This window comes from Cyprinus carpio, chromosome B9 (assembly GCF_018340385.1).
Source record: "Cyprinus carpio isolate SPL01 chromosome B9, ASM1834038v1, whole genome shotgun sequence".
Lineage (NCBI taxonomy): Eukaryota > Metazoa > Chordata > Actinopteri > Cypriniformes > Cyprinidae > Cyprinus > Cyprinus carpio.
This window is the reverse complement of record NC_056605.1, coordinates 25,767,948-26,011,740: the sequence shown is the minus strand read 5'-3', so window position 1 is coordinate 26,011,740 and position 243,793 is coordinate 25,767,948. Positions and strand designations below refer to the sequence as shown.

General features: G+C 37.8%; 4 protein-coding genes across 15 annotated transcripts; 3 read left to right on the top strand and 1 right to left on the bottom strand.

The window, feature by feature from the left end:
* The first annotated feature begins 1,640 nt into the window (after positions 1–1,640).
* On the top strand, positions 1,641–141,085 carry LOC109090096 (titin-like). Its single transcript, XM_042730523.1, has 202 exons — positions 1,641–1,872; positions 3,158–3,261; positions 3,426–3,629; positions 3,717–4,004; positions 4,116–4,204; positions 4,285–4,493; positions 4,764–5,019; positions 6,744–6,809; positions 7,001–7,259; positions 7,348–7,423; positions 7,508–7,726; positions 7,976–8,118; positions 8,200–8,387; positions 8,502–8,732; positions 8,899–9,137; positions 9,258–9,466; positions 10,585–10,749; positions 10,876–11,044; positions 11,175–12,877; positions 12,974–13,255; positions 13,365–13,631; positions 13,743–14,015; positions 14,124–14,387; positions 14,488–14,748; positions 14,859–15,119; positions 15,201–15,464; positions 15,565–15,825; positions 15,919–16,179; positions 16,266–16,526; positions 16,601–16,742; positions 17,343–17,511; positions 17,609–17,837; positions 19,093–19,377; positions 19,481–19,606; positions 19,721–19,909; positions 22,154–22,198; positions 26,540–26,818; positions 34,802–35,092; positions 35,299–35,586; positions 36,449–36,565; positions 36,667–36,940; positions 37,034–37,217; positions 37,338–37,418; positions 37,544–37,811; positions 38,357–38,566; positions 38,663–38,848; positions 39,032–39,088; positions 39,177–39,221; positions 40,026–40,097; positions 40,479–40,541; positions 40,770–40,850; positions 41,202–41,600; positions 41,826–41,927; positions 42,165–42,596; positions 42,748–42,834; positions 43,243–43,908; positions 44,092–44,148; positions 44,289–44,375; positions 44,533–44,616; positions 44,807–44,893; positions 45,036–45,122; positions 45,302–45,385; positions 46,062–46,106; positions 48,699–48,749; positions 48,903–49,301; positions 49,449–49,718; positions 49,837–50,112; positions 50,207–50,346; positions 50,751–50,877; positions 50,983–51,249; positions 51,485–51,751; positions 51,914–52,177; positions 52,280–52,419; positions 52,514–52,640; positions 52,806–53,072; positions 53,168–53,434; positions 53,953–54,219; positions 54,322–54,461; positions 54,698–54,824; positions 55,295–55,437; positions 57,907–58,030; positions 58,436–58,706; positions 58,853–58,946; positions 59,059–59,227; positions 59,307–59,573; positions 59,864–60,130; positions 60,251–60,529; positions 60,621–61,029; positions 61,113–61,237; positions 61,326–61,592; positions 61,682–61,951; positions 62,027–62,326; positions 62,434–62,736; positions 62,822–63,009; positions 63,118–63,232; positions 63,320–63,604; positions 63,695–63,846; positions 63,933–64,080; positions 64,171–64,348; positions 64,448–64,569; positions 64,650–64,937; positions 65,035–65,331; positions 65,422–65,608; positions 65,698–65,813; positions 65,898–66,197; positions 66,508–66,807; positions 66,936–67,041; positions 67,174–67,370; positions 67,480–67,785; positions 67,937–68,215; positions 68,309–68,608; positions 68,702–69,004; positions 69,152–69,532; positions 69,625–69,927; positions 70,034–70,333; positions 70,580–70,876; positions 74,681–74,965; positions 75,059–75,352; positions 75,500–75,799; positions 75,914–76,222; positions 76,439–76,629; positions 76,714–77,143; positions 77,228–77,536; positions 77,647–77,828; positions 77,925–78,054; positions 78,191–78,490; positions 78,576–78,893; positions 78,981–79,277; positions 79,352–79,651; positions 79,762–80,076; positions 80,166–80,314; positions 80,428–80,578; positions 80,704–80,985; positions 81,082–81,384; positions 81,495–81,797; positions 81,909–82,190; positions 82,308–82,607; positions 82,691–82,993; positions 83,085–83,393; positions 83,555–83,836; positions 83,937–84,236; positions 84,322–84,615; positions 84,743–87,712; positions 87,808–88,128; positions 88,226–88,510; positions 89,778–90,077; positions 90,168–90,578; positions 90,665–90,940; positions 91,035–91,334; positions 91,436–91,738; positions 91,846–92,145; positions 92,254–92,541; positions 92,648–92,950; positions 93,106–93,408; positions 93,500–93,805; positions 93,927–94,214; positions 94,298–94,588; positions 94,698–94,985; positions 95,091–95,681; positions 95,784–95,888; positions 96,086–96,283; positions 96,388–96,684; positions 96,791–97,378; positions 97,508–97,810; positions 97,889–115,045; positions 115,152–115,448; positions 115,542–116,129; positions 116,220–116,522; positions 116,622–116,918; positions 117,018–117,305; positions 117,412–117,711; positions 117,834–118,136; positions 118,248–118,553; positions 118,656–120,422; positions 120,533–120,826; positions 120,939–121,223; positions 121,338–121,637; positions 121,746–123,812; positions 123,903–124,205; positions 124,297–124,602; positions 124,697–124,987; positions 125,111–125,407; positions 125,503–125,808; positions 125,902–126,204; positions 126,342–126,623; positions 126,736–127,329; positions 127,417–127,704; positions 127,787–128,086; positions 128,191–128,493; positions 128,606–128,908; positions 129,006–129,590; positions 129,684–129,986; positions 130,098–130,397; positions 130,568–131,137; positions 131,227–131,532; positions 131,617–132,210; positions 132,311–137,490; positions 137,584–137,740; positions 137,849–138,345; positions 138,458–138,611; positions 139,293–139,577; positions 139,693–141,085. Exons 2-202 carry the CDS (start codon positions 3,171–3,173, stop codon positions 139,989–139,991), a joined length of 79,980 nt encoding a protein of 26,659 aa, XP_042586457.1. The 5' UTR covers positions 1,641–1,872; positions 3,158–3,170; the 3' UTR covers positions 139,992–141,085.
* A 10,300-nt stretch (positions 141,086–151,385) lies between these two features.
* On the top strand, positions 151,386–153,592 carry LOC122138369 (peptidyl-prolyl cis-trans isomerase FKBP7-like). Its single transcript, XM_042730521.1, has 4 exons — positions 151,386–151,657; positions 151,852–152,003; positions 152,546–152,673; positions 152,798–153,592. Exons 1-4 carry the CDS (start codon positions 151,431–151,433, stop codon positions 152,957–152,959), a joined length of 669 nt encoding a protein of 222 aa, XP_042586455.1. The 5' UTR covers positions 151,386–151,430; the 3' UTR covers positions 152,960–153,592.
* A 9,991-nt stretch (positions 153,593–163,583) lies between these two features.
* Positions 163,584–191,605, top strand: LOC109090095 (collagen alpha-2(V) chain-like). 2 transcript variants are annotated; one of them, XM_042730465.1, is made up of 54 exons: positions 163,584–163,820; positions 177,554–177,775; positions 177,916–177,929; positions 178,048–178,080; positions 178,183–178,215; positions 178,578–178,631; positions 178,738–178,824; positions 179,050–179,127; positions 179,376–179,420; positions 179,515–179,568; positions 180,446–180,499; positions 180,590–180,643; positions 180,721–180,774; positions 181,520–181,573; positions 181,774–181,818; positions 181,978–182,031; positions 182,133–182,177; positions 182,271–182,324; positions 182,475–182,573; positions 182,679–182,723; positions 182,834–182,932; positions 183,109–183,162; positions 183,344–183,451; positions 183,555–183,608; positions 183,702–183,800; positions 183,909–183,962; positions 184,053–184,151; positions 184,226–184,279; positions 184,517–184,570; positions 184,679–184,732; positions 184,831–184,884; positions 184,987–185,031; positions 185,123–185,221; positions 185,459–185,566; positions 185,653–185,706; positions 186,053–186,106; positions 186,188–186,241; positions 186,335–186,388; positions 186,522–186,629; positions 186,722–186,775; positions 186,852–186,905; positions 186,987–187,148; positions 187,221–187,328; positions 187,436–187,543; positions 187,641–187,694; positions 187,784–187,891; positions 187,988–188,041; positions 188,150–188,257; positions 188,428–188,481; positions 188,564–188,671; positions 188,749–189,055; positions 190,063–190,244; positions 190,389–190,631; positions 190,977–191,605. In XM_042730465.1, exons 1-54 carry the CDS (start codon positions 163,727–163,729, stop codon positions 191,121–191,123), a joined length of 4,482 nt encoding a protein of 1,493 aa, XP_042586399.1. In that variant the 5' UTR covers positions 163,584–163,726; the 3' UTR covers positions 191,124–191,605. The 2 variants fall into 2 exon arrangements, with proteins under 2 accessions (XP_042586399.1, XP_042586398.1); XM_042730464.1 differs by having other exon boundaries at positions 177,913–177,929.
* Positions 191,606–193,411: 1,806 nt separating this feature from the next.
* Positions 193,412–242,623, bottom strand: LOC109090552 (GULP PTB domain containing engulfment adaptor 1a). Of its 11 annotated transcripts, none has more exons than XM_042730501.1 (13): positions 237,204–237,289; positions 205,865–205,944; positions 200,501–200,562; positions 198,612–198,683; positions 198,061–198,159; positions 197,574–197,711; positions 197,226–197,342; positions 197,053–197,139; positions 196,634–196,858; positions 195,803–195,935; positions 195,559–195,653; positions 195,190–195,200; positions 193,412–194,328 (listed from the first exon to the last, which is right to left on the bottom strand). In XM_042730501.1, the coding sequence occupies exons 2-13, from the start codon at positions 205,890–205,892 to the stop codon at positions 194,307–194,309; spliced, it is 1,089 nt and encodes a 362-aa protein (XP_042586435.1). In that variant the 5' UTR covers positions 205,893–205,944; positions 237,204–237,289; the 3' UTR covers positions 193,412–194,306. The 11 variants fall into 11 exon arrangements, with proteins under 11 accessions (XP_042586435.1, XP_042586436.1, XP_042586434.1 ...); XM_042730495.1 differs by lacking the exons at positions 193,412–194,328; positions 195,190–195,200 and adding exons at positions 195,209–195,408; positions 242,610–242,623; XM_042730502.1 differs by lacking the exon at positions 195,190–195,200 and having other exon boundaries at positions 195,493–195,653.
* Positions 242,624–243,793: the final 1,170 nt, after the last annotated feature.

Here is a 243,793-nt window from a genome sequence, read left to right as displayed (position 1 = left end):
TACAGGACTAACAAAAACAACACGACAGATGATTTTCCGAAAGTAAATACACAGGACATTTCTCACTAGCGAGGTAATAACCGCGCTGTTTAGAGATGCTGCTGCAGCCTAATTCACACAATCGCTCTCTCCCTCTCTTTCTTTCATTGTGCGTCTCTCTCGCGCTCTTTCTAATAACTTCATTAATAACTGCATTAGGATGCTATCAACGGCTCAAGCCCCCGTTACCAGCTTTAAAATGATGTTTTGGAACCAGCAAAAGAGGCTGCGGAAGGAATAATCCTACTCACAATAGCGATTTAAGTACAAAAACTGGACGAATCCCTTTAAATATATAATCTGATTGATGTCTAAAGGTGTGGTAACCGTAGTATAAGCAGAATAATTGACTCCGGGTCATTGAATTATTAGAAAAATAATGCACCACCTCAGGTGTGCATTATTTTTCTAATAATTCAATGGCCCGTCGTCAGTTATTCCTTACAAGATGTATATATTGATGCTTGAGACGTGGTCTCTTGGTTTAGCTTGTAATGTGATTAAGTGTAATGTGATGAAATGCCAACTCCTCCTTGGCATCTATTCTCAGTTCTTTCGCTCCTCTAACGGCAAGTTTATGTTAGCCTAAGGCTAATGCTACAGTTTTCATTGTATTCCGTGTCGCATCACCCAGCTTTATAATGTATCCAGGTTTATTCATGTTTAAGGTTTAATAATCAGGCTGGATCATTGTTTTATCAGTATTACACTATCATGGAAAACTGAGGCCAGGTCAGGAGAATGTGAAAGTTACATTGCTTTCTGCAGGCTTATTTACCCTGTTTTAATGACCTAATTTTAGAATGAGAGTCATTCTTATTGTAAAGACATGTATTTTAGAGTCACCTAGGATTCATTTATGTGAAGAAAAAAAAGTTCTTAATATTCTGTTCTAGAATAGCCTTAACGTGCTAAGCTAAAGTTTAAAAGCCACCAACTGTTTTGGACCTGAAGACATAAAATCTTTTAAAGAATAATGAGTAAAAATACTTTTAGGAGCTTTTAGTGGTGTTGAATTTTACACTGCAAACAGTGGCTACAAACTCTTGTTGTTGCAAAGAGCTTAAATGTACTTTATTGTTTTTTTTTTTAAAACGTCAACAGGGCCATTGAAACAAAGTTGTAAAATGTGATGTTTTGTTCATCAAGGCTCTCTCAAATTTGGATGATTATAACAAATTTCAAAAACAGGCAAGTTAGCGTTAGGCATTCTGTAACCAGTATATCCATCTCTTACGGTGGGGGTTGCCTTGCCTTGCCCTTCCTTTGAGTGACAGGGACAGACAGTCTCTCCTTTTGGTCATCAACAGGTAATGCCTGCCATAAGGGTTTTCAGCATTGCATGTCATTGAATGGGGCATGAGCATAATCATTTACTTGCATGAACAATGAATCCACAAACCCAATGTAGTAAAGAAACTCCAGAGTGAGAGGTATATCAAGCTTACATTAACTTCTTGGAGGGGGACTACTGAGTAACAGGTGTGAAGTTGTATAAAATGCATTGCTTTCCCATGATGCTTTGCACAGAGACCAATTGGGAGTGGCTTTTAGTGATGATGCAGACTAGTCTCGAGGTATATAAACTAAAACAACCATGTTAGCAGTTCTGAGCTGTTGGAGCATTCCCAGCCTTGCCTCGGGTGTAGGGATTGCAAGGGAAAAGCAAAACTACACGGTCTACACCCTGTGTAGTTTTGTTTTTTGGGTTGTAACGGGGCCCAACCGTTCTCACCTTGGAATTTCTGGAAACATTTTGGATAAGAGGATTGTTGCTGAGGCACTAGCCACCTGGGCACAGTCCCATCAAGTGTAGGCAACCTTGTGATACAAGTAAGTGGCATTTACTCTGTAGAGCACAGTCATTAAAGCAACTATTTTTATAACCTACAATGATATGTACTTGCACACCTTTTTAAAGGAAAATAAAAGTGCTGTTGCTTACAATGTGCTATTTGATTGAGGTTTTACAAGTATGAGATAGTTAGTCTGTGTTACTTTTATAAACCATAATGATGCTCAAGGTTATTAAATGGTGCAATGATTTCAGAATAGCCAAGAATAGCCTGTGATAGCATTAGAGTGGTGACCCAGCTGGGCCATGATGTCTTTTTAAGGGAATCAGCAGCAGAGATATCAGTTGCACCTCCAGCTATGTGCCACATGGTGACTGTCAATCAAAGAAGGGACAGATTATTTTTGGAGACAGCCATTTCTGTCAGTGAATATCAGCCTTCACACATGATGCCATTTAGTCAGAATTAAATTTGTATTGGCATTTTTTTTTTTAAATCTATTATTAATATTTATTACAGAAAGAGTTTAACTATGTGATTGCAAGATCAAATGCTTGTCGCTCTCACCTGTTGGTTTCTTCTGTATAGCTAATGATGCAGATGGGTTAATTGCAAATAAATTCATTGTCTTTCTTTCTTTGTGTTAAGCAGTTTTAATTATCTTTATTTGTCTGTAATTATTAAATTATCTTGTTGTTTTAGTGTTTATATGAGATGAGAGTCTAAAAACAAATGTATGGGCAAAATCTGTATGATACATATTTGAAGTCTTGTGATTGGTAATCTTAATAAATTACATCATGTGAGAATGTATCAAAATATATTGACTAAATTATTTTATAGTACCAGTAATAATACAAACTATTTTTCTATTATTTAATTTAGTTTAGCTTTTGGGGCTTCATCTGAAGCTCACAATTTGAGCACTATGTCCTCTCCTGCTTTACTGTTGAAATATCTTGTTGATCAGGACTTTTTAGTTAAGTTAGATATGTGTTTAGGTGTTTCATAGCCTTATCTTACAGCTCACAGTTGCTGTTCACACATTTCTAACATTTTCAATTTGGTGCTTGACCTGACACTCAACAGCTTTGCCATTCACAGTTCTCACAAATGACAGGCTGCTGATGGCCAGGTGCGGGTGGGGGCAGGGGGTGTTAGTGATTAGTCAGTTCATTTCTTTTACAGCTAAAAATAGCCCACCTAGTTTGTCAAGTAACATACACTGTAATGCTGGTGTATATATATAATTGATTCAGTTGGCATTAATTAAATTATCTGGCTGTAATGTGGTATTTACTACTTGATTCTTTTTTTCCTAGGGTGCCTTCTACCATGTCAACACAAGCTCCAACATTTACACAGCCGCTTCAGAGCGTTGTGGCACTTGAGGGTAGTGCCGCAACGTTCGAGGCTCAAGTTAGTGGTAAGCACAGAAGAAAAAAGTACATACATACTGCATGTTTTGGCATTAATAAAGGGCTACCCGAGCCTTACTGATTGGGCTGTGGGGGTATATAAGACAAAAAGATTGGAAAACACTAGTCTAAAATGAACTATTTAATAATTTCTTCCACTATTTTTCTGTAGGTAATCCAGTTCCAGAGGTGAGCTGGTTTCGTGATGGCCAGGTTCTTACTGCTGCGGCTCTGCCCGGCGCACAGATCTCGTTCAGCGATGGCCGCGCTGTTCTGATGATCCCCGCTGTGACAGCCGCACACAGTGGAAGATTTTCTGTGAGAGCCACCAATGGTGCTGGACAAGCCACTAGCACTGCTGAACTGTTGGTTACAGGTAAGAAGTCATAAAAACAGCTGTGTACATTTCTGTCATTTACTTTTTGTGCCAAACAAAAGTGTGTGTTTTTTGTTCGTCTCAAAGTGGAAACTGCGCCACCAAACTTCATTCAGAGACTACAGAGTGTGACTGTTAGACAAGGAAGCCAAGTGAGACTGGATGTTCGAGTTGCAGGAATCCCTACACCTGTGGTGAAGTTCTACAGAGAGGGAGCTGAGATTCAGAGCTCTGCTGACTTTCAGATCGTTCAAGATGGAGACCTTTACAGTTTGTTGATTGCTGAGGCCTTCCCAGAAGATTCTGGAACTTATTCTGTCAGTGCTTCTAACAGCAGTGGACGTACTACCTCTACAGCTGAACTTCTGGTTCAAGGTTTGATTTGATTTCCAAATTAAATAAATTAACTTGATATTTTTTTTTATATAGGGTAGGCCTATACTATACTATATATCTTTTTTATACATGCATTTTTTTACATTTCAGGTGAGGAGGTTGCAGTGCCTGCAAAGAAGACCAAGACTTTTGTTTCAACTTCTCAGATTTCACAGACTCACCAGGCTAGAGTTGAAAAGGTAGTTAACATCCTGACAAAATCCCACCTGAAGCTAACTGCCAAAGAACATGTTAACTCAGTGTTACATGTCCTTCACAGAGAATGGAGTCCTCCTTTGAGTCTGCAGCCATGATGGAAATGCAAATAGAGGATGGTGATTTGGCTCACAAGGCACCACCCCGTGTGCCTCCTAAGCCGACCTCCAAGTCCCCAACCCCATTGACAGGAGTGTCAAAGGTTGCAGTTACGCGCCATCAGTCACCTTCCCCTGTGAGGCCTGTTAAAGCCCCCATTCACACACCTCACAGGTGAAGTATATTTTCAACATCATTACTACTTTTTAGTAGATACCTTTACATATACCAATACCTTGTATAAGTGCACATATTCCAAATAAATGAACTGAGATCAATAGTGACATGTAATGTTTCCTAACCCACACTTATGAAAATGTAAGTGCAATGATGATATGATAAATTTGTGTTTTATGTTAGCTTATCTTTACAGTAAATTAAACATCTTTCTTATGTAGCATTTGTCCTATGTTAATCCCCCCCCCACCCCTTGTCTTTTTTTAGGCCTGCTTCCCCTTCAAGACTGTCTGTGTCCCCTATCAGACCAGTCAAGTCCCCAATGACTACACTCAAACAAGTCTCACAGGCTACGGATGTACTGCCTCCATGGAAGCAGGAGGGTTACGTAGGAGAATCCAGTTATACCAGCATGACTACTGGGGCCTCATATGTCCAGTCCGCCTCCACATTTGTCCACAAGGAGCAGCATTGGGAAGGTTCTTTTGCTATGCAACAACAAGCTGGTGGAGTTGCTGTCAAAGTAGGTCTCTCTTTTGCAACTATGACCTCTAGTGGGTAAAAAGTGGCATTTTGTCTTTGTGATAATATGAAAGGAATAATATTAATTACTTGAAGTTTTTAAGTAATGAATAACTACATTTTAATTAAGAAATACAAAAATGCATTGAATAGAAATGTACCAAAAACATGACAATGCTGCACAGTGTGTCGTCCACGACAAGAGGTCATTTGAAGCTATTTCAGATCATTTGTCTTCTACTGCAAACAGATTGAGATTAAAAATAGACCACACACAATTTAACGAGACTACTGTTAACTTGAAGTGTAAATTAAACCACGTTAGAGCCAGTGGGGGTAGGAACGATTGTTTTCACACCTCATTGTCACACCATAAATAGTCACGCTTTATTTTGCATGTTAGCCCAGCAAGTTTCACCAACTTGCCATTTTGTAGTTTTGTAACTGATGTTTACCATCAATTGGCAATACATTTTTATAAAGAGTTTCTTCCATCTGAATAGATTTGTGATTGTTACTTACTATTCAACCACTTTCACCACAAAAGATATCACTTCTTACATAGTAAATCCGCTGTTGACCTATTTTTTGTAGTGTGCATCATCACATATGGTATTTGCTCTATGTGCACCCTTTTAATTACAGCTTCTTACTCTTGAAGTGGGAAAAATGTGTATGCCTACAGTTGTTTCTTTTCTTGGTTGGACAGAAGTCTGTGCCTAGAGTATATGTAGACTGAGGGTGTAAATTAAAGAGGAGTTATTTATTTTTTAGGAGCTTTATTTTTTAGGAAATACAAATAGATTTAGTACTTAAAGAATTTAATCAATCATGGTTGTTTTGAATCTCCTGAATAGTACTTTTTTTTTTTTTTTTTTACCCCCTTTAGAATCCATTTTTGAGAAGTTTTAGCATGGAAAAATGTGCATGAATGTGTAACAGATAACTGAAAATGTCCTGTTTTGTCAATAAAAAAATAGTAGCTAAAAGGGAGACTGATTTAGTTGGTGTATTTAAGCTGACTGTGATGGATGTGGACAGATGCTGAGCTCTAGAGATATCTTGTGTCATGTGACGGTCTTATAATAGAATGATAATATAAGGGTGCCAAGAATCGTTCACTGTTTGCCTGACATGAAACTTTAATCTTAGGATTCAACCTTATATTGATCATTAATGTATGTTTTATGTATTATTATTACTATTATTATTATTATACTAAATATTAATCAATTACAGTTCAGCTACTATATATATATATATATATATATATATATATATATATATATATATATATATAAAATCCATTATGTATAATAGCATAGTTTATGGTAGTTGCAAAAAGATGCTGACACATTTACAGGGGCATCACACAGTCTTATGCAGTTTTTTTTGTTTAGATTCATGTTGTTAATCTGACTGAAATCACTCTGAATGAATGCAACTACAATATCGCCCCCTGCTTTTTGTCCATTGTAAACACAAGCTGTTCTGTACAGGTCTCACCTGCTTCACTGAGAAATCATGCTCTTTCACCATTTTTTTCTCTTTTATCCATCAATCATTGTGTCATATAACTGTTACAAACTAATGAAATTGTATTTGCTCTTCTGTTTCAACCCCACAAGCCTGAAAAGGCGTGAATGAAAAAGCTTCAAGAAAGATTAAAAATAATAATAATACTTTAATAATTTATACATTCGATTGTTTCTTTTTGCATTCCAGATGGTTGAGTCTGCAGCAATCCCATCCCTCACAAAAGAGCAAGTGATGCCTCCAACTATTGTGGCTGTGAGTTAATGATCACTCAGTAATGTTTCCTCATTAAAAACTTATGTACACATGAAAGTAATAGTGTAAGTCCAACATGACTACTATTTTGGCTAGTATAAATTATAGAGTACAACTTTAATTTTAGATATTTTAATGTGTCAGATATCTTGAAAAGTTTTAATATTTCATTCTGTTTTTACTTTGTACAGGGTTTGAAGAACGTGACTGTCACAGAGGGAGAGTCTGTCACTCTGGAGTGTCAGATTTCAGGCTACCCTACCCCAGCCATTATGTGGTTCAGAGAGGATTACAGAATCGAGAACTCAATTGACTTCCAGATCACTTATGAAAACAGCTATGCCTGCTTGGTGATCCGAGAGGCCTTTGCTGAAGATAGTGGCCGCTTCACTTGCACTGCTACCAGTGAGGCTGGAACTATCAGCACCTCATGCTACCTGCTTGTTAAAGGTAACAGATCACGAAATGTGACATTTATTAAAATGATATGACCTGTGTGAATGCAACCTGTTTTTTTCTGTTCAATTTTCCTCTTCAGTGTCAGAAGACATTGAAAGTCGAGAGGATTTTTCTACTGTCTCTGAACACATTGAAATGTCTGCTCAGGAAAGACGGTAAGTTAATTGGAATCTTTGTGGTGTTATACTATATTAAATAGTATAATATTTGCAGCCTGAATCCTTGGTGTTTAAAAACAGGGTTACAGTTGAAGGCAAAGAGGAGGCCATGTCTGAAATAAGTGCTGTCTCCGAGTCTGTGGAGGCTGGAGCAGGTGTTGCCCCATTCTTTGTGAAGAAACCCACAGTACAAAAGCTTGTGGAGGGAGACAGCATAGTCTTTGAGTGCCAAGTCGGAGGAAGCCCCAAGCCTCATATTTACTGGAAGAAGAGTGGAATTCCACTTACTACTGGATACAGGTATGTTTTACACTGTACATATATACGCTTTGTAATGTGAATTGTTTGTAACTCATTTTTACCATACGTTTTTCATTTCTGTGAGTAAAAAGTACTCAGACTTGTTTATAATAAATAAGTGGATAAACAAATGATATTATATGCTAGTTTTATGTCTATTGTGATAAGGTTTTCTTTTCTTTTGCTTTAATTCAGTTTTTATGATGCAAATATGTTAATATGAAAAACAAAACCTCATGCATCTTCTAGGTACAGAGTAGCCTACAATAAGGACACAGGAGCATGCAAGCTTGAGATCTCCATGACATTTGCTGATGATGCAGGAGAATACACCATCTTTGCTAGAAACCCACTTGGGGAGATTTCTGCTGCAGCCGTGCTGCTTGATGAAGGTTAGTTTTCTGGGTGGCTTTATTATAAATGGCAATAGTATGTTAGTTCAAATGTTAATAGTCTTTTTCTGCATTTTACAGAGGCATATGAGCTGTATATGAAGACACAGGAAGAGACATTCAAGACCGAAGTAACTACTATAATAGAAGAGCCAAAAGTGGCTGACATACCTGCTGTTGTTGAGACTGTAACTGAGAAAGAGCAGATGCTCATGCAGAGAAGGATGGCTCAACAAACCCAGATGATGCAGTCCTTCATTTCAGAGCAGGTTTGAAAGATTTTAAGCTGCTAAAGCCTATTTTAAAATCATACATCATACATGAAAACCAACTTCTGAATTCACAAAGTGTGAGAATGAATCTCACAGTTACTTTTTTTACAGGAGTTACAAATATCTAACTTGGAGCAGAGATTCATCCAAGAAATTGAGTTCCGCCTGCTGAAGATTACTTACCAGGAGCTGGTGACTGAGGATGGGGAGCAGTTGGATATGAGTGTTTCTGAGCATGATGCTATTTATCCAGTCTTTAATACTCCAGTTAAAAGCTACAAACTCAGGGAGGGAATGAGTGCAACTTTTCATTGCAGGATGACAGGAACTCCTCTCCCTAAGGTAAGACTGAATTGTTATATTTAAACGTATTCAATATTCATTCAACTAAGTTAGTATAATGTTGAAGCAATATCACAAGCAAAACTGCTATTGTACTGAATATCATGAATACCTGGCCTGTCAAAATAGAGGACTGGAACGAACTGTTGTATTATTTGAACTATAGATCGTCTGGTACAAAGATGGCAAGCGTATCACACATGGAGGCCGTTATCAGATGGAGGTTCTTCACGATGGTAGAGCCAGTCTGCGCATTCCTACAGTGCTGTCAGAAGATGAGGGCATCTATACTGCTTTGGTCAGTAACATAAAGGGTAATGCTGTCAGCTCTGGAAAGCTGTATGTGGAACCAACTGGGATAGCACAAACACAGCTTTCTCAGCCAGGGGGATTTCAAAGAATCAGGTAGGTTTTGACTTCTCAATCTGAGAAAATTTCAGTTTGTAATATCACTACAGCAAATTCCATGATATTACAATAAGAGTACTCATCAGATCAAGATATTAAAAATACTTAATTTTTCAGGTCCACGTCACCACGCTCCACAAGTCGTTCTCCTGGTCGATCACCTGCTCGTAGACTTGATGAGACAGACGAGGCCCAGCTAGAAAGACTCTACAAGCCTGTGTTTGTACAGAAGCCATCATCCTTCAAGTGCTCCGAGGGACAGACTGCAAGATTTGATCTGAAAGTAGTTGGGAGACCCATGCCTGAAACTTACTGGTTCCACAATGGTTAGTGATCTGCATATCCTAGTTGTGTAGGAGGTTTATTCATATTATATTTCACCCCCCTTTTTGAACATAGACGTGAAAGTACACTATTCAAACTTAAATTGTTATAATTCATAAACGCTTTTGAATACAGACCAAAGGTTGGTCTCTTTTTAAAGAAGACAATCTGCAGATTATTGCAGAAGTTTTTTTTTTTAAATAATTTAAAGAATTGAAAAGTTATAGAAGTTTAAATTTACTGTAAAGAAAATGTACTGTACTATTTTTATTATATTTTATATAAAATAAAAATTTTATAAAATATGTTTTAATCCAAAATTGCTATAAATTTAAAGCCATATGTCTAAATAAGTTGTGTTCCAAATTTGAAGTTGATATAATAAAAAAAATAGGTTTCTATGCAATTTTGTTTAGGCGTTATACCACAAACTGCCACCGGGTGCCATTCAAACTCCATTGAATTTTTTTGATGCATTTTTCTGTCACAAATGTATCAATTCTCTCTCAATATTATGTCTATGACAAAATAACTACCAAATATGGAATCTTGAGACTCAGACCTTTCCAACGATATGTATTTTGTCAAGACTATGAAAAGTTTTGATTCTAAAAGACCGTAATATATTTGGAATATAACACCTCCCACAAAGTGGGAGGAGCTCGCTAAAAGATTTTAAAGTACGATTTCCATGGTAACGCAGTGTCCGATTTCAAAATGGTTTTCACAGGATGAATTTGGAGGTTTTAAGCTTTCAAATGATATATAATTTATGATGATTGCTAAAACATGTGATAGGGTAAAAGGAAGCAAAATAGATTTTTTGTGACAAAGGTCAGAACTCCTGTTATGATGTATATGTTTTGAGGTGCACTCTTGTCATAATTTAATCTATTACTGTTCCTACATATTTTTTAACAACAAAGAGTGGTCAAATATCTATTTAGGAGTCTTAGACCTTTCCAACGATATATAGTTTTTCATGATTAGGTTAGGATTTAATTGTAATATATTGAAGTAAACTTAGGCGTCCCGTATACGGGATTGTGATATTTTGGAGTTTAATTAGGTGAACATTCTTTTATTGCCCCGGCATGACAACTGTACTTTTTCATCACAGGACAACAAGTGGTCAATGACTACACCCACAAGATTGTGGTAAAGGAGGATGGAACTCAGTCAATGATTGTGGTTCCTGCCATGCCTCAGGACTCTGGAGAGTGGACAGTTGTTGCTCAGAACAGAGCTGGAAAAACAACCGTATCTGTGACTCTCACTGTTGAAGGTACGATGCTACATACACTACAGTTTAGTTTAAAGAATGATTTTCTGTAAAGGAGTCACTTTAGGCCAACTGCATTCTAAAACATTCTAACGTCAGTTCTTCAATTTTACATTTTTTCATGTTTAGCCAAGGAAAACTTGGTGAGACCACAATTTGTGGAAAAGCTAAGAAACATCAGTGTTAAAGAAGGTACTTTGGTTGAGCTAGCTGTTAAAGCTATTGGCAACCCCCTTCCTGACATTGTTTGGCTGAAGAACAGTGACATAATCTCCCCACATAAACACCCACATATTAGGTAAGTTTTTAATACTGAAAATATACAGGTGTAGGTAAATAATTAAAATGTTACTCCCTGTGATGATGTGCATGCTGTAAAAAATACATTTATGTATTACTGTTTACTGAATCTACATGTTTTTTTTTAGGATTGAGGGTGGTAAAGGCGAAGCTCATTTCAAGATTCCATCATGTGCAGGATCTGATAGCGCATGGTACACTGCTACTGCTATCAACAAAGCTGGCAGAGATACCACACGCTGCAAAGTTAACGTTGAGGTGGATGCAGTAATGCCTCAGCCTGAGAAAAGGCTTGTCATTCCCAAGGGAACTTACAAGGCCAAAGAAATTGCTGCACCAGAGTTAGAGCCACTGCATCTTCGCTATGGTCAGGAACAATGGGAAGATGGTGACCTCTATGATAAGGAGAAGCAACAAAAGCCTCACTTCAAAAAGAAGCTTACCTCAGTCAGGCTGAAGCGATTTGGACCTGCTCACTTTGAGTGTAGACTGACCCCTATTGGTGACCCGACCATGATTGTTGAGTGGCTGCATGATAGCAAGCCATTAGAAGCTGCTAACAGACTACGCATGATCAATGAGTTTGGCTATTGCAGTCTTGACTATGAAGCTGCTTATTCCAGAGATAGCGGTGTCATTACTTGCAGAGCCACCAACAAGTTTGGAGTTGACCAGACCTCTTCTACACTAATTGTTAAAGATGAGAAAAGCCTTGTTGAGGAAACTCAGTTGCCAGAGGGAAGGCGAGGACAAAGAATAGATGAAATAGAGCGTATTGCACATGAGGGTGGCCCTTCTGGAGTTACTGGAGATGATAATCTTGAAAAGACTAAGCCAGAGATTGTGTTACTTCCAGAGCCAGTCAGAGTTACGGAGGGAGAAACAGCTAAATTCCGCTGTAGGGTGACCGGCTACCCTACCCCAAAAGTGAACTGGTACCTCAATGGACTGCTCATCCGCAAGAGTAAAAGATTCAGACTTCACTTTGATGGTATTCACTACTTGGAAATTGTAGATGCCAAGCCCTATGATTCAGGGGATGTCAAAGTTTTGGCTGAAAACCCTGAAGGTGTTACTGAGCATCTTGTAAAATTTGAGATTCAGCAGAAGGAGGACTTCAGGTCGATCTTGCGTCGTGCACCTGAGGTTAAGGCTCCTGCTCCTGTACCATCACAAGAGCATGGTAGAGTCTCGTTTGAGGTTGTCAAAGCTGAGAAACCATCTGAGACCTCTAAAGAACCCAAGGAGGTGGTTAAGCTGAGGAAAACTGAGAGAGTAATCCATGAGAAATTAACAGAAGAAACAGAGGAGCTAAGAAGCAAATTTAAGCGTAGGACCCAGGAGGGCTACTATGAAGCAATAACTGCCGTAGAACTGAAGTCCCGCAAGAAGAATGAGTCCTATGAGGATATGCTGAAGAAGAGGAAAGAAGAACTTCTTCATCACGCAAAAGAACTAGGGCCTGATGCTGAGAAGAAGAAAGAAGAGGAGGGTAAACTCACCATTCACAAAGTCAAACCAGAGAGAATTGTGCTCTCTCCAAGCATGGAGGCTCCTAAGATCATAGAAAGGATTCAGAGCCAGACAGTTTGCCTGGGAGATGAAGTACACTTCCGCTGTAGAGTCACCGGTAAACCAGATCCAGAATGTCAGTGGTTCAAGAATGGTGTCTTATTGGAGAAGTCAGACCGGGTTTACTGGTATTGGCCAGAGGACCAAGTCTGTGAATTAGTGATCATAAATGTCTTAGCTGAGGACTCAGCAAGTATAATGATCAAAGCCATGAACATTGCTGGAGAGACCTCAAGCCATGCTTTCCTACTAGTTCAAGGTAAAACATTTGACCAACCTGTTGCTGTTTGAATGTTATCAATCCCATAAATGGTAAAAGTAATCTGCAGCTGTTGTTTTTTGGCTTTGCTTTTAGGCAAACAAGTTGTTTCATTTACACAACTTCTAGAAGATCAGAATGCCAAAGAAAAGGACACCATGGTGACCTTTGAATGTGAGACGAACGAGCCATTTGTGAAGGTCAAATGGATGAAGAACAATGCAGAAATTTTCTCTGGTGACAAATACAGAATGCACTCTGACAGAAAGGTGCACTTCCTGTCAGTGCTGATGATTTCTATGAATGACGAAGCAGAGTACAGTTGTGTGGTTATTGACGATGACCACATAAGAACCAGTGCCTCACTTTATGTTGAAGGTCAGTACAACATAGTTTGATCTTCTTATACATCAGTGTTTAAACAGAGTTTTGTGCAGTTAATTATTTGGTCAAAAAAATAAATAAAAATAAATTATGTCTTACACAGGTGCACCACTTGAAATTGTAAAGAATCTTGAGAATACAGAAGTACCTGAGACATACTCTGGAGAGTTTGAGTGTGTTTTGTCCCGTGAGGATGCTGAAGGCACCTGGTATTTTGAGAACAAAGAAATCACTCCTAGCCTCAAATATGTTGTGTCTGCACGTCGTGGTCGTCATAGTCTTTCTGTGAAAGATGTTAAGAAGGAGGACCAGGGAAAATACACTTTCAAAGTGGGAGACCTTAAGACAAGTGCCTCCCTTAAGATGAAATGTGAGTATGAGGCAACCAAGATTAAAGCAATTTTAGGCTACCACATTTTCTAGCAAGACTTACATCGGCTGTCATATAAATCTTACTTGAATATTTTTTGGTTCACTTTAGTGCGCCCTGTGACTCTGATGCAAGGTCTTTCTGACCTGACAATCTGTGAGGGTGATATTGCCCAACTTGAGGTGCGATTCTCTCAGGAAAATGTTGAGGGCTCATGGATGAAGAATGGCCAAGCCATTTCTGCTTCTGATAAGATTCACTTGGTCATTGACAAAGTCACCCATAAGCTTCTCATTGAGGACGCCAGTAAGGATGATGCAGGAATGTACTCATTTGTTGTTCCTGCTCAGGACATTTCCACAAATGGAAAGCTAACAGTTCAAAGTAAGCCACCTTTTAACTCTAAATGAATGTTCAATGGGTTATCAAACATTGATTTCCATTTTCCTGGGGATAATGAGTTTTTTATTAATCATTTTGTTTCTTGCACAGCTATTGGCTTCTTGGCGCCACTAAAGGATGTTTCCACAGTGGAAGGCACTAAAGCTGTTCTTGAGGCTAAAATCTCTGCTACTGATATAACTTCAGTGAAGTGGTTTCACAACGACAAGCTGGTGACAGCAAGTGATAGAGTCCAGATGGTTGTCAAAGGATCTAAACAGAGACTGGCTATTAACAGGACCTATGCATCAGATGAAGGACAGTATAAACTGATTGCTGGCAAAGTAGACTCAACCTGTAAACTTTCTGTCCAGCGTGAGTGTCACTCAAAATTTCTTTTATTATATATTCCTTTTCTTGATTTAATTGTTTTAAAATAATTGGTAATTATGTCATTGTTCATTCTGTTTTATAGCTGTATCTATTGTTAAGCACATGGAAGAGCGTGTTTGCACTGAGACTCAGAATGTCACATTTGAAGTGGAGGTATCTCATCCTGGCATTGATGCTCTCTGGACTTTCAAGGGTCAACCTTTAAAGGCAGGTCCAAAGTACAAGATTGAGAGCAAAGGTACACACTATAGCCTCACTGTTTTGAATGCCATGAAGGATGAGGAAGGAGAGTACATGTTTATGGCTGGTGAGAAGGAATCTAGAGCAAGACTTATTGTATCAGGTATGTAGACATTCAAATTGCTTTTTCAAAAGTACATACTTTTTTGCCACCACAATATGGGATTCATGTCACGTCTTGTTGTGATGTTTTATTTTTTATCTCTCCACTAGGTGGTGCTATAAACAGGCCACTCCATGATGTGACTGTAGCAGAATCCCAGACTGCTGAGCTGGAGTGTGAAGTTGCTAATCCTACTACAGAAGGCAAATGGCTTAAAGATGGTCACCCTGTTGACTTCAGTGATAATATCGTGAGTGAAAATAATGGTGCTGTCAGACGGCTTGTCATCATCATCACCAGGCCACAGGATGTTGGAGAGTACACCTACCAGGTGGCAAACTCAAAGACATCTGGCAACTTGAAGGTTGAAGGTAAACCGTCTGTCACAGAATAGTTTATTTCATCTGTTAGAAGTTATTTATATGCAATTTCTTTTTCTTTTTTTAATTCAGCTGTGAAAATCAGGAGGACAATGAAGAACCAAACTGTTACTGAAACCCAGGAGGCAGTGTTCAGTATTGAACTCACCCATTTAGATGTGAAAGGATCCCAGTGGATCAAGAATGGTGTTGAGATTAATCCAAGTGATAAATTTGAGATAACTGTCCAAGGCATGGTTCACACCCTGAAGATCAAGAACTGTAACACCCAAGATGAATCAGTCTATGGCTTCAAACTTGGAAAACTCTCTGCTAATGCCAGACTTAATGTTGAAAGTATGTTTTTCTTTTCTTTTACATCTTTCAAGTACTAATTAATTAAACCTGTCTGCTGTTGTTAGATGTATTTCAATACTCTTTAAAAATTTTTTTTTAGCTATCAAAATTGTGAAAAAACCAAGGGATGTGAAGTCACTGCTGGGTGCCACTGCTTCATTTGAGCTGAGTTTATCCCATGATGACATTCCAGTTCAGTGGATGTTGAATAATCAGGAGCTTGCACCAAGTTCAAATATTAAAATACTGTCTGAGAGGAAAGCCCACAAACTTATCATTCAGAGTGTTGAAGGTCACATGGCAGGTGAATACATTGCTGTGGTCGGGCATCTGCAGTGCAGTGCACATCTTCAAGTTGAATGTAAGTGTTGTGAGTTTTTTTTTTTAATAGTGTTCACCTTAAATGTGAAATTTGGCATTCTAAATATGTTTTGACTTTCTTTTATATATTCAGATTTGAGAGTCACAAAACCTTTGAAGAACATTGAGGTTCCAGAAACCCATGTGGCAACATTTGAATGTGAAGTTTCCCATTTCAATGTTCCGTCGATCTGGTTGAAAAATGGAGTTGAGATTGAGATGAACGAGAAGTTTGGCATTGTGGTGCAAGGAAAACTTCATCAGCTGAAAGTCATGAATGCCAGTCAGGAGGATGCTTCAGAATACACATTTGTGTGTGGAAATGACAAAGTGTCTGGTAACCTGATTGTAAAACGTGAGTAAAACGTTGTCTATAAACTTGAAATAAATAAAAAATTACTATATACAGCATATTCACAAATGCATTTTAAAATCTTTCAGCAATTCTCGTCACATCCATGCTTCAAGACCTCAATGCTAAAGAAAAAGACACTGTTACATTTGAGGTGACTGTCAACTATGAAGGCATCACCTACAAATGGCTGAAGAATGGAGTAGAAATCCGATCCAGTGATAGATGCCAAACTCGTTGCAAACAGTTCACTCACTCCCTCACTATTCGAAATGTTCACTTTGGGGATGGGGGAGACTACACGTTTTTGGCTGGATCTGCTGAAACATCTGCAAAACTCTTTGTTGATGGTTAGTTTTGGTGTTATATTTACAGCTGCTTTTATGTAACTTAACAGATTGGCTAACAAAAATATGTTTTCCAGCTCGCGTGATTGAATTCACCAAGCACGTTAAAGATATCAAGGTAACTGAGAAGAAGAAGGCTATATTTGAATGTGAGCTCTCTGAACCCAACGTCCCTGTGATGTGGATGAAGGATGGACAGGAACTTGAGATGTCTGAGAGGTATATCTTCACTTTTAATGTCATATACACGCCAGATAAAATCTAATAAAAAAACAAAACAAAAAAAAATCTCTTCATATCAGTATTTACATTATATTGGCATAAAATATTAAGACTAAGACTATTAACAATAGTTTTTCCTTGTTTAAAAAATATATCTCACAAAATTTTGATTGATTAATGCTTAAAATAAGAGATGTATAAGTTTTAGGCCAAGATTTACTAACCGCTTGCACCAGGTTACATGCATCAGATTATCATCTGCTCTGCTTTATCCTACACTAATTTGCGCTGCTCTCGGTAGGTTGTGTTGGTCATTCTGAAAATGATCTGTCTGCGTCTGTGTTCTTTAATTTACACATTGTCAGTAGATCAGCTGCAGAACTGTTATGAATTTGCTGTCTTATGTCAATTTGCCCTGTATTGTAAATCTGGCCTTTAGTATATTATGGACTTTTGGTTCTTAACTATAAATCTTGTTTTAAGGAAATATCTATAGTTTTACTTAAAAAAAAAAAAAAAAAGAATTGACCGATTAAGTGATTTTTTTTTTGCAGTCTTAAGAGGTCAACTCTGTCCATAACTTCCCTATTATTATAGGTTCAAAACCACCACTGACAAATTCCTGCAGCGTTTGATGATCCAGACGGTGCGCATGTCTGATGCTGGAGAGTACTCTGTGGTTGCTGGTGCAAGCGTTTCCAAGGCAAACCTCATAGTGGAGGGCAAGGATGTCCACATCTCTGAGCCTGCTGAGAAGGACATCACTGTAACTATCCTTTGTCTTATTACAGTCAGTTGTTAAATAATACCTATGTTCCATGACGAGACTACTTTTTTACTCTTTCTTTTTTCATGCTTTCCAGGTGGTTGAGAAGCAGAGGGCTACAGTTGAATTTGAAGTGAATGAGGATGACATTGAAGGCCGCTGGCTGAAAAATGATGTTGAAATTCCATCTTTTGATGAGCGCTTCAACTATGTGACAGTTAGAAAGACACATCGCTTGACAATCACTGAAACTTACAGAAGTGATGCTGGAGAATACACTTTCATTGCAGGAAAGAACAGGAGCACAGTCAATCTACATGTCCAGAGTGAGTGTATAGTTTGGATATCTATAAATATCTATATATATATATGTGTGTGTATTTATATGTATATATTTAATACACACAGTACACATATATTATGCTATGTATGTATATGTACATATATGTATATATGTATGTATATGTATATATATGTATATATATGTATGTATATGTATATATATATGTATATATGTATATATATATATATATATATATATATATATATATATATATATATATAAATATATATATTAGTGCTGTCAAATAATTAATCGCGATTAATCGCATGAAAAAGAAAAGTTTTTGTTTGCATAATATATGTGTGTGTTCTTTGTATATTTGTTATGTATATATAAATACACACACATACAGTATATATTTTAAAAATATTTACATTTATATACATTTCTATATTTATATTATTATATCTTATATTATATATATATATAATACGCTTATACATTTAAATACTTGTATATAAACAGTATATTTTTCTTAAATATACACATGCATGTGTTTTTATTTATAAATACATAATAAATATACACCGCATTCACTCATATATTATGTAAACGAAAATTTTATTTTGGATGTGATTAATCATTTGACACAACTAAAATAAATGTTCAGTTTATTTATTATATACTCTGCTGTTCAAAAGTTTGAGGTTGGTAACATTCTTCAAATCATTTTTTTTTTTTTGCGTTTATTTAATCAGAAATACAGTGAACATCAATATTATGAAATATTAAACTGTTTTAACATGTTTTAAAATGTATTTTATTCATGTGGATAGCAAATTTATTTTCAGCCATTACTCCAGTCTTCAGTGCCGCATGTTCCTTCAGAAATTATTCTAATATGCTGATTTAGTGCTCAAGTAACATTATCACAGTTGAAAACAGTTGTACTGCATAATACATTTGTGGAAACCATTATACACATTTTCAAGATGCTTTGATAAATAGGAAGTTGTAAAGAACAGCATCTCTCTATAAAAAAAATGTAATGATGGAAAAGGCTTTTCTGTCACTTTTTATCAATTGAATGCACCCTGACCTCAAAACAAATGATTGGTAGTGTGTATTTACAATACTTAATCTGAATATATGTCCTATAATTCCTTCTGTCAATGACAAAGCTGTATATTCCAACTGCATTGTATCACTGTATCAAAGTGGAGTTTTATTTATAGCCCATATAATTTTAGCTGTGAAGTTAATTGACCTGGTCTAATATGTGTCTTAATTTAATTCAGTCCCCGAGCCTCCTCAGATCATCAGGGACATGGAGCCCTTGTCTGTCGAGGCTGGCAAACCTGCACGTTTCTCTGTGGAAGTGACAGGAATTCCTCAGCCTCAGGTATCCTGGTATAAGAACTCTCAGGCCTTGTCTTCTGGGTTCAAGTGTAAGTTCCTGAGGGAGGGAAATGAGCACACATTGTTGCTCATTGAGGTCTTCCCAGAAGATGCAGCTCAGTACAACTGTGAAGCTAAGAATGACTATGGAGTAGCCACAAGCTCTGCTTCACTTAATGTGGAAGGTGAGATCATTATCAAACTGTTGTTTAAAACCAGTATTAGGTACTAGTTTTACAATCTTTCATATTACCAGCAGTTTAACACAAACATGATTTTTGTGAACAGTTTCAGAAGTGGTTTCTCCAGACACGGTGGCTCCAGTTTCTCCACCAGTAATTATTACCTCATTGCAAGATACCTCTGCTGAAGAGGGAGAATCAGCCAGATTCCAGTGCCGTGTCTCTGGAGATGGTAAGACTCAATCCTGTGAATTAAACAATTGTGGAAAATAGAATATATTTTACATTTTAATAAGCATGTACATATTTTTTGTGAAGTTAACAAGCTTTTGTTTGATTTATGCAGATCTGAAGATTACCTGGTACTTCAGAGATAAGGAAATTGTGGAGTCTGACAATTTTCGAATCTCTCAGTTTGATGATAGCTGCCAGCTTGAGATCTCCAGAGCATATGTTGCAGATGCAGGAGAATACACATGTGTTGCACGCAATTCTGGGGGAATAGTCTCTTGCTCTGCTGTTTTGAACATCAATGGTATGTGCAAACTTTTAGGTTCCTTCTCTCCAGACAATTCCATCTTTTTCTTGTTGAACAACCAGATTTCTTTCTTTCTTTCTTTTTTTTTGGCATGTTCCATGGCTTAATGCGGGTTTTAGATGTCATGCATGATCAGGTCATTAACTTGAAATACACTTTGGACAAACTGTTTCTCATAGGGATGTCATTATCGTTATGGATTTCACGAGACAGGTGTTTAGTTCCACTACCATCTATGATCTTACCAAGACCAGGACCCCACGATTCACTGTGCATGTCAAAGGCATTGTTTTTCATCAATATTTATAGATCATTTAAGCACAATGTAGAAGAAGTGTTAAAAGACACGAACTGCCTCACCTCTCTTTCATCATTGAGAGAACTAACCACAGACCATTAATAACCAAGCTATATTTTTCAATGAATGTTTTTTCCTCACGGAACATCCATATAAATAACATTTTGAAAGGAAGGCGCATTTTGCTTTTCATCATCCTAATGAATTGTGAAAACTCATCTATGAAATTCTGCCATCTCTCACAATCTATTATTTTTCAAATGAAATGGCAATTTGACATTTATAAATGTCTAATGTTATTTTTTTTATCGCTCAGATCTCAGTGTGAGAACAGTAGGTAGGCAAAGTGTTTCGAGCACTGGACTGACTCATTCGGAGATGGTCACCTCCCAGACCATGAGTGAGACTTATTCTTCCACTATGCAAACTTTTGAAAGTGTCTCTACGGTGATGATGTCCACAACGTCTGTTAAAAGCATTGAGGTCCAACAAGTTACCTCTGTGGAAGAATATTCTACAAGCCCCACTCTGACCCTGAAAATGAATGATGTCATTGTCAGCCTGGGTGATGTGGCTCAGTTCAACTGTTCCTTCAGTGGACAACCATTTACTGAAATTATATGGGATCATAATGGAAGGACAATAACAAATACAGAAAGGGTGCAGTATGTACATCAAGGCGGGCTCATTTCCCTCCTCATACTCAATGTCCATCTTGGGGACCAGGGAAGTTACTGCTGTACTGTTAAAAATAGAAAAGGGGAAAATCGAACGTCTGCACAGCTCACAGTGGAAGGTGGTTATAGATTTTGTTTTGTCCTTGATGCTCATTTCATCCCTTCATCTGCTTCCTGCTGGTGTTTTGTTATTCTAAAATATGTTTCATGTGATTATAACCAACTTAAATTTTTAATTAAATTTACAATGTAATATCCCATGTAATCAATTTTAATACTTTAAATAGTTTAATCCTTCACGTGCTTGGCCTAACATCATCCTCCATCTTACTAACCTTTTTGTTCTTATCAATGCTAAAATATCTTGCTGAATTACTGAATAATCCCTAATAAATTTCCCTAACTTTATTCTCACTCAGCTAAAGAAGCGAACCCCAAAGAAACCCTCGTACCCTCCGATTCTATCAGTAAATCTTCTAAAACTGAAAATGAGTCAAGTAAAAAGGCCACTGACCAAGAAAAACAGGAGTCCTTACAGAATGTTGGAGCACTGACAACAAAGTGGCAGATAAGCCGACATTACAATCCTGATGTTATCCCTTTGTTGGAGCGTGACATTTATGATGCAATTCAGCCAGAGTTCCTTGTGAAACTGTCCCCAGAACTCCTTGCCAAACAAAGAGAGAGTGTTTCTCTTTATTATGTAATCAAAGGAAGCCCTTCTCCATTCGTTCAATGGCTACACAACCAGTTGAATGTTGAAGAGCCAAGGTCTTACTCCTTGAAACATGATGGGCCATTGTGCTGCTTAAATGTAAAGAATATTGGTTCTGAGCAAGGGGGCACACATTCTTGCAAAGTTATCAATGCTGCAGGAGACAAAACATGCAGCACTCATCTCAGAGTGAAGACAGGTTTGCATTTGCATGCTTTGGTCTTTACCACCTTTTATGTTAGGCCTGGGCGCACATACATTTTTTGTACTCATATATCCACTCTTTTAAGTAGAAAGAGGAAAAAAAAAAAGAATGTGACATCTCTCAAAAAAGGAAAAAAAAAAATCACAACATGCAAATGTTGTCTCTGTAGGAGTCTGACAGTGACTGCATTGGACACCTGTCATGGGTGTTCTACAAGGGAGATGTGGTCCATTTTCATTATGTTTGAAGGAGAAAATGGGTTCATAATAACAGGAATGCACAGATACTAAAATACTGCTCAGAAACCTTGCTGTCACATGTGTAATATTTGTTTTTGTTTTTCCAGTGTCTAAAGTGGCTGAGGAGGCCAGCTATGAAGAGGAAGCCAAAGGTAAATGAATAAATACGAATTATGATGACTTATTTTCTGTTTAGTTATTTTCATTTTATTATGAGGCTTTTTTCTGTATATATTTCTGTAAAAACAACAACAACCCATTATTATGAATCTACATGTTTTTCAGTTACTAACAGAGTATCTTGATGTATAATATTTAGTATATATTATGATATATATTATGCATTATGTATCAATTGTTATTATATTATGTATTAATTGTGTTGAACCATTGCATAATTTTTTTATTTAGTGTTTTCTACCTCGACTATATCAACCGAGGAGGATTCTTGCGCAACAAGTCTTCATCTAAAAGAAAAAAGCAAAACATTTGAACTCCAGCCAGAGTATAAATTATTTTCAGAACCATTAGAGAAAAAGCCAGAAAAGCCAGTTTTTGTAACTAAATTCTCATCAGCAATTGCTGCAGTTGGAAACACAGCTAAGTTTACTGTGATAGTTTCTGGATTTCCTAGGCCAGTTATTCAATGGTATCACAATGGCCAATTGATACAGTCCTCATCTTTTTATACATTTGTCCAAGAGAAGGAAGAACATAGTCTTGTCATTACTAACATTACCAAAGAGTTGGAAGGAGAGTATTCTTGCACTGCGAGCAACCGATTTGGCAAGTCAACATGTACATCGTATCTTCATGTGAAGGTGAAGGACATAAAGGAGCAGGAAAAGACTTTTGGGCAGCCTCCATATTTCATAAAAGAAATTGAGCATGTGAAGTGTGCAGCCGGTAGCCATGCTCTCTTTGAATACACCGTAACAGGAGTTCCACTTCCTGATGTTCAGTGGTACAGGGGCAGCAATCATATGCAGCCTAGTAAGTACTGCATCATCGTGAACAACACAGATGGGTCTGGCTATTTAAAGATATTAGGCATTCAGCAAAGCGACAGTGGTCTTTACTCTTGTAGAGCATCTAATCCTCTTGGAGAAACCTCTTGCAATGCAGAACTCATTGTATTCTTGGAGACATCATCTGAAGCCACTGAATCACGTTTGTATAGTGTCAGTCTTCCAGAACAAGTCAGGACTAGCCTTCAGCAGGGTCAGCAGATGGTTTACACCACTAGTACTGAAGACAGGCAAGCTGTTACAAGTGAGCAGATCGATACCTTGCATGCTTTAGATATATCTGCAGCCACTGTGCACTTGGAGCAGGTAACTCGCCAAGCTACAGTGATTCAATCTCATGATGTACAGGAGAGAGTAAAAATTGCCCCTGCCCAGCCAAAGCCAGAGGTGGCAACTCCTCTGAAACAGCTGCATATGGCTGCAATAACCTCTGCTGTTCAAGAAACACAAAGCTTTACTGATGAGCACTGTGATCAAATTGTTAGTCCAGAAGTACGAGAGCTTGAATTGAGTGTTGAGGAGCCCTCAAACTTTATGTCTGCCATTTCAGAGAATTCTACACCTCTTAGCATAGTGAAAGCTAAGGATTTGATAAAAAGTGAAACAGAAAATATACAAACAACTTCAGAGCCAAAGTTTATTGTTAGTGGTCCTCAAGTTGAAATTAAGTTACCAATTCAGCAAGAAGAATGCACAAAAATTAAAAGTCCTGAAGAGGAGAAAAGCTACAGAGTTGCAGAAGGGGTTAAGTTATTATATACTGCAATATCATCAGAAAATGTAGCACTTACAGAAGGTCATACTTCAGAGCTAGCAACTGTTGAGCCCATTGAATGTTTAGCAGAAAAAGAACAAGCCAAACCAGTGCTTACATCAGTCAGTGAGACTAAGCACACTCTCTTAAAAGAAAACTACTTTGAAATGCATAGACCAGTCGAGGAAACTGCTCAGCTCTCTAAAGAACCGATATTAAAATCAGCCCTGATTACTGAAGAAAAGAACAAGCTTCAAGCTGACAAAACCACTGGAATACCTATCCTGGAGCATCCTTTTTCAGTCCATTCGCAAAAAGAAGAAGATCAGGTGCTTCATTTACAGCTTATCAGTGATCAAGACACTCTTCTGTCTGAGGGCAGATTTACTACTGAGAAGCCAGGTTTTGAGCAGGCGGATGTCAAACAAATGCCAGTTCTTTTGCACACATGTTCTTCTGATGACCAGAAAACAGTTTTTTATGAACAGGCAACACAGTTAGCATCCAAGGATACCACAATTGTTGTAAAGCCTAGAGAAGAGGTTCCTGCCCGAATTCATCTTCACTCGGTGCAGTCGAAAACCACTTTATGTAAAGAAGGGTTACTTTCAGTCGAAAAGCCGGATGAACAGAAAGCCATCCAGAGACAAGAAAAAAAACGTAAATTGGTAGCCACTAAAGAAGAACATGTAGAACTAACTTCGGATTATGCCAAAGGTCTTGATGTGATAGTAGAAGGTCTTAAGATTGAGCACAAAACAGAACCTAGACCCTTGAGTGTTCTTCAGGTAGTCTCACAGACTGTTCCGCTTTCGAAGGAAAGGCCTCTGGTCAGTGAAGTCAAGCCACATAGTGCAATTGTGCAGAAAGAGGATTGGTGTAATAACATGCATGCAGCATCTGTGTCAGAATCTCATTCAATAGAAGAGGGTGTCACAGACAGTTTCAAAGCAGTTGAGAAATTCACTTGCGAGACAGCTGTAGAAACGAAAGTACCGGTTCAGTCTCTTCATGTAGAAGAAAAAGCCGTATCAATAGAAACTTGTGTTTCTCTTGAGGCTGCAGAGCAAGACTTTGCAGTTCAGATTCAAGAAGGTCAATCTCTAAGGCAGTCAGTACTCATGGAGGAAAAAAATACTCTGACAGGTGAAATGTCTCAAGGATTTACTAGATCAGAGGCAACTAAAATAAACATTACAACTCAGCCGCTCGAACCTCTTTTAGTAAGTGAATCGCAGGAAAGCAAAACTCTTCCAAAAGAACTTACCTTCGTAATTCCTGTACCAAAATCACACAGTTTGGACATCAAACAACAGTTGGAAATGACACTTCGATGTGCTGTGGCTTGTGAGCAGTCTTTGCTTTTGGCAGATGTAGTGAAAATGTTGGAAGTCGTAGAAGTAAAGGAGGTCAAGGTGCGTAAGGAACCGAAATACATGATGTTCACCTACCTTATAACAACAGCTGGTCCACCCATAGACATTACAATTGCCTTTGAAGGTGAATATGCCCAGACAGCAACTCTTAAAAATGAGCTTCATGCAGCTTTCTACTCTATGCTTAATCAGGAGAACCCCGTCTTGACCTCTGAACAGTCAAACATCTTAAAACTTGATAGACCTGAGAGATTGCAGGTTAGCAAAGCTTCTCCATATCCATTATCCTCAGCAGGTTTAACAGAAAATGTTGAAGTGTTTGCAGCACCCAAAATGCAGTCTGCTGCTCTGCAAACAGAAGCTGAAGTCTCTTTCCAGTCTGCAATATCTCAAAAGAAAACTGCTATCCAGGAGTCAAGGCACCATGTGACTCAGAAGACTGTTGAATCCAAAATGGACATTTATAGTTTTGCTGAGGCTGAACGCAGGGAAATCAAAACTGTTTCAGCTGAACATTATGAGAGAGTCGTGTGTGTTTCAGATATTACAGTTGATGCCCCTCACAGGCAAGTCACTGTGGAAGAGCCTATGGATGTTCTTATTCAAGAAGACAAACAAGAGGAGGTTTTAATAGAGGACATTTTAACTAAGCATTTGACCGAAAAGCTCTTTTTTGAAATACCATTAAAAGATATTACTGCAGAGGAGAATTCCAAAGTTACATTGTCTGTGACAGTAAAAGGTGTAAAAAGTGTAAACTGGCTTTTCAATGGAGTATTGATCAAATCTGGCAAAGAGTTCAAATGTTTAAGTGATCAAGACTCTTACACACTAGTAATCAACAAAGTTATCAAGATGAAACATGAAGGTGAATACACCTGTGAGGCTGTGAGTGAAGCTGGCAAGATATCATCATCATCAAGGCTCACTGTTGTCTCAAGAGGTTGGACTGTGTGGATTTTGTCATCTTACAAGAAATAGATAATTCTTAACAATTCAACTCAGACCATCACTAATTAACTAGTAGGCAGCTGCTACATCATCTTCCCTTTAGTTCACCATGTCTATAAGAATAATTTTCAAGAATACATTTTGTGTGCTAAACATCTTTCCACCCTCTTTCAAAATAATGGCACATTTTTCATCTTCTTCTGAGTTCTTCAAGCATGACCATGTCATGTGTGACTCTTCATCACCCTTTTGCTAATGTTCACATCACTTTTTTCATGTCCTCCCAGGATTACTGCCATCCCTTCCTTTCCATCTGATATATCACTCAAATCAATTGTTGCCAATGTAATAATTTTTTGTATTTTTTCTCCTTGCATGTTTCAGTGCCTCCAGTTTTCAAGAAGAAGATTTGTGACATGCAGAGCAACATTGGCAGCCCAGCGAAGTTTGAATGTGAAATTGAAGAGACACCCAATGTGACCTTCAAGTGGTTCAAGTCTGGCTCAGAGATTAGACAGAGTGACAAATTCAGGGTCATCAGCAGGCAAAGTACATCATCTCTAGAGCTCCTCAACCCAACAAAGGATGATGCTGGTGAATACAGCTGCCGCGCTTCAAACAAGCACGGTAGTGACACCTGTTCTGCTAAACTGAACTTCACCGGTGAGTAGCTGGTTTTGAATTTATACGCTTTGCTTTAGCTGCTGCCAACTCTTTAACAAAAGTTACTGATTTTCAAGGTTTCAGTGTTTTTTTTTTTCATCCGTTACATCCAATCTGCACTCTTCTGTATGACAGAGTTGTGTACGTTTTGTAATGTTATTTAAATATATGTTGCATCTTATATTGTGTGTAGTGATTATGAAATTGCTGAAGACAGAAATGTCAAATCTTTTAAGCTCTTCCTCTTAAAGTTATTCTTTATATTCGCTCTTTTTTAATTAATACAATTAATCCTCCTGTCTTTGTAACCATGTCTGAACCAGAGACTTGGAAATGTATGTGATAGTTTTATGATCTTTCCCAATTATTCTTTTCCATATTCATTTTACTAAAATGAGTACAAATGCTCATTTTTTGAGTCTCTTCTGATTCAGTTCTGATATATTGTACAGATATTATATACAGGTTACAAAATGTTTTTTTTGTGGTAGAGATATCTGATAAAGACAAACTCACATTGATTTCATTTTAAAAATGGATATTCAGTTTTCTATTAAGTGCATATTGGATTATAATTTTAAGAATTCATCTGTTTCAGTCATGGGACGTTTTCTAGCTCATCCACGTTTATGACCATTGGTGAAAAAATAAAAAATAAAAAAAAACCTTGATCAATGATTTTCAAGAAGGATGAGCAGAACAAGTCACATGTCTGAAACCAACACTATGATTAAGGACGGAAGAAAGATTCATAACATAGTTGGCTTTCAAAAATGGCAAGACTAAACCAGAAGATAGTGAAAGATATTGCTTTGCTTGTAAGGTCAGGACAAAACCACTTTTCTTTGGTGACAGAATATGGTAAGTCCTTTTTAGAAGACATGACCCAAGTGATAAATGTTCTGTGTTAGCTGATTAATGATGTGTTTTAGTGTATGTGTGAGTATGTGTATAGAAAGTTACGGATGATAAAAATGCGGGTTATTCAGCACTTACCACCTACCCACAAAAGTATTTCCACACACCTTGCATTTCTTAGAATTGTGATGGTTTGTTTAGGACTTGTCAAGGTCTTTGGTTAAATGGTTAAAGCAGGCATATCTGTACAGCCACGCTGCAATAATGTGCACTTATCTGTACAACTGCACTATATTAAGGAGGCATAGAGAAGGATGGCCCCCCCAAAAAATAATATATATTTTTCTGTTAGACAGTGGAAATGAAGCTGGTCTAGTGTACCATTACTAGGTCGGCTATGAAAGTTTGTTATAGTTATTGTTACCAAAACGATCAATAATATTGAGTTCATAACTATGGTTATGCTGAAATCCATTTAATTTTTATTCTCAGAATCCCCACCCATCACAAAAGAATTACCAATGCTGGATGTAGTGAAGGTGACCGGTGCTTTATTTGGGAGTGAGCTCATTGGTACTGCCCCGTTTGAAATAAACTTGTTGAAGGATAAGAGACATGCTAATTCTGACACAAACATTTTTGAAGATTTAATTGAATATTTGGATACACATGCATTTGAAAGTTCAGATGTTGGGGAGTACCAATGTTGCCTATCAAACGAAGTTGGAAAAATCACCTCAAAATCAATTGGTATGATAAGAGGTTAGTATGCTTGAGAAAGACAAGAGAAGAATAATACCTGCAGGTTCTCAGCACTAACAGGTGTGTTACTAACAGGCAGCGCGGGCTACAATGGCTAGCTAAAACTGTTAACAATGCTTTCAAAATTAAGCAGTTGCTGTTGCCATGACTTACATGATTCAGTTCTAATCTTCATGGTTGATCTGCAATATCAATATTTTTTAAAAGTCTTTAATCAAAAAGAAAAACACCAGTGCAATACAATTAAAGGTAAAAGTACAGTACAACTTCTCAATTTCTGACTTTTTACATAGCTTTATATCATATCAGGAAATGCTGATCACTCATACAACCTGCAAGTTCATTCTTGAGAACACAAACACACCAAATAATCTAAATAACTCTCACTGGTTTTATTAAAGGGGTCATATGATGCGATTTCAATTTTTCCTTTCTCTTTGGAGTGTTACAAGCTCTTGGTGCATAAAGAAGATCTGTAAAGTTCCAAAGACTTTTATAAAAGTTAAGACTTGTCCACGCCCTCCTGAAATGCCTCTTTTAAACACGCCCCCCCATGTCTTACCTCACTGTGTGGGAAGATTTGCATAACATCGCCCGAATGTTTACGCAAAGAAAGAAGGCATACGTTTTATTCTCACTGTAGTATTGTTGCTGCCGCTGCCACCATGTCGTGTAGACGCTGTGTACTTCACTGTGAAAGTGAAACTACTTTGTTTGGCCTTTCATAATAGGACGATATCCGCTTTGTCATGCCTAGAGCTGATCAGTGCTGGTCGCTGAGGAAATACATCAACTTCGTGCTGTGGATCACCAGATCGGCTTTCACCGTGGACGAAGCGGAGTCTAGTCCGGGGTTGTCACATGTGTCCTTCTTCAAATCCACTGGCCGCGCTGTTTTCTAACCCGCCAACCATTCCTCACTCAAGCCCGCAGTGTGTGTTGCTGTGTGACGCATTTTAATGAGGAGTGTTTCCTGAATCTGCAGACTAGCCTACAATGGGTCTGTGCTCAAAGGCTGTTCTATAAAGTGAGGCAGTTTCAACTTTGCAAGGACATTCTGGCGCTTCTGACTCACAGCCTGTAAGTACATGTTTTATATTTAAAGAATTTGCCACTGATGATTCAAACCCGAGTTTTGAGCAGTGTAGAGTAGCACTTGTTTGTCATTTCTCCGATCACAAATGCAGACATGGTTTTACGCAGCGCGATACGCAACGCAACGTGTAAAAACACAGTATAAGTCATTATAATCATTAATTATGTCCCCACTGGATGCAACAAATGCCTCTTTTGTAATGGGTTTTATTGGTTTTGTCTGGTCGTGCCAGGACAAACCATCACAGTATGGTAAGAGGCATAACATTTCTGTCATATGCTTGAGGTATTCAGCCAATCACAGTGCACTGGATAGCTGGCCAATCAGCATACACCTCACTTTTCAGAACGATGAGCTTCGTTAAAATCGACGCATTTCAGAAAGGCGGGGCATAGAGGAGCAACAATAATGTTCATTATGTGGAAAATTATGTGCATTACGCCAAATACACAACATATTGTTCTTCTTAGCAATGTCATATGACCCCTTTAAATTTTTTTTTCTATGTTCAGAAAATTGATGATCAAAAACTGACTGCATTAAGGTTTTTTTTTTTTTTCACTGGATTGTACGGGATTATTCTCTTAACTTCTTGATTGTTCTTCTGGCTTTGAATTTCCAAAAAGGCAGTTGGGTTTCCATACGCCGATTCTTTGTCATAGAATCCACTCTTTACATACCTTACGATGAGACTGTGCGTTGGTATTGAATTATGCTGGAATAATTGGTTGTTCCACTTCTCTTGTTGTTAAAAGTTGGCAAAAGAATGCAGGATCTTGAGATAGTTGAACATATTTTTCCAGTCTTTTAGATTGGACTGTGATTTTTGTAGATTTCTATATTGGACAAAAATGCATTCTCTGTATATTTTGAAGATTTGCTGTTGTCGAGTGATACAGTGCCTTCACATATCCCGTGTTTATGTAATTGTAACTAAGGTTGTTTGGTTTAAGTTACTTTTCTCTTCATCCGGATGTATTTGCCCTGTTTCGTCTTCTTGTTGTGGATGTCAGAAACAAAGGAATTTTTATTTTTTTACTGTTTAAAGAATAATCAATCTCTTGACAATGGTTGCTGATAAAATTGGATGCAAAAACATCACTCTTGATGGTAAAGAATGGTAAAGAAACAATGAACAAACTCTGCATCTTCTTAAAATGTTCTAAAAAGTGTGATTTAGAACCACATGCCTTTCTGAAGAATATACCCAATTTCTTTGAAAAGTTGTTGAAATGGACGAGGTTCAAGAGAAGTCTTGTGTTTGGAAGAAACTGAAAAGTGAGAGCAACTGCAACATTCTTCAAAAAGGACACATTTCATTCCATATTGAGTCATTATTTAAAGGATGAACGAGTGAAGGATGGCATACAATTTGAGGAATTTTTACTGGAATATTGAAATTTCTTCTATCTTGGATTCTGCAATGAAATAACCAGTCTTTTAACTCTTGTTGGACCTCAGTGTTTTACCTCTTACATGGAATGCAGAATAACCCTACAATGAAATGGCAGAGGAATGGAAAACATTTTTTTCCTTTTTTTTTTTGATGGGGGGAGGGAGGAAAAAACTTCTGCTGTCTTGCAATACCCACAAGAACAACACATATATGGATCTCAGTGTTCTTGCAAAAATGTGTAGTTCTTTAAATCAGATTCTTTTTACTGTGCTCTACATGGATTTCAGTTATTACTGCTATATTTAAATAACTTAGACTCTTAACTTAGACAGACCTGGAAATGACACTTCTCTAATATTTAGGCCTATATATATTTTCCTGGACTAAAGCTTTTCAATCCTCTTCAACTCAGAACCTGCCCGCTTTGTGAAGAAGTTGACGGATCTCTCTATTCCAATGAGCAAAAAACTAAGGCTTGAATGCACATTTACTGGAGCTCCAAAAATGTTTATCACTTGGTACAAGGATGGCAAACAGCTCTATGCTTCATATCGATACAACACCAAAGTTACATCAGATTCCTGTATCCTGGAGTGTCTGCATGAGTCCAACAATGAAACTACCGGAAAATACTCATGTGAAGTTTCAAACGTTTATGGGACGGATATATGTTATGCACAAGTAGTGGCAGTTACAGGTTTGTAATTTTTACTCATGCCCATGGATATAAAAGGAATAGTTTGGTTTTGCATCTTTGGACCGCATGCCACCTGGAATAGTGGTTTTTTTTTATATATACCATTATTGAAATATTCTATTTGGGCTTCTTAGTTGAAGTTTAGTTTAGTGAAAGATTCCAGAAACTATAAACGCAGAACTGGAATAGGCACTTCTCTTATATAAAGGCCTATATATATATTTTCCTGGACTAAAGCTTTTCAGTCCTCTTCACCTTAGAACTTGCCTGCTTTATGAAGAAGTTGACAGATCTCTTTATTCCAATAAACAAAAAACTAATACTTGAATGCACATTTACTGGAACTTCAAAAATGTTTGTCACTTGGTACAAGGATGGCAAACAGCTCTATGTGTTGCATTCATATCGATGCAACACCAAAGTTACATCAAATTTCTGTATTCTGGACTGCCTGCATGAGTGCAACACTGAAACTACAGGAAAATATTCATGAAGTTTCAAACATTTATGGAATGGATACAAGTCATGGTCATGGACTCTTGCCTGCCTGTCTCCCAAAGTTCCATACGTATGGACATAAAGTAAATAGTTTGATATTGCAGCGTTGGACCGCATTTCACCTTTTTTTTGGTTTGCAACAATATGTTGTACTGCTGTGACATTTTGCACATTCATTGTAGTGGCTCAAGCATCTTAAATGAAGTCTATTTTGTTCTATATCAAGGATGTGATGGGAGCTGGCATGTTTTTGAGTGTTTGTTGTTGTGGGATATTGATCAACTTGAGTTTGCATCTGCAAGTTTCCTGAGGCACGCTTGGAAGATACTGCATACTTCAACAGACTCGAAGAGTTGTTTCTAAAGAACAATCCGCATGTTTTAAAGGTTGATATGTTGCTTGTTTGTATAGGTCTTGTCGTTGTTAAGAAAATCATTTAAATGGATCTGATGATGTTGTTCTTAGAGCCTGCCCACTTTGTGAAGAGGTTGACAGACATGGCTATCCCACTCAGTCAGAAACTGAGACTTCAGTGTACATTCACTGGAGCACCGAAGATGTTTGTCACTTGGTACAAAGACGGAAAGCAACTGTACGCCTCATACAGATACAACACAAGGATCATTGACAACACTTGCGTCTTGGAATGCCTCCACGAATCTAACAATGAAACACCCGGAAAATACTCTTGTGAAGTATCAAATTCCTTTGGCACTGATATCTGTCATGCCAATATAACTACAGTTACAGGTTCGTATGCCATCCTAGTTGACTTATTTACAGATATTTTTAATGTTTAGGCAGACATAGCTTAAAAATAATTTAAATAATTTCTTGTTCTCAGAACCTGCCCGTTTTGATCAGAAGCTTAAGGACAAAAAAATTGCCATGAGCAAAAAACTGAAGCTTGAGTGCACATTTACTGGAGCTCCTAAAATCTTTGTCACCTGGTACAAGGACGGCAAACAAATATATGCCTCTTACAGATACAATACTCAAGTTGTTGGAAACACCTGCACTCTAGAATGTCTACATGAATGCACAAAAGACACTCCTGGTAAATACTCCTGTGAGGTGTCCAATTCCTATGGAAGTGATATCTGTCATGCTGAAGTGACCACCGTTTCTGGTTAGTACGCCTTTAAAGGCTCTTTATCCTAAAATTAGTGTTGGATGGAATTCAAGTTGATTATTTAGCTGAAGCCAGTGATTTGCAAGCATATTGATGATGCTCATCCAATATTGTTCCTCTTAGGACCTGCTCATTTTGTGAAGAAGCTCACAAACCAGACTGTTCAGTGGGGACAAAAGTTGAGACTTGAATGTTCCTTCACAGGAATTGAAAAACTGTTTGTCACATGGTACAAGGATGGCAAGCAGGTCTATGCTTCATATAGATGGAACACAAAAGTAATTGGAAACACTTGCATTTTGGAATATCTCCATGAGTGTGATGAGGATACTCCTGGAAAATATTCTTGTGAGGTTACAAATGAAGATGGAACAGATATTTGTCATGCGCTGGTCACCCTTGCGACAGGTTTGTTGACTGTAGTCAGCTAATTTGAGTGAATTTGCAGGTCATCCAAAATCTCCATTCTTTCCATACATGCCAATCTCAAAGAGATCAACTTTCTCTAGATAAACTATATGAATAGAATTCAACATGAAACACTGCCAGCATTTACAAAGGAAATATCATTAAAAAAAAAAAAAAAAAAGTATATATAAAAGAGTATATAAAAAAAAACAGTAAATAAGATCAAACTTAAAATTCAATGTAGAGTACACAGCGACTTTTCAACAATAGCACTGGTGCAAAATTGCCAAATGCAAACTAATGTTATTTTTTTTTATAGTGTTATTATTTATATACGATTATAATGTTTAGCAATGTCCATAATTAGCTTTTTTATACTTAATATTCATTTTAATTTTAATTTTTAATTTTAGTTTTAATAATTGTGTTTTGCGCTTGTCATTTTTTGTGCTTGTTAGTTTTTTGTTTGTTATTTAAAAGTTATTTTAGATTTAGTTTTAGATTTAGTTTACCTTTTATGTTCAAAATTCAAAATTCATGTAATATTTATTTATTATTTGTTTTTATTTTATTTTATTTTAGCTTGATTTCAATTAACAAAATTATTTTAATCATTCTAGTTTTGGTTTATAGTAACAACACTAATGCAAGAAACACTGTAGAAAAAATGCATTAAATTAAGCATTAAATACAGTTGTGGCTGCTTCAAGTAGTACACAGCTTACACTTCAGGCTTAAATTTCATGTTAACTCTAATATCACATTTAACAGACCTTGAGTAGTCTAATAAGACACTTTAGTCTCCTTTTCTACTATATAATTTTTTACTTTTTATTTCTAGAAGTAAGATTGGAAGGTTAGATTGGAAGTGCTATGGCAGGGGCATTGCAGAAATGAATCGTTTGGTCAAAGGATTGAGAAGACTAATACGAGACTGCGAAATTGAAAGTGTGGATAAAACTGCACGCCAAGCTATTCTGAAAGCCAAAAAGACAGATGCTTGTCTTGCCATGCAAGCAAAGAACTTGATTTTTTTTTTAAGAAAACAACAACAACACACCAGTTTCATTAAACCCTTTAAGATATGTATTTTGATTAAATATGTGACCTTGTGCGTGTAATGTATTTTGTTTCAGAGCGCAAAATTCCACCAACTTTCACTAAGAAACCCTCTGAGCACATTGAGGATGCCGAGGGAAAATTGGTGAAGCTTGAGAGTCGAGTATCTGGGTCACAGCCTCTATCTGTAAGCTGGTATAAAGATAACAGAGAAATCGACACTTCTGACATCTATGACATTTCCTTCAAGAGCAACACAGCTGTGATGTGTCTCAAGAAAGCCACAGTCACAGACAGTGGTGTTTATACATGCAGCGCTTCTAATGAAGCTGGCACTGCCTCCTTCCAGGTGGTGGTTAACATCACAGGTAGTCAATATTATCTTACTGCATGATTTCTTATTTCTCACTTGTCAAATTCCCTTTCCTTCTTTGCATGTTAGTTTCTGGTAATTATGTTTCTGTGATGTGTATTACATTCCACTTTCTGTTGTACTGCATAAACATGACTGTCCCTACTTTCACTGAAAAGCACAGGTAAAAATACTATAACTGTCTACTTTTTTAATATCTAGAGCAAAAAAGGCCACCGACTTTTGACATTCCCCTTAAACCAGTGACAGTGAGTGAGGGAGAAAAGCTAAACCTTAGCTGCCATGTCTCTGGGTCTTCACCAATGAAGATTCAATGGATGAAAGACAGAAGGGAGGTCACATCCTCTACTAACACCAAGATGATATTTGTGGATGGCACAGCCACCCTGGAGATAAACCAGACATCCAAAACTGATGCAGGAGATTATCTGTGCAAGGCAACCAACAGTGCTGGTAGTGAATTCTCCAAGACCAAAGTCACAATCAAAGGTAATTAGAAGATTATTGTAAATCTAACTTTTCTGTAATAATCATACTCAGTGCATATTTCAGTGCAGCTAAATTAAAAATATAGCATGTAATAACCAAACTTATTCTTGGTTTGAATTCACATTTAATTAGTTTTGTTGTTTAATGTTCTACTTTTGGGTGTAATATTCTCAACTCTTCTAACAGTACCAAGTAGAGTTTAAGCCAATGTATGATTTTCTTATTTCATTATCATGTGTTTCAGCATCTTTACCATCTTAATGATTTCCACATCTTGTTTTGTTTGCTCCTTAAGTGCTTTGGATCCATCTGATCTTGCTGTTTCTAACAAAGTTTTACTTTTTTTTTTCATAGTGCGCCACTAAGCTGCAATGTTTTGCTGTCATCTTGATAATATTTTAAGAACATTTGTTTTCACATGCATATTTATTCTTGATTCACCAAGGATCTTTTTAGACATGCATTTTATCTGAACAGCAATGCTTAAGGCACCGATGCCTAGGCTTGACCTGTAACTAGACCCGAGTTTGACCTGTGAGCTTTTGACAGTCTAAAGCAGTGGCGCCCAACCCTGTGCCCTGGAGATCTACCTACCTGCAGAGTTCAGTTCCTACCCTGCTTCAGCACTTTTGCCTGTAATTATCAAGTGCTCCTGAAGATCTTAATTAGCTGGTTAAGCCATGTTTGATTAGGGTTTGAGCTGAACTCTTCAGGAAGCCGAAGGTTCCTGCAAAGCTCCTCTAGGAACAGGGTTGGGCACCACTGGTCTCATGCATATGCACTAAACTTAGTATTCTTGTCTAGATTTCAGTCCATTTTTGTAAGTTACTTAATATGTTGTTACTTTGTCGGTATTACTCAGATAAAGCAGGTGCAGCACCTGCAACAGCACCGGCAGCCCCAAAAGCACCTCCAACAGTTAAAAAACTGGATAACTTGTTCTTCATTGAGGAGCCCAAGAGCATTCATATTGTTGAGAGTAAGTTGCTGTGTTCTGCTGAACAGTATAGATATGTCTTTTTATGATTAGTGTTAAATTTTGAATTACACAATGGAATCACATCATATTCTGGATTACAGAGGGTACTGCTACCTTCATTGCTAAAGTTGGTGGTGATCCTATTCCCAATGTGAAATGGATGAAGGGCAAATGGAGACAAATGACTCATGGTGGTCGTGTCAACATTCAACAAAAAGGCCAAGAGGCCAAGTTGGAGATCAAAGAGGTGACCAAATCTGACTCTGGTCAGTACAGATGTGTTGCCTCAAGCAAACATGGAGAAATTGAGTGCAGCACAGACTTGAATGTTGATGAGAAGAAAGAGTCCGGACCAGAGATGGTCAAACTGAAGAAGTGAGTCAGAAATTGGGGTTTTCCTTGGCAGAAAAGCTCAAGATCACAATTCTGAAATGATTATAACCTTGCACTCTTTTTTGTTACGTTCAGGACTCCATCAAAGCAGAAAAGTCCGAAAGAAGACAAAGACATTGACATTGTTGAGTTGCTAAGAAATGTAGATCCAAAAGAGTATGAGAAATATGCTCGCATGTATGGAATCACAGACTTCCGAGGTCTCCTGCAAGCTATTGAGTTTCTGAAGAAAGAAAAGGGTGAAGAAAGTGGAAGACCGGTAGATAAATCTATATTGTTTTGTCTTAATAGCTGATCAAAATCTTAAGTTTCCTACACCTTATTGAGATAGAAATCTACAACAAATAGCCTTAATACGTGCCCTTGTTTTCTGAATCAGGAAAGTGAACATGGAAGAGAATATGATGAGGATTTGGCTAAGCTTGTGTCTGATTTGCAGAGGCGAATGGAACACAGTGAAGTATGTTCCTTCTTTGGGAAGTTGAAGAACCACTTCTTCAGTTTTCAGACATATTTTTATTTTGATGCATATTCTAATCAGATGCATGTTGATGACCTAAATGTATGAATATTTTGTTTTTGCAGCCTGTTACCCTGCTTAAAGACATCACAGATCAGACAACGCAAGTTAACAAAGAGGCAGTGTTTGAGTGTGAGATTAAAATCAACTATCCTGAAATTACACTGTCTTGGTATAAAGATACACAGAAGCTAGAAACTAGTGATAAATATGAGATTAAACTCGTGGGCGACCGTCAGATATTGAAGATCAAGAACTGTCAGACCAGTGACCAGGGAAATTACCGTGTCGTTTGTGGGCCACATATATCCAGTGCCAGACTGACAGTGTTGGGTAAGTCGATTTTAAAGACCTTGTATTCTGCATCCTAATACCATTTTTGTGCCTATAATAAATTGAGGCACATTCCCTCAATATTCTACAGAGAGTCAAGATCATGTCCAGAAACCATCACCTGGTAAGGGGGTAGATCTGCATTGTAGTGGAACGCTTACTGACACATATTATAGATTTATGTCTTATACCATATTCACTTTAATTAAATGATCAGAATGAGAAGGAGGGCCACATACATTGCCCAATCATGTAAGGAAATTACTAACCTCTTCTTGTTTCTTTACCTACTAGCAAATGCTAAGCATCTTTTTATTTTTCCTCTTAGTGCTTTAAAATTGCTTGGCTATAGTGGTGTTGATTGTGTACCAACAAAGTGTTGGATTAAACAAAAAGTGTGTGCATTTGAAAGCACATTTACATTTCTTCTTATTTCTTTCCTCTTTTCCTTTTTTAATTATTATTTTTATTTATTTATTTATTTTATTCGAAAACAGTGACATTTTCAGATAATTAACCATTCCAAAACGTTTGTTTATTTCTAGCTGATCAAATTCAATTCACCAAGCGCATTCAAAATATTGTGGTGAATGAGCATCAGTCTGCCACTTTTGAATGCGAGTTGTCTTTTGACAATGCGGTCGTCACCTGGTATAAAGATGCATGGGAGCTTAAAGAAAGCCTGAAATATACCTTCAGGTGTGAGGGACGAAGGCACTTCATGATCATCCGTAATGTAACATCTGACGATGAAGGTGTGTACATTAGTCCTAATGTACTACTTAGTGGCTCAATATAAATGTAGAATTAAGCAGATTTAAACTAAATTAACTTCACTGTAAATCTTTTAGGCGTGTACTCTGTGATTGCGCGCCTGGGGCCTGTTGGTGAAACTAAAAGTACAGCTGAGCTTTATCTGTCAGGAAAAGGTAAAATCTACAGCAGCGTCACTTTGTGGCTTGTTTACTTGATTTTAGTCAAAAGCAATTATATTTTATCTTCTTTTGCAGAATTTGAAATAAGAACATGTTCTTTTGGTAAGTGGTTTGTTATGCACTAAATAATTTATGAGAATTAACCATATTTAATTTACTCCTCAGTCCCCAACCCCAACTAATTTCTTTACAAATTCTGCAAAATGTAAAAGCAAACTTTATTCAATGTAACCATTAAATAATAATAAATAAATTAATAAATTAAATTCATCTCAACCTGTCCAGATGTTCCAGATACATCAATACATGTGCCAGATGTGTCATCTGTGATTAGTTTTAAAGGTAAGACTAAAACAAATGAAGAAATGTATAAATAGAAGACCATAATGTCCCATAGTTTCATTTTAACTTACCTGTTACCTTTTGATTAAAGAATCTTCAGAATTTCATTATGAAGAGAAGTTTGAAATAACAGGTACTATTTCAAATTAAAATTAATGTGTAATGTTTCTTAACCTTTAATATGTAAACTTGGTGAGTACATTAAATACACTAAAAGACTAAATACTAAATGTTTTCATCATGTCAACCCCTGAATGCATCGGTTAACTAATATTACCATATCATTAGCACATTACCATTTAACCTCACCCCGGTATCATCTAAAGTGGATGTTTAATTAAAATACAACTAATGTAATATGATCATGTTCTAAAGTTGGTATTTCTTTCTTATTTTCTTTTTTGTTATCTCTGCATTTGCACTAACATCTGAGCTGAACGAGATTTTGTCCAACACGGTTGTTACAGAATTGTTTTTTTTTTTTTTTTCTATTAAAACATAAAACAATTTTATTATTGTATGGTAGAGTGTCAGAACTGGACCGTTCAAGAGGAGAGTGTTCCTTATGAATTCTCTTCACTGCAAGGTACACTGTAGTTAACAGGCTTAGAGTCTTTAACTAAGAGCATAACATTTGCTCGTCTTATTTGTACAGTATGTGTGTAGGCTTTCTTCACTTATCTTCATAATAATTTTTTTTTTTTACATATGTTTTGTCAAATGTATTATGTGTATTCCTTGTCTTTTTGATATAACTGGCTATTAAACATCATCACCGCCTATCCCTTTCAATAACCGTCTCCTCCATCATTTTCAATTCAGCATCATTAACATTTTTAATCAACAGGTATTGTGCTGCAAACCTAGTGTGTGTGTGTGTATGTTTGAAATTTGTGTGTCAATGTTCATGCCTAAGAATGTTCTTGTTTTTCATCAGAATTGAAGAAACCCATTGAGGAGACTGTAACAAAACATATAGTGGAAAGGACAGAGGAGGTCCCTATGAAAGGTATTGGATGAAGGAAAAATGCTTTGCTTATGGCTGCCCCTGATGATCTCTTAACATTTATATATGTAAAGCCAACCGTCTTTTTATTGTTTATTTTTACTCCAAAACTTACAACATGTTGTGTGTACTGAATCAAAAACTTAACATTTTTGGTTCTTTCCTTGTCTGGGTGATGTGTTTGTGTATTATTATTATTACTGTCACTGTGCAGTTGTTCACTGTATAATTGCTTTTAATGATTAATCTTGGTTGTATGTCCATGAATGTGTTCTTCTAATGCTTGTGCCATCATGCTAAAAGCATGGACGCTTTGGCTACTTAAACTCTGCTTAAGCTTTGCAGTTGTATTTTAACAAAGCTGATGTCTTTTATGTACCTGAGTTATGAAGCAGCCTGAAGAAAAAACTGAAACATCCTTTGTACAGCCTCCAGTTCCCGAGAAAGGTATTATTATGTCTTTGATTGAGTGTTATATTGTTCCATTGTTTCTTCCCTCTGTGTTAATTTTTTTTTCTGCCAAAATATTTTAACCAAATCTGTTTTCCTATTTGTGAGATGTCTGTTTCTTACCATATGAATTGTGTTTGTGTACTTGCTGCATATGTAGCTCTTTGGTGTAAAGATTCGTAATTTGCAACTTAATTTTATTTCTGTGATGCCATGTTATTTTAGAACCTGAAGTCAAGAAGCCTGTTGAGGAAAAAGTCACATCTGTCAAGGTGACAGAGCAAAAAGAACAACCCACACGCAAAGGTATTACCAGCAGTATGTGTTTTCAGTGTGTATACTATTGTTATATATGTTCTATGTATGTTGATTGTATGTATAAATATGTTTCTTTTTTAGTTCAAATTAATGCATCTTATGTGTGTATGTTGATATGTGTGTAACTGTCATTTGCAGTTTCTTCTTGTCATTTTCTGGTTATTATGTAAAGTATTCTTAATGTCTTGGGATTCAAAATATCTTGCACACAGAAATTAAATATCTAAAGCTGCTGTTATGTATAATTTTGTATAATTTATGTTTGTGTTGTTAGTCTCCTTTGAGAATTTATAGCAATATCAGTGTTACTTAAAGATGTTCTCAAACCTACACCCTCAGAGCCTAAACCTCAGGTGCCAGCAGAACCAAAGGCTACAGTGGCTGAAGCAAAACCTGAACCTAAGTCTGAGCCAAAAGCTCTACCGAAACCTGAGCCCAAGCCTGAGCCCAAGCCTGAGCCAAAAGCTCTACCCAAACCTGAGCCCAAGCCCGAGCCCAAGCCTGAGCCCAAGCCTGAGCCAAAAGCTCTACCAAAACCTGAGCCCAAACCCGAGCCCAAGCCTGAGCCAAAAGCTCTACCAAAACCTGAGCCCAAACCCGAGCCCAAGCCTGAGCCAAAAGTTCTACCGAAACCTGAGCCCAAACCTGAGCCCAAGCCTGAGCCCAAAACTACACCAGAGCCTGAGTCTGAACCTAAGCCTGCAGTTGCAAAGAAAGTTGAGGCACCTTCTGTCAAAGGTATTATATGTAATTAAATCATCTGTGATATTTGTGTGTGTGTGTGTGTGTGTGTGTGTGTGTTTTGTGAGTCAGCACGTCTGTCTGTGTCAAGTACTGTATGTATAAGTGCCTTACTAAATTTGTTGTATGTTCAGTCCTTAGACTCTTAGAATCAGCCTCTTGTTCAGCTTCAGTATATAAAGGTTTATGGTATGATTCTTTGTTTTTGGTGTTCTTTTAAAGCACCTGAAGCTCCAAAAAAGCCAGAAGCTGCACCTCAACCATCCTTAGATATTAAAAAAGATGAGGCTTTAACTCCAAAGCCAGACACTACTCAAATAAAAGGTAACTTTAAATCTCAATAGCTAAGAAAATTACTGAGCATAAGTCTTTCAGGGGATCTTAAAATGATTTCATTTTTGTTTGTTGTCTTTGCCACCAAAAATGGTGCTCTTGGAATGCATGTGAAACTCTTATCTTGATCTTTTAATTGATTCTTTTCATTGTATGGGCTTCTGCATTCTAGTGTGAATGCCTGTCTTTTTGTTTTGTGACACTGTTTAACACGTGTGTTCTTTTGAGCTTTTGTGGAGATCAAGGAAATAGAAGCACCAAAAGTAAAGCTAGATACAAAACCAGAGCCTGCTCATGCTGCCGCTGAGCCACCAAAGAAAGACGTCTCTACACTACTACCATATGAATCTATCAAAGATCATTTGCCTGTCCACTCTGAGCCATCAAGTGTAGAGCCAGCTAGTCAGCTTAAAACTACACAAAGCCAGCCTCCTGAACCAGCTAGAAAACAAGTAGTCAAAGCTTCACCAGAAGTTATAGTTGAACAAACAAGAAAACAACCCCAAGAAGTTTTCAAAGCAGAGCCAGAGTCTTCAGCCAAACCTTCGGAGCCACCTCAAACAGATCAAGCTAAAAAGCAAGTGCCATCAAAGAGTGAGCCAACCCCTAAAATCAGTGAGCCAGCACTTGCTCACAAAAAGGAGAGTCGTCCACAGAAAGGTATTCTTAAGTCTTCATATTAAGCTCCTTATAATGCCTTGCATTAATGGGGTAGCAATCATTACAAACTCTCTTTAAAGGTGTATTGTTATCTTATTTACTCTTCTTAATATGCTGTTCTTTGTCTGGTATTGTTCTTATATTTACAAAGTGGTTGAAGTAAAGGCTGCAGAACTGCCATCTGAGAAAAAGCCTGTAACAAAAGCTAAAATGGAGACTGAGATTCCTTCAGCCAAAGGTATGCTCGGCTGATCATAGGAGATACAAATCAAATTTGTATCTCTGCATTAATAAATCTGTTTGTGATACAAAAACAGATCTCCCACTGTTTATATCATAACCATTATTAACAGTTTAATCATAGATAGCTGAAGAATTATATGTAATATTATTAATATATTAATATACTCTGGGTTAAATAGGTTTTACCCTCAATAACCCAAGCCAGAGAAAATATTGCATTTTGGCAATGCTGGAGAATTAAAGATTTTATTTTCACTTTTATTTTGCATTAACAAATGCTCCTTTCTAGGTTAATGTAGATTTAAGTGTGGAATATACTTTTTGATGTTGGTATGCATGTTTTATTGAAAATTCTTCTGCCACCATTGTATGGTGCAATCTTGAAAATCTTTCATCTTTAAAGTCTTTGCAGCTTCTGAGAAGAAACCCGACCAATTTCCTCATACAGTGGAAGTAACTCAGAAGATTTCCATGGAGGAAATGTTTTTGAAGAATGAAATTGTAGAAGAAAGTGAAAGCGTGCCTCATCAACCTGAGGAAATTTTGTCTTATCAAGAGCATATTGTAAGGATGGATGTAAGTCATCACAGTAGAGAATCAGCTGCTGAAGATGTAAAGATAATTAAAACAGAGGTTTCCCAGGGGCCAGAACCCTCTTTTGAGCTGAAAAAAACAAAGGAGATACCGGAGATGAAATGGTCAAAACAAGAAAGGCACACTGAGAAAAAGGAAAGGAAATTAGAGATTTCCAATGTTGAAACATTTCCAGAAGCTGTGGTGGTACTTGGCATTGAGACACCTCAGGAAAGGCAAGTCATTATGCCAGATAAAAAGAAAACATCTGAAGATATGCCTCTACAAAAGAAAGATGAAACCCCTAGAAAAGAGATGGCCATTCAGAGAGAAATAGATGTTCACAAGAAAGAGTCTATTCACTTACAACAGTCTGTTCGTGAAAACAAGCGATCACATGAGGAAACCCCTCAGAAATTACCAGAGACAACCCCAATAGTAAAACCAGAAGAAAAGGGAACTATGTTAAAGGAAGTGCGTAAAGCACTTGAAAAAGGTAAACCTTTCAGTCTTCAGCAAATGCCTTGATTGGTATATTGCAATCTTTACTTGAATTTTTTGTCTTCAGGTATTTGCCGAAAAGGCAACTGTGATTTGCTTTTCTTTGTCTTATAAATCATGTGCCTGCATGTTCCTCTTTAGTTTCTTGTATCTTGAATATGTTATAATTCTTAATTAGACGAGAAGACCCAGGCTGTTACAACTCTTGTGTCAGAAGTTGTTTCTCCTGCAAAAGGTACTCAAAGGAAGGCTGGGAGATTTGGTGCTATTACTCTTCAGTTCCTAGTTTAGTGTGTGATAATGTGTCCGTGTGCTCATCTGTATATGTTCATGGTCTTTTTCTTCATTGTGATCATGGCTTACCTTTATTTAAAGAACCAGTATTAGTGAAGAAACCTGAACCAGAAGTCCCAAAGCCAACTGTGGCTCCAGCTGAACAGAAAATATCGTCTCCATCAAAAGGTATACAGCAAATCTGGAAGAACCATTTTCTGCTATTAAAGTCAGTCTTTGATATCATGTATGTTTGTTTGTTTTTTTGTTGTTGTTCCAATTACATCTTATTCCACATGTGGCTTTATTATTTTTAAATGTGATTATGGTATTGTCTTAATTAAAGAGCCAACTGTTGAAAGGAAAACACCTGAGGCACCAAAGCCAATTGTGACCCCAGTTGAACAGAAAATATTGCCTCCTTCAAAAGGTATTCAAAGTCACATTGTGGTAGAACTCTTTTCTGGTCTGTTTGTTAGTCTTTAGTATGTATTTGCTTGTTTTGTTAGTCTAATCTTTTTGTGTGCTCATCTTTACATGTTCTTTGTCCAGTCAGATAACATCTTGTCCCATTTTTTATTTATTCTTACTTGTGATTTATGGCATTGTTTTATTTAAAGAGCCAACTGTTGAAAAGAAACCAGTTCCAGAAGTACCAAAGCCAACTGTGGCTCAAGTAGAACAGAAAATAGTATCTCCTCCAAAAGGTATTTAAAGCAAACGTGTTTTGCTGGTCTATAGTCTTTGGAATGAAGTGTGATTGTTTGTTCTTATTTGTGTTCATCTTTAAATGTTCCATATCAAGTCAAATAACATCTTATTCCACATTTGTCTTAATTATTTTTAAAGAGCCAAGTGTTGAAAAGAAACCAGTTCCTGAAGTACCAAAGCCAACTGTGACTCCAGTAGAACAGAAAATAATATCTCCTCCAAAAGGTATATAAAGTAAAAAAAAAAAAAAGAAATTTGCTGGTCTATATTCTTTGTAATGATGTGTGATTGTTTGTTCTTATTTGTGTTCTTCTTTAAATGTTTCTTGTCCAGTCAAATAACATCTTATTCCACATTTGCCTTGACTATTTTTGGTTGTGATTATGGTATTGTTTTATTTAAAGAGCCAACTGTTGAAAAGACACCATCTCCTGTGGCACCAGAGCCAACAGCAACTCCAGTTGAACAGAAAGTCAGTCCTCCCACAGGTAGAGTGTCTGTTTTCATGTCTTCTGTATAAGTTGTTATTGTTGTTGATGTTCCCTTTTGGGTTCTTAATGTGTCTTTAAGGTCTTTTGAATTCTACTTTTTAAAGAATCTTTTGAATCTTGTCATGTAATTACATTTTTGTCTTAAATTACTTACTAACCAGTTTGACATTGTTTTTATGTTTCTTAACCAATATTGTGGATGAGAGGTGTCTACTTTTGTATTATTCACCTTAGGATGTATGCACATTGTATGCACATTCATAATGAGAAAATGATTTAAGCAAACATTCACCTATTTTCTTAGCTTAAAGTCGCTTCTTTCTTCAATGGACCCCAAAGGAAATGTTTCATAGAATGTCTTTTATACAATTAAAGTGGACACAGACCAGGGACTGTCAAGTTCCAAAAAATAAAGGCAAAAATTGCATCATAGAAGTAGTCTATATTTAAGTTAATTACTGTAAATTTAACAGCCATGGTCACCATTCACTTTCATTGAATATTGAATGCTATAAATATTTCCTTTTGTATTCCATAGAAGACATAATGTCATGTAACACATTTTGAAAGATAAAAGGAGAGTAAATGATGACAGAATTCAGTTTTTTAAAGTGAATTCTATCTAACTTATATGTACTGGTACCTGTTTAATCTGAAATGATCTCTGAAACAGATGCAGAAAAGGGCCCCGTTACAGCTCCTGGACCTGCTGGCAAAGGTATGTTGATCTGCGAGTTACATGCCACAAATGAAGCTTTAAATGTTTGATTATTAAAAATATTCAAATCAGTTACTCAGGCAACACATTTCACATGTCTGCTTGTTGTTCTGTTTGTTTTGTCTAATTTTTGTTAGCTTATTGGTTTTGTTTTATTGTTCTTTTTCTTTATTATTATTACAGTTCTGTTCACTACTATCAGGGTTGAGGTTTATTTCATTTTAATTCCAACACAGATGACTTAGCTTCAACCCTGCTGTGTGATATGTGTACAGGTGTCTTATGTCATGCTGATTGTATTGTCCATGTTATGTGATATTGTGAACTTTATCGCCTCAGAACCAACTAGCACCACACAAGCACTTCTTAAACAAAAGAGTAAAATTCACATCAAGGAAGAGGAAAAACTGGACATGCCAACCGTAAAGAAAGTAACCAGAAGATCAAAAGAACATCAGGAAGATCATGAAGTTATATCACTTAAGAAAGTTGGAAAGATTCTGTGTGATGAACCACCAACAGAAGAGGGACCACCTCCCCGGAAAGTTGAGAAAACTGAAATAGGTGGAGAGGAGATGGTGTATTCAAAGGCTGTAACTGAAATCAAACTCACCAGCAGCTATGAAGTCACAGAAGATACTTGGTCATATGAAACTGCTACAAAAACTGAGAAAATATCTGAAGGGGAGGAAAAGAAGACAGAACAATACAAGGATGTGAAGTCTCCCTCACAAGGGAAAGGGATTGTCCCTGAAATTGGTGGAAGAGAAGTAGAAAATAAGGGTAAAGAAGGAAGTAAAATTCCAATGGAAGATGAACCCAAGATACCACTGAAAAAGGCAATATCAACTGAGAAAGAACAGGAAACTGTCCAATTAAAACCTGTCGAGAAATTAGATAAGGTTGTTGTAGGTCCTCAGAAAGATAGCAACATAGACAGGAGCAAAGATAGTATTGGTGTCCAAAAACATGAAAGGCTTATAAAGGATGAGTCTGTTTCAAAGAAGGAAATAGATGCGACACCTACAGATAAAAAAACTACAGAACCCATAATTCCAAAACCTTTTGTGGCTAAAGATGAAATCTCCAAAGAACCTGAGAAATTTCCAAAGAAATCTAAGAGAATTCTACCACATGATGAGAAGCCAGAAACTGTTACTCTGAAACCATTTTCCAAAGAATCTCATGCTGATGTAGCCACTGACATGGTTCCTCAAGAGCAAACTGAGAAAAAGCCTGTAGACATTAAGCATCCAGAGAGACCGGAAACAGCACATATCCTGAAGGACCATCACATCCAGGTAAAAGAACCAGGAAAAAGCGAAAAAACATATGAAGAGGCTGAAAAGATCAAAAAAATAGAGTCACCCCATGAGTATCAGCCCATGAAGAGTACTACTACTCCAGAAAAGACACAGGAAAGTTTCAAAGAAGAGGGGAAGGGAATAACTAAAAAACATATTATTCCAACGGATGAAATGAGAAAAGAAGAGGTATTGTTGAAACCTATAGAAGGAAAAATAATTGCAGAGAAAACTCCTTCACCAAAGGTAGATAAACCTAGTCTTCAAATCACTCCACTGGCTAAAAAGAGTCCAAAAGAGGAAGATAAACCAGCAATGGCAAAAAAAATTGGTCTTTCACCAAAGGAAATGGAGAGAGAAGAGGAAATATCATTGAAGCCTATAGAACCTGCAGAGCTAAAAAAGACTCCTTCACCGAAAGTGGGCATGCAAAAACCTAAACCCACTGAATCCATTCCAATGGAAAGAAAGTCTAGTGCAAAATCACCCAAGAAGATTTCACCAAAAGATTCACTTGAGTCTGTAATTCTGAAGAAGGTCTCAAAGACAGTCTCCCCCAAAGAAGAAAAGACTTCTCAGGAACCTCCCTTAAAAATGACTGAAGACAAACTGCCAATGGTAAAGGAGTTGTCTCCTAGTGTTTTGCATCTACAAAAGATTCCTACACAGCAAGAGGAGGTAGTATATGAGCAAGAGCAGGAGGTGGTGGATGGTGAAGAAGAAGAAACTTGGGGATGGGAACTTGCTCCTAGGGACAGTTATGGATCCGAAACCTTTGATGACACCTTGGAGGATGGAGCTGTTGAAACCCCAGGAATGGGTGACAAGAAAGGTGAGCACCAAAAGCTCACCACTGGTATCTTGTGGCTCCCTACAAACGTTCCAAATAATATCAACTCAACTCATCATCCGTTATTACCCCTTAACAACTGTCTTCATTTTTAAGTGTTTAGCTGTCTTTGATGTTGTGTGTCCTTCCTTTGATTTATTAATTCTTCATTTTTTGGTTCATCCAACCCTCTTCATAAAATGTTGTGTGTCAGTGAAGTCCTGTTCTGTCATGTAACTGTTTGTCAATCTTATTTTCATTCCTTCGTCTTTATTCATCATTTTCGTTGTGGGTGTCACTTGTCGTTGGCTGTTTTTCAAACTTGTTTTATTGTCCTTGTCATTAAAATGCTCACATATATTATATCATTTGTATATAATTTATTAACCAATCATTTCAGATCCTTTGCAGTTTTACCATTTCAAGCCTTTTTTAATAGTATAACAATATTTCAAACAGATGGAAAACCAAAGGAGGAGCCAGCTCCAGGCAGAGGCAGAGGACTAAGACGTACGTTCGTAATATACATTACTGTGTAATGTGTAATTTGCATGTCTAATGTTACTGTGCATATGTTAATTTTAAAGTTACAAAAGAATAATTTAAAATGGTGAAACTTTTGTGTGATCAGAAATTTAAAAATTTTTCTTTTTTTAATTGTAGCAAGACAAACTCCATCTCCTGGCGATGCTGGAAGGGGTAGAGGACTGAAACCTGGTGGTGGAGGTGACAAGCCTCCAGGAGAATCACCATTTGCTTTCCAGCTCAAAGCTGTCCCCTTGAAGTTTGTGAAGGAGCTCCAAGACATTGTGTTACAGGAGGCTGAGTCCATTGGCTCCTCTGCTGTATTTGAGTGCCAGATCTCTCCATCTACTGCTATCACCACCTGGATGAAAGATGGAAGCAATCTAAGGGAGGATCCAAAGCACAAATTCACATCTGATGGCAAAGACCGCAAACTGCAAATCATTGATGTACAGCTTTCCGACACTGGGGAGTACACATGTGTTGCAAAGCTTGGCAACAAGGAGAAGACCTCAACAGCTAAACTTGTTGTGGAAGGTATTCATGACTGCTATTCTCAAAGCATCCTTTCTATTCATATAAAAAATTAATATGGCGTCGCCTCTAAAGGCCATTAATGTTAATATGTTGGTACTAATAATTTATGATTGTTACAAGTGGCATTTCTTCTATCGTTTCATATAGAATTACCTGTGAAATTCACAAAGAATCTGGAAGAAGAGACCTCTGTGTTCAAGGGCCAGCCAATGTATTTGACCTGTGAGTTGAGCAAGGACAGAGATGTGGTCTGGAAGAAGAACGGACAAGAGATAAAGGAAATTCCTGGCAAAATTCAAATCAATGTTATTGGGCTACAGCATGCCATCACAATCCAGGATGCGAATGATGACGATGCTGGTGTTTACACATGCGAGTGTGAAAACATAAAAACTCAAACTAACGTCAAGGTTATTGGTATGTATTTGATCTTTTTATCCTTCACAGCTTCCTAAATAGCTTGATAGATGTTTCTATGTCTTCTTTGGTGAATTTAGAGCCGGTGTGTGAATTTACCTATGTATGCATTCAACAGAAATTGTTAGAGACTGGTTAGTGAAACCTTTGCGAGACCAGCATGTGAAACCTAAGGCCACTGCTACATTCAAAGGGGAGCTCTTCAAGGACACCCCTAACTGGAAGTGGTACAAGGGTAATGATGAAATCCCTAATGAGCCTACAGATAAGACTGAGGTGAAGAAGGAGGGTAAAGATATAACTCTTACCATTAAAAATGCCCAGCCTGATGATGTCGCTGAGTACGCTGTGGAGGTTGAAGGCCGCAGATATGCAGCAAAACTATCACTTGGAGGTAAAACAGCATCGCCACCGTCCTGAGGACTGTTGATTTCTGCTCATATGACCATATGAAAATGTTGTGTATAAACCTTTTAATCTCTATTCAGAGCGTGAAGCTGAGATCTTGAAGCCTCTTGCTAGTGTAGAGGTGGTTGAGAAAACGGAGGCCAACTTTGATACTGAAATTTCAGAGGATGATGTGCCTGGAGAATGGAAACTTAAAGGACAGGTTCTGACAAGATCACCGGTAAGACCCTATTCAAACCCCTTAGGTGTCCTAAAACATTAATCATTCCCAGTGTCAGGGGAAGCTTCTTTGAAACTGAGGCTTCCCAAGCTACAAACTAGTTATAATTCAAGTTGTTAAATAACCACTCTACCCATTTAGAGATGTATATAATTATGTGATATAATTAAAAACATTCTTTATTGCCACACACACACACACACACACACACACACACGCACACACACACACACACACACACACACACACAACACAACACAAAGTGGATTAGAATGACATAAGTATTTACACCAAAAACATTTAGAAGTACAATTTTCTACTGAACAGTATTGATATCAGTCTGAAATTTATTTATAGCACATCGTTCAAAAATTAAGTTGATTCATAATTTTCTTCAATTTTAGACATGTGACATCAGATCTGAGGGAACAAAACGATTCCTTACTATCAAAAATGTTCAGCTTGATCAAGCTGGTGAAGTTACATACCAAGCTCTGAATGCTGTGACAAGTGCTATGCTCCAAGTAAAAGGTAAGAGAAGAATGAATGTCTTTTTAAAAGCATAAGAAAATGTAAATTCAAATCTACAAATGCAGATGAGTGACAATATGGACAATGTTCATTCATGCCTACCAGAGTTGGAAATGGAGTTCACAGTCCCTTTGAAGGACGTTACTGTGCATGAAAAGAAACAGGCAAAGTTTGAGTGCTCCATCAATAAGGATGTGCCTAAAGTGATTTGGTTTAAGGGTTCTGATATTATTACACAAGGAAATAAGTATGAAATCATTGATGACGGAAAGAAACACATACTTATTATAAATAACTGTGGCTTTGAGGATGAGGGGGAATACAGTATTGAGGTCTTGGGCAAATCATCAAAAGCAAAACTGATGGTAGAGGGTAAGTCAGTTATCATCTTGGTTAGTGAAGTGTTGGTCAAAATACTTTCTGACAAAATTTAACAAGGGTGTTTATTAATGAATAATCTAACAAATAGCAAATAGAAAACAACCAAGTTGCTAATAAATTCACATTTTCTAATAAATTTACTAATAAATTCACTGGTTTTTAAGTTTGTAGTATATTCATTTATTGCGCCCATAGTCATTTGTTCTGCACTGAACAAATGTCGTAGGTATGAGGCTGAACTTCACCTCAACATTAAAGGACCTAACTGTGAAGGAAGGTAAAACAGCTTTATTTGAGCTTGAACTCTCTCATGAGAATGTCGCCGTGACATGGTTCAAAAATGAAATAAAAGTGCACCCAAGCAGAACCGTGTTTACCAGCGTTGTGGGAAGGAAACACACACTAGAAATTAAGGAAGTATCACTAGATGATACTTGCCTAATAAAAGCAGAGGCTAAAGGAATATCCACAATGGCTAAACTGCTCGTAATAGGTAATTTTACCTTTATTTCACTGTTACATTTGTTTGATCATCTGTACCTATTCTTGTTTCCCTCCTCATTGTCTCATTTTTGCATTACAACAAAATCTTTTTATGTAGATTACTACTCATATTTTTGTTTCTGAATATTAACACAGCAACCTGTTTTTACAGAGGGCGATGCATATTTCACCACCAAGTTACAAGATTACACTGCAGTTGAAAAAGATGAAGTCACATTTGACTGCGAGCTCAGTAGAGATGTTCCTGTGAAATGGTTCAAGAATGAAATTGAAATTAAAGCCTCCAAGATGGTGACCATAAAAGTTGAAGGCAAACGAAGAATCCTCAATCTTAAAAAAGTTGAGAACAAAGACAAAGGATTATATGTTTGCGACTGTGGAACAGACAAGACTTCAGCCAACTTGAACATTGAAGGTCAGTAATTAAGGTTGTATTCCTAAAATGTAATAATATTGCAATCTTACGTGTGGGTTTTGCTTGTTAATTTTGTTCTTAATAAAATATTTTTAATTCCAGCTCGTGACATCAAAGTGGTGCGACCCTTGTATGGCGTTGAGCTCTTTGATGGTGAGACGGCTCGTTTTGAGGTGGAAATCTCTGAAGATGATGTCCATGGCCAATGGAAACTGAAGGGCGAAGTCTTGTCCTCTTCACCTGTGAGCACAGCTGCATCAATAAATTCAGTGAACATCTTGCATAAACATGTAGCAAGATAATTACTATTTTTTCTTATGTGTTTTTTGCTAACAGGATGTTGAGATTATTGAGGATGGTGCAAAACACACATTAACACTCTACAACTGCAAAGTTTCCCAATCTGGAGAAGTGGTCTTCCAGGGAGCAAATGCTAAGTGTTCTGCAAATCTTAAAGTGAAAGGTAGTCAAAAAAATGTATATATATATACATATATATATATATATATATATATATATATATATATATATATATATATATATATATATATATATAACTATTAATGAAAAGGTACTTCAAGGTAATTCTTCCTGTCTAATCGAATCTTTCTGTTCACCTTTGTCATAGATTTGCCCATTTCTTTTGTCATGCCTTTGAACGATGTACAAGTCTATGAGAAAGATGATGCAAGATTTGAAATTGAACTGTCAAGAGAGGCTAAGGTTGTCCGTTGGCTAAAGGGATCTCAGGAGTTGAAGGCTGACGAAAAGTTCGAAATCGTCGCAGAAAAGAAAAGACACATTTTAGTGGTCAAATCTGCTGCCTATGAGGATGAGGCTAAGTACATCTTTGAGGCTGAGGACAAGAGGACATCAGCCAAACTAGTTATTCAGGGTAATGAAAATTTTTTTGATTGCACAGTAATCACATCTCCTTCAGATGTTTTTCTGATCAATTTTTTTCTGATCTGCATTTATCGTTCTATTCAGGTATCCGTCTTGAGTTTGTCAGACCCATTAAAGATGTCACCGTTAAAGAGCGTGAGACTGCAGAATTCAGGATTGAACTCTCTCATGAGAAGATTCAAGTCACCTGGTACAAGAATGATGTGCGTTTGCATCCAAGCAAAGTGGTGCACATGTCCGAGGATGGCAAGATCCATACTCTGTCTTTCAAAGAGGTGTCTATTGATGACACTTCTCTAATTAAAGTTGAGGCCCTCGGTAAAAGCTCTGAAGCAATGCTCACTGTGCTTGGTAAGTGTTTAAAATGTTTTCTAATACATTTTATAATGACTTTAGTATTATTTACTACTGTTCTTGACAGTACATTGGTGCTGCTTTCATGTCTATTGTATCGCTCTGCAGTCTATCTTTTTTATATCAATACAAGTTACAATAGCTAACTGGCACCATCTAGTAGCTTTATTTGTTCCAAAACTTGTACTTACAAACTTCTATGAAAATTGCAATCTGAGGAGTTTCAGAATTAATTTTATGGTGAGCATAAATAATTTGATAGATGACTAAAATCTCAAGAGTAAGAAAATGATTACCATTCACTCAGAAGAACAAGGAACAAGAAATATGAGGTGGATGACAGAGCTCTTAAAATAGAGGAAGCTAAAAATGTTGGCTAACTAGTCCATAGAGAAAATAACTTTGTGTCAAGGTCTTTGTCACCTTATGTGGGTTCAGTTTTTAGTGCATTACATACAGGGCCTTTTTGTGGTAAATCATGTTAAAAAACTTCATGTTTTCCTATATATCAACAGAGGGAGAAGCTTACTTCACCACCAAGTTACAGGACTACACTGCAGTTGAGAAGGATGAAGTTGTCCTGAAGTGCGAAGTGAGCAAATCATCTGCTCAGGTGAAATGGTTGAAAGATGGCATAGAAATCACTCCCTCTAAGAACGTCCTCATCAAGGCTGATGGAAAGAAACGTATCCTGACAGTGAAGAAGGCAGAGAAGGCCAACATTGGTGAATATGTATGCGACTGTGGCTCTGACAAAACAGCTGCTAAGCTCAACATTGAAGGTATGTATTTTTCATTAATCCATATATAGATTAATAGATTAAAATGTATATAATTTATTATGAACTCCTATAACTTTGCCTCTCCTCTCCTGTTCTTTGCAGAACGTGATATTAAAATGGTCCGTCCATTGTACAGTGTGGAGGTCACAGAGACAGAGACTGCTCGCTTTGAGACAGAAATCTCTGAGGAGGATGTTCATGGTAAATGGAAACTCAAAGGAGATGCCCTGCACCAGTCTGCCGTAAGAGATTCCTGAAATTCATGTTTTTATACACACACATACACACACTCTCTCTCACACACACACACACACACACACACACACACACACACACACACACACACACACTCTCATTATATATATATATATATATATATATATATATATATATATATATATATATATATATATTTTAATATTGTTTTTATATTATGTCAGTATTTTCAGCCCCTAATAAATGTGTTTGTTTCACTCAGGACTGTGAAATTAAGGAGGAAGGCACCAAGCACATGCTTATCCTTTACAATGTTCGCATGGATATGGCTGGTGGTGTGGACTTTAGTGCTGCTAACGCTAAATCAAGTGCTCAGCTCAGAGTTAAAGGTGAGAATCCTCATAAGTGAATAAAAAACAAGCATTAATAGCCATAATTATTTTTCAGAACAAAAATAACCTACTTGTGCAACTTTTTTTTTTTTTTTTTTTTTTTTTACATTGGTTGACAAACTAACCTGCATTCTTGTTTCACTGAAAAAAAGGAAAAAAAAAACCTTGGGTGACTAACAGATAACTTGGGATTAGTCAACAGCCAATCAGGGCTCAAGACTATTTTAGAAGCCCTATACCTTATCAGGAGAGGGTGGGGGTTATTGGCAGAACTGAAATGTGCCTCCTAGTTTATCTGACCACAGGCAGTGCATGGAATCTAAATATGCTAATGATATAGGATCCCGTGTCAATCTGAATAGTCCTTTAGACTGCAAATTGTGACCTAGTGATAGAGAACAATGACAAATTGTAGTAGTAGGATAGTCTCTTGTTATTATTAAGGATGTCCATTTCCTCTTCTAAAGCACGCACAATTGGCCTCCTGCGACCTCTTCGGGATGTCACTGTCACTGCTGGAGAGACTGCTACCTTTGACTGTGAGCTCTCATATGAAGATATTCCAGTTGAATGGTTCGTTGGCCCAACAAAGATGGAGCCAAGTGACAGGGTGAGATTCTTTGCTTTATATTTTGTTAGATTCAGTTGTTCATTTGTGCATCATTATTTAAGTTTTGTTCCTGTCTGGATTTTCATTGATTTCATTGTGATTTGCTATGATGCTATACTTTTCCAACATACTATAGGTTAACTATACAGTACACACACATAGTATGTATATTTTGTTGTCTTAGGGTGACAGTTGCAAGTGAAAAGTCTTAACATAAATATTTTCTGCATATAAGGATTTCCTGCAGTACTTGCTCAAAGTTTCGAGATAACACTGTGGCATTCTGCCCTGCAGGCGCCCTTCTGGTTATTTTTAACTGCTTCAAGAGTGTTGCTGAAGTGGTGGTATAGTGAACTTCAGAATCATTTAGACATTTCATAAAATATATATCTCTTTAATTGTAATGTTTGATTCAAAGAAAATATGCTTCTTATGTAATTATTTATCATAGTATATATATATATATATATATATATATATACACATACTATATATTATATATATATACACACATACTATATATTATATATATATATATATATATATATATATATATATATATATATATATATATATATATATATATATACATATATATATATATAATAACAATGCATATGATGTTTTTACATAGCTTTAATTAAACAGCTATTTTTTTTAATTAAATAACTAAGAAAGGAAATGTCTCTGAGACCATACATGCCACAGTTTTAATTCTGGATGTCCTGTACAGAGCACATTCAGGGCTTTTTAGAGATAATAAATGTTTGGATGTTTCACCATGACCACTCCCTCTCCTTGGTCTTCAAAAATGTCTGATATTAATTTAGTGACACTCTTATGGAAATATGATCATATTTTGTAATTATCATTTAAATGTGACTAATTTTTAAACTGTGTGTCATAAATCAACATCTCAGGAAAAGGTTATGGGGTTTCAAATCAAAATCAGACCTTCTGTTATGAAACAGGACATTGATTTGATACGGGGATGTTGATAAATGTCCTCATATGAGGACTCCAGGACTAAAAGCATGTTTATTGCATGAAGAAAAGGGTATATCAAATAATTCTGTAATAACATAGTTGAGAAATGCATTGGTGATTAAAACAAAGAAAAAAAAATGTTTTTGCCTATGCATGTTCATTCATGTCCTTTTTTTTTTTTTTAATTGAGTCCCGATGTCCTCTACCAAAGATGTAGGATAACTTATGAATGAAATATATATATATATATATATATATATATATATATATATATATATATATATATATATATATATATATATATATATATATATATATAAAATTAAATTTTTTTAATTTTAATTTTAATATATATATACACAGTACAGACCAAAAGTTTGAAAACATTACTATTTTTAATGTTTTTGAAAGAAGTTTCTTCTGCTCATCAAGCCTGCATTTATTTGATCAAAAATACAGAAAAATCAGTAGTATTGTGATATATTATTACAATTTAAAATAATTGTTTTTAAATTTATTATACTTTAAATTATCATTTATTTCTGTGATGCAAAGCTGAATTTTTAGGATCATTATCACATGATCCTTTAGAAATCATTCTAATATGATGATTCATTATCAAAGTTGGAAACAGTTCTGCTGCTTAATATTTTTTCAGAACATGTGATAAATGTGAATAAAAAGTAAAAAAAAAAAAAAAAAAGAAGCTATGTTTTTAAAATATTAATATTTTGTAATAACAATATACACTGCTGGTCAGTATTTTTTTTTTTCTTTCTTTTTTTAAATAAAATCAATACTTTTATTCAGCAAGGATGTGTTAAATTGATAAAAAGTGATAGTAAAGAAAATATATTATTAGAATATATATTATTAGAATTTTTTTTTTTTTTTTGAATAAATGCAGTTCTTTTTAACCTTTTATTCATCAAATATATTAGACAGCAGAACTGTTTCCAACACTCATAAAAAATCAGAATATTAGAATGATTTCTAAATGATCATGTGATAGACTGGATGTTACATGTGACACTGAAGGCTGGAGTAATGATACTGAAAATTCAGCTTTGCATCACAGGAATAAATTAATTTTTTTAAGTATATTCAAATAGAAAACTATTATTTTAAGTTGTAATAATATTTCACAATATTACTGTTTTTTCTGTATTTTTGATCAAATAAATGCAGGCTTGATGAGCAGAAGAAACTTCTTTCAAAAACATTAAAAATAGTAATGTTTCCAAACTTTTGGTCTGTACTGTGTATATATATATATAAAATTTATGCAGGCTTGTTTTGTTTTTGTGTTTTATTTAATGTAATGACATGAAAAATAATTTTTTTTTCCTAAAATGTTTTGCCGGGTCTTAAGAGTTTAAACGGCATTTACTTATTTTTTCCTTTTGCTTTCAGCGTTTATATAGTAAAAAATAAAGCATTTGATGAAACCACTAAAAGACTATCCTACACTGTTTTATGCAGGTGGTCACCAGAGCAGAAGGAAGACTGCATTCTCTGACTGTAAGAGATGTCAAGATGACAGAGGCTGGGGAAGTGAAACTTACTGCAAAGGACTTTGTGACCCAGGCCAAACTTACTGTGAACGGTATGTGTTTTTTGTTGTTGTTGTTTATATATATATATATAAACACCCCATTGTTATTGTAGTATCATTGACATTATATTTTTATTAATATTTTGAATGTTTTTATTTACATTTTTTTCATTTTTAGTTTTAGTAATTTTGTTGTGTATTCCCATAGCTAGTTTTTAATTTGTCTCTAAAGTTTTTATTAATTATTATTGTAGTTTTAAATTTTTGATTATTTTTTTATATTTAATCTTATATTATTTAACATTTATTTTTATTTTAAGTAACAAAATGTGTTTTTATGATTGTAGTTTAAGTGTACTGTAATAACCCTAGAACACCTGTATTCCTATCGTATAGAATATATAGGCATATATAGAGATTGCTTATGGTTTCAAATTACCACATTACATATCACAGAGCCACCAGTTGAGTTCACCAAGCCCTTGGAGGACCAGACTGTTGAGGAGGAAGCCACAGCCATTCTGGAGTGTGAACTGTCCAGGGAGAAGGCTGACGTGAAGTGGTTCAGAGACGGACAGGAAATCCGTAAAACCAAGAAGTATGAGATGGTGGCTGAGGGACGCATAAGGCGACTGATCATCAAGGACTGTAGCCTTGATGATTCCAAGACATATACCTGTGATGCAAAGGAGTTCAAGACATCTGCTTTCTTAAATGTTGAACGTAAGTTAAAAAACTAAATAAGGCCAACTAAAGACATAAAATAACAAAAATCATATGTATAAAGCAAATGTGTGTATATATATATATTATATATATATGGAAAGGGTTTTTTTTTTTTTAAGTTTACTTTTTCATCTTTTTTTTATGTATGTTTGTTGAATTCACAAAGCCTCTTCATGATGTTGAGGTTAAAGAGAAGGAATCTGCTAAGTTTGAATGCGAAGTGTCCCGTGAAAGTGCCAAGGTATTTTTTACAGTATTTTCAGAATTTTCAGTCTTTCTTTTACTTAAAAACAAAATGCACACAAAATCTGAAAAAAAAAGAGCGGATTGTTTCACAACTGTTTATTGCACAGGTTCGCTGGTTCAAAGATGGCGCTGAGATCAGAAAAGGCAAAAAGTATGAGATTATTGCCAAGGGATTACAGCGTATTCTCATCATCAGCAAGGCAGTATTTGATGATGAAGCAGAATATGAATGTGATGCAAGGACATCCAAATCCTCTGGAATGCTGACAGTTGTCGGTAAGTTTTGTTTCAGCCATTGTTCTGAAAATCAAACTACAATATAAAGACATTAATGATAATTCCTTTTGCCTTGCAGAGGAGGAAGCTAGATTCACAAAGAACCTGTCCAATGTTGAGGGCACAGAAACCGACAGCATTAAGATGATTTGTGAGGTCTCCAAACCTAGTGCGGAGGTTACATGGTACAAGGGTGACCAGGAGATCCCCGAGGGTGGTAGATATGAACATGTTGCAGATGGGAGAAAGAGAATTCTCATCATACAGGACCTCCGTATGGATGATGCTGGCGAGTACCAGTGCAAACTGCCTGCTTCGGAAACAAAAGGAACTCTAAAGATCAGTGGTAAGTTTTAAGCTTAGATTCTTTCAAACTCTCTGTTATATTAAAGTCCTACTAGCTCAGGTTCCCATGGTCATGTAAAACCTAGAAAAGCAAGGAATTTATAAAATTGTGATTTTCAGGCCTGGAAAAATATATTTTTCTTTTCTAGCTATTAAATATTTAGTTTGTTTAATTTCTTTCAAATTGTTTTCAAAAGTCCATATCCAGTAATCTCAAATGACTTGAAAAATCAAAGTTTATTGGTCAAAAGACAGTGATGTACTTAAAATTGACTTTCTTTATTGCTTTAGAATTGGCAGCTGAGTTCATTGCCAGGCCCCAAAACCAAGAGGCTGTTGAGGGTGAAAAGGTTGAGTTTGTTTGCTCAGTGTCTAAGGAAAATTATGAAGTCAAATGGTTCAAAGGAGACAAAGAAATTACAACTGATGATAAGTATGAAATTGTTGTTGATGGCAAGAGGAGGGCACTCATTGTCAAAAACTGCGAGCTAAAAGATGAGGGTGCATTCACTGCCCACATTGGCTCTGTAAAGGCTACAGCAGACTTGTTGGTGATTGGTAAGTTTTTCATTTTTAGTACATTTTTCTTGAATATGTTTCTGTAAAGGTCTGCAAATGTTTACTTTGAATTGTCGTATTAAATTGGAGTTAAACGGGTACCGTTATTTGACTCATTAGAAAAACTGAGGATAATCACTCCCATCAAGGATACCCAAGTAAAGGAAGGACAAGAGATTGTTCTTAACTGCGAGGTGAACTCAGAAGGAGCTAAAGCCAAATGGCTGAAGAACACTGAGACAATGTTTGAGAGCAGCAAGTTTGTCATGGTTCAGAGAGACACTGTGTTCTCTCTGAGAATAAAAGCTGCAGAAAAGTCAGATGAAGCCAGCTATACCATTACACTGACTAACCAACGCGGAGAGCAGGCCAAGTGCTCTGCCAACGTCAATGTACTAGGTGCGTTGTTATTATATGTCTGTCTTTTATACCATGTGTATTTTGTTAGCAGTATATGTACAATGCTGATAGAGATTTTTTTGCATCTCAGAGGAAGCCCTCAAGATCATTCAGCCACTAGAAGACTGTGAAATCGAGGAAAAGAAGACCATGACTTTTGCTTGCAAAGTGAACAGACCTAATGTGACAGTCCAGTGGATGAAGGCCGGTCAAGAGATCACTTTCAGCAAACGCATTCTGTATCGTGTGGACAAGGACAAGCACACTCTGACCATTAAGGACTGCAGCCTTGCAGACGAGGGTGAATACAGCGTAGTCGCTGGCACGGATAAGTCCACAGCAGAACTGATCATCAGTGAGGCACCCACTGAATTCACCGCTCAGCTCAGAGACCAAACCATCACTGAATTTGAGGATGCCGAGTTCACTTGCAAATTATCTAAGGAAAAAGCCCACGTTAAATGGTACAGGAACGGACGTGAAATCAGAGAAGGACCAAGGTGAGTTTTGAACCATGAAACAAAGTATTCTGTAATAATGTAAAAAATGTTTGCTAATGATCATGATCTCTCTTTTTTTTCAGATATCATATGGAAAAAGATGGAAAAGAATGCAAGCTTGTAATCAAAGAGTGCAGACCAGATGATGAATGTGAATATGCCTGTGGAGTGGAAGACAAAAGGACAAGGGCACGTCTCTTTGTTGAAGGTATTTTTTTCCCCCAGCCTGTTCCTGTTAATTTTATAGCCTGATAATTTGATTTGCTAATGTCGTCTTTCTCCTCTTCCTTCAACAGAGATTCCAGTGGAAATTGTCAGGCCACCCACAGATGTATTTGAGCCTCCAGGATCAGATATTGTGTTTGAGGCTGAACTAAATAAGGACAGAGTTGAGGTCAAATGGATGAGGAACAACATGATCATTGTCCAGGGTGACAAATACCAGATGATCAGTGAGGGCAAAGTTCATAGATTGCAGGTCTGTGAGATCAGGCCCCGTGATCAGGGAGAATACAGAATTGTTGCCAAGGAGAAGGATGCCAGAGCCAAGCTTGAGCTTGCAGGTATGATACAGTGTTTCCATTCTATTACTGCTGCTTTGGTTTTCATATAAAGTGATACTTTTGTTAATGTCTTATACCTTACTTTACAGCTATTCCAAAGTTCAAAACTACAGATCAGAACCTTGTAACAGATGCTGGAAAGCCTTTTGTCATGACGGTACCCTATGATGCTTATCCTCGTGCTGAGACAGAATGGTTTTACAATGACATCAGCCTACCTGGGCAAAACATTGACACATCCAATGAAAGGACAGAGTACAGGCTGAAGGACCCTAAGAAGTCAGACCAGGGTCGTTACAAGATTGTCATCAAGAACAAACATGGAACAGGAGAGGCTTTCATTAATCTTGATGTCATTGGTATGTAGGAAATCAGACTAGATGATTTACAGACATTTTAACTGTTCAGGATGTCTAATAAAACTGTTGTTGTAGATGTTCCGGGACCTGTGAAGAACCTGCATGTTGTTGACACTGCTGATGGTGAGGTAAGCCTTGCTTGGGAAGAACCTGAAAGTGATGGTGGAAGCAAGATCTTGGCTTATGTGGTTGAGAGACGAGACGTCAAACGCAAGACCTGGACAATGGCCACAGACCGTGCCGACATTCCAGAGTACTGTGTTGGTGGATTACAGAGAGACAACATGTATTTCTTCCGTGTATGTGCTCGCAATAGAGTTGGAAATGGAGAACCCGTTACTACTGATGAGGCTGTTCAAGCCAAAAACAAATTTGGTGAGCTATACTTCAGTTTATTGCTTTGTTTTCTGGTAAGAGTTGAGAATGTAACTAATTTTATATTGTGTTAAAAATATTTTAAATTAATCTTCTGCTTCTAACAGATGTGCCTGATGCACCTCAGAAGGTTATGGTTGGAGTTGTCAATAGGTTTGGTGCCACAGTTTCCTGGGAACCACCACTTTTTGATGGAGGATCTGAGATCACATCTTATATCATTGAACTACGCGACAGAACCTCTGTGAAATGGGAGCCTGCTTTGGTGGTCAAAGCTGAGGATCGTACAGCCACACTCAAAGATGTTGTTGAAAACAAGGAGTACATCTTTAGGGTCAGAGCTGAGAACAAAGCTGGAATTGGCCAGCCAAGCGCTGCCACAGATCCAGTGAAGATCATGGATCCCATTGGTTTGTAGGGTTTATATTTTGCTCGCTATGTCTTGAGTTGTTGCAAAAGTCAGTGTGAAACGTTCAATTTTGTCTCCTATTACAGAAAGGCCAAGTCCACCTCTGAACTTCAACTACACAAATCAGACCAAAGACTCAGTTCAGCTGTCATGGGAAACACCTATCAGCAATGGAGGCAGTATGATTACAGGCTACATTATTGAGAAGTGTGAGGATGGTTCTGACAAGTGGCTGAGATGTAATGCTAGGCTTTGCCCTGACCTTTACTACAGGGTATGTCATGTTGTTTAAGCCTGTGTTTTGGATTAAACTAAATTTATCATCATATGAAAAGATTTTTTTGTGTTATGTGTTTATTTATGTATCCTACATCCTACATTGGTTTCTGGACTTAAGTTTGGTCAGAAGTATCACTACAGAGTATGTGCAGAAAATGCTGCTGGCATTTCTGATCCAGCTGATGCAATTGGGCCACTTTTGGCTGACGATCCTCATGGTAAGCCATTTTAAATTTCCCTTAAAGACAGGTAAAAATATACACGCACATAAGTTTAAATGTGTAACTTTCCTTTTCCACCCTTAGTGGGTCCTGTCATGGACCTCAGTGGGTTCAAGAATGGTCTGGAAGTCATTGTTCCAAATGCTCTTGTCATCCGAGTTCCCATTACGGGATATCCTGTGCCCAAACCCAAGTGGACATTTGGTGACAAAGAGCTCACTGCAGGGGACCGTGTTTCCATGGTTACAAAGCCTACATACACCGAACTGGTTGTTGCTCCAAGTGTGCGTCCAGACAAAGGAACATACACATTACAATTGGAGAATGATGTGACATCTGTCTCTGGAGAGATCGAAGTCAATGTTATTGGTATGAAAATTTTCTTTCTACTATATTCTCCTACTATGTTGTTGTTTTTACACAGTAATTAATGTACAATCCCATTTTTGCATCTTTCAGCATGTCCAAGTGCACCCAAAGACTTCAAAGTTGCAGAGGTGACCAGACAACATGTGCATCTAATGTGGGAAGCACCAGATCATGATGGAGGCAGCCCTGTAAGTGGGTACAATATTGAGAAAAGAGAGGTTTCACGCAAGACCTGGGTTAAGGTAAGCTGTTTATAACAGTTACTTGTTTACAGTATATGTACATTGTACATACTGAAACATTTAGTTTCAAAACATCAACTCTTCAGGTGATGTCAGGCGTACAGGACCTCGAGTACACTGTCACAGATGTCATTGAGGGCAAGGAGTACCTGTTCAGTGTTATTGCTTGCAACAAATGTGGACCAGGAGAGCCAGCATACATTGATGAACCTGTGAATGTGTCCTCCCCAGCCAGTAAGTCTTAAAAAGTGTTAAATTATTTTCGTTTGAGGGGTATGAATTAAAGAACAGTTTGACAGTGAATGAAACTTGTTTGAAATACAGCTGTGCCTGACCCTCCTGAGAACCTGAAATGGAGAGACAAATCAGCAAAGAGCATCTTCCTGCTCTGGGAACCTCCCAGATATGATGGTGGTGCTACTGTCAAGGGCTACATTGTTGATAAATGCCAGCGTGGCACTGACAAATGGGAAGCCTGTGGAGATCCCATACCTGAACTTAAGTGAGTGGTGATTCTTCATGAGCATCCCTGTTATGGAACATAGTGTGTTTAATAATTATTCAGATATATCTTTAATCATTATCATTATACGTATACCAGGTTCCAGGTTACTGGTCTTATTGAAGGTCAGTGGTATGCCTACCGTGTAAGAGCAGTGAACAGACTTGGAGCCAGCCGACCATGCAAGGCTACAGATGAGATACTGGCTATAGATCCTAAAGGTTAGTGATCTAGGTCCACCAGTATAATAGTTAAATAATAGTTAGAATTCACTATATATTAACATTTTATTATATTACAGAGCCACCAGAAATCCAGCTGGATGTAAAACTTCTAGCAGGCTTAACGGCAAGGGCTGGCACTAAGATTGACCTGCCTGCTGATGTGCTTGGCAAGCCGGAGCCAAGAGTAAAATGGACAAAGGCTGACCTTGTCCTGAAACCAGCTGATAGGATTACCATCGACACAAAACCTGGCCATTCCACACTTTCCATTGCAAACACAACCAGATCTGACACAGCCACCTATATCATTGAGGCAGTCAACACTAGTGGCCGTGCCACTGCAACTGTTGATGTCAACATTCTTGGTATGGTGTTTTCTGTCATTTCAGCCTAATCAAATTAAAGAAATCAGTGGTGATTATAAATATAATGTTGATGTTTTGTCATTATGTTGAAAAACAGACAAACCTGGCCCTCCAGCTGCTTTTGATATCTCTGAAATCACCAATGAATCCTGCTGTCTGGCCTGGAATGCCCCCAGAGATGATGGTGGCTCACCAGTAACCAATTATATTGTGGAGATGAGACCCACAGACAAAGAAGAATGGCAGAAACTGTCTGCTACAATCAAACAAACTGTTTTCAAAGCCTCCAAACTCATTCCCATGAAGGAGTATGTCTTTAGAGTATCTGCTGAGAACCAGTATGGCATTGGGACACCTGCAGAGCATGTGCCAATTGTTGCAAAGTATTCATTTGGTAAGCATACAGCTCACTATATAATACATGTATGTATGTATGTATGCATTTATTTATTTACAAAATTAATTATCTTTCTCTGTCACTCAGATACTCCTGGGGCACCAACCAGGATTCAGCCTTCTGATATCACAAGGGATGCTGTAACTCTGACTTGGTATGAGCCTGATGAAGACGGTGGAAGCCCCATCACTGGTTATTGGATTGAGAGGTTTGATCCAGAGACTGACAAATGGATCAGGTGTAACAAGCTGCCAGTTAAGGACGCATCGTACAGGTAGGATAATCCTTTTCATTGTGTCTGAATTTAAATGGTGATGGAAGTGCAACACTCTAGAAAGTCTCAAATTAATGTCACCTTTTCAGGGTGAAAGGTTTGCCAACAAAAAAGAAGGCCAAGTTCCGTGTTTTGGCTGAGAATCTTGCAGGACCAGGAAAGCCAAGTGCAGAGACTGACCCAGTTTTGATTAAAGACCCAATTGGTATGTTATGGTTTTATTTTTCAATGTTAACGTATTTAAATAATAAAAATTTGAAGTCATCAATCTCAATTGTTGTTATTTTAGATCCTCCTTGGGCTCCTGGAAAACCATTCATCAAAGACATTGCCAAGACTTCAGCAGACTTGCAGTGGACTAGACCGGAGCATGATGGCGGGGCTAAGATTGAGTCCTACATAATTGAGCTTCAAAAGAGCGGAACTGAGGAATGGGTTCGTGTAGCCGAGGATGTGCCAATAACAGAGCATTTATTGAAGGGTCTGATGGAGAAGCAGGAGTATTCTTTCAGAGTCAAGGCCGTCAATGTTGCTGGAGAGAGTGAACCCAGTGACCCAAGTGACCCTGTTGTCTGCAAAGAGAGACTCTGTGAGTGTTTACAGAAGACTCAATAAGTGATTTGTTTAATAATTATGGTCATTACATGCAACTATTATATATATCAAGATCATATCATCAAGAATGTATCTAGATATCAGTATCTACTGTAGATGTCAAAAAGCAAGAAATTTAATTGTATGTATAAGAGTTGAAGCGTGTAATTATTTATATATATATAATGGTTTAACCAGAATATTATAATATCAAACCCCAATTTTTAATGCATTCTCTGATTTTTATGTTCAACCTGCAATGATCTGTAAACAATAATATTATTTTGTTATTCTCATTCCAAAAGATCCTCCAAATGCCCCACGCTGGCTTGAGGTGGTTAACATTACTAAAATCAACTGTGACCTGAAATGGACTGAACCAGATAGTGATGGTGGCTCTCCAATTACCAACTACGTTGTTGAGAAGAGAGATGTCAGACGCAGAGCCTGGCAGGCTGTGGATACCACAGTGAAAGATACCAAGTATACTGTCACTCCACTGAATGAAGGCTCTCTTTATGTGTTCCGTGTTGCTGCTGAGAATGCAGTTGGTGTAAGCGAGTTCTGTGAACTAGAGGACTCTGTTTTGGCCAAGGACACTTTCAGTAAGTTAAACAACATCTTTATCTGTAGATATTTTATATATTTGTGTGTATGTGAGAGAGAGAGAGAGAGAGAGAAAGAGAGAGAGAGAGAGAGTTTTCATTAAAATGAGTCATTTTGTCCTTTCTAGCAACCCCTGGACCACCCTACGCTTTGACTGTTGTTGAGGTGTCCAAGAGACATGTTGACCTGAAATGGGAGCCACCCAGCAGTGATGGTGGAAGACCCATAACCAAGTATGAACATTTTTATTTATAAAACACTTGTTGTGTAAACTTCAAATAAAACGATGTGTAGGCCTGTGGTGTTCAAGGCAAAAAAATAATAAAATAATAATAATAAAGTCTTATGAATCATTCTTTTTATAGGTATGTTATTGAGAAGAAAGAGAAAGTAGGTACACGCTGGGTAAAGTCTGGAAAGACATCTGGCCCTGAATGCAAGTACAAGGTGACTGATGTTGATGAAGGCTCTGAGGTACAGTTCCAGGTCTGTGCTGAGAATGAAGCTGGAGTTGGTGACCCAAGTGAACCTACTGTTGTCATGACCATTGAAGATCCCATAAGTATGTTAATTTAATGCATAATTGCATAGCATGCAATTTACAATGATAACACTAGTGATAGAAATTTATGTACACACCATAATCTGGATTGATTCATGTGGATTTTTAGGTCCACCTTCTCCTCCGCTTGAAGTCAAGATTGTTGATGCCAGCAGAGAGCACATCAACATTACATGGAAAGCTCCAGAAAAGAATGGTGGAAGTCCAGTCACAGGCTACCATGTTGAGCTGTCAGAAGCTGGAACTGAGAAGTGGATGAGGGTTAATGCTCGTCCTGTCAAAGAGCTCAGGTTTAAGGCTGAGGAAGGCATCATTCCTGAGAAACAATATGTTCTTAGAGTTCGTGCTATCAATGCGATTGGAGTCAGCGATCCCTCTGAAATTTCAGATGGTGTCTTTGCCAAAGACCCTGACTGTAAGTACTATTCAGTTATTCATTGTGAATGAATGTATATAAGTGTCTGTGCGTGTGTGTGTGTGTGTGTGTGTGTGTATATATATACAATAACAATATTTGTATTGTTTTATTGCTTTAGTACTGATATTGAATACATCTTTATTTAAAGGTGCACCAACCATGACTCTCCAGACCCAAGACATTGTAATCGTTGAGGGTGAGAAGATGGACATAAAAATCCCATACAGAGCAATACCAAAACCATCAATGGTCTGGAAAAAGGGTGACACTGAATTAAAGACTGAAGACAGACTGACATTGACATGTGAACTCAATCGTGTTCACCTGGAACTTCTCAAGTGTAAACACGAAGATGCTGGCGTGTACACTGTTACTCTTGAGAACAGTCTGGGTTCAATAACTGGCACAATCAACGTAAAAGTGATCGGTAAGAAACTATAGTTATACTGATTCCATTTGTCACACTTATAAAGTCTACTGCTCAAAAATACCTCAATGCCTCATATTTTTCATTAAAAAGGCCTGCCTGGACAATGTAAGGACATCTCTTCCAGTGAGGTCACCAAGAACTCTTGCAAGATCTCTTGGGAGCCTCCAGAGAGTGATGGTGGTAGCCCAATCTTGCACTATGTCTTAGAGCGCAGGGAAGCTCAGAAGAAGACATTTTTGCCTGCGATGTCTGGAGACAATGTTTTAAGTTTTGTGGTCAAAGATCTTATGCTCAATGGCGAATATTACTTTAGAGTGAAGGCTGTTAACAAGATTGGTAGTGGCGAGTTTCTTGAACTCCGTAATCCTGTCATAACAGAAGAACAAAAACGTGAGTATAATTCATTTCTTAATTATTATTTTATTTTATATATATTTTTATTTTCTATGATTATTATAATTATTATTAATTCATTAATTACAGAACACCCAGACCCACCAATTGAGGTTGAAGGACACAATCCCACCTCAAATTCGGTCACTGTTACTTGGATGGCACCACCATATGATGGTGGATGTCCAATCACAGGCTACATTCTTGAGAAGATTGAAAAAGATGGGGACAGATTTGAAAGATGCGTTCCAAATCTGGTACCTGGTTTCTCCTACACTGTCACTGGCTTGACGGAAGGAAAGGAATACCAGTTCCGTGTCCGTGCAGAGAACATTGCAGGAGCAAGTGACCCATCTCGCAGTACACCATTTATTAAGGCTGCTGATCCTGTTGGTATGTTACAAAACAAAATCTAATACAGTTTCATTTCAAATATGCAAACTTTCTGAACTCTTCTGTGTCAAGTAAAACATTACATATAACTGTTTTGTGTTTTTGTGGTGTTGTTGGGTTTTAATTCTACTTTTTTTTCAAATTTAGACCCACCAAAGGTATCACTCCATGCCCGTATTGCATCTGGCCTCAGTATCAAAAAGGGCGAAGAGATTAGATTGGATGCTTACATATCTGGATCTCCCTACCCAACTGTTACATGGCTCAGAAATGATGAGAATGTGAGGCAGCCACCAGCTAAGAAGAAACCAGAAATTGTGAAAAAGAAGAAAAAGAAATCTGTTCAGCCTGAACCTGAAGAAGAATTCCATCCACCACTTTTAGATCGCTTGTCATTCGACCAGAGCAAAAGGTGTGAAACTGCTCTGATGGTGCGTGATGCCATCAGAACAGACCATGGAATGTTCACTATTAGAGTTGAGAATCCCCATGGTGTTGCAACAGCATCGTGTGAAGTCAATGTTCTTGGTGAGTTACTTTTGGAACTACAACGAGTATCATACTAAGCATTTATTTAATCAAAAAAATGTATTAACATTACTGCTTGTTGTAACTTACAGATAAGCCTGGCCCCCCTGTTAACTTTGTATTTGATGAGATCAGAAACACCTCTGTTGTTTGCAAGTGGGATGCACCTCTTGATGATGGTGGCAGTGAGATCATCAACTACATACTGGAAAAGAAAGACAACGCTACTGATGAGATTGGTTGGGTAACTGTGACCTCGACCCACAAGGGATACAATTACCCTGTAACCAAGCTTATTGAAGGAAAGGAGTACATCTTCAGAGTCACAGCTGAAAACAAGTTTGGCTGTGGACATCCATGCTACTCTGAACCACTTATTGCGAAGAATCAATTTGGTAAAATTATATTTTAGTCATACTTTGAACGGTAGTTGTCTTATATTATGGTTTATTTGAAATTATTTGAAAATATTCATTTTCATTTGAAAATATTGTTTTTCAGAACCACCTGATGCTCCCAACATGCCAAGAATTGGAGAAGTCACCTCCAGCACAGCTGCTCTCAGCTGGCATGAGCCAAAGGACAATGGTAGCCCTATCTTGGGCTATTGGGTTGAGAGACGTGAAGTTAACAGCAAATACTGGACCAGAGTGAACAACAATCTTCTTAATTCACTGTCGGTTAAGGCCGAGGGTCTTATGGAAGGCCTTGTTTACGTCTTCAGGGTCTGTGCCGAAAATCTTGCTGGCCCGGGAGAATTCAGTCCACCAACTGACCCACAGACTGCAATGGATGCAATCTGTAAGTGTGAAAAATGAAAACTAAACATTAAAAATAGGCCTTTAAACTGGTTTAAATTTTTTTTTTTTTTTTTTTTATCAGTATAAAACTCATGGTAACACTTTAGTTTATTGAAGCAAAGGTTGTAGTTAATAGTTAGTTAATAGTGAGAAATGGTCCCCAAACTAAAGTGTGACCAAACTAAATTTATACTAACTAGATCCAAACAATTTTATAATTTGATTAAATGTAACAATATTTTTGCAGTGCCTCCTGGCCCTCCTGTACCAAAAATTGTTGATGTCACAAATACAACTATCGATATCAGTTGGATACCTCCATTGTACAATGGTGGTGGAGAAATTCTTGGATATCATGTTGAGCGCTGTCTGGTTGGAGAGAAGGACTGGGTCCGCTGTACTGAATTTAGATGCAAAGACCGCAAATACACAGTGACTGGACTGACTGAGGGAGCTGACTATTACCTTCGTGTATACGCTGTAAATGAAGCAGGTCATGGAGCACCAGGCATGACTGAACCTGTTCAGGCCAAAGAGCCAGAAGGTATGTTAAAAAACTTGTGGCACTTTCTCCTTTCTACAAACAGTGAGTGCAACAGAGGACCTAGAACTCTTTAAACAATGAGCCCTGATTTAGATATTTCTCAGCATTGCTTTGCCAAGTCAAGTCAAGTCAAGTCAAGTCTGCTTTATTGTCAATTCTTCCACATGTACAGTACATACATACAGAGAATCGAAATTGCGTTACTCTCAGACCCCCCCCGGTGCATACAGATAACACTAACAGTAGAGCCTAAAAATCTAGGTCAAATATAAAATATAAGATAAAACTATACAATAAGGGAATGTAAAAAAGACATAATAGAAAAAAATAAAATAAAAATAAGGTTAAATAAAAGCAGCGCAAGGCACATGGCAGATAGAGTGCAAACCAGTGAACAAACAGTGCAGATAAAAAGATTTTTAGTGCATAAAAAAAAATAGCTTATTCAGTCTGATTAAAAGTGACAAAGTGACAAAGGGCTCAGAGCAGTTATTTTATTAAACTGACTGATGAGGAGGTAGAATGATGTCAGATCCATGGTGAATGAGGTAGTGAGCAGACCACTGCTGCACAAAGTGACTGGTGCATGACATTCGTATGTTTAGAGGGAGGGGGGGTGGAAGGACCTGGGGATGTGGGACTTGGGGGGGGGGGGGGGGGGGGGGGGGGGTTTTCATAGTTCAGTGGTGCCTGAGGCAGAAGAGGGACGGGGGGGGTAAGTTGGGGGAGCGAGTTCAGCTTCCTGACAGCCTGATGGATGAAGCTGTCCTTCAGTCTGCTGGTCCTGGCCTGGAGACTCCGCAGTCTCCTCCCTGATGGCAGCAGACTGAAGAAGCTGTGTGACGGGTGAGTGGGATCACCTGCAATGCAGAGGGCTTTTTTCGAGTGAGACGGGTTCCATAAATGTCCTGGAGGGAGGGGAGAGAGACACCAATGATCTTCTCAGCTGCTCTCACTATGCGTTGCAGAGTCTTCCGGCAGGACGCGTTGCAGGCGCCATACCACACAGTGATGCAGCTGGTCAGAATGCTCTCGATGGTGCCTCTGTAGAAGGTGTACATGATGGGGGGTGGGGCTCTGGCTCTCCTCAGTTTGCGGAGGAAGTAGAGACGCTGCTGTGATTTCTTGGCCAGTGCTGCGGTGTTGTCGGTCCAGGAGAGGTCCTCTGTGATGTGCACACCCAGGAACTTGGTGCTGCTCACTCTCTCCACAGTCGCACCGTTGATGGTCAGAGGAACATGCTGAGTGTGCGCTCTCCTGAAGTCAACAACAATCTCCTTCGTCTTCTCCACGTTCAGAGAGAGATTGTTGTCACTGCACCACCCAGCCAGGCGGCTCACTTCGCTCCTGTAGTTTGTCTCATCTCTGTTGCTAATGAGACCCACCACAGTTGTGTCATCCGCAAACTTAATGAAGAGGTTGGAGTTGTGTGACGGTGTGCAGTCGTGGGTCAGCAGAGTGAAGAGGAGGGGGCTCAGCACACATCCTTGGGGGGCCCCAGTGTTCAGTGTGATGGTGCTGGATGTGTTGCTGCCGACACGTACTGCCTGAGTTCTTCCAGTCAGAAAGTCCAACAGCCAGTTGCACAGCGAAGTGTTGAGCCCCAGCTCGACCAGTTTGTGAATGAGCTGTTTGAGGGATGATTGTGTTGAATGCTGAACTGAAGTCTATGAACAGCATTCTGACGTATGAGTCTTTTTCCTCTAGATGTGTGAGTGCTGAGTGGAGGGTAGTTGAGATGGCATCATCGGTCGACCGGTTGGACCGATATGCAAACTGGAATGGGTCCAGGGAGGGGGGGAGGGCAGACTTGATGTGGTGCATGACTAGCCGTTCGAAGCACTTCATGAGGATGGGAGTAAGTGCAACAGGACGGTAGTCATTGAAGCATGATGGAGATGGCTTCTTCGGGACTGGAATGATGGTGGTAGCTTTGAAGCATGTGGGAACAACAGCCTGACTAAGTGAGATGTTGAAAATGTCTGTGAAGACATCAGTGAGTTCCTGCTGCACAGTCTCTCAGTACACGCCCAGGAATGTTGTCAGGACCCGGAGCTTTGCGTGCATTGATCCTGCTGAAGGATCTCCTCACGCTGTCTGGGGTCAGCATCATCACCTGGTCACTGGGAGGAGGTGGAGTCTTCTGTGCAGTGGAGCTGTTTTGTGCCTCAAAGCGAGCGAAGAAGGTGTTCAGCTCGTTCAGCAGAGAGATGTTGCTGTCACAGGTCCGCTGTGGGGGCTTGTAGTCCGTAATGGTCTGTATCCCCTGCCACAGGCTCCGAGTGTCTCTGCTGTCGCTGAATTGATGGGCTATCCTCCCTGGAGTACTGTCTCTTAGCCTCTCTGATGCCGCGGGATAGGTTGGCCTGGCTGTTCTCAGGCCCCCCTCGTCTCCAGCTCTGAAGGCAGCGTTCTGCATTTCCAGGAGTCTGTAGACTTCCCCTGTCATCCACGGCTTCTGGTTGGTCCCGGACATTTATGGTTTTTGTGACTGTTACATCCTCAATACACTTGGTGATGTAGGCAGTGACAGTCTCCGAGTACTCCTGGAGGTCAGTGGAGTTATTATAAGTGGCAGCCTGCTTAAAAACATATTCCAGTCAGTTTGTATCAAAGCAGTCCTGAAGAGCCTCAGACGATCCTTCTGGCCACACTTGAATCTGTTTCTGAACTGGTTTGGCGACTTTAACGAGCGGTCTGTATGCAGGCATTAGCATGACAGTGATGTGGTCTGAGGCACCGAGGTGGGGGGGAGGGGGAGGGCTTTGTAAGCTCCTCTCTGTGTGGTGTAAAACAAAGTCTAAAATGTTTTTACCTCTTGTTGGAAAGTTAATGTGTTGGTGTATTTTAGGAAATACACTCTTTAAGTCAGCATGGTTGAAATCCCCAGCTATGATGAGAAAAGCATCGGGGGTGTGCTGTCTGCTGCTCACTGATGTGCTGGTGCAGTTCATTTAGTGCATCGTTCCTGTTGCTGTTGCTGTTGTTCGGGGAATGTAAACCGAAAACGAGCAGTATGGCAGTATATTCCCTCGGCGCAGATAGAACGGCCGGCACTTAATAATCATAAACTCCACCAGGGGTGAGCAGTGTTTGCAGATCACAACAGCATCGCGGCACCACGCGTCATTGATGTAAACACAAAGCCCGCCGCCGCGGGGGCACTTAATAATCGAAGAGAGCTCTGTCTGCTCGATAGCACGTCAGCTGGTCGAGCTGAATGGCGCAGTCCGGAACGCTGTCGCTGAGCCATGTTTCCGTGAACACAAAAACACAACAGTCTCTTACAGTCCTCTGAGTTGAACGTAGTAATCGGATGTAGTCCAGTTTATTGTCCAAAGAGCGTACGTTAGTCAGTACGACGGTGGGGATGGATGGCTTGTGTGGGTTAGCCGTTAGCCTAGCCCGGATACCTCCGCGCTTACCCCTCTTCTGCTTCCTCTCACGCCGCTTGTGGCGCCTCCGCTGTGTGGGCGAGATGCAGTAGAGAGGGGTCGGTGATGATGTAGGCCTCCGGAGCAGTTCGAGATCTCGCAGCAGTTCCGCGTGCGCGGAGTTTAAATCTAAAAAAATGCGGCTCTGTCGACATCCAGCAGAAACTCACGACTGTATGCGTGCTTAAAGACAGATAGACGCGATGACGACGTACAAAAACACTGCGACTCACAAGACAAAAAACACGAAAACACCGTTCTGTCGGGACAGAGAGAAGCCGCTGCGTGTGGACGCGCCGCCATCTTGTTCTGTTAGAGAAACTATTAGAGAAATTATGATCAAATTTTAAATCTGTACTTGAATTTACAGAGGCCCCAGGGGTAGAGTTTGATGTCTCTGTAAGGAATGGAGTCATCATTAGAGCTGGAGAAACATTGCGTCTCCCTGCTGTTGTTATTGGACGCCCTGTACCAGAAGTTAAGTGGACAAAAGATGATGCAGAGCCGGACAAGGAACACACAGTTATTGAGACAGAAGGAAAAAACAGCAGTTTAACCATCAAAAATGCTTTGAGAACTGACCATGGCATATACCAGATCACAGGTACCAACCCCAGTGGAACCAAGTCTGCCTCCGTTAAGGTGGACGTGATGGGTAAGTCAAATTACTTTAAAGATTTTTTTTTACTATTAAAACCTGAAATGTAACCCCTCATTGGGATGTTTTCTTGTTCTTTTTTGTGCAAAGATGTCCCCGGACCAGTTGTTGATCTTAAGACAGTTCATGTGACCAAGAAAATGATTTCACTCACCTGGTCAGATCCTCTGGATAATGGTGGAAGTGACATCATGGGCTATGTTGTTGAAAGAAAAGATGCGAAAATGCACATTTACAGACAACCCTTAGAAGTTGCTGCTTGCAAATGTGACATTGTTGGTCTTCTTGACGGAGAAGAATATATGTTCCGTGTAGTCGCAAGGAACAAGTATGGCCTTGGTGCTCCTGTTGAACTTGGACCTGTTTTAGCAGTGGATCCTAAAGGTAAATAAAACTGAAAAGTACATTCATGAGAACAATTAATTTTATCTCATATATGAAAATACATTTGATTTATGTTCAGTTTATAATCTGCATTACTTGTTTTCATGCAAAGGCAAAAAAACAATGTTGACTTTATTTCAATTTTAGGAGTTCCATCTGCCCCAGAGAAATTGCACTATAAGGAAAGGACCAAGAGCACTATTACTTTGACTTGGGAACCTCCTCGTAGTGATGGTGGTTCTCCAATCATAGGCTACTATGTTGAAAAGAGGAGACAAGACAGCAATGAATATGATGTTGCCAATCGGCAACTCTGCAAAGACCTCACCATCACTCTGGAAAATCTGTCTGAGAATATGATGTATGACTTCAGAGTCAAAGCTGTCAATGATGTTGGGGATGGAGAACCATCCAAACCAATCAGTGTCAATATTCAGGAAGATGAGCGTATGTATCACTTCATTTAACATAAATCACAGACAACTTTTTAAGACATTTAGTTTCAGTTATTTATTAAATTGATGCCTTACAATTTCCGTTTATATTTTTGCTCTATTTTAGTTATACCAACTGTTAAGTGGTTGAAATTCTTTAAGAGTGATGCTATTATTGTCAAGAAGGGAGCAGCTATTGAAATTCCTGCTGAAATTGTTGGCCTACCCTTGCCTACATTTGAGTGGACAAAGAATGGAGTAGTTATCGACCAGCCTACTGAGACAATGACATTGGAATCAGAGGAGATTAACAGACAAACCATCAATACCAAAATTGGTATTCCTGAAACTGTAAGAAAAGACACAGGCATTTACAAGTTAACTGCCACAAATACCCGCGGAGTAGGTCAACGCACAATCCGAGTGGATATCTTGGGTAAGACTTTAAATCGAATTCAGTATTTGATTTTACATAAGCTTTTAGAATTTTCACCAAATGGTAAGTAGCATTGGGTGTTACAAGTTAAACAGTGCCTTTTCTTATAATTAAATTATGTTGGACACAACTCTACATTTTCAGCAATACTGCTACAAGATTACGTTTAAGTTGGATTGAGGAGATGTCCTAACTGTGGCGTTGTTGTTTCCCTAGATCGCCCATTGCCACCAAGAAACATTGTGGTGTCTGACATCAAAGCTGAGTCCTGCTACCTTACCTGGGATGCTCCAGAGGACAATGGTGGAAGCGACCTCACTAACTACATAATTGAGAAGAGAGATGCCAGCAAAAAGAAGTCTGACTGGGAACAGTTGACATGCTGCATCATAGACAGACGTTATGGCGTTAGTATATTACTATGAGACAGTTATTTTTAGAATGAGACTGTGATATGTGCTTTTAAAATGTGTTTTAATCCCCTTCTGCAGGTGTACAAGTTGGAGGCCTATGGTACCTACCAGTTCCAGATCAAAGCTGAGAACAGATACGGGGTCAGTGATGGTTGTGAATCAGAAAAGGTTGTACTCAAAGATCCATTTGGTCTTCCTGGGCCACCCCAGAGGCCAAGGATTATTAGTCACTCTCGCTCATCCATGTTGGTCACTTGGGATCCTCCAAAAGACAATGGTGGCTCAACCATTCAAGGCTACTGGCTTGAAAAGAGAGAGAGAGGAGCTGTATACTGGAGTCGTATTAACAGGGCTCCAGTAACAAAACCAGCAGTCAAGGGCCTGGAATACAATGTGCTCCACCTTATTGAGGGTTCCGAGTACAAGTTCCGTGTGATGGCTCAGAATGCAGCTGGCGTTGGACCTCCAAGTGAAGCAACAGAGTGTGTGTTTGCGCTTGATCCTACAAGTAAGTAATATTTCTTATGATGATAGGTTTATGAATTCCCATTTCTAATGAATAAATCTTTGCATTCTTAAATGTTAATTGTAGAACCACCAAGTCAACCACCAGCACCTGAAGTAACGGACAAAACCACAAGCAGTGTGAGTCTTTCCTGGACCCCACCAGAAAAAGATGGAGGAAGTCCAATAAAGGGTTACATTGTTGAAGTTCAGGATGAAGGTTCACATGAGTGGAGAAGGATCAATACACCGGATAAGCTGATCCTAACCAATTCATACACTGTGTCAGGGCTTAAAGAGAATAAGAAATGCAGGTTCAGGATTGTTGCTGTCAATGCTGCTGGTGAATCTGAGCCAAGTCCCAGAACTGGCGATACCATTGTGCAAGATATTCTGGGTAAGCCTTATTTTGTGTAGATGTGTTGCAATAATATAGAGTAATAGTTAATACCTACATGTAGAAAGGTATCTATGATTAAAGATATTGGTTACTTGACATGTTCACAGAGGAACCTGTCATTACCATGGAGGTCACAGCTCATGAGCTTCTCAATTGTCGCGCTGGAACAACCATCAAGATTCCAGCCACCATTTCTGGCAAACCTATTCCGAATGTTACATGGGACTTTGATGGAACTGCCCCAACAGAGAAAAAGAATGAGCGTCATACTTTGCCAGAGGATTCAGAAGTAGGATTTTTTTTTTCTTCCCCAAAACACTTGGCTTGTTAAGTCCAAACGAACATACATTATTCAGATAATATACTTTACATTTAAACTTTGCAGATATCATCCAGTGATACAACATCAGTAGTGACAATCCCTGAATGTAAATTAAACCACTCTGGGCGATACATCATCACTGCCAGCAACCAGGCTGGCACCAAAATCGTTAAAGTGCACGTGAATGTACTTGGTAAGCAACACTATATTTAAAATACAAAACCTCACAACCTGAAGCAGTATATAAGTCTTCATCAAAATATAAGTTTAGAAGTATGAATTACATCACATAATATCAGATCTCATTATATCACGTCTCTTTTGTCTAGATTTGCCTGGAGCTCCTAAAGATCTCAAAGTCAGTGACATCACACGTGGAACATGTAGACTAACCTGGAAGCCACCAGACTGTGATGGAGGTGACAGAATCAAGAGCTACTTTGTTGAGAAAAAGACTGTTGAAGGAAAGGCTTGGACAAAGGTCAACCCAGCCTGTGCAACACAATCCTTAGTTGTGCCAGACCTCTTTGAAGGACAAGAATACTTTTTCCGTGTAAGAGCTGAGAATCGCTTTGGTTTGGGACCTCATATCACAACCATTCAGCGGACTAAAGCCAGAGATCCTATTCGTAAGTATATTTTGTAAACAAGTCTGACATTGAAAATTTTTAAATACAGTTTATCCTGATTATTCAAAACACTAAATTTTTGCAGATCCTCCTGATCCTCCCACAAGAGTCAGAATCGTTGATGTGTCCAAGGGCATTGTGACTCTGACATGGAAGCCACCAAAGAATGATGGTGGTTCACCTGTAACTCACTACAATGTTGAGCGTCTATGGTGGGATAGCAGTGGAAACCAGCAAGAGTCTTGGAGACAGTGTAACCGCCGTGATATTGATACCACCACCTTCAAAGTGGAGGATCTCCACCAGGGTGCTGAATATGAATTCCGTGTTAAGGCTGTGAATGAGGTTGGTGCCAGTAGACCATCCTCTACGGCAGGACCCATCATTATTAAGGACCAGAACAGTGCGTACAAAGCAACACACAATAAAGGAATTCAATGAATTAGGGTTGTATGGTGTACAAATTCATCTTTATTCCTTTCACTTTTAGGGGCGCCTTCCATTGAGCTTCCAGAATTCATGGAGGTTGAACAGGGTTCAGATATACATATTGTTGCTAAGATTAAGGGCTGTCCATTTCCAACCCTCACATGGCAGAAGGCTCCTCCTCACAAAAGTGAAAACAAGGTTGATATTGAGTATGATGAGCACATCAACAAACTTGTTTCTGATGATAGCTGCACACTGCTGATCCAGCAGGGCAAACGCTCAGATACTGGCCTTTACACTCTTACTGCCAGCAACAGCCTTGGCACCGTTTCCAAGGAAATGAGGCTTAATGTTCTAGGTATATTTCAACAACAATTTTTTTCATATGAAGAGATGTAGATGTAGATGTAACACAATTATTATTTTAAACAGGGCGTCCTGGGGCTCCATCTGCACCCATCAAATTTGAGGAAATTCGTGCTGAACAGATAACGCTGTCATGGCTGCCTCCTAAGGATGATGGTGGCTCCAAAATTACAAACTACACTATTGAGAGACGTGTTGCCAACAGGAAGAGTTGGATACCTGTCACTAGTGAACCCAAAGAGAGAATATTCACAGTCGAAAATCTAATGCCAGGCCATGAGTACATTTTCAGAATTAGGGCTCAAAACAAATATGGTGTTGGTGAGCCTCTTGATAGTGAACCTGAAGTGGCCAGAGATGTGTTCAGTAAGTATTCATTCACCTATTTAAAGTTTATCTTATTAGAGACATGTTGTATGTTTAGATTACATTTATTCCACTTTATAACACTGATGTTATTTTATGTCTATTTTTAGTCCCACCTGGCCAGTGTGACAAGCCAACACTTTCCAGCATCACAATAGACTCTATGACTGTGAATTGGGAAGAGCCAGACTCAGATGGAGGCAGTCCAATTACAGGTTACTGGCTTGAGCGTAAAGAAACCACATCTAAACGTTGGAACAGAGTAACCCGTGATCCAGTCAGGCCCATGCCACTTGGTATATCACACAGAGTCACAGGGCTCATTGAGGGATCTCAGTATTTGTTCCGCGTGACAGCAATAAATGCAGCAGGATGTGGACCTCCAAGTGAGCCATCTGATCCAACATTTGCTAGAGATCCAATAGGTAGGAAAACAATACATTGTGATTGACAACAAACATTTTTTATTAATAGAGACTCAAACTATGATAATTTTCTATCCATTTTCTTGTAGCCCCTCCTTCGCCACCAACCCCGAAAGTCACGGACTGGACTAAGACTACAGCAGACTTGGAATGGATTCCACCGTTGAAGGATGGAGGTTCAAAGATAATGGGCTACCATGTTGAATACAAAGAGGAGGGCACAGAAGCATGGCTCAAGGTTTGTTTAAGATTTATGTATACCCAAATTTATCTATACCCAAATATTTTCATTTCAGCAAAACATGTTCATAAATTCTTTGTACATTACAAAAAATCTTCCTTCTGTTCCAGGCAAAAGACAAGGAAGTTAGAGGAACTAAACTTGTGGTCACTGGACTGAAAGAGAATGCATTTTATAAGTTTAGAGTTTTGGCATTTAATGCTGCAGGTCTGAGTGAACCAGGTGAAGTTGCTGATGCTCTTGAAATGAAGGACCGGATAAGTAAGTCTCAGTGATTTAACATTCTCCAAATGAAGTGTTATTTTATTGCTTGTGGGGAGGAGAGGTGTACAAAAAAGGATATATATGCAATATGAATTTAATGAAAAATTGTTTTGCCATTTCAGTTTTGCCAGTCCTTGAGCTGGACATTTCAGTAAAGGAGAAGATGGTTGTTCATGCAGGAGGTGTTATTCGTATCATCGCGTATGTGTCAGGCCAACCTCCACCTGTGATAACATGGAGCAGAGATGGGTATCCAGTCCCATCAGAAGCTGTTATTGAAACCACATCAATCAGCTGCTCCATGGTAATTAAAGATTGCACTAGGGCACAACGAGGTGTTTATACAATAACAGCCAAGAATGATGGAGGTGAAGTGAAGAAGTCTGTTATTGTTGATGTTCTTGGTAAGTGAGAATTGTCAGGCACAGATAATATACACATAACTGTGAAATAGCTACATTAGGGAAAGTACAGTTTCTCATCTTATTTTGTTACTTCAGATATCCCTGGTCCAGTGGGGGCACCATTTACAGCAGAAAACCTCACAAGTGATTCATGCAAACTGAACTGGTTTTTCCCTGATGATGATGGTGGATCTGCCATCTCCAACTACATAATTCAGAAACGTGAAGCTGATCACAAGGCTTGGACATCTTGCTCCTATACAGCTGGCAGACAAAATGCTATAGTAAATAATCTGGTGCTTAAAAAGGCATATTTTTTCAGAGTTGCAGCTGAAAATGCAATTGGAGTAGGTCCTTTCTGCCAAACAGCATGTGAAATTGTGATTAAAGATCGTATTAGTAAGTATTTTTCTTTGTTTTTCTAAATAGCTTGAAACTATATTAAATGCAACTGTAAAATAAAATTGTATTGATGGTAGCTAATCATCATTTGACCTTCTTTTGACTAGATGTTCCAGAACGTCCAGAAGACCTTGAGGTGACTGCCATCACCAAAGACTATATCAGTGTGACTTGGAAGCCACCTAAGTATGATGGAGGGTCTGAAGTGATATCCTACATTCTTGAGGCTCGCATGATTGGCAAAGACAAGTTTGTCAGACTGACCAAAGAGACACTGATGGACAGGAAATACACTTACGATGGTCTTCGTGAAGGCGACACATATGAATTCCGTGTTAGTGCAGTGAATGAAGTTGGTCCAGGCAAACCATCCTTCTCCACTAAGCCAATTACATGTAAAGATGAACTTGGTGAGTGTTTTTTTTTAGCTCTTCAACTGTTCTTCATTTGGTGCACCACATTACACAAACTATTATCTCAGTGTTAATGATGTGATTTTTTTTTTCTTTTGCCCATTTTAGAGCCCCCTACAATTGAGCTGGACTTCCGTGATAAGGTTGTTGTTCGTGTTGGTGAAAGCTTTGCACTCCAGGGACGGTATACTGGAAAACCAGCACCATCTGTCACCTGGTCAAGAGATGACAAGGAACTAAAAGCAGATGACCACATCAAGTTCAAAAACACTACGACCACAATGTGCCTGGGTATTATTAAAGCTCAGCGTGGACACAGTGGAAAATACTGCGTGACAGTTGAAAACTGTACTGGTGCTCGTAAAGGCCTCTGTAATGTCACAGTTGCAGGTAAGTCTCATGAAACGAGAAAGGTTTGCCAAATATAAACTGATATATGAATATAAATATGCATATAAATACATATTTTGGACCCATCCTATATATGTATATTTTGTGCACTTTTAGATCGACCATTGCCTCCAGAGGGACCAGTTGTATTTGAGGAAGTTCACAGAAATCATATGGTTATTTCCTGGAAGCCCCCTCTTGATGATGGTGGATGTGAAATTTCTAACTACATCATTGAGAAGAGAGATGTAAACAGGGACATGTGGACAACTGTTACATCTGCCACCACAAAAACCCACTGCAAAGTACCTAAACTTGTAGAGGGTCGTGAATACATCATGAGAATTAGTGCTGAGAACATGTACGGCATAAGTGACCCACTGGAATCAGAGGAGATGAAAGCTAAAGATTTATTCAGTATGTAAAAACAGAAAAAAATATTGTCCATTAAAGCTGTAAAATTTTATGTTTTGTTGCTGATATTCTTCACCTTATTACAGGGGTACCTGAGGCACCTGAGCCTCCCACCGTAAAAGACGTCTTCCATGATTCAGCACTGGTAATTTGGAACCGTCCTCGTGATGGTGGGAAGCCCATCACAAACTATATATTGGAGAGAAAGGAACCCTCAGCTAAGAGATGGTCTCGCGCAACCAGAGAGCCAATCTACCCTGCTACACAGTATAGGGTACAAGACCTCGTTGAAGGCTGTGAATATGAATTCCGTGTTATGGCAGAGAATGAAATTGGCACTGGAGATCCTAGCCTTCCCAGTAAACCTATTCTTGCTAAGGATCCCATTGGTAAGCCTTAATAATTTGATGGTTTCTTTTTCTTAATGCATATCAAGAAATAGTACATTTGATAATTCTTTATTCACTTATTCTTTAATAGTTAAGCCAAGCCCACCTGTTTTGCCTGAAGCTGTTGACAAGACTAAAGATTCTGTAAGTCTGTCATGGCGTGTTCCTCGCCATGATGGTAAAGGAAAACTATTTGGTTACTTGATTGAGTATCAGAAGCCCGGTGCAATCGAATGGATCCAGGCAAATGAAACTCCTGAATCATGCCCAGACACCAAGTTTGTTGTAACAAATCTACCAGAAGGTGGAGAGTTTCAATTCAGAATTATGGCTGTGAATGCAGCTGGAAAATCTGAGCCTGCTTATGTCAAGGAACCAGTGAAGGTTCATGACAGACTTGGTAATTTCTTCCTTTTTCTTTACATATTCAGAAAACAGTAGTGTTGAAAGGTAGCTGTTGTTTTATAATTAAACTTATTTAACTGAAAGTATGTTATTTAAATATTGGAAGGTAAAATAATATTAGTAATTCCTATCCTTCTAATCTCAATTCTCATGCAGAGGAGCCAGAGTTGCTGTTAGATGCCAATATGGCACGTGACCACCTTGCCATGGTTGGGACAGACATCACACTTAGTGCCAAATTTAAGGGGATGCCAATTCCCACTGTCTCTTGGAAAAAGAATGATGGTGAAGTTCCTGCTCATTGTCTTATTGAGGTCACAGCAAGTGGAAGCAAACTTCACATTAAGAAGTGTACCCGTGCTGACTGTGGCAATTATACCATCACTGTTCAAAACGCAGCTGGAACAAAATCTGCTACATGCACTGTTCTTGCTCTTGGTATGAATGTTTTAAGAACAACACTTAACAGTAAATACATTGTCTATAATCAACTAGTTATCTAGATAAATAAATATATTTATATTTATTTTTTATTTAGATAAACCTGGACCACCAAGGAATTTAAAAATCTCTGAAGTCACAAGTGAGTCAGCTTACCTGACATGGCAAAAGCCAGAAGATGATGGTGGTGCTGTGATCTCCCACTATGTTGTGCATAAGAAAGATGTAGCAGCTGAAAACTGGGTTCCAGTTTGTGCTGCATCTAAAAAGCTTAGCCTTATGGCTCAATATCTGATGGAGGGAATTCAGTATCTCTTCAGAGTTGCAGCTGAGAATCAGTTTGGGAGGAGTGCATTTGTTGAAACCACCAAGCCCACCAAGGCGGTTGATCCACTTTGTAAGTGTTAAATATAATGTTACTTTTAATAGCTTGACTATTTTATACCAGTTTGTTAAATTAAATTGTATATTTTTACCTAAAGATCCTCCTGGTCCACCCAAGAATCTGCATCATGTGGATGCAGAAAAAACTGAAGTATGGCTTCAATGGGAGTGGCCTGATCGCACAGGTGGAAGTGAGATCACCGGATTCATTGTTGAGCATCAAGAAGAAGGTTCCACTGACTGGGTGACCTTCAAGACTGTCAGCAATCCTCAGTGCCATGTTACCGGACTTGTGGAGGGCAAAACATACAGATTCCGTGTAAAATCACAAAATGCAATTGGCATTAGCCGACCAGACACCAGTGTGCCAATTACTTGCCAGGAAAAAACCTGTAAGACTTACACATATTATATTATATTATATTATATTATATTATATTATATTATATTATATAAAAAATTACTGACAACACATTACATTTTATTATTCTCAATGTTAATTAAAATATTCTTTTTCAGTGGCTCCAACTATTGAAGTTGATGTGAAGCTTATTGAGGGTCTTGTTGTGAAAGCTGGCAGTACAGTCGTCCTCCCAGCAGTCATGCAAGGAATTCCAACTCCAACACCCAAGTGGCAAAGTGAAGGAAATGAGCTTAAAACTGAGGGCAAATTTAAGATTGTTACTGAAGGAAATTCAACTGTCTTGACTATTAGTGAATGTGTCAGAACTGACAGCGGAGAGTATGGTCTTACTGTCGCAAACCCTGCTGGAAGCAAGTCTGTTGCTCTACATGTTACAGTCCTTGATGTTCCATCTGCTCCAGTTGGTCCCATAAATATCCTTGAGGTTACCCCTGATCATATGATAATCCAGTGGCGTGCACCAAAAGATGATGGTGGCACACCTTTGATGAACTATATTGTTGAGAAAAAGGATGTCAAGAAGCCTTGGGAGCCGTGGTCAGTTGTGAGTTCTGGAAGCACAAGCACAAAGGCCAAAGTCCCACGTTTGGAGAAGGGACGTGAATATATTGTACGTGTACGTGCTGAGAATAAAATTGGCATTGGTGCTGGCCTTGAAAGTCCTCCCACTATTGCCAAGCATATGTTTGATCCACCAGGTCCTCCTGGCCAACCAACATGTTCTGACATAACAGAAAATGCTGTAACCGTGTCATGGACTGAACCAGAAACTGATGGTGGAAGCCCTGTGAGTGGCTACATTGTTGAGCGCAGGGAGATGACTGGTAAATGGATTCGTGTCAATAAAACACCAGTCTTGGATGTAAGATACAGGGTCTGTGGTTTGTTTGAGGGCAATACCTATGAATTCAGAATCTTTGCTGAAAATGTTGCTGGTGTAAGTGAGCCTTCATATCCATCAGACCCAATAAAAGCTAAACGTCCAATTACTCCTCCGGGGCCTCCAAGTAACATTAAGCTGAAGGACTGGAGCAAGTCATATGCAGATCTGGTATGGACCAAACCTTCCAGAGACGGTGGCAGCCCCATCCTAGGCTATGTCGTTGAATGCCAGAAATCAGGTTCTGCAAAGTGGGATAGAATAAACAAGGATCTAATCAAGTTTTGTGCATTTAGAGTGCCTGGACTTAGTGAAGGCACAGAGTACAGATTTCGTATTAGAGCCTCAAACAAGGTTGGAGATGGTGAGCCAAGAGAACTCACAGAAACGGTGCTTGCCAAAGACATTCTTGTTCCCCCTGATGTAACTGTTGATGTTGCTTGCCGTGACCTCCTAACAGTTAGAGCAGGGCAAATCATCAACCTTGTAACCCGTGTTAAGGGCAGACCTGACCCTGAAATCACTTGGACTAAAGATGCAAGAGCTTTAGGGAGAGATAAACGCACTGAAATGAACAATAACTTCCCTCTTGTTGAGCTGGTAATTCAGGAAGCTGTTAGAGCTGATTATGGAAAATATGCAATTCTAGCAAAGAATAGCAGTGGTCAAGCACAAGCTACAATTATTGTCAATGTACTTGATATTCCAGGAGCCTGTCAGAATTTGAAGGTTGCTTATGTGACTAAGGACTCGTGTATGGTTTCCTGGGAAAATCCAGAGGATAATGGTGGCACTGAAATTACTAATTATATAATTGAGTGCAGACAACCAAGTCAAAGAGGATGGACAGTTGTTTCTTCTGACTGCACCAAACGTCTTTTAAAAGCTCCACTTGTTGAGAATTGTGAATATTTCTTCCGTGTGAGTGCAGAGAATAAAATTGGAGCTGGTCCACCAACAGAAACAAAAGCACCAGTCCTTGCTGTTGATCCAGTTGAGAAACCTGGTGAGCCAGAGAACTTCCAAATTGCTGAAATCGGCAAGACATTTGTCTTTCTCAAGTGGAAGAAACCCGAATACGATGGTGGTAGTCGTAACCTTGCTTACCATATTGAAAAGAAGCCTAAAGATGCAGATGAATGGGAACGATTACACAAAGGGGCTATAAAGGAAACCTATTTCATGGCTGACCGATGCATTGAGAACCAAATTTATCAATTTAGAGTTCAAACAAAGAATGAGGGAGGAGAGAGTAACTGGGTGACAACAGCTGAAGTTCTTGTAAAGGAGGAACTTGTACAGCCAGAGCTCAAAGTCAAACTGGCGGGTGTTCTTGTTGTTAAAGCTGGAGATGCCGTTCCAATTGAGGCAGAGCTTATAGGTAAACCACAGCCTGACGTAAAATGGTCTAAAGAAGGTGACACTGCAGATATCACCAAAAGCCCAAGGGTACAAGTTGAAACTGGCACTAACTTCACAAAATTCCTGCTCACAAATTCAAGACGTGGGGATACTGGAAAATACATCATTACTGCAACAAATACTGCTGGAACCTGCTCTGCCGAGGCGAAGGTGAATGTTCTTGACAGACCAGGTCCTATTAGAGACCTGAAAGTGTCAGACATTTCTATGGACAGATGTAAGCTTACATGGGAGATACCAGAAGATGATGGTGGTTGTGATATCTATAACTACATCATAGAAAAATGTGAGACAAAGAGAGGGGTATGGTCAATTCATTCAGCAGCTATTATTACCAATTCAGCTAAAGTTACTCGTCTTATCGAAGGAAATGAATACATCTTCCGAGTGAGAGCTGAGAACAAGATGGGTGCTGGCCCTGCTGTTGAAACTGAGTCCATTGTTGCAAGAACCCAATTCAGCAGACCAGGTGCACCTGATGCTCCAGAAGTTACCAAAATTACAAAAGATGAAATGGTTGTCATGTGGTGCTCTCCTGATAATGATGGCGGAAAACCTATAACTGGTTATATTCTTGAGAAAAAAGAAGAGCATGCCATTCGTTGGGCCCCTGTTGTTAAGTCCCCAATTGCAGGGACACAGATGACTGTTACAGGTTTGCTGCCTAATCATGAATACCAGTTCCGTGTCAGGGCTGAAAATGAAATTGGAGTTGGAGATGCAAGCAAGCCATCCAGATCATTCACTGCAAGAGATCCAGTTGGTATGTCCAATTACAGTAAAATAACTGATAAAATGTTTGTTTGTTTTTAGTTGGTTTGTATTTACAGCAAAATTTGTTTGTTTTTCAATTTGCAGAGCCTCCTGGTCCTGTTAGTAACTTAAAGGTGGCTGACAGCTCAAAGACATCAATTACCCTTGCATGGACAAAGCCTACATATGATGGAGGTGCTCCTCTTATTGGATACGTCGTTGAGCTAAGAGTCAAGGGAACAGGCAAGAAGGGAGATGAAGGCTGGAAAAGGTGCAATGTTGCTGCCCAGTTGATCGGAACAGAATTCACAGTCTCAAGTCTGGATGAGAAGCTTGAATATGAATTCCGTGTTTCTGCACAAAATCAGGTTGGCTTGAGTCAGCCAACTAATCTTGGGGAAGCTGTGACACCAAGAGAAGTCTTGGGTGAGTTTCCATAGACTACACTTAAACCTTATCAGCAACATTCCTTCCTAATTCCTTGTGTTTTTCTATTTTTTATTTTTTTTTTTACAATCTTCAGAGGCCCCTGAGATTGATTTGGATGCAGAGCTGAAGAAAGGTCTGACTGTTAGAGCTGGCTGTCCAATTAGATTAGTTGCCACAATCAGAGGCAGACCCGCTCCTAAGGTCTTATGGAGGAGAATGGGAAAAGATAATGTGGTTCAGAAGGGCCATGTTGATCTCATCGACACTATGACATTCCTTGTGATCTCTGAATCTACCCGTGATGATTCAGGCAAATATTCATTGACTGTATCCAGTCCAGCTGGGGAGAAGGCAGTGTTTGTGAATGTCAAAGTACTTGGTAAGTAAAAAAACAAACAAAAAAACAAGCTCCCATTTTTTTATAATTTTTTCATGATTTTTTACTGCTCATCTGCCATATTTTTAAATATGTCAAATGAGTGTAAAAAAAAATCACACGGCTAAAACAAATGTAAATATATTAAAGGTGTCATAGAATGCATTGATACAATATTTTAAATTGTTCTCCGGTGTCCCCAGATTGTGTATGTGAAGTTTTATCTCAAAATACCCCACAGATAATATTTTTATAGCTTGTTGAAATTGCCACTTCTAGGGTATGAGCCAAAACGCGCTGTTTTTTGTCCCCTTTAAATGAAAATGAGCTGGTGCTCCCTCCTCCCTTATTAGACGAGTGCGGAGCTTCAAGAGCTCATGCTCGCGGGGATACCGGTGTTACGGTTTAACTGGTGGTGACCATGTTACTGATGCTTACATTGCTTCCAAATGCCATTTTTAACTACCACATTCCTATTTACGATCATTCTGGTAGCACGTGAAGGCAGCATTAGTGTAAACAGGCAGAGACAATGGTAGCTTTAGCAACAATAGCCTTACAGAGAGCCAAGAAGCTCTTTTGGAAAACAAAATATGAGGTGTGATGCTTACTTTGTTTGGAGTCTGGACGTTTGTGCTTGAAGCGTTGGTATCAATCCCTCTTTCAGAAGCAATCTTAGCACAACTCCAGCACTGAACTGACCCTCGTTTGTGAGAGAGTCCAGCATAAAATGTTAGCACAAACGTATAGGACTGTTTTTTTTTTTAAATTTCCGGGACATTTCCTTCGAAAATTAAATTTATCCACCGTGTCCTCAGCGGTCTATGGAGACTCCTATGTTCGTTGGTGCATCCCAACACACAACACTTTTAATGGCTGTTTGTCGCTGACATTGTACCTTCAGCAGCTACAGCAACAAAACAGTAATAGTGGGCCGCTGTTTCTCACTCAGGGCTGTGTATATGCTAATAGGGCAGAGAGCATCACAAATGGACAGGATTTTCCCAGACTATGATGTCATAGTAATGCGAAATCTGGAACTGCTAGTTTGGAGAGACTGATTATGATTTATTAGAATTATAAAACAATGAGTGGGTGGTTTTTTCCCTTAAAGGGTGGTTGTTTTCACACACTGAGGCCACACAACTGTTCAAACACCTTATAAAAGTGATTTTTGCATTCTATGGCACCTTTAATGTATGAAAATACATACATTTTCTAACTTTTCAACTAAAATGTATATAAATTTATATTTTTATTTTCAAAACAGATACACCTGGACCTGTTGTTGGTCTTGAGGTCGCTGACATCACAATGTCATCTTGCAACCTCACATGGTCTCCACCTGAAAGTGATGGTGGCAGTGACATCACTCATTACATTGTTGAAAAACGAGAAATTGATCGCAAGACTTGGGCAACAGTGAAAGCTAATGTTGATAACACCACATTTAAAGTTACTAATCTCGTCCCAGGAACAGAGTATTGCTTCAGGGTCATTGCTGTAAATGAGTATGGTTCTGGGGTCCCAAGGGTTACAGCTAAATCCTATCTGGCCTCTGATCCTATCAGTAAGTGTATTCTTAGTAAAACAATTTTAAAGGCTTTTAGAATTCTTGTTAAAAGGGTTTTACTATAACAATTGTGTCTTTTTCCCTCAGGCAAGCCTGACCCACCACAAAAGGTTGATGTTCTGGAGATTACTAAGAACAGTGCAACTGTGGGATGGGTAAAACCAATGCGTGATGGTGGGGCTAAAATTGATGGCTACATTATTGATTATCTTGAGCTTCCAATGCCTAAACCTCCCAAGATACCAGTGGCAGCTGAAGGTGAGGTTGAGCCGGGTGTAGAGCCGGTGGCTCCACCCCCGCCTGAACCTGTGGTGGAGGAAAAGAAAGAGGAGAAAAAGGAGGAATGGACGCCGTACACAGTCGTAAAAGATTTAAGCATCTCAGTTGCTGGATTAAAGGAGGGAAGAAAATATCGCTTCAGAGTGGCAGCAAAAAATGCCATGGGATCCAGTCTTCCCACAGAGACCAGAGAAGCTTATGAGATCAAAGAGCAGATGTGTAAGTTATTAAATCATATATTACTCAAACATATTTTGAACTACACTTCCACTAAAAACCTGTTCAATCATGTTATTTCTTCCCAGTGGAGCCCAAAATCATCATGCCTGAGCTTGTCACTGCAAAGGCAGGAGCAAAACTGAGGGTTGAGGCTCTTGTATCTGGAAAGCCAGCACCAGTATGCCAATGGAAACGGGGAGAAAATAATATAGTCCCATCAAGCCGTCTTGCGGTGCACAAATCTCAGAACATGTGTGTGCTCATCATTAAGGATGTTTCACGACAAGACAGTGGTGAATACATCCTTGTTGCAGAGAACAGCACTGGAAAAGTTGAGCAGACTTTGAAAATCATCATCAGAGGTTAGAACTTGTCATTTTCACCATGACGACCTTCAGTAATAATGTGTTATGTGAACATGCAGTTAATTTTTCAACAAACATTCTTATGTCTCAGATATTCCTGGACCACCTGAGCCACCATTTGAGATCAGTGACATAGATTCTGATGCCTGCACACTCTCTTGGAACAAACCAACTGAAGATGGTGGTAGCAATATCACTAATTATGTGGTTGAGAAGTGTGATGTAAGCAGAGGTGACTGGGTTACTGCTCTTTCCAGCTGTGGCAAAGCTGGCTGCAGAATCGGAAAGCTTATTCCTGGAAAGGAATATGTTTTCCGTGTTCGTGCTGAGAACAGATATGGTATTTCAGACCCCCTTACATCTGAAAGGATGGTTGCTAAGTTCCCCTTCGGTGAGTTGAAACACAAGCATCAGCATCATCTGTCAACATGCAACAGATGATAAAAATGTTGCGGCCTGTTTGTTAGTGTTTAACAATATAATCTGTTTTAGATGTTCCTGGTGAACCTTTGAACTGCCGCATCAACAAGGTGAACAAGGACTGCATGTTTGTGGCATGGGATAAGCCCGAGTCTGATGGTGGCAGTCCAGTTACTGGATACTACATTGAACGCAAAGAGAGGAACAGTCTCCTTTGGGTTAAGGCTAATGATTCTGTTGTTCGCACAACTGAATATCCTTGTGCTGGCCTAATTGAGGGTCTGGAATACACTTTCAGAGTGTCTGCTATAAACCGAGCTGGTCAGGGCAAACCAAGCAAGAAAACTGAGTTTATTACAGCAAGAACACCTGTTGGTATGTGCATCTAAAATTAAATGATTTCTTAGGTATAAATGTCTGCATATTAGATGATTATGTTCCATGTTTTTCTGTTGTTTTATTTTTTTATTTTTTTATTGTAGATGCTCCTGGAAAACCAGAGGTGCTTGACGTGACTAAGAACTCAGTTACATTGGTTTGGACCAAACCAAAGAATGATGGTGGAAGCAAGATAATTGGATACTATGTTGAAGCGATGAGGCTTCCAGGAGACACTTGGGTGCGTTGCAATATAAGTAGTCAAAATGTGCCTCGTGAGGAGTACACTGCAACTGGGTTAGAAGAGGGTGCTAAGTACCAGTTTAGGGTAATTGCCAAGACAGCTGTGAACATTAGCAGGCCGTCTGAAATCACTGACCCGATTCTGCTGTCTGCAGAAAATGGTACGCATTTTTATGTTTTGTAAATGTCTTTTAAAATGTTTTCTAAATGGCAGTGATGTCAATTGCTGTTTGTCTTACTGATTTTCTCTCATGTTTGCTTATCTATAGTACCGCCAAGAATAGAGCTTTCAATACAGATGAAAAAGATGTTGCCAGTAAAGGCTGGATCAGATGTTTGCCTTGAAGCTGAAGTTTTTGGCAAACCAATGCCCAAAGTTACATGGAGCAAGAATGGAGAAGTGTTGAAAGCTGACAAAGAATTCAAGATGTCTCAAAAGAGACATCTCTTTTCTCTGAGCCTTGATGCAGTTACTAAACTTCATATGGGAAGTTATGGAATTCTTGCAGTAAATGCAAGTGGTTCTACAACTGCAGAAATACAACTCAAAGTTTTAGGTGAGTAAAATTATAATTTTATTCCTTATCTAAATTGTCACTAAGATGAGATATAGTATATTTGTGTCTCCTTTTGGCAAAATAATCATATATTCCCCTTACACAGATATACCTGGCCCGCCAGCCTCTATGAAGTTTGATGAGGTACTTTCAGAGCAGATCAAGTTGAGCTGGGAGGCTCCACTTGCAGATGGTGGTTCTCCAATTACAAATTATGTTGTTGATAAACGTGAGACAAGCAGAGCTAACTGGGCCCAAGTTTCTGCTAAAATCAGTGGCGATACAAAAGAATGTTTAGTGGAGAGACTGATTGAGGGGCACGAATATCAGTTCCGCGTTCGTGCCGAGAACCGCTATGGTACTGGTGATGGTATCATATCGGACCCTGTTGTTGCAAGGAATCCCTTCAGTAAGACCTTGCTATTGATCTATGCATTTTATTTCTTGGATATATTGTAAATACTGTAAAGCTGCTTTGACACAATCTGCATTGTAAAAAGCGGTATATAAATAATGGTGACTTGATATATAATTTCTGTGTTGTAATGTGCTTGTCATTTATAGCTGTTCCTGGAGCATGTGACCCACCAGTCCTTACAAACATCACAAAGGAGCGTATGACTGTAAGCTGGAAGGAACCATCTGATGATGGAAAATCCCCTATCCTTGGATACATAGTTGAGAAACGTGAGACCAAGGAAATTAACTGGACTAAACTGAACAGAAAACCCTTGCTGGAGAGAACACTTGAGGTTGGAGGTCTCTCTGAGGGAGCTCAGTATGAGTTTAGAGTCATTGCTGTTAATAAAGCTGGCCTTGGAAAACCCAGTGAACCATCTAATGCCACCTCTGCTCTTGATCCTTTGTGTGAGTATCAGAAGCTGTTTACAGTACAATATCTTGTATATCTAGGAATATGCGCAAGCATATATAAATACCTCTTAATATTTATTTACAGATCCTCCAGGCCCACCCATTTCTCCCAAAGTTATAGACACAACCAGCAGCACAATTAGACTAACTTGGACTAAGCCTGCAAATGATGGTGGTAGTGAAATTTTGGGATACCTTGTTGAATGCAAGAGAACTAATACAACAGACTGGATAAGATGCAATGTACCCAAGAACCTCCAGGATACTAATTATGTTGTGACTGGACTCTTGGAGAACTCAGAGTACCAACTTCGTGTTACTGCTGTAAATAAAGTTGGATTCAGCCAGCCTTGTGAAGTTCCTGAAAAACATGTTGCCAAGGATATTTTTGGTAAAAATAATTTACTAACTTGTAAATCGTTAATGACATATTTTGTTAAATCTTAAAAATAAGTTGTATATTGTGTATCTAATGTCTGCAATATATAAATTTATTTTTTCTGTTATTCTAGCTGCTCCTGAGGCTGAGCTTGATGCAGAGCTGAAGGACATTGTGGTGCTCACTGCTGGCAGTAAAATGAAACTTCATGCCATATATAAGGGTCGACCAATCCCCAGGGTGACCTGGGCCAAGATGAACACCAACATTAAGGACAGACATGGAATCGTAATCAAGACAACAGACACCGATACATTGGTTTATGTTGATAAAGTCAATAGATATGATGCAGGCAAATACATTCTGAATCTTGACAGTGTAAGCGGAATGAAGATGTACACCGTTACTGTCAAGGTCCTTGGTGAGTCCTAAGAGGTCTATATATAAATAGTTTAATATTTATATACTATTGTTTATAGTATTAATATTTTATACACTAAACAGATACTCCTGGACCTCCACTGAATCTGATGGTAAAAGAGACATCAAAGGACAGTGCCTACATCCTATGGGATGCACCTCTAATTGATGGTGGAAGTGAGATTACAGGTTACATTGTTGACAAAAGAGATGCAGAAAGGAAAGCATGGTCAAATGTTTCAACCACTTGCACTAAAACATCTTTCAAGATTGATGGTTTAGAAGCTGGAAGATCTTATTGTTTCAGGGTTCTGGCTCAAAATCAGTATGGCATTGGTGAGCCATGTGAAACTGTGGATGCTGTTAGAGCTTCTGGTGAGTGAAGATCATTTTTGATTATGTAATCTTCAACTGCAGAAATAATTTCAATGTATATTTTATAATAACACTGCTCATATTTGTTATTGAATAAACTATATTCCAGAACTACCTGGACCAGTTGTAGACTTCAAGACCTTACTGGTAACCAAGGACTCTTGCACACTTTCCTGGAAAAAGCCCATCAGTGATGGAGGAAGCCGCATCATTGCATATGTGCTAGAGGTCCTTAATGGCGAAGACAAATGGAAGGAGCTTCTTAGATCAAAGAACATGCAATATAGTGCAAAGGACATTACTGAAGGAAGGGAATACAAATACAGAGTTAAAGCAACAAATGATTCTGGTGATGGTCCTGTGAAAGAACTCTCTGTGATTGCTAAAGATGTCAATGGTGAGATTTTTAATTTTGCATTTGTATAAAAATGCCCTTGAGCTCTCTCTGGTATATTGTGTTCTAAATCTGCTCCTTGTTAATTATTTTTCTATATTATTATAGTTTCTCCAAGCTGTGACTTGCGAGAGTTGCCCAACTTGAACTATATCGCAAAAGAAGGAAGCACCGTTCGTCTCAAGATTCCTATTAGTGGAAAGCCTGTACCTGTTGTCACATGGAAGAAGGGAGAGGATGAAAATCTTACAGACACAGGAAGAGTGTGTGCAGAATCAACGGCAGTAAACACAACTCTTATGATACGTGACTGCCAAAGGACAGATGCCTCAAAATACACCATCACTCTTCGCAATGCTGCTGGAACAAAAGAGTCCACAATTTTTGTCAGAGTTGTTGGGAAGCCAGGAATTCCAGCTGCACCAGTAAAGTTCAAAGAAGTGACTGCAGATGGTGCAACCTTAAAATGGGGTGTTCCTAAAGATGATGGTGGATCAGAAATTACCAACTACATTCTTGAGAAACGTGATTCCATTACTAACATGTGGGTTACTGTGTCTTCATCTGTGGACACAAACACTTTCAGAGTGTTTGGTCTCCATGAGGGAACTGAGTACATCTTCAGGGTTAGTGCAGAAAACAAATATGGAATTGGTGAGGGCCTCAAATCAGAGCCTATGGTTGCCAAGCATCCATTCAGTGAGTGGATTTATTATAATTTATTGTCAATATAGTTTAGATACTATAGGCAATATCAAAGTGTGAAAATCTCACTTTCTTACTCATGATTTTTTTCATCAGATGTTCCAGATTCACCTCCACCCCCTCAAGTCATGAATATGGGTCATGATTCAGCAACACTTGCATGGTTTGATCCAAGGAAAACCGGAGGCTCACCAATCACAGGTACAGAAATAATTAAATATAAGACAATAACCTTTTCATCAAGACAATGCTTTTTTCATTGAAATATGGTTAGGAAACAATAACACAACAATTGTATATATCAACAGTATTCTTATGAAATTATTTTATACTTCATTTTTTATTATTGTTATTATTTATTAATTATTATTATTATTATTTATTTTCTTTGGTTACAGGTTATCATGTTGAATTAAAGGAAAGAAACAGCATGTTATGGAAAAGAGCAAACCCAACTCCTTTGAAGATGAGAGATTTCAAAGTGACAGGCTTAACAGAGGGTCTAGAATATGAGTTCAGAGTTATGGCTATTAATCTGGCTGGTGTTGGTAGACCAAGTCCTGCCACTGAGCCAATGGTTGCCTTGGATGCAATTGGTAAGTAAAGCTTATTTCAAATGCTTGAGTCTTATATAATCCCCCATTATACACCCTACTTTGAGTAAGGTTAATTTTTAATAAATGAACATTTTTCATTATAGATGCACCTGGCAAACCTGATGTGATTAGCATCACTAGAAGCACTGTAACACTTCAGTGGACTGAGCCTCAATATGATGGTGGACACAGGCTTACAGGCTACATTGTTGAGAGACGTGATCTCCCAGCAAAGGTCTGGGTAAAGGATAATATAATAAATGTTGTGGACTGTGCATATACTGCAGCAGACTTGCAGGAGGGTTGCAAGTATGAATTTAGAATCAGGGCAAAGAATGCAGCGGGAGCAATAAGTCCACCCTCCGAACAAACTGATACCCTTGTGTGCATGGATGAATATGGTAAGACTAAATTACATTTTCTAGTTCATTCATCTTGAGTAAATAAAGTACCATGTCATCTAACCTAGGAAATTGTTGTGCTGATTAGTTTGTTATTATTTTGCAGCGGCACCAACCATTATAATTGATCCAACAGTCAAGGAGGGGCTAACTGTCAAAGCTGGAGATATTATTGTAATTACCGCAACAAGCATTCTGGGCAAACCTCAGCCAACCTCTGTGTGGTCAAAGGGTGGAAAGTATTTCAAGCCATCAGATGTGTGCCAAATAGAAACTACGCCTTCTTCTTCTACTCTTTCTATCAAATATGCAAGTAGGAAGGATTCAGGAGAGTACACAATTACAGCAAGTAACCCATTTGGTGTGAAAGAAGAAAATGTGAAAGTAACAATTTTAGATGTTCCTGGTCCACCAGGGCCAGTTGAGGCAAGTGGAATTTCATCCGAAAAGGTCACTTTGTCATGGACACCACCTCATGAGGATGGAGGATCTACAATTAAATACTATACTTTGGAGAAAAGAGAAACAAGCCGTCTTCTTTGGACCATTCTTGCTGAAAAGGTTATTGACTGCCATTTTGTTGCCAATAAGCTTATCAAGGGAAATGAGTACATCTTCAGAGTTTCTGCTGTCAACAGTTCTGGAGCTGGTGATGCTTCCCATTCTGAACCAGTGAAAATGGTGGATAGCTATGGTATGTTTAAAAAAAAAAAAAAAAAAAAAAAAAAAACCTCACTCTCATATTGTTTACATACTTTTGTGTGATGCTGAATAGCTGGATATGTATATGCAATACGATTCTAAAGAGACATATTTATTTCAGGTCCCCCTGGTCCACCAGCTAAACCAGAAGTTGAAAATGTTGGAGGAAATTCTGTTACCATTGCTTGGAAAAGACCAGCTGATGATGGTGGAAGTGATATAATGGGCTACATGGTTGAAAGGAAAGAAAAGAAGGGCATGAGATGGACCCGAGCATCAAAGAAAACAATTGCTGAACTCCACTTTGAAGTGAAAGGGCTAAAAGAGGGAGTTGAATATGAATTCAGAGTAACTGCTGAGAATAAATCTGGTTTTGGTGAGCCAAGTGAACCTTCAATGCCAGTGAAGACAAAGCTTGTTGCAGGTAAGTAAAGTGATTATTTAATATTTGATATAATAGCAAAGATGGTGACATCGTAACATGTATGCTATCAATTTTCAGATGTACCTAGTCCTCCAGTCAACCCAAGAGTCACTGACACAACAAAAACCACAGCTGAATTGCACTGGGGCAAACCACTTAGTGATGGTGGCATGGAAGTCAAAGGATATCTTATTGAGCACAAAAAGGAGGGAGAAGAAGAATGGGTGAAAGATACAGCTACGCCTTTGCGGATCACTGAGTTTGTTGTCCCCAATTTGCAAGCTGGAACGAAATATCATTTCAGAATTTGTGCAGTGAATGCAATGGGTGTTAGTGAACCAGCACAAACAAAGGATCTTGTTGAAATTGTGGAACGTGAAGAAATCCCTGATTTAGAACTAGATGTAGAACTCAGAAGAACGTTAGTTGTTAGGGCAGGTGCCTCTATTCGTATATTTATTCCTATTAAAGGACGCCCAACCCCTACAGTGACTTGGACAAAAGAGGATTCACCGTTAAAAACTCGTGCAATCATCGACAGTACTGAATCCTATACCCTGTTGGTCATTCCCGACTGTAATAGACGCGATGCAGGGAAATATGATTTAACATTAGAGAATGCTGCTGGAAAGAAGACTGCTTCTGTGGTTGTAAGAGTTTTGGACTCCCCTGGTCCTCCTCTTAATCTGAAACCCAAAGCAATTGACAAAGAGAGTATCACATTAGAATGGGAGATGCCTCTTATTGATGGAGGTGCTAAAATTACTAATTACATAATTGAGAAGAGAGAGTCTACTCGCAAGGCATATGCTGCTGTGATCACACAATGTGATACATGCTCCGTCAGAGTTCCTGATCTGGCAGAGGGTTTGGAATATTATTTCAGAGTTTCTGCTGAAAATGAGTATGGCATTGGTGAAGCAGTTGAAACCCCAGACCCAATCAGAGTATCTCAAGCACCAACTCCACCAGAAAATATCACTTTTACTGATGTCACGAAGAACTCAGTTAGTCTTGCATGGACTAAACCAAAACATGATGGTGGAAGTAGGGTTACTGGGTATGTAATTGAAGCACAAAAGAAAGGAACAGACCAGTGGGCCCATGTGACAACTGTGAAAACTTTGGATTTTACTGTAAAAAATCTTAATGAAAATGAAGAGTACATATTCCGTATAATGGCAGTGAACAGTTCTGGGCGAAGTCTTCCTCGTGTAAGCAAGCCTGTAGTTATCAAAGAACAAAGTTCAGAACCAGAATTTGATCTCCGTGGTGTGTGTCAGAAGACAGTTATTGCCAAGGCTGGCGATGATATAAAGGTTGAGGTGCCCGTTTCTGGACGTCCTAATCCTACAGTTTCTTGGCAGAAAGACAATCAAGCCCTCAAATTAACACAAAGGACAATGATTGAAAATACCTCTACCTCAACTATCTTGATCATAAATGAATGTTTAAGGAGTGACAGTGGAATATACTCAATGACAGGAAAGAACATCGTTGGCTCGGTTACAGATAGCATCATAGTAAAAGTGCATGATGTGCCTGGACCACCAAAGGGACCAATTAAACTGGACAAAATATCTCGTACTTTTATTGAGTTCTCATGGGAAGCTCCTGAAAATGATGGTGGTGTACCAATCAATAACTATATAGTAGAAATAAGGGAAACTGCTAGCCAGACATGGGTAGAACTCTCCTCACTGATTATTCGTACAACATTTAAAGCAACTCGTTTAACAACAGGAACTGAATATCAATTCCGCATCAAGGCTAAAAACAGATATGGGACAGGGCCTCCATTAACATCAGAGGCAGTTGTTGCTGCATATCCATTTAAGGTACCTGGGCCACCTGGAACACCCAAAGTTGTCACTTTCACTAAGGATACAATGACAATTGGTTGGAATGAGCCTGTTTCTGATGGTGGAAGTGAGGTCATTGGTTACCATGTTGAAAGGAAAGAGAGGAAAAGTATTGTTTGGCACAGAATTAGCAAGGCACTTGTGATCGGAAATCTGTTCAAATCCACAGGACTAGAGGATGGTGTGGCATATGAGTTCCGTGTGATTGCTGAAAACATAGCTGGAATTGGAAAACCAAGCAAAGCTTCTGAACCAATGCTTGCTCTTGATCCAGTGGATCCACCTGGTCAACCTGTCCCAATCCATGTGTCCAAAAATGCCATCACTATTCAGTGGACAAAGCCAGAGTATGATGGTGGATTCAAGATTACTGGCTATACTGTGGAAAAGAGAGATCTTCCATCTGGGCGATGGATGAGAGCTAACTTTACAAATATCATTGAAACCACTTTCACTATAAGTGGTCTAACACAAGATGAATCTTATGAATTCCGTGTATTTGCAAGAAATTCAGCTGGTGCGGTTAGTAACCCATCAGACCCATCAGATCCAATTATTTGCAAAGATGACATTGAAGAACCAAGGATTATGGTTGATGCTAAATTTAAAGATATTGTCCTCGTCAAAGCTGGAGAGTTGTTCAAACTTGAAGCTGATGTTGCAGGCCAGCCATTACCATCTATGGTTTGGTCGAAAGATGGAAAAGATATTGAAAACACATCCAAACTACAGCTCAAGATGACAGAACTTACAGCAGTCTTGATCAACAAGGATTCTGTCAGAAGGGATGGTGGTGAATTTATTTTGACAGCAACAAATGTTGGTGGCTTTGCTAAGCATGTTTTCAATGTCAAGGTTCTTGACAGACCAGGACCCCCTAAGGGACCTCTGGCAGTTTCCGATATTACAGCTGAAAAATGTGTGCTAACATGGAATCCACCTGCAGATGATGGCGGTGCAAACATCGAACATTATGTTATTGAAAAACGTGAGTCAAGCAGACTCGCTTGGACAAATGTGGCATCTGAATTGCTGGTTAATCAGGTTCAAGTGACAAAGTTGCTCAAAGGAAATGAATACATTTTCAGAGTTATGGCTGTAAACAAGTATGGAGTTGGAGAACCTCTTGAGTCTGAAGCAATAATTGCTGATAATCCATATGTACGACCAGATCCTCCACAAACACCTGAGATAACAGCGGTCACCAAAGATTCAGTAGTCCTCTGTTGGGGTGCACCTGCTAGCAATGGAGGAAGTGAAATCATCAACTATCGAATTGAGAAAAGAGACAGGATTAGTTTGCGTTGGGTAAAATGCAACAAGAGGAATGTTACTGATTTGCATTTCAAGGTTACAGCTCTTGTTCCAGGCCATGAATATGAGTTCAGAGTTTTTGCTGAAAATGCAGCAGGAATAAGTGAACCCAGTCCTTCATCACCATTTGTCAAAGCCACAGACACTCTTTTCAAACCAGGTCCCCCTGGCAACCCAAGAATCCTGGACACAACAAATTCTTCAATCACGCTTGCATGGAACAAACCAGTTTATGATGGTGGTTCTGAAATTACTGGCTATATTCTTGAGACTTGTCTCCCTGGAACTGAAGAGGAAGAATGGACAATTGTTTCCCCTAAAGATGGTGTAAAGGGGACATCATTTACAATTACAAATCTTAAAGAAAATCAGGAATACAAAATTAATGTGTCAGCTGTAAACTGCGAGGGTATTGGAGAAGCAGCACCTGTACCAGGTTCACCTAAAGCAGAGGAACGACTCTTACCACCAGAGGCTGACCTTGATGCTGAACTTCGTAAGATTGTGAACATCAGAGCATGCAATACACTAAGACTTTTTGTGCCAATTAGAGGTAGACCAACACCAGAGGCCAAATGGTCAAGAGAGAATGATGAACCTTTAGACAGAGCTACAATTGAAACAACGTCATCTTTTACATCACTGGTTATTGCCAATGTGAATAGATTTGACAGTGGCAAATACAATTTGACTGTAGAAAACAGCTCTGGAACAAAGACGGTCTCTGTTATAGTTAGAGTTTTAGATACACCTGGAGCACCACAAAACCTAAAAATAAGCCAGGTCACTAAAGAATCTGTTTCACTTGTTTGGGATCCTCCACTTAATGATGGTGGCACAAAAATTAAGAATTATATTGTTGAGAAGCGAGAGGCTACAAGAAAGGCATATGCTACAGTAAATGCCAATTGTCACAAAACTACTTACACCATTGACCATCTCCAAGAAGGATGCAACTACTATTTCAGAGTTCTGGCAGAAAATGAATATGGCATTGGTCTCCCTATGGAGACTGGTGAATCTGTTAAAGTGTCTGAGAAGCCACTTCCCCCTGGCAAGATTACACTTCAGGATGTCACAAAGACAAGTGTGACATTATCATGGGAAAAGCCTGAACATGATGGAGGAAGCAGAGTGGTGGCATATGTTGTAGAGATGCAGAGCAAAGGGAATGAAAAATGGACACAAGCTGTGATTGTCAAGGTACCTGAAGCAGTTATTACTGGGCTTGTACCTGGTGAAGAGTATATGTTCCGTGTTTCTGCAAGGAATGAAAAGGGAACCAGTGATCCTCGTCAAATTGGTGTGCCAGTGATTGCCAAAGACCTTGTAATTGCTCCTTCTGCTAAGATGATGTTCTCCACATTCAGTGTCCTGGCAGGAGAAGATTTGACAATTGATATTCCATATAATGCTCGTCCCAAAGCTACCATTTCATGGCTAAAGGAAGCAGTTCCACTTAAACGAACATCCAGAGTTAACTTTTCCTCTACGGATACACAGCTGAATTTAGTAATCAAAGAGGCCTGTAGAGATGATGTTGGCCAGTATGGTATTAAACTATCAAATACAGCTGGTGAGACAAAAGTAGACATTAGAATTGTTGTTCTTGACAAACCTGGTCCACCAACAGGCCCTGTTAAAGTTGATGAAGTAACATCTGACAGTGTTACCATTTCTTGGAAGCCACCAGAGTATGACGGGGGCTGCACCATTAATAACTATATAGTAGAAAAGAGGGACACATCGACAACTAATTGGCAGATTGTAGCAGCAAATCTAGCAAGAACTCAAATTAAGGCAGGAAGACTGAAGACAGGCTCTGAATATCAGTTCAGAATTGCAGCAGAGAACAGATATGGCAAAAGCCCTCTGCTTGTGTCTGAATGTGTGGTTGCACAGTACCCATACAAACTACCGGGCCCTCCTGGAACACCTTTCTTGCAGTCTTCCACAAAAGATAGTATGGTGATAGTGTGGAATGAACCTGTCATCGATGGTGGAAGCACAATCTTAGGGTATCACCTTGAGCGAAAAGAGAGAAATAGCATTCTTTGGATGAAGCTAAACAAAAGCATAATCCAAGACACAACTTTTAAGACAACAGGTCTTGAAGAAGGCATGGAATATGAATTCAGAGTTTATGCTGAAAACATTGTTGGCATTGGGAAGGCTAGTAAGATCTCAGAGGGCTATACTGCCAGAGATCCTTGTGATCCTCCTGGAACACCAGAAGCAGTTAGAATCACAAAGAATTATATTACAATAGCATGGACCAAGCCGGAGTATGATGGTGGAAGCAAAGTCACTGGATATATTGTAGAAAAGAAGGAATTGCCTGCAGGACGCTGGATGAAAGCAAACTTCACCAATATAATAGAGACTGAGTATACTGCAACAGGTCTTACTGAGGATGAGAAATATGAGTTCCGTGTCATTGCAAGAAATGCTGCTGGAGTTTTCAGTGATCCATCATATAGTACTGGACCTATCATGGCAAAGGATGAGATTGAACCACCACGTATCAGCATAGATCCAGAGTACACTCAAACAATTGTTGTAAATGCAGGGGACAACTTCAAGATTGATGCAGATATTCATGGGAAACCAACACCATCAATCTGTTGGATGAAGGGTGAGCAGGAACTTGGAAACACCATATCTCGTGAAATTAAAAGCACAGATAGGTATACCTGTTTGACTGTAAAGGAGGCCAAACTTGCTGATGGAGGTCAATATACTCTATTACTGCAAAATCCAGGAGGAGAGAAGACTGTACAAGTCAATATTTGTGTCCTTGATAAGCCTGGGCCACCAGAGGGACCCATCTCTATTACAGGTGTAACCAGTGAACAATGCTGCATTTCTTGGAAACCACCTAAACAAGACGGTGGCAGCAAGATCACTCATTATATTGTTGAAAAAAGAGAGACTAGCAGACTACTTTGGACGGTTGTTGAACCCAAAGTCCAAGCTCTAAACCTTAAAATAATGAAACTACTAGAAGGAAATGAATATATTTTCAGAGTTTTACCAGTAAACAAATTTGGTGTTGGTGAGCCCCTCCAATCAAGTGCAGTTGTTATTAAGAATCCTTTTACACCTCCAGATGCACCAAAAGGAGTGGAAGTCTCTAATGTCAAGAAAGACTCAATGGTCATAACCTGGGAGGCCCCAACAAATGATGGAGGTACTCATATCACTGGTTATATTATTGAGAAACATGACAAGGAAGGCATTAGATGGACCAGATGCAACATGAAAACAGTTACTAACCTCACATTTAAAGTTACTGGACTCCTGGAGAACCACCTCTACGAATTTAGAGTTTCTGCTGAGAATGCTGCTGGAGTTAGTGAGGCAAGTTCTGCAAATGTATTCTATAAAGCCCTGGATCCTGTATTCAAGCCAGGTCCACCACATAATCCAAAAGTGTTAGACATGACCAAATCATCTGTTGTACTTGCATGGGGAAAGCCTATTTATGATGGTGGATGTGAAATCCAGGGATATATTGTTGAAGCATGTGAAGCAAAAGCAGCCATAGAGGACATACAGCCTCCAGGAGAAGAAGGAAAGGCAGCTGCAGATGAATGGACAATCTGCACTCCACCAACAGGTGTTAAACTGACACGCTTTAATGTGGAAAATCTGAAAGAAAAGCAGGAATATAAATTCAGGGTTTGTGCAGTTAACAAGGTTGGTGTTGGGGAGCATGCTGATGTTGCAGGGTCCATACTGCCAGAGGACAAAACCGAGGAACCGGATCTTGATATTGATGCTGAGTTTAGAAAGCTTGTACGTATTAAAGCTGGAGGTTCTCTTAGAATGTTCATCCCTTTCAAAGGAAGACCAGCACCACAAATCAAATGGGAAAAAGATGGTGGGCAGATTAAGGAAACAGCACAGACTGAGACCACCAGCAGTCACACTTATCTTGTGATTGATAAAGTCAACAGGGCAGACAGTGGTAAATATACTGTTACTGCAGAAAACTCTGCTGGTGCAAAATCTGAAACAATTATTGTGAAAGTCCTTGACACACCAAGCGCTCCTCTTAACTTCAAAGTTAAAGAAATTACAAAAGAATCTGTTACTCTTACATGGGAGCCTCCAATTTTAGATGGTGGAGCAAAGATCAAAAATTACATTGTTGAAAAACGTGAGAGCACAAGAAAAACATTTTCTGCTGTTGTCACAAACTGCCACAAACTCTCTTGGAAAGTTGAACCACTTCAGGAAGGCTGCAGTTACTATTTTAGAGTGCTTGCAGAAAATGAACATGGTATAGGGCTACCTGCCGATATCACAGATCCTTTGAAGGTTTCAGAGGTGCCACAATGTCCTGGAAAATTAAGTGTTGTAGATGTTACTAAAACAAGCGTGTCTCTTTCTTGGGAAAAGCCGATTCATGATGGTGGCAGTAGAATTCTTCAATACCTTGTTGAAATGCAGGTCAAGGGTAATGATAAATGGTCTGGATGTGCCAATGTAAAAACACTGGAAGCTGTAATCAGTAATTTGAACCCTGGCGAAGAGTACACTTTCAGAGTAATTGCTATCAATGAAAAAGGAAAGAGTGACCCAAGAACTCTTGCTGTCCCTGTGCAAGCAAAGGACCTTGTCTTTGGGCCTGATGTAAGACCTGCATTTAGCAACTATAGTGTTCTTGTTGGAAAGGACCTTCAAGTTGAAATCCCAATTTCTGGACGTCCAAAGCCAAAGGTTATATGGACAAAGGATGGTGCAGCCCTCAAGTTCACAACAAGGGTTAACATTTCTAATACAGCACACAGCACTGTTCTTAGCATCAAAGAAGCAGCAAGAGAAGACGGTGGAATGTATGGAATAAACTTGTCCAATGTTGTTGGACAAAAGGATGCAACCATTGAAATCATCACTCTTGATAAACCTGGCCCACCAACTGGCCCTGTGCGATTTGATGAGATAACTGTTTCAAGCATTACATTGTCATGGGATCCTCCAAAGTATACTGGTGGTTGCCCAATTTCAAATTATATTGTGCAAAAGAGAGATACAACTTCTACAACATGGGAAAATGTTGCAATTTCATTAGCAAGAACAACACTTAAAGTCGTACGACTGAAGACCGGTGCTGAATATCAATTCAGAATCATTGCTCAGAACAGGTATGGCAAGAGCTATGCTCTGGACTCTTCAACTGTTGTTGCTCAGTATCCATATAGAGAACCAGGACCACCAGGAACTCCATTTGTGTCATGTCTATCAAAGGACCATATGGTTGTTGAGTGGAATGAGCCAGTTTCAGATGGCGGCAGCACCATTATTGGATATCATCTTGAAAGGAAGGAGAGAAACAGCATTCTTTGGACAAAGATAAATAAGACACTGATTCACGAAACAAAATTCAAAACCAGTCCTTTAGAGGAAAGTGTTGAATATGAGTTCAGAGTATATGCTGAAAATATTGTTGGCATTGGAAGATGCAGCAAAATCTCAGAGGGCTTTGTTGCTCGTGATCCATGTGATCCTCCTGGAACCCCAGAAGCTGTCCATGTGACTAAAAATTCAATAACTATCCAGTGGACAAAGCCAGAGTATGATGGTGGAAGTGTTATCACTGGTTATACTGTTGAGAAACGTGATCTTCCTGAAGGACGCTGGATGAAAGCAAGTTTCACAAATGTTATTGAAACCAATTTTACTGTCACTGGGCTGACAGAAGGTGCCAAGTATGACTTCAGGGTAATTGCAAAGAATGCAGTTGGCACTATCAGCAAACCATCATACAACAGTGGACCTATTGTTGCATTGGATGAGGTAGAGCCACCAAAGTTTTCTATTGACCCAGAATACACTCAGACTCTAATTGTGAATGCAGGAGATACATTCAAACTTGATGCTGATGTTCATGGTAAGCCACTTCCTGCAATCCAGTGGTTTAAGAATGACAAGGAGCTTGAAAACACAATCAGATGTGACATCAAGAACACTGACTACAGAGCATTGATTATAGTAAAAGATGCACTCAGACAAGATGGTGGAAACTACACTCTTCAGCTCACTAATGTTGCTGGATCTCAGACCGCTCAATTCCATGTGAAAGTCCTTGATAAACCAGGTCCACCAGAAGGGCCTGTTCATGTCACAGGCGTGTCCAGTGATAAATGCACACTGATATGGCATCCTCCACTTGATGATGGAGGAAACACTATCACTCATTACATTATTGAGAGACGTGAGACAAGTCGACTTGCTTGGACTGTGGTCTGTAATGATTGCAAAACTACAACATACAAAGTGACAAAGCTCCTGGAAGGTAACGAATATATATTCCGTGTCATGGCTGCGAACAGTTACGGTGTTGGGGAGCCAATTGAAGCACCGTCTGTAATAATGAAAGATCCATTTAGTCAACCTGGATCACCACAAATTATTGAGGTAACAAATATTGCAAAGGACTCTATGACTATTTGCTGGAGTGCACCAGATACTGATGGTGGAAGTGAAATTCTTGGTTACATCATTGAGAAGAGAGACAGATCTGGAATTAGATGGACAAGGTGCAACAGACAAAAAGTAACTGATGTATGCTTCAGAGTGCATGGCTTAATTGAGGATCATGAATATGAATTCCGAGTGTCAGCTGAAAATGCAGCTGGAATTGGAGAACCAAGCTTGCCAACTTCATACTACAAGGCTTGTGATCCCAAATACAAACCTGGCCCACCCATGTATGCACATGTTGTTGATACCACCAAGACTTCAATTACAGTGGCATGGGGAAAACCCCTTAATGATGGAGGATGTGCAATTCAAGGATATATTGTAGAGATCTGCAAAGCTGAAGAGGAAGAATGGAATATGTGCACTCCCCCTACTGGCTTACGTGTCAACAGATTTGAAATCACTAAGCTAACAGAACAACAAGAATATAAGATTCAAATATGTGCCATCAATAAATTAGGTGTTGGAGAACCTGCAGTTATTCCAGGAACTGCCAAGCCTGAGGACAAACTGGAGAGCCCTGAAATTCACCTTGATTCAGAGCTAAGGAAAGGCATTGTTGTCCGTGCAGGAGGATCAGTAAGAATCAATGTACCATTCAAAGGTAGACCAATACCAGAAATCAAATGGACTAAAGATGAAAGTGATCTGTCAGAAAAGACAGTGCTTGAAAAGGGTTTTAACTTCACCCAGCTTTCAATTGACTCCTGTGATAGAAGGGACTCTGGAAAATACACTGTAACTCTACAGAACAGCAGTGGCTCTGTATCTGAATTTGTGGCTGTTAAAGTGTTAGATACACCTGGAGCACCACTAAACCTCGTAGTTAAGGATATCAAGAAGGACTCTGTTACACTTTTTTGGGAACCACCACTTATTGATGGAGGTGCAAAGATCAAGAATTATATTGTTGACAAGCGGGAATCCACAAGAAAAGCCTATGCAAATATAACAACCAAGTGCAGCAAAACAACTTATAAGGTGGAAAATCTTGCAGAAGGGGCCATGTATTATTTCAGAGTTATGGCTGAAAATGAATATGGTGTTGGTTTGCCGGTTGAAACAAAAATAGCTTCAAAGGCATCTGAAGTACCTCAGCCAGTTGGAAAGGTGATGCTGATGGATGTGACAAAAGTAAGTGCATCTCTGGCCTGGGAAAAGCCAGAGCATGATGGAGGTAGTAGGATTGCGGGCTACTTGATTGAAATGCAGCCAAAAGGAACTGACAAATGGGGTGTAGCAGCAAATGTAAAAACATGTGAGGGAACAGTCACTGGACTGACTGGTGGTCAGGAATATTTGTTCCGTGTTTTGGCATACAATGAGAAAGGCAAAAGTGAGCCAAAGCCCCTGGCTGCTCCAGTTATTGCCAACGACCTCACAATTGAACCAAGTCTAAAGTTGCAGTTCAATACATATAGTGTCAAATCTGGAAAGGATTTTAAACTTGAAATACCAATTTTTGGACGTCCAAAACCAAAGATCACTTGGTCAAAGGATGGACAGTCACTTAAAGTAACATCCAGAGTTACTACTTTCTTCACACCAACATCCACAATCCTGCAGATTACTGAAGCCTGTAAAGATGACCTTGGAAAGTATACAGTAACCGCAACAAACAGTGTTTGTGCAGTTACAGAAGATATCAGTATCATAATCCTGGATAAACCTGGTCCACCCACAGGACCAATAAAAGTAAATGAAGTGAGCAACAATTCTGTTTCCATCTCATGGGAACCTCCAGAGTATACAGGAGGCTGCCAAGTAAAGCATTATATTGTTGAAAAGAGAGATACCACTGAAACTACTTGGCAAGTTGTTGCTGGATCAGTTGCCAGGACATCCCTCAAAATTACCAAGCTGAAAACAGGTGCTGAGTATCAGTTTAGAGTCATTGCTGAGAACAGATATGGTAAGGGTGCTTCTTTGGATTCAAAGTCCATTGTTGTGCAGTATCCTTACAAACCACCTGGTCCACCTGGTACTCCATATGTGAAATCTGCCACCAAGGATCAAATGATAATTGAGTGGAATGAACCAGTCAGTGATGGTGGCAGTTCAGTGATTGGATACCACCTTGAGAGCAAAGAAAGAACAAGTATTCTATGGACAAAACTAAACAAAACACTTATTACTGATACTGTTTTCAAAATATGCAATCTTGAAGAAGGCATTGGTTATGAATTCAGGGTGTATGCTGAAAACATTGTTGGTACTGGCAGAGCAAGCAAAGTTTCAGAGAGCTTTGTTGCCCGTGACCCATGTGATCCACCTGGAACGCCTGAGGCTGTTACAATATCAAAGGACCACATTAAGATTCAGTGGTCAAAGCCTCAGTATGATGGTGGCAGCAAAGTGACTGGATATATTGTTGAGAGGAGAGATTTGCCTGAGGGCCGATGGATGAGGGCAAATTTTACCAATGTAATTGAGACCGAATTTACAAACACAGGCTTAACGGTAAACAATCAATATGAATTTAGAGTAATTGCAAGAAATGCAGTGGGTGTCTTCAGCGAGCCTTCAGACAGCACTGGACCAATTACTGCTACAGATGAAATTGAACCTCCTAGTGTTTCAATGGATCCTAAGTACAAGGATGTCATTGTTGTCAATGCTGGAGACAACATAGTTTTGGATGCAGATATACACGGTAAACCAACACCAGATATTCAGTGGCTAAAAGAAGGAAAGGAAATAGATAAGACATTGCGTATTGAAGTAAGAAGTACACAAAAATATGCTTCTATTACAATAAAAGATTGTACAAGATTGGATGGTGGAGAATATGACCTAGTATTAAGAAACAGTGGTGGAACCAAAACAATTCCAATAACAGTAAAAGTTCTTGACAGACCAGGTCCACCAACTGGACCACTACGAGTGACTGGCGTCATGTCTGACAAATGTCATCTGTCCTGGTCTGAGCCCTTGCAGAATGGTGGAGCTAATATTTCTCATTATATCCTTGAGAAAAGGGAAACTAGCAGACTATCATGGACTGTTGTTCATTCTAACATTCCTAGTGTAAATTATAAGGTGACCAAGCTCCTGCCAGGTGATGAGTATATCTTTAGAGTTATGGCTGTCAACAAATATGGCATTGGTGAACCTCTAGAATCTGAGGCAATTATTGCACGCAATCCATACAAGCCACCAAGTGTGCCATCAACACCAGAAGCAAGTGAGATAACAAAGGATTCAATAACTCTATCATGGAATGCCCCAGAGAGTGATGGTGGAGCAGAAATTAAGTGTTATCACTTAGAGAAGCGCGACAAAGATGGTGTGAGGTGGACAAAATGCAACCGACAGAAGCTGACTGATCTTCATTTCAAAGTAACTGGACTGTCAGAGGGACATTTCTATGAGTTCCGTGTGTCTGCTGAAAATGAAGCTGGTGTGGGAGAATTTAGTGACCTATCTCTGTTTTATAGAGCAATAAATGCCACAACTCCCCCGGGTCCACCTCATCATCCTAAAGTGACAGATCACACAAGCTCATCTGTCTCACTGTCTTGGGGAAAACCTGCTACTGATGGTGGTGCATATATTAAAGGTTATATTGTTGAGATGAAAGAGGTTTCTTCAGAGGAGTGGATCATATGCACACCCCCAGCTGGTATTCAAGCAACACGCCTCACAGTTGAAAACCTGAAGGAAAATGCTGAATATAACTTCCGTGTTTGTGCAATTAATTCTGAAGGAGTTGGTGAGCCTGCTGATGTTCATGGATCAGTGACTGCATCTGAAAAGATTGAAGCACCTGAGATTGAACTTGATGCTGACCTCAGGAAAGTTGTCTCTGTTCGTGCAGGAGGATCCCTTCGCCTTTTCATTACAATTAGAGGTCGACCTGAGCCATCTATCAAATGGGAAAAGGAGGATGGGCCTCTAACTGAGCGTGCTCAGATTGAATCCACCAGTTCATACACCATGCTTGTAATTGACAATGTCAATAGATTTGACAGTGGAAAATATAACTTGACTCTTGAGAACAAGAGTGGCACAAAATCTGCATTTGTGAATGTCAGGGTGCTTGATACACCAAGTTCTCCACAGAAGTTTGAAGTGAAAGATGTAAAGAAAGATTCAGTAACTCTCTGCTGGGACCCACCGCTTACAGATGGTGGGGCTAAAATAACCAATTATGTGGTTGAGAAGCGAGAATCTACAAGAAAAGCTTATACAACTGTCACAAGCAACTGCACACAGACTTCCTTTAAAGTTGATGAACTGCAGGAAGGAGGAATTTTCTACTTCCGTGTATGTGCTGTTAATGAGTATGGCTTTGGTGTGATGGCAGAAACAAAGAATCCTATTAAGGTTGCACAGGTACCTATGCCTCCAGGAAAAGTAACTCTTGTGGATGTCACGAAGAATAGTGTGACACTTGCTTGGGTTAAGCCTGTCCACGATGGAGGGAGCAAAATCATCTGCTACAATGTAGAGATGCAACCCAAGAGTAGTGACAAATGGGGTGTAAGCTGCACAGTTAAGGTTCCAGAGGCTACTGTGAGCAACCTCACGCCTGGTGAAACATACTCATTCAGGGTTATTGCATTAAATGAGAAGGGCAAGAGTGAGCCTCAAGAACTTGGTGTACCTGTTGTAGCTAAAGATATTGAGATTGAACCCTCTGTTCATCTGCTGTTCAATACATACAGTGTTAAGGCTGGAGATGATCTTACTGTGGAAGTTCCCGTGAGAGGCAGGCCTAAACCAGTTGTCTCTTGGAAGAAGGATGGCCTTCCTTTGAGGCAAACAACCTCTCTTTCAATTGTCAGCACAATGGTGTCAAGCAAAATTGTCATTAAAGAAGCTGCTATTGAACATGTTGGTAAATATGAAATCACTCTTGCTAATACAGCAGGCACTAAGTCCACAGACATTGGCATTGTTGTTCTTGATAAACCTGGGCCACCAGCTTCAGTGAAGGTTGATGCTGTGACTTCTGACAGTATTACATTGTCATGGGCCCCTCCAGAATATGATGGTGGATGCTCCATCAACAATTACATTGTTGAGAAGAGAGATACTAACACAACAGAGTGGCAGATTGTTTCAACAAATGTTGCCAGAACCTCAGTCAAAGTACCTCGATTGACACAGGGTTCTGAGTACCAGTTCCGCATCTATGCAGTGAATCGTTATGGAAAGGGTAAGCCAATTGACTCTCCGGGAATTACTGCAGAATACACATTTAAACAGCCTGGCCCACCTTCTACGCCCCGTGTTGTTCATGCCACCAAGGTCTTCATGCTCATCACATGGAATGAGCCAGTTAATGATGGTGGTAGCACAGTCCTTGGCTACCATTTAGAACGCAAGGAGAGAAGCAGTATTCTTTGGACAAAGGTGAACAGGACAATAATCAAGGATACTGAATTCAAAGTAACTGGAATTGAGGAAGGTATGATGTATGAATTCCGTGTCTATGCTGAAAATATTGCTGGAATTGGCAAAGCAAGCAAAGTCAGTGAGCCCATAGCTGCACGAGATCCTTGTGATCCTCCTGGTCAGCCTGTGGTAACTAGCATTACCAAATCCTCTGTTTCTTTTTCTTGGACCAAGCCTGAGTATGATGGTGGAGCCAAAGTTACTGGCTACATAATTGAGCGCAGAGATCTCCCAGAGGGTCGCTGGACAAGATGCAATTTTACCAATGTTGTGGAGACTTATTTTGATGTTACTGGCCTAACATTGGATGAGAAGTATGATTTCCGTGTCATCGCAAAGAATGCTGCTGGACTATTTAGTGAGCCATCTGACAACACTGGTCCTATTACAGTTAAAGATAATGTAGATCCACCACGCATTATGATGGATGTCAAGTTCAAGGATGTTGTGGTAGTAAAAGCTGGGGAAACCCTGAAGATTAATGCTGACATTGCAGGGCGCCCTCTTCCAGTTGCATCTTGGTCAAAGGATGGACATGAAATTGAACAGAAGGCAAGAATTCAGATAACTGGAACAGATACTAGTACTATGATAGTAGTTAAAGACTGCAAAAGGAGTGATTCTGGACAATATGCTTTGACTTTAAAGAATGTTGCAGGAAGTGTCACAACACCAGTAAACTGTGTTATTCTGGATAAACCAGGACCTTCAGCAGGACCACTATCAGTAACAGGTCTCACAGCAGAGGAGTGCACACTGTCATGGGGACCACCACAAGAAATTGGTGGCTCTGAAATAACACATTATGTTGTTCAGAAACGAGAGACCAGTCGATTGGCATGGACACTTGTACATGGAGAGGTCAAAACTACAACATTGAAGGTCACTAAGCTCTTAAAAGGAAATGAGTACATATTCAGAGTATTAGCTGTCAACAAGTTTGGACTTGGTGAAGCCCTTGAAAGTGAAATAGTCAAGGTCACTGAACCATACACTATCCCAGGAGCTCCAACAAATGTTGAAATTACAAGTGTGACCAGTGAGGAAATGAGGCTAACTTGGGCAAAACCTGCATCTGATGGAGGTAGCGAGATCCTTGGATATGTAATTGAAAGACGAGAGAAATCTGGTCTTCACTGGGTCCGTGTGAACAGGGACCTTGTGAAAGACCTAACAGCTGTAATATCAAAAGTAAGAAGAGGATGTGAGTATGAGTTTAGGGTTTATGCTGAAAATTTAGCAGGCTTGAGTCCAGCCAGTGACTCATCTCTTACAGCAAGGGCAGAGGATGAACTTTTGGTACCATCCCCACCAACTAAACCTAAGATTCTGGATCATACCAAGAATTCTATTACCATTGTCTGGAAAAAGCCATTATCTGATGGTGGTGCACAGATCCTTGGATACAGTGTAGAATATAAGAAATCTGAGGATGCGGAATGGATTGTGGCTATTCAGATGACAAAAAGCAATGAATTCACAGTTTCGGGTCTTACAACTGATGTACAGTATGTTTTTGCTGTTAAAGCAATCAACAAAGTTGGTGTCAGTGAACAGTCGCCTGTCTCTGAGCCACAGTCAGCAATGGAGAGAAAGGAGGAACCTGTATTTGACATTGACATTGAGATGCGAAAAACTTTAATTGTCAAGCATGGAAATTCATTTACTTTGACAGCTCCATTTAAAGGAAAGCCAATGCCTTCAGTTACATGGAATAAAGAGGAGGTCGATCTCAAAGCAAGGGCAAGCATAGAAACAACAGAAACATGCACATCTGTTACTATTGAGAAAGCAACACGAAATGACACTGGACAATACATTGTTACTTTGGACAATGGTGTTGGAACAGCATCTTTGCCAATGATGGTCAAAGTCCTCGATACCCCTGGACCACCAACTAATGTGAAAATTACTGAAGTCACAAAAGATTCTGCAACAGTTACTTGGGAACCTCCAGAGAATGATGGAGGAGATGCTGTTAAGGCTTATCATGTTGAGAAACGTGAAGCAAGTAAAAAGGCGTGGGTATGCGTAACAAGTAACTGTCACAGTCTGACATACAGGGTTGAAGACTTGCAAGAAGGTGCAATCTACTATTTTAGAGTCACTGGAGAAAATGAGTTTGGAACAGGTGTACCTGCTGAAACTAAAGATGGAACCAAGATAACAGGTACAATTATTTCCATGTTTATTTGTCTGGAAATTAGAAAATAATAGTTTCAGAAAAACTTTATTAATTTTGTGTTTTAAATATGATTTCAACTTTGCACCAACAGAAAAACCAAGTCCACCTGCTAGGCTTGGCGTAACTGCAGTAACAAAGAATAGCATCACCATTGCATGGTCAAAACCAGAGTATGATGGTGGAAGCCGAATTACCAGCTACCTCATTGATGCCCTTGAAAAGGGCCAACAGAAGTGGGTTAAATGTGCCACTGTTAAAGCCAACACCCACATTATAAAGAACCTAAGGGAAAATGCAGAATACTTTTTCAGAGTCCGTGCTGAGAATCATGCTGGACTTAGTGAACCAAAAGAAATGATTATTCCTGTGGTTGTGAAAGATCAGCTTGGTGAGTGTTAATTTATTCAATTCATTCCATGTTTATCATATTTAAATAATCTATTAATGTTGTATGTCCATTTCCTTTGACTGTTATTTTCAGATGCACCTGAATTTGATATGAAGAATTTCCCACATAACACTGTTTATGTGAGAGCAGGATCAAATCTTAAATTTGAGCTTCCTCTCTCTGGTAAACCAATGCCAAAAGTCACAATGTCAAGAGGCAATGCTCCAGTTAAGTGCGGCAAGAGATTTAGCTTTGAGGTAACCCCTGAAAGTCTTAATATCAACCTCAAGGAAAGTATTGCAAGTGATGCTGGAAGATATGACATTGTTGCCTCAAACACAAGTGGAACCACCAAGATGTTTGTAAATATACTGGTCTTGGATAGACCAGGTCCTCCAGTCGGTCCTGTTGAAGTTAGTGATGTGAGGGAGACAAGCTTGTGTCTCAAGTGGGACCCACCTCTGTATGATGGTGGAAGTCCTGTTACAAACTATGTTGTTCTTAAACGTGAAACAAGTACTCCAGCCTGGACAGAAGTGTCATCAACAATTGCAAGAAGCACTGTTAAAGTCACCAAGCTTACAAAGGGAGAAGAATACCAGTTCAGGGTTAAAGCTGAGAATCGCTTTGGCATCAGTGATCACACTGACTCTCAGTCAGTTACAGTGAAGCTTCCATACAGTGAGTACATAGATAATGTACATAATGTGCAATTGTTTTTAGTTAAGTCTGAATTTCTGTTAAACCCCTGCTGGTTTATTGTATTTTTAGCTATCCCTGGACCACCATCAACACCATGGCTGGGTTATGTGTCAAGGGAGAGCCTCACTGTTTGCTGGAATGAGCCAGTAGGAGATGGAGGAAGCCCAGTAGTTGGATACCATGTGCAAATGAAAGAAAGAAGCAGCATTCTTTGGCAGACAGTGAACAAAACAGCAATCCCTGGAACTCAAATTAGAGTGACAAATATATGTCCTGGAATGATTTACGAATTCAAGGTAGCTGCAGAAAATGCAGCTGGTATTGGAAAGTTCAGCAAGACATCCGAAGAAGTGCTAGCAATTGATGCCTGTGGTAAGTTTTAATAATACAAATAATAATATATAAACTAAGTTGATACGTTGTCAAGTTTCTCTGAATATCATTGCCAAATAACAAATCATTTTGTTTTAGAACCACCGGCAAATGTGAGAATTTCTGAGGTTACAAAAAATTCAATTAGCCTTGTATGGCAGAAGCCTCCATTTGATGGTGGAAGCAAAATCACTGGCTACATGGTGGAGCGAAGAGATGCTCCAAATGGCAGATGGACAAAGGCAAACTTTACCAATGTCATTGATACTAACTTTACTGTATCAGGCTTGACTCAGGATCAGGCATATGAATTCAGGATTTTTGCCAAGAATGTAGTTGGCTCGATCAGCAATCCATCTCTAATTGCAGGACCAGTAACTTGTGTCGACATTTCTGGTAAGTTTATTGCTGCTACTTTGCTGGTTATCTCATGTTATCATGCCCAGCAATACTATTCACACTTTATTACACATTTCTGTTTCCTCCCATTCTTAGGTGCTCCAGTAATTGACCTGCCCCCAGAGTATTTGGATGTTGTGCAATACAAAGCTGGTACATCATTCAAAATCAAAGTGGGAATATTTGCTAAACCCTTGCCAACTATTGAATGGCTTAAAGATGAAAAGGAGCTAGTGTCAAGTGCACAGCTGTCAATTGAAAACACAACCGACTCATCTGCCATCCTCATTAAGGATGCTAGTCGTTTTAATACTGGAACCTATGAGCTCAAAATCAAGAATGTGTTTGGCACAGCGTCTGCTTCAATCAGAATACAGATTTTGGGTATGTAATCATTTGTTTTAAAAAATATATTAAAATCATTTCAACGTCTTTTTCACCTCTTTAATTCCTCATTGTAAATTTATAAACATTTTCATTCTGTAAATAGACAAACCTGGACCTCCAGCTGGACACATTGAATTCAAATCAGTCTCTGCTGACAAGATAACAATTGCATGGGAACCAGTGGCTGATGAAGGAGGCGCCAAAGTAACTCATTACATTGTAGAAAAACGAGAGACAAGTAGAGTGGTGTGGTCCCCAGTTTCTGAAGAAATGGAAGCACATACTGTCACTGTCCAAAAGTTGGCCAGAGGAAATGAATATGTGTTCCGTGTCAGAGGTGTTAACAAATTTGGAGCTGGAGATCCTTTGGAGTCTGAGCCTGTGATTGCCAAAAATGCATTCGGTAAGAAGACAGTAACTGAAAATCTAAATTATTAAATTATATAATGTATAGGTTTGGTAAACCAGATAATATAACATTACAAATACACTATTTATTAAGTCAATTATTATTATTGTTTTTAGTTACTCCAGGACAAACTTCTACACCTGAAGCAACAGATATCACCAGAACATCAATGCAGATTGTTTGGGATAAACCTAGTATGGATGGTGGTAGCATGGTTACAGGATATTATCTGGAGAGACGTGACAAGAAGAGCCTGCGCTGGGTAAAAGTGTACAAGGACCCCATTAGTGACACCAAAGCAAAGGTACATCATCTCACAGAAGGAAAGGAATATCAGTATCGTGTATGTGCAATCAATAAAGCTGGGGAAGGTCCATACTCTGATGTTTCTGACTTCTATAAAGCTGCTGATCCAGTTGGTATGTATTACTGTTTCATTTCACTGAAATGTTAATTTTACTAAATTCATATTTAATTAAGAGTCTTTACTGCCTTGACAAAGTTCTAACCAAGTTTTGTAAATTCTCCAGACCCACCATGTGAACCATCTAAGCTCAAGGTAGTGGACTCAACTAAAACATCAATCACACTTGGATGGTCAAAGCCAGAATATGATGGAGGCAGTGAAATCACCAGCTATGTTGTAGAAAAAAGAGTTGGTGAGGAAGGGGAATGGACAGTGATTAGCCATAAGGGAGAAGTGAGAACCACAGAGTATGTTGCCTCAGACCTTAAACCAGATATTGACTACTACTTCCGTGTATCTGCTGTTAATTGTGCTGGACGTGGAGACCCAATAGAAATGGAAGAGCCAGTACAAGCCAAGGACATTCTTGGTATGTACTCACGTTGAAATGCTTGTTATGTCTTTGTACATTTTATAACAATATTTCCTGCTTGTAACAACAGCATAAATAATTTGAATAATTATTTTGCAGAGGAAGCCCAGGTTGATACGGATGTTGCAATGAGAACTCACTACATTGTGAAAGCTGGTAAAGATGTTGAAATCATGGTGCCCCTGAAAGGCAGACCTGCTCCAAATGTCTCTTGGAAGAAGGAAGACCAAAACATTGACAATGATCCAAAATATGACATTCACAACACAGACACGTCATCGTGTCTCATAATTACACAAGTAACTCGAAATGACACTGGTAAATACACCATTAATATATCAAATGGTGTAGGAGAACCAAAGTCCTTAACTGTGTCTGTTAAAGTACAGGACACTCCAGCTGCTTGTAGGAATTTGATTTTGAAAGACGTCACTCGTGGGAAAGTTACACTTTGCTGGGAGCCTCCTCTACTGGATGGTGGCGCTGAAATTACCAATTATGTTATTGAGAAAAGAGACTCTTCTAAGCGTACATATGCCTGTGTAACAAATAAGTGCAAAGAAACCACATGTGTAATTGAAGAGCTCTCTGAGAAAGCATCATTCTTCTTCCGTGTATTAGCAGAAAATGAGAATGGAGTTGGAGATCCATGTGAAACCACAGAGCCAGTTAAAGCCACAGAGACACCAGGACCAGTCAAAGACCTTTCTATGAAAGACTCCACAAAGACTTCAGTAACACTACAATGGAACAAACCAGATTATGATGGTGGTAGCATTATTACAGACTATATAATTGAAAAGAAACTCCAAGGTCAAGAAGAATGGGCCCCTGCTGGCACAAACAAGCACTGTGAACATGAAGTTACAAAGCTGAAGGAACTCACTGAAATGTTTTTCAGAGTTTGTTCCAAGAATGAAAAGGGTACTAGTGACTTCATTGAAATCGGACCAATTAAAGTAAAGGACTACATTATCCCACCAGAAGCAAACCTTGAAGAGTATCCTGATGGACAAATTAGTGTACGTTTGGGACACAATGTCCACGTTGAATTGCCATACAAGGGTAAACCAAGACCAACCATTCTTTGGTTAAAAGACAATTTACCACTGAAAGAGAGTGAAAAAATACGCTTCAAGAAGACTGAAAACAAAGCCACTCTTATGATAAAAAATGTGGAGAAAGAGAATGGAGGCAAATACACACTTACTCTTGACAACACATTCTTCAGAAAATCCTTTCATATACAGGTTATTACCCTTGGACCACCCTCTAAACCTATTGGACCCATCCGCTTGGATGAGGTCAGAGCAGAAAGTATATCTATATCTTGGGATGAGCCAAATGATAATGGGGGTGGAGAAATCACTTGTTACACTGTTGAGAAATGTGACACCTCTCAGACAGGCTGGAAAATGGCTTGTTCAAGTGTGATTGGAACATCATTTAAGGTACTCAATCTGATCAAGGGAATTCAATATCAGTTCAGAGTCTGTGCAGAGAATAGATATGGTGGAAGTGAACCTTTAGTTTCACAAAATGTCATTGCCAAGCATGAGTTCAGACCACCTGGCCCACCAGGCATGCCAGTGGTTTACAATGTTACAAATGATGGCATGACTATTCAGTGGGATGCACCTATTTTTGATGGAGGTTGTCCAATCCTTGGGTTCCATGTTGAAAAGAAGGAGAAGAACAGCATAATGTGGCAAAAGGTCAACATAGTCTTGGTCAAAGAAAGGGAGTACAGGATTCTTGGTCTTATTGAAGGCTTGGAATATCAGTTCAGAGTCTACGCCCAGAATGACGCTGGATACAGTCGCATGAGTGATGCAAGCAAACCTATTATGGCTGTTTCTACAGTTGGCAAGTTCAACTTTTAGGCTTATTTTTTCACATAGATATTAAATATTTTAAATTTATTACAGTTGACAGTGTCTAGTAAATAGTAAATAACATATGTATTTTAATTTCAGATCCTCCTGGTACCCCTGACTATGTTGATGTAACAAGTGAATCAGTTAAACTGAAATGGGATGCACCCAAGCGTGATGGTGGAAGCAAAATTGTTGCCTATAATGTGGAAAAACGTCAGGGCAAAGGACGGTGGTTAAAAACCAATTTTTCAAATGTGACTGACACAGAATTTACAGTGACTGGTCTTGCTTGCGGTGAACGCTATGAATTTAGAGTCATAGCAAGAAATGCTATCGGCACAGTGAGCCCACCCTCTCAGTCTTCTGGATATGTCTTAATCAGAGATGAGAGCTGTAAGTACACACAGTTTAGATTTTGTTTTTTGTTGTTCAGTGGTCAACATTTTTTATATGGAATTTTTATGCTGGTCTGTATATCTTAAATTCATAATCTTATCTATTTTAGTTTCTCCAAACATTGAGTTTGGACAGGAATACTTTGAGGGAGTCTCTATTAAAGCTGGAGAAAACATCAGGCTAAAAGTAACAATCAAAGGAAGACCAACACCAAAGGTTACCTGGTACAGAGATAATATTGAATTAACCAAGAAAATGGTTGATATCACAACAATTTCTGGATCAAGTACCCTCTTTATCAGAGATGCTGACCGTAGTCATCGTGGTCTTTATACTGTGGAAGCCATAAATCCCTCAGGATCTAAAAAGGAATCAGTTAAAGTTGAAGTCTTTGGTATGAATAATGTTTTTACCTTATCCCTCTTATTTATTCATTCCACCCTTTAATCACTATATTTTCTTAAGAACCACATATTTAACCTATGCTTCTATAATTTATATCTTTAAGATACACCTGGTGAACCTGTTGGACCAATTACATTCTCAAATATCTCTGAGGGCAAAGTAACACTTTCATGGAATCCACCTGAGAATGATGGTTGTTCTGAGGTCACTCATTACATTGTTGAGAAACGTGAAACCTCTAAAATTTCATGGACACTTGTTACGGATGAGTGTTTGGCAAGCACATACACTGCCACCAAACTGATCAAGACAAATGAGTATCAGTTCCGCGTTTCTGCAGTCAACAGGTTTGGTGTTAGCAGACCACTGGATTCAGTTCCCGTGATCGCACAGATGCAATACAGTAAGATAATAAAAAGCTTATATTGAAATATTTTTTTTTCACAAAGTTTATGTAAAACACTGTAAAAAAAAAATCTTTCTGTAATTTCTTCCTTTTTCATCCCTGCAGCTGTTCCAGATTCTCCTGGAACTCCAGATGCAACAGATGTTGATGGAGAGAGTATCACAATCAACTGGGCTCCGCCAACACATGATGGTGGAAACCCAGTAAAATATTACATTGTGGAAAGACGTGAAAAGAAGACTGGTCGCTGGCTGAAAGTCCTAACAAGGAAACCCATTGTTGAGGCTGCACACAGAGTGACTCATCTCACTGAGAATGTGGAGTATGAATTCCGTGTGTATGCTGTAAATGATGCTGGAATTGGAGCACCAAGCAACATTTCAATGCCAATTAAATGTGCAGAGCCAACTGAAGTACCTGATGCCCCATCTATTGTCAATGTGACTGACACTACCAATACATCTGTCAGCTTGGAATGGACCAGACCTGCCCATGATGGTGGTATGGAAATCCATGGCTACATTATTGAAATGTGCAAGGGATCTGAAGCAGAATGGCACAGAGTCAATGAGGATCTTTGTGCTGTCACAAGATACAGTGTCACTGGTTTGGAAACTGGTGCAGAGTACAAGTTTCGTATTTGTGCAGTCAATTCTGTTGGAAAGGGCGAAGCCAAAGAAATGCCTGAGTTTGCACAGGCAGTAGATAGGCTCTTGGCACCAGAAATTGACATAGATGCATCCTTCAAACAGACACATATTGTGAAAAGTGGTGGAAGTGTATGTATCCATATTGGTTTTAAGGGAAAGCCAACACCTACAGCTTCCTGGACAAAAGTAGATGGCGAACTTGGTGTTATGACAGACATCACCACCACTGAGACATACACAGCCTTGACACTGGAAAACTGCACTAGAAATGATACTGGAAAATATACTCTAACTCTTGAGAACAGTAGTGGCAATAAATCTATCACTGTTGCAGTCAAAGTGTTGGACACACCTGGTGTACCAGGGGCTCTCTCCATCAAGGAAGTCACAAGAGGAGCTCTCACAATTGCTTGGGAACCTCCTACAAATGACGGTGGTGCACGTGTTCATCATTACACTGTTGAGAAGCGTGAGGCAAGCCGTCGTACATGGACAGAGGCAGCACCCAAGACCACTCAAACAAGCTTGAGAGTTTCTGATCTCCTGGAAGGTGTACCTTATTTCTTCAGAGTTATGGCTGAGAATCAGTATGGTCTTGGTGAGGCGTATGAAATGCCTGACCCAGTTATTGCCACAGCTGAACCTGCTCCACCAAAGAGAGTTGATATAATTGATACAACTGACACATCAGCAACCCTGGCCTGGCTCAAGCCAGAGCATGATGGAGGAAGTCGTATCACAGGCTATTGTGTGGAAGCCAAGGGAAAAGATGCAGATAAATGGGTTGTTTGTGGTACAACAAAAAATCTAAGCCTTGTAATTGAAGGACTTACAGAGAACAGTGAGTATGAATTCCGTGTCAAGGCAAAGAATGATTCTGGCTTCAGTGTGCCAAGAGAAGCTTTCTCTTCAGTCATCATTAAAGAGCCACGAATTGAACCTACTGCCGATCTCAGTGGTATTACCAACCAACTCATTACTAGCAGGATTGGCGAATCTTTTGAGATTGATGTTCCAATTAGTGGAAGACCAGCTCCAAAGGTATCCTGGAAACTTGAGGAAATGAGACTGAAAGAAACTGACAGGGTTTCAATCAAGACTAACAAAAACAGGACCACTCTCACAGTTAAAGACTGCATGAGAGGGGATGGAGGCAGATATTTCCTCACCCTTGAGAATGTCACTGGGTCAAAGACTTTCACTGTCACAGTCAATGTTATTGGCAGACCAAGCCCTCCAGAGGGCCCTATTGAGATTTCCTCAATTACATCAGAGTCATGTGTACTGTCTTGGAATCCACCTGAGGATGACGGTGGCACAGACATCACAAACTACATTATTGAGAAGCGTGAATCTGGCTGCACTGCTTGGCAGCTTATTAACTCAAGTGTAAAACATACTTCTTTCCATGTTTCACATCTAACTAAATACATGCAGTATACTTTCCGTATCTGTGCTGAAAACCGCTTTGGTGTGAGCAAACCAACAGAATCTGAGACGATTGTTGCAGAGCATCCATTTGGTATGTAACAGCTAATAAGAAATTTGCATTTTTGAGATACTGTATAAATTATCAAATATTAAATATTTAATTACGTTTTCATTTTTACAGTTCCTCCAGGCCCTCCAACAAGTCCAGAAGTGTTCGCTGTAACTGCCAACAGCATGAGCATTCGTTGGGAGGAACCATACCATGATGGTGGCAGCAAAGTCTCTGGATACTGGATTGAAAAGAAGGAGCGTAACACAATTCTCTGGGTGAGAGAAAACAAGATTCCCTGCTTTGAATGCTACTACAAGGTGGAAGGCCTTGTTGAGGGTCTTGAATACCAGTTCAGAGTGTATGCAATGAATAGCGCTGGCCTCAGCAAAGCAAGTGAAGCATCAAAAAGAGCTGTGGCACAAAATCCAGTTGGTAAGTACATCACAATCAAAAAGTAATTAATTCCAGTCTAGATCTGCAAAAACAATACTTACATGTTTTCTTTGATGATACAAATGTATAGATCCTCCAGGAAAACCAGAAGTTACAAATGTATCAAGATCAACGGTCTCAATCAAATGGTCTGTGCCCCTAAACGATGGTGGAAGCCCGATCACAGGTTACATTGTTGAGCGCAAGCCTTATACTGTCACAGGAGAAGGTCGCTGGCTTAAGTGTAACTACACTAATGTTACCGACACAAATTTCACTATCACTGCACTGGGAGAAGGAGAGGAATATGAATTCCGTGTAATTGCCAAAAATGCAAATGGAGTGTTGAGCCTGCCATCAGCTTCAACAGGACCAGTGACCTGCAAAGCAGAATACAGTATGTATCATATATGGTTCTTTCACTAAACAAGACAAATATTATTTTTATTAATGAGAACCTAAATACTTATGACACTTAAATTGTTTTGCAGTTCCTCCTAAAGCAGAGCTGGACAGCAAACTCCTTGTGGACAAAGTTGTAATTAGAGCTGGATCTGATCTGGTGCTGGATGCTGCTGTGGGTGGTAAACCTGAGCCTAAAGTCAGCTGGTCCAAGGGCACAAAAGAGCTAGAGCTTTGTGAAAAATATGCTCTCCATTATTCAAGTACCCGTGCTCTGGCAATCATCAAGTTCTGTGACAGAGATGACACTGGGAAGTATGTTTTGACAGTTAAAAATGCAAGTGGAACAAAAACCGCTGAGGTCAACGTTAAAGTGCTTGGTAAGTGTGCTAAACATACAGCAATGATATACCTGAATGGTAACTTCAAGTCCCAAACAAATGGTATGTTCAGTTCCAAATATGTTGTCAGTTCATTCATACTATAATCTTTCTTCTTTTCAGATACACCTGGTCCTTGTCAGGAGATTACAGTCAGCAATATATCTGAGGAAAAATGCACAGTGTCTTGGAAAGAGCCACTGGAGGATGGTGGTGACCCCATCACACATTACACTGTTGAAAGAAGGGATACCAATAGACTTAACTGGGTTATCACAGAGGCTGAATGCAAAGCCCTAACATGTGAAATTAAAAGACTTTTCAAGAACAACGAATATATCTTCCGTGTGAGAGGTGTGAACAAGTATGGATCTGGTGTGGCAGTACAGTCTACCCCTATCTTTGCCAGAAACTCATTCAGTAAGTGTCATGATTAATATTAAAAACATTAGCTGAGTTTTTTTTGCAGTGTTGTACAGTATATTACAATATCCCACCTTCATTTCCAATTACAGCTGTCCCATCACCACCTGGAGCACCAGAAATCCTTGCAGTTGGAAAAGACTATGCAACAATAGAGTGGCTGAAGCCTGAGAGCGATGGTGGCAGTGAAGTTACAAACTACTTGATTGAGTTCCGTGAAAGAAAGAGTGTTAGATGGATCAAGGTTAACAGAGATTCTGTTCTCAAGGACACATCCTTCAAAGTAACTGGTCTCCATGAAGGAAACATTTATCAGTTCCGTGTTACAGCCATGAATGCAGCTGGTGATAGTGAACCTAGTGAAATGTCAATGTATGCAGTATGTAGAGTACCAACAGGTATGTTTCTGAAACAACCCATTGTTAACATTTAAATGTGTATATTACTATAGTAACAACTGTTTACCTTATTATGTTAAATCCCCATTTTAGGCACTCCAGATCCACCTTCAATCCCACGGGTTACAGACACACACAAAGATAGTATTAGCCTTGCCTGGACACGACCTGTTGAAGATGGAGGTGCTGATGTTATTGGTTATGTTCTTGAGATGCAAGAAGCTGGTGCAGAGGAATGGACAAAAGTGCATGAAAAGAATCTTAGGTTGACAGAACACACAGTTACAGGTCTTCCTGCTGGCAAAAAATACTGTTTCAGAGTTGCAGCTGTCAATGTAAATGGAAAGGGTGACTTCAGTGAACCTTGTGCAGAGACTGAGCCTGTGGAAAGAATTGGTATGTTCACACAAATTCCAAATTGTTGTATTCTGTCAAAGTTTGATATGTAGAAATGCAAGAAAGAAGCAATGTCTAATATCTTTGTAAATATCTTTTCTATTAAACTCTTTTGTTTTGTTTATTTTTTATTTCAGAAATTCCTGACCTTGAGCTGCCCGATGAACTGACAAAGACAATTTGTCTGAGAGCAGGAAGTTCTCTGCGGCTCCATGTTACTGTTACTGGTAGACCAATCCCAACTGTAACCTGGAGCAAACCTGGTGTGGACCTCCAAAATCGTGGCTTTATTGAAGTGACCAATACTGCTACAACTCTCATTATTGACAAGGTGCACCGCTATGATGCTGGAAGATATACAATTGAAGCTTCAAATTCAGCTGGGAAGAAGGATGCAAGCATTCTTGTGAAAATCTATGGTATATTTATTTATATTTTTTCCCCCATATTAAATCATGGAAATTAGTTAGTGCATATAACAAAGTACCATGAAATGATGTCTAACCAGCATGTTTGTGAATAATTTTTCAGATACACCTGGCCCAACTGGTCCAATTAAATTGAAAGAGCTTACAAAAGATTCTGCTCACATTACTTGGGATGCTCCTGAGGTTGATGGTGGAGCACCTGTCAATAATTACATAATTGAAAGACGAGAGGCATCAATGAGAGCATACAAAACTATCACATCCAAATGCAGCAAGACATCATACAAAATAACTAGTCTTACAGAAGGAATGCTGTATTATTTCAGAGTCTTACCAGAGAATATCTATGGTATTGGTGAACCTTGTGAGACAAGTGATGTTGTGTTGGTCTGTGAAGTTCCACTGCCACCAGCCAAGCTTGAAGTTGTAGATGTAACCAAATCCAGTGTATCACTTGCCTGGGAGAAACCTTTACATGATGGAGGCAGCAGAATTACTGGCTACATTGTTGAGGCTTGTAAAGCTGGTACTGACAAGTGGATGAAGGTGACAACTTTGAAACTTACAGACTTTGAGTTCACTATCATGTCACTTAATGAGAATGAGCAGTACTTCTTCAGGGTACGTGCTGTCAACAGCAGAGGAGCTGGAGAGCCAAAAGAAATTGTAACAGCTGTGACAGTTCAAGATCAAAGAGGTATGTATGAATCATAATAACAAAAATTACAAGATGCTGTCATTTGTTTGTCATGTCTCACTGTTTATGGTTTTTTTACTCTTTCAGTCTTGCCAAAGGTTGATCTATCAGCTATTCCACAGAAGACGATAAGTGTTTTGGCAGGCAAACCCCTTGAGCTTGACTTACCAATTATAGGACGACCACCACCAGTTTGTTCTTGGTTCTTCAATGACAATAGGATAAAGATTGTGGAGCGTGTGAAGATAAAGTCAACTGGAAAATTCTCTAAATTAACCATTCTTGACACTACCATTGATGACAGTGGAGTGTATACACTTGAGTTAAAAAACATAACAGGAGTAACTACTGAAAACATCAAAGTCATCATTCTTTGTAAGTACAGACCCCCTGCATGAAAATAGATATTTTAAAATGGTTGAGTTTTAATATTAATCATAAACATCTCTTTCTGTAGCCAAACCTGATGAGCCTCAAGGACCCATCCGATTTGATGAAATTGATGCAACATCAGTCACAATAAGCTGGGATCCACCTAAAAGAGATGGTGGTGCACCAGTTAGCAACTATGTGGTTGAACAACGAGATGCTCATCGCCCAGGATGGGTACCTGTGTCAGAATCAGTTTCCAGACCAACATTCAAATTTGTCAGATTGACAGAGGGCGATGAATATGTGTTCCGTGTTGCAGCAACCAATCGCTATGGCACTGGGGATTACTTACAGTCAGAAATCGTAATGTGCAAGAGCTCCAAATGTAAGAAAACATGTTTAAATACCATATGTATGTGATATTTACAATTTAGGATAGATGTATATATTCTAGACCTATTGGATCACAATTTCGAATTGTTGTTACAGCCATACCCGGGCCACCTGGAAGACCCATTGTATTTGATGCATCACGTGATGGCATGACCGTTGCATGGGAGCCACCAGATGAGGATGGAGGCTTAGAGGTGTCTGGCTATATTATTGAACGCAAGGAGGTCAGATCAGATAGGTGGATCCGTGCTAATAAAAATCCAGTGACAATGACAAGATACAGATCCACTGGATTAATTGAAGGCTTGGAATATGAACACAGAGTGACAGCCATCAATGCTCGTGGTGTTGGCAAACCTAGCCTTCTTTCTAAACCAGCAGTAGCAACTGATCCTGTTGGTAAGCAGAATTTTACTATTAATACATTTGTGTGTGTATAAACTGAGACAAAATTTTGATTTTGGTAAATTCAATTATTATCACTTATTAAACAATTACAAATACCCTACAGATCCACCCGGGTCACCTCAAAACCCACGGGTCACAGATACCACAAAGTCTTCTGTGTCTTTGGCCTGGAGTCCTCCAGATGAGGAGGGTGGTGCTAAGGTTACAGGCTATCTAATTGAGATGCAAAAGGTTGGTTCAGTAACCTGGATGAAGTGTAACGCTACACCTTCACTGATCTGTGAATATACCTTGACACAAATGCCGCAAGGAGAAGAATTCAAATTCCGTGTTATGGCTTGCAATGCTGGTGGACCAGGTGAACCAGCTGAAGTACCAGGAGTTGTGACTATAACAGAGATGCTTGGTAAGATCTTATGACCCTGTCATTAACTCCCTGTAGTTATATGTGTGAAATGCTATATGTCTGGAATGATTTAATTATTTGAAATGGGCTGTTTCAGATCCTCCAAGTTATGATCTTGAGGCAAAATACAAAGATGTCCTTGTAGTCAGATCCAGAGGAGTAATCAGACTTTCAGTGCCCATCAAAGGCAAACCTACTCCTACCTGCAAATGGACCAAGGATGGATCAGAGGTGACCAGCCGTGCAATGATTGCCTCCAATGAAGACGTATCAGAGCTTGTAATCAAACAAGCTGAAAAGTCTGATTCAGGAGTTTACAATCTCCATCTGGAAAACAAGTGTGGCAAAAAAATGCTTCCTATAAAGGTCAAGGTTATTGACCGTCCATCTGTACCTGAAGGCCCTCTTAGATTTGATGATATACAAGCACATTCTGTAAAAGTTAGCTGGAAACCACCAACAGAAGATGGTGGTTCTGAAATTGTTGGCTACATTGTGGAGAGACGTGAAGTAACAAAAGCAGCTTGGCACACTGTTGACTCGCGAGTGGTTGACACATCCCTTGTGGTTAAGGGACTACAAGAAAATGTTGAATACCACTTCAAGGTGACAGCAGAGAACCAGTTTGGAATAAGCAGCTCACTGAAATCAGAGACAACTGTTGTACCAAAGACTCCCATTTGTAAGTGCTTGTCAATGATCTCATTTCTAGGCAATGCATGTTTGTTATTAAACATAAAAGCATTTTCTTTCATTTTTTGTTATTAATATTTAGGTGTCCCAGAGGCTTCAGGCACTCCACCAGAAATTATGGATGTTACTAAGAATTCTGCTGCTTTGGCTTGGACTAAACCCAAAGATGATGGTGGATCTCGCATTACTGGTTACTTCATTGAGTACAAAGAAGTGTCATCTGATAAGTGGATTCGTCATGAGGCAAAGATTACCTCAACAATGTATACTCTTAGTCAGCTCACTACTGATTCAGAGTATCAGTTCCGTGTTATTGCTGTGAATGACATTGGAGAGAGTGAACCAGGACCTGCATCAGATTCAGTAATATGCAAAGATCCATTTGGTATGTCCTCTTTCTTAATTTTCTCTGTTCATTAATTGATTTTAAATAATTATTGTCTTTATTTAATAAAAAAAAAAAAAAAAAATTTTATTGCATTCTTGTTTTATTTAGATAAACCAAGCCAGCCAGGAGAAATTGACACCATGACTGTTACCAAAGACTACATTACAATTAATTGGGAGGCTCCAGCATGTGATGGTGGAAAACCAGTCCTTGGCTACTGGATTGAATACCGAAAGTCTGGAGAGAGTGCTTGGAAGAAATGCAACAAGGAGCGCACAAAGGACAAACAGTGCACTCAGGGTGGTCTTCAAGAGGCAACAGAATATGAATTCAGAGTATTTGCTGAAAATGAAACTGGAATTAGCAGACCACGCAGAACAGCAACTGGCATCAAAACTAAACTGGGTGGTAAGTATGGTTTGAAATAACATAAGAAGTATTGTTGAATGTATTGTGATTTGTCAGTATTAAATATTATTTATCCAAATGCATTTTTAGAGGAGAAATTTATTTGACTAAAATAAATTTCTCTATAGCTGGCCCTGCTTATTTATTAATTAATTTATTTATTTTCCTAGTTGGAACTAAACCAGCTCTCAGGAAAGAAATTGATGAGGTCACCGCCAAACTAGGACAAACTGCAACTCTCAAATGTCAGATTATTGGAAGACCGGTTCCAGAAATTAAATGGTACAAGGGTGGAAAGGAAATTAAAGAAGGTCACAAATATGCCGCAACCTCGGATGGCCGTAATCATACACTGACGATTTCAACCGATCAACAGGAAGATGAGGGTCTGTACACATGCAAGGCTGTGAATGAGTCCGGCGAGTGTGAGACCAGTGGAACTCTGGTCCTTGAAGCAGCACCACAGTTCCCAGTGCCACTGAAAGACAAATTCTTTGCAACATGTGGCAGCACAGTGCGCATACATGTTGTTTACATTGGTCGACCTCAGCCTAAGATAATGTGGCTTTATGGAGCCAAGGCTTTGGAACCCTCTGAGAATGTGATAATTGAAAATACAGAGCATTACACGCATTTGATTCTTAAAAACGTACAGCGCAGAGTCAACGGAGGAAAATACAGAATCAGGATTAACAACCATTTTGGGGCTGCAGATACTGTAACTCACGTTGAAATCTTAGGTATATGCTTAATAATGCTTAATAATTTTTACAAATCTAGTAAATATTAGTGGAAATAAGACCAATTAACTCATTCTTTGTGTTTTCAGATAAACCGGCTATGCCAGAAGGTCCTCTTGTACTTGATGCACTGTTAAAGAATTCTGTGATAATTAGCTGGAAAGCACCCAAAGATGATGGAGGATCTATGATCACAAATTATATTGTGGAAAAGCGTGAAGACAAGGAAGGAGCAGAGTGGGAACTTGTATCTTCATCTATCACAGGCACTTCGTGCAGAATTCCTAACCTTGTTGAAAATGAGGGATACTTCTTCCGTGTTTCAGCACAAAATCGTTATGGCAATAGTGAATCACTGGAAACTCCTTCTGCTATCCTCATCAAGAGTCAGCTAGGTAAGTAATAAAGAAACCTGATTAAAGAATGTTGTTTTTTAGTTTTATTTATATTAAAATGTATATTAAAATGTATATTTACAGAGAGGCCAGGAGCTCCATTAAAACCAGTTGTTTCTGGACTTACCAAAAACTCCTGTGTTGTGTCTTGGAAGCCACCTCTCAGTGATGGAGGCTCTAAAATTAAGAACTATTGTCTTGAAAAGCAAGATAAGAAGAAGGGTGAATGGGTTGCAGTTTCAACAGATGAAATCCACCAGACTGTTTATTCTGTCAAGGGCCTGACGGAAGGTGTAGAGTATGAATTCAGGGTGAAATGTGAAAATCTTGGTGGTGAAAGTGAGTACAGTGAAGTATCTGACCCTGCCATTCCAAAGACTGATGTTGAAGTACGTGCTCCTGCCTTCAAGGAAGATCTCAGAAACATGAGTGTAAAATTCAAGAGCAATGCAACATTTGTCTGCAAGATAACAGGACAGCCCAAGCCTGTTATAAAATGGTTCAAGCGTGGTAAGGAAATTCAAGCTGATGGCACCAAAATCAAGATCCAAGAATTCAAGGGAGGCTACCAGCAGCTTGTTATTGCTGATTGTGATGCAGAAGACTCAACTGTATATCAGATCAGAGCAACAAACCAGGGTGGATCCATTTCTGCTACTGTTTCTCTAGATGTAGAAAGTAAGCTTTCAGTTCTTTTAGATACTTTAACTGGCTATACCTGCAATTATGTCTGTAAGAAAATTTCAAAGTGATGCATTAAAATGTTCTTTTTTTTCAGTCCCTGCTAAGATTCATCTACCTAAGAATCTGCAAGGAAAGGAGGCTATCCCTGCACTTCGTGGTGAAGTTGTGAACATCAAAATTCCATTCAGTGGAAAACCAGATCCAGTTATCACTTGGCAGAAGGGACAAGACCTTCTTGATAATGATGGACACTATCAAGTCATTGTCACACGATCCTTCACATCTCTTGTATTCCAGAATGGAGTAGAAAGGAATGATGCTGGTTTCTATATTGTGTGTGCCAAAAACAGATTTGGAATTGACCAGCAAACAGTTGAACTTGATGTTGCAGATGTGCCTGATCCACCACGTGGCATCAAAGCCAGTGATGTTTCTCGAGATTCTGTAACACTCCACTGGGTAGCACCTGCCAATGATGGTGGAAGTAAGGTCACAAACTATATCATAGAAAAGTGTGCCACCACAGCAGAAAGATGGATTCGTGTTGGCCAATCTCGTGACACCCACTATACTGTTGTCAGTCTGTTTGGAAAGACAAGTTACCAATTCCGTGTAATAGCTGAAAATAAATTTGGTCAGAGTGCACCGTCTGAGCCAAGTGGACCTGTTGTAACGAAGGAAGACAAATCAAGAGTTCTTAACTATGATGAAGAAGTTGATGACACCAGGCCAGTTTCCAAAAGCAAAGCTCCTCATTCAGAGGCTAAGAATGTCCACAACAAGTACATGATTGCTGAAGAGCTTGGCCGTGGACAGTTTGGTATTGTTCACAGGTGCATTGAAACCAGCTCTGAGAAAACTTACATGGCTAAATTTGTCAAAGTTAGAGGTGCAGATCAGGCACTAGTGAAGAAAGAAATTGCAACACTGAATGTGGCACGCCACAAGAACTTCCTGTTACTGCATGAGTCATTTGACTGCCCTGAAGAACTAGTCATGATTTATGAGTTCATCTCTGGTGTGGACATATTTGAGCGCCTTGGTACAGCCAATTTTGAGCTCAATGAGCGTGAAATTGTTAACTATATCAGACAAGTATGTGAAGCTCTTGAATTCCTTCACAGCAAGAGTTATGGTCACTTTGATATCAGGCCTGAAAATATAGTGTACACCACAAGAAAGGGAACTAATGTCAAGATCATTGAGCTTGGACAGTCTAGACACCTTACACCTGGGGACCAAATTAAGATTCAGTACACGACAGCTGAGTTTGCAGCACCAGAAATTCATCAAAATGAGATGGTTAGCACTGTGACAGATATGTGGTCTGTCGGTGTCCTTGTGTATGTTCTTCTCAGTGGATTTAATCCATTTGCTGCTGAAACTAATCAGCAAATGATTGAGAGCATTTGCAATGCTGAGTACAGTTTTGATGATGAAGCCTTCAAGCATGTAAGTGTTGAGGCATTAGACTTTGTGGACCGCCTACTAACCAAAGAGCGCAAACATCGTATGACCGCTGCTGAGGCTTTGAATCATCCTTGGCTGACAATGAACTCAGAGCAGCTAAGCACTAGGTCCATCAAGATTACTCGCCATAAGAGATATTACCAAGCCATGGTTAAGAAAGAATGGAACACTGTTGTCTCATCTGCTCGTGTTGCCAGTGGTGGTGCTATCAGAAGTCAGCGGGGAGTAACATTTTCTAAAGTGAAGATTGCACCATTTGAACATGGACCAGTTGCAGGACAAATTAAACACAGTGTTGCTGATGAAGGTGATGATATCAAGCTCATTTGCAACATTGATAACTACGATAGCACCACCGAAGTAACATGGTACTGTGGAGTAAGACAACTAGAAGAAGGCACTAAATATGAAATTACTTATGAAGATGGACTTGCTACCATAACTATCAAGGGAATCACCAGAACTGATGATGGAACATACAGATGTAAAGTTGTCAATGAGTATGGTGAGGACAGTGCCTATTCCGAGCTCTTTGTCAAAGGGGTAAGATCCTATCGTGAGTTCTACACTACACGTGTTGTGAAGAAAGTAAAACGTAGAGTTGACACAGCAAGACTACTTCAAAGACCTCCTGAATTTACTTTGCCATTGTGTAACCGCACAGCTTACATTGGAGAGGATGTGCGCTTTGGTGTCACAATCACAGTGCATCCTGAACCTCGTGTAATGTGGTTGAAAACGGGTCAAAAGATTATGCCAGGAGATGATGACAAGAAATACACTTTTGTTAGTGATAAGGGCCTGTATCAGTTAGTTATTCACAAACTTGACCCAGATGATGATGCGGAATACACTGTTGTGGCACGGAACAGATTTGGTGATGACAGTTGCAAGGCTCGTCTCACAGTGATCCCTCGTCCTGCTCCTGCTGATAACACTTTGAGACCTATGTTCAAGCGTGTTCTTGCTAACATGGACTGCAGAGAAGGCCAGAGTGTACGTTTTGAAATGAGAGTGTCAGGGCATCCTTCGTTGAAATGGGAGAAAGATGGCATGCCTTTAGCATTTGGTCCACAAATTGAAGTTGTGCATGAAGGCTTAGATTACTATGTCTTACATGTAAAAGATACTCTTCCAGAGGATTCGGGCACATACAGAGTCATTGCAACTAACTCAGCTGGGTCTGCAAGTTGCCAAGCCATACTCAAGGTTGAACGTGTGACACACATCAAGAAGGAGGACAGTGAGGAAGAAAAGAAGAAGAAATATGATCTTGAACAGCAAGAGATGGACAAGAAAGTAAGACTATCCCAGATACTAGCAGGTGCAGATGTTACCCCACTTACTCCAGTCGCACAGCAAGCACTAAGAGAAGCTGCAACTATGTTCAAGCCACCAATCACTACCAAGAAAGTCAAGAGCGAAGCTGAGGAAGCCAAAGAAAAAGAGGAGAAAAAGAAGAGAGCAGAAGAAAAGAGGCTGAGAATGCCATATGTTATTCCTCCACCTCGTGTTGTTGGTCCTACTGCTCTTGAGGAGGATATGGAAATCAAACACTTTGTGCCTTTCTCTGATATGAAGTGGTACAAGAAACTCCGTGATCAATATGAGTTCCCGGAGCCAATGGAAAAGTTCCCCCAGAAAAGACTTAAGCGCATCCGGCTGTCAAGATGGGATCAGTTCTATGAAGTACCCCTGCCAAGAATTAAAGACCAATACAAGCCTAAATGGCATATTCCTGTTTCACAGGATGACCTTGAGACTGTAAGGCCAGCAAGACACCGCACACCTTCTCCAGAGATGGAGGCTTACTACAGAATCAGGAGACGCTCTCTTGGTGATCTTTCTGATGAGGAACTACTTCTGCCTGTTAGAGAATACTTGTCGATGAAGAGAACAGAAGAAGAAAGACTTAAACTCGAGGATGAACTTGAGTTAGGCTATTCTGCTTCTCCACCAAGTCTTAGCCCTGTACGCTTTGAACTCTCTGCACTGCGTCACCCATCACCTAAGAGAACTGTATATGATGAGGAGGAAGGGGAGGAAGTTCCAACATATGACTCCTACCGTATTCCATCTAAATATGAGGCTGGTCCAAGCTATATTGACTTACGTCAGCGTCACGATAGGGCAACATACAGACCTCCAAGGCAAAAACAAAGGTTATATGAGGAAAAAGAGGATCAGGAACTGCTTAGGTCAGTAACGACAACCACAAAATTAACTTCCTACAAGAGCCAACTGCAGCACATTGAGTTTGAGGAGAAAACAAAAGTCAAAAGAAAGGAGAAAACAAGAGTTTCTGTGTCAGCAGTAACTGAGGCTGCAGTCATAACTGAAATACCTATGACATCATTCTCGCCTGGCTATGCTACAGTAACTCGCCCTAAGAAACCTTCTGTAGCTCTGGCAGAAAAAGAAGTGGTTAGAACAACTTCACCTGAAAAGATACGCCCACGTTCCCCCAGCCTTGATTCTACTGAGAAAGCAGACACTACACTAGACTTATCAACAAAAATTGATTATATGTCAAGGTATGAGTCAAGAAAGAAAGCCTTGAAAACTGAGAGAAAGTTTGAAATTGTGACCCAGCAGCCTTTTACCCTCGACCATGCACCCAGAGTGACTGTAAGAATGCGCTCTCATCGTGTGCCAATTGGTCAAAACACTAAGTTCACACTGAATGTCCAATATAAGCCAGAAGCACAGATTAAATGGTACCACAATGGAGTGCAGATTGAAGAAAGCAGAAAATACCGTATGTTTAACATGAGTGGCGTTTTGTCTCTTCAAATCATTGACTGTCAGGAAGAGGACAGTGGCACCTACCGTGTTGTCTGCACAAATGCAAAGGGAGAGGCCTCTGACTATGCCACTCTCGATGTTGCTGGTGGAGGATTTTCTGCATATGCCTCGCAACGTAAGGATGAAGAGCCACCAACTCCCTTTGTCCCTCAGATGACAAAAACAGATGTTTATCATGTTTCATCTACAAAAGCAGCATCTGTATCAGAAACACAAATGGAAGTATCTGAAACTAAAACAGACAAGATAGAAGAGACAATTGAGACTGTTGTTCAGGAGGAGAAGGTAACATCTGAAATCAGACTTGAAACTATGGAAGTGACATCAGTTAAGGAAGTTTCTGAGACTAAACTTGAAGCTAAAGAAGTGACAACAGTAGTGGAAGAAGCTATTGAGGAAAAGAAGCCAACCATCCCAGCTACAATTCTGACTAAACCACAGTCACTCACAGTATCTGAAGGAGAATCTGTTAAATTCACATGTGATGTTGATGGTGAGCCTGCACCCACTGTAACATGGATGCGAGAGACGCAAGTAATTGTGTCATCTCATCGTCACCATATTACCTCAACTGAATATAAATCAACCTTTGAGATTACCAAAGTAGAAACGTCAGATGGAGGTAATTACACTGTAGTGGTAGAGAACTCTGAAGGTAAACAGGAGGCACAGTTCAGTCTAACTGTTCGTAAACCAACACCTGTACAGAAAGTTGTTGCTTCTCCTCCAAGAGTGAAATCTCCAGAGTCCCCCCGTATAAAGTCACCATTTGGAATTAGGTCTCCACAGAGAATTAAATCACCTGAACCAATTAAATCTCCACCAAGAGTTAAGTCCCCACCCATGGTAAAATCACCTACTCCAAAAGAAAAGACATCCAAGCCAACCTTCTCAGCAGAACTAAAAGACATCTCAGCCTCTGCAGATACTATTATTAAGCTTACAGTGAAAGTGTCTGGAGAGCCTAAGCCATCAATATCTTGGATGAAGGATGGAAAAGTATGAGATTTTTTTTTACATTTTTATGGGGAAAAAAATATATTATAATGAATGGATTTACTAACTTGAATTTTGACATTTTTTTCCTCACAGAACCTCTCTCAAGGTGGAAAATATGAAATCTTTGAAGAACATGGTTCAGCACATCTTGAAATCTATGAAGCTGATGTCTCTGATAGTGGAGTATACACATGTACAGCCAAAAACAGTGCTGGCTCTGTTACTACAAACTGCACTGTTACCGTTCAAGGTAATATAATGCTCAATTTAGCACTCAAAATACATTACGATTTTAGTAAGTATAATTTTGCACATACAGTTGTACTTTAATAAAAATTAACTACTCTTTCCGCTACAGCACGGACAACGACAGTTGGCATGGAACAGAAAGCAGAGATGACAGAGCAAATAGTGAAAAAAGAGATTGTCTATGAGGAAGTGCAGTCCTTTACAGAAATTAAAGCCTCAAAAACCCAAATGACGATGAGTCAAGGTCAGACTGTAACGCTACGAGCAAACATCCCTGAAGCCTCTGATGTGAAATGGATCCTGAATGGAGCCCAGCTATCAAATTCAGAGAGCTACAGATACGGTGTGTCAGGAAATGATCACACCCTGACAATTAAAAGCATCAGCCACCATGACCAGGGAATTCTGACATGTGAGGCCAAAACTGAACATGGTGTAGTCAAGTGCCAGTTTGACATGACAGTCAGTGCAGTCCGCCCAAATGCACCAAGTTTCCTTGTGCAACCACACTCAAAGAATGTAAACGAGGGACAAAGTGTCACATTTACATGTGAAATCACTGGTGAACCTTCTCCTGAAATTGAGTGGCTCAAGGATAATTCAGTAGTGAGTAGCTTCTCATTACATTTCCGGGGAAGAAAAAAAAAACAACAGTTTATTTGTGTTTTCCCTCATAGCGATCTGTCAACTTTATTTGAATTTCCCTTCATCTTTGCAGATATCTATTACATCGAACATGAAACTGAGCCGGTCTAAGAATGTGTACACACTTGAGATTCACAACGCTACCATTGAAGACAGCGGAAAATACACAGTAAAAGCAAAGAACAAATTTGGACAGTGCTCTGCAACAGCATCACTGAATGTCCTCAGTAAGTGATCTCTTTCTAAGAAAGAAATTCATACTCATAGTAACCTCGTATGAGCATCCTGTTCATTACATAAAATGCATGATCAAAACAAACATGTATGTCCATGAAGAACACATATCTAATTATAACTAATCATCTCTGCTCATCACTCAAGCTAACAAAATCTAACAATTCCTTTTACAAATGGGACTATGTTCTTTTGATTTTTTTTGACTTTGTTGGAAAGCATTTTGACATACTGAATTTAACTACCACAGTACAAAATAAAAAGGCACCAAATAATATAAATGCATTTGTAGTCGGCATAGTGATAACATGTTAACAGCATGAATTTTCAAGGACATAAATATCCAAACCATTTTTACCACCCATTAGCCATGCATTACATAGTTTGACCCATTTAAGAAAAATGTTTGAGAATGAAGTCAAAATAATCAAAAGATTTTGATTTGCATTACCAAATGAATTTCCTCAAAGGTACAATCTGAAAGTGGTGCAACTGGAGCATTATTTATTTTAGTAATACCAATGCTGTCAACAATGTTCCAGTATACTATACATTAAATATGCCCAAATGTTTCAAACAGGAAACAGAGACCAGTTGCACCATTTGAATTGCCTGTTTTCCCATTTTATGAAATAAACTGCATCAATGACATGGTATTTGCTGTACTCTCGCAGCTCTGGTTGAGGAACCTGCCAAAATGATAATTGTGGAGAAATCCTCTGATGCTACGAGCATGCAGGGCAGTTATTCTGCCAAGCATGGGGTTTCAAAAATGCAAGAGACATCCTTCAGCAGTTCCAGCATGGCTGAGGTTAAATTTGAGAGCATGTCAGCGTCTAGCATGACCTCCATGACTTCTGAAAAAATGATAGCTATGAGCTCCAGCAGTATGATGGCAATGTCCAGTCACTCGCATGTTGAGGGGTCATCCATCAAAGCCATTTCTCATGGCCGCAGAGGTGAGATGGAAAGTCTGTGCATCTTCGCCAAAAGACATTTACAGTTCAACAAACCCAATATTGGCAGGGCTATTATCAGCATAATAACAGATTAATTTGTTTGCCCTTTCACCAGGTATACCACCAAAGATTGAGGCTGCTCCTCAAGATATCAGTATTGAGTCAGGGAAGGTCCTGACTGTAGCCTGTGCTTTCACTGGAGACCCAATCCCTTGCATAGAATGGTCACATTCAGGGAAGACACTGTCCAGCAAGGAGGAGAGTGGAAGATTGCAGATTGAGACTTCTCAAGATGTCACCACTCTTGTTATAAGTGGAGTGAAAGAGACTGATGCTGGTGCATACACCTTAAAACTTTTTAACGAGTTTGGATTTGATACCACTACTGTCAATGTCAGGATTCGATCAATGTAAAAAAAAAAAATTATATAATAGCAATACAATCCTCACCCCATTTCCCTCATTCAAATCCTTTTTATTTATAGAATGAGAAAAAAAATACTCTGTTCCTGATAAAGACCTGGATTTCTGTTCTTGTAAATATGAACTTTTTTTTTTTTTTTTTTTTTTTTTAAATACCAAACTTGACAATAATTTATGCCAAACTAGACTAAAGTCTAAAGTTGTTATAAAATGTGCCATATTGGATAATTATGATCAGAAGTTCAGCACCATTTTGTGACATGTACATAATGTATATAGCCGAATTTACCGGTTATGGAAAATGTATGAATTGTTATTTATGACAATATTAACAAATGAAACAAATGGAACTAAATGTTTAACAGGAGAAAGTTTCACATGGAACGAATACCCTTTTAAACCTGAAACGAAAAAAACTATGTGCCTCAACAATAAGTTGAAGTCTTAAGATTGCCTCAACAGGTAGAGAGGCTCCCTGTTGAAGTTAACTAAAATCAGAGAGACAAAGTTATGCACTGTACATTTGTGCGTGCAGTAATGCAGTACACAAGAATTTATAACTTGAACATAAGACCTTGAGTGCTGTTTGCATTACCCTCATGTAAGCAGGACGACTAGGCCTTGTGTTCAGACTGATTAAGTCATACCACCATTTTAATGACAAGCTCAATGTGCGAGCGGCCTGCACAATATGAGTTAATGATAATGTTTGTGCACAGTTTCTGGCAACGGACTGTTTGAATTTTGATTTTATGAAAGTAACATCACCTGGCCATTCATTATAAAGTCAATTCAAGTGCTTCTTTGCAGAAGCTGTGCCAGCTCTTGGAGGATTGCTAGGTTATATTCTGTGTGTTTGTGTGTGTGTGTTAGCATTAGAATCTCACTTTGTCTGCAGCCAGGGTATCCATCAAGTAACGTACCAGAGACGTCATGTGCTTTGCAAAGAAAAGAAAAAAATACATGGATGTAATACCCTGCACTTTGATTTATTAGAACTAATTTATGTAGTTTTACCCATATATTCAGCCTCCTTGAGTTTTATGAATTATTGGTTTAATAAAGCATGTTATCAGCACCATAAACTGTTTGTCTGTTTTCCATAAATGAATGCCACTTCATTTCATTCGATGTATGCATTTTGGTAACTCGGTTTTTGAATAATATCTTCATGCCTTCATAGTTGATTTAAACAACAAATGTTTTCATTGAAAGCAGGTTCAGTTTTATCTTCATCAGTTTTACCTTTATTTAGCCAATATTGTTTAAGAGGATAACCTGCTTGAATCAGTAACCTATTATTTGTTCTGATTTGAAATAGGTGAGCAGCAACATTGCCAAGTTTCTTGCACTATTTAAAATGCATTTTAAAGGGTAAATAAACCCATAAAATAATGTTCACCTGTCTAGCAACAACTGAAGGGAATTTATCTTTCTCTTATTTTACCCTTCACACAAAAACACTTGGAAAGTTGACACCCTGCAGTAAAGTTGACACCTCTTTTTAAAACAGCATCTTAATTATTTTATGATTATTCCTTCAGTAATTCTAGAATTGCTATAATTCCTACTTGCCGTGAGGCAACTGATTATACATGTATACACATACCATTTGTACAGTTTAGCCTACAGCCATCTGAATCTATTCTAAATCTAGAAATAGTGTTAGATTTATTTCTGAACACAATTTTCTTTCCAAATGTCTCTTCCTCAAAAGAAAGGTAGAGTGAGGGAAAATGCTCCCTTGGGGTAAAATGCCCTCCTACTGTTATAAAATAAAATAACCTCTAGATATAGTCAGGATACCTTTCTCTTGTTGCTATGGACTGCATTGACAAGAGTGATGTAGAAGTATTCATTGCGAAGCTTACACTGGCGACATGCCTATAAGAGAAAAGAATATTAAGTTAAGTGATCTCATTTTCAGCAATAAGGGGAAAAAAAGTGTTTTAAAGCTTGTTTTGCAGAACTTCATGGTTATGTATGATATGAGAATAGTTTAAAGTTATTCAAGAAAAATAAAATTATATTTTTGGATTGCCATTTTTTAATTTATTTTTTTTCCAAAACTAGTCTGTGGGGTAAAATGCCCCGAGCCCCTTAGAGTAAAACATGCCCATGGAGCATCGAATCCTTTGTTTTTCCGTAAAACGTAATCTAACAAGGTGGCTGACTAAATATATTCAGACTTTATATTTAAAAATGACCTCAGGTTAGCACTAGCTATTTAGTAAGCAAGCCAGTTGGCATCAGCTAACAATAGGCTGATTTTCAGCATTGTTCATTAATAAATATTCATAGTTATCTACTGCTATTACTGTTATTTTAGCTTGTCTTTTCATTTTTATTGTCTTTTCATTTTGAGCAAAAACTACTCATTTTGGGGCATTTTCCAACTGTGGGACAAAACGCCCCTGTACTGTAGTCGCTTTTTTTTTTTTTGGTGTAATAGAGTGCCGAAGTTATGACGTCACTTTGTAGGACAACCCGGAAGTTAGCGGCGCATGGGTTCCCTCGTCGAAAAGCCTATGCATTTTCCCCATAGACTTTTGGAAAATCGCAAAAAATAAGATCTGTGTTCAACAAAGAGTTATGACCCTTACACGTTTTGTCTATCAAGATAATCTTTACAAGTTAATCCAAAATGTATACATTTTGAAGCCTAAATAAAGCCGTCAGATATAAAATGCTAACGGTAGGCTATAAACGGACTACAGCACACCATGGTCGCGGATCAACGTCATCATCAAACTTTATTTAAAAAACACGCTCGCTCATTATGATCTGCGCTGTTTGTCATGATGACGTCTAAAGTCCCCGCCAAAGGATGTAGTCCCTTTTAGCAACTTGTTAGCAACCACCGTTTTTAAGACACAATAAAGTTTTAAAAAATCACAAACAGGTTATAACTGGTTTGTTTTATGTCATAGATCAAAGCGTGAAAATATTTAGAGGCTTTGTTAACCACAGACCTTATTTCAGGCGATTTAGCAAAAACCCATTCAAAAAACCCATAGACTTTAGGGCGAGGGAACCGGAGGTGCTAAAATGCTAACTCACTTCCGCGTTTTGGCCTACAAAGTGACGTCATAACTTCGGCACTCTATTGACAGGTTATCTTATCGGTTACATTTGTCTAAGAAAGCAAATACACTGCTGGAAAATAACTAATAATTTGTTTTCTATATAATGTTTTTATATTTTCCTAATGTTAATTTTATGAGTGGTTTATATACTAACACTTTTTAGGTCTAGAGTTTCTGCTACTGTAAGAAATATGTTAATTAGCATGCATTATTCATATAATCATTTATTGTCCTCCTCGTGTTTCATCAAAAAGGTTCTGTCCCAAACTGAAGTGCACGAACTCCGGAGTGCACATTTGAAGTGCGATTGCGTCACTGCGTCACGATGTAATAAAACTGTCCTAATTCAGGATGCACCCTCCAAAGACCACATTCCAAGGCCAATTGTGTCCCTGCGCGCGACGAAGGCTGCCGAAATTCGAAAGCGACGTCAAATGTGCCCTCCATTTCCCAGGAAAATTAAATCATATCCCAGAATCACTTGCGTGCAGATAACGTGTTTATATTGAAAGAACACGGCGGGTGAGAGTTCTCTTTTACTGTCTATGGGGAATTCACATTGAAATGTAAGTATTGTGTTGTCATTTACTAAAATACCTAGCGAAAGTGTTAAAAGCGTTTTTTTTTTTTAAACACAAAGCCCACAAACAATAAGACAACCACTATATAAGGCAATAGTCTTTTGCCTTGGTTGTGTTTTTGTAGTGCTGTCATTCAAGATATGTCTACAAATGTTTTAACAAAACTTTAGCACTTAAGTATTTTGTATGCATGTCCTGCTGTGTCATATTTTCTAATGTTAAGATTGCAAACCTGTCTTTATATTTTTCATAAGCGTTTCCATTTTCTTTTGTTTTAGTACTATTCTGAAGAAAATGAGCCTGCTGGGGGAAGACTTAAAAAATACAAAGCAAGCAAGTTAATACATTTTTCCTGAAATTGTGCTGTTGTTGTTAACAGGAAAGGCATGCTCTGCCTTAGGATTGCAAGTGTCCTGGGACAGGTGAGGGAGTGAGTGGAAGCTGGTGGAGCTACTCAGGGAGGACATCAAACTCCAGAGAGAGACAGAGGAGAGCAGATCACAGGAGAGCAAGAAAAGACATTATACATTATTTATTAGCCATTCTCTATTAGGCAAGAGAAAGTAGTGGAAAAAATGGGGACACTACAATTTTTCAATATCTTTTTTTAAATGTCACATTGTCAATGAAAGAACCTAATTTCTGTAGTTTATTTTTGTGATGCAAGTTAAAAATTTAAAAAGTTGTATACATTATTAATTTTTGTAGTGTAATTTATTTGTAAATGAGCCTGATTACTTTCTGTACATTTTGTATTTTTGTTTTGCATATTCACGTGTAAATTTAATATTTTAATGCAGCTTATATTTTTCACAAAACATTCTTCTATACACTTATTTTTTTGTCCTGTAAATATATAAATATATATATATATATATATATATATATATATATATATATATATATATATATATATATATATATATATATATATATAAATATATATATATATTTATTGTTCTATACATTACTGAAAGTACTTTTCACAACTATTTACAACATAGCTTAGGTTTAACATCAGAAGAAAAAAAACCATACATTTTAAGCCCAGCCCTGCCTCCATGTGTTCTGGGGTCTTCAGAGATGAATCTCTTGGTGAATGGCCAGCACCTCCTCAGCGACTCGGTGGACAATGCGGTGACAGTGGAAGGAGGCACATGTCAAACACTCTGGAGACCACTCTGTATGATGTACCACTGGCCAAACAGAAAAGAAACACCAGGGTCTGGATTGTGGCACCCCATCACTGTTGCTATTCACTTCTCAGAAGATCCAGCAGCACAGTCAGGGCCTCCCTGCTCAGCCGAAAACCATTAAAAAACCTGTCCAGCACTGGCACATTCTGCTTTATTCTGTAGTACAGGGGTCTGGTCTGATTTAGGGAAAGAAGGAAAAGAGAAACTGTTTAGAGCTATGACAAAGTAATTAGCAGAAGAAATACTGAGGTACTTTAGTTAACTACTTTTAGTAATTACTAATACCACATTGGGGAAAAACTACTAGTCATATTTAAAACCATAGCTAAAGGGATAGTTCAACCAAAAATGAAAATTCCAAACCTGGAACAACTTCAGGGTAAGTAATTGATTACAGAATTTTCATTTTTGGCTGAACTATCCTTTAAGTAAAAGTATTATCTTGCAAACTCTAATATACTTAAGGTATTAAGAGTAAAAGTATGTACAGTATTGTTCTGAAAAATAATTTGTCAGGATGGTTTTACATTAATATTACTGCTGCACTACTGTGTATGTTGCAGTTTACTTCTGAATATGTTCAAGGTTATTAAATTTAAAGTTGCCTACTTCATATACTGTTGGGTAGTTAAATCTACAATGCATCATGTTGTAAAAAATGTATTTTTGTAGTGTTGCTGCCCTGTGAGGAAAAAAGGAAACTTAGCACTTCACATTTGTACAAGAATACTCAATGAATGTATCCTTACAGTGCACTACTGATTATTTTGAAAATGAAAGTAACATATTTTTGCTAACTATATCAAAGGCTGCATCTGAAGGACTCGGACCGATCATACTGAGCACTGTTTAGCTGTCATAGCTGCTGCTGAACATGGAGCTGTACAATGCTCTTTTTCATTTTTAACTCAGTTTTATTTTTGCAAACCTGTCTACATATGATCACCATGGTCAAGACAATAAACTATATAAAATCGCACCTTTGTAAGATAAGTCAGCATTTGAACTGCTCTGTGTGTGTGTGTGTGTGTATTTTGTAGTTTTTCAAATGTATGATTACATTATTCATGTAAGTTCCAATCTAATACCTGCATTTAAAGTTGTAATCCAGCAACTAAGGAAGCAGCAAACCAGTTTACCTGGCCTCGGTCTTGGCTAAGCTTGAGATACTTCAATGGCGCCGCTGGGGGTGAAACATTCCTACCATGTCCTCCATTGTTATATAAAACAAAAATGAGCAATTCTGGCTCCACCTATCCTGTCAGGATGGCAGCTCTCCTCTTGTACTGTTTCTATGCGACAGAAATGTTTCATGTTTCAATCAGAAACACCTGGAGGCAGAATTAGGAAATCCTGCGAAGGCGGAGCATCTCACGCACTTCGGAGAGTCCTTTGTGCACTTTAGAGGCCTGGCCTTCGAAGCAGTGTTGCCAACTTCTTTCAATGGAAAGTAGCTAAAGCCAGCTTGAAAAGTCGCTAAATGTTGCTAGATTACAGTAAATACTATATTGTTTTTGAACCATACTATAGTAAAGTGTATTATACTGTATATGTTATAGTATTTACAACACTTTAATGAATGCTACAGCATACTGTAGTATTAACTATAGAGAACTGATAAACTGTAATTAATACTGATGTATAATTTAGTTTTTACTACAATAAACTGTAGTGAATTGTAGTATAATATACCCTATAGTTGTAGAAAATAAAGTAATTTGTATTCGGTGAAGTAATTTGTTTATATTTTAGTAAAGTTGTTATATTACCACAGCAACTACAGAATTACCACAACAAATTAATTCAAGTATTTTACTATAGTATGGTTCAAAAACACTATAGTATTTACTATAAATAACTATAGTAATTTTTTCATGTGGGCTGCTGTGCTGTGATTTCGGCTTTATTTGCATGCCCTGAATGTAAGCCAGGGCGGGATCAGCCAGCGGTGGCTTCCCGCATGCGCAATTCATTTGCAGTCTGGATGTGGAGGGACGAACATCTGCTCTGACTGCAGCTGGGAGCAACTGCTGCACGAGGACTGGGCCGCCAGTGAATGCTTTGGGACTGCAGCACCCGCTGCTCGTTGAAAAGAGTAAGAATGATATGTGCTTTCATGTCAGAGTCGCCAAAAGTCTCCAATAACCAGGGGGGAAGGAAGTCGACCGGAAGTTGAAGTCGGCCGCTTGCCGCCATCTTGTAGCAGAACTTCACTTGCGTTAGCATCCCATTGACTCCCATTCATTTTGGCGTCACTTTGACAGCGAATAACTTTACATCTGAGGCGTTTAAAGACTCCATTTGTCCATTATTTATTTCTAAAGATACACGACAATGTATAAAGGGCTCCATTACCTTCTATGTTACATTATGGCCCCGTAGAAACAGTTTTTGTAAAAATAGGCTAACGATTGCGTCATAACCACTTAACTCTCTGTCGCACAGTAGAGAAATTACTGTACAGACAGGAGGAGAAGCTCGCAGGCAATCGGGGAGACGTCAAGAGATATGGCGTACTGGCCTTACATTTTAAAATACTATACAAAATAATTAATCAGAATACTTACTCCTGCTCACTCACGCCAAAGAACTCCCCGCTCAAGCTCGCCGTCTCTGCAAGATTAACGATGGCAGTTTGCACGCACAGCTACTAGAAGATTTACATCTGTCAGACAGGTTGCTGACGTCATCAAGCTTAGTTTGAGTCTGTGCGTCAGAAACGGAAGTGCTAAAAATCGCTAAAAATGGGCTTCACTTGTCTCAATTGAGTTCCAATGGGGTCGCTGTGTCCATTTCTTTTACTGTCTATGCCAATAACACTAAAAAAAAGTTGCTAGATTTGTCGCTAGTCGTGTTTTTGAAAATGTGTCACTACAAGTGTCTGAAAACTCTTTAAAAATAGAGACAAATTCGCTAAGTTGCCAACACTGCTTTGAAGTGTGTGCACTTAACTTTTGGACACAGCTTGTGTCCATATTAGGGATTTCCTGGCACATTACTTCGAAGTCCGTATTGGACTTTCTGCGCGAGAGCACCCTCCGGCTTCGAGTATGAATAAAACATCCACTGCATGAATAAAACATTCACTGCATGAGAATGTTGTTTCCATAATGTTCAAATCACCTCATTTTGGATACTAATAAAACGCCAGGACATCCATACACTATCTTGTCTCTTTTAATTTAAATCGAGATGTATTAACACTGGATCTTGAAAAGCTCACCCTTACTAGAAACCAAATTTACATTTTATAAAGCTTTATTAAAAGTCCCCTGGGTATTCTACGCACAGTCCTGTTGGGAGCGTTTCCGCAAGCATTCTAAAATCTTTGGTTTTTGCTGTTAAGTAAACTGTCATATTAGCAGAAATCTTTAAAAAAAAAACACCTCTGGGTAACCTGCAACCAGACACCAAAAGTTTCTCCTCCATCATTGTAGTCTCTGGACTTTCTAAGCAACGGTAAACTTCCGTCACCACAACGGAAGGCCCGCTTCTCCGTTCAATGAAAAAAAAAAAAAACACTTTTCTGCAAAAAAAAAGAAAGTTACTTTCTTTTTTTTCAACTTCAGGTGCTCAGACAGAGCGCTCCTCCAAAAATGTTGATTTCAAATTTTCCTTTCTCTTTGGAGTGTTACAAGCTATTGGTGAATAAAGAAGATCTTTGAAGTTGCAAAGACTAAAGTCTCAAATCCAAAGAGATATTCTTTATAAAAGTTAACACTCGTCCACGCCCCCCTGAAACGGCTCGTTCTAACATGCCCCACATATCTACGTTACTGTTTTGCATAACGCCACCCAGATGTCATGCAAAGAAAGAAGGCGTACTTTTTATTCTCGTTGTAGCCTTGTTGTTGCCGCCGCCATGTCGTATAGATGCTGTGTGTTTCACTGTGAAAGCGAAACTACTTTGTTTGGCCTTCCAAAAGAGGACGATATCCGCTTCGTCATGCCTGGGGCTGATCCCTGCTGGTTGCTGAGGAAATACATCAACTTTGACCCCAAATGGGCTTTCACCGTGGACGAAGCGGAGTAGAATCCACCTGCCGCACCGTTCTCAAGCCGCCCGCCTCTGCGCATTCAAGCCGGCCGCGGCTCACTCTAGGCCTCCACCCTCTGCTCACTCAAGACCACGGTGTGATGCTGTTTTTTTGAGAAAGCGAAACTACTTTGTTTGGCCTTCCAAAAGAAAACATGACTAGAAATCATGTTTATATCACATTTATAATGAGTTTTATGTTTTTGTCTTGTGCTCCGGCTGGACAAGGCTTCACAATATGTTAAGAGGCGTAACATTTCAGCTTGAGGCATTCGGCCAATCACAACGCACTGGATAGTTGGCCAATCTCAGAGAGATGAGCCTTGTGAAAATCAACGCATTTCAGAAGGCGGGGCATAGAGGAGATACAATAAGGTACAGTATGTGGAAAACAATGTGTTTTTTTTTAACCTTAAACCGCATAAAGAGATTTCATTACACCAAATACTGTTCTTTTTAGCAGCATCATATGACCCCTTTAAATGCTTGCGCGGTGTATTATGGAATTGAAAGTAGCATGGAGAAAGCGTTGACAGCAGCTGAGAGCGTCAAAAAAGACTGGGCATTCCTCAACTTAATGCAAAAAACGCCGGGCAACAACCAATCGGTGTTTTTCAGAGGCATGCTCTGCCCTAAATTTGAAACACCCTAAATCAGTGGCGTTGTAGTGTTGCCAGCGACACTGAGCGCAGATTTGATGCAATGCGTTTAACGCGTTAAGTTACTTTAATTCAGTTCACTGACTTTGTTTAAAAAAAAAATCAAATAATATGTAATATATTATAATAATTTATGATTTTTATTAGTCATGTAGGATAGGTTGTGATATAATGTGCGTTATAAGCTTGGGATGCTGTTATGTGTGAGTGTGTGTGCTTTCCTACAAAGAAATGTAGAAAATACAAAACATTAGACTAACACTGTATAACATCACTGAACTGAATTATACACATATGCAAATCACATTTCTTATTAATATACATTTATAAACAATAAAGATTAAAAATAATAAAGAAGCTCATTACAAATACGTCGTTGTAAATGAGAAACTGTATCGAGTCGTGCAGCAGTAAGAACGTAACGATACAATTTCAGGCAAAATTATCATATTCAAGAATTTAACATTTATAAGTTAAATTAATTGTCAGTAATGAACTGCAGAAATTATAGCGATCACGAAGGTCCTGTCCCAAATGCGTAGTTCTATACTGCCACCTGTTGGCGCAGTTGAGTAACAGAGAACAGTGCAAATCCGCACGTATTTACCACCTATATCTTATTCCTATCTTATAATAGAACAGCTGCCTCAAGCTCTCTGTCTGTTTACACTCCAAATCGATGCACGTGAATAAACAGAGACTACACTTCACACCGATCGGATCTAGGTGCAGCTGTCACAGAACATGACACAGCCAAGGTGAATTAATATTAAACATCTTGTGCATCAATTGCAATGTCCGGTGGCCGAACATAGTGAGAGATCTTGAGACTTGCGCGAGCTTTGGTGCCACGGGACGCGTGCTCTAAAACAGATTAAAACTGTTAAAATATGAAATAATATAAAATATAATGTAAGGTGGGAAATGGGTAAATAAATGTAGATTACTGTTTTGTTTGCTTACGTGCATCAATCGGCGTGCAAACAGTAAAAGGATATGGAGTCAGGTGTGACAGAATTACAGAAGGAATAAAATGTACGTTACTGTAACAAGTGTAGAATTGCACTGTCTGTTTACTCACTTGCATCAATCGGAGTGAGAGAAACGGTGAGAGATGTTGAGACAGGCAGTGTTGCCAAGTCCGCTTTTTTTTTTAACACTGTTGCTGCGGGTTGAAGCGACTCCAATAACATGATATTTATCCCCTGGAATGCGAATTTTAGCATGTATAAATGTGTATTTTACTCCTGTTAGCAGGGGATATCGCTGCATTTGGGATAAAACTGACAGATTTATGTATTGTGCCAAGAAGTCTGTTAGTTCTGAGCCTTTCCCGATTACCTCCATTGATCAAAGCATTCAGCACGGTCGTCTGTGAGTGACGTCACCTCCCAATAAAAACACGCCCCTAGCATAGTCCCGCCCCTCACATTGATTGACAACTTAAGTGTAGACATCGGAAATTAAAATGCAAAAGGAATTGCAGTTTTGGCAGGTTACATGCACGATGCAGAAGAGAGTAAAAAGCAAACGTGGTAGGCCTAATTAATATTGCTATTTAAATATGACAGGCTCATAACTCATAAGACTTAGGAAATACAGTTGCAAATGGACTTTGCTTTTTCATTTTGAAATGTGGCAGTCAAAGCGCAAAAGCGAAAATCCAAGATTTGCAACTGCAATTGGATTATGTCACGATTTATGCGTCCACATATGGAAAACGCATTTGAAAATACAATTTGCAATTCCTTTTGAAAATTGCCCTAAATATTCTACCATACACCCCACCCCAAAAGTGAAGTGAGAAATTTGAGTACTGGGCGGCGCTGCCGCGTCAGCTGTCCGGCCCCCGTCTCGTCGCCACGCAGACAGATGTGCAAGATGGCCCAGCGGCTTACATTTTACATTTGTTTAATTGTGTCTCTGCAAACCCTCAATCACTTCATCGTAGTGATTCGGGCAAATGAATCAAACCAAGATGTTAAAATTGAGGTTACGTTTCTTCCAGAAAACTGCAGCCAGAAAGCAAAGAGAGGAGACATGCTGAATGCTCATTATGATGGATATCTAGCTAAAGATGGATCTCAGTTCTATTGCAGGTAAGCGCATTTTTACGAATAAAGTTGTTGTATTCAACATAAAAAAAAGTATATTTCATGCAGGTTACAGTTACATTTGAGAGACAGCGAGATTGTAAACACTGCATTTAGTATTTATTCGCTTTGTAGATAAACACTTAAGTTCTTTTATTTCCAGACAATGCCAAATAAAGCTGTTCGTATTCATTTTCTAGTCGTTCGACAAAAACGGGTCACCCACACTGGTTTGTGTTAGGCGTTGGAGAAGTTATTAAGGGCCTCGATTTAGGGCTGGACGGCATGTGTCTCGGTGAGAAGAGAAAAGTTACAGTTCCTCCATCCCTGGCATACGGCGAGAAAGGAAAAGGTTGGTCTTTTCACTTCAAATGCGTAGAGAAACCAATACAGTCCCTTACACAGGTGGCGCTGTTGTGCTTTTTGTTTTTAATTAGAGTAATGTTTTTTGTTGGTGGTGTTGTTTTTAATTCCATTGATTTTGACAATAATTTAAATTAACTTTCTTGTTTTTTTCCATATAAATGGAATTATTTTTTAGATCATTTATTAAAAGTCCAACTTAAAGAAATTTGAATAAAATTATTTCTCACCATACTTATAAATTATGTCCTAGATAATTAACATCACATTGCATTTTTTACTTAACAGTAAAAATATTTTTCTACCCAATATTATAGGATAATAATAGTCAATGTTCAGAGCATTTCACAGTAATTCTAAAGCAGCTTAATGAAAATACCACTACACAACAATACAACATTAAAAAAAGAAAGAAAGAAAAGAAAGTTTTCTCTTCCACAGATCCCTAATTTAACTCTCAGTTAATCAAAGATTTTTTTTATAAGGTTTAAAATTTAAACCATTAAAAATCACCTTTCTGTGGTGGAATAGGTCCTGTTCCACCAAATTCAACAGTGATCTTTGAGGTGGAGCTGTTGTACATAACTAGAGGACCACGCAGCATAGAAGCCTTCAAAGAAATTGACGCTGACAACGACAAGGCCCTGACAAAAGAAGAGGTAATAAACATCAGTTAATGCATGTTAATTTGTTATATCAGGAATTTTCTTTTGCATACCTAATTTTTTATGTATTCATTATTATTGCTTTTTTAATTTATATATTGTCATTTTGGATTTACAGATTAAGGAATACTTGAAAATGGAAGCAAAGAAGTTAAATACAAAGAAAGATGAATCCTATTTTGATGATGTTGTGGCAGATGTGTTCCATAAGAATGATCACAATGCTGATGGGACCTTATCACTAAATGAGTACAATGTTTATGGCCATGATGAACTATAAACACTACTAGAAAGACATTTTTATGCTGCTGGTGCACTGGATATTGTCTACAAAACTTCAAATTGTAGAGTTGATAAAGGATTTTGCTTTGATGAACACCACTAAATTTTGATTAAAGTTAAATCAAATATTAACTTGTACTAATGTAAAAACCCAATAGGTCATAAAAATATGCTTTTTCAAAATGCTGGCATCTTTCTCAAATTTGTCATTATCTTAATGTTCTTCACACTAAGAAAAAAAATGTTCTTTTAAGAACTGTTCAAAGATAGGTTCTTTGGAGGACCAAAAATGGCATCGCTGCAAAAATCCACTTTATTTTGAAGAGTGTAAACAACCTTGTTTTTTGAGCACAGCACACAATGGCAAACTTTGCACACATTTGCAATCATTTATAGACCAATATAGTCCATATCGGTCAACCACTATTTACAGCCAAATAATTCAGGCATTTGAAGTCAAGGATTGCATTTACAGATCTGTTTAAATCATTATCATATAAAATGCCATCTTTACATTGTATAATGTTGAAAAAATTACTTGAACAGCATTTTCTAAACAAAATGTATTTGCCATGTGTTTGCCTAAGTAAATATGTAGTCACCCTGTGAAATAATAAAGAAGTTTCCATGACACATGGTTCACATGATTCCATAAGGGGGGAAAAGGATGCATATTTCACTGACCAACCTTAAAATTGGAAAGTAGTTTGACCATAGCCATTCAAATCTTGCTATACCCATTAAGAACACCAGATGGCTGTCTAATACAACCGTTTAAAGTGGTTAAATGCATTTTTCTTGAAACTACAATTTAGTTTATTACAGATAAAAAATAAAAACAAGTCGCCTGATATTTTGATTGGTGAATTTGTGATAGAAATAAGGAAGAATCTATTGGGTGGGGAGAATTACAGTGTTTTATGATTTGTAGACAAACAATATATTCTAAGAACATGTACAGTAAGCATGCATTTGAACCATTACACATGCATTTCCCAAACAACCAGAGGTCAAAAAAATTATTAGATGAGGCTCTATCATGCAGAGAGCTGACATTTTTAGCACAGACTCAAAACTTTTCGTGTAAAGAGTTTTCGTGTAAAACTCTGACTCCCTCAACTTCCCCGCATGCCAAAAGTGACGTAAACCATGTCCGTGCCAATATTCAGAGCAGATCCAGACAGTGGAGGGAGAGGGGTTAGAAAAAGAGGTTGAAATGACTGTAAATTGTACAATTTCAGACAAGTCATAGTTGTTTTGCTGAAGCGTTCAAACAAATCACCACTGGAGCATGCTTTGAATTTTAGCTAAAATCTGAAGAGGGGAAAAACAACAACTCATCCTTTCCTGAAACAGCAATTTCAACACTGGAATTCTAGTATTCTTTATGCCTTTGACTGTTAAAGTTGGGCTTTGACAGGCAGATAGCTTATGTGACGTACAGTAAGTACTAGCTTGGCTTAGGATGGGATGGATGTCCAGTGGTTTTGCCTTTAAGGCTTGGTGATTACAGGTCTACCAGAAGGAGTGCTGTTTACACACCACTAGGTACAGTTCTCACCAAAACAATCATTTGTGTTACACTGTACTTCACCAATGTCATGTTCCCATCACTTAGCTGATGTTTGATTGCTGCAAGAGTTTATATCATCGCTATACACTTAATTCTGTGTATATGTGTAGAATGCAGTGCCTGACTTTATCCCACAAAATGCCAATAAAATGACTGTTATAATTGCATGAATTATAACAAAGCTCCTTTGTCTGAAACTGAAGTGCATTTATTGTACTCTGCATTATGGGCTTGATAAAGCCGTCTCAGCATTAAGAGAAAATTAAGCTCTTTATGAAATCTGATGCTTGTCCCTACCCTCCTATTTATGAAAAGAAAAAACCTAAGGGCATTTTCCAATGATGAACTATCATACAGCTCCCTTTACAGCAACCCCCCAGACAGAGTCACTGCTTTACAACTGCATTTCTCACCATGCTTCTCAAACCATGAAAAAACTGTTGTTTGATTTGTATAAAAAGCTTCAAGATCCTTCAAAAAGAAAAGGATGTAAAACAATTATATTTTGGGAACAAGTACTTGACATGAGGATGGGAGTTTTTGAGTAGATTTTATTACTTTAGTGAAGAACATGAACTTGTGCCAAGCACAGGCAGTTTTGAGAGAAACTAGAAACATGTGTCTCTTCTCAGTTTTGCAATGGTTTCACTAACCAATGGTGTTTTTTATTGGAGGAGGAGGAGGAGGAGAAGGCGAGCAATACATGATCCCAGTATTAGAAATGGCGGCTTTGTAATTTCTTGATATGCCACATAACAACTTTTCTCTCATGAATGCTAATTGAATTGTGAGGGATTATATACTGTAAAGCAAAAAGAAGCAATGCAAATGTATGTTATTTTATATGCAATTCAGGCTCCCTGAATTCAGGGAACATAGCATGCAGAGCTGCAAGTAGCAACACACATATGCTAACAACGGGCCAAAAAAATAATGCTATGCTTGGCTGTCATCACTCAGCTAACAGCTATTTGAAAGAAAACTTGCTTGGGGCTATCTTTTATCCTCATTCTGCCATCAGTCAGACACATAAAGAACACATTTTTGAATGAATCAACTTTCTCTGCAGAGACATGCAATGTGTTTAAGCACGTAACAAGAGCTATAATCAAAAAATCAGCTGTCAGAATAACGCAGTGTGACATCAGATTGACATCAACATTTTCCCCAGTAATTTAGTCTCTTTTTTTCCTTTCTCCATTTTAGTTTTCTTAAGATAAAATGACAAATGCCAGTGTTCACCCAGGAATGTTTACATAAGGCTAGCATAGGTTTTGTGCTTTTAACTTTTTAGCAGCACTGAAGTTATCAATCACACCCCCACAATGGGAAAGGCAAGAGACCATCTACTACACTAACCACACAATCCTGTAATGGAGGGTGGTTGGGGGAGGATGAGGGGCGTGACTACTGCTGGAGGTGGACACTGGTACAAGTCTTTTAACATAACATCAGCAGCATGACTAGGAGTTTTATAAAAGATTTACTTTTTTGACCATTTGTCAGCAATGTGACCCTGAAATCTGACTCTCACCTTGTCAGTTTTTTAATTTTGTTTAAATGGCATTTAGTTAAAAAAAAATAACCCAGGATTTTCTCAAAATAAAAAGTAAAGTAAAAATATGAATTGCTTTATATCTTGCATATAACACATTTTTAGAAACATAAAACAAGAATAATCACACCATACATTTATTGTAAAAGCCAAGCTGAGTTATTCCGTCACAAACTTATTCTATCATTTGAAACTTGGTTCTATAAAATAATTACATAAAATTACAGCAGTAAATCAAGTAAAATAATTAAACATCCTCAAGACAACAGACTGCTTTTAAATAAAGCATTGGATTGGTGAACTTTCTGGTTGGTCAACATGGAAATGCCATACATTTCTTTTGCTCATGAGCAAACCAGCAAACTCAGTTTCTGAAAATGTGGTTTATGCTCTGAGAGACTGACCTGTTAGTCATAACTCTTGTGACCATTTAAGTGTGTGACACACTATTTTGTCTACCTTGAAAAGCATGCACACTTCCAAAACCATCTGTGTGCACCTCTATTATTTAATGAGATAAAAACAGCAGGAAGGCAAAATGTGAATCTGAATATTGTTCATTTGAGCCTTTCATCCCCCCAGGAGAAGTTCTATACTAAAACCATTTTGAAGCGTCACCCCTGACCTTAGCCCTCCCCTGTTTTACGAAGCTCTGGAAAATCATCCTTTCCATGGCGGTCCCCTTTTGGAGCCTCCTAGCCTAACTGTCTGGAAAGTAAACAAATGTCTCAGCCCCACATTCAAGAAGACGACCACCATCCTCCTTCCAAGATATCCCAGCAGTGAGTATATCCAGCCGTCTTGCATTTGCTAACATTTTCCAGTAGGTGCAAATCATTTCCCCTGACCAAGAAAAACCAATTTCATTTGTGGTTCCTGAGTTAGAAACAGAAACCTCAAAAGAGTCCTCCCCCTATTTTTCCTTTCTACTAGCACTGCATGGGTCTACAACAAAGAGTATGAGTACCTTATGTTTTACCCAATTTATTCTACAGCTTTCTCGCTTTTAAGTGATTACATTTTTAATTTTCATTAACTTAATCTTAACTAGGTTCATTAAAAACACCCTGTAGCTGACTTTTGCTTATTCTTATTTCATCGTAGAAAACTTTTGTTAGAGATCTATTTAAGGCCCACATGTTTTAGTGCAGTGGTTATTTGTTCTGGAGGAAGTCATCACTAAAACATGGCTGAAGGGCAAATGGAGGGAATACCCTAGCAAGATGGTCAAGACTGATACAGCTTTGGGTTAGGCAGGCATTTCATGCTTAAAGATATTATTTTCCTTTATTCTATCTGAGGCTGAAGGCCTGTGTGTAATATATGTCCTCTCAAATTTATGAACTTGAAAACATTATTATGTGGAAGATTCAAGATTCATCTGACAGTCCATAAATGAGTTCACCCATGAAATGTACATGCTAAAAATGTACTCACCCTCAGGCATCAAAGATGTAGAGTTTGCTACTTCATCAGAACAGATTTGGAGAAAATAGCATTACATCACTTGCTCAACAATGGATCCTCTGCAGTGAATGGGGGTTATCCAAACAGCTGATAAAAACAACAAAATAATAATTAATCCACAAGACTTCAGTCAATAAATGTCTTGTGAAGTGAAAAGCTGTGAGGGTAAGAAAATAACCCTTAATTGAGTCATAAAAGTGATTTAGGTTGTGCTGAATTTGGAGCGCTATTAGTTTAAAGAACTTATCCACTAACTTTTATATCAGCCAAAAAAGTGTATTTTTTGGGTGACTTTGAAAATAGACCCCTTTCGTATTAAGTGTGTAATTAACGTGTTACTGTTTTACATTCATTCATGTTTTTCTTATTTCAAGATATCTTGAATTTTTTAAAAGGACAGTTTGTTGTAAGACTCTTTATGGTGTAATTGTTTATTGTATTTCTGTTTGTAAATGTTGTTTACAAGCAATAAAACTTTGGACTGGATCACCAAAGTTGCATCTAACACCAGGTTAGAGGTTAGAGTAAGTGTTTATATATACACAGTTGCTGTATTTTCTATAAATGCTAGAAATTAAATCTCTGGTTCAAAGGAATAAATTGAAGAATACATTATGTGAAGAATAGACATTAAAGACCCCTCTGTGTGGAAACTCTCTCACATGCCATGCGGAAAGTTCATGCATAGAAAACACAGACAACCATATATAACAGCAACTTCCTCAACTACATGTGGTGGCAACATGTTTCTAGAAACAAACTGTCCCAGGAGACCTGGCAGACTGCAGATCATAGTCAAGTCAATTTGAGCTTTATTGTCAGGATTTTTCAAAGTTATCAGTTATTTAGTAATCACTTAATAAGTAATGAGACCAATATCATGAAATTTGCCTTCTCACGGCTAACTCAAAAATGTTTTATACTTATATTGTACAAATCTACAATTAAACATGTTTGGTAAACATTTGTAGCTTGAATGGACAATCTGCATGTTTTGTTTCCATGGTTTATTTGTGCTTTGATTGGATGTAGACCTGTCTAGTGAAGATGATTTTAGCAGAAAAACATGGCTCAAGTTTTAACATTGTAAGGATCATCACGGCTTTGCCTGGGGATCTCCACCATGTGCAGAAATAGTTAGTGCTGGCTAGCAGAGCATAGTATGTGGGAGGTTTTAAGAAGGAAGAAGTCTTTGTTTAACTTCAGTTACAGAGATCCTCTGACCTTAGTACATTCCCCCTGCTGGGGTAAATACGATTTGTACAATTCAGAAAAACATATCCGAGCAAAGATAGGGAAAATCAGAAATTACCCAAATAGGCATTAAGGTTAGGGCTTTGTTCAGTCCTTAAATGTGAGCAATTTATGTCAGAAAGTACAAATAAACAAAAAACAATTATTTATATATCGTAACATATGACAAAATGATACAGAGTGTGTTTTCCTTTGAATTATTTATTTTAATTTATTGCTTTCTTTTGTTCACAAATACTAACATGAAAAACAGTTTGAAAGGAGAGGGTTAAAAATACAAAGACAACGGAGGTTTAGGAAATGTTCATTTTTGAGTTGTGATGCAGCAGTCTAAGAAGACAACTTTTATACTGGAGTATAAGCACTGGCTGGAAAAATTGTTTATAGCTGTATTTGGCAGCTGTTTCCTTGGAGATCTAAACTGTACTAATTATTTCCATTCTCCGTGAGCCTTTGCAGTGGGTCAAAAGCTACCTTGATTAAAGTTGATCAAAGAGCACCACCAGCATGTCTCTGCAAGGTTATGTTATTTTATTTCATGTGCATTTACATTTTGAACACATTTAACATACTGTACAAAAGTGCACTAAAACATGACTTATAAGGTACTGCAACAGATCCGAAATACAAGACAAGACAATGAGCAGACTGTAGATGTGTGGGGGATTTTTAAAAAGCAATTCATGTGAGGTCACTGTTAGGTTAGGTGAATTTCGAAGAGGATTGTCTTTAAGTTTTGAATAATAATGCTGTCACTAGAACAATAGTAACAATAAAAAGCTATTATATATATTATATATATATATATATATATATATATATATATATATATATATATATATATATAATGTGTGTATCATGTGAGTCATATGTCAGTACAGATGATAGTCAGCTTCTGACACAAACTGCTATATCAGACAAGATCACAGTTTATTCCACATTTAAAAAGCATGAAAAAAAAGCCTTTAGTTTTCTTAACTCAGGCTACTTGTTTGGAAAAATGTCTCTGTGTAATAGAATCACAACTCGTTTTTCATAAAATAGGATCTTGGAAGGATATTTCAACTGTCAGGGTAATGTAATATTTTCCTGATATCTATGTTTTTCATTCTTCATTAAACTGTGTTCAGAGTAAATTTTGTGGAAAACTTTAATTGCAAAGATGATAGTGCACAAAAATTTAGTTTTGTCTCCGGAGTACAGAAAAAAACATTTGTGTATTCTATTTTTAAAACAAAAAAAGCTGGAAAGCTACCATACCAAAGCCTTGAATTTTCCTTCAAAGAACAAAATTCCAATATCACATTCAGTGTTTCTATGTTCTATCTATTTACTTGGGGAGAGTGAACACAAAAAACAAGCCAGTACAAGTCAGTATCTGGCCATTCTCCAGACGAGACATTCCTTTGAATAAATCAGTCATTGTATTTGTGTGGGTGGTGCAATAAAGAGTTCAGCATTTATCACCATTTTCAATTCCTTTCATCACAGTCACTAAACATGTATCCTCTGCTAAGAAATGAAAGAGGAATCTGTAGTTTTAATAGATATTAAATGCATTTGGGTTTTCACTTTTTCACTATTTTGCATTTCAATAGAAATATAGTTAAAACATTTGAAAACACTAACTTTGGTCATCCAGCACTGCCCCTTTTTGAAGCAAGTATTGGGATTGTAAGCATTTCACAATCTGTTGCCAAAAGTGCTTATCATATTGCATATTACTACATTTAATTCAGTTTTCAAAAGCAGTTTGCACACTTTTATTTTTTTGTGTATACTTCCATTCAAAAGTTTGGGGTTTCTTATTGAAAAGTCTCTAATGCTCACCAAAGCTGCATGTATTTGAACAAAAATACAGTAAAAAAAAAAAACACTAAAACTGTTAAATATTATCACAAATTAAAATAATTGTTTTCTATTTTAATGAATTTTAAAATGTAATGTATTTCTGTGTTGGCAGCTATATTTATATCATTACTCCAGTCTTCAGTGTCACATGATCCTTCAGAAATCAATCTAATATAGCGATTTGGTGCTTAAGAAAAATTATTAGTGTTCTAAAATATGAAAAGCAGTTGTGCTGCTTGATATTTTTGTTTGTCGATTTTATTTCAGCATTTTTTGATTAATAGAAGGTTCAAACAACATTTATTTGAAATATTTTTTTGTAGCAATGTAAACATTACCACTGTTACTTTTGATTATTTGAGTGCACCATTGCTGAATAAAAATATTTGTTTTTAATAAAAAAAAAATAATAATAATCATGCTGACCCAAAAATTTTAAACAGTAGTGTGTGTGTATAAATATATATATATATATATATATATATATATATATATATATATATATATATATATATATATATATATATATATATATATATATATATATATATATATATATATATATATTTTTTTTTTTTTTTTTTTGTGATGACTTGTTGACACAGTGTTTGAAGAAATCACAGAAGACAACCACACTTGCTGTACATTTTACAGACACGCGTCCCAAAGCAGCAGACTTCTGGCATGGTTGAATATACTGAGCAGATTTCTTCCATGCCAGTGGATCCAAAGCAGCCAGACATGAGCACAAGCAAAGCAAAGAAAGCATTATAACTCATTGCAATGTCTGCTCCTACAGCTTTTAGCTTCCTCTGGGCTACATTCTCTTATGACCCAATACTTGGCAGCCTATTGTAACAGTGTGGAAAAAAGGCCTCCCATTCCTGTTTTTTGGCATGAGAGTACTGCTTCTTGCAAACAATGTTACACTGGTTTAGAAAGGCTTTTGGCCACTCCATTGGGCTGGGCTACATGAGGAGAGATGCCTTGCGACTCAGGCCACTCCCTCCTCGCCTCTGCTCCTCCGTGGCGTACAAGCATTGGAGATGGAGAGTAAATCAAGTGCCTGAAGAACATGGCTCACAGCTGTTTCCTCCCCTTTCCCTCAGAAGATTTTAAAAGACTGAAGAGGATTCAAACACAACATTAGTCAAGCATTATTTTGAATAGCTTAAGTCCTCTGCTTCACCTTATGCAAAATATTCTCATATTTAGAGAATCATAGCTGGTTTTACTCCCGAAAGGTGGAAAATATTTCCAGTACACATGAACAGCTTTTGTTTTACATCTAGAAAACCTTTCAAGTTGGATTTTTCATTACCCCTTGACATTTAGAATCAATTTTCTCATGAATGCTAGTTAACTAGAAGCATAGTTTGGCAATGAGTTAAAATTAGTCATAATTAACATGACAACTTCAGCTGCGTCCCAGAACTGCGCTGTCTGCCAAAATGGCTCAGATGAGATGAGGGAGTGAAAATAATAAGCTAATCAGTAGTGAAAACACTTATTTTTCATAAAATGTATTTCAGCAAATTACTAGCAGCTTTTCTGACAACTTGAAATAACAGTTATTTTTAGTAAACAGCACTAGCATATCCATCTCTATGCATCATCCATATATACCAGGTATAACCATAACTTGCTATCATGATATTTGTAAGCAATTTCAGCTATTTTGCTAACTACCTCTAGAATTAGACCACCCTACACCAATCCAACATGACCCCTCACTAAAACCCTAATCTCTGAAGGCATGTCAGCAAACCCGACGTCAGATCAGTAAAAAGCAGGGTGAATTTTCTGATTGGCTAAAATGCACGGGCCGTTTACCTGACCCCTACTGTAGTCTAAAGGGGTCACAGCTACAGCTGAGATTCCTCAGGACATCTAAATCAGTGATATCTTTCAGGTAGTAGAGAATTTAAAACATGTTCAGAACATTCAAGTAGATTAATTACAATATATAATGCATGGCTACATTCTGTGCTGTGGCGCAGAGCAGTAAATATATTAATTCATACTTTAACTTACATTTATTATAGCTCTTCACATTGTGACACAATTCAATCAAATACCCACAGACAACCTTTAGTAGTATACGTTATGCTAAAGATCACAGTTTACTTCTACTTTATAGCACTATATACAATTTTATTGAATTTAAAACCAAATAAAATACTTTTTTCTTGCAATAATACAGAACAGAGCAAAACCTGACACTATACAGACAAATAAAGGATTCAGCAAAACACAAGCAAAATCTTGGTCATCTTTTACATAAATGTTTGTTTTCATGAGGGAATTTATGGTAACATACCCATGTGTGGAGCATGTGAAATATGCTTAATAGAATGTGAAACTGGACAAGTCAGTGGAACTGTAGAAGATTTCTGACCAGCAAATGGAATTTTTAGCTTGTCCCATTGTCTGGTATTTACCACTGAGACAATGAAGAATGGGCAACAATGAATTTAAACTCCTTCAGAACAGCAGAAAATGCGTTGCTCTTTAACCAAAGTATACCTTTCACCATTGTCTTTCCTTCTTGTTTTCCTACTAGGGGTTTAAATCTGTCATCTGCAATCAAAGACACATGGGATATAAACTATTTTCTTGTTACCTTGTAAAAAAAGCAGTAAAGTCAGTGCAGTTAAGACTGTCATAAAGCCAGTTTACTGTCCTTCTTAGCAACTACACCAAGCCAGTCAGACTTTATCAGTGAATGATAACCAAAAACAAAGAATCAATGTGACAATATACAGTATTAGCAAAGAACAAACTATCTTTAAAGAATAATAATGATGAACATGCAGTGAAATTGCATCAGAGTCAGAGTGGATGCTTATGAGAGAGCACTGACAAAAGGGGGAGGAAAATTAGGGTTGGCAGCATTTTTTTACTTAAGGCTGTTAAAAAAAGAGGCATCAGAGAGTGGGGCTGGGTCTGATTGCTGCTCTGAGCAGGAAAAACCTCAGTCTGTCTTCATGGTGAAGCAATAACCTGGACTCTTTTCCCTTCTCATCCCAGTTTCTTTGCACACAAGAACAGCTCATGTCTTTGATATGGGCATGATGATCTTCCAGCCTTATAGGACTGTCCTGTTTCTGGTTTTATCTGTGGCTTTTTTACAATTTGTGAAATGCCAAGATGAAGGTGGTAAGTTGCTGTTTATTCATGAAGCTAATTGTGCTGATGCTAAAGCTGATGCTTTTGATTTTGATGTAAAGACTTATCCTATTATTGTTATTATTTTTTAACAAAGAGGTTTACTTAGGTTTACAAAAGTTCACTTGAAAGGCTTGAATATAAAGCTGCTTAAATGTAAAGTTAATTGTTGGAGCTTAATTTTAAAGGATGTTGCATGCATCTGTGTGAGAAGGTATTTTTTTTTTTTTTTTTTTTTTTGACCAGCAAGTACCTCTAATTATGCCATAAGTTTGGGAAATGCCTGTACTTTTGACCAGCAAGTTTTACTAGTTATGCCATGTGGTCACCATACTGTAACATGATTAATGGTGATGCCACTTGGAGCTTTGTGGCATATATGATCAAAGTGTATAGTTTACTCTTAACTCTTCAATATGCACCATTAGATTTGTTGTCTACCCACATCAGTATCCTCCTCTCACATCTGCTGAATCGATTTAAACTCTAATACTGCACTCACATGTCTCTAAAGGAACACATCTTGCATCTTAATGTATAGCAGATGTGTGAGGATATTATGAGGGAGGCACTGACTCTGAACATGCAGGGAAAGGGAAAAAAACACCCAGCCGAGAAAACACCTGAGTGCTATTACCTCAGTCATGCCCAGGTTTAGATCATTTCAAACATGTGACGTCAATTTTTCCCTAAATGATGTAATTTCTCTCAGGTTGTGTTGAGCTTAATGTTTAGCAGATTTTGATATATGTGTATCTAAAAAACATGTTTTACATGTGCCTCTTGGATTCAAAGCCTATTGTAGAGGTTTTACAGACACTGCGCCACCTTGTGGTAAATGATCATTACAACTAGAAAAAACAAAAAATAATTGTAGTATCTTCCTTCATAATAGAGCAAAAATATGCAATTATAATATTTCTCCATTGTAAAGATAGATTTCTTTATTTTTTTCACACCAGCACTTTTGGGCTAAGGAGTAATAATGTTCTTTAGGTGAAAATTAGTTTGTAACTTTATTCTCTTTTGGTAGTATTTCTCTTAAATTATGTATTTTGGGATGCATTATCACATTACCATTAAATTGCCTGCTAAACTGCATGTTCGCATTTGAATAGGTCCTATAAACAAGTCATAACTTATCTCATGAATATGATAATCCATGATATGATAATACATTGAAAGTATAATTAATACATGTTTTGGATCTTGGAAGAAAAATAACAGAAGCCTGATTATGCCCTATTTCTCACTTGAAGAATGGCTGATGTTAAATTGGTTTGATTTCAAGCTAGTTGAAGTCAATAACCGAAAGCAGCTGCTTCTTTCTAAATAGTTTAGTTGCAATGGTAATATTTATGCAACGTAAAGAGAAGAAAATTACTTTAGAAAAACAAAACAACAAAAAAAGTGAAATGTGATTTTGGGCAAAAGTGGTTAGGTTGGTAGTATTTAATACAATGCAAAAAAGCTGCAATTTTTCTCTCCCTGTCCTTTTACACAAACATATGCCAGTAAGCACCACATAAAGTCCAAATGAAGTTGTTCTGTTCTTTGTCTGCTCCATGTGAGGCATCTTTTCATCTGAGCATTGTCACATGGAACAGTTTAAATACCCTTAATCTTTTGGATAATGTGTAATTTTACATAAACTTAGTTAAACAAGTCATCACAAATTACTTCTCACAGTAACGTGAGAAACACTGTAATTTCTTTCTGTCCCAAAAAGAAGATAGTCTTTCTAACATTAAACCGTTATTTTTATTTTTTTATTATTATGTTGTGAAGCTGACTGAATGGTATTTTTTTGTTCCAAACCTGGTTCCAGTCATTGTTGCCACAAAAATTATATTACAACAAATAGGGTTTTCACTTTACAGCTAAATATCCAAATCTTAAACCAGTCTTAAGTGTCAATTTTTCGAATAAATAACCTTTCCATTGATGTATGGTTTGTTAGGATCGGACAATATTTGTTCGAGATACTACTATTTGAAAATCTGGAATCTAAGGGTGCAAAAAAATCAAAATACTGAGAAAACAATGCATATTAATCAATAATTAAGTTTTGATATATTTATGGTAGGAAATTTGCAAAATATCTTCATGGAACATCATCTTTACTTAATATCCTAATGATTTTTGGCATAAAAGAAAAATCGATAATTTTGACCCATACAATGTTTTTTGGCTATTGTTAAAAATATACCCCAGCGACTTAAGACTGGTTTTGTGGTCCAGGGTCACATATGTGCATTTGACCAAGTCCACAGCTTATGTGCTGATGGAAAACATGTGCTGCATTTTTGAGCTATGACTTGATTACATGCCTCTTTGGTCCTGAAAGAGGGAGGGAAAGAGAGAGCAAGAAAGTGGGACAAGGAGAGAGAGAGAATCCTATTATCTCTTTGACACCAACCTTCAACTCTATAACCTTTACTGTACAATCCATAGCATCTTTGAACACTGGGCTTCTCTATGGAATAAACAATTTAGAGGATGGATTTTTAATGATGAGCGTGCTCTCGAGCCTGCTCCATGGGAACTACTTATAAAGTAAATTATGGCAGTCAGCAAATACAAGCCCAGGGGATGACTTCCAGATGTTAAACTGGTTGCTTTGGCAGTATTTGTAAAATATTAAAACAAATGCTGGCTAAAACGTGGTTGTGGAGGAAGTCATGTAGTTGATGTAAAGAACACTGTGTCTTCGAACAGCAAAGGCTGGAGGACAGTTGGGGGTTGGAAAATGAGAGCAAATACTTAGTAGGCATTTCACCACTCTATAGCTTATAGAAGTATTTTGTCATGTGCACTCTTAAAAAGAAAAAAAAAAAAAACTCACACTAAAAGCAAGCCTTCACCCTCATGTAAAACAGATTTAATGAAAAACATTAAAATATTCTTTTGGCAGGCTTACAGGATCAGGAAGCAAGGAGGATGAGACATATGCCAAACATGACTGTGTAGAGAATGCAGAGGTTGGCAGTGGAGAAAATGACGAGAACTCCCCTTGAGATGGTTTATAAGCTTTATAAGTTTATCCAGCTGTTCAAATTGGTCTGGAGATCATCTGGATTTGGCCTATATAAAATTTTAGCCCTATCTGTTTATCTGTGCTACACTGGTCCCCAAAGCCTCATCCTGAAGGATTATAAAAGAAGCTTAGTTTTGCATCGATTAACCCATTTAGAGCAGTGTCAATAGGGTTAATGGATTATTCAAAAATGAAAATTGTTTCATCATTTACTCATACTCTTGTCATTTTCTGTGGAACACAAATGAAGAAATGTTGTCAACAAATCATTCAGACAGGTTTTGAGAAGAGAATCAAAGATCAAAGATTTCTTGAAAAGAGCTCAAAAGAATGATTTATCACAAATTAGACATGCAAAATTCTTTCATAAACACTTAGGGAAACAAAAAATGTAATCATTTAAATTATTTAGAAATCATATTGTCATACTAACTATTTTTATTGACTAGTCAGAAGGAAGACTGGCAGAGAAAAATCACCTTGGAGAAAATCAACAGCAGTTCAGCGTATGAAAAAACAATACAGAAAAGCTGATTCCCAGTGAAAAGTTCTCCGACAACAATTTCAATGAGTTTGCTTCCTTCTTTTCTGAAAAGATCAATAATATCATAAAGGCAATTATCACATCCTCATAACTTGAGGATGTGATAATCACCTTTATGATATTATTGATCTTTTCAGAAAAGAAGGACGCAAACTCATTGAAATTGCTGTCGGAGACCAGAGGTCAGACAGATTTGACCACAATTTCAAAAGGAAGTTACTATGTCTGTTTTTGAAGCAATTGACAGCAAAATTTTGGAAGAAATAGTACAGCAACAAATCGTCAACCTGCTATCTTGACACACTTCCCACATCTTTTTTTCAAAAGTGTGCTTAACTGTTTAGAAGCAGATCTCTTAGAAGTGGTGAACGCCTCACTTCTTTCTGGGATTTTTTCAAAATCCATGAAAACAACAGTTGTTAAGGCCCTTTCTGAAAAAGAGCTATCTTGATAACACCATATTGAGCAACTATAGACCAATATTAAATCTTCCTTTTATATGCAAGATTATTGAAAAGGTAATTTTTAATCAGCTGAACTACTTAAAATCAAATGGATACCTGGGCAATTTTCAATCTGGTTTCCAACCGCATCACAGCACAGAGACAGCACTGATTAAGATAATAAATAATATTCACTTTAATTCTGATTCTGGCAAAATATCAGTGCTGGTATTACTAGATCTTAGTGCTGCGTTTTACACTTTTGATCATAACATACTTCTAGAGAGACTGGAAAACTGGGTCAGGCTTTCTGGGATGGTACTCAAATCTTTCAGGTCATACTTAGAAGGGAGAGGTTATTATGTGAGTATAGGAGAGCATAAGTCTAAGTGGACGACGTCCATGACATGCGGAGTCCCACAAGGCTCAATTCTTGCACCGCTCTTGTTCAGCCTGTATTAGCTCCCACTAAGTCAAATCATGAGAAAGATCCAAATTGCTATGCTGATGATACCCAGATTTACCTAGCTGCATCGCCAAATTACTACAGCCCCATTGACTCCCTCTGCCAATACATTGACAAAATTAACAGTTGGATGTGCCAAACCTTTCTTCAGATAAACAAGGAGAAAACTGAAGTCATTGCAATTGGAAACAAAGATTAAGGTCTTAAGGTGAATGCACCTTGGTGTGATTTTGGAGACAGACCTTAGTTTCAGTAGTGATGTCAAAGCAGTAACTAAATCAGCATACTATCATCTAAAAATCATTGCAAGAATTAGATGTTTTGTTTCCAGTCAAGACTTGGAGAAGCTTGTTCATGCCTTTATCACCAGCAGGGTGGAATATTGTAATGGTCTCCTCACCGGTCTTCCCAAAAAGACCATTACTGTAGACAGCTGCAGCTCATCTAGAACGCTGCTGCCAGGATTCTGACTAGAACCAGAAAATCTGAGCATATCACACCAGTCCTCAGGTCCTTACACTGGCTTCCAGTTATATTTAGGATTGATTTTAAAGTACTTTTACTCATTTATAAATCACTCAATGGCCTAGGACCTAAATACATTGCAGATATGCTCACTGAATATAAACCTAACAGACCACTCAGATCATTAGGATTGAGTGAGTTAGAAATACCAAGGGTTCACACAAAACAAGAGGAGCCCGCTTTTAGCAATTATGCCGCCCGGAGTTGGAATCAGCTTCCAGAAGAGAACAGATGTGATAAAACATTACTAAAACTTAAAGCTAAAACTCAAAACTGTTGACTCTGTTTAGCTGTGCATTTATTGAATGAGCACTGTGCTATGCCCAAACTGATAACACTGTATTTTATATATAATAATTTCCTACTTTTAACTGTTTTAAATTAATTTAAAATCAATTTTTAAACAATTTCAAAAGTTTTTAAATACCCTGCTTTATTTTTGTGATAATGTTTTATGATTATTATACTTCCTTTTATGTAAGCACTTTGATTTACCATTATGTATGAAATGTTCTATATAAATAAACTTGCCTTGCTATGCCTTATAATGTAGTTATTTTCTGGCCAGAATAAACTTTTAAAAAATTCACCTTTTGTGTGAGTAAATGGGGTGTCTAACCAGTCTCATTTTTATTAGCTTACCTGTCTGGTAAAACCCTGCCAAAGGCCTCCCAAAACAAAATCCGAGATGGGTTTTTGGAAAAAGCCAACCCAATTTTCCACCACTGTAGTAGGTCTCTGAAATACTGAAAGGGTGACTAAATATTAACAAACCTTGATTTCTCGACTGGTTAACTGTAACATATAGGTATATCATTGACAAGCTTCTCATGTTCTACATCACATATAACAGTATCATCATGGTGCTGTTAATACTGATACTTAATACATTTGTACATAAAGTCCTCTGTGGCTGGCCAGCTTGAAAATATATCATGAGCAATTTTGGATTTCATGAGGAAAATGTGGTTTTCTGGTCTATTAGAGCTCGTTCGTGTCCAGCGTCCGGGCAGGATAGTTACTGTTCTCAAGAAACCAAACCCTGTAAGGAGAATGCGATGACGTGTACACTACAAAATAACAAAAAGATGAAATGATACAGGTTTTGGATTCAGTCCGTAAGATCAATGCAATGTAGAACAAACTATTCAGTATAAATATTCCACATTACTTTTGACTTCTGCCAGTGACTAATAGAACACAGCCCTTTAATCATAACTACAGTGCAATGAAAATGAAACAGATGTCACAAAGTCTAGAAAAGGGATTGAGGGCTAAACAGAGATGTCCGTTTTCAATTCAAATTGAGTTTGAATGTATTCCAACATATTTGTGGGATATGAGAGTTTTTTTTTTTTTTCTTTTTTGAATAGTTTTTTGTTTGAGAGATCCCTAACAAATCCACATTTACTAATATATCTATTGCAGTATTTGTTATTCAGCCTCAGTTGTGTAAAACTGCAACATAATACAACTGATCCCACTCTAGAGAAAAATTAAAACTCTCAACATGAGAACACATTGTGCTTTTTAAAAAAAGCCACTATCCTGCACTTCATACACTCATAACTAGGACATCTGGGTCAACCTGGTTTATATGGAAACATCTGCACAGTTTATTGAGTCATGGAGGCAGCAAGATTAGATTCTAATAGCATGTGAGAAAGACATTGGGATCCCGAGATGCCATGTGGCAGTCACATTTCAGTTTATAAATGCCAAGTATGTTAGAAAATTACATATCTTTATTTGTTTGGAATATCCAGTGGTTACAAAAGAATAACTGGAGTTTAAAGTAAGCTAGTTCTCAAAATGAGAATCAAGGGCTGATGTACCAAATTACTGTTCTGGAGTTTGGTACTGTACTTGTTCCTATACTTGCTAAGCCATTTGTATATCCGGTGTACACTAAATTATTATAAATAATACGCCATTTACTCCCTCATGCTGTCTTTATATTCAAGATATGTCTGAACTTTTTACATTAAAAAGACGTCAAACATTGTCCATGTACATGACATTAAAATGCTGTACTGACCTTTGAATAAACTACAGTATAGCAATACATTTTATTTAACCAATAGATCAATACTGCTGAACATTTCAAATATCAAACTAACGAAAATGTGATCCAGGCACAAAACTCCACTCTGGCAGGAGCTTTAAAAACACATTCACGAGAGAGAAATTTTTCCACCTTGTAAGTCTGTTCCTTTTCGTATATTCCCAGCAGGAAGTCTCTCACATGGCATTTCCTCATGGAGAGAATGCTGAGTAATGTCTAGGTCTGAGCAATCATATCATTCCCTGCTGTCTCATAATGATTAGAGCAAATCACCTCTCCTTATTGACTTACATTTTAGTAAGCCAGTTATTGTTATTACAAATATAGTGGATGCTAATTAAGAATTAAAGGTGACTTATCATGAAAATCAGACTTTTTCCACATTTAAGTGCTATAATTGGGTCCCTGGTGCATCTACCAACCCAGAAAACATGAAAAAGAACAATCCAGTATTTTTTTATTTTTTTTTTTAGTTTTGGCAAGCCGTTCTCTGCAAGCTGGTGAAAAAAAAACGAGCCACTAAGATTTGGCTTCCCCGTGACATAGAAAGGGGACCTTACTATAATATACTGCCCCAGAATCAGCAAGTTTCCACCCATGGCTCCGCCATTGTGTTTTTGCAAGAGACAATGGTGTACCAGTTCTAACACCATGGTCAAAGTTATCTCTTTGGCTGCACTGATGAGCACATAACACTATTTAGAGTACCAGCCTCAGTGGAGAGAAGAAAGCAGAATTGATTTATTTACTGTATATTACACTACTGCCACACATATCTAATATAAACATGAAACATCTTTCCCAGCTGCTTACCTTCACAAACAACTTTGTACCTGTTACAACTGTTTTTGTAACTCGTGTGTTTTAACATAAACTTGTGTGTATTTGACAGTTTAAGAGTATCTCTCAGCATTTAAAAGTTAAAGAGAACTTCGTTTAATACTCACATGACGTATGACATCCAGTTTCTGTGCATGTGCATCAGATGGGTGCACTCAGAAAACCATATATTATTATTAAGTTTAAACTAATATGGTTTAAAATTTATGATTTTAGTGCGATAGACATGATAATCAAAACCAAACAGATGTTTTTGGCAGAATATCTGAGGTACAAATATGCGTCATGCCCATTCAAAGTGAGGGGGCATGTGTAATATTATTTTAATAATATTTCATGTCCAGGAATCTAATTAATTTCTAATTAATATTTTCAAATAATATATATATATATTTTAATATTTGATACGATCACACCAGTGTGATTAGATTGTTTAGTGCGGCACATCATCAGCTGCTAAATTCAAATCTGCGTTCTCTGGCTTGTGCTGAGCCAGAGACAGTGCTAAATTATAACCAATCACACACGATTCTGTTGAGCTTATGAATGCAGTGGCCAATCAGAGACGTTCAGATGAGTCATCGCAGTGGCTCATTTTCATTTAAAGAGACATGCACGAAAACAGCATGTTCTGCTTCTCAAAATAGGCATGTTCAAAATAAAATAATAGATGATCTGTGGGGTATTTTGAGCTAAAACTTCACAGACACATTCTGAAGACACCTGAAACTTATATTACATTTTGTAAAAAGTTGCATAATAGGTCTCCTTTAAATCTGATTTTTTGTGTGTCAGTGTTTTGTATCTCTAGGTACAGTAAATTACCAGTCAAATGATTAGGAGCACTAAAATTACTGTGATCACTTTTTTTTTGTTTCTCTGTTTTTCTTCTTTAATTTATAAAACCAGACAAATATAATCTATTTTCATTGAGTATGTTACAGAACACTAGTCAGGAACTGTGTATCACTATTATTTGTTTAAAATTATTGCACATGCTGGATGAGTTTGCAATAGATTATTAAGTACATATGTATGTATGCATGTATGTATGTTAAAGCTCTATAGTACACAACCAAGAGTCAGCAAGATTTATCACCTTGAACTGACCTTTAAGCTGATCTTTTGACCATTCTAAATGTCATGCACCAAGAAGATATAAGGTTCTATAAACTTAAAAGAACTTCTCTCAGAACAAGTATGTTTTCTAGGGGTGCAGCTGAAGTCTTGCAAGATCATGTCAATTACAACTGATTTAAAGCATCTAAAACAGACATATGTAGATTTATTGATCACATCTGAAGAAAGTTATTTTTTTGGTTCTTAATTTTATACCCAAAAAGAAACTTTAAAACAAAATCTTACTGAAAAATGTGTTCCAGTCTGTTTTGCAGTTGCTTCTAGTGACAAAATGTGAAGCTGATGATTGACAGTGTAAGTTAATGAAGGATAGAAAAAAAGAAAAAGGCAAGAGGACGATCTGAAATGTGGGGTCACATGAAGTAAATGCTTATAAAACTGATGCCTCAAAGTTCTCCATCCAAAACAGTGTAATATAAGCTAGAATCATGACAGACCAGCTGTGGAAGCTCTGCAAGCTCTCACAACATCCAAACAAAGAAAAGAGGAGGAAACATGCAACAAAGAGAAACATAAGGGAGGGATGTTTCCATTCCAAGGAAAGAGTGAGTGGGGTTGTTCCTCACAGGATGCAGATAAAATAAATAAATAAAAAAGTTAAAATCCACAGCCTGGAAAAAAATCTCTCTCTCTCTCTATATATATTACGTTATCTCTTAGGAACGCTGAATCATGAATCTTCCATTTACGTTTTGTTACAAGGAGGTCGGGAAAGCAATGAGTAGACCTACAGTATGTCAGGTCATGAGATTTTGTTGATCTTAGCCAAGAATATGTAACTGGTAATGACCTGCATACAGTATCTTGCCTGACACTTGCAGAGAGAAACATTTACCCTTCAACATCTAAACATATATTAAGTTTGTATAAAAGTGCAGGAGTTCAAGTTGTGTAAATATTAAAAAGCAAGCTAATGAATTCTGGAACATCACTTTGTTATGGATAGACAACTGTCTAGGCCGCTGGCATGATAAACAGAATTATAAATATAACATTAACAGTTGAAATTGAGATCTTGGAATTATATGTGAATGGAATAAAAAAAGCATTAAGCATGCCTTTGAAGTTCTTGTTTTAATTCTACACACACCCACTTATATAGACATTAATGTGGTAGACACTAGCTGTGCCGTATTACATATGTCTGAACTTACATCTAAATGCAAACACAGAATTGTTACTAAAGTAACCCCCCCCCTTTTTTTAGCTAAATAACAAAATATGGCATTTTGACATCACAGGCTGCCATACTGAAAACACCTTCTTTCTAGCCAAGTGTATTATAATGATATCTCAGACATGTGGTGAAAGATTTGTTTAAAAAAAAAAAAAAAAAAAAAAAAATTTATAAGACAAGATGCTAGTGGAAGCATTTCTTTTTTGTAATTTATCTAGGAAAACTTCTTTAAGATGGCCTTCGATTGCATTTAGCATTATAAATGTAGTTACCAAAGAATACGTCTAATTTGAAATGGTGTTAATCAAGCCTAATCAAGCATTCAGCTATGGATTAATCAGGTTAAATATTAAAATAAGTTTATTAAGAACTGGTGGAAAGAGATTTAGAGCAGTGTGATGTGGCAATAAAATTACTCAGTCTCAAAAAAAAGTTTTCACCGCACATCATTGAAAGCATGAAAAAGGGACATATCCAAACCAGAAGAAAACATGTTTCCTTGTAGAAACTAAGTTGCTCTCCTTAAACTGAAATCAGTGTGACTCTTCATTTGAAGATCTTCATTTGTGTCTCAGCAAAGGGTAGCCACAAGGATATCGAGGAGAGTCAAGGTTTGAATAATCATAGGTTTCAGAGTCACTTTGAGGTCTATCTGTCTGGAGTGACAGTCTGAATTACAATGTGGACATCCCATTTTCACACAGATTCTTCTTCAAAAAGAGGGAGCTGTGTGTGAACTGTGGGGAACTCTATCAGTTAATTACAAGAGAGGTCAGAGGTCTGTGAGACACATGATTTATTTGTGTCCTTGGCTTTTAAAAAGCAAGACTGGAGCCCCTTTGAAATTTTCCCTGGAGTGTGAATGCAACTCATCTTGTTTAACTGTAAAACCAGATGCTTCATTTATGGATTTTTTTTTCTTCCCAATATAGTGTGATTGCTGGACATCAGCATTCAGCAATAAAGTTTTCAAAATCAGGATATAATCAAATGAGCATTTCACATTGTTTGGTGTTCAGATGAAAATCTTACATTTATTGAATTACAGGCTACTCTCTCTCACACACAAACACATATACTTGGTGTTGGAAAGGCAGACTCAGATGAGTCACTGTTTCCATAAGGTCATTTTCTAACCCATACAGCCTTGTTCCAACAACAAAGTCCCTGAGCACAGCAAGTTATGAGTATTTCCACATAAACCAAAGGAAAATACATGTGATTTATATTACAGTTAATCTCCCACAATGCAGCATCTTAGTGGAGATGTGAATTGTAAAGAAGAAGCTGCCCATTGTTATCCTAAACCATTCCTACGGAAGTCTGAGCATTTGGGAGGGAACCACAGACTTTAGCTGACATGGAGTAATGCTGAGCATGTTCAGTGTGGTCAGGTCAGGCCAGACTGTAAGACTGGTGGAAAATGTATGTCGGAAGTCCACAAAGGACCATGCTTTTGCTATCATCATCACTAAGGGATTTTAACCATTGCTGTAGAAAGTGCAGAGTCTGCAATGAATTAGCAAACGAATAAATTGAATGAATGAATTAGGGAAAGAGTGAGCTTTCTCTTCACCATTAATGGTAAGGTTTTCATGGGTGGCTTGTGAACGATAGTTCCCCTCCCATAAATTTATAATGGCTCTTACACATTCTCTATTATTCACAAGGGAACAGACAGTTCTAGCTGTATTCTCTAAAATTCTGACCACTGACCCATTTTATTACCCACATGTGAATTCTATCTGGATTACATCTGTTTATGCATGTGTTGTAGTTTAATTTGTTTTCTGTAAATTGCACAGAATTCTATGGAGTGTGGAAAATGAAAGTTTTTTTTTTTTTTTACATGGATTTCAAATCAAAATTGGCCAGCTGGTATGAAAAAGTCAAAAGCCAAAGTATGAAAGCTGCATCATGCATCATTTAAACTGGAACATAACTGCAAAATCAATTCCCCTCCCATGTTCAATGCATTCAGTAGCAGATTACTCAGCAGCTCCACTTCAGATTTTCCTGTTCCTTGCTCATGCAAAAAAAAAAAAAAAAAAAGAAAAGAAAAGAAATAACAAATAGTGAAATGTAGGCTACTAAATATCAACAATCCTGAAAAAACAGTACAAAGCTATTATACTTGCATGTTTGCTGGTGTTCTCTGAGGTCGTCAGCAGGCAGCCATGTGTTCAGGAAAAGATCTGTCTTTTCTTTGGCATCCTTCCCTGACACATTCATTCCCTCAGGTCAAAAAGCTAAACAATTTCCAATCAACACCCTCCTAATGCATCCGTTTCATTCATTTATTCGGTATTTATTCATTAGCTTGAACACTCAGAATTTAATGGTTGTATCTCCCCGTTAGCTATAAGGTGTAGTCACATTTGATCTGCATCCCAGAATCAATATGTGATGAACGTTCCTTATGAGCACAGTGCAAAAAAAAATGCCATGAGGGGCCAAAGTTTAGATCTTTACCTACTGTGTTGCTCTTTACCTGCTTTGTTGCTAGTGCTGCTAAGTGTTAAACTTTCTCAAATAGTCGGGTACAAAAACATCCTTTTCAGGGATGAAAATTTCAGGTGAGCACAAAACCCAAAAGGTTTCACTAAAGGCAGCTCAAGGATGAAGCTCAAGGGTGCCACCTGGTGTTCTGGTACTACAGGAGCAAACCATATTGTTGAACACGAACATTTGAATGTTTGCCACAGCTGTTCATTATTCTGCAAAGTTCTTGTACTTCATAGCTTGAAAATGTTATTAGGAAATAGTTTATTTTAAATAGTTTAACTTTATTTTCAAAGATGGACTGAATAGCACATTGCAGTAGAGGTCTGTTGGAAAAAACATGTATGAATAAGACTTCCTGGAGAGCATTAGCTCATATCTTCCCACCAGAGCCTTTCCAAAAGACAAGGGATCACCTTTTCCAGTAATTCTCAGCCACTTTCTCAGGGTATACCAGTGCTTTTACACATCTGTCTTGACTTCTGGTCTAGTTGCAAGGCATGACACACATAATTGGGTGATTCCATGAGTGCTTTTTCCATTTTTAAAAGTAAATTTTCTTTTTAAAAAGTAAGATTTAAAATGTTTTATCAAATAAAGAATTAAAAATATGAAGGGTGTGGGGGGCAAAGCTAGTCAGAATGCATACAAAATATCTTAATTTGTGTTCCGAAGATGAACAAAGCTTTTACAGGTTTGGAACGACATGGGGGAAGTGATTAATGACAAAATTTTCATTTTGGGGTGGAGTAATACTTTAATTGTTTACCCATAGGCTATGTTCATTAGTACCTTTTTCATGCAGCGGTCAAAAGTACCTTTTTCATGCAATGGTCTAATCACGAACAACAACACAAACACACCCACCCACATACAGTACAACTATATAGGAAAGGTTTTTATTAACAAGGAGTTGTTAGTAAAAAATGTGTGTATGTGTGCGTACACAATATTTATATAGCATTTACCTTTTTTTTGTCCATAGAGGATGAGTTGAGCTGTTCAGAGAATGGACAGGTGTACACAAACAGAGACATCTGGAAACCTGAACCATGCAGGATCTGTGTTTGTGACAGCGGGACAATCTTGTGCGATGAAGTGCAATGTGATGAAGTGTCTAACTGTGCAAAGGTAGTAATCCCAGAAGGAGAGTGCTGTCCTGTTTGCCAGAGTGACACAACACACAGCACTGGCAATGGCCGACCAGGTGAGGATGAGCACCACAAAAACCTTCAAAAGAAATTAATATTTATTTAGCATCTTCATGCAAATCTGTAGTTTTTTTTTTTTAATTTTAGAATGGATAAACAGCAAATATTTTGTCTGTTTCTTTTTTCTTCTCAGCAGACAGAATTGCCAAGGTAAGCTATAAAGTTACACTCAGCACTGTCAATATGTTACTTAATAAAAATGTGAATAAATAAATAAATTTGTCAGTCCAGTGACTTCTGCTATGAGTTTTACTCTTCTTGCTTTCAGGGTCAGAAAGGAGAACCTGGAGATGTCCCAATTGTATGTTTGAATGAACATTAATCTTACATTTGAAGATAAGGATGGATTTATAATAATATTTGTACAGTTTAAAAAAATACAAAAATTCCATCTTAATTTTAGGTTACTGGAATAAGAGGTCGTCCTGGACCAATGGTGAGATTTCTTTTATTTTATATTTATCGTATGGTTCCAATTATACAACTGAACATATAATAAAATAAGTTCTTTAACTTTTTCATGCTGTGGTTTGTGTAGTTTATCATTTCTATCACATATACAGGACCTAGTAGATTCTGATATCTGGACACTAGATGGGGATAGAGCAAAATTAAAAATTCAAATCAAAATTTTTTTAAAACTTTCTACACTGGCAATTCATAAATCATTCAATCTTCTTGCGATCAGCCCTTTGTGTGAAAACTATGACAATAACTTTACCAGATTAATGCAATATTGCTAATGCTATCATTATTTACCTTAATTATGTTTTATGTAAATGTATGCGTATTATACAGGGGCCTCCAGGAGCTCCAGGGTACAGAGGAGACAGCGGACCCAAAGGTCGACCTGTAAGAAACAGCAAATTAATTTCAAAATGTGATTAAAGATGTGAAATATTGTGTAATATTATTGTAATGTTATGTTATTTTTGCCTGATTTTAATGTCTCTTGCAGGGTCTCAGGGGTCCCCCAGGATATGATGGAGAGCCCGGTATTCCAGGACAGCCAGGAGAGCCAGGGCCCCCAGGACATACCCCAGGAGTGAGTTAAGAGTTTATAGCTTTGTTAATCAAAACAGGCCCTTTGAAATTAGGACTACAAGACAGAATATAAAAAACAGAGGGTCGAAGAAAAAAAACAACACAACAGTTGTAATATATATATATATATATATATATATATATATATATATATATATATATATATATATATATATATATATATATTAGTTCCAATTAATAAAACCCTGTGTACTCTCTTACTTAGGGTGAGTTGTCTTCACATATGGCTGGGGGATTTGCTGACAAAACAGGAGCCCAGCATGCCATGATGCCTGGAGTTCGGGTGAGTGGAGATTCTGTCATTTAAACAAAACTATATATCATATAAGCACCACATTTATAAGGAATATACAAGAAATGTATCATACTCGCATAACTGCAATGCTGTGTTAAAAGAATGAGCCGGAGTAGTACAAAATGAGACGGTTGCATCATTTGATTTGGGTGCTGTGTTATGCCACAGTGTTTAAAAAAAGTGGTGTTTCATAAGAGCTCTGTGATTATTTCAGTAACAAAGCTATTTTTCAATAGGGAGAGGCAGGGGCAAGGGGACCGCCTGGGCCAAATGGAGCACCAGTAAGTATTTATTTGATATGAAATCTTTATTACACAAATCAGGTCAAAAGAATATGGTGTCTAGCAGTAGCATGTTTTTTTTAATTTCCTTTAGGGGGCGCCAGGACCACAAGGACCTCCTGGTGATGTAGGAGATCCAGGGCCAATGGTGAGGGAACATGATTAACTGTCTACCGTCTCTGAAGACTTCATAATTTACTGGGGAAGTCTGCCCCACACTCTTTATTTCAAAGCAAACCTCAGCCAGGATAAACTCAAAAAGTGCTTGCTGTTTGCATATCGCAGGCAATTTTCATGGCTCATTTATTAAAGGGAACCACAACTTTGGCTATTCACATTCTCAAAGAAAAGCAATTGTTGCAGTGGCTTTATACATGTACTTAGCATTCTTTTCCCACCATTCATTGGTGAAATGTATCTGGTTATCATATACAACTTAAAACTGTAACCTTTAGGAATACTGGTACATTTTACAACAAGGTTGTTAACTACAGTAGTTAACATGAAAACAATGTACGACACTTCTACAGCTTAGTTCATGTTTATCTCAAAATACACTAATATATATTCTTAACATTAGTTAATGCACTGTGAAATAACATTATTATTTATTGTTTTAACTAATGTTAACAAATTATACTTTATTGTAAAGTGCTACTTGAAAACATTTCTTTTGATCACGTTTTTTTTTTCTCGAATTATCTGATTCTACATATGCTTATGAGGCACAGACTATGGCGGGGTCTATTCTTATCAAATTATTTTAAACTCAAGTGGCTTATTAAACAGGTGTTATAGTTTAAGAATGAAATATACAACAATACTTTAAGAGTGTGAGATTGACTAATAGCTGAAATACCCCTTTCAATGCTGCAGAATCAGCCTTTCTAATAAATTCCATGATCATGTTACTTAAGTCACAATAAAAAATTTTGGTAGTAACATTGTTTTGTTACTAAATGTGCACTCCATGTGTACAATGTACCATTTTTTTTATGTTTAATCAACTGTTCTGCATTGTATAGGGGGGTTCTGGCCAGAGAGGACCAGATGGTCCTCCGGGGAAGCCTGGTGAAGATGTGAGTATATTATGCTGTCATCATGGGCATCCTCACAATAATGTGGTAAAATTAAACAGGATCTGAAATGGAATTCTTTTGCTGTCATAGGGAGAATCAGGGACTTCGGGAAGTGCAGGAGAAATTGGATTTCCAGGATCTCCGGTAATTATTTGGAGCTTTTATCATTGGATGGTGTTTGTTCGCATTTAGATTTATGTTTGAATAACTTCTATTCTCAGGGAGCGAGGGGATTTCCAGGGACACCAGGGCCACCAGGCTTAAAGGGCCACAGAGTGAGTAAACTGTAAATCTCTAGGCAGATTTAATCTCATTTAAGATTTACGTGTGTGACATGCATACAGTTTTCCAAAAGTCTGAGACTATAATGAAAATCTATCAGACAGTATGACTAAGAAATATTGAATAAGACATATTTACGATTCTGCAGGTCACTGATCAAATAAGTTAATTTGTGACATTGACCATGTGAACTAAACGATACAAGGTAGAAGCAATGTCAGTAGATGTCTTAGATATTTTTAACCTCACTGTTTTATATGCTCTCTCAATGTTACCTTCCACTTCTATCAAGTGTGAGAATTTCATTCTCTTGGTCTGGGGATCTTTTCAATGTGCTATTTTCCTGGTATTGAGTGCACTTCAATTTTCAAAGCATCATTGCTCTGGAATTACTTACAGATCATCTACCAGGCCTCCAGTTTTGTCCTGAATGCATCACAATGCATCATATAAAATACCTGTAAGCCAGAGAAGAAGCCAAGTCAGACTTCACACACAAAATATGAAAGAACAAAATACACAATCATCATGTTTGACAATAAGTAATTGCATCTTATTTCGCACCAACCAGCTATTCAGCAAGAAGTTCCCTCGGTTGAAAATACCATTTAGGTGAATACTAGAATAGAATGTACAATGTACACAAATGATTTTCAAGTTACCAGTGCAAATGTATGTTTAGGTTTCTAGATGGAGTCTAGCAGAATAATAATCCTGTTATGCCCTTTCATAATTTAGGGTCACCAAGGTCCAGCTGGTCTTAAAGGAGAACGTGGAGCTGTGGGATCAAAGGTTCAGCTTTGGAAATTTACTTCATTATTAAGTAGCTACTCACTAAAAACCCTAACTATTAATATTGACAAAGCTTTAAAAGAGTAGAGCTGTAAGATTTCATATTTGTCTGTTTGTATATACACACAAATATTAAGTATAAGTATATTTAAGTATATTTAACTAAGTATAGTTTTAACATATATTATTTATTATTTTAGGGTGAATCTGGTGGACCTGGTGCAATGGGTGCCCCTGGTCCTATGGTAAGAAGACCACATCCCAATACATTGCAAACTTCAATTAAAGCAGTTTTACTGATGTGAATCTAGTCAATAAAAACAGATGTTTGTTATGCTTACACGGCCACAAATGCTTCTAGCCTTACTTCCAATTAAATTAAACTGGCCTGTTGCTAAATGCAGGGTCCCAGGGGAATGCCAGGAGAAAGAGGACGCCCAGGCCCAGGTGGCACAACGGTGAGAACAAAAATAAATAAGAGTGATAGCATTGTTCTGATAACTTTAATAAAAGTTTTGAGTCTAATAAGATACATTTATTTATTTATTTTGTATTTCAGGGCATGCGTGGTGCTCAAGGAAATGTTGGAAAACCAGGTCCAATGGTAAGGAATTTTAATAAATCAAAGGATAATATGTAACATACAAAGCAACTACAAATATCATGATGCCAATCTGTAATGGTTTTAATTGTTTTGGGTCCTTTGGGAATTAATGGTGCCCCAGGGTATCCTGGAGGCCCAGGCATGAAGGTGGGTAATGATAACAAGAATTTATACATACGTTTTGTACCATTTTTCGCTATATAGCTATTCATTTTATATATCTTAATAGTTCAGCTGAACCTTCACTACCTTAAATCATTGTTACATCTAGTAATAAAAAGGAATTTTACTTTGCAGGGTCAACCAGGACCTACAGGTGTGAGGGGTCCAGAGGGACCACAGGGACAAAGAGGAGAGACAGGACATCAGGGCAGACCTGGACCACAAGGACAACAAGTATGTTTGTGATTTTCATTTTGTACATTAGAACATGATTGCAAATACTAAGTCAATTATTTATTCATTTGTGATGCAAACTGAGTGTGATTCTGAATTTTTCAGGGTCCTATGGGCACTGACGGTGGTCCAGGTTCCAAAGGCCCAGTGGTATGTTAAAGAAAAAATAATTATGTAATACAATGATGAAAGAGTTAGAATTTTTTTTGCAGTTTTCATTACACAGATATTGGCAACTAACACAACATCATTTCCTCCAGGGAGCTCCTGGTCCTCAGGGTCCTGTTGGTCTGCTGGGCCCAAATGGCCCACCAGGACCCCAGGGAAGCACTGGACAGCCTGGGATCAAAGGTCAAGGGGTAAGGCATTCGTTGCTCATGTTGTGGTGTATGCATTTATGGACTGAAGATTTGTTGTGTTCATATAATGTAAAATAGGCTACAAAATATGTACTATTTGTGTCCGAAAATGTGTATAATGAAGAACAATTAAAAACACTGACTGTTAAACCAGCCTTGTGTTTTGTGATGTTTAGGGAGATGTAGGTGTTCCTGGATTTAAAGGAGAGGCTGGACCTAAAGGAGAACCTGTAAGTTTTGTCTATAAATATATGTATATTTTTTTTCTTTCAAAGGTGAAGCATGCAGATTTTGTGCCATGTCATCAGACAAATTTACATAATTAGTAACTGTTTTCTAACAGGTAAAAAACTAGGAGAAGACAAAGAACATATAAATTACCTCCAAGTGTAATGTATTTCTTTGTCATAGGGTCCACCAGGATCACAGGGAGTAATTGGACCTCAGGGAGAAGAGGGAAAACGTGGGCCCAGAGGAGATCCAGGTTCTGTTGGCCCACCCGGACCTGTTGGTGAGAGAGTGAGTCTAGTTTTCCTTTTATTGCATTTACAAAAGCAGACTGGCATGAATGTAATTACATAAACCAACTAAATTTTCATGGGTTTTTTATTGTCTGATATAGGGTGCACCTGGAAACCGAGGCTTCCCTGGTCAAGATGGCTTACCGGGTCCAAAGGTAATAAAAGAGTTCCATTAAATCCAAAGTATTAACAAGTGGAATATAATTAGCTGAATACTGAAATAATACTTTTGTTCATAATTATCTAAGGGTGCACAAGGTGACCGTGGAATTACAGGAACTTCTGGTCCTAAAGGCTCGACTGGAGATCCAGGGAGAACAGGGGAACCTGGTCTACCAGGAGCAAGGGTAAGTAAAAAGTTTCATGTGTTGTGTCTTTATAATAGAAAAGTAAGAGGACAATGCACAAACTCCTTCAAATACATCACTAATTCTTTTGCGTCCTCTTTTTCTCAGGGTTTGACAGGAACACCTGGAGTTCAGGGTGCTGAAGGAAAGCCAGGACCACTGGTACATTCATCTGACATTTTCCATGACTGGAATAAAATATCGACATTGTTCAACAGAAAATAAAGAAATGTTACTATTCACCTTCTACAGGGTGCTCCAGGTGAGGACGGGCGCCCAGGGCCTGCAGGGTCACCTGGAACAAAAGGCCCTCCTGGAACTATGGGATCAATAGGCCCAAAGGGTTTTAGTGTGAGTAGAATTATTATTTATTCATTCATTTATTCTCTGTAAATACATGACTTATCATTTGAACAATAATTTAGGGGGATCCAGGAAAGGCAGGTGAGCAGGGATCTGCAGGAGTTTCTGGGCAAAGGGTGAGTAACAGCAGATAAATGTATTAACTACTTTTGACACCACAACACCTGAGCGTAACTGCACAGCAACATGCAAAAAAATAAATATCAATAAATAAAAAATAAACATCTGTGCAGCTACATTATGATGCCCTGATTGCAACATAGTGGCACTTAGTTTTTATGTTCAAGCTAAATTAACATTTTCTTCAGAGAATATAAATCTTGTTCTAAATGAAAATTAACTGTACCTCATAGGGCCCACCAGGCAAAGATGGAGAAGTAGGCCCAGCTGGTCCACCAGGTCCACATGTAAGCGTACACAACCATCTGTTTTTGCTATTGTTGTTTAGCTATTGAACTCCCAATGAGACAAGTTCAATTAGAGTACAATCCATGATTTTATTTCTTGATTTTCAGGGTACAGCAGGTGACAGAGGCGAACAGGGACCTCCTGGAATGCATGGCTTCCAGGTGCTTGTTTTATGACTATTTAACCATTCAAAATGATTTATTTTCTGTTGTTGTTATCTGGCACTTTAATAATATCAATCTTCTTACCTGTTTCTCAGGGTTTGCCAGGACCAGCAGGTGCTCCTGGAGAGGCAGGAAAACCTGGTGATCAGGTACAGTTAGTTAACTTCAACATACAGTAAATCACTAATTCCTGAAAAAGAAGGGACAAATGACAGAAAACAATGCTAATCAGGCATTTGTCTCTCTCTCAAGGTATTCATGGTGAAGGCGGCCCAATAGGCCAAACTGGACCAAGGGTGAGTTCTAGTTTTACCTTAAAACGCTTCTGTAAACACACGTGGTTTAGGTCAAGACATGTCCTAATTGGTCAGTTATTTCATTGAACAGGGTGAACGTGGAATCCCAGGAGAAAGAGGAGAGCTGGGATCTCCTGGCTTGCCTGGAGCCAAAGGTATCCCAGGGGCGCCTGGTCCTGATGGCCCAAAGGTAAAATTTAGTATCTATTATTAGTACTGAGACATAGGAATAACGTTTTTAAATGGTTTCAGAATAAGATTGTATTGTACTGTAGATTGAGCACAGAATACACCAGAATACACTGCGAAATAAGCACTCTCCCTCAGTTTCACCATGCAGCTACATCATAATCCTGACATATTTAGTGAAGTGTTGTAATCAGTGCTTTTAAAATGTTAATTTATCATTCTACTGAATTATTTGTAGGGTAGCCCTGGGCCTTCTGGTACGGTAGGTGATCTAGGCCCTCCCGGTCTGCAGGGAATGCCAGGTGAAAGAGGGATCTCTGGCCCACCTGGTCCAAAAGGAGAGAGAGTGAGTGACAATGCAATTAGATTTAAAGTGTGCACATAGATATTTGTATATTTGTAGTTCTCTAATTAACCTTTTCCCACATTTAGGGAGCTATTGGTGAGAAGGGGTCAGAGGGCACTCCTGGAAGTGACGGTGCAAGGGTAGTTATTTGCATTTTTAAAACTGAGTTGTTTTTAACTGGTGGGTTGATTAGTGCCAATGACAAAAATAAAAATGAAATAAATAATATAACACTATTCATGTTCCTGTTTTGATTTGAACTTAGATTTGAAAGAAACATTTCAAACTGGTAAAAGTTGAGAGAAAGCAATCTCAATATCAAGCATAATTAAATGTAACAGACATGTTAGTAATCGAACAGAGGGTGAATTATACAAGACTTGTTCAAGCACGCCCGATCATAGATGTGCACAAAATTATCTGTAGATGATGCTTAATATGCATGAAATAATAATCTCATGCTAACATATTGTCTCTCACATGTAGGGTTTGACAGGCCCAATTGGCCCTGCAGGACCCGGTGGTCCAAGTGGTGAAAAAGTACACCCACATAACATATTATCTATTTTACTTTAATACAGTTTTCTTTTACAACATACTTCTAACGTAGTGTTTTAACAGGGAGAACCAGGCCCTAAAGGACCACCTGGACCTCCAGGATCGAGAGCAATGCCAGTGAGTTGATATTTCACACTCAAATACAAAGGCAAAAGTTTCAAATTAGTTAAATGTTTTGATTTAATAACAAATATTTGTGCTAAAACCAAGGGATCCCGTGGTGAACCTGGGCCAATAGGTGCTGTAGGCTTTGTTGGACCGGCTGTAAGTATACATTTTGAAATCTGAAAGAAAACTCATGGTTGTTTGATGTTGTATGCATTAAATATGCAAATATTATTTTTGTCAGATCATTAAGTAAACTGGTTCTGAATCTGGTACACTTTCAAAATCACAGGGTATTGATGGTCAGCCTGGTGTGAAAGGACCACCAGGGGAGCCTGGACAAAAGGGTGATGCTGGATCTCCTGGCCCTCAAGGGTTGGCTGGTCCTCCAGGGCCACAGGTGATAAAACATTTGCATAAAAAAGGTTTTCAGAAGGCCCTGTGAACATGGTAGTGAATTAATTATCCCCTTTTTAATATGTGTGATTACAGGGTAATATTGGTGTGGCTGGACCAAAGGGTGGTAGAGGAACACAAGGGGCACCTGTAAGTATAGATGTGACAGCAAATACTGTATCATGCGGTTTGAATGGCTAGTCACTTAACATACATCAATGTTTAGGGCCCAACAGGTTTCCCTGGATCTGCTGGAAGAGTTGGCCCACCTGGTCCAACGGTATGTTGCATGGGCTGCAGAGGTTCAAAATTATGACAATTCAAAACATTTTTTCAAACCTGTAGGAATTTATTTTCTTAGGGTCCTATTGGTGAGCCAGGTCCAATTGGTCTTCCTGGGAAAGAGGGTCCTCCTGGTCTTCGAGGAGATCATGGACCGCCTGGACGGCAGGGAGAGAGAGGTCCCCCTGGGCCTGCTGGAAGTCCTGGAGACAAAGGAGATTCTGGAGAAGATGGACCACCAGTAAGTGCAACAGATGTTTCTCAGGTGAAACACTAAGTGTAAAAACAGACTCTTAACAGTTATTTCCATTAGGGACCTGATGGTCCACCAGGTCCTGCTGGAACCACGGGACAAAGAGGAATTGTAGGCCTTCCTGGACAAAGAGGAGAACGAGGAATGCCGGGACTCCCTGGGCCAGCTGTTAGTATTGTTGTTACATGCTGAAATATTAAATATAGTGTCTAAGACAACTTCTTTTTTTTTATAAGACCTTCACTAATCTGCTTCTTCATGATTGTCTCATGTAGGGTCCTCCAGGAAAACAGGGTACATCAGGAGCCCCAGGAGACAAAGGACCTCCTGGCCCAGTTGGGATGCCTGGTGCTAATGGACCTCGGGGGGATCCTGGACCTGATGTAAAATATATTTAATATAATTGTTGCAGTCAGTTTGTACTGACTAGAGTTGCTTGACACAATAAATAAATATATAATTTTTGGTTTCGATTATTAGGGACCTGCTGGATCTGATGGTCCACCAGGAAAGGAAGGTGTCATAGGAGCCCAGGTGAGACCAAAAAACATTAAATGACCCATGTCCAAATCATAATTTCAAGCTGTTTGTGCCAATCTCACAAAGATGTTTAATTTTTAAAGGGTGATCGAGGAGATCCAGGCCCAGAGGGTGCGACTGGATCTACAGGACCACCTGGTTCCCCTGGTCCTGTCGGTGCAACTGGAGGAATTGGAAAGAGAGGAGATCCTGTAAGTCTCACATTTTCTTATAGTTGAATATACCGTATACTAGAATGCCATCTCTAAAGCATTTTGGCTCACTTTTTCCTCACATTGTCTTGGCAGGGTTCGAAAGGACCCTCTGGCCCTCCAGGTCCTGCTGGAAAACGAGGACTCATAGTAGGAAACTTGTGACAAAACACAAAATGGCATTATTGGAATAACCTTATAGCTGCTATAAGGTATATAAAACTATAAAACCGCTCCATTTCTAACTATCTATTTAAGGGGCCGCAAGGACCAAGAGGAGATAAGGGAGATGTGGGTGACCATGGAGAGAGAGGACAGAAGGGTCATAGAGGATTTGCAGGCTTACAAGGTCTTCCTGGACCACCTGTAAGTTATAACAAAGATCCTCTCTTGATTCAAAGAGAAAGGTTACTCCAAAGGCTACATAATTCACTTGAGTCATATAATTAATTAAATAAAGAAAATCAACAATCAAGCAATATATTATCAGTGAAGCATTTTTCCATCATAACATTTTAAATTCACTTCATTTTTAGGGCACAACTGGAGAACAGGGAGCTCCAGGCATCTTTGGCCCAAGTGGACAAAGGGTATGCATTTAACTTGTTTAATGTGAATGATTAACAACTAGTCAAATGGTGACTGACATGAAACCAATAATTTGTCTCACAGGGTCCTCCTGGGCCCATTGGGCCACCAGGAAAGGAAGGGTACATTGGACAGCCTGGACCTATGGGTCCTCCTGGTTCAAGAGGAGTTAGTGGTGATATTGGACCAGAGGCAAGTTAAACTCTCCTGCCACTTCACATAGCATTATAACTTAAGACACCCACTAATTTTCATCTCATCATGACTAGGGACCTCCTGGAGAACCTGGCCCACCTGGCCCTCCCGGATCTCCTGGACCTCCCACTGCAGCTTTGGAAGATCTGTTTGGTGGGCCTCAAGATTATGATGCTGGTCCTCCTCCCCCAGAGTTCAGTGAGGATGAGGCTCTTCCCAAGAGCAACTCAACAAGCGTGTTCCAGGCTGATCCTGGAGTCCAGGCAACTTTGAAAGCTCTGAGCAGCCAGATTGATAGCATGCGTAGCCCTGATGGTAGTAGAAAGCATCCTGCCAGAACTTGTGAGGACTTGAAACAATGCTACCCTCAAAAAAAGAGTGGTAAGTTCATTTTGGAGTATTCCACAAGCAGGTAAATCATTACCAACTGTACTAAGTAGGCCACTGACTTGCTATATCTGTATCCTACATATACCAACTCAGGCATATTGGAAAAATGTGCCTGTGGCGACATTTATGAAAAATTATATTACATCAATATCTTGCATGTTTTGTGACAATTTTAAAATGAAATGTCCCAGTGAGTGGCACTAAAATTACTTTCAGTTTTATCTTAATCAGACGAACAGAGACTTCTGAAATGAAATCTCTGGGGTGTGGCACTAAAAGGTTAATGAAATAACATACCACTTCTATAATCCTTACCCTAAACCTAACCAATAGTGGTGCAACTGCATTGCAAGTGCAATGTCCCTGGTGAGCTACCAAGCAAGTTTACTACATAAAAAAAGCCTCATGTAGTACTGTATGGAGCTTATTATTTAATATTAACATCGAAATGTATTCGTTTACGAATCATGCACTATGGTAAAATAATTTTGAGGTTATAACATTGTGCAAGAAACCACATGAAAATAAGTCTTTATTAATCAATCAACTAATCAGAATTTGTGTTAACGGGAATAAAAGTTGTTTTACTAGTCATTTCAGGTGGAAACTGCAATGCATTAAATGTATAGGTAATTTTTGGGAGTTTTGCAAAAATCTAGGTAGAAGCATGTCTTTTCAATGAGCTTAGGTTGACTAGCAATCAAACATATTGAATTACATTTATACACACACACACACATATATATGAGAGAGAGAGAGAGAGAGAGAGAGATAAGACATAGACTGAACTATAAAAATACTAGACTGTACTATAAAAACAGTACTAAACATCAGTATTTACAATGTGCTTACAGTCTTAATAATCCAACATTGTCATTGTGGCTTTGTATTTTAGTACCTCTGTAGCTGCTATTATTAAACAAAATGATTTTCCTTAATTACCAGAATATTAACAGTTGAAACCAAACAAACTTAAATGTTTCATCCCTACTTCGTAGGTGAATACTGGGTGGATCCAAACCAGGGTAGTGCAGAGGATGCCATTAAAGTTAATTGCAATATGGACACCGGAGAGACATGCATCTCCGCAATACCTGCCAGCATCCCCAAGAAGTCATGGTGGAGTTCCCCAGGAACTAAACCTGTGTGGTTTGGAGCCAATATGAATGGAGGAACATATGTAAGCATGTTGAGCCACTCTTACGAACATGATTTTGTTTAATCATGTAAATTGTGTGAGCTCAGTTAGTATTAAGTAATAGACTTATCTATCACATTAAACTGTATTTGCCTATTATTTATCTCTTTTTATGTCTTTATGAAGTTCACTTATGGGAATAAAGACCAGCCGGCCAACACTGTCACAGTTCAGATGACTTTCATCCGTCTGCTCTCCAAAGAAGCATCACAAACCATCACTTACCACTGCAGGAACACTGTGGGGTACAAGGATGAATCAACTGGAAACCTCAAGAAAGCAGTCATCCTCAAAGCTTCAAATGATCTAGAGCTCAAAGCTGAGGGAAATAACCGCTTTAGATACACTGTCCTTGAGGACAGCTGCTCGGTAAGTACCCTGCTGAACACCATTTATATAAAGGCACAAGCCTTGTTTCAGAAGCTAGTGATCTGTCTTACTCTCTACTACTGCCTACATTTTATATGGCAGCCTAACTCAAAATGGAACCTTCTAAGTGAAGATGGATTTGGAACACTCTGCATAGAAAGAAACCTTGTGCCTCAACACAAATAGCACTAGCTTATTTTAGCATGTTGCTAAGCTAACAAAACATTACTATGGATAAAAATACACAGTTCATACTTTTGTGATTTAATTAATCATATCTCAGTAATCCATAAGACATCACAAGTGCCCCCATACAAACCTAAACAAATGTATTTTTCTTCACAGCAAGCAAATGGTAAGTGGGGCAAGACGGTGTTTGAATACAGGACCCAAAAAACAGCAAGACTACCTATTGTGGATATTGCACCTGTGGACATTGGAGGTTCAGATCAGGAGTTTGGTATTGATATTGGGCCTGTGTGCTTCTTGTGAATCAAGATGCATTGAAGAGATTCCTGAGACAATTAGTGACTGCTGACAAGATCAGCCTTGTACATACAGAGCATTGGACTTTTCTGGCCCTGTAGCGAGATATTTATTGTGCCTTCTAAGAGTTTCAAGAAAACAGCCGCTCCATAAGGTTTTTACAGATTGTTCCCTTGAAATGAGAAATTCAAATTAACAGAATTTTTATACAAGACCATTCATCAACTGCTGTTTTAAATTGATATTGCCATTGCAAATAACAGTAATGATGCTACACACTGTACCAACCCTAGTTGCAATTAAAATGATTTGGATTTGCCTGTTTTCATTACAGTATGTTTTTTTTATTATTTTTTTTACATAATAATGGTGCTATAGAGGAAGTTTGCATTCAGTTGAGTGTATTTTGACTCTTTAAACTATACTCGTGTACATTCAGCTTGTAATTACTTTCAAAACCAACTTACAATTAAAGATGAAAACGATGATTCATTAGTGCAAGCTACCTCGTTTCTATAAACTGGCAAAAGCTGACCACAGACTTGCTGTACATGAATTCTGTACAACTGGTTGTATTTCTCTTATAAAAAGGTTCAATGCAGTGTACACTGCAAAAAAAATGCTTTTCTTAGCGTTTTTATTTTTGCCTCATTTTCAGACAAAATATCTTAAAATTCTTAAATCAAGAAGGAGGTAAAAATTATAGTTTTGTTTTCAGAAAAAAAATATATTGCTTCAATATTGCATAAACAAACAAACAAAAAAATAAAATAAAAAATATGCCAATGGGGTAAGCAAAATAATCTTGTTTTCTGTTTGAAATAAGATTATTCTTTTTGAGATATTTTGGCTGAAAACAAGACAAAAAAAACAAAAATACTAAATAAGAAAAGCATTTTTTGCAGAGTAAGGAAATGCAAATAAAATTAAATGCATCTCTCTAATTGATAAAAGGTGAATTATTATTTATCTTTCCCATAGCCTATTGAAAACCAAATACACCTATCACAAGTGCAATGCAAGATAATTTTAACCCATTAGTTTTATACTTTAAATGCTTTTATAAATGTAAAAGGCACAATGTAGTAAAATGCTGGTGCAGTTAAATTAGACGCAGTATTGAAAAAAATTGTGTCATATTTTCTAAAGCATGCAGATATAGCTACAGTACAGTTCTTGTACTTTTTCTTCTTTTATTATTTTATTCAGTTTTAGAACTTTTTAAAGCCATTTGGTATATGGATTTGAAGCTAATTTCATGTATTTGCTTTGCAAATTAAACATTTAAACATTTTATTGAATCAATCAACACAATATTTCTCCCTCTTTTTTTCTTGACTTTTAAAGATGCTTGTTTCTTTCCTCATCTTTTAAGAATGAAAATATTTTTAATTAATCAAATTGTTAGATATTGATTTGCTTAATTATATCCTCTGTAAGTTGCTAGAGTGATTTCTGCAATTTTGTCATAACCTGTTAGAATATTGTTGCTGTTGTTATTTTTCGTAATTAATTAATATTTTTGCTTTGAGCAAATAGTAAGAAATGGCAGGAATAGTACTAGTTTAACATTTTTGGTATTAAAAAAAAAAAATTGTTAAAATATTGTCATTTTCCTGTATGTTAAAAATATTTGACTAAAATTGTCAAATATGATCAGAACTGTAAATGCCTATAGCGAGGACTGCTTGTTATATTAGCAGTATTTGGGAGTAGCATAAATATGGGTATTTTCTGAACAAGAAATTATTGAATGTTATATTATTATGCCTTGTATACATGTTCCTCACACAGGCTTTCTACAACAATTGTACTTCTTGAAATATGATGCATCTTGGTGTAGCACTACTATGAAGGAAAAAAAAGAAAGAAAAAAAAAAAACTTTTGTTAAACATACAAAGGATGGGAAAGAGCAGCTTACCAGAGCAACGATGCGAGAAGAATGAAGTAACACTCCAAGATGTGGTGCTCTTCAGAAAGACACACTTATGAACAGTACACAGGTTACATGATTGAGCCAAATTACATTCTGAACAATCATTGCGAATTATAGCGTGAAAAAATAACATTTCAAGCTTTTATACTAATTTTAAGAGAGTAAATTTAAAACACTTTAAATTTTTTGGTAAATTAATGGGACTCAAGTACATAATGATCATTTTACTGTAATATAACTATTTTTTTACACTGTATTTTCAATACATTATCGGCGACTTGAAATAAACTACTTAAACACTACAGCATGTGGGTGAAGATTTGTTGAGGCAAAAACAAAACAAAAAAAATTCAAAAATTCATACAAGGTCTCTTATTTAATGCAAGTAAAGGTCTAAGAAAAACATGTTACAAAACAACTTACACAGAGAACACAGAATATGTACCATTTTCTTTTAATGACTACAACAGCAAAGGCTAAAATAATGCTTATAAACTGAATTAACAATAATACATGAACAGAGCTCTTTCAAAGTGCTTCCTTGTGCAAGAGTATACTAAAATATATCATATAAAATTAAACTGCAATACGAGTGTATGTTAATGTGGAAACAGTCCAGTCCTGCCATTCATAGCACTGCTGCTCATTTAAAAAATATGTATTATAATGGATCCATTGCTATTAACAAAAACAATATCATAATTTTACATGTGATCGGATACAAAAGGAATGTGATTATGATGTATGGTAACGTAATAAGTGTTAAAAATAAAGTTAAAAATAAAAATAACGTCAAGGGAACTCTCCATAATTATAACGTTGTATGTGTTTATGAATTGTAATATGCCACAGATTAAAAACAGCAGCTTGTATGCATAACACAAGCTTAAAGAATTTGCTTTTGATAACAGTAATGAAACATTGACACAGACTGTGCAATTGCACATACTTTCTACATCCTTCATTACCTGTACAAGCAAGGGGTGTTAAAACTACATTTCTAGTTTTTTTTTTTTAGTTCTTACAAAAATAGTGATTCTACTGCTTCTGATTTCTCAATATACTTTTTGTAAACCAAATTCAAAATGCAAATACATAAAAAAAAATGTAAGTAAATACATTGACATCTTGACTGTAAACCCGAGTTTGGCACTTTAATACAAATGGTTTAACATGAAAGTGACAAAACTTTCTTCTTGGCATCAGCAGTGACCTTCTAGTGGATCAAGGGAAAAGACAGTGCCCTCTACTGTTAGTCCCATTTTGAACCCCTCCTGGAGAGGGAAAAAAAATAAAAATAAAATACAAACACTATTAGAATTAACCCTTTAAACAGTGAAATACATGTAGGTTTATTTAAAATACACAACTGCATTATACATTTATACAAATCTGTTAAATAAGTAAAAAGGCTTTTTTAAGCAGGGCATGAGCTAGAAGCAAACGACACAGGGTTTAAAGTCTGAGTGTAAATAATTGATCTTAGAGACATTTACAGGGATAGTTCACCTAAAAATGAAAATGTTATCATCATTTGCTCACCCTCATGTTGTCCCATGGAACACAAAAGGAGACATTTAGCATAATGTTGACATTGCTTTTCTTTTTTTTTCTTTTTTTTTTTTTTTTTTTTTTTACAATGAAAGTGAATGGTGACCAGGGGCCACAAAGCTCCAACATTTAGAAAAGGCATGCCAAAAGATTTGCACATAATATTCCAAGTTTTATGGGAAAACAGATGGAAACTAAACCCATTCTTACGTGGAAATCATCTGACATAGCTCTCAAATCTCATTTAGGCAATTTGAACATATGCATATTTACATATCATAACAACTTATTCAACAAAGTGGTTTGTACCTCAAATGAACTACTGTATGGCTTTAAATGACTTGAAATATTAGACACATAAGTCTATGCACACAGTTTAACAGAAACCAGTCACCATTTATTTTCAATGCATCGATATAAGAGAAGTGAAAACATGAAGAAAATGCCAAAATGAGAGACAGAATTTTCATTTTTGGATGATTCATCCCTATAAAACAGTTAAACATTCCAAATTAGACCAAAGCTATATGTCATCTGAAAAAAAAAAAGAAAAAAAAAATTTCAAACAGTCTTAAAATACAAACCATCTTTGCCGCTGCAAGCAGAAAGAGAGCAAAAAGACGAAAATTGAGGTTGTTAGTTGAGCAAAACTGGCAAATGATATAAATGTTTCATGTAACTGCTCTGTATGCAAGATTTACTCTATGTTTAGTCTATTTTCATCGGGTTCAAAGCATACTTAAAAAGCAAACTTCTCTTGAAAGTTTTCCATCTGCAAACAGAATAGCACTCCCAAGACAAATCTAAAATGAACATAAAACCAAACATAATCATCATATTATTCCCTTCTGCACTGAGAGTCTCTTCACAGCTGCAGCAGTGCCTACCATCAGCTCCATTAGCTGCTCATTTACACCAGTCCATTTGCTAATAATTCACAGACATGCAGTCACCTGCATCTCATCCAGCTTGGACTGGATGTCAGGAGGAAAGTCAGCTGCCCCGCAGGTAAAAGGGTCAAATGGTTCTGCACCAAACAGGTCTCTCCCTGAAGAAGAAAATTGCAATATTTTTTCCCTTCATTTTACAGGCCACTGAAGCTACCATCCATAATATATGACCCTATGCAACCTGATCTTTTGGCCAAATGAGTCAACATTTCTTTTGGTAAAGAAAAGGGGGGAAAAGACAACTTACTAATCTCTGAAGGCCTTGCAGGTGGTGGAGGGGCCGAGCCATTACTTGCTGGTAATGGAACCAATGGGGTCATTGGAGAAAATGGAACCATGTCAAATATGTCAGTGGGCGTCTTCGAGGATATGCTGTTTCCCTGCAAATGTGAACAATGTGTAAACTACATAAGCAATCTGAGGAATCACTCATTTGAAAACCATTTTCAACTGTTTAAACTTAAGAATAAAGTGCATATTAGAGTATATTATACTGAATATTAATTATAACTATGAATTCAACATGAAGTCAAAATAGACCCAATTCACAAATATTTTATGTGAAAGTTTGATTGTGTGCTTTATATAAATAAATACACAAATAGATAAATAAATGTTGACCCTATTCACATTCCGAGTGTTTATGTGCATGTTTCATTGTGTGCATTATTCCATCTATAATTACATCTGTATTTCTTAATCAGTGAGTCACAAAAATGTTTTCAATAAAAAAAAATTAATCCCTCTCACTTTCTTCATGATCCAATCAATTTCCAAATGATAAAAGCCTCACCTTTTCCCCTTGCAAAACAACACAATTTAGAAATATTTCAGATCACATAAGTAAAATGGATCTTTACTCAGAATTCATGACCACTTAATGCTGGCTCACACCACCCCAAACAAATACCAACAGGGTAAACACATCGATCCAATAAAACCCAACATCCCCTGGAATCTAGTGTAGGTGTTTGTTGGCCCGTGTGAACCAGCCTTTAAAATCTGAGGGTAAAACTTAGCAAATCAACTGAAACCAATAAACACAAAGATAGAAAGAGTAAACAGAAAGGTGCTTAACAGGAGGTCGAGGAACACTGGCTCCACTTGGAGTCTTTGACAAAGCTGGTTTAGCAGGTGGAGGAGTCAGAAGACCGGCAGAAAGGTTAGAGTCAGGTGAGCTCATTGGCGTTAGTGTAACAGAAGAGATTTCGAAGCAAGAGAACGAGGTCACGTTGTGACACCAGAAGAGAGATGAGGGTCTCTGAAGCATATAGTCCTCATTAGAAGAGTTAATGTGAAGAAGCTGTGGAAAGATCAGAACTAGTCAGCACTAGTTTTACTGCAGTGTTTTTTTTTCTCAAAAAAGGAAAACTCATCGGTTTAGAAGAGGTTTTTAGGCATAGCTGAGGTCTGTTTTGTATGCAGCTAGTTAAGAGAATGTTGAACGGCAATTATGTGCAGTCCACTGACAGGAAGTCCACTCCACATAGTGCTTACAGGAGGAACTTGAGCAATCATCAGCTGTTCCTCCAAGACTTGCAACTGCTTCTTCAACTCAGAATTTTCAGCTTCAAGATCTTGAATCTATAAAGACAGATATCGATTTGTCTTAAACAGATTTTCCTATTTGAGACATTGCATTGTGTTTGCTAACTGTACATGATGCTCACTCTTTTCTGTAGGCCACCTATCTGTTTCCTCGTCTCTACGTCTTTTCCCCCGGACTCCAAAAACTTCTTGTAAGCCAAGTCAAACGCTTGGCCGATGGTCAAAGTTATCTCTTCTGCCTGGAATCGACAGATACATGACAGATCATTTTCATAGTAACATCATCAGCAGTGTTTTGTTTGGCCATTTGTCTACTGAACTACATTTAATTTACTTCGGATTACATAAGTAAAATGGATCTTAGTCAGAATTCATGACCACTTAATTACTAGTTCTAACACAACATGCATGCGTGACAAATCATTTCTTCTTCAAAAAAACCTAATATGACATATTATCTGTTCTCTTACACATTTTTCACTGTCAAACACATAGCAGAGATGTTTGTTGGATTCTGAATCTTTACAAATGAATGTGAATATCCTTTTGTCAGTCTTATCATCTGCACAGAAGGATATCCGGTGCAACTGACAGTTGTGCTGTACTTCCTGTGAAGAAGAAAATAAGATAAGAGACAGTATAGACAAAATATAGGGCCTTTAGATAGATATGGGCATGCAGTGGCACCAAAAAGTACTTGGACACACTTAAAATATTTTTAGACTAAACAACAAATATCCTCTGGTCATTTTTGGCAAATGTATAAAGTGGGTTCCCCTCAGTCTCACACAGGTGTAAAAAATCATATAAACAATGAACAGGTTCAGCAACCAGAAACTGTCCAAATACTTTTTAAAGGGCCATTATAGTGCCTCAACTGGCTTTTACTTAAACAACATGGCTCATGTGAGACACAACTGGTTTCATAAATCTGTTTGTTAGGCTATATGCACATACTTTTGATTTGGGATCTAATATTTTCACTCCGTAGATGGAGATCTGTAATTCCATTTTTGGGATCTTCTGTCCCTCTGACTTCTTAATGTGTTTCTGAAACTTTAGAGAGAGAAAGAAAGAGCGAAAGACCACAATCAGGTTAAAAGAGATCGGATATGTTTAAGATCCGTTTTTGAAAAAGTACAATGTTAATTTACCAACAATTTACCAACATATTGTATTGTTTTATCTTGAGTTGTTAAAACAGAATTCATGCAATACATTCATATGATGATAACAAAAACAATGTATTATTATTATTATTTAAATATGACCTTCTTCAACTGATGTAGCATTTTCTATTTTATCAAAGCCCCTTATAAATGATAATGTAATACTGAGAGTGGAGGGTTGATCAAATTAAATGATCTATGCATCATTAAACAGGTAAACTGTGATCCACCACTGAAGGTCTGAAACAGCTGGAGGGTTCTAATATTACATCCTCTCAAGAGAAATACCACTTCCTGTCTCCAGATGTGTGCAGGCAATGTAAAACTACAGTAACTTACCTTGAGCTTTCTGACGGCATCTCTCACCACCTCTGTACCTTTGGGTTGATCAACTTCTGTGTGCCCCAGAAACTGTGGGAGAAACATGAAAATCATGTGTTATGGAATGGTTTAATTTTTGAATAATAAAAGGTCTGTCAATTAATGATAAAGTACTTAAGGACATTTATTTAAATTGACCACAAAGCAAGCCACATCTCTGCTTCCGTTTCATGTACAAATACTGTCAGTTATTGTATGTTAATTTTATTAAAAGGCTTTGCTGATTGCTAAGAACATTTAATCTGGAACATATTAAAGCTAGTTTGTTATGAAAAGAAAATCATCAGGAGCATGAACAACGCTACATTTAGCATCCAACAGATGGAGCTATTAACCTTTACCCAGTCCTTGTGGTCAAGCATCTGTCTAGACGCTGTTCTGGCCGATTTAACAATGGTTCTTAAAACACCTAGCCATTACTTCTCCAGTCTAACAGCTACTCTACTGAAATGAATAAATAAACAATATTTTGACAGTAACCACAAAGATTTCCAAACTATACTTATGTGATTTTCTTGTCTGACCCATTTTCGCTTGTCAAATATACATTTCTTATATTCATGTTACTCTCTGATGAGGCTATAAACAGAATCGTGAAAAGGTCCTTCTACCTTAAAAAAACGTTCATTGCTAGAACTCATTACTGCTGGTCTGCCTCTTTCCAAGAATGCATTGTAAGTAATGGATTCATGATTAGACTTAATCATTATACAGACAGCGTACATCATACTATTATTATTATTATTATTTTTATCATCAGAAAAACTCTTCTGGGGGATAAGAACCGCATTATCCTCCAAACTGGAGTTAAACAAATAAGACTCCATAAACGTGTCTGCAGCACGTAGTTATGATGGATGCCATCCACACTCAAGGGCAAGTGAGCACGGTAGGACAGAAAGTGAGGCAGTAGTGATAGATACACTACATTACACTGGGTGGAGAGTCTCTTGTTCCTGATGACTGTTCCCTACTGGTCTGTTCGAAGGTGTTTTGTTGCCAAAGACATCCAGTCTTCACTCATCTATCACCTGCTACACTGGCAGAATACCATTTTTTCCCTCTTTAATTCACTTTCTTTGTCTATTCTCTCCTCATCTCCAAAGACAGACAACACAGCTGAAACTTCGGTAGCTCTGAGAATCAAAACTAGTTTAGTTTTGTGAAGAATTCAGTAAGACATCTTAGAAGCACTGCTCAGGAGTAGACAGCTTCTCAGCCCTGAACAGAAGACAAGTTTCTGGTGAAACAGAGCGTAAAACAGCACTGACAGTGTATACGAGATGTTCTTGCCCACAAGATGTTTGATGAATAGCGAAAGAGACACAAACAAATTCATTGTTTTGTGAAAAGACTGTGTAAAAGAAGACAGTGAAAATTGATATAGCATTTGCATTGATCCATCCATTTAAGCTGTGTCTGTTTAGACCTCTGGATATTTGTTGCTGTATTTTTTTTTTTTAGAAGTACAGTTGCTGTATTTATGCCAACAAGCATTAAAATCAGCATGAAATCAAAACTGGCCCAATTTTACTTCTTTATACACGTTCTTGCTTTTCCCCCCTGCAAGATACATTGTTATTTTCAATAAGGTCAAGCTATTTATTCTCATACTACAATAGCTTTTTGTACTCCATTAGGCTAGTTCATTAAATAAACAGAAGTAAATTATGTTAAAAGAGACCTACAATGTCATTCAAAAGTTTGAAAAAAAGTAAAATCACATTATATATACACACACACACACACACATACATACACAAATACAAATACAAAATATCAGCAAAACAGTAAACCTTAAGAGAAATGGAAATTAATTCAGTAAAAAAGAGGTTCAAAACACATACCTTGGCATTGTATGCTATAAAATGTTTGGCCAGTGCTTCTGGAGTGTGCATCCATGATTTATCTAGAAAGAGACAGAACACTTTTAACCTAATAAGATTCTTTACGAACTTATGAAGTATACAATATCTTAAAGGGATAGTTCACCCAAAAATAAAAAAAAAATTGATGTTTATCTGCTTACCCCCGGGGCATCCAAGATGTAGGTGACTTTGTTTCTTCAGTAGAACACAAACAAAGATTTTTAACTCAAACATTTGCAGTCTGTTGGTCATATAATGGAAGTGGATGGGAATCACGGCTTTGAGAGTCAAAAAAACAAACAAAAGCCGTGATTCCCATCAACTTTCATTATATGACTGACAGACTGCAACAGTTCGAATGAAAAACCTTGGTTTGTTTTCTACTGAAGAAACAAAGTCAAACAAAGTGGATGCCCTAGGGGTAAGCAGATAAACATCAAATTTTCATTTTTGGGTGAACTAAGTAATGATATTCTTAATGTTTTAGACAAACATTATAAATAAGTAGGCCTTTAAATCAGCTGCTGTTCAAACCTCTTAGCGGCAAAAACTCAAATGTGCATAAACAACAAACCAATTATTATAAATGATTATCCATTAATCAACTGCTGTTCAAATCTCTTAGCAGTGCAACTCATGTAAATGTGTTCAAACAACAAACCATATGATTAGAAATATTTATTTTTTCCTTTACAGTCCTTGCATTAATTAAAGTAATTTTTAAAGATAGTCAAAGATGAAAACCCAAATGCCTGTGTAGGAGGAGGATTTCAGCTAAAGCTGCACAAATCAAACTGGCTTGTCAGAAGGTGAATTACTGAGATTGGCCTCAAAGGAGTACAGACAGGGGGTCAGATGTGATGGACAGGATACACCGCCATACCTGTGCTTGTGTGACAGCTTAGAGAAAACTGCAAGGCCTAACTGTGACAAACAAGCCGCAGGAGTCACAAGATTCAGTGCGCCTGCCGATCTGCCCTGGCATCAACACCCTGAGTTCATTAACAGAGTTAGCCACACCATTGCATGTCCAAAATCACTTCTTATTACCTATAAAGTAAATATTGGGGCTGTCAGGCATTCGGCAATGCACAAATCCAACATTTGTAATTCTTAACACTCTTTACCCCCTCCACCCCCCACCCCAAATTCTTTCTTTAAACTCTGCTTTAATGTACTACAATTGAGAGGATGTTATGCAACAGTATTCTGGACAATTGCCATACAGCCATTTACAGGGAAACAACGACCAATTAATTTCCCATTTAGCTAAGTATAACTCAAGCAGATCGAAACAAAAGATCCCTGAGGACTCAGAACCCTTTTCTGGTATTTCAAGAAAGCAATGATCTATTTTAATTAGCAGTTAATTGTAAATATTCAGAAAAAGAAAAACTTTGGTCTGAAATAAGGATGACTCTTGGATGAACAGTCATTTTAAAAGTTAAAAAAACAAACAGTTAGCAACAAGTTTTGAAGCTTTCAGAGCAATTAGTGTTTAAATCTGGTGAGTATATAATCAATCAATCCAAGTTGTATATTCTGATCTCAAACTTATCCTAATGAATCCATTGCTTATTGACAATCTGCCAGTTTTTCTTCTTTCACAGACTGTCAGGATACAGTGTTTGCCCACTGAGATTCCTTATAGAGTGGGTGTGATTCATAGGTCAAATGAAGAGCGAACACCTCAAAATGTCAGTGTCCTTGTGTACATCTGTGTGTAAGAATGGTAGGCGTTTCATAGACACCACTGTGATGCAGAAGCTGATGACAAAGTGTCTGGAGAAATGCGTATTATATTTTCAGAAAAGAAACCAATATAAATGGAGAATGGGTGAAAATCTGTCAAAAGGTCAAATCAAAGCATTGAAATGGGTCACTTGTGTGTCAGAAGTGGTCGACTCTGTGGTGCCATCAAAGCATTTCTCTGCATATTTGCGCATCTCGACTTCCTATTTGTCTGGCTATTAGCAGCCTGAGGGAATATTTCACATTTAATTTAATGAATTGTATAATGGGGAAAGCGGCCAAATATTGATGTTTCCCAAACTAATATCTAATGATCATTGACTGAATATCAAGACTTGTCAAATAAGAACATACTGGCATATTCTTAGCAGGATTTCTCTGCAAGGGCTTTAAAGGAGCGTAAGAGCCTTGGTAGTCTCCGCATCTAATTTTACGGCACACTGCTTTGATTCATGGAGCTCTGAATGGCAATAAGGAGACGTTATAGCAGAAGTAAGACTGGAATGATCTAATATAGTGGTTCTCAAACCTCTCCATTAAGTACCCCCAGCACTGCACATTTTGTACGTCTCCCTATATCTGACACACCCACTTTAGGTCTTGAATTCTCCACTAATGAGCTGATGAGTTGAATCAGGTGTGATAGATGAGGGAGACAAACACAATGTGCAGAGCTGGGGCCTGGGGGTACTCCAGGACAGGTTTTAGAACCACTGATCTAATAGAATAGTAATGCTTCTATATGCCACTCCAACAAATACTAAAGAAATGCCCTGGGCACTAAGCCTTTGTATTGTATTTCAACTGAAACAGATTAAGTGTTGAATGTGCATTTTAATACATGGTCTGGGCCACAAGTTCCTGTAAGCACATGGGCAATTTTTCATTAAAGAAAGATTATGTTTTATCCATAATCGCAGGGTATTTCTGTCATCTCCCACTATGCACAATGAAAGCCTGGAGGTATTAGCAATGTGATGATGACATATTCAGAAATTTTTTAAAGCATTTTGTAGGGGGAGAAAATAAAGAAAAAGAGAAAGATGGCACAACAACTACTGTAATGTAATTAATTAGGTAGTAGAACTGTGCATAATTTAGCTAAGGTTATTTATGGGATACTGGGAATACTAGATTGTCACTAATTAACCAGCCGCACTCACCAAACGCAATCATTTCTGAGCTTAGGAAGGAAATGCAATAAAGGGGGGGGGGGGAATGCACAAATCACATTAGTGTTATATCATGACTCAAAGTTTCACGACTGAGAAATCTTTTGTGCTGTTGAGGCTATTCAAGCTGATCATGTGTGGGTTCAAACTTGATTTTATTATGCTCTAAATAACAGACACTATTGCTATTTCATGTTCTGTGCCTGGTAATTGGATGCATAAGTCTGGAAAGAATCTTGGTCCAATTATTTCTTTCATCACGCAAACAGCATTTCTGCCTTTGGCTTTATGAATTACCAACCATTTAATTTAGAAACTTACAGTCTATACCTGTTGAATATGTGAACAGTAATTTAACTTGTCTTTCTATATTTAATTCCTCTATATTTCAGCAGTTAATCCTGAAGAATCATAAAATTATTTTGACAGCTTGACATAGCCAACATATATTATTTTATAAACGTACAGTTTATACAACAGCCTAGATGGAGTGTGCTTTTTTACATATAGTGACCATCCGTCCATCCATCCAGTCTTAAAACTACAGTATACAGATAAGGCCTATTACATCTTGATAAACTTTCTGTTCGTACTTCGTAGTTGAATTTAATAGGCAGAGTCTTCTGAGACAAATGATCACCCATTAACTCTGAAAAAGTATAATAATTTATGACCACATATAAAACAAAGAGAACATATTTACGCTACCTTTCTCACCAATGACGAATCACCCATTTAATTTCAACGCAAGACCGCATTAGTCAGACTTCATTAGACAGAAACCTCTCTGTGAATCTTCTATAACGTCACATCACCACTCACACCCGACTGACACTGCTGCTAATGAATGCATGGCCATAAAATGATTACTGTCTCTCTCTGGAAAATGTCACTATTGTTCATAAGTGGCTTGGATGGACCTTTTTGTGTTAGTTGGAGAATTTAATGCTGTCCTTCAGACAGATGGGCTATTGGTGTTCTCCACAGTCCAACAGCATGGTCCCGTGTGCCAAAAAGGAGGCAATTGTGACAGTGGAAACATCCGTGCAAGGCAGTGGAGGGAAATGTGTTGTGGGTGCAAGAGCTTTGCTCTTATCAGTGCCAAAATAATTGTTATGCCTAACCTCTTTATGAAATCAGATTACAACTTTTTCTGGGTAACTGAGCTAATTGTAAGTGAATTTGCAATGCAGTACACTAGAGAGGCTGTCATATGCAATGATGCAATTCAATGATGAACTGTTTTTTTGCATATTGAAATGAAAAATTTACATTCAACGGTCTTGGTTATCAGCTATTGTATCCTGGTACTTTATGCTTTTGATATTAAAGATAACAGTTCATGAAAACATTAGACAAGCTACCCTCGAATCATAATGTACTTATAAAAATACAGTTAAAGGTAATGGCAGAAAGTACTTGTACTTGAAAAAATGGTATTCGGCATGCTTCATGTGTATATAATAATCTCTCATTCATATGAAAACCATATGTGTTACATTTACCAGAGAACATATCTCTAAACATCATCACATCATTTGCCATCTTGAGGGACTCAGCACTGGTCACTACTTGCGATTATAATCTATATCTTCAAAGCAAGCCAGACAGGCCAACAGGAGCTCCTAACACAGAAATATTACCAATGCATTCCCTGCCATCTGGGATCTAAGACTGGCCAGTAGGGTTTATCACATCAAAGATCCATTAATTCATTTTGGAAAGAAGGGTGGGACAGGTGGTTGTTAATACATAGGGAAAAAAAACAGACCTCTGGAGGCAGACAGGTTGTCTACTCCAAGCCACTGAGAAATAACAGAAAGGGAGGAGAGACTAGGCGAGGAACAAAGAGAGCTAGAGATAGACAGAGATACAGGCAGACAGATATGAGTACGAAAAGGGAGAGTCTGAACTAGAGAGTTTTATAAAGAAGGGTTTCTGTTAGGACTGTCAATTTCAACATGGAAATTTAATGTGAATAACTATAACAAAAATAATGCAATAAAAATGCAATGTATAAAATAATGTAAAATAAAGTATATAAAGTAATTAATATCTGATCTGTTCTCAATTCTGCATTAAGACACTTCTAACATCAGAGCAATTTCAAGCTTATAGTAGCACCTTCACATTTTTATTTGAAAATAAAATCAACAATACATAATGACTTTTAAAGAGACATTTTGTCTGTTCAATGTTTTCATACACACATAAAAAAGGCTTTGAATGGCTATAATTTTTATTGTTTTCAGCAAATGTTAATGTGTTCAAAAAAGAATTGCTATTAATTAAACAATACCACGCTATTCATATGCTTACATGATATTCAAATAGTTTGACAGCCCTCTAGGTTTAAGCTGAATGGATAGACAGAGAAAAGAGAGGAAAGCAAGACAAAAACTGGTAGAAACACACATACCTTTTTTTCTGTTAAATGCCCGGTTCATGCTTGAAAACGCTCCGTCTCAGCTGCGATTTCCTGGAATGTGCCACCTCTACCTGGCGGGATAGGAGCACATATGAAAATTTACTTCATGGAGTCTGAGAAATAGGACATGTTTCAAAAACAAAATCCTGTGAATTTGCCTCTATGGTCAAGTCTCCTATGGTGTGTTATTGCACTAAATGTTACTGGGTTAAAAGTTATTGGGTTCACAATAAATAACCCTTTTTAAAAGCAAATATCTCTGCACAATTTTTTTTTTTTTTGATGTGGCCTGGAACTACAGAGAAAAAAAAATAAAAAAAAACGAGAAAGATGCCCTATGGAATTTTGTTGCGCTGCATGATAGTTCCTAAGCTTCTCCCTCTCAGGCATAAGCTTAGCCAATGACTTATAGAGGCTAAACTAATCAAATGTTACGCCCAATGGGCAGACATATTACAATAGTATCGTCAGATCGCAAGAATTCCCCAAGAGGTCCATGTGCACTACTAATTTCCCTGATGCAGGAAAGACAAAAGCTTTTCACAGAGGCTCTTCAGACAAATATGTCTTTAACTTCACAGTGACTTCAATATAAGTTAATCACTCCTGCTGCCTGTCTGTGAATTATCAGTCTTGTTAACTTGAACAAGATGCAGAACAATTTTCCTGGGCATATTTATCATTGCATGTTTTCATTTATTGTGTAGACCTAATCTTGTTCATGGTAAAATGCAATGAGACAATGGGAACACTGGAGTTTTAAAGGTGTCCTATGATGCGATTTAAATTTTTACTTTCTCTTTGGAGTGTTACAAGCATAAAGAAGATTTGTAAAGTTGCAAAGACTAACGCAAGTTTTGAGCAGTGTAGAGTAGTGCTTGTTGTCTGTCGTTTCTCCGATCACAAATGCAGATATGGTTTTATGTTAATACATGCAATGCCTAAAAAGACAGTATAAGTCATTATCATCAGGAATTATGTCCCCACTGGATGCAGCAAATGCTTCTTTTATAATGGGTTTTATTGGTTTTGTCTCGTCGTGCTGGGACACACGGCAAGACAGCATGTTAAATGGCATTACATTTTTGTCACACGCTTCAGGTATTCGGCCAATTACAATGCACTGGATAGCTGGCCAATCAGCGTACACCTCGCTTTTCAGAACGATAACTTTGTAAAAGCTTATACCCCAGAAAGGTGGGGAATAGAGGAAAATACAGTTTTTTTTTTATCCTTAAACCGCATAAACACATTGCATTACACAAAATACACAAAATAATGTTCTTTTTAGCAACATCATATGACCCCTTTAATGCCGTACATGACTTTTATTTTATATTCTTATGAATAACTGAGCAGCTTTCATGCTAGTAAGATTGTTGTTAAATGTTCAAGGTGAATACTGTATGAAGTGCACTCCCTTCTTTTTTTTTTCTTTTTTTTACTGAGCCACTGCGAAATATCATGGTCAAGATAGCAATGAAAGTTTGGAAAACAGATTATGTGCTATTCCAATAGGAAATGCTGAGCTTCATTTATACCCTATTGTATGAAATGCAATGTCAATATAACCATGAATACTTTGAACAAGTCCTTTCACACAACGTCTTGCAAAACAAGCAATGTAAGCAGTGATGCCTATGATTTTTATAGTGTGTTTTCAGGTGAAGGGTGTGGTGCTTCACTGGAGGCAAGCATTAAATTATAGTATTTTGGGATGACATCTTGGCACAGAAGAATGTGATTTAAGGTTTCATGACATTGTTTTCTTTAAACCTTAAACATATCATTCATGCCACTTTACAATTTACATGATGACGACAATACGCAAGCTGCTTACTGGTTTGAGCCAAGGAGGCGTAAATCCGCAATAGCTATATAATATATACTAATATAGAATATACTATGGACTATGGTACACTATTAAGAAGTGCTAACCTGCAAATGCTATTTTAGTTTAACTGTTTTAGTCTACCTGTTTTAGCCCTTAAATTTAAATTGTATCAATGTATAGACTAAGTATCATATTTTTGAGTTGTATAAAATCAAATAAATTATGTTACCACATGAGAAATTGTACATATTCATTTAAGAAACACACTTATAAGGACTTCAAGGCCAACTTTAACGACTTTACTCGTCCTCATTGCTGGGTTTCTCTCATATCTAAAGGCTGCAACACCAGTTTTTGTTCCGTGCGGAGTTATACAATCGAATCCTTTCATGATAACATACAGTATATACGCTGTTAATCATTTATTAATTGTGCAGTGTGAGATTCATTGGTCATAACAGAACTTTGTGAGATCGTGGTGAACAAAGAGTGACAGCTTTTTAGTGGTTATAAAGAGCGCTCTTTTGAGTTTTCTAGTCTTACAATCCATTTAAAATGTAGAACTTAGAACCACACACATTGCAAAGTTTCGGGAATGACATCTGCATATTTATGTGGGATTTGCTCTTGAAGTAGCAGTGATTGACATAGTGATAACCATAGCAATAGACGGGACAAAAGGTGTTAAAATGTGCATTAAGACTAGAGCACCCTCACTAATTTCAGAAGCACCCTCAGGGATTATTTCTGGAACCTGGTTGATACGCTTTTATTGCATAACTATATACAAAAACAACAAAATACAAATGCACTAAATAAAATAATTTAATAAATGCATATTTACAATTTAAGCACTTAACTAAAATAAGTATTAAATAATAAAATAAATAACTAGAGAAGGCTGACTATAATCAGCTTGCTTCCATTTAGTGAGAAAAGCCTACTCTTAACCTGAATTAGACAAAAAAGCTCCTCTGGTCTTCAGTGATGCGAGGACAACTTTTGAGCGTACACGTATATCTGAGCGAGAGAGACAATTCATAAAAGAACCATGTATATTTAAAAGCGCATGTCCAGTTTTGTGTGAGTGAAGGAAATCTGCTTGGGAGTGAAGATTCGTGCTTGCGTATTATGTGGATCACATAACATTATGCACTCTCAATATTTGTAATTAAGATCATGCTATAGAAACTGCCTAAAATTAAGTAAAAAGAAAAAAGAAAGAGGCCATAGGCAATTGAAGATGATGTGTTGTTTTTTTTGAGTGTGGGGTTATTAATAGCGCATGTCTGGTTTTTTGTGGGTGTCTGGTGGGGGGGCACCTGGGGTGACCAGCCAAATTTCATGGGGGGGCCGGTGCCACCCCTGGCCACCACATAGATCCGCCCCTGGTTAGAAGTACTGCATACAGGCTCATTTAGGTTTTGTTGGCTCCCATGAGAGCAACGCAAACAGGTTTCAGCATGACAGACTGCCAACTTTAAAAGCGAAGGGGCAGGCTTTTATATTTTTTTTTTGTCACGGGCAATTGAGCAGTCATAAAGAGACATGGAGAGTCAAATCTACAAGGACAACGGACATCACTGACAGAGCAGGTGAAGTCACAAGTTTTTGCATCACCTCTGCCAGCAGCATAAAGAGATGAATTGGAACAACTCTGAAAGAATTCATGAATCATTAGGAGTTCTGTCACAGTTCAAAAAACTTGCGAAAAAGGTCACAAATATATAAACAGAGTCATGTTTACCGTCAAAATTGCACAGGTTTCCTAACCTATTAACACATTTGCTCCACAGCTTCATATGAAAACTGCCCAGGCCATTTCATTACAACATTCCACAGAGAGTGAAGAAAACCTCTCTGGGTACAATGCCCACTCTTTCCCAGTTATTCCACTAAGCAATATTATCTGCTGCCCAGTCACACCTGGGCAAACACCAGGCTGTGCTGTCCACCTGCCTGACTGACAGCAGCTGTGTTTGTTCTCCGTTTATCACTTCCTGGCTGGTCACTTTGTCCCACAGGGGAGACCCTGAGACCTTCCTTTATGCTGAGCTGCAAAGTTTTGCTGATAATATTTAGTATCTTCAAAGTGAACTCCAGCTTAGGCATGTCTGAGAAAACCCAAAGCAATTTATAACTGCTGGGTGAAGAAGCTATACGGTCCCTCAGATTTGAGATCTGAGACTGCCTGGGTCCTTTTTGCTGGATTTAAGGTAAAAATATAGTTGCATATAGCAGTTATTGGGATCCAATTGTTCGTATTCTAAAACAATAACTAATGTCATTTTTCTGACACATTCCATTCAAGAATTAAGGCACTTTTAGTGAAATGGGCCATTTTGACCCAGGCCCAATCTGGACTACAATGTTCTGAAGTCCAGATGAATAACCTGATTTGCTAATTGTGTTTTCAAAAAATGCAATATGCTGGAAAACTTGTATATTCAGAAACAAACGTGGGTATAAGAGACATCTAAAACACGTCTCCATGATGTTTCATGAAATATAAAAAACTTCAAATTTCAAATGTTTAGATTTATAATAGCACCAATACTCCAACTCACAACTTCTGAGATCTGGCACATATTTAGGCGTTCAGGGCAAATTTAACATTTCTACCATTTATAGTTTGTTCTGCACATCCCATTTTAGGGGAGAAAAACAAAGTGTGATAATTCTGACAATAATAATATCAGCACTTCACACTTGCAACCTTAAAAATGGCCTCAGAGAAGACCGAAAAACATGTTTTACTCCATGCACACTTTAACATGCACTTTACAGTACATACAGTATGCAATTTATAAGGGTATTCTTAAGAATACAAACTAAATATTTCTCACAATCGTTGAATGCAGAAACTACAACAGGATCATTTCTTGAAGAACAAAAAACAGGTTTCAAAAAGAAAAACAATGAATTGATTGGAAGAGGTGATTCTTTGAATATTGTAATCTACTAACAAAACACTATTAAATAATTTTAAAAGAGTGTAGTTTTATCTAAAATGTATATTTCAGAAATGCTTTATAAAATATTTCTTAACAATGAACTGAAAGTAAGAAGGACACCAAACATTCAAATCATCAGACTATTGTTCTCATTAGAATTTCTGTTATGATGTTAAAAAAATCCAACCTTTTCAAATGCTCAAAAAGCATGCAGTAGCTTAATATGAATAGAAAAATGTAAAAAAAGGAAAAAAAGTTAAGGCCGTTCGAAACTGATGAGCATTCCACTGGTATGACCCATATCGGAGTGAACACTGCCAGCATTTACAACAAAACTATGCTTCACCACCACAACTACACTGAGAAAAACACAATGAAATAAAACTGTCCCTTGTTTACAACAGAACCCTATTCACTAAACTCAAATAGCAACCATTCTAAAACAATGTTTATTAATTCAACCCTCGGCATTCCTTACATGGATCAGTTGTTATTCTCCGCTGAGCTCGGAGCCATACTCCAAACACTCCTGTCTTTCAGTCAGACCTCTCCACATAAAAAGGCCAACATTCTTACCAATAATGAGAGGAGATTTCCGAAGCACCAGCCAGTGTCTTCTGCCAAATGAGAAAACCAGTGGAGAGAGCCGAAAGTTAAAAGATGGGTGAAATGTATAGCTGGGCGACTTATTCGCTTTCACACAAGCTGGGATACTAAGGAGGAAGTTCCAGCAGTGCTTAATAGTTTTCAGCTGTGGGCCAGATGGGGTTATGTGAAGTACTAAAGTAAGAGGGGCGGTGGGTTTGCAAGCAAAACGAGGTGTCTCATGAGTGTGAGAGAACCTCTTGAAAGAAAGAACTAGAGAAAAGGAGACAGGAAGAGAGAATGGCAGAAACAAGCAGTGCTGTGTAGGGGAAAAATATTTAGATTTATATCTCTGGAAAACTTGGTTCCGATTGACCAATCACAGAGATGAAGAGTCAAATATCTCTGTATGATAAACACTGAACTGTACATTTTACCACTGTTCATGGCAAAATACTGATGTTTTCTTTTTCTTTTCATTTTGATTTTCTTTTTCAGTATAAGAATCCACAACTGATCCACAAATACTTCCAAAAGAAGTATCAGTGTTAGCAAGGCTTCTGTGTTAGTAACTCACGTAAGAACATTAAAGCACTGAAAACTTGCTGAACACATGAAAACTAAAGTTTCCACCTCAGAAAAAAACATCAACCACAAAAATTCTGGTTTATACTTCAGCCACAAAGCAACTTGAGTGCAAGACAGTGGACTTTGGCAGCAAGCTGTGTTACGCTCACTGAAATCTGACACCTATGCCTTATTCAATGTCACAAACATTACAGATGACCAAGACACTAGACAGACAGCAGACATGGAAATGTACAGCTCATATAGATGGTGAAAAGTACAGCCATTCTCTCTTCTCGTCTCAAAGAAGAAATCAAGTGGGGTGGGGCTGTGTTACTCTTGGCATCAGCAGGTCTGAGAATATTTTTAAGGATTCTTTTCCTTTATTACCCTAAAATTTGTTTTCCTTTCCATCATCTCGCCCCCTCCTCCTTGTGTGGACAGATGTGGGGAGGGGAAAGTAATGCGTTTAAGACTTTGGCATTTTCCATTTCGTGAGGTAAAAGTACTTATTCTGTAGCTTGGACCATATGTTTTAAGAAGTGCAGTAGTAGTCATAATCTTACAAGCACCTGGTCGACATTAGCAAGAAATGTTGATTATTAAATGCATGTCTTTAGGAAATCTGATAACACTTTCAGATGGGCAAAGATAAAACAACAAACATAAGCAACATCAACAATGTGACCTGAAACTATTAATGTATGCATAAACACACAAATGTGATACAAAATGGTCAATTGTTAATTTGGTGAATCAATTCCAAACTCTTATTCAACTATTAAACTATTAATAAAGCGAACTGTATTATTTGTTCTAAAATGTAATTTTAGTATAAAATATAAAAACAATACATTTTTAAATAGCTTGCCCAAACCTGCTAACTCAAATGTGAAACAGACACTGAGAGAGTTTATGTATGTAGATACATTGATATGCAGAAGATGAAAAGAAACAGAGTGGGTGAGGAGATCTTGGCTGGGAGAAAGAGGAGCACAATCTTGTTAAGGTCGGAAGTTAGGTGAAGTAAAAGTCTGTGCATTTCTATTTTTGCTTTACCCCAGTCTTCTTTTGCCAAGAATGTGCTTGCATCTGTGTCTGATCATGGCACAGAGAAAAAAAAAAAAAATTTCAAAAAGCGTCACTATTCCAAAATTCCTAGTGAGCTGCCTACGTAGGGAGAATTTTAAGGCATCACTGACAAGTTTTCAACTTGTTTTTGAGGGGGCACCAGTGGTAGTTCTGGCTCTGTTGGTTCTCACTTGTCTGCTCATTTTTAAACGGCAAAATAATGTGAGCACTATTTGCTGCCTAAAGCATTTCAAATCAGCCTCTTGTGAGGTTCAAGTGGTTTTCTTCATTAATTGGGATAAACAGGTCTTGATGAGCTATAATTAGAAGAACACTTCAAGACAAACCATACCATCAACTAATAGCACAACACCAAGGTCGAGCAACAGAGCATTTTTCAAAAGGTCAGCTGTTGACATTTCTCTCTGATTCAAGAAGCAGAGGCAACCAACGCAGAAACAATTACAATAAATAGACCAGAGCTTGTTGTCATACAAAAGGTGAAATGAGCAAAGAAAAAATGGTCTACACTTTTCAATAATTTAAGGTTTAAGTTAGTTCACCAGAATTTATTCACAACAGCTTGAAAGGCCAGAGTCTGCTGATGTCTCTTGATATGTTTTTATAATGACTTGTGCTACTTCACATAAAAAGAAGACTAAAAATGACAAAGGAACAATGAATAAATTATTTAAGAAATTCAGAGCCATTTTGCTGCAGAAATGTTTGAGCGCTTCATAATTAGAGGGTATCTATATATGAATATCAAACTGCAGGTGAGTAATCCCAATCTCACGAGTGCAAGTTCCCAAGTTATATAAATATATTTCTTACCTGCTTTTTGGTTTTGGTTTTTGAAAAACAGTTAAGGTGATTTGTTTTCTCTTGCAGCACCTAGTCCATCTTTCTCTCTGTGAATTTGCATCTCTCAAAAAAGTACATGCGTGAAGTTCTTACAATTCAATTTAAAACTGTTTATTAAATTGCAGTACCAATTTTTACTTTTATTTGGCACTTGAATGTGTTTTGTATCCTGCTTCAGGAATACAGTCATGGCCAAAAGTTTTGGCAGTGACATAAATTTTGTGTTTTACAAAGTTTTCTGCTAGTTTTGCTGCCAGAAGCTTTTATCCAGCATGCCAGAGTGAATAGCAGGGGTTATGAAGAACAAGGGTCAACACTGTAAATATTGACTCAATATATATTTTTTTGCCAATAAAAGCCATCAAAACTTATGTTTTTCATTGTTTTTCAGTATACCATAGAAATGTGGAAAAATAATCTACAAATACTGAAGCAGCAAACTTTGCAAAACACAAAATTTATGTCACTGCCAAAACTTTTGGCTATGACTGTACATATAAACAAAATACTTCAGATATATGCTCAGTGCTAGATGAGCTAGAGTGTTTGTGTTTACACAGAAGTATTACTATAGGGGTCATTTGGACTATTTTTTTTCCCACATCCCCGGATCATTCACCTAAACCAACAAAGCATGGCTTTCTAGAGTAACCACGTGATGATCTTTTAGCAAAAGCCTCAGCTGCACTTCAAGACAGAACATGTGTTTACAACCACCAGTGGATCTTGAGCAGGAAATGTGGGATTCAGTCTCAATGATACACTTACAAATTGTTGCAACTGAGAGCTGAGAAAATTGAGCTGACCTATCTGCCCATTTCGACTATAGCTAGCTGGAAATGAAGTCCTTATCCATTCAATTCAAATAGCACACACTCAATACAGTACTCATGTGGCTTCTTTAAGAAAACATCTAGGCTTTTAAAGTCGCCTGTGTGTGTGTGTGTGTGTGTGTGTGTGTGTGTGTGTGTGTGTGAAACAGGCAGACAGGAAAAGGAAGAGAACAAGTACTATACTTAATTCATTATATTTGGTAAATTATACAGTAGTTAGATAAACTGATTATAGTTTATAGAATATAGTTTTGAACAGAAGCAATGATACATTGAACTGACCTGAAGTGACAGTAAAGACATTTAGAATGTTACACAAAAAAAAAAAAAAAAAAAAAAAAAAAACTATTTTGAATAAATGCTGTTAATTTGAACTTTATTTATCAAATAGTCCTGAAAAATCATGGTTTGGTTGGAACTATTTCTCGAGCACCAAATCAATGATTTCTGACACTGAAGACTTGTGTAATGGCTGCTGAAAATTCAGCTTGGCAACCATGGGAATAAATTATATTGATAAAAATATTAAGATATTTATCATATATTTAGTCACATATTTTACTAAAAAAATACTTAACTGTATTTTTGATCACATAAATTTAGCCTTGGTAAGCATTTGAGACCTCTTTAAAAATCTTATACACATTTGCACAGTTAATTATATACTAAATTACATAAAAGTATTGATTTATTTTTTACATCATAAAAAAATAAAAATAAAAATGAATGATTCCTCTTTCCAACATACAGCCTGACAGGCCTCAAAATGTAGCCTCTCACATCCCATGATTACCTCTCTCTGCCCTGCAAGGTCACATAACGTGGTCCATCAGCGAGAGAATCAGAGGCTCCTGCTCTATATCTGTAAAAACTGAATTACAGCCAGCTCACTCTGTCAAAGCCAATGTACCCGTGGCTACAGAGCCGATGGATCATGATCAAGTGAACCTAGAGCACTGAAAATGTCTAACCCTCTTTATACCTTACACACACCTCTGTCTAGACCACAGATGGGAATATGCAGCATTTCAGTTTCAAACAGTTATCACTAATGAGAGAGGAATATAGATCTGTAAACACTGCACTGAGGAGACCTAATTGCCAATTAGAGTTAGTTTGCAGTGGAACTAACTGAAGTTACTCTGCAAACATGAAAAGGACCTTTCAATGTATGAAATGCCACTTTTGATCATCTCTGTGGGCATCTGATTTATCATAGACCATTGCCTTACTGAAATTGTTGTTACTTTTATGCATTTTTATAGGTGAAACTGACATTAGTAAAGACAATATCAGTGTCAAAATTACTCTTGAGTGTAACCAGTTCTGTTACTGACAGTGGAGTTGGCAGATATAGGTCAAAACTTTTGTCATATTGAAGAAGAGAAGAATGACTCACATTTCCTATGTGACATTTGCTATGGGACAAATATGCAGAACATGATGAACTTCAGATTCCATGTAACTGGAACAATCCAAAAAACATAAAATCAAAAAATTCTACAACCAGTTTTATTACTGTCCTAACCACCATAGACAAGACCTAATAAAATTGTGAAACATTGCATCACTTCAGCAAAGTAATGAAAAATAACTTAATAATCTACGAAGTTGCTCCAAAACAACACCACTTGAGACACAAGTAAAAGAAAAACAAATATTGTGGCCATTGTGCAGACAAACATTGCCAACAACAAACTAGCTCAGTGTTCATCCCAAAGGGTCCCGAAAAAGAAAATCACAGGCAAAGAGGATCAGAAGAATCTGGTTCCAAGTTGTCATAAGAAACAAAGAATAAGATGGACTCTACACTTTCTCAGTTCTCAAAAGAGAAAGTATATAAAATGGACTATAAATGTAGTGCTGGATGAAGACAACAAAACAATATTCTAAGGAAATCCAACTAAAAAATGATCAATCCTTCACTAAGTAATGTGAAGCCAAATAGTTCTGGGCCTACGTGCATGAAACCTACAACACAAAGCAGAGTAAACGGGTCTCATCTAAGCAAGATCATAATCATCTCTAAGTCAACAAATAATTTCTTTGATAGAAAGCAGCATGATTGGAAACCATGGGAGGTAAAGATGCTGTGTGATGCAGTCAAAAAGTACATTACCACAAAGAACACAAAAGATTTCATCAGCTAATAAAGCGTGAGATGGGATTTCTTGGTCTTGAGAGCAAAGCAGGCAACTTGCAGCCCTTCTGAGAAAAATATTTCCATATATTTTTCCCATAAGTGATTCACAACTCTCCGTAGCCTTAGTCAGCAACAAATGCCACAGTACCCCAGACGAAAAGCACCACATTGCTTTATGCAAACAGGAAATGAGATCTGCTTCTGATGATTCTGTTAAAACACTTGAAGGTAGTCAACATTCCGATGTAGACTGCATTTGAATAGAAGAAGCTAGAACCTTTTTATTTTTGCTTCCACACATTTCAATCCTTGGAACATTCTCCTCAGGAGTTACACCAATTCAATTTTTTGTAAACATTTTCCCTAGACAGACTGTACTGCCAATTACAGCAAACCTAGTCTTTAATTTAGCATTCACCCCAAATATTAAGTAAAAAACACTGTGTACATGCTGTGAGAATCCAGAGGAATAAGAAAAGGCCATTTTGACTTCCTGTCCACAGAAACTCAACGTTCTCCCCACATCTGGTGAAACCATTTACCTCAAACGCAGAAAAACCTCCAGGCAGGGGGCAGAACGTTTTATAGACAGAAGACCGGATGGCCTTGAGCATGGTCAACATCAGATACAGCCATTAATTGAAGTTAGCTGAGACGTGACCTTAAGCTATTGTACTTCACAAAGATGGCAGTAGAGAATCAGCGTTTTGATTTGTGAATATTACTTTTAAGGTCAACCACAGTCCTACATAAAAAATATGTGCATCTAATTTATTTTAAAAAATGATTAGGTCAGATCAGTAAATGTAAGGCCATTGGGATAAAGACGCGCAAGTGAACTGTCAGCAAAACAAATTATTCACAAGTCCTTCTTGAATGGAGAATGTTTCGCACAAAAATTTGTTTCGCTAAGGCCTGTATGAAAAATGTATGAAAAAGCTTGTTTAGATAAGTCAAGAAGGTGCAAAAACCGAAAGGAGTGAAGGCTGCGAGTATGAATCAGGCACAGGCCCTCACTATGACATAGGTGCCGTCCTGAGGACTGTTCCAGATAGATTGATCTTTCTGCTGTCATCAGCAAAAAAGGCCCACAGGATATGACAGGCATTTTGTCTTCATTTTCTTCCCATGAAGTAGTTTGAGGTCTTCACAAACACACCAGTAGAATATTCAAGAGCTTTTTAATACTAATTGAAGATGTCAGCACATCAAAATTTCTATACTTAGGGAGGGGAGGGAAATGTGACTGACATTTAGGACAGAGGGAAATTGTCCTTCAGTCCTTTTCAATGGACAAGGCTTCCTGCAAACACTGAAAGGAAACTAATGGATTCAGTGAATGATGGACTCGCCACATGCTTCTTTTAAAAGCAGTGATGTGAAGACATGCCAAACTTGCACCACGCTTGGAAAACAAGGTTAAAGAAATGGGCAAAGGGTTTGTTAGAATCTTCCATAATTTTACAGGTTTTTAAATGGAAAACATGTCCTTATTCTAAAAGCATTCTGACTCTAAAGGGATGCTGGCCGAGGTAAAGCCCTTTAACCCTACTAAGTGCTCCAAGCCACATTTCCGCCACAGCCTCAGTGCCAATGTTCTGCCATGGGCAGATAAGAGCCTCAAAACCAACCACAGAGACCGCAACAGAATGCATTTTGGGAGCTGTTGGAGACAAGCTTCCAAGAACCAGACACAACCTTTCCATCTATTAAACCAGTTACAAATGCTCATTAAAACTGAGGTCAGCAAAGCCAAACAACCGTCCCCCACTGGGCTACCTTACGAAGCACAATATGGATGAATCTGACTGTAAACAGTTTCAAAGATCCAGCCTGAGAAGGAAACAAATCAGCCTGAACCTTAATATTCCAAGAGGCCCTACTCCATTATTGTTCTTTTAAAGCCAAAGCTAATAAGTCTAGAGTGCTGAGATAGAGGGAGGATAGAAACAGAGGTAGGGGCTACATTACTGCCTGACCCAGTTAGAATAATTGATTTCATGTGTCAACTGAGTCAAGTTAAGTTGAACAGTAATTCCAAGAAAGCAGAATGGAATCCAACCTTGAACTGCAGACAGGGAGTCCTCTGGATGAAAATTCCACAGGCACAAAAACAGGGGGAATTCACGTTATCGATTACACCATACTTAAATGTCAGTATTTCAACTAGATAATTGTGGGGATTCTTTCAGTAAATTAATCGCATTACATAATGAACACAAAAAAAAAAAAAAAAAAAAAAACTGTACTGTCCATCCAAAAAAAATCTTTCTTCGAATTTAGACAAGACATGGCCACATAAATAAATAAGTTCCAAACAGTAGTTTTAGTTGAATTATCCACTTTAAAGCAAATTATCTACAAGACTAGAATACTTATGCAACCTCAATATTTATTAATATACAAATTGTTGTTTTGCTGCACCTTTGATGCAAGTGGCATTCATAATTTACCTGGCTCAAAAAAACAAAAACTGTTTGAATGGGCATGTTCCTTCAGTAAAAGCAAATTCCACAGTGTATATTTGAATAGCACAAAACAGGAAATAACTCAATATGAGGTCTATATTGGTTCCAGAGTATATTTGCATAGCACAAAAAAGGAATTGATTCAGTATGAGGTCTCTACTGATGAGCCTAAATAGACTTCTGCAGTATGTCCGTCTGCTTGTTCACAGCAGGACATTCAGTGAAAAACAAGAAAGAAGCATTCAGCTTCATTTTGCAATGATTCCAAAACTACTCCCGCCTCTATAAAAAGAAAGTACGCTAAATTAACAGTACAAACACTAAGCAAGAACAGGTTATATTCTCGAATGCTATTGGTGATTGAGCCATTCAAACTGAAAAGCCATTTAAATGCATCTATCAATCACTGTCTGCAGTCCTCCCTCCATTCCTTTTTGATGAGAGCAGAACATTATCAAACTAGAAAATAAGTCTATTATTAATCATAGGTTTCTAAAGCTGAAATTAGAGCTATTTCTCACATATAGTGGACTGGCGACCCAATATATTAACTGGTGTAAATTGATCACACAGACGTGTACAGCTATAATATTTTTTTTTTTCTATTTTGCATGCTCACCAGCCACGTATAATTTTTCTTAGCTTAGATGTTTGTGCTTTCAATGGGAGCTGGTGATAAGAATAAAAAAAACAGAGGTGCTACCCTTCAAGACTGTAACCATGGGTCCTTCATCTTGTGTGTACAGCATGTCACAAAATGTATCTGGAGAAAAGCAATCACTGGCATTTTCTGTGGCAGAAACGCTAACCCTTAATATCAGTCTTGTGATATTAAAGCTCTCACATACATATATACATACATACTCACATACACACACACATACATACACACACACATACATACACACACACATACATACACACATATACACACACACACACACAGACACACACACATACATACATACATACATACATAGGGAGATTAAAATGACCATATTACGAAAGACAGTCTTGACACAAACTCATAACTATATCCATAGATGAAAGTAATCCTATTGTCAAAGAGAAAACCTGGAATATATTGCATTATAAAAGCCCTTTGATGTATTTTCTGCTAGGGGTTCTTTTATAAAGCCGATTTTCTAAGGTGATGAATTGCACAAATAGCATGTGATATCTCACAAATTGAATACCAATTTAGTTAGAAAAGCTTTATTTCCTTGAGGAAATTAATTGGTCTGATTAAATTTGGATTAATTAGAGTGGTAATTAGATTAATTATAGACTATGCCTAGTGGAAAATAATTACATACTTGATAAACTTCTGTTGGAGGCTTTATGCATGTATACATTGTGCACATACACTGGAAGTCAATGCTAAGCTGGTAACTGAAAGGTTGCAGATTCAAACCCCAAAAGGGACGATCAATAAACTATCTCCACTTTGCCCTTGAGAAAGACACTTAACCCAAGGCTGCTGTCTATGTTCTGCAAGACGCTTTGGATAAAAGTGCCAACTAAATGACAAAGTAGTAAACAACAGTAACAGCAGTCAGAAAGAGCAGAACTGACAACATATCCAATATATCTATGATTTGTATAGATGAAATGACTGCTTACAAACAAACGCTCGACAGTGATGGTTCAATTCCCCAGAGAAAAGCAGTTTTAGATTAGCACTTCATTTAAATTGAGCTGAGAATTAACAAAAAGTGGTCTTTTTCCAAAAGATTACTGGGGATTTGAGCCTCTTTAGATTACGATCACAATCAATGGATCAGGATCCAAGACTTGTGTTAAACATTTTCACAGTACCACACAGACCTCGACTGAAAATTACCTGTTTTTAATAACCCAATTGATATTATATGACATTACGATAATTTCATCTATGCAGAGCCTCTCACTTTTTCTCCAAAGGGTCTAACATTTGGGCTGAGATCCAGGATTAAGGCTTAACAACAAACAAGATTGAAGATACTGTAGGCACTCTTTTCATTATAATGTATTCTTCAAAATGTTCAGGCATAAACTACAAAGACAAGCAAGGACAGGCTGCATGAAACTGAAATCAATATATAAAAATAAGACTGAGAAATGAAAGACAAAGAGACAGAGAGACAGAAATAATGAAAACCCTCTTAGCGTTGAATATTTGATTGCACAATGCTTGCTTGTGTATACTGAATTAGCCCTTAAGTAGATTTCCACGTATGTCATAAAGTGGTGTAGTAAAAGTGGTGTAGTAAATGCTTTGAGCCTTGCTAATCAATTATAAAAAAGGATATATAACAGATAGTTCTGACTAGGCATGGGTCAGTGTGAGATTTTGACGGTATTATAACCTTAAGCAAAAATATAATGGTTTCACGGTATCACGGTATTGTTGTTATAGCTCTGAAATGTGTTATTTTTAAATAACTGGGTAAAAAAAATAATTACTAATTAAAAATTCCACTGGACACAATATATTTTGTTTTTGAGCAACATACAGAAACAGTAGAATTAGTTTATTTTTTCTTTGATTTGTTTCCTTAAAAGAAAAAAAATAAAGACTGACATCTTTATTTAACCTAAACATGTAATTACAGTTATTTAATTTTAGTTATATAATTCATATACATATCATTTCGTTATATATTAATAATCCTACACATAATTTGATTTAATAACCCAATTTGAAGCAAAAACAGAATGTTCTGACAAGCTTTGTGAAATTATACTACATGCCTGAACGAAACAAACAGCAGAAGCTCTGAATGAGATGCAGATTCACTCTCTGACAGCAGGAGGCGCCTCTGGAACACCAGATACAGCGTTTCCTTGGTTACCGCTGTAAACAATGCTGTGCTGCACTGAAACACTGCTTAAATATGAACTATACAGAGACGAGATGAAAAGAAAATACCACGTAAACTTCACAGAAGACAGTCAGCTCCCCTCAGAAACACATTATTATAGATCAGTGCACGCACCCCGAGGTACTGTGCATGTGTCGAGCTCATACGTCCGAGCTCATCTGCGGTTGAGTATACTTTTTGAGACGGAAAGGAACGCTGAATGTGAAGTGCACCCGGGCCTTAAAGGTGAAGTGAAGCAGTCAGTTAAGTTAACATTATTTAGTAAAGTGATTTCCACTTTGATTAAAAATTTTATATATAACATGATTGATTTATGTATTTTTTTGAAGAAAGGATGTTTTGTTATAGCTTTTGGAGCAAGGGTGTGGTTATTTTGAAGTTTTGAAGGATGTGACGTCACGGGGTTGGTAATATAAGCATTTCTTTACATTTTGAACACACGAATGTTATTTTAACACACAAATAACTTGGTTTTCACCACAATTTCGCAGGAACGGTATAATGGAAAATATTAGTGGTTTTGAAACCGTGAAATTTTCAAATCGCGGTATACCTTGAAACCGGTAATCGGCCCATGCCTAGTTCTGACTCTAAATTCTGATAGAATGAGCCACACTTGTGATCATACATCTATAATTCCTAGATGCATTGTTTGACCTAAAAAATAACACAGAAGTCACACTGACTACTTTTATGGTGCTTTTATATACTTACATTGTAACTGCATAGTTTTTTTTTTTTAATCAGACACGTAATAAACCAACCTAGTATCATTGAAAAAAACACGACACTACCAACTAGGGCTGGGCGATATATCGCATGCGATTGTCACGCGCATTTAGTCAGTAAAGCCGGTTCCCTGATTACCGCTAAATCGCCATCACCTGCTTTCAGATGGAGCAGCATTTAATAGACAGAGCCATAGATCACTGACAAGCTACGCAATATCACGTTCATTATCAAAGGGGATTCATCTGCGATAATGAACGCCATATTGCGTAGCTTGTCAGTGATCTACGGCTCTGTCTATTAAATGTTGCTCCATTTGAAACCAGGTGATGGCATTTTAGTAGTAATCGGGGAACCGGCTTTACTGACGAAATGCATGTGACAATAGCATGCGATATATCGCCCAGCCCTACTTCCAACATTTCTGTCCAAAAATATACATACAATTCACTGCAGTTTCCAGCCGAAATGAACACTAGTGGCAGTTAAACACAACTTTTATTCCTTTTCACACAAACTATGATTACAAGACTACATTATTGATTACAACTATGATTACAAGATTACATTAACGTGGTTCCATGCACTATACCATGTTATGACCTCAAAATTGTTTGTAAATTAATACATTTAGACATTTGCATAACATGACCAGCACCAAATATATGTATTTTCTGACATAGTAAACTTGCTTGTTAACTCACCTTGTACAGCACTGCACTTGTGATATGGAGCACTTGGCTACAAGACCCGTGAAACATGAGTAGCTACAAAACATCTCAAAGACTTATAAGCTAGCTAAAATGGCTCGGTTGCTTCAGCAACTGCATTTTTATCTCAGGTTTGTTTAAGTGCAATTCACTGGAAATTTCACTTGGAAAGAATTGCAAAGCAAGAAGCAATGTAATATAATTTTGCAGAAATGTCATCATTTTTACAATGAGCCTGGATTGCAATACACCAAAACAAAAACATGGAATGAACACATGCCATGTTGCTAGACTAGCAAGGTCATATGAACAGAATGATTATCATCAATCACAGTCTTTTATCCCAAACAGCGTTAGAGCTCTGACAGATGAAGAGGACAGTAATGAGGCCCATAGCCCTGGCTGGCAATAAGGGAAAAGAAGACCACAGCGTATAAAGTACAGGATAAAACCAGGCTGCCAAGATGTCTTACAATTGCTCACAGCTCAGTCTCCACAGGAGCTGCAGAAAACAACCAAGGTCAAAACATGAGCATGAAAAAAACCAACAACTGAGGTGTCATTGGTGAGAGATTTGATGCATTAGACACATTAGATGCATTAGACATGGTTTAAACATAAGCACACACAATGTGTACATAAGCACACACAATGTGTGCATAAACATAGAATGTTTGCCTGTGATTTCAAATGATTTGTTGTTTTGCTGTCCCAAATCTTGGATAAGGGAGCAAAACAACTTCCCAAATGAAAACTGTTCAAAAAGGTAGGCAGTATACTGTATTCTGCTTTCTAAGATTTTTTTTAGGCCAATAGCTCATATCCTTGGGGGATAAGGCAATCTCATAATGCACTGCAACTAGCAGTGCAACTGCAACTAGCAAGAAGTAACTTGTGAATGTAAATACAATTCAGATTTAAATAAAATTCATTATGAAAAGAGTATCAACAAAAAATTGTTCCCACTAATTAAAATAATTTATTCAATATTTGTGTGTGCCAGTTTTACTTTATTAGTTTAGCAACATGGTAGCAATGTGAAATCAATGGTGCTATTTACTAGATAAAGGATTCTGAGCTTTCAAAAGCAATCACTAATAAGGTTCCATTTCAGTTGGTATACTGTCTTAGAGGGCGGTTGCCCAAGTAGCAGTAGACAGAAAGGCAACTCACTAGGTTTTGGAATGGAGTCAAAATGTACACAATAAATAACAGAAAATAGGGCTCAGCGAGAGTGAACAACATATTGTATATCTTTTACTTCCTTTTATTTGCTGTAACTCAGACATTCATTAATGTTAGCCAGCTAAGAAAAAGCAGTTTTTCCCTGAAAAAAAGGAATGCAGCTTTAGAAGTAAAATCTAACAACAGTTTTTAAAGCACATTATATGTACCTACAGTACAAATGCACACATTGATATATGCTTACCTTGTGCACACATTTTTCATGCAAATGTTAACAACAACATGCTATTTAGAAATTTAGTACACAAACTAGAGAAACTAATTTTGGAAGAATGAAATCCAAAAGAAAAAAAAAATCTATCACACTATTAGGTTGAATAACAGGGTTTATCTGAGAACGGCATTGATTGAACTGCATTTGGGTTTATTGCGCACCTCTGAGAATACAGAGGCATTTATCACATAATCATATCATGGCATGACTCAGATCTATTGACTGAATGTGATAAATCTCTCAAGATTCAAGCTTTGACTTTATCAGAACATGACGGTAAGATAAAGGAAAAACTGAACTTTCCTAAAGAAATAACTCAAATATCATTCTTGAAATTACATCATAGCCATATCATATAACCTTCACATGACCACATGATGAAAATGAATGCTAAGAAAATTCACACATTTTTTGTGTGATAAATGTGGATGTTTTTACATGAAAAAAAATAACATTGATATGCAGCACCTTTTTTCAGTTTCCGGAGACCACACTAATGTTTTTCCCCACTTCCTGTGGCTAGTCATATGCTCACACTAATTAAACACTCCTTATCCAGCATAAAATGTCAGTCCCTAAATGCAACTAACTCCTGGAAACCTATAGCTGATCCTGCCAGCAACATACGCTTGTTCAAACTTAAATCACAATGGTTCACAGGGTCAGTACAGTAACTACTAATTGTGCAGCTACATTTTAAACCTATTCGCAGTTCCAATAGTATGTGATGCATATAAATTTAAACAACCTTTCAGAGTACATCTTTATATGATTTTAAACCTAGAAAAACACAAGATGGATGTATATTAAAAATATTCTGCTATTCATCTCCATCCAAATATATATATTTTCTTTTTGATCATTGATACTAGTTTTAGAGAACTGAGACAAATTGAATAAGTGGAAGTAAAAGGCTTCATTGTTGTAATATATGGTATTGAGAATGTTGGAATGAGACAGAAAAACAGGACATTAAAAAAAAAAAGATTTCAACAATAAAGTCCATTTTCCAAGCTCCCTCAGCACAATCCTCAAATGGAATAGAAAAGAAATCCCTTTCTGCGGTTATAAAATTAAACATGTTTGATCCAAGAGTAGATGCAATATACATGTGTCAAATCAAATTACTGGATTTTAAATCCAAACACACAGCAAAGTATGTACACCCTGCCCAGCTGTCTTCACAAAGGGCAAAAAAGGTAAAACAAAATGTTCTGACTCACAGAACAAAAGAAGAGAGAGCAAGCCAGGCCAGCTAGATGGAGCATGGGGCCAGAAGTGAGATGAAAGGCAGCAGTGGGTGGTGATGGCTTTCTTTATCTTGACTCTGCCATAAAGAAACAGCAATGCCACAAGTGATCTGCTTTTCTGACAGAATACTTGCTGTGTCAATGGCGGTAAAAGGCCATGCTGTACTAAACACCCTAGCTTTGAGAAAACGGCCCAGTAAGAGGGCTGATTACTGTCAGATAGCAGGTGTCAAATGCACGGGTCTCTTGTGGTTCAACTCTATTCTGCTGAAGGACTAGTGCATAGAACATTCCAGCAGACAAAAAGTGTTTGTAAGGTCTTTCTGAACAGCTTCTCTTTTTCTGTATGTGTCTATACTTTCATGTAAAGGTGAAGTATGTAATTTCTGTGCCACCTGTGTCATCAAACTAAACTGTAAATTTCCAAATTGCTATTGGTCTGACAAACAGATTCCACCCTAAACAAACCATTGCTGTGTCAGGCTAATCAGAAAGTTAAAAAATGGACACAAGTAAAAAATCCAAGGTTAGCTTCAGAAATTTTTATTTTTTTTGTACAATCATGTCTGCACAGATAAGTAAGGAGAAAGCACTGTAACATCAAGTATTGTAAATTACACCCATCACCTTGACAGATTAAAGGCCCCCTGAAGGTGAAATATGGCACATCTGATAAAACACTTTAGGGTAGCTGCAGGATTCTTGTCAAATTTCTCGAAGGCCAAAGTCTAAGTGAAACAGAGGGTATTCACACAGTGCATAAACACTGTGATTATGCATTACGCAGGTTTTCCCACACTGTGTGAATCCTTAATTATACCACAGTTTAGAAAAGCAAACGCAACTGAGATACTAGGTTAACAAAACAAGGATTTTGTCTTGATCACTCTTGAATGAGCTTGATAGAACTTTCCATAAATGCCATGCCACTGAAAACTTGTAAAAAGATTTCTTTAAAAATGATACGTACACTACCCTTTAAAAGTTTAGTATGTGTAAGATCTTTAAATCTCACCAAGAGTAAAATTTTTTGACAATCAAATAATTAAATATCAGTTTTCTACTTTAATATATTTTAAAATGTAATTTATTTCTGTGATGACAAAGCTGAATTTTCAGCAGTCTTTAAGTTTCACGTGATCCTTCTGAAATCATGTTGATATGCTGATCTGGGGCTCAAGTAACATTTCTTATTATTATTAATACTGAAAACCGTTATAAACACACACACAACAGGAGTTATCCTGAGGTTAATTATCCATAAATGTTCTAAATTAAGAATAGCTGTGCATCAAATTAGGCAACATTTAGTTATTATACCATTTCATAATTCACATAAAAGCACCTCTTCAGCCACACAAAAAAAGTCCTTGGGCTGAAATCTCATTTAAGTTTATATACCATTAATCTATCAATACAGTCAGTGCCTCAGGTAAGCATCATGGAAATCCTAAAACGATTACATTTCAGAAACAGCACCTTGGTCCAACTCACTCCACATCAACTGAATCATGTGGCAGGCATGACTTAAAGCCTCTTGGGAGAGACTTTGAAGGTAAATACAGCTCAAGTTCAGGGTTGAATGATTCTAATAACTTTGTGAGTGTCTAGTGCTGTGAGACTCTCTTGCCTTGAGTTAAGATGTGAACCTGAAAAGACATTACAGCTGCAGTTTAGACTGCTAATCCTCTGTACGCACAAAGTACATTAGTGGCTTGTCAGCTAAGTTTGGGCCTGACAGACTTAAAAGTTTTTGGCTACTTAAGGGTAAAATGTGAGCACATCAAAAATTCCCATGAATTTATCTCGAAAAGCAAATGCAAAGACATGGTATATGATGTAAAGCTTTAATCTTTTGATTTTTGCACTATTTAGCATAAGAAAAGCATTCTAGTTGAAAAACTTGAGTGGTTTCGATCAGCCAACATCAGATTTGTTATGCTAGATATTTTAGATTAGATATTGACCCCCCCCCACCCCCCATTTCTTGGGGAACAATACACAAACACACACAACAACATTTATTCTGAAAACATTCACCTGTAGCCATTATTTTGATCTAATTTCTTGGAATGCTTCAGGTGTTTTCTCTGTTTTTGTAGACTCCTTTTCAACCTCCATGAGGCTGGTTTAAAGGAATACTTCTAAAAGTTTCATTACTTACTCGTTACTTCATGTTATTCCAGACTTGTATATGCTATTATTCTTTCTGTGGAACACAAAAGGGGAAATTACATGCTCCCATTTCCCATACAACAAGAGTTCTTAATGACCATGTCTTTCAATATATAACAAAATATAAAAATTTGTTGTAGTCCTTTCCATTTGAACTGTAGTATGTGTGGAAAACCGGAAATTCTGTCATTATTTTGCTAATAATCTTGCCTCCAGTGTCAAAGACAGAATCAATGAGTCAAACTCACAAACTGGATCAGCTCGATTTGTGACTCACCGATTCATTTATCCAGTCTCAGCAGTTCTTAAAGTTAACAGCTCACTGGAGGGGAAGTTATCAGTGAATAATGGCTTAAATTGCAGTTCCTCACACAAAGCCAACCCAAGCTCATTGGAAAAACATGCCTGTGGCGACAATTACACTGTTTCTTGCACATTTCACAACACTTTCAATTGAAATGTCCAGTGAATTGAGCTAAAAACACATTGTGTTTCATCCGAAAATGATGATTGTGAATCTGCCAATGTTTTATTATGGTGGTTATTAACAGTAGTTTGGAAATGAAATGTCTGGTAAGTGGTGCTAAAAGGTTAATGCTCTCTTGCAAAAATAATGCACCGCCTACACTAAATGGATAGTGTTTACAAAAGCAAACATGAGAAAAAAAATGCATTTGCAAGTTTACCATGTCTGAAAAGTCATATGGAACTGGTTGTGTGATGCAAACATATTATTTTACAGGTCATGCACCATGTTATAAGTTGATAACGTAATGTTGGAACTGAGGGTCTGACTTCTGGGCTTATCCGCCTCCAGCTATTTTTAGCTGTACAAAACAGTTAGTTTTGCTGCTTGATATTGAAAATTGGTCTGTCTTATATTGCTTTAATGTGTTATCTTAATTATGAACACACTGGTTTGTAGTGCAAACAGTTTTACTGCACGATGTTATTCTTCTCGTTATTTCCCTAGCAGCTAATGAACCAGAAGTCTTGCCCATATAGGCTTACTTAAGTGTTGAAGAAAACGGTGGTTAACTTGTGTGAAAATACTTTCAAATTGTCTGTGTTTTTTACTGCCATTACCATTTCAGCTGAAAAGTTCAGTGAATTGTACATTTTTGGAGTTTCGCAGAAATGTAGAGGTATGTTTTTCCAATGCTGCAAAAAGCTATTGAAATGAAGTATAGCACTCAAATTGTATGAACTACTTTTCATGGTGTTTTTTTCCCCTAAGGTAGCTATGACTATCATTGTATGGAAAAGAGCAGTTTGAAGACACATCAAAAACTTTCCTTTCATGTTCAACAGAAAATAACAAAGGCTTTGAACAACACGAGGGTGAGTAAACAATGGCAGAAGTTTTATTTCTAGGGTCCTTTAAGGTATTCATTCTATTATATATATATATATATATATATATATATACACTATTTTTGTTCATTCCTTCATTCTAACCTGCCACTCCAGGTGCTGACTTAAGTAAAGAATACCTAAAGCACTGGATGAAACACACTTGCTGACTGGCATACACTAAGTCTAAGCTATACTTGTCACTGAAGAATAGTGTCCTGCGGGAGAGGAGAGGTTTTCAATAATCCATCACCTGAGGTCACACATTCTCCTCACACACCAGTTCTCCCTTTTTATTTTCTCACATGAGTCGCTCCAGCATCTTACCCGCATACACTTCCCATGTTGCACAAGCTTGCACAATTCATACACCCTTTGCAGATTATATTTCACAGATTTCATTTCTTCTCTCTTCAACTTGACCTTAATCAACTCCGCACTAAAACAGTGTGCCTGCTCATGCGAAAGACTCAATTTGAAAGGGCATTTTCAAAAATGTAAATTAGAAACTATGTGGCAACAAGTGTGCATATCATCAGTGTGAGCCCTTTGAAAACAACAGAACTGTAAGTGCAATTTAGTTTGTAAATAACTCAGCGATGCTTTTATAGAACCTGGCCTTTTATTGCAAAAGCGTGACATTAGACATGATAATGGCTTCACTGGTTGGGAAATTATGTGGCACCGAACAGGCACTCAGATGAAATCACAGTGGCATGTGAATTATCTACAGTCAGGTTAAGAGTGGTGAAAAATGACTGGAAATCGCATGTTCATCGCAGGTGCTAAGATTGCAATTTGTGACATTTTAAGAAGCTTTGACAAGCACTTGCCTTGTGAAGAATATGACTGGACACACTAAAAGATGCCATAAAATTAAATTGTCCTGACTTCGGCCTATGCCTTGAAACAATCACAATCAATAAAGAACATAAAAATTGGATGGACTAAGCTGTCCGGCAGCACAACAACTGCTTCTGTAGGTGTGCCCATCATCTCTTTATCGTATAAGGATAGGGAATGTAAATTGCTTTGTGTTGACATCTTAAGACTGGGCATCAACAGCTGCATAAAACCAGGGCAAATCCCATTCCAGCACAATTGTCAATGGAGACAAGCCTTGAAATGAAGAAAAATAAATTTCATTGGGTTTCATGAGAATGATTTTTATGGGTCTAGCTGGGGAAGAACTTTGCACATACTGATTAGGGCACCCACATAAATAACTTCAAATCAAGTTATGTTGGCCTAGCAGAATATTTAAGATACAAACTGATTGTTCTTTTTAAACAACTTAGCTTCAGCTGGCTGATGGATTTAAACTCTAATGGGAGCGTAAGTAATGAGATGGTATGAGGTGGCAGAAACCATGATGCTAAAGTATTTCTTAAAACATGCTTCCAGACTTTTAATTCAAAATAATGAAGACTGGAAGTAATGAACATGATTTTAAAACAACTACAACCAAGATAATTGTATACACGAAAGAACAGACAGAGCAGGGACATTATACACTGCTTAAAAACACATCTTAACATCTTTAAAACAAGAAGCAAATTGCATAACTGTATTCCAGAGGATATAGTTTGTTGTAAAGTTGCATTCAATTTCAAGCATAAATCTGTGAACCTAACCCAATTTAGAGAGGAAAGTAATTTGTTGCTTGCAAAATTGCTTATTAGGTAAGAAACTTTGGAAAATGTCAACAAACGTCACTTGCTGTTTCAAGTGGAAAATGCATGTGAGAAAGGTTTCCGAACAAATTTAGAAACTAACAGAAAATAACATTATTTTTGAAATGTAAACTTGTATTCACACAAACTGCACATGAATGTGTATCATCAAACTAATTTAAAAGTCAGTAGGCCTATTTCAAGGGACAATAATGGGCTGCAAATTAAACTTCCCCATCTAGTCAGCAATCTCAAAGAGGTATAAATCCTGAAATTCCAAATAGTGGCTGCGCCTAGGAGCAACCAATGTAATAAGATTTATCTCCCAAGAGCTATGTCTTATGCCCTCTCAGAGTTGGGCTTGAGAGTCAGAAGTACAACCAAGTGCTGGGGGGCATGAACTTCAAACCTCCAAAGTCATTTGGTAAAAGCCACAACAATAAGAATTGATTAGAACGCTTCAGCGACCATAATGTGAACCAGAGTATAAATATATCCAAATTTTCCTCAGGGGACCACTTCCTCTGGGGTCAACAAAGGTAACAACCTAATTAAGATACGACAGATTTATAGGAAAAATGCTATGCAAACAAATGTTTGTCACTGGACATGAGAAATGCCATAAAAGACTAAAGGGTATGTGAAGAAAAAAAAAGAAAAGAAAAAAAAGAAAGAAAGATCGATCACAGGTAAAATAATTTTCATGGTATTTAGTGGGAAATCATAAATAAATAATTAATTAAAAATGAAAATGTTATCATAAACTCCTTTCTTCCATAGAACACAAAAAGTGAACTTCTGAAGAAAATCCTAGTCGCTCTTTTCTATTGTCAACTTCCAACATGTCACCACGCCTTCAAAACAATCCAACCAAGGTGTGTAGACCAAAAAAGTTTCCCAAAAAGTAAAATACTTGAAAAAAGTCTGCACACTCTCCAAAAATCATCATGTGATTTCTTAAATCAAGATGGCTTCTAGTTCCAACATTGTTAGCTTGGCATTGAAAATGGTGAACATTTTCAACATTTCACCAAAACGTTTGCCTTGTTACCTTGTTTTTTTTTTCAGTAAATTGCTTACACTGGTTTCATCTCGCTTGTGACTTTTTCAACTTCCAAACACAACAATGAAAAGCACCATAAAAGTACAGTGGTCCACACAACTGGGGTACATTGTATTTAAAGTCATACAATACCTTTATGTGGCAAACACAAAGTTGAGTCAGTTCTTAAATAATTCTCAACCAAATGTCATTGACGTCAAACCATCCAAAGCGCCTTATTTTAAAACTTATTTTTTTTACCTTTGTCACCAAAGACAAACACAAAGATAACAACTGTTTTCAAACAGGTTAAAAAACAGATAGCCCCACTATGCATGCTTCTGATTGAGCTAATGTTACAGTAAAAACTACAAATCTAAAAAAATCTAAATCTACACAATACACAAATCTTTTTTTTTTAAGTTTCAAATTAAGTTTCAAGTTAATTTGAATTATTTCAATCAATCATGCTAAATTGCACTTCTAAGTTCTAATCTGGACTTAGATGAAGCAATTTTAGTTGTAAAAAAAAAAAAAAAAAAAAAAAGATGAAGTAATGAAGTAAAAAATTCATGCCGTTCATGACAGAGCCATTATATTCAGACAATTCACTGTCTGTACCAGTAATGAGGTCACTGGATGTTTGCCTCATCCTTTTCTATGTATGCCCTCATTTGCAATTTGGTGCTTTCAAAAATACATCTGGCAGATGAAAGATTCTGAGCGTTATTTTTTTTTCACATTTAGTAACGCCAAAAACTGGAGCTGATTGTACTGTTAAAACTGCTCTCTGACAAGAAGTTCACTGTACATGAGTACAAAGAAAAAAATTTAAATTGAGAAATCAAGAATAGAGTAGTGTCATGAATACCACTGAGCATAAAAAGCTAAATGCTTTATTCTTTATTCAAGTACGATATTTATGCTAAAAGGATGCTAGGCCTATTAACAGATTGTAAATTAGATTTTTCCTTTCTTCAAGGTTTCTAAAGGACTTATGTATGCAAAAGAATGCACATCAAATATATGTTTATGTGGATTTACTTAGCTACACTTTGGGGACGCATCTGTCCTCAGAAGTGAGCTAAATCTGACAAAACCTTCCTTTGGGATATCCAGGGATGCCCTCAATTTGAAATATTATTCATGCATAAATAATACATATTTCATTTTAAACTGCAAATGTTTCCATTTAGGGGTTAAGGTTAGCTGGTAGTATTTATAATTATATAAAAACAGTACAGTCTCTGGCTTGTCCTTATTTAGATAAGCTAAGTTAACATGTATAGTACCACAGAACCTTCACTTCTTTGGAGCTATGAAAACTGCAAATCAGCATATCACCGAAAATGAACATCTTGCACATTTATTAACTTCCCAGTTCAGAGGCAATTTAACAACAGTATTTTCAAACATTAACAAACCTCCCCAGTTCTTTCATAAATTGTATATCAAAAGGAAAATCTCTCTTGAATAATCGACTTCATTGGGCATTTGTAATTAAAAAGAGCTTTAGAGTTTTGTGTTTGACAAAAACAGAAAAGCATGCTTTTAGATCAGTAATGCATCTATGCAGTCTATGAAAAAAGGTAATATGCTTTAGACAGAAAGGAAACATGTCATTAAACATAAAAGTGGGACAGCCGACCTTGCAAAGTTTTTGGATACAGTAATAATGTTCTCCATCAGACTAACAAAGGCCTACATACAGTAGACTTACTCACACAAACCTAGAAAGCCAGCAAGAACTGAGAACATCAAAATGTTCATATGGTGTGATATTTTTCCTCTGTTCAAAGGAAAAATTCAAGGAAAATAAAAACTAACCTTAATTTACCCCTTTCTGTTACAAATAAAAGTTTATCCAGCCATAAAAACATCAAAAAGTGCTCATATTCAAGGTCTTTTAAAGCTGTTTTGTGTAAGGAACAGATCAAATATAAGTTATATATAATAGTTAAACATAAATTCACTGCAAATCTTCCACTCAGGGCTTAACATCATGCCATTCCACATATTTGAACTTCATTTAAAACACATGCAAAAACAGAGTTAATTTATTCAAAATTTCAAAGGGGCAATTTTTTTAAGAGTTTTTTTTTATTTATATATATCTATATATATATATATATATATATATATATATATATATATATATATATATATATAATATATATATATATATATATATATATATATATATATATATATATATATATATATATATATATATATATATATATATATATATATATATATTAAAAAAAAAAACTCTTAAAAAAATATTTTAAAATATTTTTTATATATATTCATATTAAATATATTTTTAGCACTAGTCCAGTGTATATTTTTCATTTCTTTTTACTAACAAAAGGTATGCATTAGCCATTTATATTAGCCATTTTCAGAATAAATAGTCCCATTCTCTACAATAAAAAATAAATAAAAAAAGTAAAAATCAGCAGCTGTGGTTGCCAGAAAAATATGGTAGCAAGTAACATTTTAGGTTTTACGGATTTAACTTAAATTTACATTTAAATACCGTAATTTCATTAACTAATATAATGCTAATATACCAACCTACTGAAGTACTGAAATCTGTTTTGTACCAAAACACCAAAAGCAGGCGGTGATGAGAAAGTCAAATGATGAACCATAGCCCATCACAAGCAGCTTTTAAATATTAACATAAATAAAAGGTGCACAGGGTCATTCACACAAACAACACCATCATGGTAACACATGAAACGGAAATAATGCAATAAACATTAATTTAACAACATTAGATGTAACATACAACCCTAATGTACACAACAGAAAAAACTAAGAGGAAACATAGTTATAAAAAAAAAAATCGAATTTGAAATGTAACAGGGAATTGTGGGGATGTCAGTTATAGTTATTTACTGTAAATTATACATTCTTTTTCCACTTCCAAAAATGGCATACTACCGTAAAATTACATGTAATGTCTAATACAGTTTTTCACTGTAGAGGAACTTACCATTAACCATTTAACAGGTTTTTACTGTAGCATTTTTACAGTCTTTTACCGTTAAATTCATGGCCATTTTTACAGTGTATCCTATGGTGCAAAAAGAAACTGAATAAGCCTAATTTTTGACTTATTGCTCACAAAAATATACATCATAGGGATTTTAAAACTATTATAGAAAAAACCTAGCAGTTCCAAAGCCTTGCAGTCTTTTTTTTTTTTTTTTTTTTCATTAAACACACTGACCAAAAAAAAAAAATATTACAAAGTCATGCACTGGCACCTCATGCTCCACAAATTACTAAATGGCCAGAGAATGGATTGCAAGAAGAATTGATTCAAGTCTCCTTACTGGCAGAATATTTGCTATAGCGGAATGGTGGACTTCTTGAGATTCAGTGCTCAGTTTGCCTTTCTCAGAGAGGGACTGTAAATTCAGTAAATCTGACTGGTTCACACCGAAGGAAAAGGTATTGTCATGCAGATTACAGCCTGGAAATGGCCTCTAGAGGTATCCATGGACAAACCTCGCCAGTCCTTTCCAGGGGCACTACATGGCCAAAAAGTAGTTTTAACTACTGGAGTAAAAAAAAAAAAAAAAAAAAAAAAAAAAAAAACTGAAGTAGGATGAAATCCTTGTGGAAGCTATAGAAAATGCAATTTTATATGATCATATGTCTATGCATAAAATACAGAACATGATATGCAAATAGACAGCTAAAAAAAAAAGAACATTAAACATCTTATTTTGAAGATGACTGATAAGCAAATAAACAGATAGAAAGACAAATAAACAGACAGTTAAGTAAACAGACATGAAAAACAGGTAAACAGATAGATAGATAGAAAGACTGAAAGGCAGCTACACAAAATGCAGATTGACAGACAGATACAGTAGACAGACAAATAAACAGAAAGACAAGATGACAGTATCTACAGCACCTATCAGACGAGAAACAAACAGCTAGACAGAAGAACGCAAACAGCTCAGACAGCTAGAAAGGCAAATTAGCAGATATATAGAAAGAAAGACAAATAAAAAGACAGATAGACAGACTAATAAACATACAGACTTTGACAAGTACAGTGTATAGAGGTGAAGTGGAAAACAGTATGATAATGTATTGTCTGCTAAATATATTTTTCATCACACAATAGCCTACAGAGGAAAAAAAAAATAAGAATATTACATGTAAAAACGTATATCCCATTTTACCATTCGCCTAAAAGACCCAATAATTAATCGCGTCAGTGTAGGCTACTATAACTGTAACTATATAGCATCAATCTAAAAACAAACACTGAACAGCTTTCAGGCGCATCAGTAACCTGCACTTTTCTGCTCATTAAAAACCAAAGCAAAGCTCAAGGAGATGCACCATCTATGTCCAGCAACAAATACCCAACTCCATAAAATCCACTTGTCAATTTGAAGATCACAGTTAAAAGCCGAAAGATCCCGCCTGCTGGCACTCGTGCATCCGTTTTACAGAAGGAACCTGCTCGAGCGCATTCCATCCTTACAAATTCCGTCAGTAACATTCCTCTGAGATACAGCTTTAAACAAACCAATGTTTGCATCATGGCTGAAATTACTTCATCTGACGAACAGAACGTAAAAGAAAGTTTTACACACGTTCTCTACAAGCGCTGACTCACTTTCCAGGACTTCAAGTTTCTTTTGTTAATAGATGCAACGTACAAACACAATCCACGTTCTCGAAACGCTTACTTTCCAAAGGAAAAGTACGATCCACTCACCGAAAAACACGAATCCTTCGCGCGTCCTGAGCAGAGCTGTGCACGCACACGCTGTCCACAAACACTCACTCCCTCATCTTCCCCCTCTACTGGTGTGTGATTGTGAAACTATGAGTTTTTTGTGGAGTTTAATGACGTCACCCACTCAGTTAAATGCCACCGCAGGAGTCTCGCCACGCCAGTAGCCAGCTGGAGGTTTAAAGGGCCAGAAGAGAGGCGATGAGTTCTGCTTGGATGCAAACAAACACTCCATGTCTCATTACCGTTTTACATTTTAGATATAGTAGCCTACTTTATAAATATATGGCCAATCACATTTTAAGCTCAAAATTGACATTTTTTCAGGCCTCTTGTTTTATAGGAAGAGCATATTTTTTGAGAGAAGAAACTGTAAATAGTGCTAAAATTTATTTACATACAGTATGTTGATTACATCGTAATAGGTTGTCTCAGTATAAAAAAATAAAAAATAAAAACTGCTATGCATTCTAATACAGGCTTTTCAGCAAGTAAAACAACTGAAATGAAAACATTTTTCCTTGGTTATATGAACATTAAAGACAACATTAAGGGGAATGTTCCATTTTATTATTTTGCAAATATTATGGGAATGCTACTTTTGAATGTTCCCTAAACCCTCTTTAGACGAATTTTATATTTGTGCTAACGTTAATGTTAATGGACCAGCTGTTAATGGATATTCTATGAACATTTCTGAAAATTGTTTGTTCATAACTTTGAAAGAACCTTTCCAGAATATTGCCCAAAATTCTGAGAATGTTGACCAGTGAACATTGAAAGTTCTGAGCCACCATGACAAAGCAAAATGACAAAATGTAGCGTCTACTAGATTGTGGGTGTTTAAACTCTGATTAACAGTATCGTAAAGAAGTGCATTAAGAACCTAAATAGGCTCAGTTTTTGTTGACAAAGTGTTTTGATCAATTCATTTTTTTCTTTCTATCAGTATATGCAATGATTTGGATTATTACTACTGTATAGAAACACCATCAATGCTTTAAAAAGGCCTGTCATAAACTGTCAATGAAAACCCGATGTGTGGCATGCTCAGGTGCGTGATGAGGAATCCAGGGAGAGTGAGAATGGCAGCTTGAGCCTTAGTATCACGAAAGGAGTCTTCACAAAGAGATCACGCTGATTTTTTGAGCACAGGGCCAGCCAAGTGGTGCAGGGACAAAGTGCAAGGGAGGTTTTAGACATTAGTTTTGGCTAGCTATGACTGAACATAAAATGCTGGAGCTGTAGAATTATTACTATCATTGTAAAATGTACAAGAGAAACACTCTGCTTTAATCACACTGATTACAATATTCAGTGGCCGACCATGGAAATATGAAGTAAAAAAGACCAAAATGACTTTCATGTAATCACTGTCTTTTCAAGTAGCCTACAATTTACAATATTGTTCATGAAAACCTGAAAAGGATTGGATTCATGATATGGAAAAGCTACAGAATTAATAAATAAATTCCAAAGGATTTATTACTGAAATCCCAGAGGACAATCAAGATGAAGGGTGAATCGGATGAAAATGCAGCATTTCTTAATTGGAAGAAAGACCTCACTTGTTTATTTGCTTATCTCATTACGTAAATGGTAAAACCATTCTAAGTAATAAAAAAAAAAAGTGAAATGAAAATGAACATGAAAATGAAATCTGAAAAGTATATTTTAAAAATGACTACATTTGGCCTTTAGAAGGATAAAAAAAAAACAAAAAAAAAACATTGATTTTGAGGACTTCGGTAGACACTTTAATCATGAGTATTTATAATGCATTAAAGTATTTATCAAAACCATGAACTTGGTATTGCACTGCCATGCTATTTTCTCTTTTTTTTTCTTTTGTGTGCATGTCTGTATTTCCTTGTTCAGTGTATCTCTTTAATATAGGAGGTATTTCATATAAGGAATGAATTTGAATGAATTGTATCCAATTTTCAGAGTCATGATGACGACTTCTCCCACAAGAGTGCTGATATACAAAGAGCACATCTAAGAATCTGAATCAGACAAGAGGCTGTGGTTCCATCTCATTTTACACAACAAGCCTTTTAAATGTAACTGACTGTCTCTAATGAAAAAGCTCATACATAGCCTGGTTATCAGATAGCTTTAAGCCATGGAATCCTTTCCTTTAGAGCAGAGACTCATAGGCCATTAGATAATCCCAGGAACAAAGGCTTTACTGAGAAAAAAAAAAAAAAGAAAATGGGCATAGCATTGTGCTCATGTGAATATGAGGATTTTAATGTAAAGAATGTGTCGGCTAAATAAGAGGCCATTCACACAGAATGCGTTTTTGCTTTGAAGATGTAGCAGTGAAATGGGGAAAAAAGCAAGGTCTTGAGACATGTTTTTTAAAGGCTGAACTTCTTTTAACTTGAGCACCTCAAATTGGCCCTAAGAATAGTGTCTTGCTGATTTTGGTGTAAAAATAAAATTGGATAGAATTGCTTAAACAAAAGGATGAGAAAAACCGTTTGGGCATTAATCTTTTCATAATACACTATATTACACTATATTACTTCCACTTATTTTGGGCTGGTCATGGCATTTGAAATGATGGTGCATTTCATAAGGCTCATTGAACACTATGATTTACATTTATATCGCACTGCAACTCAAAGCCACAGTATATAGAAGACTTCTATGTTTAGATTTACTAGGAAATCTAAATCGAAATACTAAGAGAACGTCTTATACAAGCCAGTGGTCCTAACTGCACGTGATTATGCAGTGCAAGAATAATAATAATTTTCAGTCTCGCTATATCTTTTCATGAACTCTGATGAACACAAATTCAAAAGGACAGGTACTCATGGCAATGCAAGCTAAAAATGCACATCAAACAACCCCTTTTTAATTAAATGAATCTCTTTTGATGCATTGGGATACCTTTGTGTAATTCTGAATATAGGCAGCAGTTCATCCACACAAAGCAACTAAATTGGTTATCTTTGAACTAACCGTTTCCAATTCTGGGAGTAAAACAGATGCAGAAAAGAAATGACATTGATACTGATTATTTGAGGAGGATCTGGTGAATTGTTTAGTCCTCGCTTTCATGTTAATGTTTCTTAATGGTAAGTGGTTGCACAAAATTTATTTTTCTGCATTTCAGATATATATTGTAAGTTCAACATATTAATTTTGTAGTGAAATCAGCTAAATTATAGGCAGTAAAGTGAGAATAAAATAAGAACATAATGAACTCCATGATGGTAAACACCATAATTTTACACTAATCTGGGGGGGGGGGGGGGTTGTTCTAAACCTAACATTAATTTTTTTTTTTTTTTTTTACTTAAATTAATTTTAATACAAATGAATTAATGAATGCATGAATGTATGTGTCAGGGTTTTGCACTGTCACTGGTTTTGTGTCTTGTTTCTTGTTTATGTCTTGTGTCAGCACATGGCCTTGTTAATTGTTGTCTCGGCCATGTGCTCCCTTAGTCCCTCCTTGTTTCATTTCTACGTCACCCCTCTTGTTAGCCTTGTTTGTCTAATTGTGCTCACCTGTTCCTCATGCGTGTTCCCCCTATTTATAGTGATCCTTACCCCTTTGTGTTTGCTGGTTCGTGGTCATTTTCACCCCCTCTGTCACTGTCTTTGTAGCTGTCTGTGGATGTGGCTTTTATATGTTCCTTTGTCTCCCTGTCTGGTTGGTCTTGTGCCCTTGTTTTGTCTAGTCCTTGTTGTTTTCATGTTCTTGTCTTGCTCCTTAGGTTGGTAATCTGTTTGTTCTTGCTTTTATTTTACTTGTAATTTAGTTTTTCTAGTCTTGATTCTTGGTTTTGTTTGATATTCTTGAAGTTGGTTAAATTGGTAATTATTTCTTATTTTGTTACTTTACTCTTTATTAGTTCATTGGTTTATATTTTCCCTTATCTAGGGTTTAATTTGTGTTTCTGTGGAGCTTTGTGTCTAGTCTTGTATTAGAGTTCCTGACCTGTTCCTGTGTGTCCTGCCCTGGGTCTACCTGCCTGGCTCTTGGTCTGCTTCTGAGTCGGCTGTCACCTAATGTTTGAGCTCTGCTCTATAATGCCTTGTGTGGTCTTCTCCATCTGCCTGGTCTTGCCGGCCCCTCTGTTGCCAATGTATTCTGCAAGTTTCTTGAAGCTGACCCAGTGGCCTTCCCTAGCTGTTCCTGTTGTGGTATTTGTGCACTTCACTACCCTCTTGTATCAGTCTGTTTTGTCAATAAACCATTGTTACTCACTCTGCAACTGGGTCCTCCTTCCTAGATCCCTGACAGTATGACAATTTGTAAAAAAACTAAAAAGATAAGCATCCTTTTTTTTAAACCCTTAACTGTCACCCACCATTTTTTAAAATAGGCATTAAAGTGCACTATCCAAACTTAAATTGTTGTATTTTATAAACACTTTGGAATATAGACCTAAGGTTGGTCTCTTTTTAAAGAAAAAAATTAGCATTTTGGCAAAAGTGGAACGCGAACCATTTCAAATGATTCAGTTCGATTTGGTGAACTGGTTCAAGAAGATCTAGTTACATCGAGTGATTCGTTTGCGAACCGGATATCACTAAACTGCAGTGCTGTGAACGCGCTCACAACAGACACGAAGAGAAGACAATGCTGAATAAAGTCGTAGTTTTTGCTATTTTTGGACCAAAATGTATTTTCGATGCTTCAAAAAATTCTAACTGACCATCTGATGTCACATGGACTACTTTGAAGATGTTTTTATTACCTTTCTGGACGTGGACAGTATACCGTACATACATTTTCAATGGAGGAACAGAAAGCTCTCGGACTAAATCTAAAATATCTTAAACCGTGTTCCGAAGATGAACGGAGGTCTTACGGGTTTGGAACGACATGAGGGTGAGTTATTAATGACATAATTTTCATTTTTGGGTGAACTAACCCTTTAAGTAGCTGGGGTATATTTGTAGCAATAGCCAAGAATGCATTATATTGGTCAGAATTATAGTTTTATATTTATATATATATATATGTGGCCAGTGGCGTCAGGTACTGGAAGGAACTGTATAAAGCAACAACAATTATATAACGTTCAACTACGCCACCCGGTATATATACCGGGAACTGCCAGCCCCAAGACAGGGGGGCGCACAGGTTCGTTACCGAAAAATGGGTGAGCAGAGAGACATAGGCCTGGGAGTACAAAAGATGAAGCAGCTTTATTCAATACAAAATTTAAAATCATCAATACATTACCATCAAGGGCTAAATATTCACGTGTCAACAAAAGAAAAAAATAAACACTTTACAACACTTCAATTAATAAAAAAAATGAATACAACATAATACAAATACACAAGAAAGCTTAAGGGAGGGAGATGGCCTGCTGTGACCCTCAATTCACACACACACACAATGAACACGCTTAATACCCACACACACACTCTGGTGAAGTAAGGTCACAATAAGCACAACACTCAACGTGAACCCCGTTAAACAGCGGCTAACCCCTCCTCTATACACCTTCCTTAGGACAGAAAAATAAAATAAAAAAAAAAAATAAAAAAAAAAGTACACAGTCAGTTCACAAAAATAAGTGAGGCCACGATCGCCCGCACACTCACAGGGCAAACGAGAAACAGCCACGCTTTTACTTTCACTCTTTGGCGAGGAATCGTCCAGGCTCGCCAAAAAAAGAAAAAAAGTTCACTCCAACAAAAAGACGACCGGAATCAGCCCAGGCAAGGCAGCAGTGCGTTACATCAATAGACGCGCATCTTGTCTCATAATATAAAGGTGAAACCCTTGATCCTGTCACTCAATCTGTCGAACATGAAACAGAACAATTACTAATAAAACAACAAAAAGAAAGAGGCAAACCATACAAATAGCCCTCATACATACCGGAAGATGTTCATAACACGGTACTATGCACAGTCGCTAACGATAACATGCAGTAGTTTGTTCATTGACGAGCTCAAAGCCAGGGGCAGCCTACACAGCAGCAGAATGCAGAGGCGGCACTCCAGATACTCTCCCATTCATAAGTGCCAACTTCCGTAAAGGGGCGGCACGGGTGACAACGCATCCCAAGTGACAAAAACGTCCTCTTTTTTATATCGTGACAGCAGACTGCTGATAGGCTCAACGTTTTCACATGACACTAGCCAATAATCAACACAGGTAACACTTCACCCTGCTACATTCCACCCCCACATTATAAATCGTCGCCCCGACGATAAATCCCAAACCTGGAGTCAATCCCATGGCCTAAAAACAGCTAAAACTGCACTAGACATTGCACCAGAGGGCACCCTAATGCATTCTGCAGCTTCTCCAACTGCTCTGGGCAAATGATGAACATTTGAATGTTGGCCAGCTGTTGGCCTCCTTGACTTACGAGGCAAAACCTCAGCCTCTCGCGGCTGACTCAGAACTGACAAGTCTAGTGATGAACCTTGACTTATTTCCACCTCGCAAGGAGGACCTGGCCCATTTATAGCCACAGCTCCCTCACACACAACTGACCCTTCAAAAGGGACAGGAACGCAAGTTGCCTGAGATGACTCTGGCAAGGCTACCCACAAGTCCACCTCATCCAAACTATCCTGTAAAC

Excerpts from the sequence above, each read along its gene's own strand:
- LOC109090096 (XM_042730523.1), top strand. The coding sequence starts at position 3,171 with ATGTCAACACAAGCTCCAACATTTACACAGCCGCTTCAGAGCGTTGTG. Across the intron at positions 52,178-52,279 it reads AGCCAACTTGAACATTGAAG|CTCGTGACATCAAAGTGGTG; the intron begins GTCAGTAATTAA and ends TTTTAATTCCAG. Across the intron at positions 64,938-65,034 it reads TGTTGATGTCAACATTCTTG|ACAAACCTGGCCCTCCAGCT; the intron begins GTATGGTGTTTT and ends GTTGAAAAACAG.
- LOC122138369 (XM_042730521.1), top strand. The coding sequence starts at position 151,431 with ATGTGCAAGATGGCCCAGCGGCTTACATTTTACATTTGTTTAATTGTG. Across the intron at positions 151,658-151,851 it reads GGATCTCAGTTCTATTGCAG|TCGTTCGACAAAAACGGGTC; the intron begins GTAAGCGCATTT and ends TTCATTTTCTAG. Across the intron at positions 152,674-152,797 it reads AGGCCCTGACAAAAGAAGAG|ATTAAGGAATACTTGAAAAT; the intron begins GTAATAAACATC and ends TTGGATTTACAG.
- LOC109090095 (XM_042730464.1), top strand. The coding sequence starts at position 163,727 with ATGGGCATGATGATCTTCCAGCCTTATAGGACTGTCCTGTTTCTGGTT. Across the intron at positions 185,222-185,458 it reads CTGGTCCTGATGGCCCAAAG|GGTAGCCCTGGGCCTTCTGG; the intron begins GTAAAATTTAGT and ends AATTATTTGTAG. Across the intron at positions 187,695-187,783 it reads AAGGTGTCATAGGAGCCCAG|GGTGATCGAGGAGATCCAGG; the intron begins GTGAGACCAAAA and ends TAATTTTTAAAG.
- LOC109090552 (XM_042730495.1), bottom strand. The coding sequence starts at position 205,892 with ATGAACCGGGCATTTAACAGAAAAAAAG. Across the intron at positions 196,859-197,052 it reads TGATTGCTCAAGTTCCTCCT|CTTCTTCACATTAACTCTTC; the intron begins GTAAGCACTATG and ends ATCTTTCCACAG. Across the intron at positions 195,654-195,802 it reads TGCAAGGCCTTCAGAGATTA|GGAGAGACCTGTTTGGTGCA; the intron begins GTAAGTTGTCTT and ends TTTCTTCTTCAG.